Raw genomic sequence first — 288358 nt, 5'->3', positions numbered from 1 at the left:
ACAATGTGTCTCGAGAATTATATCACGATATGAATACAAAACTGAAATACACTTTGAGTCGTCCAAAAATATGCGATATTTTATATATAATTTCTGCTTATTTAATAGATATGTATATGTACGCGCGCGCGCGTGCGTGCGTCAAGTATAGAGTGCTGTAAATTTTCTAAGATATATAAAGCTTTTTTTCTAACAAAACATGCATGTGTTTATTTTTCAACTTGTATTATGTTTAATCTTACTCGCTCATCGTACAATTCTTTTTCTTTCGAAGGAGGACGGAGGATCCAAACTCCCATCTGCCATCTCCGATTGTGAGACAGTCCCACTTTACGCAATTTACGTTTTTCAGTGCATCTATGCTGTCGCTACATGTGATTATATGTATGCAACATGGTAATAACAAAGTATATAATTGTTTTTTCAAGATGACGAAAAAAAATTCCATCTTTTAAGGCACACCAGGTTAAAATTCAGTCGATTTAAAGATTTTTCTGTAGAATAATAGCCACTGATTTAGAGGCTAAGATTGAATTTAAACAATTATGTGATACATTGGAAGGTATTGCCAAGGCACATGAAGTAAAAAAGAAAGAACAAATTTTGCAAACGTTCATCGACCTGATATTGCAATATAAGAGGCATCGATGTATCGCGATAAGATACAGGTTGCTCCGTCGTTTCGTCATGATCGTACCAAAACGTTTGTCGATCTGCAAGAATTCGCCGTCACCTCATAGAAGTTTAGCCGGACAACTTCGACTTATGACATTTTTTTTACGAATCGATTGTTAGTCGTTTGTTATTGATTGTTAGACTAATTAAAACATTTGTTAGTTAATAGTTAGAGAATTGTCAACTTCAACGAGATTTAGCACAAAAAGCGCAGCTTCAACTGTACGTATTACTGAAACTCTAATATTATACAAATTTAATGATTCATTATGAATTGGTATACTATTTTTTTTTCTAATGAAACGGGTGCTTATTTATATCGCCGCAAACGCAAGAAGAGAAGCCATAAGATGTCAAAGCGCTTAACCGAAACAGAACATCAAGAACCTTTTCATAGAGCGAGAAGCGGTAGCTGTCGAGCTGCATCAACTATGACCGGATCTTCCGAAGATGGCAATTCAGGCCAACACGCTGATTATGATACAGAAGTAAGTAGTTTCATTTTCAAGTTACAAATTTGATTTTGGACGTTTCAGAACTTTTATAATCCAATAACAGAAAGAGATAGTAGCAATAACTTGAAAAATATGTGTAACGCTGATTGACTATCGTGTTGTGAGGGCGTAATTTTCTTAACGTTGCCGCGCTATGAAAGGTTTAATTTACCGCATGATTTAATTTATCCGTATGATATTGCAGATCGAGGACTGCGAAAGTAAGAAATGTTTGTAAGAATTTACATTTGTAATTTATAGGACGTAAACGTAGAAGAGGATACAAAGAGTAGTTCTGATTACATGGGTGAAACGAGTGACGAACACAGTGGGCGGTGGTAGCCAATTTGGAGCCAGTATGAAACCAGGCGATAATCTTGATATAGATAGCACATTAAAACGGATTCTAGAGCAGGATTATGACTTAATAAGTAATAAAAATAAGGTAAGCTAGTAATTAATTTTTGAGTTAATATATATTACAGATATAAGCTATAAAGCATTGGTGCCAGGTACATTTTTCAACAACTAAGAACTATTCCTGCTGTTTGCATTTTATTTAATTTTCATATTTAAATTAAAATTATACAAAGGATTGTGATTTATGTTAAAAACTAATCTTTCCCTGAAAACAAATGTCATGCAAATATATCACTGATATTTATTTCAGCTTGTACTTCCGGCGCAACCTACTGTGATAAATATTCTAGAATCCTTGGTACAGCATTTCACTACAACGCAGTTTACAAATATCCCAGAGAAACCTTAACGGAATAAAGTAAATAATGCGATAGAGAAAACAGTAAACGAAGTAAATATATGCAGAGAAGTCGCGGACGGCTTGCGTATATATTTCGATTTCGCATATTACCTCATCTCCTGTTATACAGGTAAGAAAAAGAGCAATATTTACATCAACTGTCAAAACAAGAAGCTATTGTTTTGTTTCAGGTATTTAATAAATATAGTGGAAATAATGGAATTACCAAACGATGATATGGGCAACAGTAGCGAAAACAAAAACGATTGTGATGCAAGGGAAGCTGTCCGTAGGCAATTTTACAAAAACCGCATAAGTATAGATAATGTTAAGTTAGAAACTGATGACAGTACACCTCAAGGAGAAAGACGCAAACAATTATTGGAACATCAGAAGAAGTATATGTATAACAGATCACATAAAGAAATATTTTACTGTTAAATGTACCTTATAAAGAAACTATAATAGATATATGCAATGTAGAAATCCATACAAAAGAATTAATAACTTGCGATGAGATATATACAATATTAAATAATTATTCTGTATACTGTTTAAAAAAGAATCATTAATAAGTTTTAATAAAAAATGTTACTTAACGAGGATATTAAAAACATTTCATAATAATAAGATGAAGATCAATGATATTAATTTAATTTTTGTTTTCTTAGCCATTGAAGTCAAACGTTCAAATTTGTGCTTTTAACCGTCATTGCTGTAAATTACTTTATACATGTCGCAACAACTATATTTAATTTTCCATTTGGCTTCTTCCACCATCATATTTTTATGTCATTTTAAATTTCCTTTTTATCCTTTTTTTTATTCTATTATTTTACACAAATATAATATGCTATTTTATGACTCTTACAGACATAGGGATGAAACAATTAATGCTGCACGTGGTATAGTGAAAGAGTATTCTAGTACTTGGAATATTTGTACCCTCACCACTTGACGAAAAACCAGACGATTATATAAATTTTGAACATCACATGCAAAAAGTAAAGGCTAATTTTAATCAGGATACGACAAAGGACAACATTGTTACCGATTGTTCTGTAAGTTTCTATATAATTATATAATGAATATCAACTTTGTGTATGTGTCGGTTTTTCACTAAATATACTCTTTTCTAATTTTACAGATGGAAATAGAAGGTGCTGAAGGTGTAAATTAAAGACTCGTTTATTTTATATAATGACGTAGAATCCGTAGAATTGAAGTATATATATATTTTTTTTTTATATTGACGAAGATACAGTATAGTATATGTATGCATGTGTAAAGTAGTTTTTTTGCATAAATTAATATATATAAATATAAAATAGATCATCCTGTTTTTTTTATAATAATGACACGCAATGTAAATAGTCATTGCAACAATCATACTGTTACTGTATCTAAACCATGTGTTATTTATATCACAAGACATTAAAATAAGAAAAAATTTATATATCAATATGCACTGTATGAAATATATCAAGAGCCTTGTCACTGAACAATATATTATTCATAATTTCTATGTTCATTACTTTCATCTAAAAATAAAAAGACATTACGGACTATACGAACGTGTTATCAACTTATAAGATTCTAAGACAATTTCAATATAAAATGAGAAAAAATAAGAATAATGTAAAAACTCACTCTATTCTCCGTTATTGTTATTCCAGATAGATTAATCCTATGCAGCGTACATAATCCTCCTAACTGCAAACCTCCTAGCATTAACATTTGCTTGTGCAAGACTTCATAAAACATTTCTATGTATTCATAATCAAGAGATATGTTAACTCTGTCATCTCGATCTTCGATAATGCTGCAAATTAATAAATAGCGGTATAAAATATGTGCTACAAACAATACTGGATGTTTTTGTATAATTCTAAACGTTAACATTCGTACGCTGATAATATCTTTCTCAGGTCTGGAGTGTGAAATTTAACTGTAATTGTATCTGTAACCGGTAATTCTGGCACTGTGTATTCCATTTGAATTTCACCAGAAAGTATCGGTTGATCCTCTTTGTCAGTTGCCATAATTATAATTGGAATCAGCCAGCTTAAGTCGTCCTCGTTAGCTGGTAGTGCAATTACCAAGCAATCAAACATACGACCAATGATAGTGTGCACTGCGTCCATACAGCTGCGAGTGCCACGACATAGCAAAAGGGGCAATCTTATGGAATTCTGTATATTTGATTCAGTCTGTGTTATCCTCCAGAATAATAATATCCCTTTTTAAATAGGTTTCTCGACATCCTTCTCACGACCTATAACGTCTTAGCTATATATAACTTCAATCTAAAATATATTTTAAGCAAACTTAAACTTTGTTGCATTTCTAATATACATGTTCGAATAAGATATTAAATGAAAGATCAAGAATTAAAATTATGTGTCGATTCTTTTACCGTGATTGCTGGATGATCTTCATTTGGTCTGGAGATATTACTTTCTCCATCTCAAATTCTATGTCTACTTCTCTCTGTGACTCAACTCTATTTGTATTCCCTATCCCTGCCTTTGTCCAAAATGCGAAGACTTCCCCCTACCCAGTCTAACTTTCAATAATCCTTGCTTATTTATTTTTGTGTACGTCGACTCATTACATCGCGACCAAACCGACTTCTATTTAACGCTATTATAAATCTTAAAATTGTTTCTACTTTTATCTCAGCGAGCATATTTAAATACATATTTATCGAATTAATAACACGTGCGGTTTTAAGAATGGAAAATAACAGCAATAAAAGAAGGAAACTAAGCGAAACAGTGACGTTGGTTCTCAAAGAGGAGCGCTTCGAAGTTCAGAAACAAAAACTGATGGACAAGAGTCTATATTTTGCTGCGCTCTGGTCCGCGGACTATCGAGAATACAACCAAACGGAACACACTATCAATTATGACATTTCCTCGATTTTGCTGCAGGTGAGAAGATTCTAATTCTTGGCTGTGTTCACAGAAAAAAAGTCACTCTTTGAGCGTACAAAACATTGTTTTTTTTTGTGTGTAACGAATTTATTATATCAAAATTCTTAATATAAAACGCAAGTTTTTAATAAACAAATGTATATTGAAATTGTATCGAGTTTTACCGGCATGAATAATCTTCATTGTGCAACCGAAATAGAGTCATAATAATTTTATAGGATTTCATCGATTGGATTCATCATTATAAAATATTTACATCAACGACGAGATCTGATGAAAAAGAGCTTCATCGTCTTTTGAATCTGTTGGATCTAAGCGTTCTGTTCGCAGCAGACAAATTAATAGAAGATGTAACTGACAGGATTGAGAGACACTTTATACCACCAAAATATGCAATTGACATGTGGATACTGACACAAGAATTAAATGTTAAAGTGCTACGAGATCTTTCATTGGCTGTTTGTTTAGATCGTTTCAGTGAACTGCCACTCGATTCAATTTATGACTTGTCGAGGGAGGATTTTCTAAAATTAATTGGAAACATTAATATAAGAGCTACAGAATCTTATTTGGTTGACATTACACGCGAGTGGAATAACCGTTATCATGTGACTATATTATATATTTAAAAATAACATTGAGAGTAATATATATTACTCTCCTATATTAAAAATAGACAGAACTACAAGCCTATATCTCCAATAAATTTCAAATTAAATGATTTTTTAACTCCAAGTATATATACATATATATATATATATATATGTATATACTTACATATCTATTTTTGTTTTCTTACCAATATTATATTCCATTATACATTAATACAATTCTACGAATAATAAGATCTCTTTTTTTTGCAGGATTTTACAGTATCTCTAGAAATCTTAAAGAATAAGGAAGAAAAAATTTTACAAAGTTTTATATCTTGTGAAAATGATAATGGTGAACGATATATTCATTACTAGGATGGTAATGATTTTTTTGAGCTAACTTCATTCGAATATCCTCCAGATATTATACCTGGTGGTTTTAGATCTATTGAAGGAATGCAGATCACAGCCAGAAGTATGCACAGTCTGTTTTTCTATTTTATCTTATATAAAATAATTTTGTCTTATTTACTTAATTATTATTTTGTGCGATTATTTTTTAAAGGATACGATTTATATCTTTGTGGCGGAAAACATCATATTAGAACTAGATTTATTCAAGACATTTTATTCGAAGTGTTTAACAAAAATGTTTGGCGTTATTCTTTGATATCTAAGAAATGGATTCTTGAGACAGTGTAAATATCCTAATTATTAGAAAAATAAGAATAAATAGATAAGTAATAATAAAATAAATAGAATGTTATATCTGTTACAATTGTTTACAAATATTTTAGTATGCCAGTTGAGAGAAGTGAGATGATTACTGTATTTTTGAAAGACAAATTGTATCTTGTGGGCGGTGTGGGACGGGATCGACAAGAACTGCGTACTATTGACATCTACGATATTTATACAGGTGATTTTAATTGTGCAGCTACCACAATGTGCACATTTTGTTAATATTATGTGCCAAATATATATTAAATGATTTATCTATATACGTACATAATTTAAGCAGAAATTAGTATATATTTTTCATAGAGATTATGTCATAGGATTTCTTTTCATTATTATCATTTATGAATTTAATGTTTATCATTAAAATTATCTTTTATTGATTAAAAACATTTTATTATATTAATTTTCGCTTTTGTATGTAAACAATGCATAGGTCTGTGGACATCATCAGGTACGGAGATACCTTGTACGTTTACCAGTGTTCCTGAACATTTTATTTTTAATGATAAATTAATTATACATGAGTATCAGCCTACTTACTATATCTATTTACCTGATATGGATGTATGGGAAACAAAATCTTTGCGTCTTTTCTCACCGGACATACCAATACTGACCCTTAAACATATGTCATGTTACATTGGTAAATATTATAATTTGTGCACTAGGTGGGTGTCAAAAAAACTTAAAGTTTACATTAATATATGTATTTCAGATTTTACTAGGCTACCTAAAATAGTTTTCAGAGCTATCACAGAGACATGCAACGTGAAAAATTGTAATAAGGATATAATAAACATAAATACTCTACTAAACTCTAACTCAGTTAAAAAGAAGAGCGAGATAGATATATACCATAATCCTCATGTACGTCAAATATTTTCGGAACATAACGATGGACATTTCTTCGTTTCAATTAAATTTTTTTACTTTTTTGACTTTGCTCGAGAATTTAAGTCTAATATAAAACTAGTATTATATTCAGATTTAGATCTCGTAGAACGCAACCAGACGTTGCACTTGCATAGTATTACTATTCCTAGGCAAGAAGTACCAAAGTTCCGTTCATTGTTCTTTGCCTCGGATAACTTATTAATTAGAAGATTTTTTAATCTACTTCATCCAGCTCACTTGCACACAACAAACTTGGATCATATTTGACTTATGTAATTAGATTAGAAATCCAAGAAATGTTCACATTAGTATATTTTACAGATATTGACCGAAATAAAATAGTTTTAAGAGCTACCACACACATTACACATTATGCAACGTAGAAGACTGTTTAATAAAGACCTTACCTATCTTAATAAATGTTACGTGTCAACAAAAAAATTTTTACTATTTATTGCATTAAATTCATATTTGTACTTGCATGCATAGCGAATATATATGTTAAATCATCTGTACTATTATTATGTACAAATACTAAGAAACCTAACTCAATCATTTTACATTTGCATAGTATTCTTATTCGACATTCAAGAAAATTCGTTCTTTGATCTTAACCAAGAACTCAGCCAGAAGATTTTTTAATCTACTTAATCCAGTTAACTTACACACAACAAACTTGGATCATATTTGATTTATGTAACTCATTGATTAAATATATTTAATGATTCGATCTATTTGTGAGAGAGAAAGAGGAAGAGAGAGATAAATCTAAAAGTCTAGAAAATTAGTAAAAGTAGCAGAAATTTTAGAGATATACACCATGCGACTCTCTGCGAGTCGTGATGGTGCCACTCCACTCCACAATATGCCTGCCTAAGCTCTTGTCTAATGAGATCGTCGATGAGAACATCGATCAGGGCAATGAATGTTATTGAATTTATTTATATACTTAAGGCGACGCGATCGAGCGCTTGCAAAAAAACACGGTTGATAAGTGGTGCCATTTTGGTAGGGGCCCACACGGCCACTTACAAAACATTGCAGAGAACGGACAGTATGTCTGCATATTTCGATAAGTATCATATTGACTTTATTTTGATTCACTGTGATATTCTATTGATTGTCATATTATTCGAAAATCACTACAAATACCAAGTGATATACTTAATAATTGTAATAGCTTTGCATCACTATATGCAAATGCTTTCTTTATATATGTAATTGTTATATAAGGCAAATTTTTTAATATCTACATTTTTTTCTTTTTTATTAAGGTAGTCCTTTCGTGAGAACAAGTATTAGATAGGTACCTAAATTTGATATATGTTAAATATACAGTAATAAGGGGCATGTGCACGAAAAATCAGGTGAGGTTAGCACAACTTTACAAGAAATAAGTCATTCTAAATGTGCGTTCGCGGAGCGTGCTATTGTCATTCTATCCTTGTTTACATCTAATGAACGAGAAAGATAGAATGATGCAAATCGCCACGGCCGAGGTTTTCAACGAATAATACATATACTTAGCGATTAGATGAATACATTATTAATGTCTTAAAATATTCCCTGAAGTTTTCGGATTTCGTACGTACCTTGAAAATAAGGGCTTAGCACAAGTTTTGCTCTGATATATAAGGTTAAATAAGTAGTGGATCCAATCGCATATTGCTTTACTCGTGGCTGCGTTCGGAAACGTCACCCGAGCGCACACGAGCACACTCCCCTCTCCTTCTATCTCAGCAAGTTAGAAGGAGAAGGGAGCACACCCGAGTGATGCTTGAGATGCTTCCGACGCAGCCCGTACTGTCATGCCTGACCTAACCTAAAACGAGTCCAACCGCACTACTATTGTGATATTTTTTTAATTAGTAAATAATTAAATACGATTAAATCGTGCGTGTAAAATCATGTTATATTATTATAATTATTGGGGTGTTGTGTAATGTTTGTCAATATGTTTGTTTTCAATTACCTCATGACGGACTGTTACTTGACTAGCTGTGTCGGCGAAAGGACCACCTTAAACCACAAAGCTTGAATCGAGCCTTTTAGGAAAGGCAGTGCTCTATGTACCGTGGCTTTCTCTTCGTTGCAATTGCACTTTTTATGAAAAGAAAATGTAAGGCCCTTAATTCAATCTCCAAAGACCAGGCTTTGTTTTGAAACTAATTTATCGTTATTACTTGAAAGTTTTTTTGCCTTCGCGATTTCCAGTGGAAGTCTTGGGATTAAGTTTATATTCTGGATATTTTGTTTCTAACACAATGAAATATTTTTCTACTAAAAAATTCTTTTATGTATGGTAAACGACTGCTTTAGCACTGAATTTATATATAGCATTCCGTGATTTTCATACTAAAGTTATACAATATTACATTAATATATCCTCAATGTTTATACTGATTATTCTAATTATCAAATATACAAAAGCATACTATATATTCCCTTTCTCATCGAGATACTCGATACAAGTGCAAACGCTAACTCGGGGACAAGTATGGCAAAAGTTAATAGAAATTACACTTGTAATCTACGTTAGTAAGATAGAACGGTGTAATAACTCGCAACAGGTTCATTTTTAATTATACGTTTTATTTTATCGTAAATTTTCTGACGGAAGCAGTCTTCAAACAAGTAAAACACGACATTAATATGGAATAGGAGGGCACATTGCGACAGTATCGCGTAAAAATACTTGCAAACTCGATCTAACGCCATCGAGGGATTCCTCCGACGAGATTTTTAGATGGTGATATTAAAAAGTATGTTCGGATGTTCGAGGATGCTGGCAGTCTCGCCGGAAAAATCACGTTCGCGGGCGTCGACACCCTACATGATATCCGTTTATCTCTTTCTCTTTTTTTTCTGATGCTACCGCGATGTGCCCATTAAATAGTTGCGTGTACTCGAGTGTATGCCGAGTCGTGTAATACAGCAAAGCTGAATATTTTAGCGTAGTAAGTTGCGCGTGCTATCCGTAATGCTTGTGTGCGGAGACGGCGAATTCTCGGATTCTCGTCGTGACAGCGAGTCGCGTCGCGACGATTCGCGCGGATCATGCGACATTATGACAAACACACAGGAAGAAAATACAGCGTTCCAGAATAATTTACATATACAGAATACGCGAGAGAGAAAGAGAGATTAATATTAGTCTTCCAGTTCTCTCTTCCTTTCTGTACAGGGACGTCATATACTCTAAAAAATATTCGCCGCGGCCGAGCTACTCCGGCTCGACTCTTCGCTCGCATCGCATGCATTCCGATTAATTTTCGCGAAAGCAGAAAGGCCAGAGTGTGGAAGACGCGGTAACGATCGCTCGGAGATCGTTACGGCGTCCACGAACAGAGCGCGTACGAGAGCGGGAAAGATACACTCTTCTTGGAGAACCTATTCTCAGACAAACAGATCCATTCATCGAGGTGTACGCGTACCCTTTAATATTCACGAAGTGATCCAGAAACGTATTCTCCGCGAAGAATGTATTAGAGATGTTCCGATTCGGTCGTCGGTCGCGATGATAATCGATGTGTAAGCGTGTAACCCGGTATCAAGATCGATTTCACAGCTCGCCGGGATTGACGACGTTGAGAGCGAACGCCGAGTTCGTTTCACCCTTCTGGCCGATCGCACGCGCTAAATATTGGCCGACGTCGCTGGCCGTGCACGTCTTGATGCCAAACTCGAAGGACGTGCTGCCGTCCGAGCTGAAGTGATATCTGCTGCTCGTCTCGGGGATCGCCTTGCCATCCTTCAACCAAGTAACTGAAAAAATTCGTGACATTATTAGCAACAGTTTGGCCGCTGCTTAACGAAGCGGTAAAAAGGAGCTAGAGAAATATTATTTACTTATTTAAATTACTTATATAAATTATAATAAGGACTATAATAAATTACATAATTAACTTACTATTACTTACTTAAACTGCTATTACTAAAATTACTTACCTTTCAAAGGCGCGGTATCAGTCTTGCACGTGAAAGTAACCGACTCGCCTTCACTCACTGTTGCAGACTGCGGGAATGTCGCGAACGCTGGGCTTTTCGGCTCTTCGTTTGGAGCTGGAAGAAATGTAGAAAGGATGAAAATAAAAATTCTATTGATCCTGGTGTCGAATTCTTCTACTCAACGATTTACAATTGTCGACAATTTTCTTACCGAGTACGCTTAACGTGCACGACGAGTAGCTCTCTCCTGCGTCGTTGAAAGCTTCGCACGTGTAAGTGCCGGAGTCCTCGGGGAATATCTCGGCGATGATTAGCTTGTGGATGTTAGCCTCGCTAGTGTATTGAAAGTCCTTGCTGGGTTTGATCTCCTTATTGTTGTGCAGCCACACCACGTCGAACTTCTTCGCGCCGATTATTCGGCAGCTGAGTGTCACAGCCTCGCCGTCTTTCACGTATCTGCTCGTTAGGTGGTCGACGATCTTCGGCGATTTGTCGTCGCTCTGTTTCTTTCTGGCAGCGTTCTCCACGGCTGAAAAGAGAAATCGGACTCAGCGATATGTCATATTTATCTTTTAATGAAATAAATAAGGTGATATAAAAAGGCAAAGCGTGAAAGATAAAGTAAAAGACAAAATTAAATGCTCGCTTAAAGCAGATTGAATTACATTAAACTGAATTAAAATTTTTTGAATTCAAAACGTTGATAAAATGCGGATGTTCTTACGTTTTACAGTCAGCTTGCAGGATGTCGTGTCACTGCCAATGCTGTTTGTCGCGAGACATGCATATTCGCCTTCGTCCTCGGGGAATACTTCGTTGATCGTGAGAGTGGCCACCCCGTTCTTATATTTGAGATCGACTATCTCCGACGAGCTCAACATCTACAAGAGAATTTTACCGTACACATAAGTAATTTCTAATATATATACGTTTTTCTCGTCGCACGCGATTTTAGCATTCTTAAGAACAACCATCTTTTTGTGTACTTTTAATTGGGTCGCACGATAATTTTATACATTCAATTTCAATTTAATTTATATTGGATTTTAATTTTAGCAAATGAGTTTCAAACATATGCGCCTACCTTGCCGTCTTTACTCCAAGTAATTTGCGGCACCGGATCGCCGTCGACTTTGGCCGTGAGTTCCAAATGTTCGCCGTCATTGATGGTGAGATTCTTCAATTTTTGAGTGAACTGTGGCGGTCTCATTGAATCGTCCGAGGGTTCTTCAATATATTCATGTTAAAATTAAATATTAAATACTGCATTAAAATCATTCAAAATACAGTATATTAAAATGATATGCTTACGAATGAGTTCTTTCGTGGTGCTCCTGGATCGAGATGGACTACCGGTGGTGTCGAGCTTTGAGCCGTATTTTTTTATGCTTCGTTTGTCAGACGAATCGATCTTGACACTGGAGGTGTCCTAAAAACATATCAAAAAATGTATCAGTAATACTGTTTCGTTTTTATTTAAATAATCTTATTTTGTTTTTAAAAAATATTACGAGAATATTCGTACTTGATATATATTTCTATGCTTTTATAAATTTAAATATTTAAATCACATTTATGTTAATGTTTTTCCTTATACACTGTGACGTTGCAGTTTCGCTGCATCGTGGCAGCGCCCCGCCGCCGTCACAAGGCGCGGGTTTCGCGCCCGAGGACGGTCCACAGAGTTGATGCGAGATCTCCAGGGGCATAATTAAGCGCGTTTGCATGTTCTGATCTCTTTGTTCCTTTTATTTTGTATAATACGTGGCGCCTCACCGAGACGAGACACGGATTTTCTCCGAGGGAATAGGAGGGACAAGCCGGGAGAATCGAACCGAGAGATCGATCGACGAAAGCGGACCGCGGCGAGGCTCGCGGGCCGACGAGCACAAGGAAGCGCAGGAGGACACGCGCGCGGCGCGTGACACAGCGGCGGGCGGACCCGTAGATGCAGGGCCCCGGCGCCGGGACAGAATGAGAATGAGTTTCACCTGCCCTCCTCTCTTGCAGACCGGACCCCGGGATGGATGGCCACCATTCCCGGACCGAGAGGGAAGAACACGAGGGAAATAGCGTGCCGTCCGCTGCCGGGAAGGATCCCGGGAAATCGCCGCGCGAGCGAGGGGCCCATTAAATGCCCCGCGGGAGTCGTGATTGACAGCCCTGCGCAAGGTTACGTCGCGAGCCTGCGAGCTCACCCCTAATTGGTCCGCGCAATAGCGTCGAGGGGCCGCGTATGCCCGGGATGAGGCACGCTATCGATTCCGCCATCGAGCGAATTTCGGCGAGCACTCCTGGATCGTCCTCAAAGGTAGACGCGTCGGAACCGATAAGTCGCGATATCTCCTGGTTCGGTTAACTTCCTGGCGGCTGTCTCTTGACCCTTGGGACAACGGCGAGGAACTCTCGAGAGGGAGCAGACGAGCGGTGAGGTTGCCTCGCATAATATTCCTTATGTAAAGCCACGACACCGCCCTCCGGGTCGCGCTCTCGCTCGGGAATAATTTCGGTAATTAGCGTTATTCGCCGACAAGGCGTTGATTTAGCGATCGACAGCGAAAGCGAGGGGCACCGGAATGGTCTCGTGGTCACGGGATTGCGACCGACAATTGCGAGCTCCTGGAGATCACGGTAGATGCGTCAATGACGGATTCCCACATCGCGAATTCGCCATTTCTCGCGACCTTCGTGTTCGCGATCGCTGGTTTCATTGTGCGTCGTAATTCGTACGGTCGGGACTTAGATTCCACACGCGATATTAAGTGCGTTAGAATATTACTCGTGTTCGGCTATTTCTTGCGTTAACATATTATTCGCGTTGGACTACTCGTTGCGTTAGGATATTAATTGCGTTAGAATGTTACTCGCGTTGACTTATTAGTCGAAGGTTACTCGCGTTGATTTATTATTTGCTCTCGAATGGTACTTGCGTTCCATTATTACCCGCGGTAACTCCGTATTTTTGCGTTCGTTATAGTATTCCGTGTTATGCCGAGTGCCTCGGCCCATCATTCTTCGCGTTAGAATATCGGCGATAGCGTGTTGCGTTCGGTCATAATTGCGTTGGGACGTTGCTTGCGCTACGATTAGTACTTTCGTTAGTTAATTTGGCGACAGAATCCCTGCGTGACTTTGGACGTCGCGTTCACGCGCTCCGAGCGCGATCATTTCGCGATCTTTCATGTTCGATCCTACTTCCTAGTTACTCTACTATTTCGCGTTTACTTCGATTATTTCGTATTCGGGCGTATCTTTTGCCCGATGTTCTATATTACGCGTAAGTTAAAATTTCTACCATTGTTCTCTTATGCGGTACCAGCGCATTCCGCGCGTTCACGGTACAATAACTTAATGTCTAATCTATTCCGTTCATTTCTGACGTCCGCGTTACCATTATTGTTTGTTTGATTCCTGACGCCCGCGTTATCATTTATTTGCTTGATTTCTATGGTTGAGTAATGGCACTGACTGTTTTACCTGAGAGTTATCTCGGAATAAACGTTGTTATTCATTTTTAAATATGTGAGAGTGTGATTTATATGCGTCACCCCGCCGAATCTTGCGCTGCCCTCCATCAACCCCGCCCATAACCGTTAGGTCAAGCTGGCCGATCTCTCGCACGCCGGATTCATTGCGTTTTGTGTTTCTTCGGGTTTTCGCGATCTTGGAGTACTTAGTGGACGCGAGTCTACGCGTCTGGCGCCCAACATTAAAATTTCGTGTCAAATTGCCGGACTGTAAGAACGGAAAGTTTTGGCGAATGAATTTCCTGATTTAGTGAGTGATTCGGTCTAACGGTTTTGCGACATTTTCTCTTTCTTTCGGGACGCGGTAGCATTCCGTCTATTTCTCGCAAAATGAAGATTTCGTGTTAAACTCGCGCATTGGTAAACTAATTGAGGCAATAGGAACTCGGGGGAGAGTTCAGATCGGAATTTCGTGTTTGCGTTGAAGGAATAAAAGCGTCGCGACAGCGAGTTGGCGGCTATTCATCGGTTTGCATTGCGCGTTACGTCCGAACGGTCAAAATGGATCAAACCGAGCTTAGCGACGAGTGGATTCTCCACGCAACGCGCGAACGGCGGATCGCCGAGTTGAGCCGACGCGAATTGCCTACCGACGGATCCGACCCCGAACTGGCACTCCGCTTGTTGCGCTTGCTGGCGGCCGAGCGTCGGGGCGGAGAATTCAGAGCGCCCGAATCGAACCAAATGGCGGACGCCGAACACCTCGATGTTCCGGCGGGGATCACCCGTCCGGATAGCCCATCCGCGGCGATGAGTGCGCGTTCGTACCTCGATCCCTCAAGCGTCGTCCGGGGTAGCGCGCATAGAGCCTCGCAGGATGCGGGCGGTAACTCCGCGACAACCGTTTATAATGTCATGCGGAAATGAAATTTAAAGTTTTCGGACGCTCGCGGAGAGGATGCCGAAACGTTTTTGTTGCGCATTGAGGAGGGCCGCGAATTGATTCCGGTCGCGGACGAAGACATTTTGCGGTGCCTTCCATTCTTTCTGTCGGGTATCGCGCTCCACTGGTTTCGCGGAAAAAGGGACCGCCTGACGACGTGGGACGCTTTAAAACGGCGTGGCGTTTCGGGGACCCGATTTCAGTTCGCTCTCCGCGACGAAATAATGCGGCGAACTCAAGGGGAGCAGGAGTCCGTGACCGACTACCTGACGTGCCTAAATACGCTTTTCGACCGGTTATCACCGCCGTGGCGCGAAGGAGAAAAGGTCGGTTACGCGCATCGGCACATGTTACCCCGATTACAGACGCTGATACCACGGGACGCGGTCGAGGATATGGACGCACTCGAACAAGGGCCGCGCGCGCAGAGGCCAGTTGCCGCGCCGCGCAAAACTATCGTGCTCCTTCCCCGCCAGAACAATCTTTATTCCCGGATTTAGCGTATCGAACGCCGAAGGGCGCTAACCGCCATGCGGGCGGAAAACATCACGACACCGTGGCTGCGCTCGGCGTGTCCACCGCGGGTTCGACCGGAACCGGGGCGGGCGCGAAGAAGGGGAAGACGGCGAAGGCCCGCGGGCCGAACGCGAAACACCCGACCGTGACAGCTACTCCCGCGACGGACAAGTCCGCCGACCCCCGACTACCGCGAGCCTGACGCGTACCTCGACGTGCTGGAACTGTGACCAAGCGGGGCACTTCGCGCGCGAATGTAAAGCCCCGCCGCGGAAACATTGCTACCGGTGCGGGAAGGCCGAGGTCACGGTTCGCACCTGTTCGACGTGTTCGGGAAACGAATAGAGGAGTCGCGAGAAAGGGGCAACCCGACTCCTACCCCCTCCACCCCAGCCGATTTGCCGATGGGGAATCGCGAACCGCGTATAGCGCGTTTAACGATAGGGGAGGCCCAGCCTCCCTAATGTTTCTCCGCGTACAGATCGCGGGGTACGAAATAGGCGCGTTAGTCGACTCCGGGTCCAGCCGTACGTTCGCGGGTCCGGAAGTGACGGCGTTAATTAAGCAACTCGGTTTTTCGTTCACATTGACCAGCGGAAAACGCGTGACGACCGCGACTAATCAAACCGTGAGAGTGAGGGGGGAGGTAAAGGTATCTTAGGAGTAGATTTTCTGAAAGCTTTCAGAATAAGTGTAAGTTTCGCGAGCGGTACGTGGAGTTTTGGAGAAGATCCCTCGCGACAGTATCCTTTCGAAAAGGGTCGTCAAGCTCTCTCGCGAGCGTTCGTGTGACCTTGTCGGAGAGTGAAAGCGTGAATCTCGAGCCAGGTCAATCGGGGGAGGGGGAGAGAACGCGAAAGCCAGAAGCGTCACCCCTCGTTTGTTGCGGGTTGAGCGAGCTAACGCCAGACTAAGAGAAACGTTTGCAAAAATTTTTGGAGTCAGAAATCACGGGTAATCCGGAAAAGCTCGGAGCCACGACGTTGACCGAACATCATATCGAGGTCGAAAACCACCCTCTATTAGACAACAATGTTACCCCGTCTCGCCAAAATTAAGGAGACCATTTACGAGAAAGTAGATCGTCTACTAAAAGCGCGATATCATTGAGCCGTCTCAAAGCGAGTGGTCAACGCCGATCGTAATGATTAAAAAGCCCACGGGACATATCGTTTCTGCTTAGACTTCCGGCTAGTGAATAACGGGATGGAAAGTAGACGGAGGATAAATTGTATTTTCGCCGAACTCACCCCGTTATAAACGAAACCATGGACAATTTAGATCAGTGGAAACTTGTCGTGCCAAGGGAGTCGCGCGAAGAAATTATTCGCGAAAATCACGATCCGCCTCAGGCAGGACACTTAGGTGTAGAGAAAACTTACCGCCGTGTCGCGACGAGGTATTATTGGCCGCGAATGTTTAAAGATATCGCCCGGTACGTACGCCGGTGCGATACGTGTCAGAAAACAAAGTGAAACAAGACGTTCCCGCGGGATTAATGGGTCAGCGAGTAATCGAGGCTCCGTGGACGGTAGTTGCCGCGGATATTATGGGGCCGCTCCCGCCCAGTAAATCGGGAACGCATACCTCCTCGTGATACAAGATCTGTTCACAAGTGGATTGAGTGTTGTCCGCTCCGTAAAGCTACCGGTAAGAAGATCCGCTGTGGCGAGAACGAACGCGGCCGTACAAGCCGTCCCGACTGCCGAAGAGGTTGGAGTCCAGACGAATCTCAAACGGCGAGCTCCGTCCTCCGGTTCGTCGGAAGGGGCCATCTCGGCCGGGGGCGACCTCGAGCCATCATTGGGGTTGCCGTCGGTCCCCCGAGGCCCATCGACCCCCGAGACCTCGTCGAAGGAAACGTCGACAACGAGAGCCGGTCCGCTGGAGAGGGAGGCCTGCTGGAATTGCGGCTCTCCCTCCCATTTTGCATACGAGTGCCCCTTACCAAGGAGAAAGGGTTTCTGCTTCCGGTGCGGTCGACCGGGCTACACAGTCCGCACCTGCCCGGAGTGCGGCGAGGCCTGGAGGAAGGAGGGCCCCTACAAGGAGGGCAGAGGCCACGACAAGGGTCAGGAGGCTCCGCGGAAGCGAGGACCACCACCCGGCACGCCCCTTACCAGCCCGACAAGGAGTCCATCGCGCGCGTAGAGTCGTCGCAAGGAAGCCCTTCCTTTGGGTACCCCCGCCACGTGTTCGGAGGGGGGAGCTATAAATTTTTTTGTTTGCCGACTATGAAGTGCGTGATAGCTTTTTTTGGGACTCTCCCCTCGGTCGTTTTTGAGATCTTGACAAAACCCCTTTCTTCTCCTTTCGTCGATTGCCGCGGAATGTTTTTTTTCCTCTCCTTTTTTTTCGTGCTAGCGCCCACCGAACGGCCGATCTCTCGCACGCCGGATTCATTGCGTTTTGTGTTTCTTCGGGTTTTCGCGATCTTGGAGTACTTAGTGGATGCGAGAGTACGCGTCTGGCGCCCAACATTAAAATTTCGTGTCGAATTGCCGGACTGTGCGAGGAATCGTCGGAGAGACCTACCACCCTTCTCTCCCTAACCCTTTTGATCCGTCGCGCGCTTCGGGCGTGAAAAAGACGTGACAACACATATACACACATGTATATATATATATCCTCTGATTTTATATAAAATTTATGTAGAATATTTATAAAAGAAGAAAAACGTGACACATTATATTTTCTTTAATATATAAGATTTGATTAATAATTATTTTATATCATTCTGCATACCTTATATGAAGAGGAAGTGGAATTGTGTTTGCCATTGTATGAAGAAGTGGAGCTTGATTGGCCTTGAGTGGTCGTGGAACTGTAGCCGCTGTATCCACTGGATTTGTGAATTGTCACGATCGGCGGTGGTGCCGGTTTCAGTGGCTGCTCGATGAACCTTCGATCTTAGAACAAAATCAATTGTTATGAGACAACGACACAATACGTTTGCATATATGTAATCTTGTCATAAAGTTCACGAGAGTTGCGTTTTATTACAAAACAAGCTATAAAAACATTAAAAAATAAATGGAAAAGCTAATCCAATATGAAGTGCGTATGCAGGATAAAAAGAACGACTATAGTTATGTGTGTAATAATCTAAAGAAATTGTTATTTTTGGAATAAATCTTGATAAATAGAAAATTTTACAGTTATTTCTATCTGAATAATATAAAAGGATTATGAAATATTTTGTATACAGCTAATATGATAGCTGGTTTTACATATTTATGAAAAGCATACTAATAGGAAAAGCTTGACGAACACAAAGACAAAATCTATTGTCTATTGTCTAATGCAACACTGCTTTTAATGACAGAGGAAGAGGATGGCAAACAGGGTACACTCTTAAACAGCTCTACCTCCGGAATGTAGGAGGTCGTGTACTAATTTTACTTGCTCCTCCGTTTCTCCAGTGCCTACAAACAAACACTCAATGAGGTCTGTTTCGTTAGCAAATTAAATGTAAATTATACAGATAATATCATCGCCCTTATCAAATAAATTGGAAAGTTCAGAAAACGCAAATGAATCTTAATTTAAATAAGATCTATTTTAAATACTCAAAATGAACTTTATAATTTATAAAATAGAATTACGTTTATTCTTAGTCAATTAAAAATTTGATCGCAACACAATAATCTCATTTTTTTAAGTAATTTATCTAAAAGTATCGATTCTATTTTTTTTGTTATAATTATTTTAAATTATTTGCGATAGTAGTGTATTTATTGTGTTCCGTGAAATAATCTTTCATCCTTCAATGTAATATCCTTTTTTACTCAATATTTAATAACTTATTCATCTCATACCTTCTACGATGACCACGCAACTAGTTTCATCCTTGCCGTGCTTGTTGGAAGCTACACAACGATATTTGCCGCTATCCTCCGGTTTGCAGTCAACGATCTCCATCGTGACGACGCCGTCGGCGTTGCTCATGGGATAATTATACTTGGACAATTCCTCTCTGTCCTTATACCATTTCACGGTGGGCGGTGGATTACCGCTCAGACAGCAGAGCAGCTTGCAAGTCTGTCTGATCTGGATGACACGTGGTCGTAGCAGGAAGGTGAAGCTCGGTGCCGACTCAATCGTCTCCAGCCACACGTTGTAACCAAGCGGTTCTCGTCTGCGTACAGGATGCAACTCGGGCCTATACTTCGGAATTTCTCTCGGCAGTGCTGAAAGAATGAAATGGAAGGATCATATACATAGGAATATTTATTTCTTAGATTTATAAAGCAGATAAGAAATGAAAATGTTGATCGATATTTAGCAATTACAGCTATCTAAAAGTATCTAAAGATGTTACAAATATTAAGCTACGTTAAAAATTATAATTTTCTCAGAGTAACGCTATGTAATCGCAAACGTGTATAAAATTCTAAAACGCTTACGTTGTACATTAAGGAAAACGACCTCCTCACGGTAGCCATAATGATTCTCCGCGCGTATAATATATTCTCCTCTGTCTTCCAACTTGACTCTGTTAATAATGAAGGTGTAATCGTCGCCGTGGTATCGCTTCATGAATTTGACGGATTGCCGTAGCTCCTGATTGTTATGCGACCAAGACAGGGTCGGTGCTGCAATCGCGATCACGCGACAAGTGAACTTCACGCTCTGTCCTTCGTAGGCGAACGCGCTCTGCGGCTTAATGACAAATCTGGGCGCTGCTTGTCGGCGATCTGCAAAAGTATAATTAATTTAAGCGTTGCACATTTTAGCGTAATTTTAATTATTTTCTGTATTCATCAAGTACTCATCTCAGGCATCTGGTATTAGTGTTATCAATATTTAGTTAAAACACACATACATATCTATTTCAAAGATGTTTAAAAATTAAACAATAATTAAAACTCCTTTGTTGTTTAAATGTGCTCAATTAAATAATATCTTTATCGTATTAGAATTGGCAATCTATTCGTAGGTATTTAAGTTCGAGATAGACGGTGCCTACTCTTCTCCCATAAAATTAATTATGTATTAATATTTTACTCACCGAAGCAAGAATCGTAAATCCTGTATTTCTCGATTAAAAGTTTCCTGAGCGACGAGTACTCGGCTAGGCGGCCGATGGGAAGAACATACTTGTCCCAATTCTCGTACTTGGCACGCAATCTGTCTCTGATGCTGAGGTAACGACTGTTGGCGATTGGATTGGTCCACTTGCTATGGTCACCGGTCAACCATGGATGAACGAGACACTCGTGCGCAGTCATGCGCTTCCTGTAAGGCAAGAACACCGCAATGTGAACGAAATAATAACAGGACAGCAGAGAGAAGAGAAGACAGATCTGCGAAGGAAACAGTAAAACGTACTCTTTGTTTTTGACGAGTAGTCGCCTGATAAAATCTTTGCCTTCCTCGGAAACATCGCGGAATGCCTCCTCGTCGAAGTCCCAGTCGCATGCCTTCACGTTTTTCAGGGTCTCGATGTCGTTATCACCGGCGAACGGCGAAAGGCCGCTCAATCTGCGCAAATGACGCATGCTATTCGATAGAATTCCTTTTTTTTTTTTAATGTTCTGTTTTTCACAAATACATGCAAATTATATATTTCATCATTGTAGTTATGCATTATTTGTTTTTGCAGTTATTGCATTTATATCACAACAATACCGAAATAAATCGAATATTTCTCAAGAAATGTGAAATATATAAACTCTAAATGTTTATACGCAAAATATTTAGAGTTTACTTCAAACAAACTTAGTTCATTATTTTTATAAATGGAAACAAGCAGGATTGATGATTCCTGCATTTTTTATAATATAGATATCTTTTTTTTTTTATTGAATATCCGGCCCTTACATAGTACAAACTATATAGCCATAGTATTAACATACAATCGTTTAAAATTTGTGTAGTTTAAAATTGAAATGTTGCGCAATTCAATTGTCTCCGAAATATTTAATTGCAACGCGATATTTTCAGAAAACAGTTTAATACGCTGCATTTGTTATAATTACGAAGTGGCAAAACATCTACTTACAGAACATAAGCCAGTACACCGCAGGCCCACATATCGGTATAAAAGCCTACCGGCTCGCGTTCGACAATCTCGGGGGCGGCAAACTCGGCGGTGCCTGTACTGATCTTCACTACTTCGTTCGGATCGAGTTTGGTAGCCAGACCGAAATCGATCAGTTTCACATTCGTACTGTTGCGAGTTTGGCACATGATGTTCTCAGGTTTGATGTCTGGAAATAATTGCAAATTACACGATTAAAATAATACGTTCAACTCTGTACTCGAGTTAGCTGCGCTCATAATACTTATACATAAACTTATACATAAACGGCATCCAAAATTAAAAATATAATTTAAGTATAAAAGTTGAAAGCGGGTATAAATCTAAAATAGATAAAACTTTTCGCAGCTGCAAATCTAAATTCACAACCAACAATCAGATTAACGGGGTTTTGTTTATTTAATATAATAATAATAAATTCTTAAATGCAAATTTTTGAAGAAGCATTTCAATTTTCGAAATTTTATAAGAACATCGCTTTGAAGAATATCTTGATAAATTGCGCTGTATTTTATTGGTATTGAACGATGATAAACTAATAGATAATTTATTTTTAACTAAGAATGTATTGTTAACTTTTTAAAAGAATCTTTTTTCAAATGTATAATAGGCTTAAATTTCTATAAATTTGATTAAAGTTTAGATTGACAAATAATTAAAATCTGTACTTCCATAATATGTGTCGCAAGAAAGTCGTTAAAATATGAGTCTTACCGAGGTGAATGATATTCTTCTCATGCATATGCTTGACACCCTCGCAGATCTGCCTCATGTAATTGATGACTTCCGCCTCGGACATGGTGTAACCCTCAGCCGTGATCCTCTCGAACAGTTCGCCGCCGGACAGGCTAACGAGACAAATGATCGAGATCAAGGATAACGCAAACCCGTCACAATCCGCCGTCGAATTTAACAACAAACGATTCTTCTGCCCAAAATGGATACTTACAACTCAAAGATCAGCACCATCTCGTCGTCGTCTTCAAAGGCGTCGTGCAGGTTGATCAGTTTGGGATGATGCAGGTGATTCATGATGTCGATCTCTTTCCTGATCAGCTCCTTCTCCATCACGTGCGACACCGGGATGAACTTGGCGGCGAAGATGTTACCGGTGGTCCTCTCGCGGCAGCGATGCACCACACCGAACGCGCCAGTGCCGATCTCCTCCAGGATGTCGTACTTGTCGTAAACCGACGTGTGCTTAATCTCGACCGGCTGCGGGACATACTTGCTGTACACGTCGAACACGAACTGGTCGTAGTCGCGCGGCTTCTCGTCCTCGCGGCCGCGTATCTTCTTGCCGCTTGCGTCCACCTCGTACTCCTTCTTCTTGAACTCGCGCTTGATCATGCCCTTCGTGGTGATCAGCGGCGTCACCTCGCTCGGATCGGAACGGCCGTAGATGTTCTCCGCGCACACCCGGAAGTCGTACTGCTGCCCAGGACTGAGACCGATCACCGCGAGCGTGCAGAAACGGGTGTTGCCGGCGCGGATCCAAGTGCTCATCGGGTGCTCGCGTTTCTCCACCACGTAGTTGGTGATGTTGCTGCCACCGTCCCAAACCGGCGGCTTCCAGCTGACGGCCAGCGAGTCGTGGCCGACGTTATCCACCTGCGGGAACCTGGGCGGGTCCGGGCGATCGCTGATCTGGATCTTGATGATGGCCGTGTCCTGGCCGAGATCGTTCTCCGCGGAGATGCGATACGGGCCGGAGTCCAGGCGGCTGCCGTCGCGTATCGTCAACACGGCGTGTCGCTCCTTCACCTCGACGGCGTAATGCCCGCCGGACTCGATCACCTCGCCCTCGCGCACCCACGTGATCTTCGGCTTCGGGTAGCCGGTGAACGGGATCTTGATGACGACGTTCACGCCCTTGTCGAAGAAGGCGGTGTCGCGGAAACGCGGCGGCACGTTCAGCTTCGGCGGTGTCTTGATGAAGAGCTCGCCCTTGGTGGATTTCACCCCGCATTTATTCGCCGCACGGCAGAAGTACTCGTCGGCGTCCTCGCCGAACACGTCGTGAATGATGAGATTGTGGGTGTCGCCCTCGGAGTAGATGTTGTAGCGACTACCGCTCACGATCTCGCGGGCGCCCTTGAACCACGTGATATGTGGCTTCGGCGTGCCGATGATCTTGCATTGGAAATGAGCGTTGTGATTTTGGACGCAATTCACCTGATCGAAAAAATGAGAAGGTAATTATTCTTGCATTCTTGCATTATTTATATATATATATATATATATATATATATATATATATATATATATATATAATAATCCTTGCCTAGCGGCTTTGGGTGGACTTTTATACATTGTTTTACATTTTTCTTTTTCACACATTTACATTGCATTATATTTTATTATTTGATTATTTGTTATACCTTATTTAAATATATAGACTTTTTAGATAAACAAATCTCAAAAAAGAAAGTTTGGCACTTAAAATATAAAACTAAAAGTCAAATAACAAACTAAATTCAAAATTCAGAATTTAAAAAATTAAACTTAAAAAAAATAAAACTTCAAATTCAAACTTTAAATAATCTTATTTTACATTAGATATATAATATTATATTATTCTTTAAATCTTTGCTATATCATATATGCATTATTTTAAATCTCAGTTATAATAATTACTTATAATCAAAGTAAAATTAAAGAAATACAAACCTTCTGGAGAGGTTGGATAATCTCCGGAGGTTTCGCCGCTTGTGGATCGACGATTTTCACGGAGGTCGAGGCCTTTGATTCAGGACTAAGTCCTGCGACGTTTTGAGCGAACACCCGGAACTCATATTGCCTTCCTTCGATCAAGTTGCTGATATTGATTTGCGTCGGCAGGCAGATGCTGACGTTCACGCGCTGCCATGCTTGACTGCCGACCTCTCTCTTATCGATCCAGTATCCCTGGATCTTAGCACCGCCATCCGTTTCCGGTTTCTCCCATGAGAGATTGACGAAGTCGCCACCCACCTCGATGACCTTGGGCGTACCAGGCGGTCCCGGTGGATCGAACGGCGCCTTGGCCTTGATCGGGTTGGTCCCCTCCAACGGCGGGCCCATACCGTTGTCGTTGGCTGCCATCACCCGGAAGAGGTATTCTTGACCCTCGGTGAGACCCTGCACGACGAAGGTGGTGTCTTTGCAGAAGGATGACACAATAATCCAGTGCGTGTGGCTGACGTCGCGACGCTCCACCACGTAGTGAGTGACCCGAAGACCGCCGTCGTACTTGGGCGGGTGCCAGGACAGGGTGCACGTGTGCTTGTCGATATCAGAAACGTCAAGCGGTCCGGTCGGCGGTCCAGGTAGTCCGGTGATGTACACGTTGAAGGATGCGCTGACGCTGCCGCTGTCGTTTGAAATAGATAGATCGTACGTGCCGGCATCATCCTTCTGGATATCCTTGATGAAGATAATGAGGTATTCGTCGAACACGGTGTATTTGATGTGCGTGGTCTCCACGATCTGGCGACCATCCTTCTTCAGAGTCACGTCCATCGGCTGATCGCCGCTGTAATAGATCTTGATCTTCGTGTTGTCGCCCTCCGGCAGATAGAGATCGCCCGGCATGCGCTCGATGCGCGGCGGCGTGCCGATCTTCAATCTGCACGTGGTCGCGGCGACACCGAGCGGATTCGAGATCTGACAGCTGTAGTCGCCGTCGTCCGCGTCCCACACCTCGGATATCACCAGCCTGTAGATGCCATTTATCGACTCGGCGCGGAAGCGACCGCCTAAGGTGATCTCGCGGCCGTTCTTCAGCCACCTGAACAAGTTAAAATTGTAATATCAGCTCAAAGTTAATAATATAATTAATATATTATTTATTGATAAAAATATAATATAATAGTCATTAAAAGATTTTTATTTTCTAATAAATACGATAGAACCGTAATAAAATAGTCTACAAAAGAAATAAATCTTAGCTAATCAATTTAATTGTTATGACACTCAGTCCTGATTTTATTTTTGGAATAAGTCTTATCTAATAATAAGTAATAAAATTAGCAAATACTAAATAAATGTTATTTCTGCTAACCTGGCGGTCGGCAACGGTTTACCCGTGGCCTCGCATTCGAGGACGAGGGTCTTGCCAAGCGGTATGATCTGACTGATAGGTAAGTTTCTGATGAACTCCGGTTTCTCGCCACCCTCGACCTCGCATATTTTCACCGGGGTGGTGCACGAGCTTGGCTCGGATCTGCCAGCGGCGTTCACCGCGAAGATCCTGAACTCATAGTCACCCCGCTCGATCAGGTGCATGACCGTGTACTCGGTATCGACGACATTGTACTCGTTGCACTTGGACCACATCGCGCTGCCCACCTCGCGCTTCTCGATCACGTAGCCAGTAATTCTACTACCGCCGTCGGACACGGGCGGCTCCCATCGCAGATCAACATAGTTTTTGCCGACCTTGGTGACCTGCGGCGTGCCAGGTGGCGACGGCACGTTGAACTTGCTCTTGAGTCTAAACGGCGCGGACGGCGGACTCGGCTTGCTGAAGCCGGCTGCGTTCTTCGCGCGGATCCTAAACTCGTACTCGTGGCCGCTCATCAGGCCATAACACACGTACGTAGTGTCTTTGAAAAGGTAGTCGTTTGCCACGCGCCATTGCACGTCCTCAGCTGGGTCGCGGAATTCGATCTTGTAGCCCTGTAATTAATATTTTATATTAATGTAGTGTAGATATATAGAAAACAAATACACTCTTAAATTCGTAGTGTCAAATTATACTCAATTTGAGTCATTTTTAACCATTCCTAAAGGTCGCAATTACCCCTCAATACGTCGTTAATTTAAATACAACAACGTTAATTTAACTAAAGTAATGGAATTAAAATACTGTTTTATATTAAAACAATAAATTTTGACACACACGGTTATATAAAAATAACAAAATGTAATTTAATTTAAGGTATTGGTTTAAATTTTGCGATCCTTTAATATTTACCAGTGTATAATATATTATTATATATTATTATTATATTAAGTATATATTATTATTTTTTTTATATTAAGATCGTCAAAACAATATCAACTTTGAAAGACCGTTTAAGATAAATTTCGAAGTTTAAAAAATTCATGTGATGTCAATTGACTATGTACAATACAAGTTCCATATGTTAATAATATTCATATCTTGTAGAAATGCATTTTCTTTTTTTACACACCTGGATACGAGAGCCACCATCGGACAATGGTCTCGTCCAGACTACCGTGGCGTTCGAGGTATCCCAGTCGATGACTCGTGGCTGTCCGGGCGGATCTGGTACCGTGAACGGGAATTTGGCTGTTATCGGCTCGTCAGCTTGTAGCGGGTCGGATATGCCGTATTGATTCTCCGCTCTCACGCGGAAGTTGTACGTGCGATTCGGCTCCAGACCGATCACATCGTAATGCGTGCTCCTCGCGAAGCTGCTGAGCTTCACCCAGTACTGAAGAAAAAGTGATGAAGATATAGACATCCATACGATGTTGCGTTTTATGTCGTAAGGAAGAAATAATATTATCTTTTTTATGATCATTATTTAGAATTTCTTAAGCTAAAAAAAAACTCACGCCAGCCGGATCCAGTTTCTCGACGATGTAATTCGTGATTGGCGAACCACCATCGTCGAAAGGCGGCTTCCACGTCAGCGTGCAGGTTTCCGGAGTGATATCGGAGATGTCCAGAGGCGCCAGAGGTGGCGACGGTTTGTCTAGAAAGAAAATAATCTTATAGTATAACCCGCAAGTAATCAAAGAATTTAGTTTAAAAAATTTGTCGATGCTACTATTTTACTACTTTTTAAAATATGATTGTCTGGAACTTAAATTCAAGGTGTAATCTAAAAAAAGATATTGCGGGTTAGAAATTAATACGTATTAATATAAAGAAATTTACCGACAACGAGGACCTTGCACGAAGCGGAGTCCGTGCCGACGGTGTTCGTCAGATATATCGTATACGTGCCGGTGTCCGATCTCTTTGCCTTCTTATTGATAAACTGTGAGGCCACATCGGTCGTCTCGAATTTGATTCTCTCTCCAGTGAGAACCTCCTCGCCGTTGATTGACCAATTCGGTCTTGGTTTAGGATTGGCCGTATACGGCACTGTGATAGTGAACGGTTCTCCGGCAATCACGGTCATATCGCGGATGCTGAGGTCACTTGTGATCTTCGGTGGGACTGTAACAAAACGATTGACATATTGAACTATATCCAAATCTCACCAACTTATGAAAAGTTACAATTAATGATAAAAAACTTGATTAAAGAAAAAAATCTAAAAATATTTTCTTTAAGTAAATTAACACATTTACAATCTGCTAGTTAATTAAAAATATTAAATTAAAAATTGTAATCTATACGTAATAATATTAAGCAGACTTTTGTAAATTAGTACTTTTAAACTCTATATAAACTTAATTTCATCGTTAATTAAAATTCTTTATGTACAATACAAATTTTTAATTATATAATAATTTTAGCATTTTTACTACACAAAATATAGTCTTTTTTTACTTGTAAAACAAAATACTTTTATGTAAGATATATTTACATGGTGCAGCGCTGGCACGAATAACATCGGAGTTGGAGCTCCATGGTCCACGACCGGCGGCATTTTCCGCAGCTACGCGGAACTCGTAATCATGATTTTCGATCAGTCCGGTAACCCTATGAGACCGACCGAAAGGAATTGTTAAAACATCCCGTTAAAACCAAAGACGTATGTAATAGTTTGAGAGCATGTAATAGTATAGCTAGACCGCTCACTTATAAGTGGTGTCGTGCACCAGAGACGGAGTGGCCTTGACCCATTTGTCTTCGTTCAGAAGACGTTTCTCAATGACGTATCCGAGGATCGGCGAGCCGCCGTCGTGACGAGGCTTGGTCCAGGTAATGGTAATGCTGTCCTCGGTTGTCTCCACACCGCGAGGTGTGCCGGGCGCGCCCGGCGGATCGAACGGATGTCGCGCCTTGATCGGATCGATCGTTGTCGCTGGATCCGACGTGCCGTACTGGTTCTCCGCCATTACCCGGAATTCGTAGACTTGACCGACCGTCAAATTCCTGACCCGCACAAACGGTGTCGTAACGTAGCTGCTTACCTGCAAAAAGTTTCTCTCTTTTTAGAATCTCTGATATTATTTTCAAATCAATTTCTATGCTAGTTTTTCAAATTAATCCTTTCTTTCGTTTTTTTTCCCATTAATTATGATCTCGATATAATATTTCTTACTTTGGACCACGTGGCGGCCTTCGGTTCCTTCTTCTCGATCACGTAGTTGGTGATATCAGCACCGCCGTTGTCCTTGGGTGGGTTCCAGAAGAGGGTGAGGGCGTCACCGCCAAATTCATCCGCGCGGAGGTTTTCGGGTGGGCTAGGACGATCGAGGACCTTGACATTAACGGTCGCCGTGTCAAAGCCGGAAGAGTTGCGCAGCTGGAGTCTGTACTGCCCTCCGTCCGAACGTTTCGCATTCTTCACTACCAGGCTGCAGCAAAAGATTAATCAGTAATACGTGTAATATTATTATGTACCATCATTAATCACCGCGACACAGTAATGAGAAATTTTAAATTTAGATATTTTATACAGTAAAAAATCTCTTCTCAACATAATTATGTAACATAATTATCAAATAGTCTCCATCAAAATATTTAAATTATATTTTCTAAATATAATAATAATTAGAGTCTAGTATTAAACTTAAAAAAATCAGTTTAATAGGTAAATTGATACAATCTGTATATCTGATTTTGATCCTTTTCTCAAAAGTTTATAATAATTCCAAAAGCACATACCTGGCGAAGTCATCGGCCAGCTGTTGATGCACACGTGAATCGGTTTCATCCTTAACGACGTCGTTGGCGAACCATGTGGCGGTTGGTTTGGGGAAGCCAATATAAGGCACGTGAATAGAGAAGTCCTCGCCGGCGCGAACGGTGATGTCGCGAACTCCACCGAGGTCCATGACTGGTTTGTTAGGTTGCTCCTCGATGACGATCGGATTGCTCGGTCGGCTTGGGTCGCTGCTGCCGACGTCGTTCACAGCAAACACCCTGAAGAGATACTCCTCACCCTCCTTCAACTTCGGCACAGTGTATACGTTGCTCGGTACAGGCGCGCCGTTTACGTCTGACCAGTCATCATCACCCTTGGCCTTCTTCTGGATGATGTATCCTCGAATCTTCGAGCCACCATCGCTTCGCGGTGGTCGCCAGCTCAGGGTCACCGAATCCTTGGTGATCCTGTCCGCCTTGGGCGGCTCGGGCGCGTCAGGACGCACTGCAATAATAACGGCAATATAATTAAATATTATAGAAGATTACATAATAATTAAAATTAATAATCATTTAATAATTATAAATAAAATTCAGAATTGAAACTAATATTCCAGATTGCAAAGAATTATTTGTTGTAATATAATAATATGATTAATTGAATAATACTTACGACGTTGATGTCCGGCTGTAATCGGTTCAGTGGGCTTGCTGGGTTTACCAGGTCCAGCCTCGTTGACAGCGATTACTCTAAACTCATATCGCGAACCTTCGTGAAGGTCCTGCACGGTGAACGTCGTGTTCGGCGTCGGGTAGTTGTTCACTTTCAGCCATTCGCCGCCACGCTCGCGTCTCTCCACGTAATAACCTGAAGAAGATAATGGAAATAGTGTGTAGTCATATGTAAAATATAAATTTCAACACAGTTTTTATTTAAAAAATAAAAAAATTAAAATATCCATTATATTTAAATATTTAATAATATTGAAAGTAATTTTTTAAATCATAGATTTAAAAAATTGATATAAAATACTTAATATAATATGATATAACATTAGATAATAAAACCTTAATCTTAATTTATATATAAGAGATAATAATTATAAAATAATTTATTGTAATAAGTTACCAGTGATAGGCTTTCCTCCGGTATTGATAGGCGGGTTCCATGCGAGACTGCAGCTATTCGGAGTGTAACCAAGGATCTCAGGCTGGCTTGGCGCATCCGGCGGATCATACGGACTCTTGGCGATCACGGGTTTACCTTCCAAAGGTTCTGATACACCGTACATGTTTTCGGCGCGGACCCTGAAGACATACTTCTTGCCCTCGGTCAAGCCCTTCGCCGTGAAGCTCGTCCTGGGAACGTATCCAGGCACTTGTCGCCAATTGTCAGAACCGTAATCCGAAATCTCGACAATGTAGTTCGTGATGTCGGATCCGCCGTTATCCGCCGGTGGATTCCAAGACAGGCCGACGGACTCCTGCGTCGTGCCGGTGTATTGCAGAGGGCCCTGAGGTGGTCCAGGCTTGTCCACGACTATCACTTCGATCTCGGCCGAATCCTTTCCATGCTCGTTCGACGCGGTCACGGTGTACATGCCGCCGTCATCTCGGACGGACTTCTCGATCAGTAGCTGCGTTCGATCGCTCTTGGTCTCAGTCTGAAGATATAATAAAAATGAGAAAATACACGCGCACAGTAACGAAAAAGAATAAAAATTGTGACAGACTAAAATATATATAAAGACTGAGATAAGAATTGAAAGAAATTCTACGAGAAAACAATATATAAAATTTATGCTCTATTAAACACAAAAAAATATAAATAATATTCTTTTAAAAGTGGAATAAAATTCTTATTAACAAATTCTTTACAACAATAATAATTATTATTATATAATACGTCCCATTTTATTGTATTGAAGTTAATATGTTAATTTTGTAACATCTATTTTTTGCTCGTTTATTAGCTTTAATCACATTACAGTATAATAAAAATTATTTAATAATTTAATTTAATCTGTAAATTCCAGTCTAATTAATTAACTTGATAGAAAACGCGTTATCTTTATCATTTTGATCTTTATTGCAATCTCAAAAACAAATATGAAGATAAACTTACAGATAGGCGAAGAGTTTCCATGAGTGACTTTCCATCCTTGGTCCATTCGATCTTCGGCGTGGGCGCACCGGACAACGGTATGTTGACGTTGATCGGTTCTCCAGCGCGGACCTTGATCTTGCGCCCGATCAGAGCGTCCAGATGAAGCTTCGGTTTCTCCTTCATGGGTTTAGCTGTGAATACGGACGAGGTCTCGCTCGGTTTTCCAGCGCCTGCGGCGTTTATGGCCGCCACGCGATATTCGTACTGATGACCCTCGGTCACATGGTCGTCGTAATACTCAGGATATCTGACCGGCTCCTTGTTTTGCTTTATCCAACGACCTGTAGCGCGATCGCGACGCTCCACGTCGTAACCGATGATCTTGGAACCGCCGTTGCTAATGGGCGGAGTCCATTTGATCTTGATGTGATCTTTGTCGGCGTCCACGCATTCCGGTTTGCCGGGTTGTCCAGGAACCACTGAGCAATTAATATCGAATATAATAATGCGTGAACAAAGAAAGAGAGCAATAAAAAAACATTTGGTCAAACATAAATTTCTCCGCGCGTGTTTATAAATTTATAATTTACAATTACATATATTCGAAATTTTATTATATCAATATATTAGTCTTTTAAATGGTAATTATATTAAAAAAGCTAGAAACAATAGGATAGATAAAGTTAATATTTTATTAATAATACTCACCGAATTGATTCTTGGCAACAACAGATCGATCAGTAGTCAATGGCTCGGAGCGACCCTGAAGATTTTCCGCGGACACACGGAATTCGTACGTGGTTCCCTCAAGCAACCTTGGCACAGTCGCATGATTAAACTTGGGATTAACGTGTGTAACAGCTGGTACCCAACCGCCACCATGCGTGAGATCGCGTTTTTCGATGACATATCCACTGTAAATAAAAAATTGCAAATAGTCGTGTCATTTTACTGCTTTCCTTGGGCCAGAAACTTTTAGATCTTACAACGTATAATTTTTAATACGACAAATCTGCTACATGAAATTAGAATTTAATAGTTATAATTCTAATAAGAGAAATCACAAAGAGAATTTATAAATTCAAGTAAAAATATATGGAAGATATACACAGCTAAAACTGGATTAAATAAAAATATATGTATCGCAAAAATTATTCGCGACGCGAAATTTATTTCATGGATGACGTTTTCCAAATATTAAAAATTTATTTACGTAAGTTCGCTGCCTCCGTTATCCTTGGGTGGCTTCCACGAGAGCGTGACGGACTGGCTGGTGATTTCCTCGTACTGTAAAGGACCTTCCGGCGGTCCGGGTTTATCTAGAACGGTCATTTGGAAGCTGCCTTCATCTATGCCGCTGCTGTTCTTCAGCAATAGATGGTACAATCCCGAATCGGATCTCTTAGCGTTGACGATGTGCACGATCGTGTGATAGCCGATCGATGTGATCGTCGTCCTGTCGTTGGAAGTCAATTCGTTGCTGCCTACACTCCATGTTGCCTCCGGCGTCGGTTCGCCGACGAAGTCGATATCCACGTGGAAGATAAGTCCAGCCTTGATACGAACGTCCTGCAAGGGCGTCTTGATCTTCGGGGCCACTAAAAAAGTTGAAGGAAGTTGAATGCAACGATGTTCAACGCAAATAAATATAGTGTTGCGTCCCTGAAGTTTTGCTAATTTATATCTTCCCGTATAAGATCAACTGGACCAGGAAAAATCAATAATCTTGGTCCCCTATACTTTCCCCTCTTCTCCTTTAAACGCGACAATATATAGAACAAAATATATTATAAGTTTTGAATATAAAAGATATATAAAGCTATATAAAATATTAATTAATAACATCTTATTATAATTTTTAATCAAATCGTCGCTTTTTAAACTAATACTATGGAAATTCACAACTTACGGTAACGAGGTTTGGCAGTGACGAGATCGCTGGGTTCCGACGGTTCGGATTGACCGGCGGCGTTGACAGCGATCACACGGAATTCGTATTCTTGACCTTCTGTCAGGTCCGGAACGGTCGTGCTGTTCTGACCAGCCGGCACGTGCACAGCATTCACCCAGTATGGGCTGCCTTTCTCCTTCTTCTGAACGATATAGCCGGTGATCGGTGATCCACCATCGTTCTTCGGTGCTGGCCATTGCAGATCCACGTGGTCCTTGTCCCAATCCGTGATCTGCGGCTTGCCAGGCGCGTCCGGTTCATCTGAAAATCGCAGACGTATTTATTAACAGTAATATCATTGTTTCTTTTTTATCAAATATATCTTCAGTTTTAGGGTTTTACAATGTGCACGAATTTTAAAACTTTTAAATGTCATTTTTATTTAGATTTAAAGTATCTTTTTTTATCAAGTCACTCACCAAACTCGTTCTTCGCGATGATGCTCCTCGTAGTCTCGAGCGGATCGGACTCTCCGATGTTGTTGACAGCCTTGACGCGGAATAGATATTCCTTGCGATGAATCAGACGGCTGACCTCATGGCTCAACACCATGCTCATGCCGGCGTCGGACCAAGTTCCACGGGACATGTCCATCTTCTCGATGACGTAGTGCAGAATGGGGCTGCCGCCATCGTCGAGAGGATGCCCCCAGGTCAAGTGGCAACCCTCTTTGGTGACATTGCTGACGTCCAAAGGCTTCTCCGGCGGTGCCGGTCTATCCAGGACAGTGACTCTCGCGCTGGCGCTGGAAATTTAACGTCATCGTTTGTTTAACTAATAATCATCAAGAATATAATAAAATTACACTGATAACTTGCAAAAGTTATATTTATTTATTTAAGAATTTCCTTAATTTTCAATATTAAAATCTTATTATTCATTTAAATCATCTTCGTTTATTATTATTATTCTAAATCATTAAAAGTAAGTTTCAGATGTAACAAGATGTTATTTGATGTAAATTGATTTACTCAAGATTTCTATGCTATCCGAATTAAATATGTCGTTAAAGAATAAATATCGAAACTACTTTCTACATAATTATAATTATTTGATTTGTCACGTACCTAAAGTTACCGTGCTCGTTCTCCAAAGTCAGAGTGTAACGTCCAGTATCACCACGGACAGAGAATGGAATCTCGAAGGAAGTTTCAGTGTTGGTGGTGAACATCTCGTGTCGAGCATCGGCCACAATCTGGACGCCATCGCGAGTCCACGTTGCCTTCGGTTTAGGTGACGCCACAATGGGAATATTGTAGCTGATTTTCTGACCGGCGCGAACCACCAAGTCGTTCAGCAAGTGCGTGTCGAACGAAGGAGCAACTGCAATTAATAAGACGAAATCATAAGTGGAATATCGATAACGGAGGAAAAACATCAGTTGTCTTAAAAAGCAAATTACCAAAAAATTCTTACTTCTTAAGATAAAGACTTTCATGCAAAAAATATATATCCACATACGTGAAAGAATGCTATGTGTATTTTATAAAAATACATTTTTGTAACAAAACTTCTCCTAAAATAATTTAATTATTTCGTGCTGTTAATTTTGACAAAGGTTTGAACTTACTGAAACGAGGTTTGGCAACGACCGGCGCGGACGCGTCGGACGGATCGCCAGGTCCGCCCTTATTGACGGCGATGACTCTGAACTCGTATTCCTGACCCTCGGTCAGATCGGGTACTCTGGCGCTGGTCTTGTTCCCGGGCACCTCGGCGGCCTTCTCCCATTGTCCAAAACGAGGTCGTTTCTCGATGATGTAACCGGTTATGGGCGATCCACCGTCCTTCTTGGGCGGTGCCCATTCGAGATCCACGTGATCCTTGTCCCAGTCGGTGGCGACCGGCGCGCCAGGCTTGTCCGGCTTGGCGAACGGATCCTTCGCGGTGATGGTGTCCATTCCCGTCAGCGGCTGGGACTCGCCCTGCTTATTGACCGCTCGCACGCGGAACTGATAGTCATGTCCCTCGATCAGGTGACCCACCTGCGCCGAGGTAGTGTTAGCCTCGGCCACGGGCACCCAACGCATATTCTCCGTGTCCATTTTCTCAACCTGGTAGTATTGAATCTCGGAACCGCCGTCGTCCTTGGGTGGCCGCCACTTCAGAGCGCAACCGTTTTTAGTGACGTTATCGATCTTCAATGGACCCTCCGGCGGCGCAGGTACGTCCAGCACGTTCACTGTCAACGTGGCGGAGTCCTTGCCGTTCACGTTCTTGGCCACGAGCGTGTAGACGCCAGAATCGGAACGTTTCGCCTCCATCACGCGCACCTTGGTATTGTAATCTTCGTTGATGATCTTGATGCGATCGCTTGCCATCACTACGGTGTCCTTGAGCGACCACTCTTTGCTTGGTGGCGGCTCGCCGGTCACCGGCACGTCGAAGTCGAAGAAACCGCCGGCGCGCACCTTCACATCCAGCATGTACTTTCTGTCGATCTTCGGTGGGACTGAACACAAAATATAGAACGTAATTAATTATACGTTACTAAGTAAATGCAAGATCTATTAAACAGAAATATTCTTAATAAATTTCTTAAGCTTCTGAGTTATAAAAAATTATGAAATAATTCAATTTTCTTAAATATACCCTAAATTTAATAAATTCTTCGCGAATACTTACGGTTTTTGGGTCGCGCCAAGTGGGACTTGGACGCCTCCGACGCTTCGCCGGGACCAGCCTTGTTAACAGCCCTCACGCGGAACTCATATGGAGTTCCCTCGACCAGGTCGTTGACTCTGCCGCGGTTCGTATCGCCATCGACTTCCGCACACTTCTCCCAGGTCGGACTGTACTTATCGCGTTTCTCTATGATGTAACCGGTAATTGGTGATCCACCGTCTTCCTCAGGACGTTTCCATTGAAGTTCGACGAAGTCCCTGTCATAATCGACCACCTCGGGCGTACCTGGTTTTCCTGGTTCATCTACAAAATATAAAATAATGTAAGAAACATGAAAATTGGCATTTTTTGAAAATTTTATAATATAATTTTAGAATATAATAAATCACAAGTGATTATGATAATTATATTGGAAATATGACGTTCAAATCTTTACTTAAAGATATGTTAAATTATTACTTTATTAAAAATGCTTGTCTTACCGAAGGGATTTTTCGCCTCGATGCTCTGCATGGCGGTGAGCGGCTCGGACTTGCCCTGCTTGTTGACCGCCCTCACCCTGAACTTGTACTTGTGCCCTGGCGTCAGGCCCTCCACCTGTAGACTCGTTTCCGGTCCGTCAGTCTCCCCGGCTGGTACCCAACGGCCCGTGGCCTCGTCCATCTTCTCTACGACGTATTTATCAACCGGCTGCCCACCGTCGTCCTCGGGCGGCTTCCACGTGAGCTTGCAACCTTCGGCGTGCACGTCGGTCGCGCGGAGCGGACCTTGGGGCGGGCTCGGCTTGTCCAGCACGGTCACCTTGACGACCGCCTCATCTCGGCCATTAATATTCTCAGCAATGACGGTGTACTTGCCGGATTCCGAGCGCGTAGCCATCCGCACGTTTAGACTGGTGTTGTAGTCCACGTGCTTGACCTTGACGCGATCACTCGGCCGGACTTCCTTACCGTTCAGCATCCATTTAGTGGTCGGCGGCGGCTCGCCCGTTACCTTGCAGTCAAAGTTGAAGTTCTGACCGGCCTTGATCTTCACCTCGATCAGATTGGTGCGATCGATCCTGGGCGCTAGATTGCGCGGTTTGGCGATGATGGTCGGCGTGGCGTTCGACGGTTCACCAGGGCCAGCCTTGTTCACCGCACGCACACGGAACTCGTACGGCTGGCCTTCAATAAGATCCGGCACTGTGGCGGATGTGTCGTCCGCCGGCACCTCCAGAGCCTTCTCCCATTCGCCGTACTTGTCTTTCTTCTCGATTACGTAACCGGTGATCGGTGAACCACCGTCATTCTCCGGCGGGGTCCATTTCAGGTCGACGTGGTCTTTGTCCCAATCGGTGGCTCGGAGATCACCCGGTTTGCCTGGTTCGTCTACAAATAGACACGAAAATAGATTTGATGTTAATTCTCTCAAATTAAAAATAATATAACGTCTATCTTTAAATTATATTTTATTTATACTTGTGGCGATTTTGTATAATTTTAATTTATGTTTGATTAACGTACCGAATGGATTCTTGGCTACTATTGTTTGCTCCGCTTCCAAGGGCTTCGATTCGCCTTCGGCATTGACCGCGGCCACGCGGAAGAGGTATTCCTTGCCAGGTGTCAGGCCTATCACCTCGAGAGCTACAAATAATTCATTCGACATATTAAATAAATACTATAAAGCAAATTGTGTATTTTAAGATCGAATATACAGCAGGAAATTAATGGGGAACAAAAATTAAGACGTTTCATAAAATACAAAAAATTATAAAAGCTATTACGTATATCATTTAAATGAAGGATTTAATGACGCTGTTGTCTTAGTTTGATTTTTTATTCTACTAATCAATTTCAAATCTACTTACTTGGTTCGGTGGACCGTCCGCAAGGCACCCAGCACCCGGTCTCCGGATCCATCTTGTCCACTTGGTAGTACTCGATGGGCGTGCCGCCGTCGTCCTTAGGTCTCTTCCACTTCAACTTGCATCCTTCTTTGTGCACATCCGACACCTGAAGCGGTCCTTCGGGCGGCGTCGGCTTATCCGTCACCGTCACCTGCACCGTCACTGAGTCCTTGCCCGACGAATTGCTAGCCGTGACAGTGTAATCACCACTGTCGTCCCGCGACACTGGACGTATGCTGAACTTGGTATTATAGTCGGTGTTGTCGATCTGCACCTTACGATCGGAATGAAGCGGTATCGCGCCGTAACGCCACTCGATGTGCGGCGGCGGCTCGCCGATCACGTTGGCGTCGAACTTCAGCATCGAGCCAGCGGACAGGGTAACGTCCCTCAGATTGCGCCTATCGATCTTCGGGGCCACTGCGAATGATTGGGATGATTAGATGCCAATAATAGATTTAGATATAAGCATGCGATTCATTGAGATTATTTTTGGTACGTGCGTACGTTTTGTGGCAACGATACAAGGATTATTGTCCTGTTATAGATCGATCGTTTGCGTAATTAAGATCTTAGATGGAAATATCAATTATTAAGATATTACAGTACTTATTATCATTCTTACTCGATATAAAAATTATCAAAAAAGAATTTACAGTCAAATATAAATTATTATGACAAGAAGAAGATATAATTTTTTCAATCAAGCTATAATTTAAATAAAGATGATACTGTCATATATTTAAAAAATATTGCTAATGTACACACATTTAATTAATTTCTATAATCTTTTTAAATCTTCCAAAAAGGATATATTATTTCAATATTAAAGTCTAACAATGAATCAGAAAAATTGAAATGTGACAAATACTTACAGAAACGCGGCTTAGCGGTGAACGTCTTGCTAGCTTCGCCGGGCTCCGACTGGCCAGCCTTGTTTACGGCGATCACGCGGAATTGATAATCGTTGCCTTCTATTAGACCGTGAACCAGAGCTTTGGTGGTCGGTGTCTGGGTTTCCAAAGCTTTCTCCCACATAGTGCTGTACTTGTCTTTCTTCTCGATGATGTAACCTGTGATAGGCGATCCACCGTCGCTAACAGGTTCCTTCCAGGCGAGTTCAACCTGATTGGCCGTCCAATCGACCGGCTCTGGTGCTCCAGGCGCAGTTGGCACAGCTACAAAAATTTATTAATGTAATAAAATTGGCAATTAAAATTATTTTAAAGAAATAGGAAGCGAAACTGTGAAAAATACTGTCTTTATATATAATAAAAATGTTACAAAAAGTAGAAGCAAGGATTAAAAGCATGAAAGATACAACGAAATAATTAATTTTAAACTAATAATTGTTATGAATTAATAAATATATCATCACATATTTCTGTGACGATATATAAAAAAGTTAATAATCCAAACTTGTTAATTCTACATAGAAGATGTTATTGATAGGCATTAAATATTACTTTTGGAGGATTGTAAAAAATATTCCACTCACTGAACGGATCTTTGGCTACGATGGAACTGAAGGTCTCCAATGGTTCAGACTCTCCTTCCTTGTTGAGTGCCTTGACTCGGAACTTGTACTCGTGTCCAGGTGTAAGCCCTTCGACCTTCATCTCTGGTCCAGTAGTTTTACCGACCGGTAGCCAGACACCGGTTTCCGGATCGAATTTCTCCACGAGGTAACCCTCGATCGGTTCTCCACCGTCGTCCTTGGGTTTCTTCCATTTGAGCGTGCATCCTTCTTTGTGCACGTCGGATACCTCCAATGGTCCTTCCGGCTTGCCAGGCTTGGCTGATAAACAAACGGGTTTTAATTCGTTATACGTTCAAAATATTACGTTTATAAACGAAAAATTAATTTTTATTACAAATTATTATATATTAAATACTTCCATATCAAATATTTAATATTTGGGAAAGAAAAAGAAAACAGATTGATTTGCTTATTATAAACAGACTAATAATTGTAGAATTATTTTCTTTAATTGTATGTGTAACATATAAATTGTGTAGAAAACTTGTAAAATATTAATTTATAAAAATTACTCACAGACAACGGTGACTTCGACTTCGGCGGTGTCGGATCCGTGCTGATTGACAGCTGTAATCTTATAAGTGCCGCTGTCCTTGCGTTCGGGCTTGTCGTTGAAGAATTTGCTGTTATAAGGCACATTCTGTATTCTGCGATGCGTAGTCTGCTGGATGCTCTTGTTGTTGATCACCCACGTAACGTCTGGCGGTGGCTCGCCGATAATCTTGACGTCGAAGTGGAACGCTTCGTTTTCGCGTACAGTTATATCACGCAGGTTTCGTCTGTCGATCTTCGGCGGGACTGGACAATCAAAAGAGATAATTATAATAAATAAATCTCCTCATATCCTCATATCTATTAGCATTTTCTAAAACAATTTTTATCTCCTAAAAATTTTTACATTAAGAAATCTTTTCAAATCTGACTCGAGATTCCTTGCATTAACAGAAAGTACTTTAAAAGTACTTTACAAAATATTTAGCGGTAGAGATGAAAGATTAAATTCAGATATCTTTATAAGTGAAGAACTCACGTCGTCGACTCTTGGCGGTAATCGGTTTGCTGGCGTCGGACGGTTCACCGGGACCAGCGGCATTAATAGCCTTGACCCTGAATTCGTATTCGACACCCTCGTCGAGATTGTCGACGCGACCCTTGCAATCCGGCCCAGTCTCGCACGCCTTGATCCACTTGGGCGCGCCCTTTTCCCGCTTCTCGATCACGTACCCGGTGATTGGAGATCCGCCGTCCTTTAACGGCGGGGTCCATCGCAGGTCCACGTGATCCTTGTCCCAGTCAGTCGCCTCCGGACGTCCTGGTGCCCCAGGTTCATCTATGATACATTTAAAATACTGATATCACTTATCTGAACTGAGAAACACAAATAAGACGTTTCGAGGATCAATTTAGCAGGTAATAATAATCAATAATTGTAAAAATCTAATTAAAAAGTTTTTTAATTGTCTTGCACACCTTTAAAGAATGGAGCTGGAACAATAGAATTAATGATTAGACGTGCAGAATTTTCATATAAAAGTTAAAGAACCTTGAAAGTCAAATAAAAGAATAAATTTAATAGATATTATCAAGAAACGCTGAAGAGAAACTAGAGACTAATTTCTTACCGAATGGATTCTTGGCGACGATTCCGTATTCGGTCTCCAACGGTTCGGATTCGCCTTCCGCGTTTACAGCTGCAACCCGGAACTTATATTCCTGTCCGGGCACCAGATTCTCCACCGCCATCGTAGGTTCCTTGGTGCGTGCGACCGGTATCCATCTGCCAGTCTCCGTGTCCATTTTCTCGACCACGTAGTGGTCCAAAGGCGCACCACCGTCGTCCGCGGGCGGATTCCACTTGAGAGTACAGCCCTCCTTGTGCACGTCGGAAACTTTGAGCGGTCCTTCGGGCTTGCTAGGCTTGTCCAGCACCAGAATTTCGATGGACGCCTCATCTTTACCGGAGCTGTTCTCCGCTTTCAGAGTCAGCGTGCCGCAATGCGCCCTGGTCGCCGATGAGACCATGAGCTTGGTCTTGTAATCCTCCGTCTCGATGGTCAGGACATTGCCGGATTCCTGCTTGGCCTTGTTCAGGAACCAGGTTTTGCTTGGCGGCGGTTCACCCGTGACTTTGACGTCCAACCGAATGACATTGCCGGCCTTAATCGTGATATCCTTCAGGTTCGTGCGATCGATCTTGGGCGCGGCATAACGATCCTTGGCAGTCAAGGTGTCGCTGGGCTCGCTGGGCTTGCTCTGGCCACCCTTGTTCACGGCCTTAACCCGGAATTGATATTTCTGACCCTCCACAAGATCTGGCACTTTGGCTTCAGTTTTGTTGCCTGGAACTTCCGCGGCTTTCTGCCACTTGCCGTACTGGTCCTTCTTCTCGATAATATATTTCTCGATAGGAGCACCGCCGTCTTTCTTCGGGGCTTTCCATTTCAGGTCCACGTGGTTCTTCGACCAGTCCTTCAACTCGGGTTTACTGGGCGCATCGGGTTCAGCTATAATTAGAAATAAATGTTTTAGAAAATGTATTATTATAGATAATAATAAAAATTAAAAATTTACTAAAATGTGTTTGGCAATATGATAATATAATGCGTAATATAATTATTTTGTTAAATATTATATAATATAATTAAAGTTATAAAACAATTATAAAAAATAATATTTAAGGTAATAAAATTTACTTATAACACATAGAAAAGACTTATTAATATAAATAGCAACACAAAAATTTAAGTTTTTTAAAAATCCACAAATTTTTTAATATAACGGAAAAAATAAGAAAAAATAAACTTTTACAGTTAATATATTATCATAAGAGTTGCAAGTGAATTAGATCTTCAAAATATATTTGTAATTAATGTTTTAAAGTTACTAATAATATAATTTTAAAAAACTCAAAAAATTAATTGAAAGAAATAATAAAGATAAATGAGATATTTACAATAAGGATTTTTGGCGGTCGTCGGTATGGCCGTTTCCAGAGGCTCAGATTCGCCCTCAGAGTTGACAGCTTTGACACGGAATTGATAATCTTTGCCCTCGTTCAAACCGGACACGTCTGCCTCCGGAGTCTTGCTGGTACCGCATGGCACCCAACGTCCAGTGTCCACATCCATCCTTTCAATGACGTAATGATCAACCGGTTCACCACCGTCGTCGTCGGGTTTGTCCCATTTCAGCTTGCAACCCTCGGCCATCACATCGGACACTTCGAGCGGTCCTTTCGGTTTGCTAGGCTTGCTTAGAACCTGATGGACATCAAAATGATAATAATACGATAATAAACGATCAATTATATTTAGTAAGGAGTGCTCTAACAAATGATTTTATATTCTTAACGGAATTTATATAATTAATTTGGAAAGTGATTGTACGAACCTGAAGCTCGACGTCAACCTGATCGGTGCCGCTGTCATTCTTGGCGATGACAGTGTAAGTGCCAGTGTCCGAGCGCTGAAGCTTATTGAGGATGAACATAGTATGATAATCCTCGTTCTCAATTTTGAGTCGGTCCATGCTCTTCAGCACCGTGTCTTTGAGTTTCCATGTAACGATTGGTGGTGGTTCACCCTTGATGTCGGCCTCGAGTCGCAGCATCTGGCCAATTCGCATGACTTTCTTCTGAAGATTCTTGCGATCGATATGCGGTGCCACTGTGAACAACAGGATTAATTAGATATAAATTACTATACTGAATAAACAGGTTTGTCTAAGTGTAATAAGGTTGTTAATTATATGACACTTACAGAATCGAGGCTTGGCGATGACGCTCTTGGAGGTATCGCTGGGCTCGCCAGGTCCGGCCCTATTGACTGCTACTATTCTGAACTCGTACTCATGACCCTCCTGAATACCGTCGGTTACTTTAGCGGCCGTTCGTTCTCCCGGAACCTTAGCAACGTCCACCCACTGTCTACCTTCTTTGTCTCGCATTTGCACGATGTATTTCTCGATCGGCGCACCGCCGTCGTCCTTAGGCGGAGTCCATTCGAGATCGACGAAGTCCTTGTCCCAGTTCTTGAGCTCTGGTCGACCAGGCTTGCCCGGTTCGTCTAGAATCGAGAAAGTGACTCGTAATATATGCGACGGATAAACATATGTAATATATAATTTCAAAATTAAATCCATTTTCAGTTTCTCCGAATTTCGGAATGCGTACCGAATGGATTCTTGGCTATGATAGACTTGTCCGCTTCCAAATCGTCGGACTCTCCTTCCCTGTTGACGGCTTTCACGCGGAATTTGTATGGCTTGCCCTCCTGCAATCCGGTGATGGTCGCTTCGGGTTCGGTACTACGACCGCAGGGTACCCATTGCCCTGTAAGAGGATCCAGCTTCTCGATCTCGTAGTATTCGACCGGTGTACCACCGTCGTCTTCGGGTTTGTCCCATTTGAGTTTGCAACCATGTTTGTTAACATCGCTCACTTCCAAGGGACCCTAAGTTGCAAAGAAGATTTTTAATCCTGTTGTCGGATTTTCAAGACTTATAAACCAGATAAATATAATTAAATAATTACAATAATCAATAACTAAATAAATAAATTATTTAATAAATTATTTAATTATTAATATTTAAATAATCGTTAATTATTATTTTAAACACTTCTCATTTCATTTAATAAAGATTTGATTGAATTAATTCAACTTTTGTTGAATAAAGTGATAATGTAAAATATGTGTATACGTAATTTATAGACATACGAAAGATATAAAATGTTAAATTACCTTTGGTTTGCTCGGCTTGCCAAGAACGGTGATTTCTACTTCGGCAGTATCCTCACCAACTTCGTTCTTCGCCGTGATCACGTATTTGCCGGTGTGCGCGCGTTTAGTTTTTAGAATAAAGAATTTTGTGTTGTAATCAACATTGTCGATTCGTATTGTGTCGTCCGATACGAGTTCTTTGTCTTTGAAGGTCCAAGTGACTTTCGGTGGCGGTTCGCCAATTATGTTTACATCCAGGGTTACGGTGAGGCCTACTTTTACCGTCATGGGTTGCAGATTTGTGCGATCGATGTATGGTTTCACTGTGAAATAAAAATTAAGAAATCAACTATCGATTACTGCCTTCTTCATACAAATAAATACAAGATTTTAAGAAGAAAATTAAATTTAAATAAATTTAAATAAATAGAATTAACAAATCATAATAAATAGAAATGAAATAAATTAAATAAATCCTAATAAATATAGAATTTCATATTAAATATTATTTATACGATAATTTCTTCTATAACAAAATATATTTTTGTATTTTCACTCTTTCCTGATAAACCTGTAATTTATCAAAATTAAAACAAAGCGACACTCACGCCAACGAGCTTTAGCGGTGTGCGGGTTGGTGGCCTCGCTAGGTTCACCAGGGCCAGCTTTATTGATGGCGCGTACTCTAAACTGATACTGATTGCCCTCTTCTAAACGTGGAACTGTGCCAGTACACACGGGCCCTTGCACTTCAGCAGCCTTGACGAAATTAGTACCGAACTTATCCTTCATCTCGATGATATATCCGGTAATTGGTGCACCGCCGTCCCTTATCGGTGGCTCCCATTTGAGTTTTACCATGTTCTCCGACCAATCGACGATCTCTGGGAGGCCAGGCGCCGCTGGAGCATCTAAAACATTTCAAAAAGTACCCCATAATCCTTCCTATTCTTTTTTAATTACAAAAATTTTTTAAATTACAAAAATTATAAAATAAACGATATAACTAAATAAGTAGATTTTTTCATCGTCATCTTTGTTTGATATTTTTTTATCATAATATAATAGATTTTAATAAAATTTTGTATCTACTACTAAAGAGAAAGTCTAACATATTATCTATAATTACTAAAATAATGTATACATATCTACAATAAATTCAATTATAAAAGATAGTATCATATCCTCAATTACAAATTTTTTTTATTAAGAAAGTAAGAAAGATATTTATTGCCCTTACAGTATACCTAAAATTACTCAATTTAAAATAGAATTACGTGTCAAAATAAAATGTATATGCGCAAACAATGTAATCAAAATACTATACCGTATGGATTCTTCGCTACGATGGCAACATCAGTTTGCAGGGGTTCTGATTCCCCCTCCTCGTTCACAGCCTTCACACGGAATTCGTACTTATGGCCGGGCTCCAAACCGGTAACCGCGTGCTCAGTTTTGTCAGGGTCCACGATACCGGCTGGTACCCAACGACCCGTCGTCACGTCCATCTTTTCAACTATGTAACTGGACAGAGGTAGTCCACCATCGTCCTTCGGTTTGCTCCACTTCAATTTGCAGCCCTCCTTGTGCACGTCGGACACTTCCAGCGGTCCCTCCGGCTTTCCAGGCTTGTCTACAAAATTATACAAAATTTTACAGCATAAATATATATTCTAGAATGTGTTTCTGAGTTAGTTAATATAACTAATGTAATTTATATCACTTTCAATATTTATTATTTGACTTAAAAAAATAAGAAAAAACCTTACTTATATTATGCATTTTTTATTTTAACATTAAATTAAGTATATTTTGTATAAAGCACGGAGAATTCTTTTTAGGCACTTAAGTTAACTTAAATTAAGTCAGAAAGGAGATACGGATACAAAATATATTCAAGTTTATTTACCAAGAATATTAATCTCCACATCAGCCTCATCCTGTCCGGAGTCGTTTACAGCCTTAATGGTATATCTGCCAGTTAACTTCCGACTGGTGTTTGTTAACTGAATCTTAGTAAGGTAGTCTTCGTTATCGATCTTAACATTGGCTCCAGTTTGGAGCGGCGCACCGGCGAAACTCCACGTAACTGTTGGAGGAGGTTCACCTTCGACATCAACTTCTAACTTCACCAACTGACCTGCCCTTACTTTAATGGTTTGCAACTTGTCACGGTTGATGTGCGGTTTCACTATAAGAAAATATTTATACAATATTACCTTAAATTATTTTGTAACAATTATTAAAAATGCTAAATATTTATTCACATTTCTCATTTTCCATAAAATACGATAAATTAAATTTTGACGTTAAAGAGAGATTTTAATTTAAATCATTTTCAATAGAAATTAAAAATAAAATTTATTTTAAATTTTATTTTTAATTTATTTTTAATTATGAACAAATATAACTCATCTTGAGTATTATGTTACAAAAAGTGTGTTTGAAATATCTGATAATTACAGAGTAGACAATATATTAAATTACAATTTATAATTAAATAATTTTATATTAAAATTAATAACGTAGAATTTATTTTAAATTATTTTTAAATAATTTTAATTTTATTTTAAATCATTTTTAATAGAAATTAAAAATAAATTAAATTAAAAATTAAAATTAAATTAAATTAAATTAAAATTAAATTAAAAATTAAATTTTATTTTTAATTTCTATTAAAAATAATTTAAATTATTTTTAATAGAAATTAAAAATAATTTAAAATAAATTATACGTTATTAATTTTAATATAAAATTATTTAATTATAAATTGTAATTTAATATATTGTCTACTCTGTAATTATCAGATATTTCAAACACACTTTTTGTAACATAATATTCAAGATGAGTTATATTTGTTCATAATTAGTTGATCAAATTGAGATACTCACGGAATCTTGCTTTTGCAACGTGCGGCTTGGTCGGATCGCTGGGCTCCGATGGTCCAGCCTTGTTAACAGCACGAACACGGAACTGATAAGTGGAACCCTTCTTCAACCCGGTAACACGACCTTTCGGTTGTGGCGAATCAGTGACTAGAGCTTCTTCCCACTGTGAAGAAGGTTTTTCCTTCTTTTCAATGATATAACCGGTGATCGGCGCACCGCCCATGTCTTTGGGAGGTTCCCACTTGAGATCGACACGATCGACATCCCAATCCTCAAGTTCCGGTGTTCCAGGCTTGCTTGTGACGTCTGTAAAAAAAAACATATTTGATTTAATTTTTAGTAATGTAAAATATTTATTAATATTACAGAATCTTAATTGAGCTATGAAGATGATATAATAAATTATTTATTTTGTGAAAATAACATTTTAATTATACTTTTTCATCGAGCTACGAATTCTTTAACAAAATCTTCTTAAAAATATATATATGTATACATATATATAAAATTTATTTTATCTTCTGTTTACTTATTGTTTTATATTGTCTTATAATATCAAGTTTTACTTTTTCAGGTAATTAATTTTATTAAAACATTTTTTATCTATTTAACATTACTATTTAACTTACCGTAAGGATTCTTCGCGAGTGTGGAGCCGTCTGATACGAGCGGCTCCGATTCTCCTTCCTCATTTAGAGCCTTTACTCTAAACTCGTATTCGTGTCCTTCTTGAAGACCCTTTATGTCCATCTCGGTGTCCGCGGTACGACCGACCGGTATCCATCTGCCTGTCGATTTATCCAGTTTCTCCACTTGGTATCCTGTGATCGGCTTGCCACCATCGTCTTCCGGTTTGCCCCATTTGAGCTTGCAGCCGTTCTTCGTGACATCCGCCACTTTGAGCGGTCCCTTTGGTTTCCCGGGAGCCGCTACACATAAGAAATAATCGTGCAATAATTTAAAATAGAAAGAGGAAAGAATTTCATAATTTTATAGTTTATTCTGCTAGTTAAAGAAAATGTCGAATATCTGCCACTCACATAATATCGTCACTTCGACTTCCGCCTCATCCTCGCCATGAGGATTGACAGCCTTTATCTTCCAGACGCCAGTGTTCTTGCGCAGACTGTCAGTGATGGTGAGCTTCGTGTTGTAGTCAATGTTGACAATCTCGATATTCTCGCCGGATTTTACTTCGCTACCGGCGTGATACCATGTAATCTCCGGTGGTGGTTCACCGCGCACATCCACGTCGTACTTGATGGTTTTGCCGGCTCGCACAACGATCGGTTTCAAGTTTGTTCTGTCAATTCTCGGCTTCACTGAAAGCGAAAGAAATTATATGATAGCAGATAGACTACTATTTTTACGTAAAAATAAAGATAAGTTTCAAAATGTTTCTTTATAATATATTTTCAAATTAATTATTATTAAGAGCAATTATTAATTATTATTAATCTGTACAACTTATATTCTATACAATATTAATTCTATACAATTTTAAAGATTACAATTTTAAAGATTAAATAATGAATCTATAAAAATTAGTATAAAAAATATGTTATATTATTACATAATAATTAATTATTAATTGTGAAATTATATATATATTTGACGGAAACTCACGAGCTTTGTGCTTGCAGATCTGCATCTTCGACGCGTCTGACGGAGGCGAAGGTCCAGCTTTGTTAACGGCGATGACTCGGAACTGGTACTCGCCCCTTTCTTTCAGATCGGGTACTTTGCCCTCAAGTTGATTTCCAGGGACTTCAATAGCCTTTTCCCAATCGGGCTTGAACCGATCCTTTTTCTCGATAATATATTTTTCGATCGGCGCTCCACCATCGAAATCTGGCGCAGTCCATTTCAAGCTTACGGATTCGTTGTCGTAATCAGTGATTTCGGGCGTTCCAGGCTTTAAAGGTTCGTCTAAAAGACAGAGAAATTATTCATTTTATGTTTAAATCCACATCTATACTTTATATTTAGCACTATAATATTATGATTGTCTGCTTTGAGATTTAAAATCTAGATTAAAGTAAATTTAACACTATAATATTAAAAATAAATGGTTTTGTCAAGCACATTGCAATTTCTTTATATTTAATATTTTCTATTTTAACAATTAAACTTTAAATTAAGAGGCAATTGCACAAAAATTAAAACCTATTGGTTTGATATCTTAATTAAGAAAAATTTACTACATATCAATCAAGGAAAATAAATAATTTAAACACATATTTATTAAATTATTCCGATAAATACTAGATATATTATTTAATGAGGAAAATATATTAATATACCATATGGATTCTTGGCAACAACGCCGCGTTCGCTCTCCAGAGGCTCTGAATCACCCTCGTCATTAACAGCTGTCACGCGGAATTTGTATTCACTTCCAGGATTCAAGCCAGTGACTTCAAATTCCGTGTTCGGTGAGTTTCCAGGCACTTTACCGACTCTGACCCATTTACCAGTCTTCGTGTCCATCTTCTCAATTTCGTACTCTTTGATCGGTACACCACCATCATCATCCGGCTTCTCCCATTTCACCTTGGCCGAGGTATTGGTGACGTCACTGACTACCAAAGGACCTTTAGGAGCGTCCGGTTTTCCTGCGAGAAGAAATTTTGCTATGTAGATTCTTTTCTATTAAAGCCTCTTTTCTACTTAAAAATCAGTTTATGCAACTGATATAAAAATAAGATATTAAATAAAATATTAAATTAATCGGCGAGTTATTAAATTATTATTCTTATACAGGTCGAAAAAAAATAAACTTTGAAAATTTAGACTCACCGAGCACGGTGAATTCGACGGTCTCTTCGTCTTTGCCGTTAGCGTTTTCAGCAATCAGCGTGTACTTTCCGGTATCCTTGCGCATCGCATTCACGATCGTGAAGTCCGTGTGATACTCAACGTTATCGATCTTGATGCGCTCGGTGGTGGTCAATGGAATGTTATCCCTCCAGATCCATTTGGTTTCCGGCGGAGGTTCACCAGATACATCCACAGACCATTTGTGGGTGCGACCAGCTTTGATGATGACTGATTTGAAATTGGTTCGGTCGATTCTCGGTCTCACTGAAAATTTTCCCAATTTTAAGAAATTGTTATCCATAAATCTCTTATAAACATATTATATATAATTATAAATCTACAATAAATGTTATAAATATCAAATTAAATCAGTAATTTAATTTAAAAAATATAAAATACTTTTATATGCGTCGTATTTTAATTTTTTGAAGTAAATCTACAGCAAATTTGACAATTCGTGATATCATGTTTGTAATAATGGCAAGTTTGTAATAATTTTTATAAGTAATAATATTGTGAAAAATTTTTTTTTATAATTATAAAACTCGATTTTACGTGACTGAACCATGAAGACTTTAACTTACGGTTTTTGTGCTTGCAGAGATGGTTGTCTGTGGGATCGCTGGGCTCGCCAGGACCGGCCTTATTGTGAGCGCGAACGCGAAATTGGTACACCATCTTCTCCTTCAGGCCTTCAACTTTAGCCTCGGGTGTCGAATCGGTGGTCTTCATTACCTCGACCCAGTCGACGGCGAATTTGTCCTTAATCTCGACAGTGTAGTGAGTAATCGGTCTACCACCGTCGCTCTGCGGTTTCTCCCATTTCAAAGACACACTGACGTTGTCATAGTCAAAGATTTGCGGCTTGCCAGGCTTACCAGGCTCATCTGCCGAAAATATTACATGAAATTTACTCAAAAATACGTTACTTCATTAACAATATCTCATTAAATTAAGGATATTTAGTTGTTCAAGTTTATTATTAATTTCTCTTTACAAAATAATTTTATTCATCATCTATTTCTATCCAGAAACAGTATTAAAATCATTAGAAATGTTAGATATACTCTTACCGTAAGGATTCTTCGCGAGGATGGCTTCCTCGACCTCCAACGGCTCAGACTCGCCCTCCTTATTAACTGCCTTGACACGGAACTTATATTTCTTCTTGGGTGTTAAACCAGGGAACGTGAAAGTCCTCTCTTTGGGACTAGTTTCTCCGGCTGGAATCCATCGTCCAGTATCCAGATCCATCTTTTCCAATACGTAGCCTGTGATATCGGTACCGCCGTTATCTTCCGGCGTGTCCCATTTAACTTTAACGTGATCGGAGCGGACTTCCTCCACTTTCAGAGGTCCCACCGGAATCGACGGCTTGTCTATAAAAAGATAATGAGTTTACACGATGCAACACAAATTTCGATTAATGCTCTGCAATTAAAAAATCAAATTATGATAAAATAAATATTTCTTCGCAAATAAATTTAAATTAATTGCTTCAACTTCAAATATCGAATTTCCTTTAATTAACAAAAATACTTAATCTCGCAAATTAAACATTTGTTAAGATATATATATATATATATATATATATGTTGTTTATTGTAAATTTTTACGTAAGATTTAATAATTTTAATGTTAAAATTTATTTTAATTTCAAGAAAAATGTTTAATTCGAAAAAGTTTTGCGAGATATTAATAAGATATGATCGATGAGCTCACCAAGAACGACGACGTCGGCGGCGCTCTCGCAAGTACCGGAACTGTTCGTCAACACTAATTTATATTTTCCGGAATCCGGTCTGGCGGTCTTCCTGACCGTCAACACGGTATTTCTCTCGTATTTGTCGATCGTGATTCTCTCGGCCGCGTCCTGAATTACCTCCTTTTGGCCCAGGAACCAATGCACCTCCGGTTCTGGCTCGCCGGCGTACTTGATGTCGTACTTGATGACTTGGCCCTTCTTGACGACCAGATTCGTGAGACCGTCACCGACGATGTACGGCTTAACGAATCGGCACTTGGCGATAATCGGCTTAGTGGCGTCAGACGGCTCGCCAGGACCTGCCTTGTTCACCGCTCGTATCCTGAACTCGTACTGCGTGCCTTCCTTGAGACCGTCGATGGTCGCCTGAGTCACATCGCCCTCGATCTCCTTGCCCGTCGCCCATTCCTTGCCGAACTTCTCCTTGTATTCGATTACATAGCCGGTGATCGGTGCACCGCCGTCGTTCTCGGGTTTCGTCCATGTCAGATCGGCATGATCCTTGTCCCAATCAGTTACGTCGACGTTCGTGGGTTTACCTGGTTCGTCTGAAAAACGCAAGAATATCTTCGTTTGTCTCTTTCACTCTATTTTTTACTGGCATATTTACAAATCACGAAATCAACACTAGAAATAGTGAAATTTAACATTTAACTCGCATCTGAATCATCTTGTTAATATGTATGTTTAAGAAAAGATAAGGATTTTATCGTGGAAGATAATATTAATTTCAATAAATTTTAATAAGTTTAATTAATTCGATAAAATTTACCCCATGGATCCTTGGCCAAAACGGGCTTGCCAAACATTGCCGGCTCGCTGGAGCCGAGTTTATTCACGGCTCGTATGCGGAACTTATACTCCTTTTTCGCAACTAGATCTTCGACCTTGTAGACGCATTTCTCGCCCGACATGACTTCACCGACACTGTCCCATTGGGCCTTTAAGCTAAGATCGAGGCGCTCGATGACGTACTTCGTGATAGGTGAGCCGCCGTCATCCTTCGATGGCTTGAAGGACACGACGCAAGAATTCTGGAATATCTCGTTGACATCGACATCGTACGGTGCAGATGGGACATCTAAAAAGAATAATTTATAGATAAGAAGAAATAAGATGTAAGATTTGATGAGAAGCCAGTTTTACAAAAATACAAACCTTGCATGACGATATTGACATCCTTCACTTCCTCGCCCTGATTATTACCGATCTTGATCTGGTAGATACCAGACGACTCGCGCTGGGGTTTCTTGATCTTATACGTGACTTTATCCTCGCCAACGATGATCTCGACCTCCTTGAGAGGTAGCGGTTTGCCGTCCTTCATCAGCTTCGCTTCTACTTGACTCTGCTTGGTGCCATCGACTGTGGAGATCGCAAACATAAGTTTTCCAATTCAACATTTTTGCATCATAGCTATTAAATTTTATTACATCGTGTGTAAGATATGAGTTGTTACCTTTGAAAGGCACAACAAAGACCAGCGGCGCGCTGCAGGGTCCCTCGACCTTGTCGGGGAAGTCGACGATGGGTTTGCTCTCGCCCTTCTTTACGGTGAGCTTGCAGCTACTCGTCAGCTGACCGCTCTCACACATGATCTCGCCATCGTCCGTCATTTCCAACTTGTTGAACACCAATTGGTGCTTACCGCCGCCCAGATTCTTAATCTCCACTCTCTCATTGGGCTCGATCTTCTCGCCGTTGAAGTAGAATACAGCCGGCGCGGTCTGATCCTGAAGCTCGACATCCAGCACCAGCTTCTCTCTCTCCACCGCGACGGTATCCTTCAGCTTCTTGTTGAAGCGATTGGCATCTATAATTTATAAGAAAATACAATCATGTGCGATCTTTTTCTTAAGAGTAATCGAAGAAAAAACTGTTATACTTACACTGTATCACGATTTCAGCTTCGGTCTTATCCGCGTTGCTCACGCAAGAATAGAGCCCGGCGTCGGTGACTTTACAGTCTTTAATGGTGAGTTTTCGTTTTCTGCCTTCTTCCTTAATTTGCACCCTAGCGCAGAAATCATTTATAATAAAATGTTCTTAAAATTAAAAAAAACTAACGTAAAAAATTAATTATTTATTTAATTTAAAGAATAATTATGTCTACTAAAATGTACCTCTTGTCAGACGTGATTGCTTGGTCACCTTTGAACCATTGAACTTCACCCGCGGCATCATCCAATTCGCAAACTAAAGTCAAGGTTTCCTTTTCTACCAACTGCTGATGTTTCAGCACTTTGACGAACTTGTAAGGGTATTCTAAAAAGAAACATCATTAAGTTTTGTAAAAATTTCAAATTTTAGACAAGTATTATGAAGAATCGCAATTAAATTGAATTGTTGCGATTTATAAAAATAATGCCCACCAACTATAGTGAGGATAGTGTCTGTCTTGTCCGTCTGCTTGCTTATCTTGCAAGTATATTCGCCACTGTCTTCTAAAGTTGCGCTCCTGATCGCCAGCCGACACACGCCGGACATGTCTTTAGAAATACTGTACTGGTCTCCGTCCTAGAGAACAACGATGAGATTTCTTTAATATTTGAAACGTTCTGAATATTGACCGAATATCCATTCAAATATCTATCCAAATATTTATATTTATCAAAATATTTATCCAAATTTTCGCCGTAATAAATTACCTCGAGTTTCGTTTTGCCTTTGTACCAAGAAACTTGCGCCATATTAGAGCTGACTGTACATTCCATATAAGCCTCGTGCTTCGTAAAACCGCTGGTCTTCTTCGATAACGGCTTCAGGAAGGTATACGTTGGATCGGGCTCTGAAAGTTAAGAAATTTCAAAATGTAAATTTTATTTGATACAAAAATTTGATTCTCAGAAAGAAGATTTATCGAAAATATGTTACCATCGACATTCAGGAAAGCTGTGCTGGATACGCCGGAAATTTCGATCGTATACTTTCCAGTGTCTTCGACTTTGGGTCCAGTGATGATGAGTTGATAACAGTCTTCCTCGTTTTTGAATTTGTATTTCGCCGATGGGAATAATTCCTGCATAAAAAGCAAATAATTTAACGTCAATTGCTTCGATCTTTAACTCTGTCTTTCTGATTGTAAAATAAGTTATAAAGAATGTGTTATTAAAAAGTTTTAATTAGTTCGCAAAAATATAAATATATAATTAAGTAGCGATTATTATCTGAAAGGACACTTACGTCTTTTCGGAAGAACCATTTCGGCTTGGCGTTCGGTTTCGAAAAGTTCGCTTCGAAGACGACCTTCTTGTCTTTGCCTTCCTTGGCGTACTGGTCCACCAGTGGCTTCAGGAAACTTTCTTGTTTCTGCGAAAGAGAGATCGCCGATCAACCGTGAATCATATTCGGAGATTCGACTGAGAAATCCAACAGTAGTATTGTTCAACATCGACAGCGATCGCTTTGCCAGGCTATAAAAGGTAGTAAAGGAAAAATCGGCGGAAAAAACTCGAAAAAATGACGTCGCTGCCTCTCCGTACGAACAGAGGAACGGAGGGCGAGGACGACGAAAAAAAGAAACGAAGATGAAGTCTCTAGAAGAAATTCTAAAAAAAAGAGATTCTAGAGAACAAAAAAAAATTTGCAAAAGGTTTAGTCGATCGTTCGTCGACGGAGCTGGACAAGCTTGTTTTCAAGCCTGTGACTCGTCATGCTTATTACTGTTAAAATCTGGTGTTAAACGGGTTTGAGGAAAAGAAGAGTATGTGGGCTTCCTCGGAAAAAAAATAAAAAAAGTATTCGCCATTGCTCGAGCAAAATGCGCGAGAAGATAGTTGCTGGAGAAGGCATTGCTTATGAATAATACATTCAAGAGCTGACACCGATGAGAAAAGATATTATTTGATGTCAGGGAATCCAACTGTGAGAGTATTTGGTCTGGCGTTTTAATCGACTTAATTCTAATTAAATGAATATTTAATAAACCCAAAATATGAAAATAAGTTTGTTGTATAAATAATATTTAATATTTTTGCAAATTACAACAAATATATTAAAATATATTGTACTTAACGTTCCAGCTTATTAACTTATTTTAATTGTTTTGAGCAAAATCCAAGAAATATTTTAATAAAATATTAAATATATTAAACTTGTAATTTTATTTATTAAATATTAAATTAAAAAGAGAGAAAGTAATTCTTTTTTCTAATTGTATAAGTTAGCATTTCTTTTATGAATAAAACTTGTCACAGATTAGAATCCCTGCGCGCAAATTTTAAAATTAAATAGAATATTCTCTCTCGGAAAATATAAGAGAAGAATTAGAGAAAGTGAAGTTATAGATCGAGCCAGAAGATGCAACAGAAGCTACGTAACTTTGATCTTAAATAATTAAATAAAATAGAATTCATTAATCGAAGGCGAAAGAAACAGCTGTAGAATTTTCGGGGCTAGACAATTAATTCTGAGAAAGAGCGAGTTCCCGAGCGAAGAGAAAGAAGATAGATAGATCATCGAGTTTTCGGAGAGACTGTCGAGGCAACAGCGATAGGCACACAGACAGTCAATATCACGTGAAATTATTGATAGGGAGTTCGATTCACGTGAGAATCGTTCCAACCTCCGTCTTGGTGAAGTGATGCAGGATTGGCCAGTCGGGTATTAATTCGGCCAGAGACGGCCTACGCGATCCACTATTCTAGAAACAAGAAAAGGCAGATCCGCGATCACAGCATCTTCTCGGAACACGTCATGTCGATCTTGCTCGCTGATCGCTTTCAGCGGAGAGAGCTACGATGAGCTTTTAATTCCGAATTTACTTGTCATTGCTAGCCCTATGTTTGATCTCATAAGTTTCGTTATTTCAGATTTTTCTTAATAATCATCGCTACTCGTCATTATGAGTTATGCATGATTAATTGTGATTACAATCTTTAAGAAATTATAATAATTATTAAGTTATGTTAAGCTGTTACAAAATACTGTAAAAAGTGCTACGTTAAATATTACTAAATATAATTTATAATTAATATCACAAATATTAAATTATTCGAATATCGCGAATATTATTATTTTTAGTAAATGTCTGCTACATTTTTACTGACACAGTTGTACTGCTTTTTAGATAAGTGAGTCACATAACTCAACAGAGCGAAGTGCGAAAATAAGGAAATGTTATTTAAATTATTCGTATAATTTGTTTAAATAATGAGACCTGTCCATTCGACTAATGATCTACAATTCTACATTGTTATATGTGTTTAGTTCGAAAACATTCATGAAAGCGTGTGCATGCGTGATGATAAGCATGTGTGACAGTAAAATTCATATTTAATCAAGCCAAGCGCGAAAAGCATGGATGATTCAGTTTGTTAATTTTTATTTAATCTGCGTAAGAGTATATATAAATAATATCAACCAATTTATATTCGCGCCTCTATTTCATAGTTTTCCAAATTTTTTTAGAGATTATTTAGAAAAGCGCAGGCCAAAGGGATCTCTTAATCGTAAATAATCGCAAGAATTTTAAACTAATCTTCGCAAAAATTACGAATTTTAATATAATTTTATTTCATATTTTCCAAAATTTGATCGGAACAGATGTAAATATAAAATTCTTGCGAATAACTGACTGGCTTTCGATTTATTTCGGTTTACATCCTCAGTCGGATTGATGTAACACCTGCCGCAATAAAACAAAGAGATCAATCACAGTTACTTTTACAACGCCTACATCGCGCAGAGCCGATCTCTTTGTTGTGTTACAACAACACAATTTCTACGTCTCATCTCGCTCAAAGGGTCAAGTTTAGAAAATCCAAAGAACACGTGTGGGTATTCTGGCAAATTATATAAATGACGAAATATCGAAACGTAAAAAGTCGCATTTTCCCTAGTTCGTACAACTTTTTACAATTGGACAATTTTTTTTTAATGCAATGTCAAAATAATCACGCGCTGTGATATCCAAGTTTAATTAACCAGAATACCGCGCAGGAAGTGAAAGCCTTGCGGGGCGGTTCTGCTATCTGTTTCGTGGCTTTTTGGAATCTAATGCATAAGGGTGCCATTGCTTTAAGACTTTTTTTTCGCGAACCTTCTCCTTGGCGTGCGCCGCTAGTTTTGGCCAGTCGACGATTAGCTCCTGCAAACTTGGCCTGCGCTGAATGTCGAAGATGTCCTGCATGCCCAGCACACACACATCATGGTTAATGCCACTCTTATACAATTAGCCAAAATACCGATCAAAGAACTCTGATTTAAAGAAATATTTAAAGAAATATTATAAGAGAAAAATGCATTATTTTATATGTATTTTGTATTTAATTGTTGAATGTCTTTTATTTAGAGCTATAAAATTGATTATATCAGAGTCCTTTTCCTATGATACTTCTACACGTTTAGAGATAATGCTTTCCTCCTAATGTGAAGAGTGTCACATGCAACAATGCCAATTTTCGTCACACGTTTTATCGACACTTTACATTCTTTCTTCTATCAGCAACTTTCAGGCTTTTCAGTCACGTTAATTATCGTGCTTGCTTGTTAATAGAGAAATGTGTGATAAATGTGAAAATATACAACTAGCCCTCAATGTAATAAAATAATTTCCATACATTTTATAAAGAAGCACAAATATTAATCTTGAGTTCTTTATCAGTTCTCAGCACCAAAGTGAGATGTGCCAATCTAGAGTTTGATTAATAACTCAAAGAGGCAAAGAGGGGTAGATGTAATTCGAAGTGCAGCATTAACTCTAAACCATACATAAAAGTGCATATGTTAAAAATGAGAAGAGAAAGTTACGTCGCTCGCGCGACAAAGTGGAGGCAAAGGAGGAAGTAGAGAACTTGTATGGCGTGGTCAAAATTTAGATAATGCCGAGAGTAGAGTTTCAAGTGTTTTGATAACATCTAATTATCGTTGTAAAATTATTCATTTTCGTTATATTTTCATTACTACTTTAATCTGTTAATATTTAAAGAAATAAAGGCTAACAGTAGATTCTCTAACTCTGTCTTGTCAATGTTTTAAACGTAATGTTTCGTAATCGTCATGCTGTCATAACATTGCTGGGGTTTATTATGTGTGATCGCTCGTGAAAAAAGACCTTGAGCCAGCTCCAGTTAGTTTCACCCTTCCTGACGAGGGAAATTCGAAAGATCTCCACACCCGATGCCAAGATGACTATTTCCTCGCCGTCTTGGAACCAACTCGACACTTGCAGTTCGCTTCGTAGCGACTAGGAGACAGAGGTAGACAAAGAAAAGAAGAAGAGAGAGAGAGAGACAGAGAGAAAGGAACAGGCAGAAAATGCTTTCTGAGATCTTGAAAATGTGCCATCTTCAAAAATTATATCTCTATTAAGTTGCCGTTAACTATGCTAAATGAAAAGAATTGTTTGATGTATTTATTCAATTAATTATCTATCTAGAATATGTTCTGTAATGTTAATTTAAAAAAGAAATGAAGAAAGTCTGTTACTTCTCCTTTTATTTTCCTTATTTTCTTTCTAATTAAATTAAGTATCTTAGTGATACTTAATTGTCAAATGGAAATAAAAAGGAAAAGAGACTTTCGAATTAAAACGTGAATTTATAGAGTAGACTGAGTAGAGAGTCCAACAGGCGGTGTTAGATTTATGTTGAATATCTAACATCGATGTGTCACCTGTTTTCACATTCACGAAGACATCATCAGGCTGTTAATGACGTGCTGAAATCACATTCGCACACCACCGTTATGTGCATTATATTGATGGCGATTATAAAGGTGATGCGTAACCAACTTTGTTTGAAAGTATTATGCGAAATAATTTTGTTCGAATTAAACCTGTTTCAAAGTTGAAGATATCGACATACGTTGAATGATACCTATACATATAAATTCTAGTTTAGCTCTACGTTGATTACAAATTTAACTTAATAATGTAATTTTTTCTGCACAGTTTACATTATTTGCGTTGTATGTGTATGTGTGTAGAAATGAGGACACGTACCTTTTCCACTTTCTTCAACGCCGGCATGGGCTTCTCGACTTCCTTCAAGTCTACCTTTTCTTGCTCGGCCTCTTCTCGCTTCCATTTCTGGTATTTCCTCTTTTTCAACATTGCGCGGAAGTCCATACCACTGGCGTCTGTCATAAATTCATTCCACAAATCAAAATTTCAAATAACAAAGCAAATTTTATGCCATTATTAATATTTCAAATACTAAAATATATTAAATATTAAATTAAATGGTGATATAGTGTCCAAATTTTTTAGATATAAGTAAATTGAATGGAAAATTCGGGGTTTTGCACGATTAACTCGACTCACCCGAAATATAGAGCTGCATCTCGGCGGAATCCTCGCCATGGATGTTGCTCACGACGATCTTGTAAGTGCCCTCGTCGTTGGGCTTCGTCTTCCTCATGCAGAGGGTGATCGTGTTGGTCTCCGAGTCCGTGAGGAACTTGAAGCGGCCACCCTCGATGATCTCGGTGATGCCCTTGTAGAATTTGAAGGTTGGCGCGGGCGTGCCCTCCACCGCGACGGTGAGATACGCCGTCGAGTCTGCGAAAAAAAACCAATAGAATCAACATTCTTATGATAATAGTATAATATAAAAAACATTTTTACAATGTAAAACATTATTATTATTGCTGCAATTATGTCGATTTTGGGGAAATTATTTCCTAAGGGCTAATAACCTTTTCTTATTAACCCTTAATTAAAAACAAAATGCATTACCTTCGACGGCGGAGTACGATTCCTCGACATCGACGATCTGGGGTGGTCCGCCTGGTCCAACATCTCGCAGAGGTGTGCTAGGTAAATTGATCCTATTCTCGAGGTCCGCCACGCTGGGTCTTCTGATGTCCGCTGTGCTCGGACGACGACGCTGCGCCATTCAAATGAGAACGTCAGCGAATTTACACGCGCATTGTCGTGTTTTACATAGACATTGAAAAGCTTTTAAATAAAGCGAGAAAATTTGAAGCACGGCGCGCGACGACTTCCGTCGATGCAAGATGAAATTTTGATTTTGTATCCACGGTACATCAAGGATCAAAGAAACGCAAATTACGATCTATTGTAGTTAATAAACGATACATACCTATAATAATATAACATAAAAGACGACAGTTAGATGAACATTTATGAGTAGTTGTTTTCTACAAGCGCTTCTTTTGATCGTAATTTCTATTTCGTGATAAAAGCTAATTTTATTATTTCTTAAATTATTCCCTTGCAAAAAAAAGTTATTAAAAAAGTAAAAAAAAAATGGAAGTCGTCGTTATCGCTTGAAAAATCTACAGCGCTCATGCGATTTCGCATATTTTTTAACATTTTAATTATTACTTACGTTTATTTACGTTTAATTATTGTGAGTTAATGTTATTTACAATTAAGTTATTTCACATTATTAATCAGCATTACGTTTCAATCGTTAGTTACTGTGTGTTAGTCACCAAATCGAGTGAGTTTTAATAGTATTAGTGACAGTGCTAAAAACTCGTCCATTTCTTAGAATACATTGATTAGCAAGATGGGATCGATAAGTATGGATAATTTCACATGATGACTTTCCGACATTCGTGGCAATTTCTCCAATCGCGTGTAGCCACTGCGCTTTCAAGGGTTTTTCTTACTCAATTCTGAGATTAGCGACTAATTGTAAGTATTAATCTCATATATCGCATTTATATTTTTTAAACAAATTATTTCAGAAATGTTAGACAATATCAATTTACTTGCCTTCCATTTCCGCACATTTCTTTTCGTTTACGTACAAAGAAAATATCTCAAATAATTAATGATAAATAATAATTTACTAAATGTGTAAGAATCCCTTGAGTACGCATAGTCGGACAAAGGAAATAGAAAGGGAACATATTAATCAGATGAATAAAAGGTTGAAGAAAGCAGGAAAGTATAATTTTAATATTTCTTCAAAATTTGTATGGTCATAATGGAAAATATAAATAGTACCAAAGTCGACTTATTATAGATATTTTTACATCATTCCTGCTTTCAACTTTAGAAACGAATGAGAAGTGCTCGTTCGATGGTGAAATTCGTATTCTTACGATGATGAGAATGTGATATTCGTGCGTCGATGCATATTCAGTGTGTGAAATCGTGGCAAAACGCATCTGCCACGATGGTGTGAATCGCAAAGTACGAAAGTGCGAGTCACGAGTTACGCGTGGAATGAGAATTTAAAGCCGTGTGACATAATAGTTAATTATTATTTGAAATCGTCGTCGGTCAAGAGACTTTCAGACGGGATTAAATTGCACAGAGAGGGATACCTTTGCAGAACAAAAGGAATGTACAAATTGAAATTTAAAAAATTACTTTTTTTTGTAATTATTAAAAAATTACAATATTAGAATTAATATTGCAACACTGCATCATATCACTAATTGTAAGTTATATTATTTTTCATATTTAATTGCTATTATCCTCGCTAGTGCAATCTAATTGTATTCTATTCATGATAATCTACGATAAGGCATCGTTAGCGATATTTCTTGGCCTGTGCTCGTAAGCCGTCGATGTTAGAAATACGAAAATACATTAAGAAAATTAACAGAAGATATTATACAGAAAGTTGGGAGAAGAGAGAAAGAGAAACATGGATTCGACATGATGTGTATGACATGAATGACTATTTTCACTGCTTTGGCGATGAAATGATTGCTTACTCCGTAAACCAAAATCTGATCCCCGTCAATTAAATTGCCGTTCGAATATTCGTCTAACGGGAAATTCAGTTATCAGGATTATTTACAAAGAGACACGTTACGATATCTACACGATGTGCACAAATACGATGTCAACATCTATAAATCAGAACGATAACATAATTGGAACAAACTTGGTCTTTCTTTTTAAAAGAGCGACACCGTATTCGTGACGATGAAAATGAGTATATTTCGATCGAATCTATTTGACACAAATAGTGTGAGCACGATGGATATTTACACCTATACATAAAATTCTACATAAATAAGTTATTTCACACATATATAAATATCTTTGACATATAAGAGCGAACTGCTCAGTCTCAAATCTATCGCAGCGATATGCAAAATTGTAGAAGAGAACCGGCACCTCCAATGTCGATCTATCAAACTGGCAAGCTGTTATACCGTTTGTAAAATACTTGCCACGTATACAATTGATAAATAATTTCGCGTAAATAATAAATTATTTTAACGACAAGAAACACATGATTATTTTATTAGATTAAAATTGAAGTTTTTAAAAATGACCTTACGCAAAATACCTTTTTAAACATTTTTATTTCACTCACTGGAGTATACCGTGAACTCTAAAATAAAGTTGCACTACTGCGACAAGTCTGATCTCGAGTCGTGCTGCAACTACTTAATTTTTAATGGTGGTAGATATCATGAATAATTTTTTCGTGATACACAAAACGAGACACAAGCGAAATAAATACATCAGCAAACTTTTTCCCGCGAATTATAACGAATTATTGGTTAAGTTAATTCCAATCTCTTTACCACCATTACAATTGCGTCTAAACTGCATCTATACAGCCGCATAAAATGTACAGGTGTATCCGCTCGAACTAATAAGCAGAATTTACGCAACGCGGCCGCAATGAGCTTCCTTCAGGCGTTACATACATTGAATCGATCCATACGTGTGTTTTTAATTCTTAATTACAAAGTTCGCACATAAATCAATGCAATGCCAAGGTAACACCGTCTGCAAACGCATTTCGCCGGCGTTGACCATCGCGAGAAAGTGCTCTTTGCAAAATATTTATAGAACATACAGGTTTAGAATAACATCCAAAAACTTTGTATACAATTAACTGGTTTGGCGATTTTTTTGTAACAAAATTGTAAAGAAATCGGCGGATCTTTGCGTCGTAAGAGAATTTTACTCTGATTTATTTTGACCGAACTTTTCCGTAAAAGCTTCGATGCAACTTTTTATTCAGAGTAGGTAATAGTCCCAAATATGTTTTTGCTAATAGATAAACAATTCTCTATATTAATTAACCGATTTTTGGAAGTTATTCACAAATATCCTGTATAAATAGTTTCCAAATTTTAAGCACGCAATAAACAAGAAAATAAACGTCGAGATAACGTATATGTAAACGTATATATAATACAAAATAATATAAAAATATACATATGCGTACACGCACAACAGAGATATTGTGCTAACCTCTTTTTGCAGCGCGCCTGGTCGGCCGGACTTAGTCTGTGTGTGGTGCGTGAAAAAATAAAAGATGAGATAGAGACAGAAAGGTAGAGACAGAGAAGAGAGGGGGGGGGGGGCAGAGAGAGATTAGAATTCTCGAATTCTGGGGTGGGTGGTCCACACGCAGTGGACTCATATCGGGGGAGTGTGCTCGATACAATGGGGGAAAAAGGGGGATATGATTCGTCTTTCGATGTGAGAGAAAAGAAAACTCAGATTATTGATCAGTAAATTGCTTGCCAATATGCTCTCACGAACATATAATATTAAGAGATATTAAACCGGTATTAAACCGCGGTGTGGTTGAGAAAATAGCGGCTAGCGTGTTTTACATTATAGCGGGCAGCAGCAGCAGCAGCAACCTCAAAAACCTCAGTTAAAAAACATGTCGCAGAATTATTCTTTTTATTATTATTAATATCATCATCGTCATGTCGTCATTATTATTATTATTAATATTATTATTGCCGTCCCGTGGTAACGCGTGGCGTTGCTTTTGCCTCTCTCACCGGGGGGGGGGGGGGGACTTTTCCTCGCCGAATTTTTACGTTTTTAGTCTTCGTTTTAGTTGCTGGGCTCTTATTATTTTTGTCTTTTCGTGGGCAACAAGGGGGGGGCAGCGAAATACGACGCTTAAAAATTATGAGCGTTTGGGGGAGAGGGGGCGCAGAAAAATACAAAAATTCAAAAAGGGATATGTATCCGTAGGACAGAGAGAGAGAGAGAAAAAAAAACAGAGCGATACATAATACGGAAGATTGCTGGTGTATGGTACTCTGAGCAGGTAAGCTTTGTGTTATAGCGAACACAAATCTCACCTTTGTGTCCACCAACACCTCACCGGGCCGTAACCTTCCCAACTGCAAAAATCACAGAGACGAACACATGAGGGGTCAAGTGACTGCTCGTCATCGTAAAGATAATTCCTCTTTCGTCGCTTTTGTTAACGCGGGATCTTTGTTAACGTCTCCCGACGTAGATTTACACAGAACAGACATCAAAATACCTCCTTTTCTTTTACGGAAACAGTTGGCAAAAAGCGATGATGCCGAAAATGATGGGAAACAAAAATGCTCCTGCGCGCTGGCTTCGCTGTTTCTGTTAAAAAGTCAAGAGGCGAGAACTGACTTTTCTTGCATCGGATTAGATTAAGGGCTGCTTTTATTATTCGCTCGGGGGGGGGGGGGAGAGGGCAAAGTCTCGGTAAATCTCCGAAGATATATGGAAGAGAATAAAAGTCGGGAGCTATGGAGGGACAAAGAGGAAGAATCGCGGTAGACGAACACAAACGGGGGCTGTTCGAGGCTCGCCTTACCGACGTTATTGCCGACGGCTTGTGCGTTTGCATTTCTGTGCGGTGCATTGCTGGACAGAACAGTGCGATTCGGCGGTGAACTTAATACGTCAGTGAGTTTAAGTGCAACCAGCTCGCGTGTGATCGCATGAAAGTAGACGGCTCTCTTGAAGAGCGAATCGCCGTTCGTAAGAATAATCTGAGAATTCGATTGTCCCGAGCCTGTCACGTCGAATTCTTCATTGCATTCATTTCGTTACAATTTTATACTATTTTATTGCGATTTTATATAATCGCTGTTTCGTAAATCAATTGGAACTTTCTAACTATCTCTCTAAATTTCTTGGAGTGGAAACTCGGCCGAAAGAGTGAGATTTCACTCTTTTTGGAATGAAATCTCACTCTTTCGGCCGAGTTTCCACTCCAAGAAATTTAGAGAGATTATTGATATTTTTTACAACGTGAAGGTTCGAAATAGTCGACTGGAGAAGCAAGGGCGTATCAGTGGCCAGTCACAAACGAGTCATCGCAACGTTATCTCAATGAAGTTATAATTACATCAATGTGTGTATTACTGTAGCATAAGCTCGATAATAAAAATTTATATAAAAATATAAAAGTCTGTAATGGCTTATATTATCTACACCCATAAAGCTTTTATCGACATATAATTGTTCGAAACTTTGTCACAAACTTTTGAAAGAGATTTTTTAGAACAATGTCCGATGTCGACTTAGCAAATTAGTTTGAATCCAACCAGACGTTTTCACTTTCGCGCGACAAAAACGCTCGAATTTGCCCGATCCCGCAAATCAATTTGCGAGACAATAATTCAATTTGATAACGATGCACATTGCACGTTGGCAGAAACGGGGAGGTAACAAGTGTTTCACGCGGACGATGAGACGACCGCTCGGTCGTCAGGCATGATTCACACGTCTTGTCGCGCTGCACGGGACATTTATTAGCGCCGATGCCTCTGTCTACGGCGGCGCAATGCTTGCCAAGAACACCCGGGTGATCTATCGGGTGAAGATGTAAGCCAGGGAAGACTCGAAACCTTGTATGCGAGTGATTAACTGACAACTCGGCGCGCACATTGCACGGACAGGCCCCGGCTTCCTCCGCTCCCCTCATCTCGCGTTATTAATTAATATTATTGTTGTTATTATTATTGTCATCAAGAGTGACAGAGATGCATAGACTCGGTTGCAACAGATCCGTGCCAAGATGCATTCGTTTTTTACTCGCAGATCTTCGATTATATCGAGAAACATCGAGAGAGACACATGCGAGAGTTTCGCTCCAATATCTTTTTATTTTAACAAATTGAAAGACAGGATTTTTCGACGTGTCTATTAAAAAGAATGTTAAAAAAAGAAAATAGGTTTTTTGAAAATAAAAAGATGCTGGAACTCTCCCACGTGAAGGTTTGCACGTCATCGTCGGGAATCTAACTGTTCGCTCCCGATAATGTAAAGTTTATTTATTTAATCGAGTATAGATCAAACCATTCTTTGTCATAAAGTGTGCGTGATTAGATTCAGGACGATACGTGTGGATTTCGTGCATCGTGTGCCATAAAGTACGACCACAGTGAGTAAATAGTAGTAACGAGCAGGCAAAATCGAGCAAAGAGAATCGTGAATGCAAGATTTTGCTATTAGCAATAAAATCGCATTAAGAAGGTTATAGAGAGAATGAAAAACGTTAAGAATTGCATGAAATTTGAAACACAAGCTCTTTTATAAATAACACTAGTTTTTTTGCAATATTACAATTTGCACCGCAGTAAAACCGCAATAATAAATTGAAATGTGTATTTATATCGAAATTTACTTAAATAGGACAAAAACTCAGCACAGAATAGACTTTTTTCATGTCTCAAATACGTTGGCTTCATGCTTTGTAAGAAATACACATAAAGAATTAGGCGATAAAACTTTTACTGCGACATAAAAGTGATATTAAAAATCTTGAGCTTGTTTGAGAACTCAAAGCAATCTGAGAGAATGATGGGTCAACGATACGGGCTAAGTATCACATTAATAAGAAAAACTTTATATTCATAATTATAATCGATATCAAGTAAACGTTTCGACTTCACTAACAAGTCTTTTTCAGTACTAAATTAAAGTTTGTTCTCAAAAACTAATTGATGAAAAAAATCTAAAAAAGTTCACACGCTGATGTTATTTATAAAGCCTTGTGTCCACGACGCTATAGCAATCGCTCCGAGATCTCGGACGGAGAAAGAATTTGACCAATCACATTTAAACAATTCGACCAATTGACCAATGCGATTGGTCAACTTTCCCCGTCCGAGATCTCGGAGCGATGTCTAGCATCATGGACACAGGGGGGTTTTTTCGAATTTCCCTCGGTTGAGGGAGATTAAGTTGTCTTCTAGTCAAAGGTAATTTGACACAAACAACTCTAAGCCCAATATATATAATTTCAATCAATCTCTTTTACCGTCGACCTCTTGCACTATGCAATTATTCTTTAAACTCTTAAACGGATTATTAATCCATTGTAACTTTAATCCTTCGACTTCCCATTAAAAATGGGCATTCCAACTCTTAAGCGAGGTATATGTGAGATGAAGGCCGGGCCGGAATCGAACCACGGACCTTTGAGTTACTAATCACTCGCGAAGCTAAAGAGCCACGCGTCATCCCCATCATGGACACAAGACTGAAAAGAGATTAGGTTTTAGGTTAAGTTTAGGTTTTAAATTTCACGCAGTTCTTAACATTTCTGATTCACTTGTTTCAGAGTGCAGACGGTGCAGACGCTTGATTCTCTTTACGCGATACTCCGGTGAGTGTGTACGAAAGAGAGAGAGAGAGAGTGTGTGAGAAAAGTAAGTAAGAATAAAAGTGCATTTGGTAGTCGAGTAAGGTTGCAGACGAGACATTCGCTTCCGCGCTTTCCTCAGCGATTTATCTCACCTTGCGCTCGTCCACCACCTCGCCGGGACGAAGCTTCCTATGCTCCTATGGACCAAATCTCTATTAACCACTACTGCGAGGTAAAGATGCTTGTATGCGCACGTGTGTGTATTGTGTGTTTGTGCGTGTGTACACAATGTACGATGCTGCAACATATGTCTACGTCGTATAACAGTAGTGCGCGATCGTTTCGATCGGCCGGCGTAACGTGTGCCCTATCGCCCTGTGTTGGACGTATCGAAACGCATTCCCCGCTATATCTTTATCTTGAAACCGAACCAAGTCTCGGGAAATTAACTAAAATTAATTAACGGCAAGTTGTGCGTCTGTTTAATTTTAGTAACTTTAATTAATGCATTTCCGCCTATTTTTACCGCCCCGAAAGCGTCTCCGGTAGTCATAAACAGTCGAGCTAAAAATATTTCTTAAGGCTGTAACGCTAATTATAATTCAGAAAGATTATTTTAAGGCGAAGTGTGAGATCTTATCTCTCGAATGTAATGGAGATATCTGATTGCACGTTTCACGGGGAACGCTTTCGATCGTCCTCGCTCTCGGCTGAGGTAATACCACACATAGTCGGCAATTATCCGTGCGTTTCTTCGACGATCTTCTCTTGGAGGAAGCGTCCGTTTATAGTTCTTCAGGGTCTTGCGTTCCGCGAGTCGATATGCACCGATCTTGGGACGTCCTCGATATTTACGCGTCGCAGGTTGCTCGCTTTTCCATTCTCTTTTTCTTTTTTTCGGCGGGGGGGGGGGGGGAGAAATGTCTTTGCTGACGACGGGAGATAACGGGACTCGACTTTTCCCGGGGGAACGGGGGGGGGGAGAGACGAGGGAGGGAAGGAGTATATGCTTCAGAAGCTGGTCAACTCTGGATCTTTCATTTGATGAATGGGGGGTTCTAAAACTCTAAATCTCACGCCTTGCTGACACTAAATGCGACGTGCGTCACTCGACGAGCTTATTCGTCGTCGGGGATTCACGGCGCGTATATCTATCACGAGTACGACCACTAAGACCATCACTGGACTTACACCATAAAACTCAAAAAAAAGCTACAAAAAGTCCTAGGGCCAACCAGCAGTAGCCAGTCATCTACCTACTTGTTCGTCGAGTGTCTTACGCGACTCGTTAATCATCTACCTAATGGGACTCGCACTTTGCACTCTGAAATATATTTGTAACATAACGTATTGCACAGAAAGCGGCTCACAATTTTATACGTTAAATTAATTTTTATAAAGTTGTTTATTAATTTAATAATATTGAAATAAATTGAAATATTTCAATTAATTTAATATCCATTTTATATTCATATACTTCTCCCTAAAAAAATATATTAAAAAATACATTAAAATAATCTTTATATTCAAGAGTGCAAAGTGTGCCATATCACCCTCTTTGCTTTATTGACATGCGGTAGAATAACCGGTAATTACAAATGAAATAATTCTCTTGCTAATGCAATTATAAAAGAAGACATCAGGCGACTCTTAATGAGACCTTAATATTGATTTGTGATTTAATATTCTACTAGAATAGATCGCGTCACAGTCATTTATTTCCGAACTTTGAAGCTAATTGGAACAATGTCTGGCGATTTGACAAGATTCTTCCAATAAATTAACAAGTTCAGTAATGATCCGTTTCTTTAGACATCGGATTTCTTCAAAGCAAGCAAACTGGGTGATCTCGCGAGCACGTAGGAATGCAACAATGTTTTAAGCTCGTTAAATTCTATTTGTGTAATAGCTAATTAGCTGATAATTAAATTAACTTTTGTTTTTAACTAATTTGTATTAGTGTCACTTGTCTTACAATTTAAAGTATGTAAATTAAAGATAAATTGAGTTTTCTTGAAAATTTAGTTGGCAATTTGAAGAAACTAAATCAGAATCTTTGAATATATCACTCTTTTGTATCTCTGTTGCATTCTTCAGCTCAGTCCCCTACAAGGTAGTCTATATACTTTCATGATCACACAGTACATTCCGTAACATACCTCGTCACTGATGAGCAAGCTGGGCCTACGACCCAATTCCTCGGGTGGTATGAGCGAGCCGCGTCGACTGCTGGCACCGCTTCCGGGTGCTAAGGAGCCCTTCCTGCTACCGATCGGTGTCACGTCCTTGATAACTTCGATCTTGGGTGCCTCGGGCGCTTTAATCTCCGGTAACTTCGGCTGCGACGATCGAAAATTGATCGATTAATAGCGCTTACTTCCTCCGAGATCAAGCCCGTTTAAAAGATTAAGCGAAAAGTTAAATCTCTTTTAAACTTTGATAGTTAATTTAGCATTTCTTCCGATCACATCAATTAACCGTAAATTAATCCTTTTCTCCTTGATTAACAGAAAAAAAATTAGCCCCGTTTCATCAACGTTTCATCAATAATGAATAATTTCTTAGGTAATTACACGGAGTCTCTTTTTCTTTACATAATTAATTGAAAAGGGGATGCTGATATATTATTCGATAAATATGAATTACGTTTCTTTAAGATTTAAATATTTGAATTAATAAAACTAGACAGAATCACAGTTAGTCGATCTTTTCGGCTTAATCCACAAATACACTTTAATGACTCCTTAATTAATAAGGAACCATTACTCGATGGCGATCTAAACGAGTTTCGCGATGAAATTACCGATATCGACGTATCGGGGATCGGGGGCGTTAACGCGGTGACTTAACACGATCGCGTACGTAGGGCGATTACGACTGACCCTGCGATTCGAACACGAGTTGCTATTGGGTCGGTCGTAATAAGGCCGAAAATAGCGATCAATGTTTTCCCCATCTCTCGTTCACGACGTCGACGACGACGACGACGGCGACGACGAGAAACCGATTTCAGGGGGATGATATACGAGCATTTATCCGCCAAAATAGTTGCAGGCGCGACGTCGCGCGTCGCACAGGAGGCATTCATCGCTTGCCAAGGCAAGATTGGAATCGACTGATTATTACCCCTTTTCGCTTTTCTCCCCCTGCCCCTATCCCTGTCCATTCGCAACGCGTTAATTGCGAATTATGTAGGTGGATATTTATGGCGCGGGGGCACTGCGTCTTCAAGGGGAACGGAAAATATGTGGTCGATTTTCGACGCTAAAATACTACGTCACGGTTCTGGAAAGAATCGTGCTGATTTCTAATACGAAAGATTATTATTAACCATACTTGTCACCGTATTAACTATATTGTTTATTTCGAAAATAGTTCAATTTTAAAATCAAATAATAATAAGCAATTAAAGAAATAATAAGGGCGTTCTCGGAGTACCACGAGTAATTCTAGATTTTGATTTAACAGAACATTAATTTAAGATATAATTATTATACTTAATGTTAAAAAATTGAAAGTAATAACAAAGCGTATACATAAATAAAATAATAATTAAATTTTCTGTATTATAGATATATGATACTATTTGAACCCTCGTTATTTGCATCTGGTGCTGGAATATCCTACATAAGTATTTTTAGACGTGCGATTCTTTGAAAGTTTCCCGTTCTTCCAAGCAAAATAAGCTACGTAGATTCGCACCTTGGCTATAATTAAACCGTTCGTAAATAGGGCGTAAAAATTAATTATCCTGAACCGCGTATCGCGAGGCTCGATCAAAACGTCCTCAAGCGACGCTTATGACGATTGCGAAATTCGCAGGATTCCTCGCGCGAGCGAGTTTGGCAATTTGGCAAAATAATATTTTAACTTCGTTATTAATAAACGACAATTGCTTACCTTAGAATCGACTTTCTGCACGGCGACATGAAAACAAAAAGAATATAATTAGTCGAAAACTTTATTAAGCATTTAATTTAACTTATTGTTAGACTTCTAATAGAAAATTTCTATCAATCTCTAAATTTTTTTATAAATAACTGATTATAAAAGATGTTTCAATGTGTAGCTTTGTTATTTCTTATATTATTATTTATGATGATTATGTAAAATCGTTCGTGTATACAGAGATCTTAACTGCCTCCTTACCTGGGTGACCGGTCTCTCGAGCTTCGTCTTGTCGCGAGGAACGAACTCGCCAAAATCGAATTCTCGAGGTTTCTCCAAGACAGCTCTTTCGTAATCCGGAATCTCCGGAAGTTCGTAACCCACTTCCTTCGCCCCCTTAGGTGCCTTCATCTTCTTCGCTTCGGCCTTCTCTAACTTCTCAGTTTTCTGCGTGACAAACGTTAAACGATATAGAATCGAAGAGATTCGCGAGGAAATAAGCACCGTTACGTGTCAGGCAGGGCATTGATGTGCCCTGTACAAGTCGCCGATAGCAAGGACAGATTTCAGTTATTCGAAAATATTGCGGATAACCTTGTAATTGAAAGTAGAGCGTGTAGAAAAAAGAATATGTGAAGACAGAGAAGATTAAATGCGAGAAAAGATACCGATCTCTTAAGAGAGATCTCGATGCGTCGCTTTAACGTCGTTATTAACATAAATAGATTAAGTGTGAATCACAGAAGAGTTAGGACACATTGGAGAAAGATGAGCGCAGCGTAGAGCTTGAAGATATATGCCGTAATATATACATATAGAATATATATATATACATAGAGAATATATATATAAATACAGAAAGAAGATAAGTTTACAGCGAGAACGTTTAATTAATTTCACTTGTATTAAGAACATGGAGTGAGATATATTTTTAAGTACATGTAGAAATAAGAATGCGTACAAATATAAATACAGAGAGAAGATAAGTTTACAGTGAGAACGTTTGATTAATTTAACTTGTATTAAGAACATGGTGTGAGAAATATTTTTAAGTACATATATAAAAATAGAAATGCGCACAAATATAAATACAGAGAGAAGATAAGTTTACCGTGAGAACGTTTGATTAATTTAACTTGTATTAAGAACATGGTGTGAGAAATATTTTTAAGTACATATATAAAAATAGAAATGCGCACAAATATAAATACAGAGAGAAGATAAGTTCACCCGTGAGAACGTTTGATTAATTTAATCTCTATTACGAACATAGAGTGAGAAGTATCTTGAAATACATATAGAAACAGGAATGCGCACAAATATATATGCTTCGGCGCTGTTGAACAGTGCGAAATTAGAAACTGCTGTAAATCGAAATTTAGAGAGGAAGTTTTAGAGACACAGAAGAGAGAGCGCGAAACATAGAGATTGCGCGGCAAGATTGCGTTAACCCCCTTCAACGGGGCTACCTTAAGTTCCACACCGCCATTTTCAGCCTGCTGAGGCTGTTTCGAACCCTTCGAAACCGGCTTAAGCTGAATCCCCTGAAATCTTTCGGTTTTTACTTCCTGTTTCGGTGGTATACGGAATTTCGGTTTGGTCTCGGCATCCTTTGGCTGTATTAATACATCGTTGTTAGGAGAACAGCTTCGTGAGGTATCGATATACATATTGGCTTCGCGGTACATTGAAAACAAATTTCAAGAAGCAAGAGAACGGACAAAACGCTTATCTAATATTATTAATTTAATAATACTAAATTAAGTCGCATAAAATTGTAAATAAAATATTAATAAATAAATCAAATCAAACATTTATCTAATACTAATTTCGTTATTGCTTCTATATCTACTAAGGATGGACGTATACTGGACGTTACTTTAAACGATTGTCGATAGATGTGATGAAAGAAATGAAATTACCTTAAGCTCGACTTTCTCTTGAGTTTTCTTCTCTTCCTCGAGTTGCTGAAACGAATTAAAGTTTAACATTACTAACATATATATCTTTTTTTCCCAAAATTTCATGAAATATTTTGAAAATAATCACAGAGGAGAGAATTAAAAATGTTTCTCTCTGAATATTAAATAATACTAATATTAAAAAATTCATGTTTATAACATGTTTATAATTATTAACAGACTTTACTTAATTTTTTAAAATTGTAATTACCTTAACGGACCTTAGGCTTTTCTTAGTGATCTCTTCTTCCTTCTGTAAATAAAAATATAAAAATTAAATAATTCTATTTCTTGGTAAAATTTATACCCTGTTTTAATTTATATAAATATAAATGTTAGATTATAATGTCTTTATATCATGTATGTGTGTTTTATCAAGTATACCTTGGGTTCTACTGGTTTAGGCGTAAGTTTCTTTGCCGATTCCTCTTTCTGCAAACAGCAAAGTTTGCTTTAATTCAATGCTCTGCGCATTTTTTTAAATTAATTTAAGTTATATTGAATTATATTAATTTTTGAATATTTAAATAAATTTATTATGTTAATTAATGTGTGTGAAGTGGCAAGCAATTTTTACAAGATTTTCTTTTAGAATTGTACGCGGAATGTTTTGCTTTTGTTAATACTTTTCGCATTTTATCGAAAGATCCAATGATAAGCTATTAGAATATTATTATGCAGTTTTGTTATATATATATATTAGAATATTATTATGTAATTTAAAAAGGTAGAAAATGCGATTTTCTTTCGATAGCGAAGAATGTAAAAATGTACGCGTATTTAATATAATGGTATTATATTTGTTATATTTTGTTTTTTAATGTTATATTTTGCATGTTTCTGTTAACTTGTTAACTGTACAAATGTTTTGTTTACCTTAATTTCCCCTGGTTTAGCCTTAGGCTTTTCTTCGACCTAAAAGCGTTTTTATAATTATATTTATGTAGGTATAAAATATTGATAATTTTCGACAGATTTATACTTTTTGAATTAGTCTTCGCAATATTTAGTGCTTAATGTTTTTTTTTTATGTATTCTAAAATTTCCAGTAAAAACTTTTAAACTTGATAAATATATAACAAGCGTTTGATATACCTTTAATTCGTCTGGTTTAGGTTTGGTCGTCGGTGTTTCCTAAAAATGTACGAGTATTTAATAGTGGTATTGTATTTGTTAAATTCTGATTTTTAATGTTATATTTTGTGTGTTTTTGTTAACTTGTTAACTGTACAAGTATTTCGTTTACCTTAGTTTCCCCTGGTTTAGCCTTAGGCTTTTCTTCGACCTAAAAGCGTTTTTACAATTATAATATTTATGTATAAATGTGTGTAAATGAAAAGTATAACCATAAGTGGAAAAAATAATTGTGAAAAAGTGTGTACCGTATTTTTGTAACCTTGCCTTGAAGCCTGACCTTATTTAAGTATCGAACCATTTCTACTTAATTTTAATCTTTATTTAAAATTATAATTGCAACAACGATACGTCCAAATAATACCTAAATTTTTCTTATTTTTTTATTTTTTGTTTGGTTATTCTTGTATACTCCTACTTGTACCAAAGTATGATGTGTATAGTGTTGCAAGATAGCACAAGTGTACCTTCAGTTCTTCCGTTTTAATTTTAGCTTTCGGTTTCTCCTAAAAGTGTATATATAAAATAGTAGTGTATATATAATATAAGTGTATATATAAGTGTATACATAAAATAAAATATTGTTTGTTTCTCATATCATCGCTACAGTGCAGAGTGATTGCATTTTAAAAATCTGACAACTGAGCCTAGATTTACTTCTAAACGGTACGACAAACATTTTATGTACCTTTATTTCGTCCGGTTTAGGCTTCACCTTTGGCGCTTCCTAAAAGTGTACGATTGGTGTTTAAAAAGTGTTTTCTATTTGCCACATTTATTTGCTACATTCTGTGCATTTTTTTCTTTTATCAACCGCGAGCTAGGCTTGTATAACTATGTATTGCTGCAAGATAATGCCGAATTTAAATGTTATACCTTCACTTCCTCTGCTTTAGGTTTGATTTTTGGTTCCTCCTAAAAGTGCAGGCGTAAATTTGAGTGTTAATATCTTACTTTTCATGCCAATAGACCGTGATATAATTGAACTGATTATTGAATTTAGTGTGTATATATATATGAAAAGTGTTTTGTGTACCTTCGGTTCGTCTGGTTTAGGCTTGGCTTCCTAAAAGTGTACGAGAGTTTAATAGTGTTCCCCATTTGCCATTTTTATTTTATTTTATTGTACTCTCTGTTACTTATGCAATGTACATTGTTGCAAGATGTATATATAGTATATGCGTGAATATACCTTTACTTCTTCTGCTTTAGGTTTGGCTTTCGGTTCCACCTAAAAATGTTCAAAATGTGTTGAATGTAAACGAAAATATCTTAAGTTACACATTTACGACACGTGGTTAATGTAGCTGGTGCTCATTTTTTAAATATGGCGTGGTATTAGAGAAGAGCATTATATTTTATGTATTATGCTTTAATTGTCGCTGTATATATTTCAGCTGTAAATGTCAGTGTTAATCACGAGCGAAGAATTTGTTACATATAAAAACAAGTGTAATTGTTTTATGTACCTTTGCCTCTCCCGGTTTAGGCTTAGCTTCCTCCTAAAATATAGTAATAGTGCTTTTAAAACTCGTGTTTTTAAAATATAAATTTTACATTTTATATTTTATCTTACGAAGGCTAAATGTAATTGTCAGAAAAATAAAATATTTAAATCATGTTGAAAATTTTGCATATGCGTAGATTTTATGCTTTTGTGTACCTTCGGTGTTTCCGGTTTTCCGAGAGTTTTCGGTTTTGTAGTCGGTTCCTCTTTCTAGAAAATATTTATTTATACATTGTAAGATTTATACGTTGTAAGAGTGTATTCCTGTTAAAAAATGTGTAAACCGTATAAAAGACATATAAATAGTAAAGATATATTTATAAATATATTATAATTAATAAATATATATAAATACTTTTGTCATTCTATTCTATTTTGCAACATAATATAGCATAAAAAATTTTGCATATTAATGTTAGTGACAATTTAAAGCGAATAGCAATGCGGTAATTAATAACAAATATCTATAATTAATATTCACATATATAAATGATTATATATCGTTTTATTCCCTATACAGAGATATGAAATTCATCTTTCATATCTTTATAATCGTGATATGTATTGTTAATATGTAATCGTATACCTTGTTAGATTCATCCGCGGATTTAGGTTTCTTCTTCTTTGGTTTCAATACTGGTTCTTGGTCCTAAACAATATTTATAATCAACCAAAATGTATACATTTTGAAGAAGAGTAAGAAGAAGAGAAGCAGCAAGAGAAGAAGAAATCGTGAAGAGATGACAGAAGAAAATGTGCCGTTGGCATGTCGAGTCAACCGTCACAATGGTTAACTCAACGAAGAATATCGCATTTGCGCGCATTACGCACATTTGCGAAGACGCATGATAGACAGCTTCGAAGATTATAGCGAAGAGAAAAGTGAAGAATCGTGTGCATCGAAGATTACATGTGCAAAGAGAATGAAGAGTTATCGAAGATTATGCGACCAGGCAAGTGAAAAGAGTCAGTGATTAGCATCAAAAGAAAATGAGGATCGGTGAGATATAATCTTTTATACCTCGGAATTTTCCACCGATTTCGTCGACGACCTACGTCTAGTGGACACCTTTTTCTACAATTGCAAAATGTAATAAAATAACGCCGTCAACATAAAGAGTGTGTTTTGTGTGTACATATTTTTGCCATTTTGTATTGTACCTTGGGCACTTCTTCCTTGTCAAGTGTAGAGTTAATATCTTTGCTCTAAAATAAAAAAATAAAGAAAATGATATTAATCTAAATTTATCGTGTATAGTGTGTATTTGAATGCGTGCAATTTTACGTGTGCGAATGTGTACCTTGGCCTCTTTGCGTTTGATCTCGCCTACTTCATGTTCAGGTATATCGCTTTCCTAAAAAGATTATAGGATAAAATCTATCCGAAAAGCTCATTTCATTTCTTCTCATCTCTTTCGCAAACGGATAAGAATGTAAATATAAATAAAGTAAAAACGTCTTATGTAATTTAAATATTAAGTGTTATAATATTAAGTGTATTAAATATTAAGATTATTGTGTGAATGTATGAATGTGAAAAACGTGTACCCTGGTCTCTTTGGGCTTGCTTACGCCATTCCTAGGCTTAGATGCAAGTTTAGGCGCGGGTGTGGACGTAGGTTCCTGTGAGATAAATTTAAAAAATCGTCGTGTACCGAACAGATGTATAATTTTCGGATAGTGCATGAATACTTGTAAATGTGTACCTCGACTTTGTCCCCGATTTTATACGGCGCAACTTTGGAAACTCGCGAGTCCTAAAATGTACCGATAAATTACCCGTGCTGTAAATAACGAAAGTAGAAATAACCGTAGTGTCAAAATTGCATGTACCTCTAACTTTCTGATAGGTTTAGGCGCGTCGTCCTCGTCGGTTCTCGAAGCCCAGATATCCTACGGTCGCGCATTATTTCATTACATTAATCACGACTAATGTATAATTTAAAAAATATACTGCACTTTATATATGTGTATCCTGTACCTCAATATCGTCGTCAGATTCGTGTATTTGCGGTTTAACGGTAGGTAATGAAACATCCTAAAAAATTAAAAAATAAATAATTGTGTCGATGCGTATTTTGAATTGATTAATATTTCTTTCTGATAAATCTATTTCACGTCATATACATGCGTATGTGTCGTGTATGTGTGCAATATGTGTGTACCTTATCGATTGTGACAGAATTTGGTTCGCGCACGATGGATTTCGGTGCCCATACGTCCTAAAATAATACATCAATCTTAAAATAAACAAAAATAATAAGTTTCACTGTCCACTATAAGATGATAAGTATTGTCTAACTAACGTAATTGTAGTGTGTGTAGTAAGTTTTGACATCTCGGTCGAGTGGAGGTTTGTGTGATGCGTCTGTAGCATCCTAAAATAACGGTGCACTTTACCAAAGCTGTGTCAGAGATGTGTGAGTGCGAAGTAGGAAAATGTGAATTGTGTAAAGTAGAGTGAAGTGAAGCAAAGTGTCATATGTATTTATATTTTCGTGTACCTCACGGTGTGGGACGTGTCTATCATCGTGTCCTTTCACTTTCGGTGCCAATTTGTCCTAAAATTTTAAGTATGTTTTAACGAATGTTTTAACGAATTCTATATTCTATATACAGATATTGTGTTTTTTAACCAAAAAAAATATAATTTTGTATTTATTTCGCGTGCATTATTTAACTTTAATAGATATAACTTTTCTAAAATAAAAATTCTGTCGATCCGCTACCGATCATTATTCTTTCATCATCAAATATCAAAGATAATGTAAATGGATAAAACTAATTATTTTTTAAATAACTGTGCGGATATTATCTGTCTCGTTGTCTATAATCTACCTCGTTACTTCGCGCGGGCTTGATATCACGCGCTTTTGTTTTGTCCAAAGATATTCTATCCGCTTCCGTTTGATCATCAGGTTTAGACACACGTCTCTTAGCCTTAATTACCGGTGTATCCTATAATAACGATTCTTTAAAGTTAGGCTCATTATTTTACAGATTTATTTAAGTATGCGAGATGTGTTACATGGTGTACCTCATCTGTTTTGTCTTTGTGTGCTCTGTTTTCACGTTCCCTCCGCTTGGACGAAATATCCTAAAAGTGTCAGCGTTAAAAAATATATAAAAGAATCTATACAATGTGATGTGCAATGTGTAACGTGTACCTCGATTTCTTCGTCGGATTGACGACGGAACGGTTTATCTTTTGCTTTGGGCAAATCCTAAAATAATACCGTATTTAGACTATTGTATTCTTTTAAAAACTAACAATTCAATTGTACAACAATAACTACTTTCTACGCGTAAAAATATCTAATGTATTTCGTCATTTTTGGATAATTTATTCTCACTCTCTCTCCGCTTATATCAAATATCCTAAATGTGTCAACTTTGTTAAAAAAAATAAGTAAAAAAATTATAGAGTGTAATATACTTGTAATGTTGTATATATGTAACGTGTACCTCGATTTTCTCGTCAGATTGACGACGGGATGATTTATCTTTAGATTTCGGTAAGTCCTAAAATAATATTATATTTAGAATATGATATACCCTCCCCCGTGTATAAATTTGCACTATTCGTGCTCAGTACGAATACATATAATGTAGAGGAAAGTCCCCTATTATGAGATAGGATCCTAATATGAGATGGCGGAGTTTTTTCATGGTGGGATCAACAGATGGGGCTTATATAGGGTCTTTTAGCTTAACATATCTCATATTAGGATCCTGTCTCATAAAAGGGACTTTCCTCTATTAATTTGCTTACTTTGTCACGTGTTTTAGAATCAGTGTCACGTTCTTTCGGCTTGGTCGGCGAAACGTCCTACAATATTAATATTTTAAAGATAAAATATATCTATCTAAAATATATATTTGTAATTACGATATATATGAAGGATACAGGGGAAAAACGAGACCAAAGTCCACTTTTTGTCAAATTACTTTGATTATTGCTATCTTGTGGCATTTTCAAAGAACTTTCAAAGAACTTTCATAATGCTTATCTGTTTTGATCAAGAACAGTTACAATTCATTGGAAATAAGGCCGAAAGATATATCGTGCTGGAAAAAAACGATCATAGTCCACGCCCTGGTAAGGAAGAACTATCAGAGTGCAACATGAACATTGATCATTTTTCCCCTGTACTCTTCATATGTGTGTATGTGTATGTATGTGTGATGTAAGTGTCATATACCTCGATTTTTTCGTCAGATTTGTGAGGATGTATTTTATGAGTAGGTGTGTCCTGTAGATGTGTTTTATCTTTTGACACTTCGTCAGGTTTTTGTATTTTAGCCGTAGGTATATCACGTGGAAGTGTCTTATCTTTCGGCACCTCATCAGATTTGTGTGGTTGTATTTTAGATGTGGGTGTATCATGTAAAAGTGTTCTATCTTTTGACACTTCGTCAGGTTTTTGTATTTTAGCCGTAGTTGCATCACGCGGAAGTGTCTTATCTTTCGGCACCTCATCAGATTTGTTTGGCTGTATTTTAGATTTGGGTGTATCATGTAAAAGTGTTTTATCTTTTAACACTTCGTCAGGTTTTTGTATTTTAACCATAGGTGTATCACGTGGAAGTGTTTTATCTTTCAGCATCTCATCAGGTTGTATTTTAGCCGTAGGTGTATCATATAAAAGTGTTTTATCTTTTGACACTTCGTTAGGTTTTTGTATTTTAGCCGTAGGTGTATCATATAAAAGTGTTTTATCTTTTGACACTTCGTTAGGTTTTTGTATTTTAGCCGTAGGTGTATCACGTGAAAGTGTCTTATCTTTTGGCATTTCGTCAGGTTTTTGTATTTTAGCCGTAGATGTATCACGTGGAAGTGTCTTATCTTTCGGCACCTCATCAGGTTTGTGTGGATGTATTTTGTGAGTCGGTGTGTCCTGTAGATGTGTTTTATCTTTCGACACTTCGTCAGGTTTTTGTATTTTAGCCGTGGGTATGTCACGTGGAAGTGTCTTATCTTTCGGCATCTCATCAGGTTTGTGTGGTTGTATTTTAGCCGTAGGTGTATCATGTAAAAGTGTTTTATCTTTTGACACTTCGTCAGGTTTTTGTATTTTAGCCGTAGGTGTATCACGTGGAAGTGTCTTATCTTTCGGCACCTCAACAGGTTTGTGTGGATGTATTTTGCGAGTAGGTGTGTCCTGTAGATGTGTTTTATCTTTCGACACTTCGTCAAGTTTTTGTATTTTAGCCGTGGGTATGTCACGTGGAAGTGTCTTATCTTTCGGCACCTCATCAGATTTGTGTGGTTGTATTTTAGCTGTGGGTGTATCATGTAAAAGTGGTTTATCTTTTGACACTTCGTCAGATTTTTGTATTTTAGCCGTAGCTGTATCACGTGGAAGTATCTTATCTTTCGGCACCTCATCAAGTTTGTGTGATTGTATTTTAGCTGTGGGTGTAAAAAGTGTCTTATCTTTTGACACATCGTCAGGTTTTTGTGTTTTAGCCGAAGATGTATCACGTGAAAGTGTCTTATCTTTTGGCATTTCGTCAGGTTTTTGTATTTTAGCCGTAGACGTATCACGTGGAAGTGTCTTATCTTTTGGCATTTCGTCAGGTTTTTGTATTTTAGCCGTAGGCGTATCACGTGGAAGTGTCTTATCTTTCGGCACCTCATCAGGTTTGTGTGATTGTATTTTAGCTGTGGGTGTAAAAAGTGTTTTATCTTTTGACACTTCGTCAGGTTTTTGTGTTTTAGCCGTAGATGTATCACGTGAAAGTGTCTTATCTTTTGGCATTTCGTCAGGTTTTTGTATTTTAGCCGTAGGTTTATCATGTGGAAGTGTCTCATCTTTCGGCACATCATCATGTTTGTGTGGTTGTATTTTGTGAGTAGGTGTGTCTTGTAGATTTGTTTTATCTTTTGACACTTCGTCAGGTTTTTGTATTTTAGTCGTGGGTGTATCACGTGGAAGTGTCTTATCTTTCGGTACCTCATCAGGTTTGTGTGGTTGTATTTTAGCTGCGGGTGTACCATGTGTAAATGTCTTATCTTTTGGCGCGTCCTAAAATATTATTTAAGATGTCATTATATATTGCTTTCTTTGTTCCTATTCAATTATATATACGCGTGATAATTAATTACTATATTTAATAATTATATACGCGTGATAATTAATAACTATATTTGCGTACTTTATCATATTTCTTAGAATCGACATCTTCCTTCGTCTTAGTCGACCGAATATCCTAGAAAAAATTATATTTCGAAAGTACGGAACATATGCTTCGCAAACTATGCAAAAATATGTATGTATCTCAAGGTTATGTACCTCAATTTTTTCCGGCGAATGTGTTTTATATGTAGGAGTGTCACGAGAAAATGTCTTATCTTTTGTAACATCATCGGATTTATGCGGAAGTATTTTACTCGCAGGTGTATCACGCAAACGAGTTTTCTCTTTCGGAGTATCCTAAAATAACATATTTCAAGTTTTATATTATCTCTTCTGAAAAGATTCTACTATTCGCGAATAAATTCCTAATTTAAATATGTATGCATACTTTTTCATGCTTTCTGGAATCGCTATCGTGTTCTTTACTCGCCCAAATATCCTAAAAATATTACGTATTAAAAATGTGTAACTCGCAAAAATGTGTCTCGCAATAGTATTATATATACCTCAATTTCTTCGTCAGATTCTTGCGGAGGTATTTTATATGTTGTCGTGTCACGAGAAAGTGTCTCAGTTTTTGAAATGTCGTCAGATTTACGCGATAGTGTTTTAGTAGTAAATGTATCACGTGGTTTTTTCTCTTTCGGAATATCCTAAAATAATATATTTTAAGTTTTACAATCTCTTTTTTAAAAAAATTTTATAAGTAATATTCATGATTTTAATTTATACGCATACTTTGTCACGCTTTTTGGAATCAATGTCGCGTTCTTTACTCGCCCAAATGTCCTAAAAATATTGACGTATTAAAAATATATAACTCGCAAAAATATGTGTCTCGCAATAATAATATTATATACCTCAATTTCTTCGTCAGATTCTTGCGGACGTATTTTATATGTTGTCGTGTCACGAGAAAGTGTCTCAGTTTTTGAAATGTCGTCAGATTTACGCGATAGTGTTTTAGTAGTAAATGTATCACGTGGTTTTTTCTCTTTCGGAATATCCTAAAATGACATATTTTAAATTTTACAGTCTCTTTTTTAAAAAAATTTGTAAATATTCATGATTTTAATTTATACGCATACTTTGTCACGTTTTTTGGAGTCAATATCGCGTTCTTTACTCGCCCAAATGTCCTAAAAACATTAACGTATTATAAAAATGTGTAACTCGTGCCTGACAATAATATTATATGTATACCTCAACTTCTTCGTCAGATTTTTGCGGACGTATTTTATATGTTGGCGTGTCACGAGAAAGTGTCTCAGTTTTTGAAATGTCGTCAGATTTACGCGATAGTGTTTTAGTAATAGATGTACCACGTGGTTCTTTCTCTTTCGGAATATCCTAAAATAACATATTTTAAGTTTTACAATCTCTTTTTAAAGAAATTTGTGAATAATATTCGTGATTTTAATTTATACGCATACTTTGTCACGTTTTTTGAAGTCAATATCGCGTTCTTTGCTCGTCTAAAAAAATTTATATATTAAAAATACGTAATTCACGCCTAGCCAACTTGTGCGACAATAAAGTACTCTATACCTCAATTCCTTCATCTGATTTCTGTGGATGTATTTTATATGTTGGTGTGTCACGAGAAAGTGTCTTATCTATTGATAGGTCATAAGATTTACGTGAAATTTTACTCGTAGAGGTGTCACGCAAATATGCTTCCTCTTTCGGAGCATCCTAAAATAATATATCCAAAATTTTATAATCTCTTCTAAAGAGATTCGAGCTATTCACGCATATCCGTAATTTAAATGTATTTGCATACTTTGTCACGTTTTTTGGAGTCACTATCGCGTCTTTTACTCGCCCAAATATCCTAAACAGATTGACAAGTTTAAAGATATGCTATTCGTGCCTAGCCAGCTACAATAAATATTCTATACCTCAATCTCCTCGTCGGATTTCTGCGGATGTGTCTTTTTTGCGGCTATGCCGTGTGGTAATATTTTATCTTTCGGTTTGTCTTCGTCTGATTTTTTACGTGGGTGTGTATCTGCGGGTGTGTAAGGTTTGTGTGTCTTATCTGATGATGTATCCTAAAATAAAAATAAAAAAAAATACGTTGAAAATGTTACGTTCTTGTAAATTAAAATGTGTGCTTTTACGTATAGCATATTCGCATACTCTGTAATATGGCGCAGATTCATTATCACGTTCTCCCAGATTGTGAATGCTCCAAGCGTCCTAAAATTAATAGCGTCGATCAAATACACGTGTATCGTTCGCAAAATGTTTAACTGTCATTGTATGTAACTGACATATATAATCATGTACAATATAATTTTCTGTATACCTCAAGTTCACCGTCCGAATCGCGCCCGCGTGGCTTAATCGCAGCTTGAGGTGTAATCTAGAAGGTTTTTATTTTTACGTAATTAACAAAAATTCCCTTTTCTTGCAAATATTATAGAAAAATTTGTTTCCACTTTGAAGGGAAACAATATTTTTCAAATATATTCAATATACCTATGACGCGAGATATGTACCTTCGGTTTACGGTCGGTTTCACGCACGGACGAAGTTACACTGGATTTCGTGGTTTCCTATAATGTTTCATGTATCTATATAGTGTGTCTTAAGACGCATAAATGTGCAACAATAAATGCGTCACGTACCTCGTAAGTTCTTACCGATATACTATCGCGCTTTGTCGGCTTAGGCCAAATGTCCTAGAATTAAGTGTAATGTGTACGCTAATGAACGATGTACGATTAAAAGTAACATTGTGTTGCTATGTACCTGAATCTCCTCATCGGATTTGTGTGTGTGTGGCTTGATCTTCGCTGTGAGTGTGTTCTAGAAAATATTCATTTCGTTACACAGTATAATTAAAAGAAAAATAATATAAAATAAAATAATTAGGACAATTAAAATGTATGAGTGTACCTCGTCTTCAATCGCTCGCGGAGTGGCTCTTAGCCTGGGTACGTCCTGCAATAACGCGAGATAAAATGTTCTCGAATGTTTTTTCTTGTACACAAAGTCTAACGACTGCAACACGAATCTCGAACCTCGATATTTATCGCGCAACATAAAAATGCCCTAATCTAATATCTATTCTTTTCGTTCCTCTAATATATGAATATATCCTTAAACTCTTATTAACCATAAAGTTTCGTAGATAGCATCAATTTTCTATTTTAAATTAAAATTGTGATTTCCTATTTGTTGTAAAATTATAATATTTGCACATTGAAAGCTTTAAAAATCAAACCTATAAAAAACTATTTTCAAAGACTACTTGGAAAAAAAATTATATAATTTGTATTAACACAAGTTTGGCAAACACTAAAATTACATCAAGCTATTAACACAAAATAATTTATTTCTAAAAAATATAAAAACCCCTTCTTACGTCGATTTCGAGAAGGTGACAATTCACTCACGTTATACTTACTTTTTTCTTCCAAAAATTAATTAATGTAACTACTAATCAATTAATCGACTACAGAATATATTGTTAGCACATGATATAATCGATTAGAAACAGCAATATATTCTTTCTTACCTTTTCGGTCGTTTTCTTCTTTTCTATGATAGAAGATCGTCTGCTTTCTACCGTGACCTCTTCTTCGGTCTATAATAGATAAAACATAATACATAAATTAAAATTCGATTGACATAAATTTTCTAATTTATAATAACTAATATTTCCTAACAAAATTTCTAGCTTAAGAGACAGAGTTAATTGAAGCAAACTTAAAATTAAAATAAAATTGAATTTTCTTATAAATAATTAATAATGAAATTTATGTTATTTATTCTAGTCAATGAGAAATATCTTTTTCAAAATATCAGTTTTGTGAAATTGTTTGTAATTGTTGGGAATGTTTCTTGGTAATGTCTGCGTGTGAAATGTACGTATGTATATATGTATGTGTACCTTCTGTATAGAAAGACGTCGTGGTGTCGCGGTGCCATCATCCATTATCTATACGATGATAGTAAAATAAATCAAAATAATTTGTATTTTACATAATATCTGTGGCACAGGATAAATTTTTCGGGACCATAACTCGAACGGAATTTAATGTTATATCGTTACATTTTTATATCTTACCTTTTCTTCAGTCGTGATAAGCGAGCTGCGACGGCTCTCTGTCCTAAGTTCTTCTACCTAAATATGAAAATTTATATATGAAATCTATTTTTCTAACTGCAGACTATTCAAAAAATAAAAAATATGATTAATAGTCACCCTGCTGACTGATTCCTTGCGACTCACGGTTTTCTCGGGTTTAGGCGTGGTTTCTCGAGATACCTATACACATTAATAAGTAATAACAATGTTAGATAATACGAACTATCAAATAAATTTATAATAAATAGAAATATATTATGTTAAATAAAGACATATAAAAAATAAAGTAGAAAAATAGAAAAGGTAATTATACACACCTCCTTAGATTCGGGCTCTTTCTTCTTCAGAATCTTTTTCTGTAAAAAGATAATTTAGATTCAAAGGTAAAAAAAGAGAAATAGATTTTTAATAAATAAATTAAGTTTATGAGAATAATTGCGCTTACCTTTGGTTCTTCTTTCTTATCTTCAACTTTTTCGGCGGCTTTCTTCTACAAATTTAAAAAAATATATAAAAAAACAATATTAAGATGTAAAATTAAGTATATAATCACTAAATGGATTGCTCGTTATATTATTTTAAGTACAATATTTAATAAGAACTACATCTTACATTCTTACCTTAATAGATTTCCTTTCTTCAACATTATTCACGATTTCTTCATCTTTCTACATACGTAAAAAAATTAAGTAATATTAGCAAAAATACTGTCATTTAATTTGGATTTACACAGTAATCAGAGATACAATTGCACGTACGAAATGTAATTTAAGATAATGTTCACATTTAATCAGGCATAAGTATCTCTGATGCTCGTTTTCTTCGCAAAATTTTTCATGCACAAACACATGCAATATAAAACACACAAAGTAAAAGCCTAGCGCATGCGAAATAAAGAATTAAACTTTGAAGCAGAGTTGGATAGATTTAAAGGAACCAGCTTCTAGGATTCGGAAAGAAATATGGCATCTGAAAAAGCTCTTGGAAAAACTTGCGTTTCTAGTAAAGGAAAATAAATATCAAGGCGGTTGCTTAAGCGTGCGCGTGAGATCGTTCGAAGAAACTTAGCGGATAAGCCGAGATTAAGTGGATGCTGCGAAAAGTAAAATAATATAAACAAATTTATATGGCGCAAAAGCGGCAAATATTAATCGCATAAAGACAATTTTGCGGTGGCAAGATAAGATTTTCTCATACTGAAAATAAAACTGAAAACAATTTTATACACTGTAAATCCAAGTGTATTATTTCAGCTCTTCTTGCACATTTCTTGCCGTTTTAAATCACATTATTTAACATGATTGAACGTATTAATTTTCAATTTAATACAATTAAACATGTTAAATGACATTATTTAACGGAAGTGACATGTAAAAAGAGCTTCAGTCAAATGTGTCATTTTTAGATACGTTTACGCGTGTAAAAATAATACACTTGGATTTGCAGTGTAAACATATGCTGTTTCGCAAATTGGCCAAAATATTTTGCTAAAGCCTCAAGCTTCAGAGCACAGTGGTATTTGTTCGAGCGGATAAAAGTGACTGTTCGAGCGCATTACATTACCGAAATCCGACTGTCTGATATCTTATGCTCACCTGTAAGATCTCCATTTTCTGAAACAGAATACATCAGGGCCTTTACTATCTTTCGCATATGATATATATTATTAACTTAGAATTATTTTCTTCACAAGCGTAATTAATGTCATTTATATGTATAATTTATCAATTATATCTACTATTATCTGCTGGAAATTTGCGTTTAATGTAATAAGCTTCTTCTATATATCGTGGATATGGAACACACAGTACACACATAAACTTCAAGGTAAAGGTATGACACAAATGATAAAAAAGATGCAAACAAGAATAACGGTGGGTACAACAATAAACAATAGGGCACAAATGACAAGTAATTATTCTCACGGTGTGATGTGTTCTGATCACAGTGTACTGTTTTCGGAAGAAATTGCATTTAATCCTCCTCTTAAAAAATTAAAAAGAAATAGATTGTATCTCGTACCTTCCCAACCCCTGGTTTGTCGATACCGTTCGGTTTCAAATCGGGCTTATCCTTGAAAATAACAAGAAAAAAAATGATTTATCCTACGAAGACATGATTTTCATAACTTATGAAAGAAGAGAAGAGAAGAAGTCGAATCAGGATTAAATAGTTACATGTAATAAATTATAAAAATTTTGTTTTATAAGTAATTGAAAAATAAGATCACTTATTTTATTAGAAAAAACAATATATTACATTAATACATTGTTGTTAAGTTATTATCAAATAAGTATAAAAATTTAAATTGACGAAAGATGAATCTATGTATTAGTGTTGATATATGTTTGTGTATGTGTGTGTACCTCGACGCGAGAAACAATTTCAGAGTCCGATTCCTCGAGAATGGCTTCCGTGCTGATAATGCTGGACTCAATTACACTCACCACTTCCTCCTCTTCCTCCACTTCCTCCTCATATTCTTCCGATCTCCCGCCATCATCGTCGCTCCACGTTGAACTTATTACCTTATATATCGAGATATAATTTTTCAACGGTATGCCAATTGTCGCGTCGAGGAATCGAAAGATCGATCGTTTTTTTGCGAATTATATAGTAGATGCTCTTAATGTGAATTATTCGATCATTTCGTATTAATTTACTTGTACATCGATAATCAATTGCATAATAAACAATTATCTAAAATTAAACTTTTTTTCTCTTTCTTCTAACAAATTGCTCTCTTTTTATATAAAAATCATTATTTTTAGATAATTACGAATATAAAGAAGCATACTGTAATAAATTCTGCAAAACGATTAATCTTTCTGTATCTGTATTAAGTTGTATGTGGCCAGTGTAAGAGTAATTTGTTAATCACAAGAGGTGTAACGGAAGGAATAGGGAAGCAACAGAAAACGATTGAAAATTAAATAAAATTTTGATTGATCCTCTCATCTCGGCGGCTACCTTCTTTTCCTCTTTCTTCTCCTCCTTCTTCTCTTCGGTCTTTTTCTCCACCTTCTTCTCTTCCTTCTTTTCCTCTTCTTTCTTCTCCTCTTTCTTCTCGACCTTCTTCTTCTTCTTCTCTTCCTCCTCCTCGTCCTTCTTCTTCTCCTCTTTCTTCTGCAATTTAATGGGGGGATTGCATGCAACATTGGGGAACATATTACATTTACGAATAATCTTCGAATTTATTAAGAAGACGATGATTTAATCACATTAGATATTCATACTTGAGCAACATGTTAATTTTTCAACGGGGTACTTGGATCAATTATATTGGAGATACAATACGTTTTAAATTCACGTGAAATTCACAAGAAAAGGGGAAACAATTACAATTTAAATTCAATATGTTAATTTTTCACTGAAGTGTGAATTCTTTTTGCAATATATTGGAATGTAAATTTAAACAAAGACAGAAAAAGTGACCAAGAAAAGAAACTTACATCCACGTATAGATCGTAATCCGTGATCATATTAAATAAAATTGCCTACCTTGACGACGAGACGAGCCGACGATTCGTCTAGACCGTATTCGTTGCTCACGACGACTTTATATGTTCCCGTAAATTCTGTCGATGCAGAGGTAATGGTCAATTTCATATCCAGACCGTTGAAGGAGATCATGATGTCCTTTGACGCTTTGACGACCGTTGAATCTCTGTAATCATATGGCAACTATTATTGAAACAATCTGTAGAACAATCTAAAAAAATTCTTGTAATATAAGAAAAGGCAAAAAATACGATTGCTAGCTGAGACAAATTGTTTTAGATAATATATTGATAATTTCCATTCTTATATTGTTATGGTATACAATTTCTAAGTTAAATAAAATATTATATTTCTGTATCAAGAAATTCGTAAATTATACTTAAAATGCAATTTTTATATTAAACACGTACCTAGTCCACGTGACAGTGACCTTTCGGTCTTGCGTTGCGAGAGTGGCGACGAGCTCGACCGTCTTGCCTTCCTCGACAGTCTGGAAATAAAAATCAGCACACGACAATGAATTAATGAAAGAAACTTTGTTTTAACGACATTATCTTTTTACCAAGATAAATGTAAAATCAAAAAGCGCTGCATTTTGAGTACCAATAAACATACTCACAATTGATTTGAGGCCGGTAACAATTTTTGGTTTTTCTCCTTGGTCTGGAATTTCCGTCACTTCCACTACTTGCGACGTGGCTTCGCCCTTTTCGTTGCGCGCCACCAATTTGTACGTACCCTTGTCTGTCACCGACATTTGTTCGATTTCGAGTTTCACGGCGAATTCACCCTATTCGAAGAAATTAGCTGATCAAAATTCATGTATATAATATTTTTTAAAATAATAATTACATCGTGTATACTGAATATTATTTAAACGCTACTTTTTAGTTGTACGCGATATATCGCAGTGACAATAAACGTAAAAGAAAATAATTCTGTTCTGGTTATTCTGTTAAATTTTGAATTCTAAATATACTTCTTTTTAATACTGATTTACTTTAATACAGAATAATGTTTTATTGTATGGAACTCACTTCTTTGACTTGCTCGACATGCAACTTGTGTCTATTATCCTCTTTAACAGCCTGAGTTTCCTTAAACCACGTACAGTCAGGTGCGAATTGAGAAAGAACGTGACATTCAATCACGACCGTCTTCTTCTTGACGATCTTTACTACCTTTGGCTTCTCTTTAATTACGGGTATAACTAAAATTGCAATCGGAAAATTGATTAATATTCTAATCTATCTTCAAATTTTTCTGTTACGATCTGTGCTTTACATATTTTTTAAAGAACTTATTGTTGAGAATGTAACATTTTCATTTATTATATTCTAATAAATATAACGGCAAATTTAGTATCAGTATAAGTATTTATTAATTAACTTATAATATCTTTCCAACATTTATGAACACATCCTCAGAAAAACTAAACATATTTGAAATGAAAGTTGAATAATTAAATCTAAATCAATTATTTTTAACTATAAAAAACTAATTGGATTATTATCGCTTTGAATAATGTTTAATATAAGAAATGTGAACTTACTTTCGACGTTTAACGTAAGATTGGCATTGAGTTCGCCAAGGTCGTTCTTAATGTTGCACTTGTAAAGGCCGGAATCGTCCGGTCCAGGATCGTTCAGAGACAATTTGATATAATAAACATCGTCCTTCTCTTCAACGATGCTGAGGGAAATCTTCGAGGACTCCTTCACCACTTGGCCCGCGCGGGTCCATACAATCTGCGGTTTCGGCTTCGCCTTCACCTTGCAGTCCATGACGACGAGCTTGCCCTTATTATGCGACCGTATCCGTGGCTTCTCCACAAACGTCGGCCCGTCTCCTTCCGGTTCCGGTTCCGCCTCGATATTCAAATTCAAATTGGCGTTGCTCTCGCCATGCTCGTTCTTCACGTGACATCTGTAAGTGCCGCCGTCCGGTCCCGATGGATCCTGTTGTCAGGAAAAAAAATAGAAAGATTTAATTAAAATTTGGAAATTAGTAAAATATAATCTACGGCACTGATAATCCGGGAGAAAAAAAATTTCAAGCCAAAAATCTGTATGAAAGGAAGTCAGAATTAAATGAGAACTTGAAGAGCAGAGATTTACTTTCATACTGTAATAATGAAATAAAATCAATTTAAATTATTTTCGCTTTTAACAAACTTTTTAGAGAATTACCTTTATCTCCATGATAAGTTCATATATGTCCTCCTCGACCGTCTTGGTCTTGATCGAGATCTTCGACGACTCCTTGACCACGCTGCTGCCGCGGAACCACGTGACCTCCGGCTTGGGATTCGCCTTGCACTTGCACTTCATGGTGATCAGCGTGCCGGTCTCATTCGGGAGGATGCGAGGTTTCTCGATGAAGGACGGAGCGCAACCCGCGCCCTCCTCTGCATCTTGGAAAGATCCACGGTTAGACATCGTCGGTGAAGGTACAGGCGCCGCTTCCGGGACACACCGGAAACGCGATCTTCGCCGCGGTCGCGGGTCATCGGTCGACCCGCGACCGCGACTCCCCGCTGACGTTAGTCGTGTTGTTGGCAGCTCAATGAGTTATGAAGCGAATTAAGATACAGAGACTTCACGATTGGTTAGCAATAGCGCGACTGTGCTTACCTGATGAACCGACCTATCGCCAATCATCGTAATCGAGAAAAATCGGCTCGTACACCTTTACCGCGCGTTCATAGAATGCATTATACGTACGACGGAAACATGGGGAAAGTCGAGGACTCGTCATGGACGAAGTCGACGAGAGGGATCTCATTGTCCGAGCAGTTTGCAGCTTTAAGATCAATTTTTGACAAAAAATAAAATTAATATTATATAAAATAAAAGAATATATTTAGCGTTGCTGCTTCTATATTTTTAAAACTTGTTGGATTGTAACTGATCGCGATTGAAGAACTGCTAATTCTTTTTGGAATAACTTTTCAAGTTTGGTAAATATCTCGGAGTGCCAATGAGAGCCCCCTCTCGTACGCTTCGAGGGGGACTTGCCTTGGAAATTGAGGGAGATGTTGGCGTTACTCTCGCCGAAGTTGTTAAAGGCGTTGCAACGGTAATTCCCACCGTCACCCTTGGTCGGATTCGTTATCTCGAGGGTCAGCAGATACGTGTCCTTGCCGGTGGCCTTGCGCGACATCTTCACGCGTTTACTGTCGGTAATCGTTTTCTGACCCTGGTACCACGTTATGTCCGGCACCGGATGTGCCTCCAGGATGCATTCCATGATGAGTAAGTCGCCCTCCTGGCGGATCGTCGGCTTCTTCGGGAAGCGCGGTGGCTTACCGTCCGGTATTCTGCGTAAATCGACACGTCAGACGAGAAATTCGTCGATTCGTTTTCTGATCGATCGAATCTAATGCCATCTCGCACGATGACGTTGTCTCTCATCTGCCGGCCACGCCACGCGATGTTCCCGAAAACGCGACGCGATAAAAGTCGCAGGCTCTCTTTCAGTCTCGAATTTCCAAATCAATTTGTCCAAATTTTTTAATCCCAAACGGTAGTTTACGTTTCTATTTCAAAGAGAACGTGCGACTTTTGTACATGCAGGCATTCGTAAATTAAATAAGGAACGTAAATTGTTGTAAAGATACTGCGAGCATTTCTGAGAAAGAAAGATTTTGGCTTGGATAATGATCTGAAAAAGATTGAAGAATTGGAAGAAGCGTGAACTGAATGTGCAAATACCTGCATTCATAATCTGCTCGACTAACTTTTAACTTCTCTTATTTTACAATACATTTGTCGTTATTTAGTTTATAATAGAGAAATAGAGCCTATATGTTTTACGATTTACGATATATGTAACGTGCGTAATTGACTGTAATAAATGTGAAGAATTCTAATTCGACCATTATTACAACTACTATTGCAATAATTATTTTTGCATTGCAAATCATTGAAAGCTACACTAAATTATCGCTGTACTTTCGCAGCGCGCCGCGTCGAGCCGAAGAAGAAAAAGTGTCGAATCGTGGCGCGGCAGAATATAACGCCGAGAACAGATCGTCTCTCGATGCCTACTTGAGCCTGTCGCCACCCTCGAAGTTCAAATTAATGGTCGCCACCCCCTGGCCGTGCTTGTTCTTCGCCACGGCCCTATACTCCCCCGCATCCCCCTTCGCCACGCTGTCGATCCTCAGCCTCGCGAGGTGGTACAGCTTCTGATCGAGTTCCAGTGATGTGTTGAACCGCCCGCCGTCTTTCACTTCCTCGGTACCGTGATACCTGCGATCGCCGTCAACGTGCCAAGTCGAAACAACCGCCGTATATTGATTTGCGTCGCGGGTCACGCGCTCGGAAGTGCACATCGTGTTTATAAACTTTGAACCATCGAATCGAGATACATCGAGATGCATTATCGAAATCGTACGTAAATTCGAAAATATCTGTCTCAAATATCGTTCTTTTTGTAATTACACCCTTAGTGGAAAAATGTCTCAGAATTTTTCATATTATGAGTCAGAATTTTTATAAAAAAAAATTTTCAGAATGCTTCTCAGAAGTTTTCAGATTTTTTAATTGGAATGCTTTTCAGTAAAACTCAGACAAAATAAGAATAAAATATTTCAGATTTTTTCTGCCAACATATCTTTGTAGAAATCTGAATAAATATGTAAAAATCTGTGCAATTTATCAGAAATTTTCATACATACGGATACTAAAATATTCTGAAAATCCTCATCCAATTATTTCTGAAAGTATCTGAGAAATTTTATATATTTTTCAGAATTTTTCATGAGTCTCAATTCTTACAAAATTTCTGAGAAAATATGAGAAATTTTTTACCAGGGACATCTAAAAATGTTAGAAGACAATGTTTTCAAGAAAAATTTAATTCGACGCGCTATTTCTTCTCTTAATTTTACTATTCAATCGATATTGAGCATCTTCGATCCGCGTTTCTTCCGATGATTCAACAACGGCACTTTCCAACGCTACTTCCTCACGCGCGTCGCGGACCTCAAGGCCTTACCACTTGACACTCGGTTTCGGATCGCCGACAAGTCGGCATTCGAAGGTGATGGTGTTACCGTCGTCGGATTGTCTAATCACCGGTCGTTCGGTGAAGGTAGGTTTAATACCGTCATCCGGTACGGGTGCCTCGTCGCCTACGTTCGACACAAACGATCGACATGTCGAGAATTATTCTTACACACGCTTGCTTGCCTACTCAATCCTTTCGCTGCAACGATTCGACTTCAGACACGCGTCATCGCCTCTAAATCAAAGTGCTAACCCACAAACAATTTTAATTCAATTGAATTTAATATATAAATATCTCAAAGTGTGGAAAAAAGTGTGAAAAATAAACTTTCTCTTTTCTAAACTACTGTTTTTTCTTCTAAACTTACCGTTTAAGTATTGCTTCCACTGAAGAGAAATAAAGAAGAAGGGAAATTATAATTTCAACTAAATTTTAGAGACGTAAAATATGATTTAGCAGCGAAAGGTTTAAATACGCGAAGCATTTTGCAGTTCGATGCGAGATCGGGAGTCACGTATCGATTTGGCTTGAATAGTCTTCAAGTTTCTAAACATACTATAAACATTTATCCTCTAAATAAGAGTGTCGCAGTTTAATCTACATTAATCCATTCGATATTCAATCTTTATCTCGTGATCGATTCAGTTATTCGAGCACTTCGTTTATTCGTACCGTCGCATATAACGAGTGTGCTGAAACCAACGCTCAGGAATACACGTTTCAAGGATTCACGATCCTTGCCGAGATCGACGTCTTGTGAATTAGGTTGCTCTCTCTACTCTCCTTCCGTCTACTCGCAATGTTTCGCTTGGTGGATCGTAAAATCTGTGCTCTCGAAATGTCACCTGCTCCATTTCTCTCGTACGTCGCGCGTCGTTTTGAGGACGGACGCGTGCGCGCGCGCGCGCGGTTAAGTGAAAATAGGAACACTGCACAATTATGCACAAGCATTTCGTCAAACGCTGTTTGCAAGTGAGTGAGTGGTGTGATATGTACCGTTTGACAACGACGTAACAATTCGATTGCATTAATGTTAATCGAGAAATTTCAACTTCATCATTCCATCTTCATTAATTACGATGAATATCGTTGAAATCGCGAATACCGCGAAGGAAGTAGTGTGTTTCCATGTTGTGTTCGATTAAAATACATGGTATTAATCAGTGACGTGATTATATATACAGTATGACAGAACAACACATAATTTCAAACATTTCTATTTTACTCAGAAAAAATCTCTACGAGCGAATTAGCCGATGAGAATGACTAGTGGAAGCATGTGACGAAGACGCATGTGAGTATGTACAATATTAGAATCGTCGTCGTTAACTATATACTTTACTGTCTTTCAAAAATATTTCCGTACTTCCCAGTTTAAATTCCATAAAAGCGTATGTATTTAACGAATTTTATTTATGTGTAAATAAAATTTTCACAAGAACATTATATTACATGAAATGCGATCGTGTGAAATGTACTCGCAACTAATAGAATTAATCCAACTTGATTCTATAAGTCATATAGGGTACTATGTACTATTTAAGCAGTAGTATGAAAATTTAATTTTGTGGGGCCAAAAGAACGTAATCTCCAGGAAATTGAAATTGCAAACTCAAAACCGAAAATGTGTGCAAGTAAAGAAATATATGTCGTTAGCAGATCTAACCACCACCTAAATTTCGTATAATTGCGTTTGCGTGTGTGTGCGAATGATACTTGAATGGTGCATCCGAAGGCCGCCGGTGCAAACGGAGGCTTCTCGCAGATGTTCACACACGGCAAACGTGATCGTATGAATAGAGAGAAAAGATGTCATCTAAGCAACCTAACGAAGCGTCAATAATGTTTAAAAGCTAATCTTGCGAATCGCATCTCGTGCATCTCGGTACAAATGGTAAAGCTCTCGTCTCGAGACGCAAGTGTATCCCCCAATCGGCGCGAGATGCGATTCGAATTAATACGTGATTGAAGCAGCAGTAACACGCGTTGTTACAAGTTGATTATTCTGGTCCGCTCTCTACGCAACTTAATTTTTACGGTGCAAAATTCGTGAGAGACAAACAACCAAGTGTGTGTTTTCTCTCGCAAAAGAAAAAGAAATGCCGTTTAGTCGATTAAGATCAAATCAACGGGCTGTATATCGTGGCTCGCGTCGAGCCGACATCGATACGTGCTCATCGCTCGACCGAGACAAACCATTAAAAAATAAAGGTTTTCCGCATTATTATGGCAATTTACAATGAAAGAGTAGAAAGAGACTGAAGAATGGAACTGCTGATGGAGAACGGAAAAAAATTAAATAATAAACTGCGGATATATACGTTTGGTGTAGAGTCAACATGGAGGATACAGATAAACAGGGCAGAAAATTGAGATGAAGTAGAGTGTCAGAAATGAAAGAGAATCATCGATATACATCCCGAGTGAGAATGTGAGAGAAGAGTTGAGGAACGGCGCCGATGATCCACTTTATTTTCCGCTTCAAGACAACGCGGAAGTGAATAGCGGGGAAAGTTAAATACAGTTTAATCAGATATTGTTAAATATTTCACTAAAAAATTATTTAAAAAATTCTAGGAAAATTTATACTAAAGAATGAAAAAAAAATTACAGCATTACTTTTCTTGTCAATACAAAAATTAAATATTTTTAAGTACCTGCTTGTTGATATAAAAAACAAATTAAAGTTAAGAATAACTTCTTTTTTAGTCTAAGGCGTAAGGAAACTTATTCTTAATAAAATATCGAGCGTATACTTGTGAAAAAATTAAGCAGGTGGATGTGTAAAGCGGATCATCGGTCGAAGTATACATGGGTTTGTGGTTATTTATCGCAAAATCGTTAGATACTTACTATCGAAATTCAGGGAAATCGTGGCGTTAGACTCGCCGAGCTCGTTCTTCGCCGTGACCTTATATTTGCCAGCATCCTCGACGGTCACATTTTTTATTTCCAGAGTGGCGAAATACGAGTGGCCATCTTTATCGACGGTCAGCTGGAAACAGTTCAACAATTGTTATTACGGAGCTCAAATTAATTATGTCGCGTACGCTCCTAACTCCCCCCCCCCTCCCTGAAAGAAGTTCTCAGAATATCTCGATAGTTTTAAGAATGTTTCATATTTCAAGTTTATGAAGATTTTTAAAAAATACTTTAAACTTCTTTAGATCTTATAAGTTTTTTTCGGAAATTACATAGTGAGAAATTTTTAAATATTTTAAAATTTATATGAAGAATTCTAGAAAAGACTTTCTCAGCATTTGTGAAAAATATTTCAATGTGAAAAATCTGAGAAATTTTCTAAAAAGTTATAGAATTTATATAAAATATTTAAGCAAAAGTTAGAACTAGAAGCTATTTGGGGAACTTAATATCATACCTACATATTATAGATAAAATCTCACTATGTGAAGAAATTAAACTATAATTTTACTATTCAACTTCTTTTGAGTTTCTTCTGTTTATAATTAGTCTTTTTGCTCGATTTCAAGCATCTCGTGACCTCTTTGCATATATATATGCGTCAGATATTTGGAAGAGCACAAAGTGACACAAACCTGCTCAATTTTCTTTATCAAGCAAAATCGGATAGGCCTCGTACTTCCCGACAAAAAAGATGTCCGGGTCAAGATGTCTAATGTTCTTGACTAAGATATATATCTAATATACAAATTAAATCGAGAACATTAGACAATTTAGCCGGGAACATCTTTTCTGTCGGAGTTGCCTCTTCCTTCCGGAAGGTGCCGATCGAATAAAATCCAATTGGATTTGAACCTCGTATCTTCAGTTCTTCGACTCATTAGAGCAACGCACATCTCTCTGCGCCACGATCGCCACAATCGTTTTTAAGTTGATATTATTCTAAAGCCTATATCATAACAATACAAAGGTACAGGCAATAGGAACAGGGAATAAGACAGGCGACAGAAATAACTACATTTCAACTTATAATAATCACTGTGATTCGTCAAGTACAGGCAATGGAAAATAGAAATCCAACGCGTCTCGGAAATTCTGTTTCTGTATTGCCTATTAAGGCCTATTTCATATTCCATTGCGTTGATATACAGTTTTTGGTAAGTTGAAATGTAGTTATTTCTATTGCCTGTCTTATTTCCTGTTCCTACAGCATATAACTTTATATCGTGTGATATATAGGCTTAAAACTATACGGGATAAATTATAATCAGAAACCTTATGCCTTGGCGAATCTTTGACCATGTTCCCGCTGTGAAACCATGTGATTTTCGGCGTGGGATCGGCCGTGATACGACACTCGAACAGCAGCCGTTTGCCATCGTCCTCCTGTCTAATCGCGGGCTTCTTCGCGAAAGTCGGCGCGATGCCGTCAATTTGTCTGCAAAGCGCAAAATAAACGTCGCACGAAGTCTGGAAATGTATTCGCGCCGAAATTTATCGCTCGCTAAAGCGTTGATCGTCGCGCCGATTGAATTAAATCACGGCGCGAAACGACGCGAAAATTTAGACACGTTGCGCCGCAAACGTATACCGTAACGTGTCGCGGATGATTTCAATCTCATTTCCGGTCGCGATCGCGATCAACGCGTTAGCGAATCGACAGACACAGGAATCACATCCGTCGTTAGCAAATCGCATGCTTCAAGTGCGCAAACGCACGCAATGTGGCTAAAAAGTTAGTACAAAGAATTAGTAACGTCTCCACTTCTAAAGTAATTAGGATTTCTTCCAGAGATTAAATGTGCAAAGATAAGGAAGGCGGTAATATTTGGAATGAGAGAAGAGCAGCTTATGCGGCAGCTGTGAAATTTCCCGGCTTTTCGCGGATTGCTGCCAGAAATAACTCTTGTTTTGATTAGTGGATGCTTCTTGACGAGAGGAGGCTCGTCCAACAGCTTATTCTGATGGCGATCCGACAGCTAACAACCACTTCAAAATCCGGTACATCGCCATTACAATTGATACTACTGTCTTTCTTGGCACCAATACTCTTTGTCGACGGTTAAATATTCGATTCAGAAAAATCTTTCTGAAAATCTAAAGCTTTAAACTAAATATAATTTCTTAAAGACAATTTCCTTTTGTAAAATTTTTACATTAACGTTTTGTATCGTTTTTTTAATTCTCTAAAAAAAAAATCAATCAAGTGATTATCATGCCTTATCGTCGGTTATTTAAACTCGCAGATTTTTAATCTGCAGTTTTTTTTATACATATATAGAATTCGTTGTAAATTAGAAACAAAATTACTACTCCTATACCACCGTCTCTCTTTTAAATAAATTACTCTTTGCAACGGAATCGCGCGATCCGAGTTACGATCGCGCCGATGTTTATTCTCGAAAATTGAGAGCTGGGACGAGAGGCACGTGCCTAACACTCGCATCCCAAATGGACCATAAGTGCATTAGCACGGCTGCGCCGTTGCGGCTAAGTTTAGCGAGGAGAAGTAGGCTGCAGCTGTTTTCTCTCGACTTTCACTCTCCGTCAATCGCAGGATCGATTCGATTTTCGCAGGCTGCGAACCTTCGTTCGCGATCGACGATTCGCCCTTTTGACGAATCAACTCGCTCGCCAAAACGCTAAAAATCTCGTCGTTCAAAATACGTGAATACGTTTTACGTTTTTTCGGGTCAATTATTTCTCGCGGCTGACCGAAATTTTGTTTTTTTTCGGTACGCGTCATGGAACGCGAACTGCGACACGTTTCGGGAGAAGCGTGGAAGCGGAAAGGCTCGCGTTACTTTTAGAAATTCACGGGAATCACGTCTGTCGATGCGATCCGAAAATACAGCCTCTCGTCGTGTCGTCGCCGCCGACTGCGTCTCGAGAGAGGCCGTCTCGAGAGAGCACTCCCGACCCAGTTTCGAATTATCTTCGAAAATCATTAAAGTCGCAACGAGATATGCGGGAATAACTGCAAGTGACGTGCGAGAAGAGATTTGAGAACTGATAAATGCTTTCCGCTCTCGTGCAGAGACCGCAGCGAAGATCTCCGCAGCGATTGATCTGATTTACGCAGCTGGGCCGCGACAGTGAATCGTTGTTATTATAATTAAACTGTTACAAAGATAAGAATAACTTCTCGTGAACCGCTTTATAATTATATGCAATTATTACAGAAACGTTTTTCTTTTTTCAAGGGGATACCAAGTGCTTGCAAAATAATACAAGAAATGCAGCTTAGTGTATAATTTTAAAAGTTTTAAACATACTGAGTCTATTTACTATACAAATTAAATATAAATAAACGTTTCTGTAATTATTACTTAACATTTTAAAAATTTTCATACGCAACTTGTTATTGTTTTTCTACTCTTCCACCCTCCTCTTGAATTTCGTCAAAGTTCAGTTATAGTTCAATCGTTTGTCTGTTTCTCTCTCTCGATCTGACCATTCATAATTATAATTATGAGATTTAATGGGATTTCTTTCTCACGAGAGACAACGTCCGAAATAATCCGGCCACTTTGTGGTCAGATTGCGCGTGCGAGACACGAGCGGTGTCCAAAACTAGAAGACCTTAATTCTATTTCCATCCGCAATTCGCGTTTGCCGTTCTGTCTGCGTGGGCGGATCGGTAAGAAGCGGCCGATCGTCCAGCTAACGCTCAGCGAGCCGTCATGATATCTGTCGGATTGCGCGGCGCGAACGCGCGACCGAAAATAGCGGACATACCGCGACGGTTATTCTCGGTCAGGCCGATTTTAACGTGCACTCGAACGTTATCGGCCGAGATAGCGCGGCAATAGTAAATAATGCACCGAAGAAATCTAAATTTTACACGTAACTTTCACATCGAGGCAAGAAACTTCCTATGAACTTCGTGTTGAACTTCCGTAATATTCTCAAGGAATTTGTAATCAATTTTTTTTTTAGAATTAGATCAGGATTGGAAATCAATGGAGAAATTATTTGATACTAAAATCTACAGGAAATTCTCTTCAAGTTTTCGATAAATTGAAGAACGGAAATACATATGTTATGATATTATTCATTTCCTTTGGTATTATCGTCATATCTGATATTTTTCTTGATTAAAAATTAAAATTGTGGGAGAAATGATGTGATACCAATTTGATTAATGTTAATAAATTAATTATCAAGTTGGCAATTACTACAGTTGCAAAACACAGCGTAAGTAATGCTCTCACCCTCTCCCAACGGATTGATCGGCAGCTAAAATCATAAATGAAAAACGAAAGACAACGAAATAAGCGAGAAAGGCAGAAATAAATCGGAAAAACATTCGATAGCGAAATAATAAATAGAAACGCATTAGTGCATAAGCGCGAAGCGCAAAACAAGTTAATTAAACAGAGCCTGGAGAAGCGACAAATCGAGTCTTCCTCTCGGTTCACAAACTTCACCGACTTACTTCTCTCTAGGCTCATCCATTGCTAGAAAAATATAACGGCAAAATGTTACTCAAGAAACAATCTACTTTAAAGAAATTTCAAATAAAGAAAATTGTATGCAAATTTATATCAATTGGCAATCGATATTTAAATCCGCCGATACTTTTTAGCTTACAAATTAAAAACAAAATTAATTTTTATATAAAAAATAGGCGCTTATACTTTTAATAATACAGTTAACTCATTTCATGAATGTTTATTAATTATAATCATGATTTAATCAATCGTTTTACTATTTTTTAGAATTTGAAGTAGATAAAGACGAATCAGTAAGACCGGCTATAAACGAAATATCTCGCGTGCAGGCTAGCCTAAATAATTCCGTAATACGTGTAACTTTATCTCTACAATAATATCGCTATTATTTCAAAAAATATAACTAGGAAATGGAAAAAGAGAAATGTAAGATATGAATACTTACGACTAAAGTTGAGGTTGATGGAGGCAGCGACCTCGCCCATCTTGTTCTTCGCCTTGACCTTATAGAGGCCCGCGTCGGTCTCGATGACGTCGTCGAGCTCGAGCACCACCAGGAACTTGTTGGTCCCGACGCTCTGCATCTTGAAATTTGTTCTGTCATCCTCGCTGAGCTCGGTCTCGCCGCGGAACCAGGCGATGTCGGGTTTAGGCGAGCTCACTAGCTGACACTCGAATATCAGCCGATTGCCGTCGTCCTCCTGCCGCAGTTGCGGCTTCTGCGTAAAGCTGGGCGCGAAGTCGTCGGCGACCCCCATCGTGGAGGCACGCCTTCGCACCTGTCCCTACGAGACCCGGGAAAATCCGGTCCCGTTTGCGTGTCGTTCACACCCGCGACCCAAGGAAGGAAACGGTTTCCTTCGCCCAGCTCGTCGGTTCAAATGGCGCCGGCCTGCGGCACCATCCAACCTGTTTCTGTCGCGGATTTCTTCTGAGCTCGACGTCCACCTTTACTCGCTTCCCACAAACTTCTGAGAATACTAGAAGCAAAAGGATACAATGTTAGTATGGAAATTAATGTAAAAGTGTCCCAAGTTTTAAGGCCAACTAAATTTCACACCATTGTATTTTCAAATTTTTTTGTTGTAAGTTTTTAATCAAATTTCTGTAAACCTGTATTTATATAACATGTTTTTCTTATTTTTATTCAGAACTGACACAGTTTGGCTGTTAAAACCTGGGACATTCTATATAAAAAGTAAAGCTAATTTTTTCATAAAACTCGGATATAAAAAATACACGGAGAAAATTTTATATTAAATTTTACTATGCTGCCGCACCAACTGCGGACCATCAAGACGCACAAGTTTAAATGCTATAGTCTTATAGTAAAATTACTATGTCCATAGCATTTAATGCTACGATCATGGCATTTAATGCTACGATCATGGCATTTAATGTTAAATTTTATTATTTTTAAATTACTTTAGAATGTATATTAATATCTTTACTGCCACCATTATGCCTTTTCAGATACTAGAAAAATACAGAATAATAATAAGAGCATATGGCACAAATGAAAACTTAATTATCACCGGTGATACACGTGGCAGCAAAGATATTAATATGAGAAATTTAAAAATCTATATTAAGAGAAAATTAATTATAAATAAAATAGCTTATTTAGAATTTAGTTTTCAGAATAGATTATTAAAAGAAGAAATGATATAGTCATCTGTTTCGATAAATTTATATTTCTTTTCTAGATAAAATTGGATATAATTTCCTTTTAAAATTTCTTAATTTTCAATAATTAGTAATTAACTTTACAGTATTAAAATTTTCATCAAGGAATACGATCTAATTATCTATAATATCTTTATCTCGGAGGATTTATTTCTTTGAAGGCTTTTAATTTATCGAACAATGACTATACACGCTCGATATCAAGATTAGTGTTACTCTGCTTTGCTCGATATCAAACATTTGCAGTTTAAAGTTCGCTGTGACGGCATAGATTATACTTCGAGTCTAGTCACCATGGTTCAGTAAACCTTGGCAGTCTGAGTCGCTGTCATCTGTAGTTGCCTCAACCGCGGCTATTTTTATACGGATATCTATACTTAGCCTTCTTTAGCGTTACCTTACGACCGTAGTACCGCGTGATGAGGTTCCTACGTTGCGTCGGTATTCATTCGAGATGAATGAAGCACGTAATAACGACGAAGGGACTTGGAGCAAAAACAATTTTTGACCCTCAGTCATTACGTAACGGAAAGAATCAGTTACACGACAAAATTGTGAAAACATTGGAAGAAATATTATCTGTTAAATAAAGTTTCCGCCTTTGAAATTAAACGGTTTTATCGCTGTGATTAATCTCCGAAGAGAGAAGATCGCCAAGAAGACGCGAAATGAAGCGACTCTTCGGTCACGACCACTGAAAAAACGTCCAGGTATGATTTATCGTATGACAAATTCAAAATAGACGTTTACATAATTTAAGGAAGTACAGAACGATCATCGTGCGTCGCGTAATCTCGCGTTAAAGCGAGCGGAGCCCGAAATTGCTCCTCGTCTCTTGGCCGTGGATCGCGATTTTGCGCTTACGATTTTCAGACGCTGAAAACGCGAGTCCTTCCAAAATACGACGATAAATAATGCGCGTGAGTGCTAAATGTTTCAGTATGGTTTATCGCAGTGCTCCCTGTGATATATTTTGCCGAGCGTCCGTATTTTCAAGTCATTCTGAAAGATGGGGAAGCTGAAGTTTTCCAAAAAATTACGTCATTCATTCAGAGCAATAATATCCCTTCATATATTACAATAATGCCTCGAAATGTACATATAAAATCGATAAAATAATTAGAAATATTTTGAACTCTTTCTCTCTTCTTCTCCACTGATAGTAATGATTAATTCGCTCGATACAAATCTTCTCTTCAGGACAGTAAGCACTATTACGCGCTACGAGGAAAGTATAAGAACCGTATATGCCGATTCTCTTTTACCGAGACGCAGAATCCGAAATATGAATTGCGAATTATTTTTGCGCCGGTCTAATAATAATTTCGCGCGCGAAATACTGCAACACCGGGAATGAGCGACGCCTGCTTTTCCTCAACCGCCGCGTCGAAAGGACCTCATAATTTACGAGTGTCGGGGAGCCTATTTTCGGCAGGTAACCAACGCGGTGGCGGCGACGGCTGCGACGAATGGACCTGCACCCCGAACCACGTCGTCGCCGCCGCCGCCGATGTGCAGGACCATTAGCGCAGGCCGCGTTTAACTGCAAATTGAGCGAGGCGAGCGACGAATTTTCGCGGAATCCGCGCGACTCTCGCTCGCGCGACCGAGAAGAGCCCGAGGAGAGCGAGTATTTTCCCGCGAGGCGCCCAAGGCCGAGGGAGCCGTGCACGGGGTGACGTAAGGCCACTATTATTAATGCGGCTCTTGGCTCGAAAATAGGTTGGGCCAGTTATCTTGGTAATCGGTTATTATGTTTGGCATCTAAACCCGCGTGGAAGTCGCATACATTTGGGTCGCGATACAACCCCGTCGGATGTAATATGTTCGCGGCGTTCGCGCGCAAAGTTCGGACAATCGTTCCTTTGAGACCCGTGGCACCGCGCGACGCCTCCAAGTGCCAGAAGTGTCGATTCAGCCTCAGGCGATCTCGCCAGCTACGTGGCCGGATCACTTTCGCGTGACGTATCGCGTGACGTGACTTAACGCACGATGACACCGGTCCCCTGCACCTGTCTTTCTCGCGCAAACTCCGTGATATATCTCCTAACAACCGATAAACATTCTATATCATTTCAATTAATCAGTGAGAAAAATCTCATTGTCAGAAATCGTTTGGAAGTCTGTTGAACTAAAATACGCTTGTGATTAACTGCGAAGTAATTAAGCTAGTTATTTCGAACTGCTTGTAGCTACAAAATAATTGGAGCAACTGCGTGGACAGTCAACATTCTATTTAGTTTGTACTTCGGTGTCTATAGATAAAAAAATAATTTCTGGGATTCCGAATTTTCACTAATATGACAGAAACTGCAAGCTTGAGTGGGCTCAACTATCTGTATAGTTTTTCTATTATAAATATAACATGAGATAATACATTTGTTTTAAACGTGATTAAGGCTGCGTTTCGATATTCACTGCCAGTACTGAAAATCTGCGGCAGCGAATATCGAAACGCAGCCTAAGAAGCCTTGCGAACACTGACGATGGATGACAATCGTTTCGGAAAGTATGAATTAGTTTCGCGTGACGTGTGCCGGGAGAAGACTGCCAAGTGCAAGGGTAGGCGTTGGGTACACGAGACGATATCCTTCCGGTAACGTGAGATTCGCGTAATTGGTCGCTTGCCACCGTCCGAGCTGCAAAATTGTGAAACAAATTATCCTATTATGTCAGCTCCAGCCAGGCGATGGAAATATGATACGCCTGGCTTTTCTCTTCGCTCGCGCTGTCCCAAGAAGTGCCAGATAAATAAGTCATAATACAAATAAGAAGATAAAGGAATCACCGATTCGACGTTAAACGTGTCAAATTAGTGAAAATTCAACGTTTTGAGGTCTCCTTTATTTTTCTTTCTTTTTCTTTTAAAGCTTTCACAGAAAAAAAAACTCCAAAGACGCGCTTGTTCTTAATTGACGAAAACGGGTAAAAAAATTGATGATTAATTGCAAATGTACGTCTTTTAACGGATTTTTCACAGCTGCATTATTCCAGGAGAGACGGTATAATATCGACACAGATTCTACGACCAGTGGTTGATCTTTTTTGACGAGACTGAACAGATGCGAGGGAGAGCTTAAGGAGACCGACGAAACGGCATACAAAACGGACGACGCGAGTATTACAACGTCACAAGTAAAGACTTGGCAAGTGGCCTCCACATACATTCCTGAGATTACTGCACTTCGTAACAGCCCGTTCGCATTCCGCCTCTTTCGCCCGTTGTCTGATTTTCGCGCCGCGTTTGTCACCCGACGATACATCTTTCAGAAACGAAAAGGAAATGGATGGAAAAGCGTTGCCGAATACGAGACAACACCTTGGAGTATTCGTTTAGCAAATATTGATAAAAACGCGTTAGGTTTGTTTAAAGAAATTTTGTCGTATTAATCTCTGTTTACCGATTTCAGAGTGGAATGAGTGCGGGAAAGATTTTCTTAACCAAAAAGAATATATTTGTATCGACAAAGATTTTCTTATTAAAATTCTCATATTACAAAAAGTATTTATTTCTCTGAGTCCATAATATGTTTCCGTTTTTTTTCAAAAATTAAGTTAGCTTGTCGTTGAATGCTTAAATAATGTAAGTAGTTTAGCAATGTATTTTAAGCAATGTGTACAGCTTGTTATTTACTATATTAAAAATAAAACAGAAATGATCTTGGGACGTTCGTGTCTTTTGATAATAAGAAAATCGTTTATGCAAAAGAAGAAACGATCAAAAACCAAAACAAATCTTTGATTGTTATGCTATTGTCTTGTATAACATATCACTAATTTTTAAGTAAAGCGAAACGACAAACAATTTTCAGAATTACAATTTAAGCATGTATCCATCGAGAAATATGCTATTTAAATCCTCGAATATGTCGGTACATTATACGTGAGAGAATGCCGGCATCCAACTGACCTAATATTTTTGCTGGCTATATAGAAAGCGTTGCTTCACTTTGGCATAATTCTGCCGGCTATTTGTGATACAATACATATTTGTTGACACTCTGACCCAATAAAAATGTAGCACATTGCCGTTAAGCGTATAACAAATGCGCTAACTAAATCTGTAGAAAAACAGAAACGATATTTCGGATGTATATTATAATTAATAAATGGAAGGACATAAAAGATAAAGTGAGAGAACGGAAGAACAAGAATTTATAAAAATGGGACACAGCAATACAGTATAAGCTGTTGGAATCTCGCAATGGGAATAAACGTTCAATGAGCGTTTGACATTGAACCAGGCTCGTTAAAAAGGCACAATTATTTTTGGCAGGGTTCTAAGCTACGCGTGTGCATTGTGCGAAACAATCTCCTTTCTTCGCCGTCGTGAATTTACGAGACAGTATATTCATGTGACTCTGACATGTAACGCGCGAAACAATTGTTAAGATCCGTACGGTAAAACGGTATTTGATATAATGTTAAAATTTTTATACTTTTGTCAAAATATACGTTTATGACTAAACGTTACTACGCCCAATAACTCTCGTTATACCGCATCTATTTTAATCGAATTAACTAGTCATTTAATCTGGTGACTAATAAGCCTGTTGTTATGTGCCCACTCAGTCTTAGGAATGTGAAATGAGTAACCTGAAAATATTTAACAATCTATATAATCTATCGCGTCGTAATAGAATGATTCACGTCTTGAATAACATGCTTCCTCCCAGAAAAAAGAATACAATTCTAATCTAACTAAAAAAAGGATTGTATTTAAAAATACAGTAATAATAGTAATTATTTAAAACATACAGTAATAATAGTAATTATAATAAAGTTTGGATTAAAACATCAAAGAAAAACATTAAATATCATTGTCGTTATTGAATCATTACTTTGTACCGTAAATGTAATTCTTAAATAAATAGAAAATGGATTATAATATTTCTCGGATTATATTTTTGGAGATACCTAATCAAGAATTTAAATTTCAGAATTGGTTTCTGATATTTTTTAACGTTATTTAAAGGAACTTTTGTCGCATGACGATGATTCATTTCTCAATAGTATTCCACGCTCAAGGTGAAGTCACATCCGGAACTAAATTCTACTCGCGAGGGGTTATAATTATTAGTACGATGCATTTTCGCGGGCGCACTCTACCATATGCTTATACTACTGACCGCGTTACTTGCGACGCACCGCGCATCTATTTTCGCCGACTGACTCAAACGAGTCGGCAGCGGCACTAAAATCGCCGATCGACATCCCGATCTATCCGCGATAAAACGCGGAGAGATCCTGTAAACAAGCGTTTTGCACTCGACTTTTTGGCAGAACGCGGCAAAACGTCCGGCCGCAAAATCAGGAATTATGTTTAATAACGGTCGCGGGTGATGAAAAGATCGCTTGGCGCGTTTAATATCAACGTTGCTAGATTATTTGCGCGATACCGCACAATAAAATAAGAACGTCACCTGTGTATATAATTTATACAATTTATATAAAACAATTTTGACGTGATAAAACATAAAACATTGAAATAAAGCGTGTTGGTTTAGAGCGACAATTTAAATCATAATATAAATCATAATATAAAAACACTGCAACTTCTGTCAACCGTATTAAAATGTAACTCTTTATTATTAGAATGCACGACGTAATAAAATATGTTAAATAACGGAGAAGTTATTAAAGTTTACTAAACGATTGTTTAGCCATTTAACATATCTTACGATATTGAAATGAGCGAGGGTCAAAAATACGAATCGCTTTCTAGGTCAACTTTCTGTTATAAGTTAATCAGATTAGCCTTAAATGACTAGACAAGTAAACAAAATGGGTTGTTGATAAAAAGAATCAATACCGATCAAATAATTGCAACTTTACTACGACGTTCATTATTAAATGATTTAATAAATAACAATTGTGGTATTAAAAATGCATATTTTTAGGTTGTTTTTTTAGCGCTGCTATTTATTATTTTATTAAAATTTAAAAGTATATATAATATTATTGTATGTGACTCTGTTTTCCTCTTTCTCTCTCTCTCTCTCTCTCTCTCTCTCTCTCTCTCTCTCTCTCTCTCTCTCTCTCTCTCTCTCTCTCTCTCTCTCTCTCTTTCATTATAAATTACATTGAAACAATTAAGGAGAGCGAATTTACGAGACTGACTGTTTACGAGACTGAGATAATTATTTCTCTCCACGTAAGGGGAGAAACAAATTTATCGATTGAAATCATTAGACAATGGCAAACATCGCCAAGAATAATATTAGTCCTTTCACGCTAAGACCGACTCTGATGATCAACAGGTGAAACGAGCCGTTTGGCTGACAATGCTACAATGTCGACAATGCATCCAAAAATACGATCGATATACATAACACATCGAATGATTAATCAATTAAAATATCGTATATCAATTAAGTTTAATTATAAACAATGTACTTAAACATGTTTGCACCTAATAAACTATTCGAGTAATTTATGAGCCATTTACAAGGAAAGATATTTAAGAGATTTTTTAGGATTTAAATATAATCACAAATTGATACTTAAATCTACCTAAAAAAAAGAATTTGACTAAAAATCTGTATCAAATCTTCGTGGAGTTATATTTATTTTTCCTAGTATGGCTTTTGAATGTTTTATATCGAAAGCATTGAAAATTAATAAATATTGCATGTTTAAAGCGAAACTCTTTAAATGTTTAACATAAATTAATGACATCGATCCTACATTTAATATCAAATTTCGTGGATCTCGCAAAAGAAATTTATTTGTTCCAATATCTTTAACATTAGAACAACTACCAAGGGGGTCAAAATAACCCGTTTGACATTTTTTAATAATTTATTATTCATTTTTAAAACATGCTAATTTCTGAAATTTTCCCTGACTTTTAGTGAAATTACATAGATAATTAATTTTATTAATTTGCTTTCTCTTTTTTTCATTTCTTTTCTAAGATTTGTTAATAATGCATTTAATGTCGATCGGATGTAATTGTATTTTTTAGGTTCCTTTGCAATGCACACATGTACGATTTATTTTTTCTTCGCGTTCTCAACTGCCCAGCTTCTCCGGATTCAACGAGTCTCGCGGAACTCGCGGTATGCAAAGTATTTTTAAATCAGTCAAACATTCCAGGGTTCTCATCGATCGCTATAAGTCGAAAGAAAAAATTATAGCATCGGCGATGACTACACGATGATTACAACAGCGAGAAAAGCTTTTGCAAAATAAATATGTTCAAAAATTCTGTATAATAGACAGAGTATCTTGACAGAATTCTTTCTCAGAATAGGTTTTCTGGCACATCTAATGCAAACATATTATATCATTATGTGTTATTATTCTATTTAATTTGTGTTTCTTTTTTACTAAATAAGTACTAAGAAAGTTTCATTATTAACAAACATGGAAAAAGCAATAAGAGAAAGACAACTAACTGATAACGATAAATCTGAAATCCTATATAAATCTGAATTCCTACAAATCGTATGATTAGAATTACAGTTGGAATAAGATGGTACAAGAAGAAGCGGGCAAATGAAATGAATGCCTCCTATTAATGCCTCCCAAAATTAACGCACAAATACGAGCCGTGACAGATCGAGGAGAGGAAGTCGGCGAGAAGACGAGGCGGCAAATGATGCGTTAGACAATGTGTCGGACGGCACGGTGACGTGAAGATGGACGAAACGACATATGGAACAACGACACGGGCGAAAAGATGGTTGTAGGAACGACGAACCGCTCCTCACATTACGCCCTCCTAAAAATAAGTGGACTCCGAGCCTAGATACCTAGATAGTAGTCTACGAATAGTCGCCGCCGCCGTTGCCGCGACGGAACTCGTAGCGATTAGTCATGTAAAGTAGAGGATCGTCGAGAAACGCGTCTGCACCGCGAGCTTATTGGAAACTCGGGCTCGGATTTTTTACAATCCCGAACCAGATTTCTTTTAATAATCAAATAATTAGACAAAGTGAAGAAGCAGCGACGAAGTAATCAAGGACGCAATAAGGGAATTATTAAGGCACTGTAAAAGATTCGAAATTAACGCGCTGTTTATCACGCGAACGAGTGAAGATTAGAATCACTGTTTACTCCAAAATGAGGCCAAACATGCCACCGTGATGAACGTGAATATCTTGTTTTCGTGTCTAAGAAATCCGTAATTAAAGTAGAAGTCAAAAGCAAGGTGAAGTTTTTCTAAAATATGCAAAACTTAAGCGAGAATGAAAGCTAGAAAATGTCACAATGTTCTTGATTGTTATCACTTGCTTTCTGTCGCCCTTTATCATTTCTTGATCACCTAGTTTCTAACATTTATTCGTCTCTCGACACATCTGTTTTCCCGGCTGTGATGTATCTGATTATATAATAAAAAAAAACTTCCATCGAATAGTTTTAAACATGTCAAAATATTATAAAACATTTTTTTAATACAACATATTAAAAGAAATATGTGAATATAGGTGACACGTGTAATTTTTACGATTCTCCAAGTTTAAAATAATTGAATATACTCAACTGAACTTCTCAACGAACATTGGCGTATACTAAATTAATAATATTCAATCTTTGAAACAAAGGCAAAAAAAGCAATCCTACATCTATAAATTTCTACTTATAAATTTCAGTCTAAATCAAAATAGAATAGTCAAATTGTAGAGGCAATAAGTTTCTTTTTAGGGGGATCTATACGGTCTGAACGACTGATCTAGAGAGATTACTGGACTCAACTTGTCGTGAGAGCGTGACATACCTCCTCAATCCACTTGTCCCCTCACCTACCCCCGGCGAATCACTCGCGTGAGTGTGCGCGAAACCGAGTCCGTCACTTGTTGCTCACACTTCGACACTGATCCACACGCGGCCCTCGATGCGACGTTAACAACATTAACAGGCGGTCGGGACGAAAGGGGGAAAGATGGGATGAATTCGAGGGGAGAGCTCGGTCACTCGGGCAATGGTGTGAAGAGAAGTCGCACTGACGCGCGTGAATCCGGCGCAATCGTCACGCACGCTCCCTCGCAGCCACACACAATCCGCACATCCGCATCATCCAACGCACATCATCGAGAGAGACTTACTTGAAGCGTCTCCGGGTGTGGATGAGCGCTTTTCCCTTCCGAAGGTGCGAGCCCCGGCACCCGGCCGAGCGTTCTTCCTCGGAACACCCGCGACGACGGCGAGAGCGGTCGCTTTATTCCTGGATCACTCCCAACCCCCCCGAGGCAGACAACGAGACGCACACACTCGGTTCGGGAGAGACTCGGCTCGAGAATTCTGCGAGCTCGCGCGAGAAACAAAACGGGGGGAAAAAATTAAGAGAGAGACTCCCTCCACCCTTGTCTTCAGATTTGATCGTCTTCGTCTTCGTCTTGGGTCGTCGTCGTCGTCGTCACTCGTCGTGCGGTCGAGTCGCTCGTCGCTGTCTCGCTTCTTGTGTCTCTCGTATACCCTACTCTCTTTTTTTACTTGCACGAAGTGTCTCTATCGGCCGTCCCAATCGTTGGGGCCCCGCGCGCCAACTGAACGCGCGAGGTATCGCAAAGCTACCTCGGGGGCTTGGAGTTTCGCCCACCACGACCACGACCACCACTACCGTCGCCACTACCACGTCTTACTCCGAGTCCTCTGTCTTACATCCCCGTCGAGCCGTACGCACGCCCACGGTCTCGCGGGCGCCGCGATGCTATGTGCAATACGCCGAGGTACACGAAGTCGCGTCCGATAAGTGATCAGGTCGATAAGCGAACGACGCAATCAGGTCAGACACGCGTTATCCGCGCGGCGCTACTGACAAATAGCTGCTACCTCAAAATCTTGCCCTAACAATATTGCGACGTCTGTTTCATTTTTTAATCATGATTTCGAGAGATAATGATACTTAAACACCAGTTAAATGTTACCTTTTAAAACTCTTTTGCCTTTGTACACAGATATGTTGATTTCATGCTGAAGTTGATGCATCCTAAATACGTCCATATGTTAATTATAATTTCGTAAATAATAAATTCCTACAAACTAATAACCAACGTTTTAAATATTTTATTACAATCGTGAGCGTTTAACAACAAGAAGTACTTAATAATGTTATTAAGACATCTTAATAAGAAATATGAATATGGACAATATTTTTTGTATCACTTAAATTACCTAACATTTATTTTTCAGCACGCAGGATCTTTATGCAATTCACCGCAACAATATTATGCAGCAAAAAGTACCATTGGCGAATTATCCAAGGTCGCGGTATCGCGATTCCCAAGTAAGTGCCGACAGACATATGCGCTCAGTGCAGAGGACGTGAAAAAGCATTTATTATACGCTATACTTCTTTCGTAATCTCGACGCGCACGTGCCCACGTCGAGATTCATCTTAGTTCTTATATCTAGCGCATCACTGTTACACAATGTTTGCTTTTATACGATGAGATCAGAAAATTAACGGACAATGATTGTAGAGAATTCGAAAATTCGAATTACACGAATTCGCAAGAATGAAATGTTCTACAGCGTATGAAACGTATGCTTATATTGCATATGATGTAATTAAAATTAATTTAATAATTTATCAAACACTGCTATAGTTATAATAAAGAACTTAGATACCTAACAAATTAAGATTTTTATTATCCTACTGTCTTGTGTCCATTTTTACCAAATTAGATTAATTTTAATCTCGGTTTACTTACTTTTTATCTTTTTCTAACTCTTGAACTAAAAAAAGATGGAAAGTAAGTTAAACCAATTAAGATTACAATTAACCTGCATTGATAGAAATGGACATTATCCACGTTAAAATTCTCTGTAATAATTTTGTGGTCAAGAATGATAACAGACACTATACTCATAAAGACGCGAAGTTACTCATATCCTCTTTTTACTCGAATCTTTTTTTAACATTTGTATTTATATATGGCCGAATATACGCGGCGTTACGCTCAGCGCATTGACGCGACTTCGTCATTTGCGCGTTCTATTTCTTGTCACTGACGAGTTTGTCATATGGACGCGGCCGTCGGCAACGAATCTAAAAATGAACCCCGCGCTATCGACAGTGGAACTAAATGACCGGCGAAAAGTCACCGGAATGGAATCCCTCACGTTGGCGTCCCCGTGATGAAATTAGATAGCACCGCGGCACTCGCGTGCGTAATTCGCAAGGTACGTTCTTTTCTCTCATCTCTGGAGAGGAAGGCAGAAAAAGAATGAAAAATAAGTCGCACGTATCGATTGACTTATGTGTTTTCGAGCTTGTCTCGGGAGAGACATGTGAAATCGATGACGAGAAATAAACGACGAAACCTCGAGTCCACAATGTTGCGAAACCGAGATTTCGAGTGCTTTTAGCCTGTCAATGTTGTCACGTTTAAGTCGCGCAAATCATACATCATAAGTATATAATGAGTATTTTACGTAATTTTAATGACAGACTCGTTGAGCCTGGAGTAAATTTTTCGCCGGGAAAATTTTTGAAAAGAAATATCTTTAATCAAATTTATTATTAAAATTGTGAGGTTCCTTGTACAAATGATCATTATACGATCAATGTTATGTAACTATGTATAATTAATATGAGTTTTTTGGATTACAGTTAAAGATCAATTTCATCCAAGCAAATAGAAGCTTCTCGTTGCGATTGAATAAGAAATCGCTAGTTTACTTTGGACGTCTAACTATGTAATCGTCACTCAACGCACAATGAACAGAAATAACAACAGAACCAAGCAGTATACACAGAAGTATTCGAAATTAGTAGAAGTAGCAAATACTGCAGGCAGGGCGATTTAAAGGCAATAGCATACCCAAACAGTTGCGTGTATTTAATTACAGTTTAAATTATGGAGCGTCGATTAATTACAATCAAGATTTGCAAAAATCGACGAAGAGATACACGTCATTTACTCTTTCATCCTCGCGAGACGATCCTTTCGTAGAAGAGACGTTTAATTGCAGTAATAATTTTAGAAATCTCTTCTTCCTGGATACATGTAAGCGGACGTTATAGCTATAACTCAACGTTGAGTGGCCGTGCGAGATGACTCTGTACATCCTGACAAACATATTTCCTCAAGCCATCCGTGAAACGTTACAACGAGGGTCTTGAGCAACGACGTAATTACAAGTTTACTTATCTTTTTCTCCCACAGTCTACGATCGGCCTATCGTAGACTGAAAAACACAGCCATGCGTCACACCGCCCCGCCTTCGTTAAGTCTGATTTATCGGTGTCTCGAAAAAAGCGACGAGAAATCGCGAGAAGAGCAACGATGATCATTCAACTACTGTCAAAACATGTCGCTAAGGTACGTACAAATTGGATTCCAATGAAAATAACTGAAACTTTTCTAAACTGTATAAAACATTTAAGAAGGAATTTTAATTTTTAAACAGAAAGTCTATAGATAAAAATCAAAATTCTCTGATATCAGGTATCACGTTGCAGAAATCACTCAACACAAAAATATTCACATCTATATTAAATAATTATTTATATATTATTTATGTATTTTTTACCTTCTTACAATTAAATAAAATTTTATTTTTAACTTTACATTTTATTATATATTTATATGTGTTGCTCGTGATAATTTTTTAACAAGTTTAAAATGTGTATAATTACTGTTGTCATATTTTCATTTTGGCGTTAAGCACAGTGCGGACTTTCGTTCTCAACTGTCTGAATTAATCTGCTAAAGAGAATCACGCGGTTATACGTTATAACACAACACAATGTATGCGCTTTGCGCTCATCCGGAAAATCTTACAACGACGTTCTTGTTAAGTTCGCTGGAGATGAGTAGGAGCATCGAAGAAGATGAAATGAAGGAGAGGAAGAATAAGAAGAGAAAAATCACCAAAGGAGAAATCTCACGCGAAGCGTCGAGACGCAAGCCTCTCTCAGTTCTGGCAAACCGGGCACTTTTCTAAATATACACGATCGCCCCTCACCGGCGAATCTATCTTTACGTATTAGAATCTATACCTAACGATTCCGAGCATCTTTTCTATAGTCAAGTTACCGCATAACTTTATCTAAAAATTAAACAAATACTTCCTCAATAAGATATAAGGAGAAAAGATTTTTAAACATCTCAAAAAATCTAATTTATCTTGAAACAATAAACGACGAGAATATCGTATAAAATCAACTAACTTACTGCAACTTCTGTTGCGTTAAATTTGTTAAAATATACGAGAATGACGTTACGCGCATCAAAGAAAGAAACTCAAATTAGCGAACAAATTGTTTAGATGGCGAAATTAATTTACAAAAGACATATCCACCATCCAACGCAATGTGGATATGTCGAATTTATTGCATTTTTTTTTTCTATCAAATCGACAATTTGTTTGAAAATGTCAAGAAGAGAATATCCTTCTTGAATATTATTTCGTCTGATAGAACGGCGAAGTATTAATACCATTTCCGATGCTACCTTGAACTGATATACGATCGAAAATACAGAGCTCGCTAAAGAGAAATAAGCAAATCGCGAGACCCGACGTAAATCACACTTTCACAGAAGCGAGATAAAGGCACCTGTATTTATACTCGTTTCTTCAATTTATATTTTAGAAACGCATCAGATGTTTAGAATAAAATATCCTGCATATTATACATAAAAATTATTGGAATTACAAATTCTACTTAAAAAAACTAGAAAATTCAAAACGCAATATAAAATATTTTTGAAATAAAAATATCAATATAAAATTAACAATTACATTTAAATACTGCAATAATAAGAAACGATAATTTTTAATGCCCATCTATTATCGTTTCAATTCCTGCTTAATAAAAAAAAATCAATTTAAAAATTATCTGATAAAAAACCAATTAGCTAAATAGGTATTATCTTAATACGCATACAAGTAGTTAATTAATTAATTATGTGAATTTACTTTATTGCTTACTGAAGAAATGACTGTGAAAATGACCACCACTGAAAATGACTGTGCTTCTTGAGTAATAACGTGAACTGACAATGAGTTCCACAGTTAAGTCGCGATTACAAATGTGACATCACAGACATCAAACTGATTATTAAGGTCTATTTACTAAACTGTATTATACGTCTCACAAATCAGTTTCGGTTGAGTTCTTCGGCAGAATCGCGTCTATAATTATATTCTCCGAGAGTCAAGGCAGAAAAATGTCAAAGGGGACCTTGGCAATTAGCATACGCGTAAATAGCGTCGTTTATTCCACTGTGGGTGCATCCTAAATGCGAGCAACGACGGGAAATAGATCAAACAAAACTTACATCAGAACCAAAGCGGCGCTCGGCATCGAAAATATTTTTCACGCCTCACCACGTACGCAACGTTGATGCAACGTGAAATCTCGCATGAACTAAATAACATGGACGTGACGAATACAAGCAACGTGTGATCTCATTTTCACTCTTATTTACGTTTGCCTCGTTTAACGTCTCGAAAAACGTGCTATTAACATCTTAAGATAATTGTTTATTGAGAAAAACTACAGTTATTTTAACTTCGAGAAATTCTTTACAATAAATTCTTCGACTATTTTTATTTAAATATCAGATATTTAAATTGCTGCGAGAACTTTGATAGATTTCAATTACATTAGCCCCAAAAACTACTAGACTAATTAGAAATTTTAATAATTAAAAACCTACGGTTTTGTGTTTATAAATACTTCATTAGTTTGAATCAATTTATAATTAATTTTCCACATAAAAATTCTTCGCAATAAAATTTCGATGCAAAAAGACATCTACCATAAAAACTTTCGCATTTTCTCAAAATGTCATGTAATATATACAATCAAAATAAATATATGTATATAATTAATTACAATAAACTAAACGACGACGTCCAGAGCAAAGACTAATTAAATGTTACATTAAATTTCCATTCTATTATTTGATTATCAAAGACCGCTCGCTCTACCGATTTCGTCTTTACGCAGCCGACGACGGCGCATTTGTTTGTTCCTTTATCACATTTTTTTCCCCGAGAGCGAGAGCGCGAGAGTTCGAGAGTGGGCGAACGGCCCGAGTATATGGAACAGCCGTTCTAAACTTAGTCGCCGGTCCGCTCTGGAAATAGATGTTATGAGTGCGAGGACAGGACAAGACACTGGCCTATTATATTTGCCTCGGTGTCTCACCCGCACTATTTGAAAGAAACACAACATGGATATTAATTTTTGCCGATTTTTGCGGACGTTACCGACCAGTCGATCGAATATCGCAAAATGCATCATCCACATATGCGATATCGCGACTTATACGATATCGAGGCCAAGAACTCTTTTACCGATATAGAGGACAGGACTTAAAGTAGTTAGTAGAGAGGTCGCATAAATTGTTATAATAATCACAGTAAATTTATACTAGTATTGAATTATAACACTTGTGATTAATTTACGAGTCGACAAATTGATCGAGTGTTGCAAGATTTATTTGACGTAAAGCAACGCAAAACTTTCTTCGTAAAGATTTTTAAATATTTATCGCTAAAGTATAGAGTTCTAACTAGTTTCTAAAACAGATCCGGCCATAGTTTTCACAGAAGTAAGTATCAAAATAATGTCAGAATAATGTCGAACGCTCGTTCCCGCGAGATAAATAGTCAACGAAACGTTCGGCGGATCGCAGAATTGTCTCGAGAACTCAGATGATTCTAGAAATGCGAAAATTTCTCTGCGTTCCGCGAAATAAATGTGTGTAACTAGCAACGAGATACGACGTGTTCTTTTTCCAGAAGTCTAAGTTTATGCGGAGATGCATGAAGGTTTCGAAACTCTTCGAGCACGGAAACACGGGCCGGCGCTCGGGACGTCCGACTATAAAACGCTTTTACTACTTACGAGAGCGCGTAATGGTCCGAGGGACATAAAAATCTCATCAGTGAATACGTCGCCGGTGTCGACGAATCGATCTGTCCGGTTGCTGCCAAATTTAAGAAGATGTACTGAAAGATTATATGCTGTATGGAATTACGCTTACAGAAATTAATAACAAGAATTGTATAAACATCCTTTAGATAATTGTTGCGGATATAATCGAACGCTTGGTAATTCCTTTGATTATTAAATAATTCGCAATATAAAGTTTCAATTATCACCTTTATCAAATCACATTCATATCTAAAAAAAAAATTAACGAATAAAAAGGATATAGAAATATTTTCGCTTTTCTATGGAGAGAAGACAAATTGTCTCTTTCAGTTTCTTTCTTTTTCTTCTATTTATAAATTCATTAAACTTAAACATTAAGGGGGCTTTCTACTTCTATTGCACATATTTTCAAGAATTTTTTTTTATAGTGAAATGTATTGAAATATCTCGAAACTTTTATATATTTTCTCACATATATTGAAGTACATAAAAAAATTTTTTTTTTGTTTTTCTTATTTATGGCGACAAAATGGCAACTGTAAGGGTACCCCATAGAAATCTGGTTGACATGATATCTCGAGTTAGAAACGTCTGAAACAAAAAATTCAAACGGGATATTAAAATATAAGTAAGTGGCTATAGCCGGTACTAGAATTAAACATTTTGGGTAAAAAGAAACAAAATGGCGGACTTTTGAATATCTCGACCCTTTTTTTGCAACTAAAATTGTTTAAAAAAAGGGTTAAAAATAATTAAAAATTTATGATTCTAGTACGGGCTGAAACTACATATGTGCTGAACAATCCCTGTAAATTTCAGCCCAATCGGTTAAATAGTTTCTCCAAAATCGTGTCAACCAGATCGAAAAACGAAAAGTGTTTGTACACTAATTCTACATATATATAGTACACGAAAATGGTGTTTTTAGAAAATCGAATTTTTCACCAAAATAGAAGTAGAAAGCCCCCTTAAATGAAATATTCACGCCAGCAAATCTTATTTATCAGGATACAATCTCTTTTTTGCTTCCTCATAGAGGAAGCTTCGTTTTCGTAAATTTCGTATATGAAATAGGGGTAGAAGAAACCAAAGAAAAGATTGTTTTTTGAGTTTTTGATGCTAATATGTTCAGAGTGTTCTAAAACGTCGAAATATTGCACTAAAAAAAAATGCCCGTATGTATGTGTGTATGTGCGGATTTGATGTCCGTGGTTGCTCTAACTTCAGCAAATATTGAGATATCGGGCTGTTTTTTTTTTAATCGACAGAGTATCATTTAAGGAAGGTTGGTATTGAATTTAGCGATAATCGGTAAAGAGCTTCTTTCTTTATAAAATTTTGAATTTTTTTAGAAATGCCCGTGGTTGCTCTAACTTTTGCAAATTTTGAAATATTGGGATATTTCTAATTTTATTATATTCTTTAGTCTTTTCTACCTCTATTTCATATATAATTCTTTAAAAACAAAACCAGAGAACTTGAGTCGCCAGTGAATAATTAAGAATTAATAGGCCAACTGGCCAAATTTTATTGCTCAAAACAACGCTATTATACGTTTCGACCGTAGATTCCGGTCTTTTTCAAGCGTGTGTACTCACAAATATTGATTGGTCAGACATAATGTCCAAACTATGTCGAATCTAAAAAATATTTGTGCGTTGAAATTAAAACGATAGAAAACTTATTAAACGGCATAATTCGTTGTGTCAGAGCCGTGCGGTGGTAAAATCCAAACACCTGGACCGCTTGTAATTAAGCAATAAAACGCTCTCTAAATGTCACCGTCGTCCGAGTTTGCGTTTGAGCTCCCGGTATATATCCCTTTATTTTACGCACGAGAGGTTTTCCCTTGTAGAAGGTGGTAAAAGACCGCACCTAATCCTATATTAATGACTTGTCTGCAATTTATTTCTGGCTATAAAAAACGAGGATAAGTTGCGCGAAACATTTTCTTCAGATATAAAAGTTTGAGAGAAGTCATTATGAGGAGAGTTCGAAATAAAATACGCGAACGAATATCTGGCGCACAATCCTGCAATTTTAATAACATGTTTATATATTAAAAGTTTTAAAGTATATATTTGAAACTCCGAAAGAACGAAAAAGGTGGTGAAGAACTGCCACGAAATATCTGTGAAAATGCATATATCCTTCAAGAGAAGAATACTAAAATATAAAATTAACAAGTAGAAACTTGCACATTGCTTCCTCATAGTTTTTAAGTGTGCAAGTAGAAACCTGCACATTACTTCCTCTATGAGGAAGCCTATTTTTTTAAGTAGATATTTATTAATTTGGCTTCCTCATAAAGAAAGCAATGTGCAGGTTTCTACTTGCACGCTTAAAAACTATGAGGAAGCAATGTGCAAGTTTCTACTTGCACACTTCTTTTTATGCTTAGTTAAAATTTATATTTAAGGAGAAGTATTTTAATGAAAAATGTAAATTAGAAAAAGTATAAATAATAATTGAAATAATTTTAAGTTTACTTTCCTTGAAAAATGTGCTTTCTTTAATTTCCATAATTTCTTAGTAATAAGACCGAGAAGAGTAAATAATGTCGCGTTGACTTCTACAATCCATGTATTGGCTTCTAATCTCACGAGCCAAATCCGACAGATCCGCGAGCGGTAAAATTTTGAATTCGCAAAAACCGTGACGGTAGCTCGAGTGAAATTTAAAGAACACGCTCGATATTGGGAATGGAGACGATCGGCACGATTCCAGAAAGCTGGCAATCCCCGATAATCTCGAAATAACGCTTCTCTCCTGTTCTTCTCCCTTGGTTCTCCTCCTCGTCTCTCTCACCCACGGAACAACCGTCGGTATTTTTGGTGCCCGGCACACGAAGGAGACGAGCGCGCGAGGCGCGCAAGAAGGACGGCGTCGAAGAGGCTACGAGGAGAGAGAAAAGGTGGAACTCCCAGATAGAGAGAGGAGAGAGAGAGAGAGAGAGAGAGAGAGAGAGAGAGAGAGAGAGAGAGAGAGAGAGAGAGAGAGAGAGAGAGAGAGAGAGAGAGAGAGAGAGAGAGAGAGAGAGAGAGAGAGAGAGAGAGAGAGAGACGCGCCGAACATCATCGTGAAAACGACTAGCGCCGTCGCTAGCAGGCGTAACTTGAGAGCCTCGCGGACCCCGCGACCATATATGTCCGCCTGTCGTTCTCTCTTTCTCGCTCGCACCGCTCGTCACGGCGGTCGCGGTATCTCTCTCGTGCAGCATCCACCCGCTCGCTGGACCACGACGCGATGGCCCGCGCCTCGCCCGATATCGACGCGTATACGTCAATATCGCAGTGTCGCGACACATTGCCCCAAATATCATATATAAATTTCATAGCTATCAAATGTTTCGCTAACGAAACATCTGTTCGCTTTATGACAAACATCAAACGTTTGTTATGTTTTATTTGTAACATTTCGATTTCGCGAAAATCGATACCGAATATTTTCGACGCGGAGGTGTCGTTCTCGATACCTTTGTTAATTATTGGCAGCTAAGATTTTTCTCTATTAGCGCTAGACATCTATGAAATCGTTTTTAAGAAAAAGTGTACGTTTTAGAAATTTTTATATCTTATTCCCTTATTATTTATTTGCATTGTTTCTCCTTGATCGGCGTAATAAACATTTAATTTAATTAACAATATTGATTATTGAGCGCGTGAATATCTAGACTTAAATATTAGAAAAATGAGCATATATCCTAATTTTGCGCTGTGTAATATTCTTGCTCTTTGTTTTTCAATTACGTAACGACAGGTTCTGGTTCCAGACTATTGATATTTTTTATAGTTTGCACACACGCACACAGTCGCGTAAACATGACTCTAAATCTTTTATGTTATCGTCGTAGAACGAAGTACAAATTGCGAATATCTAATTTTAGATACCTAACCATAATTTTCATTCCAGCAATTAACAATTGATATTTTGTATTGATAAGAGTTTTTGATCTTTTTACATGCAATTTTTAAATTACAATCTAATTAAAAAAAAATACAGATTGAATATTCCAAAATTAGATATTTGTAGTCTGTGCACTTCCATTGACAAAATAAATATATATATAGAACCATGTGCGTGTTATGCAAGTGTGCGTACAAAAAACTGATCGCAAAAAGTTATGTTTTACTCAATGTTTATTTTCAATAAAAATAAAATACATTTTTTCATGAAAATATACTTGCTTTATTTTTAATACTTTTTCTGCTGAAAACCCGAATATATTCCATAGGAACAAGTAACATGAAAATTTTGAACAAAATTCTACATTTATTTACTAATGTTTGTGATCGATAGAGCATGCAGTGTGATAAACGTGGATCTTTCGCTATGATCTGATCAATGCACTCGATCGACAAAACAGTGAGAAAGATCTAAATCGTGGCGCCACTTGCCTATGGTTTGCATCGTCCGTGCTCTGCTGACAAGGAAACATCCTACCATTTAAAAGTATCTTGAAAATAAATATATTAAAAAGGAAATTAAAATGCTAATTAAAAATATCGCGAAAATTCCATCAAACATTTATCCAACATTAAAACGTACAAAAATAACTGCAAAAACTAACTATAAAAACTAATTCTAAAGTATTCATGCACAAAATAACTAGAAATTTTAGAAAAGTTCATTGAGAGATGAAAATCAAGTTCTTGTAAATTACTGTGGAAGTATCAAGAAATTAAGGATAAGTGGAACATATGTTTACGAGGAGGACAATAACTTGCACACAGAGACATTCAGAATACCCTTTCTTACACATGTACGTAAATACATGTAATTTTGTAACATATAACTAAGTCTTATTGTCAAACATAATGCTTACAGTTAACGCTTACACAATAACGTTGGACATATAATGTGCGAAGATCGTAACATGTGTACTTGGTTCTTATTTAACATGTGCGTATGTATACGTGCGCGTGGTTATATACATTCCAGGTTTCGGTGCAACAATCACACGCCGACAAAATCTATCAAGAGTCTATCAAATCCGCTTGAAAAAAAAATCACGTTAAATGACTCCTATTTCCGTCGAGCGTCCGATAAAAATGATATCATTTATGCGTTGGATGACCGATACGGATAAGATAAGATACCAATTCATAACGATACGAAATCAACAACAACACGAATACATATTTTATACATATTTTGAAGGGTTTAACAGCCCGTATTTATTATATAACGAACTCGTTAATCGTCGAGCCTTTATCCATAATTATTTACTAATGAATAATTTACTTTCGAAGATCGCACCACTATCAAGAAGCAACGTGCTTTTCGCCACGGAAAGAGCGCGTACGTTTCGTGCCGATAATTATAGCGAGGGAATCTCATTGCACGGGAGATTTATTTATTCGTGCAAGGTAATTATCATTAGCCATTCTCCCTGCGTCTGATCGTTGCGCCCAACCTGATGCACGATAGTCTAGTATTTACAGAAGCCGGTATAATGATTAGATTCTTCAAGATCCTACGAAACAAGAAGAGATCCTAAAAAACACGTCAAAGGAAAACGATCCGCACATTTCGCGCGAAGAACATCACAATGTTATTCGAAATTCTGGCTTCTAAATGCCGCATTAGCGGCCGTTCGTTTTCCTGTTGGTTTGAATCGCGATAATCATGAATCGTTCATTTTGCGAGCGGCATAATTAACAGAAATTCGAGTCGTAACTCGTCTGAAATAATTTCCTAAACGGTTTTTAGGCTGGCTCTTCTTCCCAAATTTTGTTTCCCTCAATGCTGGATCTACGCCGCTCGCAAAATAAGTGTAACGCACGTTATCGGTGCTCCAGATTATCAAAATGAGTTACTACACGACGCCTAAGACTTTTAAGTACACGTGGAAGCCTTGCGAAACACCGTTAGACTAAAACGACGATTTCCTTTGGGATGTAAATTCTTTTTTCTGTCGCATTTTTCTTTCTCGTCCCAAAGCGCATTCGCAAAACGACGTCGCTGAGACATTAAGCTGCTTTTCCTTACGCCTACACGGAGAGAATTTTTTGTTATATTTTACCCTTAAATTCACTACAACCTTGGGACAACTTGGCAACCAAGGAATTTTTGAAATATACAAAAGACATTTTACAAACAACGTGATAAAAATTACCAAGCAGATTGGTAAATTTTGAAAAATTATTGAAATTTTCTAGATATATTTTAGTAAAATTAATCAAACATATTTTTTATTTTAATTCAATAGATATTAATACTTTTTATTATTAATCAGAATAGCTCGCATAAAATTCTTGGTGGATACATGTTGTCCCACAACTACCATGATTTCAGGGTAAACTCTAAGAGAAAATTCTCTCCGTGTACTAACGCAAAATCAAGAGACACGGTAGTGTCTCGCGCCAAGTACACGCGAAGCGAAACCGCACCGTGACTCTTTTACGCGAACGCACGAGTTAGAAATCACGTGGCGAGATTTCGATGCACACTTCGTGTGCGCGACGCTTTTTTTAATGCAGGAATATATTACGATATATCCGTACAAATGCAGTATTTTCGTTCATCAAACTCTACGTTATACGCGCGATCGGGTGCCTCATTATTATACTTTCACTCGGATAAGCCGCTGAATGACATAACGGTCTCTACGCGCACCAGATTTAATTAGCACACAGGATAACAGGTACGTGCGTATGCATACACGTGATTTTAACGTTAACAGCCGCTTTTGCTATTTCCGTAACAAATTACGAGCGAGACCTGTCGGACAACTGCGTTCTCCAGCCGAATCGTTCGCACGAAGTTTTATGGCGGCTATTGGCGAGAGCGAATTGTCGTTAACATCAGGAAACATTCAACCATGCGCAACATTCACGACGTCATAAACTTACAAGGAAACATTGTTAAACAATTTAAATTTCAAATGCATCGATTAACACTCTCGAAACAAACGGTAACAAATTGAGGACGATTAATATATTTTGATGTAATAAACATTTCTAAAAATTTTAAGATGTTATGTTCAAAATTGTGGGTCCTTATTTGCAACGGGAAGATTTAGTTCGTAATATTCTATCGTTGTAACCATCTGGCTTCTAATAGTTTTAGATATAACGATCTTTGTGCATTTCAATGAAATTAAAAGACCCGGATATATTGTTAGAATTTTCCCGATAGACTAACGAGGCTTCGTTCACTCCATTGTATCCGTATTTATGCAAAAAAAAGGCACGATCTATTCTTGTTATATCTCGGGAACGCCGAACGCCTGCGCGCTCTCAACAGGTGAATGCATAACGACGACGACGACAACGATGGCGATAATTGAAGGTTGCGCAACGTGTCGTCGTAATATTTAGCAACGAGAGTTTCGAGTTATGTACTCAACTTTTCCGCGAGCCTCGCCGCGAGAAGCGCCGAAGGTGGAATCCCGAAAGGCAGCTTCTCTCTTTTTCTCTCTCTCTCTCTCTCTCTCGCTCTCGCTCTCTCGCTGCCATTGTAACGCGACATTCTTGCTCCGCCGATTACGCAACGTCTCCGCATTCGACGAGTCGGTTTATCGAACGCGCGTCACGAAAGCAGTTATAAATTTCCGAACGCCCGCGCGTACCTGTTTGCCGTGCCGCTGTTATCGTCACTCCCTGATAATATTCCGCCCCGAGAATGCCGCACGTGCTTAATTAATTTCGTTTCGTTCGAAATGGACGTTTTATGCGTATATATGCATCGAGCGAAGGAATATCTCGAGGTACGGGTTTATTCGTAAATATGTTTCCGTTATGGACGCAGTGTACTTTTCGAAGGTTCGTTTTACATTAAGTTTTGTGGGCGCTCAGTACTGCGTGAAGAGGAATGGAGATTACAATCGAGTCGCTGTTTCCATTCCCTTAAATTAGCTACCTTCGAGTTTCTCCGGGTTTTTGTTGCATCTTTAATACCGCGATTTCTTCTTATATCACGCGTAACGTACGTAAGAAATGCATTTAATTGACTGTTAGCACGGGGTTCTCCCATGAGACACGTGACAATAAACGACCGTGGCAATCGTTAGCCGGAAGCTATAATTGAAAAAAAGAAATGCGGAAACAAGAAACAATACGAATTGCGAAACGAGCCGTTTATCTTCTTCAAAAATTCAACTTTTATATTGCACTTGAAACTTTGAATTTTTGCCGAAATTCTAGAGATAGAATTGTAAAAATGTTGAAAAATACTTGTTCTGGCGATTATTAAATGCATTGATGAGACATGCAACATCATTGTACTAATCACGAGGCAATATTCATATCCTATCACCTGAGATAACTAGATCATTAAGCAATTAAATCATAACTACAGCAGAGTCGGGCTGGTTCGATTAGTCACTAACACTATACGTTTTATCGGGTGTGATACCGTTTCTTATCGAAATATACGCAATTGGAGATTGAACTAATCTCTCATTATCCCCTTTGAGAATAAAATCACGTCGCAAATAGAACGGTTCGATATTATCTCATTGGAGCGCTAAAAATAATCGAGTGTGAGAAATGTGCTTTAGAGAAATAAGAACGAATTTAGGAACTTTTTCAGTTGACTTGTCTCATAAACTTGGCTATGTGCCATACGTCGAATTATCAATATTATTTAGATAACAACTATATCATATTGAATTATTTAACCAGCGCAATTATTTATCGCGATGAAAGATTTAATTACAAAATACAAGCGTTATTACGTCCACATTAATCTTAGTGCTTCAATTAACTACGTTAAATGTCGGGCGTGAGCGAAACGCGAGATATGACGTATCACGATTTATAAAATTCACGGATGTTCGATTCCTGAGTCGATCCGCCTGGATGCTGCAACGCGCAACGTAAAAAAAAGCGGCTCGCGTCCTGAATCCGATAACGGAGATTAAACCGAGAGACTCGTCCGACGTCTGGCTTGGTACTTTCTCCCAGATCGCTCGTCCTTGGACCGTACGACGGGGCGACTCACGCGACTGACTGACTTCGTAGACCCGTTGCAACGCGCGCACGCGAGGAACGTCCGTCCTTGCGAGTCCTTTACAGCCGCGCCGCGACTGCGAACCAAAACTACGAATGCAACGTCGAAATGGACGGTCTACGGCGTTTTGCAACTCACGCGGACATTATCTACGCTTCGCGCGCGATTATCGAGAGACTCCGCGCGCGTCGAATTCTCCGCGTGTCGACATCACGACCTGTCGTCCTGGCAACCGTGTTAATCCCCATTACACAGCCTTAACCGAGAGCGGCTGCGATAAATCGAACGGTAAGTCGAACTGATTAGCGTTCGCGAAAAAATGCAAGAAAAATGTTAAGGATGGAATTCTTTTTAATTGGATGTTTGTTATAACTTTAGTTTACGAACGCCAAGTCGACTCCCTATGATTTATTCAACGTGCTCCGTGATTTATTAAACGTTCGGTCTGTTGGTCAATAAATCGTCGAGACCCCGGGGTAAATTTTCAATTTGTCAATATACATCGCGGGGATATTTATCAGAAGTTACTTCTCATTTACGCGCGCGATTAGAAACCGTCTTCAGCCGCGGCGAAGAATTCACGTGATCGACGTAACGTTCGAGACGATTACTACATCGAGGAGACGGCGATCAATTCTCGCCGGAGAAAGTCGTGGGAAGAGACGGCGAGCGGATCTCCCGAATTTAACGGACGAGACGGTGCTTAGAAATTAACGTGACGACACCGTGGATAATTCAAGTCGAAAGAGTGAGGTTCTAATTATTCACTAATCGAGAAGCGTTGTAATTAATTACAACAGGAACATCTTCGAGACTAAATTGTTATTCCGGGGAAAAAAAAAAACGATATTCTCGGGCTACCATATGTAACTATAAGTTGCGAGAAAAAAAAAACTAATGACCTGCAATAAAAAGTGGGAAACGCGCAACTTCCGTTAAAAACAATTCTCTTCGTATTTCATAGCTCTATGTTAAATGTTGATAGACCGGTGACTCGAAATCTGTCGTAACTTCCGACGCGGAAGCGTGACAAAGATTGCACATGTAAGTTCGCAAACTTCGTGTAAACTAAAAATTAACAATGTACTTATACAAACGGCGTTATCTCCCTTTTCGTTATCCTATAATACTCTCCGCGGCGTCCTTGGTGCGCCGCGGATAAATGTATGTATGTTACGATATCTCGATGTCAATGTCCACGATAGTCTAAACAATCGTGTATTTATTACAACAATTTGATCGGTTACAACAAAATGCGTTACATCGTAGGAAGGGAACCGTCGTCGACGTCGCCGAGCGCTCGACGGGCGTTAACGAACGGAAAAGGAAGGAATAAAGGAATGAAGGATCACCGACGAGTTTCACAGGAGAGGCACGAGGGGACGACGCACGCGTCTACAGTTTCTGCACGATGTCGAATTTGTCCTTGAAGCCGATCGACTCCTTCTTCGGGTCGTATTTTTTGCGCTGCGCCAGCATCTCCCTGAGCTCCTTCGCGCTCATCGTCAGGTTCAGGCCCTGGGATCGGGACTCGCTGTTATTCGTACCGTCCCCGACCCCCAGGCTGCCGTTACCCGTGCCGTGCACGTGGTTCACGCCGCCGTTGCCGTTTTCCCGCATGTCGGACTCCTTGCCGCCGCCGGTCGTCGTCTGCGCGACGGTGGTGCTGTCGCTGTGCGCCGTGTCGTTCGAGTCGATAGACTTCTGCGTGTTCTGCAACAAAAATAAAAGAAGAATATTATTATTAAGAAAAGTAGAATTCTAATGGAAGCAAAAGATAATGTATACACTGAAAAAAAATATATTATCAAGAAAATAGATTTCTTTGTGAATTTAGTTTCCTTATTGAGTTTTTCTGGGAATTTAAAATATTTTCTCAAATCTATCTAATATTTCTTTGAATTAAGGAAACTAATAATTTAAAGAAATCTATTTTCTTGATTTTAATAAACTTCTTTTCAGTGCAGGAAAAATCGATCGAGCATTAAATAATAATGAGCGACAGGTGGAACGTTTTACATATATAATATATAAAATATAAAAGAGCAACACATAAAATATCAGTCTAAGGTAGTATTTAATTGCCCTAACAAGTGTAAGTAGATACGGAAGTTATCTGCAGTCAAGATAGATTGGATTTCATTACGCGCGTATGTATGTAATTCATATAATTTTATTATTAACAGAACTTTCCTAATGGCTTCGCGGTTGCAACTTTACTGGAATAGTGTCCAGATAAAGATCGCTCGCTCCACGTCCGCGATTACGGAGGCAGAAACGGAACGAGACGGGATATATTTTCTTTTAAAGCCGAATGACACTGCGGCTTTTTTGACACGTTTCGTCCGTGTTGGTGCGCAACCTTCTGCGGCAGCGCGCGGGACAAAAAACTGCACGCCGCGTAATACGGTCGGATTCACAAACGCCTAGCGTACAGATTTAACGAGACACGGAGTTTCCGCTCGAGTATCTCGCGATTGTATCGCGTCGCTCGCTCCTCTCTGCCGCAGCTGTATATCACTATATCGCAAACCCGGGCGAAACTTACGCGAGTATTTCGGATAAAGATCGCTGCCCGCGAAGAGATACTTATAATGACCTTGGATCCTGATGCAACTCTGAACGGTACTTAAAGGAATTCCATTACTCGGCGTCACGCACGACGACGGAGAGAGAGAGAAAGAGAGAGAGAGAGAGAGAGAGAGAGAGAGAGAGATAACCGGTTTTCCCCGTGCCGCGCGCGCGGACCGTTTAAATCCCTTCGAAATAATGTTAGTCGGCTATCGCTACAGCCGGCCGCGCTACAGTCCTACATACTGAATTTCACGTACGACTGGCTCTCCGAATTATCGCGTATAGTCATTGTGATCATTTATTTTCGCCGCGATACAGAGTTACGCGTATCCCCTTTTGCTTTCCCCGGCCGGTAACTGTGTCCCGATAATCGAGCGTAATTAAAGTAATCCAACGTAACAACTAGACGCGGAATGAGGTGCATAACGGTACGTAGATAGCGAAATTTCGTTATACAGAACGCTAATGAAAGAGCTGTCACAAATCTCCCTCTATCATGCTATAATCTAATAATTAATCTTAATAATTCATAAAAAATCTTAATAAATCAAGAACATAGTAAGATACTGAAACACCGCAGGTATTAAATATTTTTAGAGTCAACTTAACGAAAATTAATCGCAGAAATGTTCCAAGGTTCTCTTTTATCCGACATAAAAATGACGTCGTTAGGTATTATCGAGGTCTAACGCGCGATTTTGCTCGACTACATTTGAAAAATCGAGAATAAGGAAGAACAAGGCCGAGTCGCAGTTGGTTGTTTTTTGTCACGTTTCTGCATAGAGACTGACTTTATGTGACATTATCGCAATATCTTCGATATCTTTGCCTCGCGGAGACTTTCGCGCATATTGCACACGACGTTTTTATTCCGCCGTTGTTGACGCAACGACCCTATAAAACTGCAGGAATCCGTGCCACGAGACAGCGACGACCATGGAACGCTTCGCGCGAACGAGATTTTTTTTTCCTCTGTAAACTCGATCGGAATACGTATCCGTAATTCTGTCGCAATTCAAATTTTAAATCCGCAAAATCGGAGCTTTAAAGTCTTCAAAATAAACTCTCAATTGCGCAAATTAAAACATTCGTGGTCTTATCTCTATCAAAGTATAAATTTCTTTTCTAAGATTGTCAGGAAATGTGAAATAACTCACGTTTTGCATCAGCTGTAAATTCACCTGTGCTCTTTAGGGCAAAGCAACGTGTAATTTCTCGCACGCGTACGCTGACGCAACAACGAAATCGTTAAGCGAGGTGGGAGACATATTCTGAAACTTAGCGCAGCAGCGCGCATATCGCGCTTCACAAACACGCGTTTATCCTCCGGGTTACGTACACAAGTATTTAATTATAATTATACGCAGGGTGCAATGCTGGTTTCTAGAGTCCCTCTATAAATAAGAGTCGCGACACCAGAGCTGCAACTTTTGAGCTGCAACGGTTCGCATTTCGGCAAAAGCACGAGAAACAGAAAGAAAAAGAGATATAAGAGAGAAAGAGAAAGCGATATGAATGTATATCGCTTGTTCTCTTTCTCTCTTATTTTGCCGAAATTCAACGTGTCGCGACTCTTATTAGAGGGACTCTACTGGTTTCCTTCTCCTGGAAGGGGAATCCCCGTTATCTGCATACGCGGTATTCAGACGAGAGACGTGCACGGGTTTTTGGCACGCTTTCTTCTAAAATCGTTCTAGAACGAGACGCGGAAATGGAATAAGATCGAATAACGGAATTCGAGATGTCACCCTCGTTGTTGCCGTCGCGTTGCATTAAATTTCGCCGATTTAATAAGCGAGCTTATTAACAGCTTAAAAGAATATAATTTTCTCTTTTGGAAAAAGCTGCACTGAGAAAAAAATTTTCTGCATTTTAGTAAATATTAGTTTGCATACAACTGTGACTCCATTTACTAAAATGAAGAAAATTTTCCTTTTTATTGGTATATTTTTATCTCAGTAAATACACATATACTAATAAAAAGGAAAATTTATTTTACTGTAGTAAATGGAGTCACAGTTGTATGCAAATATTTACTAAAATGCAGAAAAATTTTTTCTCAATGTAGTTGATGAAGAACTAAATGTCGCATACACGTCAAATGCTCGTCAAGATTAAGTTAACGAATAGCTTATACATGTATGTTACACTGAAAAAAAGCGGCGGATTCACATTGGAGTATGACACATTTTGCATTTGTGTTGGTCGCGTTACGCAAAACAGGCAGGAAACGTCCTATTTCGGTATGGGAAACAGGCAGGACGGCTATTAATTGTATCGGAAGTACAATATCGCAATTCGCAATTGTGCACAGACTTCCTCGAATCCCCTATTACGCAATCGATCTGCGCGTCACTTGCAAAAATTTTCTTAACAAGATGACACACAAAAAAACATGTGACAAACAAAACATTTAGAGAGGAATGATACGAATAAAATATTAAAATATTAAAATTTTTAATAATTATACAAGTTTTTTATTTGATAATGTATAATTTTTTAATTAGGTTAATCGCCTCTATAAATTAACGTATTTCTGAAAGAATTTCGGTCGCATACATTATTACAACTGCCCACGATAAGGAAGAATCTCTCGATTGTCTGCCTCCCACGCAATTCCATTATCATAACCAGTACGTTAACTTCATGGAAAAAAATGAAGTTCCGTCGCCCGTCCCGTTGTTTACATATTCATATCTTTACCTAGATACAGAGTAATTACCTTGCAACAGCGTCTTTATCGCAATAAATTACTTGAAAATTCATTTCTTGTTTGACTGTAAAATCAATCTATTCAATCTCTACACGGAGAGAATTTTCTCTTGAAATTTACCCTGAAATCATGGTAGTTGTGGGACAACATGTACCACCAAGAATTTTATGCGAGCTATTCTGATTAATATCCACCATAATAAAAAATATTAATATCTATTACATTAAAATATAAAATATGTTTGATTAATTTTATTAAAATATATCTAGGAAATTTCAGTAATTTTTCAAAATTTACCAATCTGCTTGGTAATTTTTATCACGTTGTTTGTAAAATGTCTTTTGTATATTTTAAAAATTTCTTGGTTGCCAAGTTGTCCCAAATTTGTAGTGAATTTAAGGGTAAAATATAACAAAAAATTCTCTCCGTGTATAACAAAATTAAAATTACATTTCATTAAAATATAAAAATTTTTCTCATTAAAATAGTTGCACATTTTGCGAACTCTTTCATATTATAAATTAAGCTACGTTTTTTTTTTAATTATTGATACCTATAATTATAATTAAATCGTTATATTAAAAGCGATATTCTCTCTACTATTAAGAAGCATATTTTTCAAGTATGTAAATCAAATCACTACACGTAATATGACCGTGAAGCGGACAATCACGTCCCAACGGGTGGACATGAACGCGGAATTTACGTAACATCGTGAAAATCGCCGGAAGTGAAAACTCGTCGGCGAGAGGAACGGCGATCTTTCTGATCGGAGGAAAGTGTGCGCGCATTTTACTCGATCGCCCGTCGATAGAAGATAGGTATTCGGATCGCGAGTCTCGCGGAAATTGATTCGACTCCGTAAAACGCATCGGCGCGTCCTCCAAAAACTTCCTGCGATTAATGGCGTAATGGCTCGCATCCGAGAGCCGCTTGTATTGTTGCTGGCGCAGATGCACTCGCACCCGATAACAACCTAAGCAAACAACGGACAGATGTTGCCGAGCGCGTATAACACTTATTCTAGAACGCCAGATAGTGTTGGGACTTTTCGAGAGTTTGTTGTTGAACATCCGCGCGAACGTTGCGAGAAAAACACCGGACAAAATTGAAAAAATTGGTTAAAAAAAATTCACAAAACCTGAAATTTTTTACCTGGAATTATCATGCTTGATCAACACTGTAATCATCATCTTGGAAATATTGTCTTCAAACTGTAAATAACTTTTAAATCGCATTTCTGATATAGTATTCTGCGTAAGAATACGGGAAAGATGTTGGCCATTCGCGCCGCAAGATGTTGTAATTTATTCTGCAAAAAAGAGCCATCATGACTTTTCGTATATGCGAGAGCTCTCCGCGGCAGGTAGAATGACTCATTCCCCACCGCGTGGCACGATAAGACACGCATAACTACCATGAATTCGTTCCATTCGAGCGATCCTTTTCCTCCTTGAACGCAGCTCCGCTGCTATTATTGTATTGTGTATCAAGACGGGGATTTTCGCATGAAACCGAGAGTTATTCAAATTATATCCGCAATCCGTATCTCGAAAAAAATTAATGAAAAATTATTTGTGGGGGTATCACCTGACTAAAATGTACTCCCAATTAAACACTTGGCTAAATACACGGAAAAAATTTGCTACCGTAGCAAATCTAGTCGTAAAATATGGTAAACTAACATTTTTTTTACTGCAAGAGCTATATTTTTAGCAATAGTAGCAAAAGGTTTTGCAAAAATTGCTAAAAATATAGCTCTCGCAGTACAAAAATGTTAGTTGTCCCATATTTTACAACTCCTTTTTTTCCGTGCTAAATAAGTATGAATAAAAGCACTAAAAGCCATTGACTAAATACTGTATAACAATGCTTTTAGTACTTTCCAACTAATAAGTATAGAAAATTAAGCGTGACCTTACACCTTATCGTCGCGACCCTGGAACACTCGTGATCGACACGCAAGAATTATAAAACGATATGTCAGATTTATGGCGGCGCCGGATAAGATTAAGCACGGCTCGATCGTCAAACGGGACGAGTTTTCGCATTCAAATCGCCGAGATTTTCACGCGCGGCTGGCCGGGGCGGAATCGAGTGGGATACGTTACGAGGGATACGAGAGAAAGCATCGTATAAGCAGTGTCGGGACGAGATTGCAACAATCGTGGAGGCTACGATAACGATATCAACGAGAACGAAGAGATAGGGGAGATTAACGGGAGAGACGGTGTCTCCAAGCGAGAGAAAGAGTGGAAGCCTATACGAAACGAACCTCGCCAGTTTCTTCGCGTCTTCTCATGTTCTCACGTAAACACAGGGGGATCGTTACAAAGTTGTTTCGTAATTATGTCGCTTAATTAGAGAAAGGTATTTCATATAAATAATCTATTTTGCACTCGCATCATTTAGAACGCGATGTCATCCTGGATTATAATGCTATTTTATACGTTACTTCAAGTGTTAAAACAATTTAGACTTTATAATACATGAATGTTCCGCATTAAATAAATATTAATTAGTCAGTATTGTGCAAGCTTTTCTACAATGTCTCTTGTAACGTATAACTTATTCCGGCTCCTAATTTCATTTTTATCAAACATTTCCGGAATATTTTTCCGCAATGCTTATTTATTTACAATTTAACTCGCAGAAAAAAATAGTAGCTTAAATATTTCATCGACAATATTTTTACGAATGACTGATTATTCTTTGTATGATTCGAGATGGATATAAATACCTTTAAATCAAAGCCATTAAACTCTGATGTTTTTCAAATATAGATTAGAAAAGGCTATAAGGGTCACACGCGGATCAAGGTGCGTTTAAATATTATAGTGATTTATTAATCAAATTCCAACAATCCAAACGTTTCGGCTCCTGTCCGAGCCATCCTCAGTGGTATAATGTTAACAATAATAATATGTTCTCCTTCAACATGGTGAGATTACTGTTTCAAGTTCTGATGTTTTTATTTAAAAATTAACGCTATAATCCCTTTTCTATTATCCTTTGTGCATCCTCTTTGCACTGTAATCTTGCAAATTCCCAACAAGACTTAATTTCCGAGCGATGTTCAAGGGTTAAATGAAGTGGATAAACTGCGGCTCACGAGACGTCCGCCCGCCTCTATATAAATGAATTATTGTGCGGACAGCGTATATAAACGGGATATTAATAATGCACACGTGTCGTCATTTTCATCTTCATCTGCAGGCCAAATCGTCGAGTCGCGAATTAAAAATAACGATTAACCAAATGCTGACTCCAGCCTTTTTAAAAATTCTGAGGTCAAGTATGACGATGATCGCATCCTGTCTGCAATGCAGTCTTGGGATGCATTAAACCCACAAACATGGAAAATGTTTGTGTCGAAATATTTATCTCTCGTCGACAATATGATGTATATTAATTTTCATATTTTTCACGCGACGATAGAAACTTTATGAGAATAAACATTTATTTCTTACTAAATTTTATGACTTCTTAGAATATTCAAAGATATAAACTTCTTCAAAAAAATAATTACCACGATACATACTTTGAGAACTCTTTTCTTATGATAAAGTAATTTCCTTCGTTAATTTTCTTCAAAAAAATAAAAAAATATTTTAATAAAACTTTATTTCGACTATTCGAATATTCTTTAATAGTAATTGAAGCGCATTTATCCAAGAACAGTGAAAAATAGCGCTTTTAGCTGGTCAGTCATTACACGCGATCGGAAGCAGGAAATATCAAACGGCAATTTTTATTGTCGTGCACATAGGTCGAGAATCCGTCCGTTGGCACGTGCAAATCAGCAACGCTTCCGCTTATTCAGCATGATTCAATCACATTTCATTCATCCCCAGAGTAGTACGATTACATTCGTGAATACTCTTGTGACTTCGAGAAGCGGCATGATGCCGATTCGTTTTAAACACGTGCCGAGGTGATATAATCGCATATTATTTCAAGACACAAAACGATAACACAAAGACTGTTACACAATGACATATAATCACCATTAGGTAATAATGTTTTAGAATCATTAGTAAATACACACAGAGGACGAAATCTTTTTGATTATATAAAATTAGAGATAAAGAAACGAAAATTAAAAATTCTTTAGCAAGATCAAGAGATAATAGTATATTATTTCCATTTTAATATTAATATAACTAATATTAATAATTATAACGTTATATTACAATTATACTTACGTACAATTACACATACAATTATACGTTTGTATATATGATAATTATAACAATTATAACTGTTAATTAGTATTAATAAAAAAATGTGCCAAAAAGGCATTTCTCGATGGCGTTGGAATGACGGGCGGCGTTTTATCATCCGTACGTTCCATCAATTGAACCCGTCTCGTATTTCAGAGAACGCGATAGGGGTTATTCACATTCCTCTCGCGTAATGAACACGCGCTTGCGACACGCGAGAACGCATACGTACACGACACATTACCTGCTAATTAAAACCAATGCGGCGAGTCGCGGACGCGTCGAAACTACCAGCTTCGATGCGACTTTCGATCGCGAAATACACATCGTATTTCGTAATCTATTACGGTGTAATGTATAATCTACATTCTACATACTTGAAATTTGCTTCGTTAATATGGTTATTATTAATTGCCACTTGAAAGTTCAAACGTTGATAATTCACTCACGCAACTTGTAACGTATAACGCGAACCGCCGGCTAATGTTACTGGCAACAACTTGTAACAACGAATGTAATTCAGTGGCCTAGAAATAAAAGAAAGGGTATGTGCACGAATACAGGCACGTTCGTCCTTCGGCGACTCGTCCTTCTACCTCCAAGTCATAATACAATCAATTGTCCTCATTCCAAGATGTATATCGAGTGCTTTATGGGCAATTTTATTATCTATGAAATGAGGGAAAATGATCGACCGAGGGAAATCTAGGAGGAAAATACGGACGTTGCTTTTACGTATTTTGCGCATCTCATACGCGACGAGCGAGTCTTCTTCACATTTCTGTCTTATTCATTCGCAATCCGAACAAATACAGATGTTACCAACGATGCGGTGGCATCATCATATGTTTAGTTTAGGTATTAGGTAGCGTTTACTCGAGTAAGTACTCACGTAAGTGCGACGAATGTGTTGTATTAACGCACAATTTTCGTAGCTGATAACAACATGGAAAGACAGCGATGATAACTCGACGTAAGTACCGGCGAATATTATTTACCGAGCGGCAATTTATGCCAATTAACCCTTTTGTCCCCAATTATATTACCTTTAGCGGAATTAATAGGAGTCACGAGACGGAATATTATGAATAACGTATTTTGATTTCGATAATGTCATAAATTCTCATTAAAAATAAATAGAGCCTTTTAAATTCTCTAATAGGGATTTAACAGAGAAATGTCGGACGATGCGCAAGATCGAGAAAGATTGTGCAAGCGATTGTGGCATAAGAGGGGGGGGGGGGAGAGCATAGCGTTAAAAATGATTATTTTTACAGAAACAGGATGAAAATATAGCTTCTAAATGATGATTTATGAGAAATAGCGACATAACGACGTCTTGCAATCTGTCCATATTAAAATTTTTATCTTGCGTTTAGCCTTGATTTGAGATGCGCAACACTTTTAATATAAATAACTATAATAAATGAAAAAACTTCAATAAATTCAGCTGCATATATGCAAATTAAAAAATTAACGTCAATTTTTATTTTAATACATATCTATAGATACGTAAACATACATACCTATTTATAATTGATAGATACTAAATTACGCTCAATAATTATGTCTAATCTGATTATTGTAATAATTAGTATTTGTCATAATTATTATTATAATAATCAGCTTGGTAATAATTATTGACCGTAATTTAGTATCGATTATAAATAGGTATATGTTTACCTGTAGGGTTACATATCTATAGATGTATTAAAATAATATTTTGGAGAAATACATTAGAATCACATTACAAAAATTTTCAATAATGCCTATAACTTTTGCGAAGTGCGACTGTGACTCACTTGAATTACCATAAGTCCTTTATCTTCCGATCGAGGCCGCATCTTTCCGTGTAACTGATAATAATGAAAAAAGACGTGACGCGCCGTGCGCGGTGAGAAATCACGATAATCGCACGGCACGATTGAGAGGGAAAAAAAATCGTGGATTTCTCTGTTTTATTAGTCAGCTGACGGCGATGGTACGGGCAAAGAGACGCGTCATCGCCGAGAGAGGATACTACATTCGATGGGAATATGAGGCAGACGTCGCGTCATTACGACGCTTGCGTAACCGTTTCCCTGAAGAAAGATTTTTGACGATCCGACCTTAAATCACTTCCTGCCTCGCGTCATTAACTTTACTCGATAATCTAAGTACGTAAAAGCGCGACCGCCGGGTACACGCGTTTCTTATCGTCGTAACGTCGTGATTATCGCGGTGCAAATCGCGGCAGAACCGAATGCGATCATAAAAATATTTACGAACCCGATCTCCGCGCGTAAAATCGCGTAAATATCAAACGAGTATCGTACGCTCATGTAAATTAAGCTCGCGTGAAATAAATATAATATTTATTATTGTAAAGTTCGTCGTATAAATGCGAATTAAACCAGATAATATCGTACGAAATAAAATATCAATTTTATAAGACAATACCGTTCGCACGTGCCGAATTTAATGAGACAATTTTAGAAAAAAATAATCCAACTAGAAAATAAGTAAAAAACAACAATAAATTTCATGTTATAATATAAGTTAATATTATACAATTGATTTTCATATCGCGAGCTTGTCAAGGAGGGAAAGCAAGAGCAAATCTCTTTTGTATACCTTTCTACACGTCGAAATTTCTACTCCGGCTACTTTTACTGTAACACATCGATCATCGAAATGGCTAAAAGAACAGAGCGACAGCAAGACCGTTCCGCGGAGAGAAATAACTAATTACGACGCGATGACGTGTGTGCATTCAATAGCGCGCACCTGCTTGCATTTTATAAAAAGCAAGCTACAAAACCTGCTACAAAACCTGAACGCTACGACGTAAAAAATAACACGGTGTTTAACGAACAACCATCAGTTCGATATACATTTCCGACAAAAACGTCCAAAATAAATATACAATAATACATTAGGTAAATACACAAATAAATCTATAATAAATTTTCCGACATCAGCAGAAAGTAATTTGTGCCTCGAAATTTTGCTCAAGTACAACATGTCTCGTTTTCATATTCGTTCAACCTAATTGTAATATGTATACTTTGTACCGTTATACAGCTGCTAATTGTAAGATTATCGTCGATATTCGTCGAAATTCATCGATAAAGCGATGTATCGGCGCTGCTGCACGCGTCGCATGCGTGGCCAGACACTTTCTAGCGTAAACACCGAGAGCAGCGGGGCAGCAACGGGGGGGCGACGACGAATTCAACAGGTGGACCCGTGTCGGATAAATTCCACGCGAGTGCCACTGAGTGCCACGGATTCCTTCGGTACGGGCGCGTCGTGTCTCCCGGGACTTTCGCGGCCGAAGAAAACGCCGATTAACCGATGCGTTCGCCTTAACACGCGCTAACCACTTTTCTCCTCTCTCTTTCTCTTTCTCCCTCTTTCTCTCTCCGATTTACCTGGAAATATTTCACACATTTTCACCAGAGAGCAAAGCGAGAATGTACATTATAAGCGACAATAAGTTACCGTCTCCAGATTTTTATTTTATTTCTGTTTGTTTTTACATCGGAGATAAAAAAAAGCACGCTCGTTTTTTCATAGTTTCTCTTGTTGTAAATCTTTCGATTTGTAAAAATGAGAATGAGGTGTTACTTACGCGACTTCCTCGTCCGCGATGCAAGTCAGAACCACTTCCGCGCGCGTCCGTACTTATTTCACATGCGCGCGAATTTGGATGCACGCGCTAATTTGCATTTATTCAAAGGAATCGTCCGCGATTTGCAAACGAGCGCCGCTCAATGCCAACAGTTGTTTTTACAGATTTGAATTTTGCCGTAACTAACACACTGCACCGCACGTTTATTCCGGTTATTAATAATAATTACTAGGTAGTATAAGTAATAATAGTTAGAAAGAACCTTGAATTATAATTCCAAGAGAGTACTCTTCATCTATCTTCATCTCTATTATTATTATACACGCATCATTGAAGAAAAAACAACTTACTCAACATTGTGCATATACAGTGTATCTCGCGACAATGGATTCATTAGCTGAGTAAAAATAAATCCTGCGACAAAACTAAAATGCACGTCAAGTGATTTACCACTTAAATTGACAAATACTTGAAACAGACGCGTTTGCAGACGCGTTTCCTTGTACTTTGCGCTATGTTTTTCTTCAATTAAGCCGCGTTCCCAGAACCCGACTGTAATTTTCCGTTCGGAAGGAAATTATGCAACGGAAACGAACAGGAAAAAATGCCGAATGTCGGAGAGGCGACGAATTACATTTGTTTATTTCTCGACTCGCGGCGAGTCTCGATTAAACAAACAGCAATCTATCCGGACACATTGTCGGTTTAATTGTAGCCGTGCGCATCCAGGTTTGATAGAGGATCAGCTTATCTCTGAAACGCTCCGCTGCCGCCTTGGGATAACTACACACGTTTAAAAAAAAAAGAACCTGTGATAAACCGCTGGTGCGCTCACAATTAGAATCAACGATTACGAGACGACCGGGAAAACAGACAGAGGAAGAAGCCAAGAAGCCCACCACTTACCTCGTCGACGGAGCAGTTGCTGCCGTCGGAGCGGTCCTCCACGCTGTTGGGATTCCTCTCCGGCGTCTTGATCACCTTGACGTTGGGCATGGCGCCCTTGATGACGATATTGTTCTCCCTGAAGTAATCGTCCGCCTCCTGGTCGACCACCAGCAGCTTGGTCTCGTTGGCGAACGCCTTGATGCGCTCGACCACCTGGTTGTGGGTCTCGTTCGCGATGTCGATCTCGTTGACCTCGATTATCCGGTCGCCCTGGCGCAGACCGGCCGCCTGGCTCGGCGAGCCGTCGTCCACCTTGCCGATAAATTGACCGTTCTTGCCCTTCTGCGCGTGCAGGTTGAAGCCGTAGCCGTTGAAGTCGTCCCACTTGACGATGTGGCAGAGCCGGGCGCACGGCTTATCGTCCTTGAAGGAGGACATCGCGTCACGACGCCGTCGGTCGGTCGGTCTCACTCTCGACGGAGCGAGGAGAGGGGCGGCGAGGGAAGGGATTAACGAACGTGGAATCTGCGCGCCGGATCGCCACCGCCGGGCAACACCACCGCACTGCACACCGAGGAACGCGCGAGAGACGCGGAGAGTCACGCGCGAATTTCGAGAGACGGGCAGACGGGCGCCGCGCGAGGTAGCACTGGTAGCAGCAGCGGACAGACGGATAGACGGACAGATAGAATAGACGGGCGCGCGCACACGCTCACGCGACGGCCAAAGTACGTTTGCGATGGTTGATGGTTCGCGACGTTCGCGTTTGCGACGATCGGCGGTCGGCTCGGCAGCGGCGGCGCGAACGCGAGCAGTGCCGAGTAACGCCGAAATGTCGCGAGCGCGGGCGAGCGAGCCGAGCGAGCCGCTCGGCCTCGGGCCTCCGATGACTGCCGACGAGAGCCGAAGCGACCCGATCGCGCGAGCGCGCGGCCGAGGGAATTATATCGATGATTTTCGATGAATCTTCATCATTCTCCCTTCTTTTTTCTCCTCCACTTTGTCGTTATTGTATCCTTTGATAAACCGAGTAGTTTATCAAATATTTAGAATTCTTTTGACGCTTTATTCTTAGCGTAAAGTTTGAAATGCGGTGCCGTATCTCGCGAAAGATTTACCACTTAAATTGACAAATACTTGAAACAGACGCGTTTGCAGACGCGTTTCCTTGTACTTTGCGCTATGTTTTTCTTCAATTAAGCCGCGTTCCCAGAACCCGACTGTAATTTTCCGTTCGGAAGGAAATTATGCAACGGAAACGAACAGGAAAAAATGCCGAATGTCGGAGAGGCGACGAATTACATTTGTTTATTTCTCGACTCGCGGCGAGTCTCGATTAAACAAACAGCAATCTATCCGGACACATTGTCGGTTTAATTGTAGCCGTGCGCATCCAGGTTTGATAGAGGATCAGCTTATCTCTGAAACGCTCCGCTGCCGCCTTGGGATAACTACACACGTTTAAAAAAAAAAGAACCTGTGATAAACCGCTGGTGCGCTCACAATTAGAATCAACGATTACGAGACGACCGGGAAAACAGACAGAGGAAGAAGCCAAGAAGCCCACCACTTACCTCGTCGACGGAGCAGTTGCTGCCGTCGGAGCGGTCCTCCACGCTGTTGGGATTCCTCTCCGGCGTCTTGATCACCTTGACGTTGGGCATGGCGCCCTTGATGACGATATTGTTCTCCCTGAAGTAATCGTCCGCCTCCTGGTCGACCACCAGCAGCTTGGTCTCGTTGGCGAACGCCTTGATGCGCTCGACCACCTGGTTGTGGGTCTCGTTCGCGATGTCGATCTCGTTGACCTCGATTATCCGGTCGCCCTGGCGCAGACCGGCCGCCTGGCTCGGCGAGCCGTCGTCCACCTTGCCGATAAATTGACCGTTCTTGCCCTTCTGCGCGTGCAGGTTGAAGCCGTAGCCGTTGAAGTCGTCCCACTTGACGATGTGGCAGAGCCGGGCGCACGGCTTATCGTCCTTGAAGGAGGACATCGCGTCACGACGCCGTCGGTCGGTCGGTCTCACTCTCGACGGAGCGAGGAGAGGGGCGGCGAGGGAAGGGATTAACGAACGTGGAATCTGCGCGCCGGATCGCCACCGCCGGGCAACACCACCGCACTGCACACCGAGGAACGCGCGAGAGACGCGGAGAGTCACGCGCGAATTTCGAGAGACGGGCAGACGGGCGCCGCGCGAGGTAGCACTGGTAGCAGCAGCGGACAGACGGATAGACGGACAGATAGAATAGACGGGCGCGCGCACACGCTCACGCGACGGCCAAAGTACGTTTGCGATGGTTGATGGTTCGCGACGTTCGCGTTTGCGACGATCGGCGGTCGGCTCGGCAGCGGCGGCGCGAACGCGAGCAGTGCCGAGTAACGCCGAAATGTCGCGAGCGCGGGCGAGCGAGCCGAGCGAGCCGCTCGGCCTCGGGCCTCCGATGACTGCCGACGAGAGCCGAAGCGACCCGATCGCGCGAGCGCGCGGCCGAGGGAATTATATCGATGATTTTCGATGAATCTTCATCATTCTCCCTTCTTTTTTCTCCTCCACTTTGTCGTTATTGTATCCTTTGATAAACCGAGTAGTTTATCAAATATTTAGAATTCTTTTGACGCTTTATTCTTAGCGTAAAGTTTGAAATGCGAGGAGTGCTCCGTTCGATCGCGCCTCTCTCGATTCGCATCTCGCCACGTAACGTAAAGTTTATTTAATACAGACGCACGCGCGATTTACGCATGTCAATTGGAGATTAAACCTGTGGCGTGTTTCTTGAGCACGATAGAGAAGGAATTCAAGATGCGCCGACGCGTGAAACGAATTACCGAAGCGGGAAGCGCGAGACGGATACAACAACGAAGGTGAACGTCGGTTGCAGACTGTCGCGCACTCGTACAGGACGTACAGTAGGGTTTCGATTTGAATCGATACTTCGAAATATCGATACATCCGCCATTTGATATTCGATATTTTGAATTTCAATATCTTTATAATTAGTATATATTAGCGGTTGAAAACCTAGATATGTCAATTGATTCGATACGAACCAGTTCGTATCGAATTAGATGCGAGTGAATTTTAGTCATCACTGTCATCAGACTATTTTATTTATTGAAATTTTGTTTATTTGAATGAAATTGTATTCTTGAAAGACATACTAAAATTAATGTTTTATATAATGTGTATTACAGTAATTTTATGTCCAATACAATTTTATACTCTCTCGTATTTATTTCTAATTTTTTTAATGTAAAATTACTCTTCGAGAACTGACAGACGTACTTACTGATTTACTAATACAAAATTTTAATACTGCTTTATACAATGATATAATTGAAAACGAAAATAAAAAATTATTACCTAAGCATGTTGTTTCCTTCCAATTTGAATGGCTCGTCACTTTGCCCCGGATAGTAATACGCACTGTCAGAATTGTATCTTATTTTGTAATATATTATCATGGACAAATAATACAACATATTGTATTTTAGTTTTATATTTATTATAAAAATTTATTATAAAAATTTATTATAATAATATAACATCTAAAATGTATATAATATTTATAAATATATAAATATAAATATTTATTTATTTATAACTATATAAATAATATATATTTATAAATATATAAATATAAATATTTATATATTTATAACTATATATTCATAAATATGTAAAATATTACATTTTTTTTACAAGTTATCACAATTTAAAAATTTTCGCTGTTTTATAAACTATTACAGTGTAATCATAAGCAGTCTTATTGCAGTCTTATCAAGTTGAAAATTAACTTGTATTAGTCTAGTTGTACTGGAACTCCAATAGAATGAGTCGTGATTTTCCACTTAAGCACACTCTTAGCAGTCGTCATCAGTTGAATTATAAAAATTTCATTGAGCTTCCAGCATGTGGAGTTTATGTTCACACGGCCACGAACTTTGACTAAAAATATCACGTAGTCGCCTTCTCGTGGATCTATTTGCAAAATGTAATACACTTTAGTATTTCAATACAAGCTTTATTACTCCATAGTATTTCATACCACGTCAGAGACGGGAAGATTTATTTAGCAAACTTTTAGTATCGTGTATTATTGTGAGACAGCGAAGTAAAAATACGGATATCGTTTTGATACGCAAGTATTGAAATAAGAGAATTTATTTAGGCGTTACAAAAAATTCAGGAAATCTCAGGAATTCAGATATTTAATCGATATCTAAGTCACAAAAATTGAGAATGAAATGTAATGGATTTAATATTTTCAAATATTTTTGCTTGTCTGATATTTTTATAGTCAAGAATGCAAGAGTATACTGCGAATATTAGCATTTACTTGTATTAATTGGGTCAATCTCCATCATCAAATCATCTTTATCATCTTTATCTTTACCAATAGGATGGTATGTAGTTGGATCATTTAGCCAGAAATTTTGTATATTTGTATTGCCGACTATGGATTCTTCGTTCGCAATGTGCAGCATAGCGTTGGCCAGGTACATACATCCGACTCGCTGAAATTACACACATATCAATTAATATATATAATCGAGGGAAAGAGGGAATATATTTGGCAGTATTATTGTTACTTACAGTTCTAGCGGCCCGAAACTTGTAATAGGTTTTTATGAATTCCTTCACATCAAGAGTCAGTTTGGTCAGATCATAATTTTTTATAATTGAGGTCTAGAAAAGTGAACGTAGATGTAAGGATCATGGTGTAATCAAATATATAGTATAATCAAACATTTGAAAATGTGTATAAAAATATGAAATACAGTCGAACCTCGCTAACTCGAATCCCAAGGGAACAGAAAATAATTCGAGTTACCGAGTATTCCGTGTTATCAAGAATTCGAGTTATAGAGGTGTGAAAAAAAATTCGATTTTATAGAGGTTTTGAAATTATACATAAATAACTCAGTTATCGTAAAAAAACAACAGAGTAACAAAAAAGTTTTAATAACTTTAATAACTTTTAATAACTTTAATAACTTTAACTAAGAAGTAAATTTATATTTATTTATAGAGATGATGCATACCATATGTGGACTTTTAACAGCCGTATCAATTACTTTAACTTTAGCAGTTAACGTTTTTAATTTTCTGCCTGAACTCATTTCCGAGCTTGTATGAATCTAAAATAACAATAAATATAAAAGAATAAAATAATAAGTTATAAAGTGATAAAATATAGTCAAGTAAAATTCTTACGTGTTAAGAAGTACGTCTGAATATCTCGATGAGTAACAGTTGAATAGATTAAATAAGTCAGCAACGACAGCAACAGTGAAAAGTCATTAGAAAAGTCATACTAAATAAACAATGTCAAAACAAATTGTTTGTCGCGATCAGGTCGCACGGTGTAAACTCTAGGCCAATAACATCAAGGACTATGTACTCCTTATTATTTTGTCATATATCGCGTTTAAAATTTTGTTAGTTGTTTTAGGGAATGGACAAAGAGAGAAGAAAAAATACAAATAAATTGATGCAAAATCTTTTTACTTTGACTTATAGAGGTTTTATTGATCGGAATTCGAGATGTAAAGGTCAATTTATAATATTAATCTCTATATCTTGAAACAAAATTCGAGTTATAAAGGTATAAAAGTAAGGTAATTGGTACGCTGGAAAAATACTTCGAGTTAATCTCCTCTTTTTCTTCGACTTACAGAGATTTTCTTCGAGTTACAGAGGTTTTTCTCGACTTACAGAGAGTTTTTCAAGGGAATGAAAAAAATTCGAATTATAAAGGTTTTCGAGTTAACAAGGTCCGAGTTGCCGATGAGGTTTGAATTGTATAATATATTAATGATATACGATGCCGCGTCCGCGGGTCCGAGTCCAATAATAGATATATCTATTATTTGACTCGAACGCGGCTATCTTCAGGTAGGAAGGCATTTATGACACTGTGATACGTGCCTTCTCTTTGAGTGCGTACAGGTAGAACAGCAAGTCACAATAAAGTCAAAATGACGGGAAAATGACGATTTTTAAGTCATTTTGCAATCATTTTGACGTCATTTTAACTTCATTATAACTTTCCGTTTCACCTGAGTATCTCCACCACCCGATTTTCGAATAAACCGCGTTCTCATTTTGATATATATCACTGCTGTCGTGACAGCTACTCCTCGCGGCAGGTGCACAAAGCTCTGCGCACTACGCCGCGAACGTACGCGTCGGTCAACAAAAAGCAAATGAAAATTTATGAAAACAAGGCTCGATTCTACGCGATACAATTCCGAGAAATAAATAATTGAGGCTATAATTCCTGGAATTTATGGCTTCCTATACTATTTATTATTTTGACGCATTCTCTCATTTCGAATATCTCTCATACTTTTATTCATGCAATATTATATATGTACGCCTCCATTATATACTACAATTTACATTATACCACAGAATTTGCACTTTCTTTATAAAACAAAGGCAGAATAATTGGTTTCGAGTTTGTACTTTTGTAGTCGTCTTGTAAAATCGCGTTCGACGAATATCTCGAAGCTATAGCGTCAGTTACGCGGAAACTAGCTTCGCGTTGATTTTTGTCGGTCGCCTACCCGGACGATTTTGCTCGTACGAAACCCTGATCTCAGAAAAAAATCTATTTACGATAACTTATCGGCAATAAACGGATTGCGTAGATTTGCGAGAAGTTTGCGAGAGAAACATTTTGGCGCGTCAAAAATCGTCCGCGTCCGCGTCAAAAATCGAACGTGACGACGTGACGATAAATCAACCGTTACATTATTTCTATAGCTCCCGAAATCAAACACATATACGTGAGAGTGTTGCACTGAAACGCGACGTTTCTAATGTACATGCATCAGTCACGTTTCCCTAACGTGGCTGTTGCGATTAATTACCGACGCGCGTTCGACGAGTATTGGCAAGATTTGACGTTTTTTCCGCGAAACGCGGACGATTGAGTCGCGTGATGATCGTAATGCGGTTGATCGTGATGCAATAGCGTCGGCGTAATACTGTCGATTTAAGCGGACATGATTGCGTCACGATAAAAGAGTTGTAAAACTCGCATATCCGCGATAAAATAAAGTGACAATAAAAGGTGGGCGCGCCATCGCGAAGAAGATTCTTTCGAGGCGCGTTTAAACGTCAAAGAGTTAATATATATTATTAATATTACACGACCACACGTGTTTTTTTTTTTTCCGAACATCGTCGAATCCAGTTAACCAAATTTGTCAAAGACAGATTTTGCAAAGTATAATATCCATTACAAGTTTGTCAGTAGGATGTCAGTAGAAGTATAACAGAATCTGGTAGTAGAATATGAGAATAGCAAAATAATTGCAGAAACCTAACAGGATCTGCCGTTTCGTAATCAGTTTAATAATATATTCCATTTAGAGTGTTACTAAATGACAGATTTCGCTCAATTTTTGCTGGCAATCAGATTATGTCGACAAGTTCTGCAAATGGAATACGAACTCAATGCAGTTGATGCCAATCTGCAAGCAATATTCTATTCGAATTTGCTTTCTTATGACCCTCGTTCACCTAGCTACCTTAGGAATGTATACCGTTAACCCTCCGTCTGTATACGTTTTTTTTTTGCACCCTCGAAGTGTATACGTGGGTCTGTCATGTTCGACACTATTTTTCCCTACCTTAAATTTAAAAAAATTAATTTAATTTTTAAAAATTTGAAAAATTCAAATATCTGTCTACATTGGGTCTGTTTTCTATTGCACTAGTTCAGCAATGGAAAACAGACCCATTGTAATTGACGATTTTATAGTCACTTTGTTAAACATCGTTTATTTAATATTTTCTGGCAGGCTTGCAAGGTTTACAGTTATGAGCAGATATCATTTTGGTTCGAACGCCGTAGATCCACGTATATATACAGACGGAGAATTACAATAACTCTAGAAAAATACCTAAGATAAATATCTATAGACTAGGGGAGACCGGGGCTAGACCGCTAACGGGGTAAATCCGCCAAATCAAATATCTCGGAACCTGTATATTGTGCGAACTCGCTATTAACATTGTAAACGCTGCTTATGGTACCCATGTGACCAACGGAGTTTCGGCAGGTTACCTGCCGTGTTATGATTTTTACGGAGGCAAACGTGTTTTCGTGGTGAAAAGTGAAATTTTCTGCGCGTGGAAATTTTGTAATATCTGCAATAATATTTGCTCTCCAAATCTCGAGGTACGTGATTATAAATGCATGCTGATTATAAAGAGTAATGCATGCTGAACACGAATCCAGTGTAGATATCTAATATTTCATGGGCGATCAAACCTGAAACTGATTTATCCCGGGGGGGGGTGGCGGTTCAACCCCGGCATTTTTGAGATTTCAATTTTTGCACCGTTGTCGTTTTTGCTCTATACTGGTTAAACAAAGCAACGTAGATAAAAATTTCCTGTATAAATTGTGTAGCTAAAGGTTCACTCTTTACAGTGGTATACCACATTTAACTACAATTATTTATTTTGTTGTTAAAAATCGGCACCGAAAAAAAACTAACGGTCTAGCCCCGGTCTCCCCTACTTAAATAGACATTTTCCCGGAAAAGCGATAGACCCTTGTGATTATCGTTCGCGTATCTACAGAATGCATTCCTTTACGATAATTCGTTAGAAACAAAAATCTTTGGAATGAGTCACCTAGACCAACAAAAACTGTCCGGAAAAGCGATAAATCCTTTTTGGGCTCTATAAAAGGAGGAACTGCAACGACAGTTCCCAGCAGTTCGTCGACAGTTCCTGAAGGTTTCAATACGCTATATACTTACGACTTACGACACAGTTACTACTGCACAGTTGCGTAAATTTAAGGATTATTGTAAGTGCACACAGAGAAAAATAATCATTCTACAGCCAAGAAAAGGCTGTTCAAATATCTTGACACAAGTCAAGAATATTGTTTTGAGTAAATGTAATTCTTACAATGACTTTATGGTAGATTTGCGGATATATAAGCATACCAAATACTTAATCCGCAAATCTACCATAAAGTCATTATAAGCATTATTACATTTACTTAAAACAATATTCTGGTTTTCAACGACTTGTGTCAAGATATTTGAAAACTATTAGCAAGAAAATATTCTTTGTTGTAAGAAAACTTACTTAAAAGAAGTAAAATAAAATAAGAAAGTGCTTTTCTTGGCTGTAGAATGATTATTTTTCTGTGTGTGAAGTAGTAAAATAAATTCTTCTTTTTTTTAATAAGAATTGTCACAAATCTTACAATTGATAGCAGAGGATCAATGCAAAAGACAGTGAAGTCCCAAGCACTTTTACGCTATACTGGTCGGGCTAATTATTTTCAAGAAAGATTATCTTGTCTTACCGGATCCAACCGAATCATATGAACAAGTTACAGAGGGGAAAAATCATTACCTCCGACACCTCAACGGAATCAAATACGGACACCAATATATTAAAATCAAAAATGTTTGTAACCGCTCCAATGCCGCATGCACAAAGCCCTTCTCACGAACAAGCAATCACTTTGAGTTTATTACTGGACAAAATGACCCGAATGACAGACGCGATACAAGATTTAAAGAATCAAATAGAAGAGCTACAACTGGACAGACACAAAGATCAATTGCCATCCCGAAATCTCTCTGAATTGGAAGTTCAGAGAGACACTTGCATCCAGCGACATAATGAGACAGTCGACGACTTCATAAATCGTTTCTTTCAAATTAGACACGTATACGCATAATTTCCGGGAGACACGTTAATTACACGAAAATTTATTACACACACACGTACACGTACATACAAAATGTGCCCGGTCGATTTATTGTCACTTAGATCATCCGAAGATTGCAAAAATTGTTAGAAGTCTTTCAGTTGTCACCTAAAGTAGCTCTGACGCTCATTCTCGAGCAAAACGACTCGAGCGGAGAAAGAACGACTGAAGAGATATATTCGCGTGTGAAACATCCCCGACCAAATCTCTTCTACTTTCTTTCTACCTTTCTTTTTACGTAGATATCGATTGGCATCGGGAAAAATTGTCAAAATGCGTAAGAAACAAGGATTTATTGCTAAAAACGTATACTAAAATTTAATATGCAATTGCAACAGTAATGCAACTGAAGAAATTTACGTTTTTCTAAAAGTCGTGTTTGACGTAATTGTCGGAAACTCGTCATTTACTTGTCAAAATTTGGAAAAGCGCAATAGAATTTGATTTATTTCGATGCGAACTTTTATGCAATTTTTGAATCGCATTATAATATCGCGTTAATCATGTGAATAATAAAAAAAATGCATCACATTTAATTATGCGAATCTCTCAAAAACTATCTTAACGATATCGTCAACGATCAACGTTTTTCGGCCGTGCGCATTGTCCATCGTAGCAATACAACTTCCTCGTTAATTGCGGATTATTTATTTAGTGCACGCAAACACGTACACACATCTTTCGACATGTAGCGGAGGGAAGGAAGTACAAAATTTACACATAGCGGACGCACGAAGTGACTTGTAATATTCCTTCGACAAATGTATCTCGTGAAACGTTCCAGATGCCTCACCTTGTACACGAAGTAATCAATATAAAAAAAAAATGCAGAACTTTAATAGTTACACTATTCCATCCCCTTTTATTACTCACGTTGCCAAAAGAAGCTCCGTGCAAATTGACATCGTAAATTAAAAAGAGACAAAAGGACAATCGCGTCGAGACAAGACATTCTACGTCGTACTCTTCTTTCGTTTTCCTTTCGAGAGATCTCGCCAGTTTATAATTTTTCAGTCGATCGGACGCGAGCCGAGATAACGTCCTTCGGCTCGCGTCTTAATTTCGCTCTATGCGCGTTTGATCAGCTGATGTCTTTCATCACTTTGCACGCATTTCGTTTTTCTTTTCGCTTCTTTCGCGAAACGCGCATTTCCTCGACGAATCGGTGCAGCTTTTGATTCTTACACCATACGCAAAAGAGAGGAAGACAAAATAATGATGAAAACGTATCACGTGAGACAACGGCGACAGGGGAGATAAAACGTGGGAAGAGAAAGACCCGTGACAATATATACATATACATATATATATCTGAAATGACGTATTAACCGTTTAGTCAATTCTCATCCAATACTAGCCTTCTCCTCTCACTTTAACCCTTTGGACCAACGGCTTAACGTCTCTTTCCGAAAGACGGAGCCCAGTTTGCTCCGCACAAGGGCCTTATCTTGCACGGAGGGGCGCAGCTTTCGGAAAAACATTCCAGGTTCTAGTGGACTCGAACCTGGTTCCTCAGATTACGAGTCTGGCGCTCTACCACTAGACCACACTGCCGCCCGTTTACGTATGTGAATGTTACCCGTAAAGTATTCTGGCAATTTAAAAAAAATTTGCTTACTTTTAGTAAATATATTTACTAAAATTAGATTTACTTAATTTAAATAAATAATGTTAAAATGTAAAACTTATTAATTTGACTATAGTAAACTAAAGCATTAAAATCAGAAAATGTTTTCTTCTTGAAACGTTTACTTGAATCAAATTCAGGTTTACTATATTACAGTGTAATAGTTATTGAAATATAGTAAATGAATTTTTAAAATACTAAATCCGAATCTTTTAATTTTAGAAATGGCACTTTAATAAATATTTACTTAATTTCACGTTTCCAAAGTTATAAAAATAATAAATGGAGTACTTATAAGAAATAAATATTTTCTTTAGTGCAATTTATTACATTTAAGGAAACGCATACTGAAATAAAGTTAATATATTCGACAAAAAAAGGAAAAGAATATTTTATTTGTAAGCATTTTTAACTCGACGGAATCCTATAAGTTCGCAACGACGCGCGACGCTGCTAGGTGGCGTATGATGGGAAACGTTTCTCAAATTTAAAATATATCCAACCATAATATATAAGCAGACTCCCTGCGAGGCGAAAACCACAGAGTCCACTGTCGTAAGACTCGTATATATATAAGTGGAAGAATCCCTTCTCTCTCTCTCTACAAGGATATCTCTTGGCGCTTGGTACGCCAATTTATATATGTTTTAGAAAAAATTTTTAAAGTTTTTACTTATAGGTAAAAATAATTTATAGAAAAATTATTTTTTTAAATTAAATAAATATTATTAGAAAATTGTTAACTTATAAAACATAAGATTCATATCTCTATAAATATTGACTATATTGTATACAAAATACTTCTTAAAGTTTATGAATTCTTTATTTAATGAAAAAATGCATTTTGTTGAAAGTAATAAATATAATTAGAAAATTACTAATTAGTAAAAAATAAAAATTATATTTCAATAATTATTAACTGCATTGTAGTAAATACTTGTTATAATTAATTAATTATTTCCTTTATAAAAGAATTATGTTGTTCAAATAAATACATACAGTTTCTTATTTAAAAAAAACGCGTTCACAGTTGCATGCAAACACGCGATTTACTAAAATTAAGCTAAATTTTTTTTATTTTAGTAAATTTTTTTCTCAGTGTGGCAATTTAAAATGGATAAGTATGTAGTTTTTTTTTTCTAAATTAGACGTATGTTAACCGCGGATTATATGTCAGCTAATTGATAATGCTATCCCATTGTAGGTTTCAAGTAAAAAATTACATCTCTTGCTCGGAAGGCTGTCAAGCTATCGTCGACACGGGCGCTTCTATGATAGGTGGATCACCGCAGACTATCGCAGCTCTTAAGAGAGAGATCGGTGTTGTTGATCGGGTAATTGATTATCCCTTTCTGCAATGGTAGCTTTCAACTACCTTAAATGAATTATTGAAATAAATTAATAAATGTTTGATAAGATACTGATTATTAATATGGATTACTAACATTGACCTTCGTTTAAAGGTGGACTGCAACGAGATTTCTAATTTGCCCGATATCAATTTCGTCATAGGTGGTAAGACGTTTCGACTCACTGGTCAAGATTATATCTTGAAGGTAAAGAATATTATTATATAAAGGTTTAAATTGTTTTTAGAATAGAAATATCATATTATGCCATATTCAATGTCTCATAGATCACAGAAGGCGTTTGCATTTTCACCTTCCAAAATATTGATCCGTTTAATGGTATAGAATGGATTTTGGGCGATGTATTTATTCGTCGCTACTACACCGTGTTCGACATGGGGAACGCCGAACGACCGAGTGGGATTCGCCCTTGCAAGACATTAAATCTTGATTGCCTTCTCATAAAGTTATTATTAAATCGTGTAGATTTAATTCCGGGGAGGGAAGGGTATTAATTTTCCAACGATAGCTGTGTTTCAAGTCCGACAAATAATCGGCGCGCAGTTTATTAAGTTGGAATATATGTATATATATATATATATATATATATATATATATATATACATTGTAATTCGTTACTTCTGTAACTATTAATTTCTTTACTTGCGCACCTCGTACCGCGCCTGACTCGTATCGCCGTCTATCAATTTGTTATCATTAAATATTAGGAAATCTAAATGACATTACTAAACAAATAAGTCATAGTTTTTTTAGAATATCGACCGACATATGGTCTGTAATTTTATTTGGCCTATTTATGGTATATTTTTAAATTAATACGTATGTGAGAATTAGAAGAAAGATATGCGATATTTATTCTACCAACGATTTGGTACATCTTGTTCTTTCGGCAACTATCGAATTGTTAGATATTGTGTGAATACAACTTGTATATAAGTCTATTAAAATGAAGTATGTATTTTTTACACTGAATATTGATTTCATATATCGCCCTTTCAATCTCATCTTAATGACTACATTAATATACTAATCCCGAAAAATATTATCTCGTTTAATCTTATAAATTTTCTGCTTACATACGAGTACAATTAAGATATCATATAGCATTCTGCTTATATGTATAAGAGTATGACATACCGCATTTGTAAACAAAATATATATAACTTTTTACATTTCTTATGCTTACTCAAACGTATATACGCATAAATCTTTTGCTTATTAATAACAATTATCTAAAATTTTCGACACATAGATACCAAATTGTCGATACGAAAATTATCATGTCGTATGTATTCTAATTAATAAATTGTTATAATATTGCAAAACTGGTTTAGGTATCTCACTATCGTTAATATTATAAACTTATATTTTAAAATTGTTATTTTTAAAAACTTGCATATTGTATTAACTATTGCTAGTGTTAAATAAAATATGATACACAAAGAGAGATTATCGAGTAATTTTGGTACATGATGTGTAACAACGATAACATTTTCTTGCAATACACGTTTGAAAAAACTTTATATAATTACAAGCCAATGTCTCCGCAATATTAGGAGAAAATATCAGACTATATAAATAATAGTAGCTAAACATCTTGCGTTATGCAATTTATGCAACAATTTATTATACTTTTCAAGAGATCTGTAAAAGAAAGGCTTCAAGTTCTACGTAAAATTGATTTCTTAATTCCGAGCTAACATTTTCGAAATTTTATCCTTTATTTCCGCTTTTTGTTTTTTATAATCTTTTTGATTATTCTAAAATCTGACGAGATCGACTAACTATTTCCAATATGAAGATTATAGTGGCGCAAGTGTATCCAGATTAAATTAGTGAAAAGAGCTATTGGGCTATTAGAGGCGTTAGAATTTTTAAAACTCTTTGTTCGCTTTACCGCCCTCCTCCTCTTTGTTATAATATTAGACACAAAGGACGTACACGCACAGTTATTGATATACGCAACGATGAAAACGCTAAGTTTAATTTCAATTTTTGTCTGTAGCGGTTGTGGACTGATTCGAAGTTATAATACTCCTAAAACATTTTTTACTTTTGTAGCTTTATTCGCAGAGACATTCAGGAAACATGTATCGACTCTGTGTGGCAATTGCGGTAATCAGCTTCGCGTTAATCAACGCGGAGTTGCATAGGTGAGTACATACGCTCCACATTTATATCGACACGATAAATTCCATATATATAGAGATCGCGCTTCTTGAAATCACAGCAGAATTCGCAATAAATACTTTAATAAATATAATAATTGTACTAAATCTGTGAGAAAAACGCATTTTGAAAGTCGGAATGAAGTGAGCAGACTAATTAAGAGATGCTTTGAGGATTCTTTCGAAGATCTTAAATGAGATTAGCGTCATAAAAAGAGGAATTTGCTATTAAAATACTTAAACTGCATTCTAACGCGTAAATTCATAAACGCAGGTAGCACTTATTTCTTAATACCAAAATGTTGGGGCTTTAATAGTTTTCAAATAAAAAGTGCTTCAAAATGACCAGTTAAAATATCCGAAACTCATATTTATTTTAAATGATATTTGTACACTTGCGTTTACATGCGTATAACTTATAAACTATCTTTATTGCTTATCCCCGCAGGGTTTGCAAGGCGTTTTTGTAAGGAACGTTACCCAAACCTTCACACTACTACCCTTTCTCCTCTCACTTTAACCCTTTGGACCAACGGCTTAACGTCTCTTTCCGAAAGACGGAGCCCAGTTTGCCCCGCACAAGAGACCTATCTTGCACGGAGGGCGCAGCTTTCGGAAAAACTTTCCATGGCTCTAGTGGACTCGAACCTGGTTCCTCAGATTACGAGTCTGGCGCTCTACCACTAGACCACACTGCCGCCCTTACATGCGTATAATATAATAGGCTTTTTTTATGTTGCTTCAATAATTCTGTTATACAGAACATACTTTGTTAGACAACCTTCGACGGACAATAATATGACACAGCTCCGTTTGTTTACTGTACCCTTAATTAATTTTTACAATATGCATTATTATGGTCAAATCGAAATTGGAACTCCACCGCAGAAGTTTAAAGTACTTTTCGACACTGGTTCCTCAGGACTCTGGGTACCATCCAAAAACTGCAACGTCAGCCAACCTGCTTGCTGTAAGTATATCACAACATCGCTACTTCCCCGATATTCTATTATTCCTATATGTACATTTGTATTAAAAAAATTAATGTTTCATGTATTAAAATAATCTTAATTATTTTTTTCTCATTTAATGATTGATATCAAGTAAAAATATAAGATAACAATAATGCTGTAGAATTGTATCTGATCCATTTACATTTTAAGTAAAGTTATAAAATCTTGAAAGCAACAGTTTCAAAGATTCGAATCAGTGGTAAGGTAAATATTATGTAGCTAAGTTCCATACTTACATTATTTATCACACTTACTTTAAAGATACAAATAAGCTTCTTATACAAAACAGCTCACATGTTAAAGCAAAAAATAGAAACATAAATATATTTAATGATTTAACTACTGTTAGTTATATATTTAGATTAATATAGAGAAATTTATATTTCTAGATTCTTCAATATTAACTGATTTAATTTTATTTACTACTTTTTGCAGTGAAACATAATAAATATGATAATACAAAGTCCACCACATACGTGCCAGAAGGAGTTACGTTTAATGTTTCTTACCACGATGCAAAGTGGCAAGATGTCAAATTGTACGGGAACTTATCTAATGATAACGTAATCGTAAGGCATCGTCAAGTAAATGATATATTTAATTCTAATCACAGTCATAATCTATGAAAATTTTGTAAAAAGCACATGTTGCTATTATTACATCACAGAAATTCGGAGAAGTGTTCAATTTCTCGGAAGGTTTTTTGCCCTGGACACAATGCGACGGCATTCTGGGGATGGGTTATCCCGCCTTATCTGCCTTTAAACAACCTTCTGTCTTCCAAAACATAATTGATCGAGAGATGGTGTCCCAACCAATTTTCAGCTTCCATCTAAATCGGTATGTAACTTTCCGTATGCCTCACGTGTGTTTAAAACTATTTTTTTAATTACATACTTTGTCTTTCCATGCAATGTAAAATACAAATGTATAAAAAATGTAAAAAATATACAACCTATATAGAAATCTCTCGGACGTGATCGGCGGTGAACTGATATTGGGTGGTTCCGATCCCGCTCATTACAACGGCGACTTTACGTATGTTAATGTTACCCGCAGAGTATACTGGCAATTTACTATGGATAAGTACGTAGTTTTTTCTAAATTACATGTACGTCCACGGTTCATATGCCAGCTAATTAGTAATGCTATCGCACTGTAGGGTTCAAATAAGAGATAACATCTTATACACGAACGGCTGTGAAACTGTCGTCGACACGGGCGCCTCCTTGATATTTGGATCACTATCGGATATCGCAGTTATTAAGAGAGAGATCGGTGTTATTAATAATACGGTATAAGTAACAGATTATTTCTTTCTGCAATGGCAGCTTTCGACTACCTTAAATGAATTATTGAACTAAATTAATAAATGTTTGATATATTACGGATTACTAACATAGATTACTAACATTAATCTTTGTTTAAAGGTGAACTGTGACGAGATTTCTAATTTGCCCGATATCAATTTCGTCATGGGTGGTAAGACGTTCAGACTCACCGGTGAAGATTACGTTTTGAAGGTAAAGAATATATTGTTATATAAAAGTTTAAATTGTTTTAGAATAGAAATATCATGCTATATTTAATGTTTCATAGCTTACAGAAGACGATACGTTAAAGTGCATTATCGGCTTCCGTGATCGATATTGTGGTGTGGGCGATGTATTTATTGGTCGGTACTATACCGAGTTTGACATGGGGAAAGACCGAGTAGGATTCGCCTCTGCAAAATAAATGTTGAGTGACTTCTTTAATAAAGTTATCATTAAATATTAGAAAATCTAAATGACATTACTCAACAAATGAGTCAAAGTTTTTTAGAATATCGATTCCCATGTACTTACTGCTCTGTAATTTTTATTTGTGATTATTTATGTGATATGTTGTTAAATGAATACGTACAATGTGACAATTAGAACAAAGATATGTGATATTATTTTTACCAACGATTTGGTATATATTGTTCTTTCAGCATTTATCGAATTGCTATAAGATATTGTGAATATAATTAAGTCTATTAAAATAAAGTATATATTTTCTACATTGTATATTAATTTCATATATTCGCTCTTCAATTTTATTTTAATGTAGTATCCCAAAAAATATTATTTCGTATATTATAAATTTTCTGCTTACATACAAGTACAAGATATCGTATAACATTCTGCCTGTATAAATGACCGCATTTCTAATTAATATACAATTTTCTATATTTTTTATGCTCACACAAATGTATACACATAAATCTTTTGTTCATTAATAATAATTATATAAAATTGTGGACTCAGTGATACCAATCTGTCGATACTAACATTATTATGTCATATGTATTATAATTAATTGTTGTAATATCGAAAAAACTGGTTAAGGTATCTCACTATCATTAATATTATAAATTAACTTTTTGAAAATGTTACTTTTAAAAACTTGCGCACTGTACTAATTATCGAGATAATTATCGAGTGATTTTGAAACATGTGTAACAACGATAATATTTTCTGGCAATACACGTTTGCAAAAATTTGATATGATTACAAGCCAAGGTCTCCACTCTAATATCAGGAGAAAATATCATACTATACAGTGCTTAATACTAAAATGCAATTGATACAGTCTGCCACGATTTAGCATATTAGCATTCAAGCTAAATCTGGAATGAATGTACCATTGCTTATACATATAAGTCTGTTATACCGACGCAAACAATACATACTTTCAAAGATCAATTTCACCTCATTAATCATTAAACTTTTTAAATACATTGAGTTGCGCTAAATAAAATATTTACGTATAAAACGCAATTTTTAGAGTCAATTAGATTAATGAAAAGAGCTCTTAGGCTCTCAGAGAATTTGCATAAACTTTAAAGTCTTTAAGCCTTGTCTCCACGATGCTAGTAATCGCTCCGAAAATTAACCAATTGTCGAATTGCTTAAATATGATTGGTCAATTCTTTTTCTCCATCCGAGATCTCGAAACGATTTCTAATATCGTTCGAACACAAAGCTTTGGAACGCTTCGTTTGTTTTTCTGCCCTCCTGCTCACCTTCTTATAAGCACAAGGCCATGTACGCACATTTGTATATAAGGGAACGCTTAGGAATTTGACTGCCTGTTCTTTGTCTGTACGTACCGGTTGTGGATTGACTCGCAGTTATAACGGTCCTAAAACAATTTTGACTTTTGTAGCTTCAGTCGTCGAGAAATTCAGGAAAATGTATCGGCTCTTTGTGACGGTAATCACGGTAATCAACTTCGCGTCAATCAACGCGGAGTTGCATAGGTAAGTACATGTTATATACAAACGATCCACATTTATATTATATCGACACGATGAATTATAATACCGTAACAGAGATCGCGCTTCCAACTACTTGGAATCGCCGCAGAGAATTCGCGATAAATAATTATATTATCAAATCAATTTCAAATACCATATTTGTATCAAATCTGTAAGAAAAACGCATTTCGAAAGTCGGAATAAAGTGAGCAAACTAATTACAAGAGATGCTTTGAGGATTTCTTCGAAAATCTTATTTTAAATGAGATTAGCGTCGTGTGAGAGAGAGAGAGATATCCTCTTTTCATGATGACACCAATCTCACTTAAAATACTTAACTACATTCTAATGCGTAAATATATGCAGGTAGTATTTATTTCTAATTGTATCAAATCTGTAAGAAAAACGCATTTCGAAAGTCGGAATAAAGTGAGCAAACTAATTACAAGAGATGCTTTGAGGATTTCTTCGAAAATCTTATTTTAAATGAGATTAGCATCAAGAAAAGAGAAATTCGCATTTAAAATACCTAACTACATTCTAATGCGTAAATATATGCAGGTAGCATTTATTTCTTAATGTCAACATGTTGAAACTTTAATAGTTTTTAAATAAGAAGTGCTCGAAAATAATCAAATAAATTATTTGAAATTCGTATTTATGTTGTACGATATATGTACATACATTCGCGTTTATATGATACGCATATAATATAACAAAATTTTTTTTATGTTGCTTCAAGAATTCCGTTATACAAGACATCCTCCGACAAAAAATTGTTTACGGAAACTATGGCACGACTCCGTTCGGGTACGGCAAACGTATCTCTGATTAATTTCCTAAATATTCAATACTACTGTCCTATCGAAATTGGAACTCCACCGCAGACATTTAAAATACTTTTCGACACCGGTTCCTCAGATCTCTGGGTACCATCCAAAAACTGCGATGTTAGCCAATCTGCTTGCTGTGAGTATATCATAACATCGCTACCTCCACGATATTCTATTATTTTTATATGTACATTTGTATTAAAAAAATTAATGTTTCAAGTATTAAAATAATTTTAATTATTTTTTTCTCGTTTAATGATTGATATCAAGTAAAAATATAAGATAAGAATAATGCTGTAGAATTGTATCTGTTCCATTTACATTTCAAATAAAGTTATAAAATCTTTAAAGCACCACAGTTTCAAAGATTCGAATCAGTGGTAAGGTAAATATTATGTAGCTAAGTTCCATACTTCCATACTCTCTTATTTACATTATTTAGCACACTTACATTAAAGATACAAATAATTTTTTATACAAAACAGCTCACATGTTAAAGCAAAAAATAGAAACATAAATATATTTGATGATTTAACTACTGTTAGTTAGATATTTCGATTAATATAGAGAAATTTATATTTCTAGATTCTTCAATATTAACTGATTTAATTTTATTTAATTTTATTTTATTTACTACTTTTTGCAGTAAACCATAATAAATATGATAATACAAAGTCCACCACATATATATCACAGAATGAGTCATTTGCTATTGATTACGTTGATAATGGCAGTGTGTCTGGGTTCTTATCTACTGATGACGTAATCGTAAGTCATTGTCAAGTAAATGATATATTTAATTCTAATCACAGTCAAAATCTATGAAAATTTTTTAAAAAGCACATGTTGCTATCATTCTCCGAAAAAAAATGCACGCAATTATACTTTATTAATAATATCAACGTTTCGCAGATTGCTGGCCTTAAGGTTTCATTCCAGACATTCGGAGAAGCGCTCGATTTCTCGACAAGTTTTTGGGAATATGCAGACGGCATTCTGGGGATGGGTTATCCAGCCTTATCTTACTTTAAAAAGCCTACTGTCTTCCAAAACATGATTGATAAACACCTAGTGTCCCGACCAATTTTTAGCTTCTATCTAAATCGGTATGTATCTTTCCGTATGCCTCACGTGTGTTTCACTATTTTTTTAATTGCATACTTTGACTTTCCATGCAATGTAAAACGCAAATGTATAAACAATGTAAAAAATATACAACCTATACAGAAATGTCACAGACGTGATCGGCGGTGAACTGATATTGGGTGGCACCGATTCTTCCCATTACGAGGGCGAGTTTACGTATGTTAATGTTACTAAAAAAAAATACTGGCAAATTACCATGGATAAGTATGTAGTTTTTTTTCTAAATTATACGTATGTCAACCACGGATTATATGTCAGCTAATTGGTAATGCTATCCCACTGTAGGTTTCAAATAAAAAATTACACCTCTTGCTCGGAAGGCTGTCAAGCTATCGTCCACACGGGCAATTCTGTAATATGTGGACCACCGCAGACTATCGCAGCTCTTGACAGAGAGATCGGTGTTAATGATACTGATGGATTAGTAAATAATAGATCCTTTTCGTTAATGGCAGCTTTCACAATTATCTTAAATAAATTATTGAAATAAATTAATAAATGTTTGATAAGTTACGGATTATTAATATGGATTACTAACATTGACTTTCGTTTAAAGGTGGACTGCAACGAGATTTCTAATTTGCCCGATATCAATTTCGTCATAGGTGGTAAGACGTTTCGACTCACTGGTCAAGATTATATCTTGAAGGTAAAGAATATTATTATATAAAGGTTTAAATTGTTTTTAGAATAGAAATATCATGCCATATTTAATTTCTTATAGATCACAGTAAACGAAATAGATGTTTGCATTACCGCCTACCAAGTTAATCCGTTTAATGGTGTAGAGTGGATTTTGGGCGATGTATTTATTGGTCGGTACTACACCGTATTTGACATGGAGAACGACCGAGTGGGATTCGCCACTGCAGTAAATTCATATAAATCTTTATTGCCTTCTCATGAAGTTATCATTAAATATTAGGAAATATCTAAATAACATTACTAAACAAATAAGTCATAGTTTTTGTAGAATATCGACTGACATATGGTCTGTAATTTTATTTGGACTATTTATATGGCATATTTTTAAATTAATACGTATGTGAGAATTAGAAGAAAGATATGCGATATTTATTCTACCAACGATTTGGTACATCTTGTTCTTTCGGCAACTATCCAATTGTTAGATATTGTGAATACAACTTGTATATAAGTCTATTAAAATGAAGTATATATTTTTTACACTGAATATTGATTTTATATATCGCCCTTTCAATCTCATCTTAATGTAGTATCCCGAAAAATATTATCTTGTTTAATCTTATAAATTTTCTGCTTACATACGAGTACAAGATATCATATAACATTCTGCTTATATGTATAAGAGTATGACATACCGCATTTGTGATCAATATATAACTTTTTACATTTCTTATGCTTACACAAACGTATATACGCATAAATCTTTTGCTTATTAATAAAAATTATCCAAAATTTTCGACACATAGATACCAAATTGTCGACACAAAAATTATCATGTCGTATGTATTCTAATTAATAAATTGTTATAATATTGCAAAACTGGTTTAAGTATCTCACTATCGTTAATATTATAAACTTATATTTTAAAATTGTTATTTTTAGAAACTTACATATTGTATTAACTACTACTAGTGTTAAATAAAATATGATACACAAAGAGAGATTATCGAGTAATTTTGATACATGATGTGTAACAACGATAAAATTTTCTTGCAAAAATTTTATATAATTACAAGCCAATGTCTCCACAATATTAGGAGAAAATATCAGACTATCTAAATAATAGTAGCTAAACATCTTGCATTATGCAATTTATGCAACAATTTATTATACTTTTCAAGAGATCTGTAAAAGAAAGGCTTCAAGTCCTACGTAAAATTGATTTCGTAATTCCAAGCTAACATTTTCGAAATTTTATAGTTTATTCCAGCTTTTTGTTTTTTATACTCTTTTTGATCATTCTAAAATCTGACGAGATCGACTAACTACTATTTGCAATATGAAGACTATAGTGACGCAAGTGTATCCAGATTAAATTAATGAAAAGAGCTATTGGGCTATTAGAGGCGTTAGAACTTTTAAAACTCTTTGTTCGCTTTATCGCCCTTCTTCTCACCTTCTTATAATAAACACAAGACGTACACGCGCCGTTATTGATATACGCAACGACGGGAACGCTAAGTTTGACTACATTCTTTGTCCGTTGTGCGTACCAATTGTGGACTGATTCTAAGTTATAACACCTCTAAAACATTTTTTACTTTTGTAGCTTTATTCGCCGAAATATTCAGGAAACATGTATCGACTCTGTGTAGCAATTGCGGTAATAAACTTCGCGTTAATCAACGCGGAGTTGCTTAGGTGAGTACATACGCTCCACATTTATATTCGACACGATAAATTCCGTATAGAGATCGCGCCTCTTGGAATCACAGCAGAATTCGCAATAAATACTTTAATAAATACGATAATTGTACTAAATCTGTGAGAAAAACGCATTTTGAAAGTCGGAATAAAGTGAGCAAACTAATTATAAGAGATGCTTTGAGGATCCTTTCGAAGAGCTTAAATGGGATTAGCGTCATAAAAAGAGGAATTTGCTTTTAAAATACTTTAAAATACTTTTAAACTACATTCTAATGCGTAAATTCATAAATGCAGGTAGCACTTATTTCTTAATACGAAAATGTTGTGGCTTTAATAGTTTTCAAATAAAAAGTGCTTGAAAATGGTCAATTAAATTATCCGAAATTTATATTTATTTTGAAAGATATTTTTTAAATGACATTCGCGTTTATATACGTATAATATAATGGACTCTTTTTATATGTTTCTTCAAGAATTCCGTTATACAAAACATACTCCGTTGAAAAATCTTCGACGGACATTAATATGATACAGCTTTGTTTGGCTACTGTACCTCTGATTAATTATGACAATATACAATATTATGGTAATATCGAAATTGGAACTCCACCGCAGAGGTTTAAAGTACTTTTCAACACTGGTTCCTCAGATCTCTGGGTACCATCCAAAAACTGCAACGTCAGCCAACCTGCTTGCTGTAAGTATATCATAACATCGTTACCTCCCCGATATTCTATTATTTTTATATGTACATTTGTATTTAAAAAATTAATGTTTCAAATATTAAAATAATCTTAATTATTTTTTTCTCGTTTAATGATTGATGTCAAGTAAAAATATAAGATAAGAATAATGCTATAGAATTGTATCTGTTCCATTTACATTTCAAGTAAAGTTATAAAATCTTTAAAGCAACCGTTTCAAAGATTCGAATCAGTGGTAAGGTAAATATTATGTAGCTAAGTTCCATACTTACATTACTTATCACACTTACTTTAAAGATACAAATAAGCTTCTTATACAAAACAGCTCACATGTTAAAGCAAAAAATAGAAACATAAATATATTTGATGATTTAACTGAATATATTTGATGATTTAACTACTGTTAGTTATATATTTAGATTAATATAGAGAAATTTATATTTCTAGATTCTTCAATATTAACTGATTTAATTTTATTTACTACTTTTTGCAGTGAAACATAATAAATATGATAATACAAAGTCCACCACATATATATCACAGAATGAGTCATTTGTTATTGATTACGACGATGGCGGTGTAACTGGGTTTTTATCTACTGATGACGTAATCGTAAGTCATTGTCAAGTAAATGATATATTTAATTCTATATAATCACAGTCATAATCTATGAAAATTTTCTAAAAAGCACATGTTGCTATTATTCTCTGAAAAAAAAACGCGCGCAATTATACTTTATTAATAATATCAACGTTTCGTAGGTTGGTGGCCTTAAGGTTACACGCCAGATTGTTGGAGAAGCGTTCAGTTTTACGTCAAGTTTTTGGGACAATGCACCATGCGACGGTGTTCTGGGGATGGGTTATCCCGACTTATCTGCCTTTGACTACCCTTCCGTCTTCCAAAACATGATTGATCAACACGTGGTGTCCCAACCAATTTTTAGCTTCTATCTAAATCGGTATGTATCTTTCCGTATGCCTCACGTGTGTTTAATACTATTTTTTTTTATTACATACTTTGCCTTTCCATGCAATGTAAAATGCAAATGTAAAAAATATATAACCTATACAGAAATGTCACGGACGTGATCGGCGGTGAACTGATATTGGGTGGCACCGATTCTTCCCATTACGAGGGCGAGTTTACGTATGTGGATGTTACCCGCAAAGAATACTGGCAATTTAAAATGGATAAGTATGTAGTTTTTTTTCTAAATTATACGTATGTCAACCACTGATTATATGTCAGCTAATTGGTAATGCTATCCCACTGTAGGATTCAAATAAATAATTACACCTCTTGCTCGAAAGGCTGTCAAGCTATCGTCGACACGGGCGCTTCTATGATAGGTGGACTACCGCGGGCTATCGCAGCTCTTGACAGAGAGATCGGTGTTAATGATAATGGAACAGTAAATAATAGATCCTTTTCGTTAATGGCAGCTTTCACAATTATCTTAAATAAATTAATAAATGTTTGATAAGTTACGGATTATTAATATGTATTATTAACATTGACCTTCGTTTAAAGGTGGACTGCAACGAGATTTCTAATTTGCCCGATATCAATTTCGTCATAGGTGGTAAGACGTTTCGACTCACTGGTCAAGATTATATCTTGAAGGTAAAGAATATTATTATATAAAGGTTTAAATTGTTTTTAGAATAGAAATATCATGCCATATTTAATGTCTTATAGATCACTGAAGACGAAAAAGATGTTTGCATTCCCGCCTTCCGAGAGGTTATTCCGTATAATGGTATAGAGTGGATTTTGGGCGATGTATTTATTGGTCGGTACTACACCGTATTTGACATGGAGAACGACCGAGTGGGATTCGCCACTGCAGTAAATTCATATAAATCTTTATTGCCTTCTCATGAAGTTATCATTAAATATTAGAAAATCTAAATGACATTACTAAACAAATAAGTCATAGTTTTTTTAGAATATCGACTGACATATGGTCTGTAATTTTATTTGGACTATTTATATGGTATATTTTTAAATTAATACGTATGTGAGAATTAGAAGAAAGATATGCGATATTTATTCTGCCAACGATTTGGTACATTCTGTTCTTTCGGCAACTATCGAATTGTTAGATATTGTGAATACAACTTGTATATAAGTCTATTGAAATAAAGTATATATTTTTTACACTGAATATTGATTTCATATATCGCCCTTTCAATCTCATCTTAATGACTATACATTAATATAATAATCTCGAAAAATATTATCTCGTTTAACCTTATAAATTTTCTGCTTACATACGAGTACAAGATATCATATAACATTCTGCTTATATGTATAAGAGTATGACATACCGCATTTGTAATCAATATATAACTTTTTACTTTTCTTATGCTTACACAAACGTATATACGCATAAATCTTTTGCTTATTAATAAAAATTGTCTAAAATTTTCGCCACATAGATACAAAATTGTCGATACGAAAATTATCATGTCGTATGTATTCTAATTAATAAATTGTTATAATATTGCAAAACTGGTTTAGGTATCTCACTATCGTTAATATTATAAACTTATATTTTGAAATTGTTATTTTTAGAAACTTGCATATTGTATTAACTACTGCTAGTGTTAAATAAAATATGATACACAAAGAGAGATTATCGAGTAATTTTGATACATGATGTGTAACAACGATAATATTTTCTGGCAATACACGTTTACAAAAATTTTATATAATTACAAGCCAATGTCTCCACAATATTAGGAGAAAATATCAGACTATATAAATAATAGTAGCTAAACATCTTGCGTTATGCAATTTATGCAACAATTTATTATACTTTTCAAGAGATCTGTAAAAGAAAGGCTTCAAGTCCTACGTAAAATTGATTTCGTAATTCCAAGCTAACATTTTCAAAATTTTATCGTTTATTCCAGCTTTTTGTTTTTTATACTCCTTTTGATCATTCTAAAATCTGACGAGATCGACCAACTACTATTTGCAATATGAAGACTATAGTGGCGCAAGTGTATCCAGATTAAATTAATGAAAAGAGCTATTGGGCTATTAGAGGCGTTAGAATTTTTAAAACTCTTTGTTCGCTTTACCGCCCTCCTCCTCTTTGTTATTACATTAGACACAAAGGACGAACACGCGCATCTGTATATGAGCAGCGACGGGAACGCTAAGTTTGACTACATTCTTTGTCCGTTGTGCATACCAATTGTAGACTGATTTGAAGTTATAACACTCCTAAAACATTTTTGACTTTTGTAGATTTATACGTCGGGACATTCAGAAAACATCGACTCTGTATGGCAATTGCGGTAATCAACTTCGCGTTAGTCAACGCGGAGTTGCATAGGTGAGTACATACGCTCCACATATATATCGACACGATAAATTCCGTACAGAGATCGCGCTTCTTGGAATCACAGCAGAATTCACAATAAATACTTTAATAAATACGATAATTGTACTAAATCTGTGAGAAAAAAGCATTTTGAAAGTTGGAATAAAGTGAGCAGACTAATTAAGAGATGCTTTTAGGATTCCTTCGAAGATCTTAAATGAGATTAGCGTCATAAAAAGAGGAATTTGCTTTTAAAATACCTAAACTACATTCTAATGCGTAAAATCATAAATGCAGGTAGCACTTATTTCTTAATACCAAAATGTTGTGGGTTTAATAGTTTTCAAATAAAAAGCGCTTTAAAATGACCAATTAAAATATCCGAAACTCATATTTATTTTAAATGATATTTGTACATTCGCGTTTTTACATGCGTATAATATAATGGGCTTTTTTTATGTTGCTTCAAGAATTCCGTTATACAGGACATACTCCGTTAGAAAACCTTCGATGGACAATAATATGATACAGCTCCGTTTGGCTACTGTGCCTCTGATTAATTGTGACAATATACAATATTATGGTAATATCGAAATTGGAACTCCACCGCAGAATTTTACAGTACTTTTTGACACTGGTTCCTCAGATCTTTGGGTACCATCTAAAAACTGCAACGTTAGCCAACCTAATTGCTGTAAGTGTGTATCATCGCTACCTCTCCGATATTCTATTATTTCCATATGTACATTTGTTTAAAAAAAATATTATTGTTTTAAGTGTTAAAATAATCTTAATTATTCCTTTCTCTTTTGATATCAATTAAAAATATAAGATAAGAATAATACTGTAGAATTGTGTCTCTTTTATTTACATTTTAAGTTAAGTTATAAAATCTTTAAAGCAACAGAAAATAATAAAGAGAAATTGATATTTTTATTATAGACTCTTCATTATTAACCGATTTAATTTTATTTACTACTTTTTGCAGTGGACATAATAAATATGATAGTACAAGATCCAGCGCACGTATTTGCCAGGAAATGATATATTTAATATTTCTTACGCCAGTGTCAATGTGTCTGGGTACTTATGTAATGATAACGTAATCGTAAGTCATCGTCAAGTAAATGATATTTAATACTAATCACAGTTATGACCTACGAAAATTTTCTAAAAAGCACATGTTGCTATTATTCTCCGGAAAAAAAACGCACGCGGTTATACTTTATTAATAATATCACCGTTTCGTAGGTTGCTGGCCTTAAGATTGTATCCCAAACATTCGGAGTAGCTGTAAACTATTCGAGAAAAACGTCCTTCGTTAATGAATTCGATGGCGTCCTGGGGATGGGTTACCCCTCGTTATCCAGGATTGGGACTCCTGTCTTCAAAAACATGATTGATCAAGGCGTGGTGTCCCGACCCGTTTTTAGTTTCTATCGAAATCGGTATGTATCTTTCTGGATGGCCCACGTGTATCTGAAACTATTTTCTTAATTACATACGTTGTCTTTCCATGCAATGTAATATGCAAATGTACAATGTGAAAAATATACGACCTATACAGAGATCTCTCAGTTGCGATGGGTAGTGAACTAATAAGTACCATGGATAGTGACCATGGATAAGTACGTAGTTTTTTCTAAATTATATGTATATCAACCACGGATCATACGCCAGCTAATTGACAATGCTATTGCACTGTAGGGTTCAAATAAGAGATAACATCTTATGCGCGAACGGTTGTCGAACCTTCGTCGACACGGGCGCCTCACTGATATATGGACCACCATTGGATATCGCAGTTATTTGGAGAGAGATCGGTGTTATTAATAAATTGGTAATAGATAAATAAGTAATAGATTATCCCTTTCTGCAATGACCGTTATCAACCACCTTAAATAAATTATTGAAATAAATTAATAAATGTTTTATATATTACGGATCATTGATATGGATACTAACATTAATCTTCTTTTAAAGGTGAACTGCGACGAGATTTCTAATTTGCCCGATATCAATTTCGTCCTAGGCGGTAAGACGTTCAGACTCACTAGTGAAGATTACATTTTGAAGGTAAAGAATATTGTTACATAAAGGTTTTAATTGCTGTAGAATAGAAATATCATGCCATTTTTAATATTTCATAGTACACCGTAGACGATACGATAACGGGCTTTGATCATATTCAGACTGACGATGTGAGCTGTGAGTGGATTTTGGGCGCTGTATTTATTGGCCGATACTATACAGAGTTTGACATGGGGAACAACCGAGTGGGATTCGCCACTGCAAAATAAATCTTGATTGCCTTCTCATGAAGTTATCATTAAGTATCAGAAAATCTAAATGACATTAATCAACAAATAAGTCAAAGTTTTTTAGAATATCGACTCGCATGTCCTTATTGGCCTGTAATTCTTATTTGTTATTATTTATGTGTTATGTTGTTAAATGAATACGTATGTGAAAATTGGAACAAAGATATGCGATATTATTTCTACCAACGATTTGGTACATCTTGTTCTTTCAGCAATTATCGAATTGCTATAAGATATTGTGAATATAATTAAGTCTATTAAAATAAAGTATATATTTTCTACATTGTATATTGATTTCATATATTCGCTCTTCAATTTTATTTTAATGTAGTATCCCAAAAAATATTATTTCGTATAATATAAATTTTCTGCTTACATACAAGTACAAGATATCGTATAACATTCTGCCTTTATAAGTGACCGCATTTATAATTAATATGCAATTTTCTATATTCCTTATGCTCACACAAATGTATACACATAAATCTCTTCATTAATAATAATACATTATTATGTATCACCATACGTATTGTAATTATTTGTTATAATATCGAGAAAACTGGTTTAAATATTTTACTGTCATTAATATTATAAATTTCGATTTTGAATACGTTATTTTTAAAAACCTGCGTAGTGTACTAAGTAAGTACTGCTCGTGTTAAATAAAATACGATACACAAAAAGAGATGATAATCGACTGTTTGATACTGAATTTTGATACACGTATAACAATGATAAGATTTTCTGGCAATAAACGTTTGCAAAAATTTTATATGATTACAAATCAATATCTCTACAATTTTAGAAGAAAGTATCACACTATATAAATAATAATAGCTAAATATCTTATGTGTTATGAAATTTTACGCTGCATTTGATTATATTTTTGCAAGAGTTAATCTGTAAAAGATAGGCTTTATGTTAATAAAATTCTTAATTTGACAAATTCTTTATGTTGATAAATTCCTAAATTTGACAAAATTCTTTGTGTTGATAAAATTCTTGAAAATTGGCAAAATTCTTAAAAGTTGAAAAAAATTTTAGAAGTTAATCAAATTCTTTATGTTGATAAAATTATCAAAAATTGAAAAATTTTTAGAAGTTGGAAAAATTTTTTATGTTGATAAAATTCTTGGAAGTTGACAAAGTTCTTTGTAGCTGACAAAGTTCTGGGTTAGAATTTTCGTTGGTTCAATGTAAGGATATGTATGAATAAGCGGAAGTAGGAAGGGGTATGCTTAATTATAAGACAAGTGTTTTTTTTTTTATAATTAATACATGTTTTTATTATATTTTTAAAAGTTACAAAATTTCATAAGTTGTAAACGCATATATACATATACACATATACAGATCTGTTGCTTATTAACATCAGGTATATAGCAACAGATTCAGCAATAAAGTTTCGACTTAGGTGCTAAAGGTATCATGGTTCCCGATAGTTCTGGTTAATTATTTAACCTGTAGAGGACGGGAAGCCTATTTTTAGGCTCCACGGAAATCGCTTATTTTCCGTAGTATAACACTTTAACACATATATTGAAGTTATAAATAAAATTCATAAAAAGTTATGAAAAAACTTGCCCGTCCTCTAAAGGTTAATAATAGGAAATATAAAAAGATAACATATCATTAAATTATAAAGTCATTATGTTGCAAAAGGATAAAGGAAGCCTGTAAATGAAGAAGAAAATACCTTGTTCTGCAATTTTCTGCATATTTTTTTTCCTTGCTAAAATTCAAATGCACACGCTTGATAAGCAAACACCAATTTTGCCTTGTTGACAAGCCGTAAATAATGTCCATATAATATTAACTTGAATTTTTCTGCAATTTTGCAACATCCTGACTCCGAACGACATTCGAGCATTTTGTTACGATACAGTACCTAATACTAAAATGCAATTGATACAGTCTACCACGATTTAGCATATTAGCATTCAAGCTAAATGTACCATTGCTTATACATATAAGTATGTTATACCGACGCAAACAATACATACTTTCAAAGATCAATTTCACCTCATTAATCATTAAACTTTTTTAAATACATTGAGTTGCGCTAAATAAAATATTTACGTATATGCAAAACGCAATTTTTAGAGTCGATTAGATTAATGAAAAGAACTCTTAGGCTCTCAGAGAATTTGCATAAACTTTAAAGCTTTTAAGCCTTGTCTCCACGATGCTAGAAATCGCTCCGAAAATTAACCAATCGCATTGGCCAATTGCCGAATTGCTTAAATATGACTGGTCAATTTTTTTTCTCCGTCCGAGATCTCGAAGCGATTTCTAATATCGTTCGAACACAAAGCTTTGGAACGCTTCGTTTGTTTTTCTGCCCTCCTGCTCACCTTCTTATAAGCACAAGGCCATGTACGCACATTTGTATATAAGGGAACGCTTAGCAATTTGACTGCCTGTTCTTTGTCTGTACGTACCGGTTGTGGATTGATTCGCAGTTATAACGGTCCTATAACAATTTTGACTTTTGTAGCTTCAGTCGTCGAGAAATTCAGGAAAATGTATCGGCTCTTTGTGACGATGACGGTAATCACGGTAATCAACTTTGCGTCAATCAACGCGGAGTTGCATAGGTGAGTACATGTTATATACAAACGATCCACATTTATATCGACACGATGAATTATACTACCATACAGAGATCGCGCTTCCAACTACTTGGAGTCGCCGCAGAGAATTCGCGATAAATAATTATCAAATCAATTTCAAATACCATAATTGTATCAAATCTGTAAGAAAAACGCATTTTGAAAGTCGGAATAAAGTGAGCAAACTAATTACAAGAGATGCTTTGAGGATTCCTTCGAAAATCTTATTTTAAATAAGATTAGCATCATGAAAAGAGGAATTCGCATTTAAAATACCTAACTACATTCTAATGCGTAAATATATGTAGGTAGCATTTATTTCTCAATGCCAAAATGTTGAGGCTTTAATAGTTTTTAAATAAGAGTTGCTTGAAAATGATCAAATAAATTGTTTGAAATTCGTATTTATGTTGTACGATATATGTACATATATTCGCGTTTATACGATACGCATATAATATAACGGAATTTTTTTTATGTTTCTTCAAGAATTCCGTTACACAAGACATCCTCTAAAAAATTTTCGACGGAAGCTATGATACGACTCCGTTCGGGTACGGCAAACGTATCTTTGATTAATTACAAAAATCTTGAATACTACGGTACTATCGAAATTGGAACTCCACCGCAGACATTTAAAGTACTTTTCGACACTGGTGCCTCAGATCTCTGGATACCATCCAAAGACTGCAACGTTAGCGAACCTGCTTGCTGTAAGTATATCATAACATCGCTATCTCCCCGACATTCTATTATGCCTATATGTACATTTGTATTATAAAAATTAATATTTCAAGCATTAAAATAATCTTAATAATTTTTTTCTCGTTTAATGATTGATATCAAGTAAAAATATAAGATAAGAATAATGCTGTAGAATTGTATCCATTCCATTTACATTTCAAGTAAAGTTATAAAATCTTTAAAGCAACAGTTTCAAAGATTCGAATCAGTGGTAAGGTAAATATTATGTAGCTAAGTTTCATACTTACATACTCTCTTATTTACATTATTTATCACACTTACTTTAAAGATACAAATAAATTTTTATACAAAACAGCTCGCATGTTGAAGCAAAAAATATAAACATAAATATATTTGATGATTTAACTAAATATATTTGACGATTTAACTACTGTTAGTTATATATTTAGATTAATATAGAGAAAATATTTCTAGATTTTTTAATATTAACTGATTTAATTTTATTTACTTCTTTTTGCAGGGAAACATAATAAATATGATAATACACAGTCCACTACATACGTGTCAGAAGGAGTTATATTTGATGTTTCTTACCCCGATGGCAGAGTGTATGGGAACTTATCTAATGATGACGTAATTGTAAGTCATCGTCAAGTAAATAATATATATTTAATTCTAATCACAGTCATAATCTATGAAAATTTTCTAAAAAGCACATGTTGCTATTATTCTTCGAAAAAAAAAAACGCGCGCAATTATACTTTATTAATAATATCAACGTTTCGTAGGTTGCTGGCCTTAAGGTTACACGCCAGAGTTTTGGAGAAGTTTTCGGTTTCACGACAAGTTTTTGGGACGATGCACAATGCGACGGCGTTCTGGGGATGAGTTATCCCGACTCATCTGTCTTTTACTTACCCGTCTTCCAAAACATGATTGATCAACACGTGGTGTCCCAACCAATTTTTAGTTTTTATTTAAATCGGTATGTATCTTTCCGTATGCCTCACGCGTGTTTAATTATACTATTTTTTTAATTACATACTTTGCTTTCCATGCAATGTAAAATGCAAATGTAAAAAATATACAATCTATACAGAAATCCGACGGACGTGATCGGCGGTGAACTGATATTGGGTGGCACCGATTCTTCCCATTACGAGGGCGAGTTTACGTATGTTAATGTTACCCGCAAGGAACACTGGCAATTTAAAATGGATAAGTATGTAGTATTTTTTCTAAATTATACGTATGTCAACCACTGATTATATGTCAGCTAATTGGTAATGCTATCCCACTGTAGGATTCAAATAAAAAATTACACCACTTGCTCGGAAGGCTGTCAAGCTATCGTCGACACGGGCACTTCTATGATAGTTGGACTACCGCGGGCTATGGCATATATTCAGAGAGAGATCGGTGTTAATAATGATGGAACAGTAAATATTAGATCCTTTTCGTCAATGGCAGCTTTCAACTACCTTAAATGATTTATTGAAATAAATTAATTAATGTTTGATAAGTTACGGATTATTAATATGGATTACTAACATTGACCTTTGTTTAAAGGTGGACTGCAACGAGATTTCTAATTTGCCCGATATCAATTTCGTCATAGGTGGTAAGACGTTTCCACTTACTGGTCAAGATTATGTCTTGAAGGTAAAGAATATTATTATATATAGGTTTAAATTGTTTTTAGAATAAAAATATTATGCCATATTTAATGTCTCATAGTTCACAGAAGGCGAGAGAGATATTTGCGTGCCCGCCTTGATAGATATTGATGAACTTGATGGTATAGAATGGATTTTGGGCGATGTATTTATTGGTCGGTACTACACCGTATTTGACATGGGGAACGACCGAGTGGGATTCGCCACTGCAGTAAATTCACATAAATCTTTATTGCCTTCTCATGAAGTTATCATTAAATATTAGGAAATCTAAATGACATTACTAAACAAATAAGTCATAGTTTTTTTAGAATATCGACTGACATATGTAGTCTGTAATTTTATTTGGACTATTTATATGGTATATTTTTAAATTAATACGTATGTGAGAATTAGAAGAAAGATATGCGATACTTATTCTACCAACGATTTGGTACATTTTGTTCTTTCGGCAACTATCGAATTGTTAGATATTGTGAATACAACTTGTATATAAGTCTATTAAAATAAAGTATATATTTTTTACACTGAATAATGATTTCATATATCGCCCTTTCAATCTCATCTTAATGTAGTATCCCGAAAAATATTATCTCGTTTAATCTTATAAATTTTCTGCTTACATACGAGTACAAGATATCATATAACATTCTGCTTATATGTATAAGAGTATGACATACCGCATTTGTAATCAATATATAACTTTTTACCTTTCTTATGTTTACACAAATTATATACGCATAAATCTTTTGCTTATTAATAAAAATTGTCTAAAATTTTCGACACATAGATACCAAATTGTCGATACGAAAATTATCATGTCGTATGTATTCTAATTAATAAATTGTTATAATATTGCAAAACTGGTTTAGGTATCTCACTAACGTTAATATTATAAACTTATATATTGAAATTATTATTTTTAGAAACTTGCATATTGTATTAACTACTGCTAGTGTTAAATAAAATATGATACACAAAGAGAGATTATCGAGTAATTTTGATACATGATGTGTAACAACGATAATATTTTCTGCAATGGCAATACACGTTTGCAAAAATTTGATATGATTACAAGCCAATGTCTCTGCTCTAATATCAGGAGAAAATATCATACTATACAGTGCTTAATACTAAAATGCAATTGATACAGTCTGCCACGATTTAGCATATTAGCATTCAAGCTAAATTTGGAATGAATGTACCATTGCTTATACATATAAGTCTGTTATACCGACGCAAATAATACATACTTTCAAAGATCAATTTCACCTTATTAATCATTAAACTTTTTTAAATACATTGAGTTGCGCTAGTGAAATATTTACGTATATGCAAAGCGCAATTTTTAGAGTCGATTGGATTAATGAAAAGAGCTCTTAGGCTCTCAGAGAATTTGTATAAACTTTAAAGCTTTTAATCCTTGTGTCCACGATGCTAGAAATCGCTCCGAAAATTAACCAATCGCATTGGCCAATTGCCGAATTGCTTAAATATGATTGGTCAATTTTTTTTCTCCGTCCGAGATCTCGAAGCGATTTCTAATATCGTTCGAACACAAAGCTTTGGAACGCTTCGTTTGTTTTTCTGCCCTCCTGCTCACCTTCTTATAAGCACAAGGCCATGTACGCACATTTGTATATAAGGGAACGCTTAGCAATTTGACTGCCTGTTCTTTGTCTGTACGTACCGGTTGTGGATTGACTCGCAGTTATAACGGTCCTAAAACAATTTTGACTTTTGTAGCTTCAGTCGTCGAGAAATTCAGGAAAATGTATCGGCTCTTTGTGACGGTAATCACGGTAATCAACTTCGCGTCAATCAACGCGGAGTTGCATAGGTAAGTACATGTTATATACAAACGATCCACATTTATATTATATCGACACGATGAATTATAATACCGTACAGAGATCGCGCTTCCAACTACTCGGAATCGCCGCAGAATTCGCGATAAATAATTATCAAATCAATTTCAAATACCATATTTGTATCAAATCTGTAAGAAAAACGCATTTTGAAAGTCGGAATAAAGTGAGCAAACTAATTACAAGAGATGCTTTGAGGATTCTTTCGAAAATCTTATTTTAAATGAGATTAGCATCATGAAAAGAGGAATTCGCATTTAAAATACCTAACTACATTCTAATGCGTAAATATATGCATTTATTTCTCAATGTCAAAATGTTGAGGCTTTAATAGTTTTTAAATAAGAATTGCTTGAAAATAATCAAATAAATTGTTTGAAATTCGTATTTATGTTGTACGATTTATGTACATACATTCGCGTTTATACGATACGCATATAATATAACGGAATTTTTTTTATGTTGCTTCAAGAATTCCGTTATACAAGACATCCTCCGATGAAAAATTTTTGACGGAAACTATGGCACGACTCCGTTCGGGTACAGCAAACGTATCTCTGATTAATTATGACAATTTACAATATTATGGTAATATCGAAATTGGAACTCCACCGCAGACATTTAAAATACTTTTCGACACTGGTTTCTCAGATCTCTGGGTACCATCCAAAAACTGCGACGTTAGCCAACCTGCTTGCTGTAAGTATATCATAACATCGCTATCTCCCCGACATTCTATTATTCTTATATGTACATTTGTATTAAAAAAATTAATGTTTCAAGCATTAAAATAATCTTAATAATTTTTTTCTCGTTTAATGATTGAGTAAAATATATGTAAAATATCAAGTAAAAATATAAAATAAGAATAATGCTGTAGAATTGTATCTATTCCATTTACATTTCAAGTAAAGTTATAAAATCTTTAAAGCAACAGTTTCAAAGATTCGAATCAGTGGTATGGTAAATATTATGTAGCTAAGTTCCATACTTACATATACTCTCTTATTTACATTATTTATCACACTTACTTTAAAGATACAAATCATTTTTTATACAAAACAGCTCGCATGTTGAAGCAAAAAATATAAACATAAATATATTTGATGATTTAACTACTGTTAGTTATATATTTAGATTAATATAGAGAAATTTATATTTCTAGATTTTTCAATATTAACTGATTTAATTTTACTTACTTCTTTTTGCAGGGGAACATAATAAATATGATAATACACAGTCCACCACATACGTGCCAGAAGGAGTTACGTTTAATGTTTCTTACTACGATGCAAAGTGGGAAGATGTCAAATTGTACGGGAACTTATCTAATGATAACGTAATCGTAAGTCATCGTCAAGTAAATGATATATTTAATTCTAATCACAGTCATAATCTATGAAAATTTTGTAAAAAGCACATGTTGCTATTATTCTCCGAAAAAAAAAACGCGCGCAATTATATTTTATTAATAATATCAACGTTTCGTAGATTGGTGGCCTTGGGGTTACATCACAGAAATTCGGAGAAGTGTTCAATTTCTCGAAAGGTTTTTTGCCCTGGGCACAATGCGACGGCGTTCTGGGGATGGGTTTTCCCGCCTTATCTGCCTTTAAACAACCTTCTGTCTTCCAAAACATGATTGATCGAGAGATGGTGTCCCAACCAATTTTTAGCTTCTATCTAAATCGGTATGTATCTTTCCGTATGCCTCACGTGTGTTTAATACTATTTTTTTTATTACATACTTTGTCTTTCCATGCAATGTAAAATGCAAATGTATAAACATAAACAATGTAAAAAATATACAACCTATACAGAAATCTCACGGACGTGTTCGGCGGTGAACTGATATTGGGTGGCACCGATTCTTCCCATTACAAGGGCGAGTTTACGTATGTTAATGTTACTCAAAAAAAATACTGGCAAATTACCATGGATAAGTATGTAGTTTTTTTTTCTAAATTATACGTATGTCAACCACGGATTATATGTCAGCTAATTGGTAATGCTATCCCACTGTAGGTTTCAAATAAAAAATTACACCTCTTGCTCGGAAAGCTGTCAAGCTATCGTCGACACGGGCTACACTAGGATAGCTGGACCACAGCTGACTATCGAAGTTATTTACAAAGAAATCGGTGTTGTTAATGATACGGTAATTTATTATCCCCTTCTGCAATGGCAGCTTTCACAATTATCTTAAATAAATTATTGAAATAAATTAATCAATGTTTGATAATTTACGGATTATTAATATGGATTACTAACATTGACCTTCGTTTAAAGGTGAACTGCGATAAGATTTCTCAATTTCCCGATATCAATTTCGTCATAGGTGGTAAGACGTTTCCACTCACTGGTCAAGATTATATCTTGAAGGTAAGGAATATTATTATATAAAGGTTTAAATTGTTTTTAGAATAGAAATATCATGCCATATTTAATGTCTCATAGCTCGGCGCTGAATTTGGAGGTAAATGCATTCCCGGTTTTCAATATGTTACTCCGTTTGATGGTATAGAATGGATTTTGGGCGATGTATTTATTGGTCGGTACTACACCGTATTTGACATGGGGAACGACCGAGTGGGATTCGCATTGCAAAATAAACCTTGGTTGCCTTCGTATGAAGTTATCATTAAATATTAGGAAATCTAAATGACATTAATAAACAAATAAGTCATAGTTTTTTTAGAATATCGACTGACATATGGTCTGTAATTTTATTTGGACTATTTATATGGTATATATTTAAATTAATACGTATGTGAGAATTAGAAGAAAGATATGCGATATTTATTCTGCCAACGATTTGGTACATCTTGTTCTTTCGGCAACTATCGAATTGTTAGATATTGTGAATACAACTTGTATATAAGTCTATTAAAATGAAGTATATATTTTTTACACTGAATATTGATTTCATATATCGCCCTTTGAATTTCATCTTAATGTAGTATCCCGAAAAATATTATCTCGTTTATTCTTATAAATTTTCTGTTTACGTACAAGTACAAGATATCGTATAACATTTTGCCTGTATAAGAGACCGCATTTATAATTAACATACAGTTTTCTATATTTCTTATGCTCACACAAATGTATACACATAAATCTCTTGTTCATTAATAATAATTATATAAAATTGTGGACTCAGTGATACCAAATTGTCGAGACCAACATTATTACGTCATATGTATTATAATTAGTTGTTGTAATATCGAGAAAACTGGTTTAGGTATCTCACTATCGTTAATATTATAAATTAACTTTTTGAAAATGTTACTATTAAAAACTTGCGTACTGTACTAATTATCAAGATAATTATCGAGTGATTTTGAAACATGTATAACAACGATAATATTTTCTGGCAATATACGTTTGCAAAAATTTTATATGATTACAAGCCAATGTCTCTACTCCAATATTAAAAGAAAATATCACACTATATAAATAATGGTAGCTAAACATCTTGTGTTATACAATTTACGTTGCATTTTATTATATTTTTGCAAGAGTTAATCTGTAAAAGAAAGGCTTCGAGTAAATCCTATTTAAAATTAATTTCTTAATTCCAAGCTAACATTTTCGGGATTTTACCGCTTATTTCCAGCTATCTGTTTTTTTAAATACTTTTTTTGATCATCTTATTCGTAGATCTGGGATTAGATTGACCAACTATTAATTCCAATATGAAGGATATAGTGACGCAAGTGTATCCAGATTAAATTAGTGAAAAAGAGATATTGGGCTGTTAGAAGCTTAATGTTTATAGAACTTTTAAACCTTTTTATCCGCTTTACCGTCCTCCTTTTCACCTTCTTATAAAGACAAGAACGTAAACACGTACTTGTATATAAGCAGCGTTCAGAACGATAGTGATCGACTACACTCTCTCTATTGCGCGTATCGGTTGTGGGGTCAATCGATAGGAAATGACAATAAAATCTTCTTAACTTTTGTAACTTTTATCGCCAAGAAATTCAAGAAATATGTATCGACTCTTCGTGGCCATCGTGGTACTCAACTTCGTATTAATCAATGCAAAGTTACATAGGTGAGAACATATTATGTACAAACCTTGCACATTTATATCGACGTCCGCGTGATAAACCTCTGACTAATTATAAGAATGTTCAATACTATGATATTATCGAAATTGGAACTCCACCGCAGATGTTTAGAATACTTTTCGACACTGGTTCCTCAGATCTCTGGGTGCCATCCAAAGACTACATCCTGCTTAGCCAACCTGCTTGCTGTAAGTATATTATAACATCGCTATCTCTTCGATATTCTATTATTTATACATGTACATTTGTATTAAAAAATATTATTGTTTCAAGTATTAAAATAATCTTAATTATTTTTTTCTCGTTTAATGATTGATATCAAGTAAAAATATAAGAATAATGCTGTAGATTTGTATCTTTTCCATTTACATTTTAAGTAAAGTTATAAAATCTTTAATGCAACTGTTTCAAAAGTGAAACGTGGTAAAGTAAATATTGTGTAGCTAAAGTCCACAATTATATACTCTCTTACTTATATTATTATTTATCATTTACTTTAAAAATACAAATAATTTTTCATACAAAACAGCTCACGTGTTAAACCAAAAGATATAAACATAAATATATTTGATGATTTAAACTACTGTTAGTTATATATTTAGATTAATAAGGGGAAATTTTTATATTTCTAGACTTTTCAATATTAACTGATTTAATTATATTTATTACTTTTTGCAGTGAAACATAATAAGTATGATCATACAAAGTCCACCACATATATATCACAGAATGATTCATTTGTTCTTAATTACGAAGATATGGCTGTGTGTTTGGGTCCTTGTCTACTGATGTAGTAATCGTAAGTCATCGTCAAGTAAATGGTCCGACTTAATTCTAATTATAGTCATAATCTATGAAAGTTTTCTAAGGAACACATGTTGCTATTATTCTCCGAAAAAAACATACGCGATTATATTTTATTAATATCAACATTTCGTAGGTTGCTGGCCTTAAGGTTGTATTCCAATGATTCGGAGAAGCTGTAAACTATTGGGGAAACGTCTCCACCGTTAAAGAATTCGACGGCATCCTGGGGATGGGTTACTCCTCGTTATCCAATACTGGGACTTCTGTCTTCCAAAACATGATTTATCAACGCGTGGTGTCCCGCCCCGTTTTTAGTTTCTATCTAAATCGGTATGTATCTTTCTGGATGCCCCACGTGTATTTGAAACTATTTTTTAAATTACATACCTTGTCTTTCCACGCAATGTAATATGTGTAATATGTACAATGTGAAAAATATGATATCGCAATTACTTGGAGAGAGATCGGTGTTAAAATAATTAAAAATGTTGGAACAGTAAATAATAGATTATGTTTTTCTGCAATGGCAGTTATCAACTACCTTAAATAAATTATTGAAATAAATTAATAAATGTTTGATATATTACGGATTATTAATATGGATTACTAACATTAATCTTCGTTTAAAGGTGAACTGCGACGAGATTTCTAATTTGCCCGATATCAATTTCGTCATGGGTGATAAGACGTTCAGACTCGCTGGTAAAGATTACATTTTGAAGGTAAAGAATATTGTTACATAAAGGTTTAAATTGTTTTAGAATAGAAATATCATGCTATATTTAATGTTTCATAGCTTACAGAAAACGATACGTCAAAGTGCATTATCGGCTTCCGTGATCGATATGATGGTGTGGAGTGGGTTTTGGGCGATGTATTTATTGGTCGGTACTATACCGAGTTTTACATGGGGAAAGACCGAGTAGGATTCGCCTCTGCAAAATAAATCTTGATTGCCTTCTTTAATAAAGTTATCATTAAGTATTAGAAAATCTAAATGACATTACTCAAATGAATCAACAAATGAGTCAAAGTTTTTTAGAATATCGATTCCCATGTACTTACTGCTCTGTAATTTTTATTTGTGATTATTTATGTAATATGTTGTTAAATGAATACGTACAATGTGACAATTAGAACAAAGATATGTGATATTATTTTTACCGACGATTTGGTATATATTGTTCTTTCAGCATTTATCGAATTGCTATAAGATATTGTGAATATAATTAAGTCTATTAAAATAAAGTGTATATTTTCTACATTGTATATTGATTTCATATATTTGCTCTTCAATTTTATTTTAATGTAGTATCCCAAAAAATATTATTTCGTATATTATAAATTTTCTGCTTACATACAAGTACAAAATATCGTATAACATTCTTCCTGTATAAGTGACCGCATTTCTAATTAATATACAATTTTCTATATTTTTTATGCTCACACAAATGTATACACATAAATCTCTTGTTCATTAATAATAATTATATAAAATTGTGGACTCATTGTCAGTGATACCAATCTGTCGATACCAACATTATTATGTCATATGTATTATAATTAATTGTTGTAATATCGAGAAAACTGGTTAAGGTATCTCACTATCATTAATATTATAAATTAACTTTTTGAAAATGTTACTTTTAAAAACTTGCGTACTGTACTAATTATCGAGATAATTATCGAGTGATTTTGAAACATGTGTAACAACGATAATATTTTCTGGCAATACACGTTTGCAAAAATTTGATATGATTACAAGCCAATGTCTCTGCTCTAATATCAGGAGAAAATATCATACTATACAGTGCTTAATACTAAAATGCAATTGATACAGTCTGCCACGATTTAGCATATTCAAGCTAAATCTGGAATGAATGTACCATTGCTTATACATATAAGTCTGTTATACCGACGCAAACAATACATACTTTCAAAGATCAATTTTACCTCATTAATTATTAAACTTTTTAAATACATTGAGTTGCGCTAAATAAAATATTTACTTATATGCAAAACGCAATTTTTAGAGTCGATTAGATTAATGAAAAGAGCTCTTAGGCTCTCAGAGAATTTGCATAAACTTTAAAGCGTTTAATCCTTGTGTCCACGATGCTAGAAATCGCTCCGAAAATTAACCAATCGCATTGGACAATTGCCGAATTGCTTAAATATGATTGGTCAATTTTTTTTCTCCGTCCGAGATCTCGAAGCGATTTCTAATATCGTTCGAACACAAAGCTTTGGCACGCTTCGTTTGTTTTTCTGCCCTCCTGCTCACCTTCTTATAAGCACAAGGCCATGTACGCACATTTGTATATAAGGGACCGCTTAGGAATTTGACTGCCTGTTCTTTGTCTGTACGTACCGGTTGTGGATTGACTCGCAGTTATAACGGTCCTAAAACAATTTTGACTTTTGTAGCTTCAGTCGTCGAGAAATTCAGGAAAATGTATCGGCTCTTTGTGACGATGACGGTAATCACGGTAATCAACTTCGCGTCAATCAACGCGGAGTTGCATAGGTGAGTACATGTTATATACAAACGATCCACATTTATATCGACACGATGAATTATACTACCGTACAGAGATCGCGCTTCCAACTACTTGGAGTCGCCGCAGAGAATTCGCGATAAATAATTATCAAATCAATTTCAAATACCATAATTGTATCAAATCTGTAAGAAAAACGCATTTTGAAAGTCGGAATAAAGTGAGCAAACTAATTACAAGAGATGCTTTGAGGATTTCTTCGAAAATCTTATTTTAAATGAGATTAGCATCAAGAAAAGAGGAATTCGCATTTAAAATACCTAACTACATTCTAATGCGTAAATATATGCAGGTAGTATTTATTTCTAATTGTATCAAATCTGTAAGAAAAACGCATTTCGAAAGTCGGAATAAAGTGAGCAAACTAATTACAAGAGATGCTTTGAGGATTTCTTCGAAAATCTTATTTTAAATGAGATTAGCATCAAGAAAAGAGGAATTCGCATTTAAAATACCTAACTACATTCTAATGCGTAAATATATGCAGGTAGCATTTATTTCTTAATGTCAACATGTTGAAACTTTAATAGTTTTTAAATAAGAAGTGCTCGGAAATGATCAAATAAATTATTTGAAATTCGTATTTATGTTGTACGATATATGTACATATATTTGCGTTTATACGGTACATATACGCATATAATATAGAAAAATTTTTTTATGTTGCTTCAAGAATTCCGTTACACAAGACATCCTCTGTTGACAAATTTTCGACAGAAACTATGATACGACTCCGTTCGGGTACGGCAAACGTATCTCTGATTAATTACCTAAATCTGCAATACTACGGTACTATCGAAATTGGAACTCCACCGCAGACATTTAAAATACTTTTCGACACTGGTTCCTCAGATCTCTGGATACCATCCAAAAACTGCAACGTCAGCCAACCTGCTTGCTGTAAGTATATCATAACATCGCTACCTCTCCGATATTTTATTATTTTTATATGTACATTTGCATTACAAAAATTAATGTTTCAAGTATTAAAATAATCTTAATTATTTTTTTCTCGTTTAATGATTGATATCAAGTAAAAATATAAGATAAGAATAATGCTGTAGAAAATTGTATCTATTCCATTTACATTTCAAGTAAAGTTATAAAATCTTTAAAGCAACAGTTTCAAAGATTCGAATCAGTGGTAAGGTAAATATTATGTAGCTAAGTTCCATACTTACATACTCTCTTATTTACATTATTTATCACACTTACTTTAAAGATACAAATAATTTTTTATACAAAACAGCTCACATGCTAAAGCAAAAAATATAAACATAAATATATTTGATGATTTAACTACTGTTAATTAGATATTTAGATTAATATAGAGAAATTTATATTTCTAGATTCTTTAATATTAACTGATTTAATTTTATTTACTACTTTTTGCAGTGGAACATAATAAATATGATAATACAAAATCCACCACATATATATCACAGAATGAGTCATTTGCTATTGATTACGTCGATGGCAGTGTGTCTGGGTTCTTATCTACTGATGACGTAATCGTAAGTCATTGTCAAGTAAATGATATATTTAATTCTAATCACAGTCATAATCTATGAAAATTTTGTAAAAAGCACATGTTGCTATCATTCTCCGAAAAAAAATGCACGCAATTATACTTTATTAATAATATCAACGTTTCGCAGATTGCTGGCCTTAAGGTTTCATTCCAGACATTCGGAGAAGCGCTCGATTTCTCGACAAGTTTTTGGGACTATGCAGAATGCGACGGCATTCTGGGGATGGGTTATCCAGCCTTATCTGACTTTAAAAAGCCTACTGTCTTCCAAAACATGATTGATAAACACCTGGTGTCCCAACCAATTTTTAGCTTCTATCTAAATCGGCATGTATCTTTCCGTATGCCTCACGTGTGTTTAATACTATTTTTTAAATTACATACTTTGCCTTTCCTTGCAATGTAAAATGCAAATGTAAAAAATATACAACCTATACAGAAATCAGACGGACGTGTTCGGCGGTGAACTGATATTGGGTGGCACCGATTCTTCCCATTACGAAGGCGAGTTTACGTATGTGGATGTTACATGGAAAAAATACTGGCAAATTAAAATGGATAGGTATGTAGTTTTTTTTTCTAAATTATACGTATGTCAACTACGGATTATATGTCAGCTAATTGATAATGCTATCCCACTGCAGGATTCAAATAAAAAATTACACCTCTTGCTCGGAAGGCTGTCAAGCTGTCGTCGACACGGGCGATTCTTTGATAGGTGGACCATCGCAAACTATCGCAGCTCTTAACAGAGAGATCGGTGTTAATGATAATGGAATAGTAAATAATAGATCCTTTTCGTTAATGGCAGCTTTGACAATTATCTTAAATAAATTATTGAAATAAATTAATAAATGTTTGATAAGTTACGGATTATTAATATGGATTACTAACATTGACCTTCGTTTAAAGGTGGACTGCAACAAGATTTCTAATTTGCCCGATATCAATTTCGTCATAGGTGGTAAGACGTTTCGACTCACTGGTCAAGATTATATCTTGAAGGTAAAGAAAATTATTATTATAAAGGTTGAAATTGTTTTTTAGAATAGAAATATCATGCCATATTTAATGTCTTATAGATCACAGAAGACGAAATAGATTTTTGCATTACCGCCTTTCGAGATGTTATTCCGTTTGGTGATGTAGAGTGGATTTTGGGCGATGTATTTGTTGGTCGGTACTACACCGTATTTGACATGGAGAACAACCGAGTGGGATTCGCCACTGCAGTAAATTCATATAAATCTTTATTGCCTTCTCATGAAGCTATCATTAAATATTAGGAAATCTAAATGACATTACTAAACAAATAAGTTATAGTTTTTTTAGAATATCGACTGACATATGGTCTGTAATTTTATTTGGACTATTTATATGGTATATTTTTAAATTAATACGTATGTGAGAATTAGAAGAAAGATATGCGATATTTATTCTACCAACGATTTGGTACATCTTGTTCTTTCGGCAACTATCCAATTGTTAGATATTGTGAAAACAACTTGTATATAAGTCTATTAAAATGAAGTATATAATTTTTACACTGAATATTGATTTCATACATCGCCCTTTTATTCTCATCTTAATGTAGTATCCCGAAAAATACTATCTCGTTTAATTTTATAAATTTTCTGCTTACATACGAGTACAAGATATCATATAACATTCTGCTTATATGTATAAGAGTATAACATACCGCATTTGTGATCAATATATAACTTTTTACCTTTCTTATGCTTACACAAACGTATATACGCATAAATCTTTTGCTTATTAATAAAAATTGTCTAAAATTTTCGACACATAGATACCAAATTGTCGATACGAAAATTATCATGTCGTATGTATTCTAATTAATAAATTGTTATAATATTGCAAAACTGGTTTAGGTATCTCACTATCGTTAATATTATAAACTTATATTTTGAAATTGTTATTTTTAGAAACTTGCATATTGTGTTGACTACTGCTAGTGTTAAATAAAACATGATACACAAAGAAAGATTATCCGAGTAACTTTGATACATGATGTGTAACAACGATAAAATTTGCTTGCAATACACGTTTGCAAAAATTTTATATAATTACAAGCCGACGTCTCTACAATATTAAGAGAAAATATAATATATAAATAATAGTAGCTAAACATCTTGTGTTATGCAATGTATGCAACATTGTATTATATTTTTGCAAGAGATCTGTAAAAGAAAGGCTTCACGTAAATCCTACGTAAAATTGATTTCTTAATTCCAAGCTAACATTTTCGAAATTTTATCGTTTAGTCCAGCTTTTTGTTTTTTATACTCCTTTTGATCATCCCAAAATCTGACGAGATCGACCAACTACTATTTGCAATATGAAGACTATAGTGGCGCAAGTGTATCCAGATTAAATTAGTGAAAAGAGCTATTGGGTTATTAGAGGCGTTAGAATTTTTAAAACTCTTTGTTCGCTTTACCGCCCTCCTCCTCTCTTTGTTATAATATTAGACACAAAGGACGTACACGCGCATCTGTATATGAGCAGCGACGGAAACGCTAAGTTTGACTACAATCTTTGTCTGTTGTGCATACCAATTGTCGACTGATTCGAAGTTATAACGCCCTTAAAACCTTCTTGATTTTTGTAGCTTTAGTCCCCGAGAAATTCAAGAAACATGTATCAGCGGTTTGTGGCAATCGTAGTAATCGCTACGCGTTAGTCAACGCGGAGTTGCATAGGTGAGTACATACGCTCCACATTTATATCGACACGATAAATTCTGTATAGAGATTGCGCTTCTTGGAATCACAGCAGAATTCGCAATAAATACTTTAATAAATACGATAATTGTACTAAATCTGTGAGAAAAACGCATTTTGAAAGTCGGAATAAAGTGAGCAAACTAATTATAAGAGATGCTTTGAGGATCCTTTCGAAGAGCTTAAATGAGATTAGCGTCATAAAAAGAGGAATTTGCTTTTAAAATACTTAAACTACATTCTAATGCGTAAATTCATAAATGCAGGTAGCACTTATTTCTTAATACGAAAATGTTGTGGCTTTAATAGTTTTCAAATAAAAAGTGCTTGACAATGGTCAATTAAATTATCCAAAATTTATATTTATTTTGAAAGATATTTTAAATGACATTCGCGTTTATATACGTATAATATAATGGACTTTTTTTTATATGTTTCTTCAAGAATTCCGTTATACAAAACATACTCCGTTGAAAAATCTTCGACGGACATTAATATGATACAGCTTTGTTTGGCTACTGTACCTCTGATTAATTATGACAATATACAATATTATGGTAATATCGAAATTGGAACTCCACCGCAGAGGTTTAAAGTACTTTTCAACACTGGTTCCTCAGAACTCTGGGTACCATCCAAAAACTGCAACGTTAGCCAACCTGCTTGCTGTAAGTATATCATAACATCGCTACCTTCCCGACATTCTATTATTTCTATATATACATTTGTATTAAAAAAAATTATTGTTTTAAATATTAAAATAATCTTAATTATTTTTTTCTAATTTAATTCGATTGATATCAAGTAAAAGTATAAGATAAGAATAATGGTGTAAAATTGTGTTTTTTCTATTTACATTTTAAGTAAAGTCATAAGAACTTTAAAGCAACAGTTTCAAAGGTTAAAGTCAGTGGGAAGTTAAATATTATATAGCTAAGTTCCAAATTATAAACTCTCTTATTTATATGATTTATCACATTTACTTTAAAGATACAAATAATTTTCGACACAAATCAGCTCACGTCTTAAAGCAACAAATATAAACATGAATACATTTGATGATTTAGGGCTGTTCTGGATAGTTTGTCAGAATGCTACAAAGTTGGTGAAAATTTAATATCATATTCTGTATTCTCTTTCAAAGTTCGGAGCCAAATTTCAAATCGATTCAGAATTCGGATAAAAAGTTATCAATTTTCGAATATCCGTTTTACAAATATTTTACAGAGATAAGTGTGAACATTAAAAAATGCTACCAATATAATGATATTTTACACATAAGTAGATTATCAACAATATGGCAACAAAATTTAAAACGATTTACAAAAATTTGTTTTGAGAATTTTTTTTAAAAGAAAATAATAGTAACATTTATTTGCAGTCACTAAATCTACGTCTTTTACATTCTGTTAGATTTGCCGTAACTATTTATATACATTTTTTTGTCTTTGGACCTTCCTGGAGAATTAATATATCGGTGTTTTTAATATTTCTTGCATACTTTCAGTTAAGACGGTGCCTCCAGAACATTCTTAAACTACTTCATTCTCCGAAGAAAAACACACGCGATAATATTTTATTAATAATATCAACGTTTCATAGGTTGCTGGTCTTAAGGTTGTATTCCAATCATTCGGAGAAGCTGTAAACTATTGGGGAAAAGTCTCCACCGTTAAAGAATTCGGCGGCATTTTGGGGATGGGTTACTCCTCGTTATCCAATACTGGAACTTCTGTCTTCCAAAACATGATTTATTAACGCGTGGTGTCCCGCGCGCGCGCGCGACCCGTTTTAGTTTCTACTTAAATCGGTATGTATCTTTCTGGATGCCCCACGTGTATTTGAAACTATTTTTTAAATTACATACCTTGTCTTTCCACGCAATGTAATATGTGTAATATGTACAATGTGAAAAATATGATATCGCAATTATTTGGAGAGAGATCGGTGTTAAAATAGTTAAAAATGTTGGAACAGTAAATAATAGATAATAATAGATTTTTCTGCAATGGCAGTTATCAACTACCTTAAATAAATTATTGAAATAAATTAATAAATGTTTGATATATTACGGATTATTAATATGGATTACTAACATTAATCTTCGGTGAACTGCGATGAGATTTCTAAATTGCCCGATATCAATTTCGTCCTAGGCGGTAAAATGTTCAGACTCGTTGGTAAAGATTACATTTTGAAGGTAAAGAATATTGTTACATAAAGGTTTAAATTGTTTTAGAATAGAAATATCATGCCATTTTTAATCTTTCATAGTTCACAACAGACGGTACGTCAACATGCTTTAGCGGCTTTAAACGTATTCAACCTAACAATATAACGGAGTGGGTTTTGGGCAATGTATTTATTGGTCGGTACTATACCGAGTTTGACATGGGAAAGGATCGAGTGGGATTTGCCTCTGCAAAATAAATGTTGATTGCTTTCTCACGAAGTTATCATTAAATATTAGGAAATCTAAATGACATTAATAAACAAATAAGTCACAGCTTTTTAGAATATTGACTTCTATGTGCTTATTGGTTTGTAATTTTTATTTGTGATTATTTATGTTATGTTGTTAAATGAATACGTATGTGAAAATTGAAACAAAGATATGAGATATTATTTCTACTAATGATTTGGTACATCTTGTTTTTTTAGCAATTATAGAATTGTTGTAAGATATTGTGAATGCAACTAAGTCTATTAAAAAAAGTATAAATTTTTTACACTGTATATATTGATTTCATATATCGCCCTTTTAATCTCATCTTATGCCCGATTTCACCAACGTCATGGACAATCGCGCGGAATATCGTAATAAAGTATAATAAAATCACTTAGCGCAGCTTTGTAACCGTAATCATCTTCCCTGATCTCTCTGCAAACATGACGGACATGCCTAGCTTTGCATTGTAAAGTTTTTTATTAATCTAACGACATTGTCATACGCGAAATAGTTCGCAAGAATAACCGATCTTATGGAAGATTTCAATATTTTCTGTTCAAACTTCGGCGTGTCTGCTGCAACTAATGATACAATCAACATTGATTAACAGTGATTGCGATCATTTCCTGCGCTAATCACGATCGCTGCTTGTACCAGTACCGTCAATTAGAGCATATGTAAGCAATGTAAGCATATATAAGATCTGTGTTCTTTATAGTTGATTTTTTTACATATTTTATTTAATGCAGAAAATACAACGTAGGGCAGCAAAAACTATTATTAATAATTTCATAAAGGGGCTAGCGAACAAAGCTCGTTCTTAGTGCTTATAATTATATATTACAAGCGACGAATATACATATATATTCCAATTTAAAACTGCGAGCCGATAAATGTCGGACTAAAAAAAACACAGCTATCGTTGGAACATTAAAAACTATTATGTCATTGTAACGCGATCGCTGCACGATTATAAGAATCCGCTTGTCTCAGCGCATTACAAATTTAGGTTAGTGACGATACGTATTGCATAAAAATAAATATGTAATGTCGAATATGCTGAAAGAGGTATCGAGTAACCTTTTATGTCACTTTATGTATGGATACAGAATTTCACGTCCGTAATGCGACAGTTCCGTCAAGTGTACTCCGTGCGAACGTACGATCAATTATTTGGAAAAAATTATTTTTATTCGAGATACTTTTATTAGTCTAGACTAGCAACTGTTGAATACGAATTCAAAATGTTCCTGGGAAAAAAAAATCGTTATTTAGGTTATAAATATTAAGACAGAATTTCAACTAGGAAGTTAATTATTATTGCATTCATATATTTGTGTTAATATTATTGTTCTTGTCATTTCGTGTCGCTTTCGGACAAAAGTCATGTGCTGATTACTATACCATGGTTATATCTGTACTACACACGAGAAGCGTTTCTCATGATTGTGGCAACGTAATTCTTATCGATGTGACGATCGCAGGCCACGAATGGGTTAATTAACGCTTCGTTCAGGATATGGTTAATCAGACGTATGAGAGATGAATGGGAAATCTGGCACGAAGGCCAAAGCTACGCAATTAAACCTAATATGCGTATATATACTTTAACGTTAGATTTATCATCTCTATACATTTTTCATTGAGTACTCGGAAATAAATCCGGTAAACTAATTTGTAAGTAAACTACCCAGGGAGAACTTTATTATGTAGTTTAACGCTTTTTCTCATCTTTTTCTCTTCAATATCTCATTGTACATTCGTCTGCATTTTAAGTGCAGAAAATATAGCGTTAGGCCTTATACGCACAATAGAGAGCACAAATTAGGAATAAGAATAAATATTAAATATTAGGAATCGGAATTAGAAATACATTTCTAATTCCGATTTCTTAGCTACGAATGAATAGAAACACTAAAATGAAAAAGGTCAACAAACGAGCAATGATACTTAGTTGTAAATAAATTAAATGTATCAAATTAATATATACATTTAATTATTTAACAACTATCATTGCTCGTTTATTGGCCTTTTACATTTTAGTATTTGATACACACGAGCGTGATAATTCATTTATTTACGAATAGAAAGTTTTTTACGCGCGGCCGGCAGTGCGCCGTGAAGGTAGCCGCGCAAATGGGTCCCGTTCGGTCCGCACCTGGCGCGTCGATCGCGCGTAGCGGTTGTTCAAAGGCGCGGCAGCGCGCCGCGTACAGTCGTCGTCGTCGTCGCGGAGCGAGGCGCGCGGTGAATGTTCGGCCGTCGACGTGACTGGACGTGACTGTCGGTTCTCCGGAGTGGAGTGCGGAGACTGCGGAGAGTCGAGCGAGCGTGGCGGTTGGCCAGTGCGCGAGCCACGACCGCGTGATGCGAACGTTTCCTCGCAGCGCGCCGCGCGGTCGTCAGAGCGTCGTCGTCGTAGTCATCGTCGCGTAAGGATATCGACGAGTGCAACGGCGAGCGGCAGCAGGAAGCCCCGAGGAATCTCACAATGTGGAGCCCGACGCACGTTCAGGTGACAGGTAAGCGAGCGGCGATATCGCGGCGACGCGACGGAACGTCGTAACGATGTCTCCCCCCCCCCTTCTCTCTCGTTCCCTCTTCTCTCCTCTCCTCTCCGTATAAATGCTTTTCGACAGGTGGTCGGCGGACGCTCGGACGCCGCGCGGTGGAATGCGTGCCGTAATTCCGATTGTTACCTACGCGAGGACGTATGGATGCGCGTATATACGAGGATTACGAGGTTACGTGTCTCTCGCGTTCGCGGAAAACTAGGCGAGCGAAACCCCGCAGCCTCGTCTGCCTCGTCGTCGCCGCCGCTGCCGCTCAGGAACGTATCCGAGGCCGTCCGGGCCCGGGGCATCGCGTCGTTGAGACGTAGAAACTGCGTTTCGCCGAACGTTACCACGTATTCGTCACCCGGCGGGATATCTGGACACTTTCCAAGACGTTCCGAGACGTTAAGAAGGGAATTCTCGAGAGGGACCGCGAGATAAGAATAGGATGTACTTACGAGAGTTCGGTGAATTTTTGAGGAGACACTACGCTACTTTACTCTCTTTTGTGCGAAAGAGATCAAGTAGATCCCTCGTTTAAATAAATCACTTCTTATCCCTCGTGAAGCTCTAATCTTATCGGTAACGTAAACGTAAACGATATACCGCGGTTTATAGCAGTCGGGGGATTCGTCATGGGAATGATCTGCTTCATATCTCTCGTTATCTTGAATCGAAGAAGACGTAAGGCGCGAGAGATATGCCGTTTCGCTGCTATGCGATGTGTCATCGCGTCATCGTTGCACCGTGGTGCACGCGAAAAGCCTCCTTGTCCACGATACTAGAAATCGCTCTGAGATCTCGGACAGAGAAAAAATTGACCAATCACATTTAAACAATTCGGCAATTGACCAATGCGATTGGTTAATTCTTTTTTCGTACAAGATCTCGGAGCGATTTCTAGCATCGTGGACACAAGGCTTTAGATCTCTCGCGTTTAAGAGTTGACCCTCTATAAGTCTATAATTTGGCCAGTTGGCTTTGTTTTGCTCGTATGAAAAAAAGAATTACACAATCGCATCGCGGAATCTCACTTTGTATTCGTCACGCGTCGGATATCTGGACACTTTCCAAGGATATAATTACATCGACTTTAAAAAGGAAATCCTAGAAAGAGACTTAGTATAAGAAGATACTATGTATAAGAATGTATAAGAACTCATGAAGATTTTTTTTTTAGTGAATTTTTCAGCAAACGTCCCGCATGCTTTTCCTTTTGGAATAAATCAAATAGTACACGGAGAGAATTTTCTCTTAGAATTTACCCTGAAATCATGCTAGTTGTGGGACAACATGTATCCACCAAGAATTTTATGCGAGCTATTCTGATTAATATCTACCATAATAAAAAGTATTAATATCTATTGCATTAAAATAAAAAATATGTTTGATTAATTTTACTAAAATATATCTAGAAAATTTCAATAATTTTTCAAAATTTACCAATCTGCTTGGTAATTTTTATCACGTTGTTTGTAAAATGTCTTTTGTATATTTCAAAAATTTCTTGGTTGCCAAGCTCTCCGTGTAGTAAATAGAAAACATTAATTAAGTCATTAGACTTAAAAAATATAGATATGCGCTTTAGATATACACGAATATAGATACATGTCGCTCATTTGCTTCAATAATGACATAACTCAAAATTTGCTTATTTTGAGTAATTGGTACAGAAAGAACAGTTATAATAAATTAAAATTTTTAAACTTATTTTCTGGAAAATTATTATTTTTGAGTTATGTCGTTGTTGAAGCAAATGAGTGATATACACTTCCAAGTCACATAACGTTTTATATAGAGTTAATGATGAAGAACAATATTCTCTAAAGTCCACTTTAGGTGATTCATGTCAGAAGTCAAATTGCTATTCTATATTTATGTTCTTATGTGCCATATAATACGAAAAACAATTGAGGAGAAAACAATTTAGAATATACACATATATAAAATATATATTATTAAATATATACGACATACATTAAAATATGTGATATAAAGAAATAATAAGCATAGATGTCTCAGATTTCAGGATAGAAATTATGGAATAAAATTATCTAAAATGGGCTTTAAAACTTAAATCGCATGACAAAAAGAGCGTCTTATAAAAAGCATACACGCGGTATAATGTTTCCACCGTTGATAATTCGCGAAACGATGTTATCTCTGATGATTAATTGAAGAACTATATTTATCTCTCTTGTTTTTATCTTTCCCTCTCTTTCTATCATTTCCTTAACTTCTTAAGATTATCGTAAGAGGATCATAATTTTTTTGTTTGTAACGACTTCTAGTAATAATTTCAATTAACTCCGACAGCAATTAAATGCAATTATGCGGACGCATCGCTGTGCTAAACGTTAACTCGCGGAAATACGCTGATTCTACTTGCCTAGTAGAATATTCTATTTCCTTGCGAGAAAGAGTTTATCGTGTGCTGAAATCTACATATTGAAAATTTCGAATGGCGAGCTCTCGTGCGATATTCCTCGGCCATATATCCAATGACGCATCCTGTGTACTGCTATTCAAAACAGTTATGTTACTTATCGGTTGTATCTAATGTCGATTTTTAAACACACGCATATCGCCTCCGATATGCGTGCCATACGATAATCTAAATTTTTTTCAAAATAATTCCTCTCTAATTCCCCGAAGGAATTTTTTCTTTCTTTGCTTGTTATCTTTTCTCTCGTTATCTTTTCTTTCTTTCACGACAGTTTAATCATCGATAATTCATTGCGGTCTTCCAACTTTCGGTGCGCAGTTTGCGGAGTGTTTAATTAGGATACACCGTTCACCGCGAATCGATCATAAGATAAAAAGCCTTGTTACTGCGGTTTAGCTCGCGAAAGCGTGCTCGCGCGTTAGCGTACTTGTCCTCTTAATTAGCACGCGCGAAACTTTTACCTTCGGGCGTTAGCGGGTGTCAAATCGAGAGTATCGCGGCCGAGACTCGCCGTTACAACGTACATATGCATAGGGGGAAGAAAAACCAGACATCTGTCTTCGAAACGGTCAACGACACCAGGTGCGAATTCAGAAAGTTTCCCCACGGTGATTCAGAGAGAATATTTCTCCGCGGAAGAGACTAAAATAGATTTTTCAAAATACCTAGGTTTTTCAAAACCTTGCGTGAAGGCGTGTGCAATTGTAGATACGTTCTCATTTATCGTTTTATAATAACAGAGACACGACATGTGCTAAAATCATAGCAGAGTAAAAATAATATGATTCTCGTGCCACTATCGTATGCGTATAATTACAAATCCGTCTTGCGATTTCCACGAGTGACAAGTTTTTAGCTCCTTCGTATATCTCGCTGCAAAATAGACGACGCGTGAAAGCATGTTTAGCGGCTATTCGGTGCTCCCCTTTCCTCTGCTTTTGCATAAAGTATTTCACCGATCGGACCGGATATGCCTTTCAAAATCGTGCAGACACGTTCAAACACTAAAAACCTTGGAATCTTATGTCCTTAATTTTATTTTTGTCTGTTCGAAATATTCTTACAGAATTTACAGAATTAACAAATACGAAATAGTCTTATAAAAACTAACGCGGTTACTCGAAAGAAATTCACGATGAACCCGAGAGAAGGTGCATCCTAGAAAATCCTTTGGATAGGCTTAACCCGAGAACGGGCGCCTTATTTTTTTTTTTTTTTTTTTTTTGCATAAACAGTCACCTGGGGCTACTTTTACACCCCAATTAAAAGTCATTATTAATTACATATTGCATATTTTGGATTGTTCTGTAATTTATCAATATTTGAGGACAATATGTATATAGATTTACTCAACATTTTCAGAAAAAGGAGAAACCAAAAAAATATTTAAAAAACGAAGGAAGCACATTAAAATTACTGTGCCTTTTTTCGACACTGGGGTGTTTAAGTAGCCCCAGCGCTCGTTCTCGGATTAAGAAAAGGATCGGTCGAGAGCCGCGTATCGTCGGATCATCGCGATCACGGCCACGTTGCTGAGACGCACGAAGCATTGAAAAATGCTTCCATCTATCAGACTAAACGGTATTTGACTGCGGCTTCATCGCGACGGGGACTTCGAGTCCGTCTCAGCTCTAACTCGACCGTGAAGGAGGATGCGACGAGAAATTATCTCTCTTTCGGCTCTTCCCTTCTTTCGGTGTACGAGAAATCGGGGAATACGTTGGCCTCCTCCTCGTACCTCGCACATCCATTATGGTTCATCGCCGTTGCGCGTGTGAGAACGAGGAAGTGCCTCCGACAGTTATTCGGTAACGCTCCGTGTTACGAACTAACGGATTACGGATGGAGGAGACAGACCACGGGTTCTTTCTTTTCTTTTTTTTTATCGCAGACGTTTATTCCGCGACCATTTTACGAGATCTTGCGGATTATGTAAATTCGGGTTTCAAGTTTCACAAAGATGCACCTGTAAAGGCCAATGTCACGATACAGTAACTCGGAGCATATTACTGAAATTATTGAAGTTCAATATTGAGAAGATAAACAAGCAAAATGTTTTTTCGGCTTTCTACTTCAATTCATCTTTTAATCTTTCTCACACATAAATATAATATATATTAATATAATTTTCTTTTTTTATATATATCTCGATTGAAGATGCGCGATGAGAAAAAGTCTTTTACAAGAAGGAGCGACCTTCGTTTGTAGCGCGATGAAATTGCCGGAAAATGTCTGGGAATGTGCTGTAAGCGTGTGATTTCATTGTTTAAATTCCGTATTTCGGTCAAGGTTTCGCAGAAATTGCTTCACAGCCACGATGCACCATTTGCATATATTTGACGTGCATAGTTAAATCACCAATTTCAAAATTTAATCAAGTTCGATCGCTTATTATAAGGTTCTTAATTCGCATGCACATTTCTCATTTTATCTTCAATGTCACATCTAGTTGATATGTCAAACAAGATCTAAAATGCAAACTAAATATAAATTATTTTATTACATACATATATTACGAATTAGTGAGCTACTTTAAAATATCGTTCGTACAGATATTAAAATGTTGCTAGTTGTTGTATTTAAATTGATACTCTCTCTCCTTATATTTAAATACCATTGTGGCTAATATTGAAGGCATAAACGACGATAAAAAACGGATAACAACACGATGATTTCTCGAAATTGCGAAATCAATGGGGCGGTAACTGATATATACATGCAGCTTTTACTCTGATATAAGCGAGAGCGATTACGCGCGAAAGCCATAACGTGAGATTTTCTCGTGGGCACGGGTGGAAAGTCGATTGAAGAAAAAAAAGTAGATGTACACGAGAGCTGTTAAAGAAATCTCTATTTTCACGATGACTGACCGCTACGTTTTATATTTAATTGCATTAATATTTAAATGCAAATTTAAATTATTGAACATATAGCGTTTTTTGCACTTATATGTACATCTACTTATTTATTTACGAGCACACTGTTAAAGGTTAGAGGATGAAATTTAAACCAATACCATGAGTTAGATTTATTTTGTTATTTTTAACTACCATGTGCGTCAAAATTTATTAGTTTGAAACAAAATAGGATTATTTTAACTTCATTGGTTTAGTCAAATTAACATTGTTTTAGTTAAATTAACTAAAATATATTGAGTAGGAGCAGTGGCGACCTATGGAATAGTTAAACATTACTCAAAATTGAGTTTAATTTAACCCTATGAATTTAACAGTGCATATTGTTATTATTGTTAATATTATTGTAATAATACGAAGCAGCTTAGAAGCAGAAGATTAATTCCAATCAAATTCAATCTATCTAGTTGGCGATTTACTTTGTACTTTAGTACGTGAACGTATTAGATAAAAGCAACATAAATTGTAGTACGACAATGTCGTTTAAAATAACTCGACACTTATTCTGCATTTTTTATTACTGACATCTCGTTTTCATTGTTTACAGTTCAGAGAGCCAAGGACTTGCTGACTAAAGGAAAACACAGTGAGTACGATATTTCTATCTCGATTGCACTTGCAAATTTTTCTTCGTCAACGCTTCTTTTATTCAAAAGAATTTATTAAATATACATGTATGTAACAAGATACACACTAAATGCAGTATGTGCAACATTTAAAGTATGTGAAATTAATTAAATTATAAAAAGCCTTCAATCTCCTAATGCCCGAAGCATCCTGAACGACCTGAACACGATAACATCTTGAGATCTCAATAATCCAGCTGTCATCCAGCCTTGTTTTCTCCCATTTGCCAACACGTGCATCATCATGTTTCTTACCTCTCTGCACGTTATTCGCGTGTTCGCGCCGATACCGAGTGACCTCGTATTTCGCGGCTATTTTAGGTCATGAATCATCCGGTGGTTTTCGCTAGCAAAGCAATCTGAGTTTGCAAAACAATACGCACAAATTTTCGTACGTTGTCGTCATATCAACTGAAACTCGAATTTCCAAAGCGAAAATATATAATTCCGTTGCCTCTCAGCAGAATTTCCGTCGCAAAATTTTATGTCATTTTACTCATTAGGAAATCAATGGCCTACTAAAATTAAGTAACGAAAGTATATCAAGATTTCTGAGAAGAATATTCAAAATAAAATGAAAATTTATTACACACATTTTAGTGAAAACTCAAAAGATAGAAAAAAATAAAAAGTTTATAGCATGAGATAAATGCAAATTATAAAGTTTATCATCAAATTTTGTCGATTTGAAGGAAATAATTGATGTAGAAATTTTATGTCATTTTACTCATTAGGAAATCAATGGCCTACTAAAATCAAGTAACGAAAGTATATCAAAATTTCTGAGAAGAATATTCAAAATAAAATAAAGCTGTATTACATACATTTTAGTAAACTCAAAAGATAGGAAAGTAAAAATAAAAAGTTTATAGCATGAGATAAATGCAAATTTATATAGTTTGTCGTTAAATTTTGTCAATTTGAAGGAAATAATTGACATAGAAATTTTACAACGTGTATTTTAAAATGCTTGGTCGAATTAACTTTTACAAGTTGATGTTCCAACTGCAACCAATACGACGTGAGGCCGTGAGCGCGTACGCTATCTTCTCGACCTAATAATCAATGTAATTGCGCGACGAGTTAATGACTTCCCGATGCGCGTCCGCGATACACGCGTTGTGACATTACTATATTTATTTAGCTGCAATTGTAAAATGAGCAAACGCAGTACTGCTAACGAGAGAACCATATATTATGGTTAATGGTAGGTTTCCATCTGCGGAAAGGATATTTAGAAGCGCGTCGATAGCGCGTCATATGTTGTCGGATTAAATTACTTTCCATTACCTGCATGTAAAAAGAGAATTGCATTACCCCAATTCTATCAATTTCTACCTATATATTATTTTCTTTTATTAATATAAATGCAAAACTGATAAATATGCACAAACCAGTCGGGGCAATGCTTTCCAATTAAGACCAAAATCGAGATCGAGAATTTTCTCTTTTTACCGCGAATACGTAAGTAATAAACTCTTACGACGTTTCTACGACGATTGAGAGCAGACGTATTCTCTTACCGGGTGAGATCTTTAATTCCCGTTACACACATCTCATTAATCTCCCGACCTCGCTCCCGGTCGACACCGATCCTCCTCGCCCACACGTCGTAGAAACAACAACACGTCGAATTGTGAATGTATGCAGAAACCAACGATTGCTTCGTGACAATCGCACTCGGCAAGGAAAAGTACCAGACATCGGTGAAGCAGAAGGCTACCAAGGACGTGGAATGGCACGAGGAATGCGAGCTGCTGATCCCGGAACAGGGGAACACCGCGGAAATCGTCCTCACCGCCCTGCACCGCAACTTCGTGGGGGTCGACGAGTTCCTCGGCACCGTCAGCATACCGCTCTCCAGCTTCGACGTGTACGAGAGGCCCAAGAACAGATGGTGCGTTTGCGATAGCGTTAATTGCACAAATTGCGGCGTCTCATGCAAATCTCTCCCACACTTCCCGCCCATGGGAAAATTGCTCTCGGGAAAGAGAAACCGTCGCGTTTATGGCGTATCGCCTACCTCATTAATTACTCGTATTCCTTTTTGCATTCTTGTAGCGTGATGCTATAATCGACCGTTCACCTTGTGTGGCAATTTGATATGGTCAAATGTGATTTTTTCTTCTTGTAGTATGTAGTATAGCAGAGTTTACACTTTATAACTCATCCTTATGCTATTTGTTGTTAGTGTTTATTTTTTTGAATTCACATTTTTACCTTAAACATATTTGTGACGTTTTGTAATTTTTATGTGACATATATTTTTAACAGATGAAAAAATTTCCATTATTGGAGTTAAGAAAATGTAAAATTTGCTTTATTAAAATATAATAGATATACATTTGTTGTCAATAAATTTATGAGGGAATAAATACGTTTGTAGGTACGCTCTTAACAGCAAACCAGGCAAAGAGAACACGAAAGAGAGAGGCGAGCTCGAGGTGAAGATCGGCTTTATCGTAAAGGCTGGAAGTCTGACCGACCTAAGTAAGAAGGAGCGTCACAAAAGCTCCTTGGGACAACTGTCCACAGCCGCGCAGTCGATCGGCGGCAGTTTGCTTAGCATCGGCAGCCTTGAGAAGCGCAAAGGCCTGAAAAAATTAGCCAAGTCAATTGGGAACAAAGTTAAAGGCAAGAGCAAGAACCGGGTCGATGGAAGTAATCTGGACGAGAGGGAGGAGCGCGAATTCAAAATTACACGACAGGAACCAGGTGAAGCTGATCCCGGAGTTATCAGCGAAGATGAAGATGAATTCACGGTAAGTGGAAACAAGCCTAATCTTAGCTATCCTAACGATATCGTCAATATTCGTATTTAATATTTGTAATAACGTTTTATTAAAATCGTTATATTAATTCCGAGTTAAGGATGAGTGAAGATTTGATTAATTTTATTATTTCTTGTTCGATAAGTATGTATATATTACAGACGGATAAAAACAATGGATTGGACAAATAGTTAAAATAAGTTTGTCTATTGGACATAGTTTTAATTACTTTAATCTGTTATAGTTTGACGATTTATCTCACAAAAGCTCGGCCTCGTCGCTGAACGCACCCGTGCCCCCTGGTGTTAACAGCGGCAATGCCAACGGTATCTCGAGTGGCTCGCAGAGCAATGTCTTCAGAGAGGTGCACACGCCACCGGCACCAATTAACGCCGCACCGAGCAAACCGCCGCGATTTGCCATGAGCGCGTCCGCTACGAATCTGTCGAAGGTCGACAATCTGACGAAGGACGACGAGTGGGGCTTGAAGCTCTACGGCAAGCAAGCGAGCAGCGTGCCTAAAAGGTAGTGTTTGAAGACGTTTTGAAGATATTTATCTTCAAAAGAAATAGGAGAAAAATAGAAGAAATAAAAAAAGAACGCATAATCCGGTAAATGCTTAGCAGTAACTGAGAATTATTACGTCAATAATAAAAATATAGTGAATAGATTTATTAAGTAAAACGTGTGGAGCATAATAAAGCAATGTTGCATGTGTTATGCTTGTCAGATGGGAAAGCAAGCCTAAGATCGTGGTGGATGAGCCGCAGGATAACAAACGCGACGTATCGCCTATTCGTTCATCATCACCAGTCACATCGAGATTGAAAGATCTTCCGGAACCGCCCAGTCCGGCGCCGAGAGAAATTCTTCATCCGAGGAATAAGGATGAGAAACTCGCTGCGAGCAGGGAGAAGCTCGCCGCAAGCAAGGAGAAGCTCGCCGCGAGCAAGGAGAAACTCGCCGCGAGCAAGGAGAAACTTGTGAAGGAAGATAAGTCGAAGGATAAGAAGGACGAGAAATGCGACCCACGAAGTCCCAAGGAGGAAAAGCACGCGAAGAAGGACAAGAAAAAGGACAAGGAGAGCAAATTCAAAGATGCCAACGACGAGAATCACCTGTCTTCCGAAAGGATCATCATCGGCGGCGAGGATGCCGTTAAGAATGTTGCGAATTCTAAGAGTCGCTTGCCGCACGAGGTCCTTAACCAGTTCGAGGGCAAATCGAGAGAAGTAAATATCGAGGCATAATATCATTTTTTTTTTAAGTCTAATTAATTTGAGCTCTTATTATTTGAGAGGAGCATGTAGTCGTCACTTTCTTTTCATGAGACAAGTTTTCCATTGCGAGACAATTATAGTTTTATTCTAAACAAAGCATTTCACTTACAGGATCTAATAGAACTGGCGTTGCACCTACAGGCGCAAGTCACGGAGAAGAACAAGAGACTCAGCGATCTGGAGGATTATATCGATGCACTGCTCTTACGTGTGATCGAATGTTCTCCACGATTACTTCAGAATCCGTATCAGAGGCGATTGTCATCCCCCGGAAACCAATAGATCGATAATTGGCGATGAAGCTTTCCTATCTCCACTTGGGGATCATTCCCTTTTTAATGCCTTAGTGATACTTTTATTCTAGACATGACTGACGAGTCGCAAGTGGCTATTTTTGTTATTAACATTGCTCTATAAATCTAATTTATTTTCTTTTATGCATTATAACTTGAAGGAAAAGATATATAACGTTCTCGTAGCGGCGTTGCGAAATCCATTTCCCCATATTTATTTATAAATCCCGCGAGAATGATCGTTGGACAATCGAGTGATAAGTAAATAGTAATTCGCTTATTATCGGAAGCCAGTTTATTACCGATATGAACAAAGAATGGGGATACGGCTGCCAGTTGAAAATGATTTGCATTTCACGTAATCCCCCGTCTTCCCAGTAAATAAAACCGTCGAAGTTTGAAAAGAAAAAAGTTTGTGTTTGTTCGCGATCGAGATTTCCGTCCAATCGAGCTTGCAAGGAAACGTAGCGAACACGATTGTATCTCGTTTTATTATTATCTATAAGTTATCTAAGAACATTTTTATATGTAAAAGTTCTGACGGGGCAAAAAGCTTCGCGAGATAAACACGTGCCTTCCGTCTTGTATATGTACGCACTCGGATTAAATCGAAACCATATGCGTTGTTAATTAAAGCACTGTTTAATTACGAGCATTATTGAATAAAAATAATATACAAATAATACAAAAAACGATATTAAAAGCTCTCCGAATATTTCCGTCTCGAAATCGCCCTCCTGAGAACAAAAATTAGGTCCATCGCGCATGCGCGTATTGCTTGCACTTTTTGCACTTGGGACATTTTTGCTTTCTCTTTCCAACGCCCAATGTATATATTTATCTCGTTTTAAGTGCAGGAATTTTCGGGAATTTCAAGCAACACGAACAATGTATTTTCACCAATACGGATTGACTTTAATCTCAGTTTGACTTACTTTTTTATCTTTTCTAATTCTTTAAACTAGAAAAGGATAAAAAGTAAATTAAATCGAAAGTTAATCCGCATTGATGAACACAAATCTTGTATCGCCGATATTGGGTGTAACGTGAACAGGAGATTGTTAAAGTTGAAAAGTTCCCACGCTTTCCACCCGTTCGAAGGTCGAGTTAGGTTTAGCGGCGGATTCCGGAGTTCCGGCCGGAGCTGGCGGCGCTGGCGCTCGCGGTATTCATGCTCGTGAGTTCGAGGGATACGTAGCGCGATCGACGAGCCGTTATCGCGTGTCCTGTGTGCGATTTCAGGACCAGCTCGTCGCGAAGATCACACGCAACGATGACGGACGGCAGCGGGAACGAGGATTCCGCGGCGTTCAATTCCATATCCGGTGAGCCATATCTCTCTATTGCGCGACACCGGCCTTTAGAGGTTAGGATTGGTTAGATGCGTCAGGAAGCAGCGGGTTTTTCGGATGAGCTCGCGCGTTTCACAAAACTTTAGCTCGATGGGTGTCGATCAATTAGCTCAGCTCGTTTCTCATCGCGGGGAGGAAATTTCTGGTTCGCGTCGCGTTCGCGTAATTCCAGGAAGACGATCGTCCATGAGAGATACTTATTCGATTTTTACGCGTGCACCTGACTTCGCGTCCGATAGTCCATCTGCGATCTCGATCGGCGCATAATTATCTCATCGCGTCGCGTGACGAAGGATCCTTCGCGATCCTTTTTCTACGAGACAAATTTTAAGACCGACATGTTACAGATGCGGGCAAGGCCAACGCCGGCACAGCGGGTGCAGTAGTTTTATATTCGACCGCACAGGCATGGCGAGCCCAGTTCCACCGCAGCCTCACGCGGTCCAGCGTCTCGGAGTCGTCGGACGAGGAGGAGGATCTGTCCCAGTATCAGTTCGAGGACGATCTCGAGTACCTCAGGTCGTTGGACCCGCGAGACTGGAAGGATCAGGACCATTACGCCGTTCTAGGCTTGAAAGATCGCAGGCATCGAGCGACCGAGGATCTTATCAAGAGAGCTTGTACGTAAAGTATGCCCGGTAAAGGAAATTATAGATGTAAACGTTGATTCGGGGTTGACAACAACTTGGATATGTCTAATATGTGGGTTGCAGACAAGTTGAAGATATTGAAACACCATCCCGATAAGCGCAAGGCGATGGGTGAAGAAATCCGACCGGACGACGACTACTTCACGTGTATAACGCGCGCCTGGGAAACCCTCGGGAGTCAAGCGAAGAGGCGTAGCTACGACAGTGTGGATCCTTACTTCAACGACAGTCTGCCGGACGAGAAGGACTGTCGGAACAATTTTTACGAGGTACTGGGTAGAGCTTTCAAAGATAACTCACGCTGGTCTGTGAAGAAGCCTGTGCCGCGATTGGGCGGGCCATTCACGCCGCGAGAGAAGGTAGAACAGTTCTACTCGTTTTGGTACGACTTCGATTCCTGGCGCGAGTACTCGTACCTCGACGAGGAAGACAAGGAGAGTGGCCAAGAGTAAGTACGACGAATCACAAGGTTTTCTTCGAGGAAAATTGCAGCATAGTGTTTTTACGACGAAATTAATTGCAGCCGGGACATGCGCAAATGGATCGAGAAGAAGAACAAAGCCACGAGAGCGAAGCGGAAAAAAGAGGAGATGGCGCGAATACGCACTTTAGTGGACATGGCGTACAATGTAGATCCTAGGATAAAGAAATTCCAGCAAGAGGACAGAGATAAGAAGAACGCGGTGAAAAGGGCGAAGCAGGAGGCAGCAAAGGCCAGGCAACTGGAAGAAGAGAGAATAGCACGGGACGCGGCGGAGAAGGAGAGATTAGAGAGGGAGAAGAGAGAATCTGAGGAAAGGGCGAAGCAAGATGCGTTGAAGCAAGAGCGAGAAGTACAAAAGAAGGCGTTGCGCAAAGAAAGAAAGGCGTTCAGGGACTTTTGCAAGGCAAACAATTACTTTGCTGAAAGCTCGGAAGAGAGTCTCCGACACATGGAGAGCGTAGAGAAGATATGTGAACTGTTCAAGCTCATCCAGCTGGAAAAGGCGATGAAGAATCTTCAGGCCAATGGCAGAACCGCGTTTTTGAGCGTCGTCGAAGAAGCTGAGAGAAGAATCGAGGAAGAACGCCGCGTAAATGTGATCAGTAACGATGCGAGAAACACGTCTGATAAGCAGACCAAGACCTACACTGCACCCTGGAGCGAGAACGACTTGCAACTCTTGATTAAAGCGGTTAATCTGTTCCCTGCCGGTACCAATCAACGTTGGGAGGTAGTGGCGAATTTCATTAATCAACATAGCGGCTCCACCAGCGGAGTCAACCGCGACGCCAAGGAAGTTCTGGCAAAGGCCAAGAGTCTACAGTCGACCGACTTTAGCAAATCGAGCTTAAAGGAACAAGCGAATAAGAAAGCCTTCGACAACTTCATCGCTGAGAAAAAAAGCAAGGAAGCTATCGAAGAAAGAATGCCAGCCGTTACAGAGCGTCTAGATCATCCAATCGCGAACGGCGTAGCTGCTGAACCTAAAGAGATTAAAAAAGAAGCGGCCCCATGGACACCGGGTGAACAAAAACTCTTGGAGCAAGCACTGAAAACTTATCCTACGACAGTCCCGGACAGATGGGATCAGATCGCGGCGTGTATACCTACTAGAACGAAAAAGGAATGCATGAAGAGATACAAGGTAAGCATTAAAAAAAGAACGTTACTTTATATCATTATATTGAAATGTTAGGCTCGTTTACGCAAATCAATATGAGGGAATAATGGGACAACAATACGAACTAAATTCAAGAGATTATATTAAAAATAAATTATATACTCATAAATAAAATAAATACGGTAAACGTATTCAACTTCATTTGTTAGTCTTCTTCAGTACTCATTCCCTCATATTATATAATCATTATAATTGCACAATGCAAGTATACAATCTCAAAATTTCATGTAATATTAAATTAAACATCGTTATATGAATGCTCAACTATAAAGTTCCTTTTTTAGAACGAAAGGAAAAAAGATAAAAGACGACATTTGAAATAATTACATCAAGCATTACATTAGCTTAACGGACAATAAACCGAGCTACAATTCTACACTTGTTTCTCTTTGTTGCAGGAACTGGTCGAGCTAGTGAAAGCGAAGAAGGCGGCGCAGATGACAAAATAATATTAACTGCACGCTAAGCTCGAAATTTCCTTCTTTAACTTATTGAACTCTAGTTCAATTTCGTGATTTCGATAGTGACGGTTATTTCGTTCCTCGAAATGAATTACTTCCTTAGAAAATTATAAACAAAATTTAAGACTGGAGGACAAGAACCTTACCTTAAATATTTGATGCAAGGTCTGGCCATACTTGTGCCTTTCTACAGCCGATACGCATGCAGAAGAAATTCGACGTGTTTTGTTCAGTCGATTCCGCGATAGTTTTATTTCGACGCGCTGTAACAACTCTGAAGGTACCTTTGAAGCCGTGCTGCTACCCGATCATTATTTCCATGAAGATAACTCAGGAGAATCCTCTGTGTGTAGTTTTTTTCTTTTTTTTTGGCAACATAAATCTTCGCGACCGACCTATACTTCATATTGTAAGTACTGTAAAATAAAGAGGAGCTGCTGCTGCTGCTGCCCGCCAGAAAGAAGCAACGGCCAGAGGAGAGCGACGGACTTTATAAATAAACAACAATGTTTTGAAAAGCGTCCGTTGGATAAAAATGCCCGTCGATGATCCGTAATCCCGTTCCGTGAGTACTTATCCTTTATTTATCCTGATTATATGAATCCTTCATTTGCCATAATTATATAAACGTTTTAAATGACTGAAAGTATCATTTAATCTCTTTAAAAAAAAGAATTTGGCAATAATGTTCCTTAAAAAAAAAGAAACATTATTGTCAAATTTGTGCAAACATTTTTCGTGCGATTTGTCTTGATTTATGAAAATAATGTTATTTCTCTGATATATTTGTGAATATTTTATAAATTTTATGGCTATTCTCTCTATCGCTAAAAAAAGAAAACTATTCTTCGAGGACGATATGATAGGATTTCGTGAAGAAATCTCATTTCAGTCACCGTTCAATTTTATTTCCTATTTTTCTCACCCCATATTTCAACGTTCCAAGTTCAGAATATTCCATATTGAAACACACGGCATTACGCACTGTTATAAATTTACGCGAACGGCAAAATATAATTAAGATGCGTCCTTCGACGAGTCTCCAGTATCTGTATGCTACTAAAATCTAACAGGGTAGATGAATATAATTATCGTGCACTTTGTTCCATTATCATGCACGCTAAACACCGTCTCTTGTATCGGAAAGTTTCGCGCCCTTTGTTCACACTACCCGACGTTACTATTATTATTAATTATTACAATTAATATTAATTCCCGGCTGTTATAAATTTTATTTCAAACGAATCGAGCACTGTCCGTAACAAATAGATTGAAAAACAATCTTAATACAGTAAAAATACACGATTGGTCCTGCTAAATCGCATATCTTCCGCTCTCCGCGCGTTTTATGAAAACATACATTTATACAGAATACTCTAAGGGCCACTATTTCCAACGTCTGTTAACTTCTAATTGACCGTTAACTTATCAGAATAGCCAATAGGAGTTGGCTATTTCGATAATTAATGGTCGGTTAGAAGTTAACAGACGTCGAAAATAGTGGCCCTAAATCGAGTCCTAAGTCGGCTTCCTTTTTAAATTTCTCTCAGCTGATTGGAATTAGATTTCTTCCATGCAGTCGCAGGTTCGTCATTTTTCTCTTAATTTTAACTATGCTATATTCTCGACCTCCCTGATCTTTTTTTCAGTCTCACTAAATGGAAAATGTTGGTCTTTCTATATGCGATTTACGATAAACTTCGTAATAATATACGACGTGCATGTTTCGCATTATCAGTTTATTACTGTTTATCGTAATAAACAGAACGGTGACGCGTTTCTTTGTAAATTTCGTCCTATTGTAAAACGGTATAAAAAGACAGCCGTTAACGAAGAAAGCATTGCTAGAACGTTGAAAAATTAACTACTCTATAATTGCGCACAAACGAAGCCGCGTCCCATCTCGCAACTAAAGTGTTTTTTTTTTTCAATTTTGAATCGCAAATAATCTATCCATCTTTTATCTCATTTAGTTTCACCATTTACTCGCCAGATGATTATCTTGGAGAATCCAACGCCGATATCTTTCCTTTTCCTGAAAACTTTATTCCTTTTGAAAAAAAAGATAAAGGGGAAAAATAAATTTAATCATTTACAACAAAAGTCACGGAAAATTTCAAAAAATGCACCGTTATAAATTTGAGATTAAAAATTACAAACTAGTCATTTTTTTAAGGAAAAAAAAGAATTTTATTGTGGTTAAATAAATGTTTTAGCACACTTATATATATATTTACTGAAAAATTCTGCATTTTTCAGTACATTAAACAATGCAGAATTTTTCTGTAAATAAGTGTGAAAAATTCTGCACAGAATTTTTCATTAGAACCACCAAGGTCCGTGGTTCGAATCCGACCCGGCCTTCGTCCCATATATGCTTCGTTAAGAAGTTTTTCCCGATTAAGATCCTTATGGATTAATGGTCTGCACGATTGGGAATCGGAAAGGGTTCACAATCTGCAAGGCTTAAGATTCGTAAAGGATCAAGACCCTAGCGGTCCAATGGTTGACGGCACGTTAAATATTTCAAAGAAAAAAAAAGAATTTCATTGTGGTTAAATAAATGTTTTAGCACACTTATTTACTGAAAAATTCTGCATTGGACTGCATGGACTGAATCCAATGGATTGAATAATGCAGAATTTTTCAGTAAATATATAAGTGTGCTAAAACATTTATTTAACCACAATGAAATTCTTTTTTTTTCTTTGAAATATTTAACGTGCCGTCAACCATTGGACCGCTAGAGGGTCTTGATCCTTTACGAATCTTAAGCCTTGCAGATTGTGAACCCTTTCCGATTCCCAATCGTGCAGACCATTAATCCATAAGGATCTTAATCGGGAAAAACTTCTTAACGAAGCATATATGGGATGAAGGCCGGGTCGGATTCGAACCACGGACCTTGGTGTTTCTAATCATTCGCGTAGGCACTGAGCCACGCGTTATCCCACAAACTAGTCATCTTGACTGCTTTGGTTAGTTCTAGTGTTAAATTCTAACGAAATACGCACGTTATACGTATATGTGCAGCATAAATTATGAGCGAGAAAGATCGATTGCACGGGGGTTTTAATTGCTATGACAATTTTTATTCAGACATCATAAGATATAAACAGACTTCGGATTTTTAAACATTAGTGGTTCTGGACCGTGTAGCGCTCCATTTACTTTTTTTTATATTCTTTTTGTGTTTCTTTTGTATCTCTTCCGTCCGCGAGAGACGAGAGGAACAGACGGCGATCTATATTATACCTTACAGAGCGTAAAAAATTCTGCCGCTACTTGTGGTCGTGTTTACGGACCCGTAGTTTTTGTAATTTACACTTGCTGCTTCAGCATCGTCCAACTCTTCTCTAAAAATTTGGCATATGTACGTGCGTGTATATATATTTATATATACACTATATGTTTCATAATAACGGTTTCGCGTTATCACTTACTTAAAATGAAGAAACTAAATGGAAGAAGAGAAATGAAAGAAATCTTCGATCATTCGTACATCGTGCGATCTACGAATCGATCGTCGATGCAAGCAGGGGCTCTTTGGCTTACAACGTTATAGGATAAAGCAAAGCGATATATGAAAGAAATGTAAAGTGGGGAAATAGATCGGCGAGTTATACGTAAGAAAAATTCGCGAAGAGAAGATGCGTGAGAGAGTGGAGTTCGCATTGGTCGTAGACAAGCCCAGAAGGCTGCCGAGGGACGTGATTCTGAAAGTATTCCAAACTAGTAAGTCCGTAGTTAACAATAAACCGATTTGTCAATCGCTCGGCGCTCGCCCGAAATTCGGCGAAACTCTGAGTTCTGAGGTCTCTTCCATCAAGCATTAGACTCTAATTGGTTCTACTCCACATTACATTCTTTTTTTTTTCTTTTTTACGGTGCGACATAGTATACAAACGGGAAAAAAATCGAAGCATATTACGCGACAAATCTCCAGAACCACGCCGATTGACGAGATACTTATAAAATTTACGAGAGCTTAAAAATTTGTCAACGTCTATAAGTTAACATTTACGTAGTTAGTTTCAGTGTCTACGCACCCCCTCCGGTTTCCAATCTCACGTTTCTGCGTAAAAGCCCAAAGTCACACTCGAATGACACACACATCGATAACGCGATTTTCTACATACTGTGATCGGATTTTAAAAAGTCTGACAAAATTACTGCGGCTGCTGCGGTTTCTTTTTTTTTTACGAGTGAACTCTTTGTGCGTGAAAGGGGACCCGCGCTATTTCCAAACGATTTACTCCAAAAAAGATTTCGCACGAAGGCATCTTCAATTATCTCTCGAGCAACTTTTCGCTCACATCCTCTTCCACATTTCACACGATTATTCCATACAATTATTGTAACATTACAGTCAATGTGCATCTAATTATTATACATTGTGTATAAAAGTTGATTAATTTCGAATCACTTTACGATTTTTTATTTCGATTGACCGTCTTTAACTGGACACTTTCGCACAACGTTATAAATTTTCTTGCAAAATTAGCAAACTTCGAGGACTGCTATTAATCTCTCACAGCACAATAGAATATTTTCGAGGCCAAACGCGTTAGCCGATTGAAGCGAAACTTTTCGCTTGACTCGTCGTTAATTAAAAATCGCCGGTAAATCTCTCGTAAGCGGCGCGCGTCCCCCAGAGATGAGACTGTCGGGAATATCTATGAAGTGGCTCTTTATAAAGCTCTCCGTATCGTTGAGCATACACTTGAGTGGGTGTAATCGTGGATTAAGATAAAGAGAGAAAGAGAGAGAGAGAGAGAAAGAGATTCGTGATTCAGATCTTTGCATATCCGATCGTCTTCACGTTCGAGTTTACACTTTACGTAATAAAAACCATATATCGCGTGACCGCGTTTCTCCGAGAGGGGAAAAGTTCCGCGTCCTACACCCCATCAAAACTTATCCCCGTCTCCGTTACGCCCCGCTCCGCCCCCCTTTACTCTCGTTTGTATAGAGATTGCCATCTAGAGATATAATATATATTTATATATATATATATTTATATTAATATACTAATCTCGAATCTCTCGCAGCGCTAGTTTTATCGGCCATTCATCCTCACGCATCTCAGCGGAAATATACGCGCGCATACGGTGTTATGTACACAATTACAAATACGAATAATAATATCTATATATATATCGTCACAACATTTCATCAGTAGTGTACAACACACTCGCAGCTCTCTCTCCTCGCGCAATAATAATTCGCAATAATAGTCGTTTTACTTTGTCTAAGTTGATAAAAGTCTTTCTCTGGTCCGAAAGAAGTTATAGATACTTAGGCACTTGTTATCTTGTCTAGAATTTATATACGTATGAATCATGAGTCGTAATTATCGTGCTAGTAACCGGTAATCATCGGAACAAGGACAACGAGAGTAATCAATTGTGAGAACAGTAAGAACGATCATCCGCCGACGTGTTTTTTTTTCTTTCATTCTCCTTTAACCCTTTACGACCCGAATTTTTTATTTTAGCATTTTTTTTATCTAACTTTTTCGCTTGTCTGTCTAGAAGAGAGATTTTTACTGTCCAATGGGAAATTATGGTGAGTTGATAAAAAGTTATTACGTCAGAATACTCTTACGAGATAATAGAGATTCTATAAAGCGTCGTAAAGAGTTAAAATAGGCGATGAGTTTTGTAAAAGAAAATATCATGTCGCTAAAAAATAGACGCAAAAATAGACGAATTAAGATAATTGAGAGACATCCATTTTTGCAAGATTCGACTTAATCTTTGACATGAAAAGTTTTAAAAATTCACAATTTTATAAATTTCTCGATTTTTGTGTCTTTTAACACCGATACTGTACGGAATTTACTTTAATATATATCTTAAAATCCTGAGGGAAGAATTTACTTTCTGAATGTCTAATTAATTGCTCCCAATTATGCGCTTTTTATACAGATCAAATTAAATACTATTTCAAAGCCAATCGCTAAAATTGATAATGAGAAGCTTACAGTTTTATGGAATTTCCTATTTCTTTCATTTTAATTCGTCTATTTTCTACACGTGGCGTTCGCCCTTGATCGGGACGAATCGAACAGAAAACGGAGATCAACGTTAAATGGGAACAATGGCGAATCTCTAGAAGAGTTTTCTAGAGAAGTAAAACTCAATTCCGTCGGGAGCCCCCGCAGGTCCCGGGATGCTCCGTCGATTTTAATCTCGCGGTCGTTCGACGCGTTCAAAAAAATGAAGCTCCGCGCCGCGACGACTCTCGATCGTCCTGATCCTCCGTCGCGGGAAAATACATCTTAAAAGTCTATATATTCTTGTGCCTAAACGAACAGCAGCTTGCTCCGCGCGATCGTCTAACTTGCACGCATCTCGCTCAAGGATATCCGTGCCAAGTTAGGAATCGCGAGCGACTCGCGTGACTCAAAAAGTGCCGGATGAACACCCGCGTTCGGTTAGAAAATATTCGCTCGAACGAAAAAAACGCGTTCATTGGTGTCCATTAACGGGATGGACCATCTCGACGTCGAGCCGGTCCGCCCTTCGTCGCGACTTTCGCCCCGTTTCTCCCTCCCCTAGACTAAATTGTAAGTCAGCGTTTTGTCTCTCGAGTGGCGTCTCTCGATCCGTACCTAACTACAGCTATACATATTCAGAACAGTTTTTATAAAGCGTCCTTATGCTCTTCGAGCAACAACAACAACGGCAATCGAGTCCCGCGCGGTCTGAATCCATCCGAACTCGCGCGATCGATTCAGATCCCGTCGGAGGTCGGCGATTCGATTCCTCTCGCAGTTACTTCATGTTAACTGACGATCTCGGTCCTTCGGCGACTACTCCCGACGAGGGGGAGTAGGAGTTTTCGGGTTACGTGGACGATGTTCGCGTCGCGGCGAGCTTCTCGTCCTGCTAGGACGGCGGTTGTCGCTGTTGTTGCTGCTGTTGTTGTTGCTGCTGCTCCTGCTGCTGCTGCTGCTGCTGCTGCTGCTGCCGATTACTGCCGCGGTGACGGTAGCTGGAAGAAGAATGCAGCTGGCGATAGGCTGGCTGACTCGGTGGCTGCTCCTGCAACGGCTGGTAACCGATGCCGGTCGTGGTCGGTTGCTGGCCGCCGCTCCACGGTTGCAGGTGCTGCTGCGGCTGCTGCTCCTCCGCGCCCTGCTGTAGCTGGTAGGTCAACGGCTGGCCGCGCCGCTCCTGCTGGAGCAGTTGGTGAGCGGCCTGGTCCATCTCCTCGCGCGTCATGTCCAGCGCCTCCTGCATCTCGCGCGACGTGTACCGCACGAAATCCGGATCACAGAATTTGCCCAGACCTTGCTCCACCAGGACCTGAAAAGTCCGATACGTGGCGCGGATGTTATTGGAAAGTTGAAAAAAGAAACGATTTATTATTTTTAAACGTTTTAAATTATTCCTTTCTAACAATAAGTTATACTGCTGTTTATTCTGAAACTCACCCGACCGACGAGGCTCTCCGCGCTCCCAATGACCTCGAAGTTCGGCTTCCGGTCCGCGGGACTGCCGGGCATACTGTGGGACAGGCGCTCTGCGCCGACGCTTCCGTTACTCTCAGTGGCCCAGGAAACTGACGAACGAGGAGAGGCGTCAGAGTGTTAGCTCGAATCAGTCACGCCCTGCCTCCTTTATCGCTTTCGATTTTGCTTTTTGCCGAAAGGCCTTTTTTTTGCGTTAGCGAGCATAGCGTATACACAAACTGATTTAGTGACATACGAGTGCTTCTCTCAAGCATCACGAGATTACTGGTGTTAGGTGTACAGGTCGAATTGCAGTTAAGAATAAAGCGTAAAGATAACAAGACTTGTTAGTTCGAAAGCTGACAGAGCGCGTGCTTCGAGCAGCGGTTGACCACCTTGAGCAACACTTTGCTTCATATCCACGTCTCTCTTCGTATTGTTCTTTGTGCCGATCCCTTTCGGGAGATTTTGTCGTGCAGGGGTTGTTTGAATGAAAAATGATTGTATCTTATGCATCGAACTACCTCATTGTAAATATGCTGCAAATCTAAGTGTATTATTTTAGCTAAAAGCTCTTCTTACACATTTCTTGTTTTAAATCACGTCATTTGACACGATTGAACGTATTAACTTTTAATTTAATACGATTAAACATGTTAAATGACGTAGTATAACACGCAAGAAACATGTAAAAAGAGCTTCAGGCAAATGTGTCATTTTTAGACGTTTATGCGTGTGAAAATAACACACTTGGATTTGCAGTGTAGATTTTACATGTCAGGTTTATTTGATTTCCATTTGATGAAATTATTTCAACTGCTTCAATTATCTTACATCAAAGCAAATTTTGATTATTAAACTTATTCTTCGATTAGAAATAAAATAATAATTATGTGCCTTAATAAAAACTAAAGAAATTTTTAAAAAATTATCAAGAAGAATTGCCAAGAAAATTGAAGCATGAATATATAATGCAAGAAACTGAATTTAATGAAATCCTAAACATAACGAAATAAGAGAATTGTTGATCGTATTTGAGGGTGCATCGGTGTATTTCATTGATATCAATCCTTTGCGATCGATAGTTTGAATATTAATTCAATTTTATTCTCTTTGCCAAAATATTATCTGACGTGATAAATTCCGCGCATAATTACTGCATTATTTTACAAAAGTTAGAAACAAATAGAATTTATAAATCATAACAGCGTTTATGTATATTACAATTATAATTTTCCTGTTTATCTCGAGTGATAAATCTCGAGCGATAAAACAATTATTATTACATAATCACAATATTATCACTAATATTAGTTTTGGATCGAATATCGGATAATTTATGATAAAATATAATTTGTAAGTCATTTCGATCGTTTGGAAAAATAATGTGTCGCGATCGCAAAGGATTCACTCGCGTGCCTTAGTCACCTCTGCCGTGGTAGGACGACGCTCGGTGCGACAAGCAGGAGGCGCAGACGCGCCATTGTCGCGAGTCGACGTCGGCGAGGAAGCCGGCCACGGCGATCGCCTGGTTCTGTGCCATTTTAAGGCCATTGGCAACGGTGCGCGTGCCGGTGGGGCCAGACGACGTAGCGGCCGCACCACCGGTCGCGGATCCCGCCGCCGTCGTGGCGGCTGCGGCGGCCGCGTCCCGCGACCGGAAGCTCGCCGGTGCCGATTTGCCACCGGCGGTCGCGGCGTCGCGACGGGCCTTGGCCCGGCGCTTCGACGACCGGCCGCCCAGCACGGTGACATGGGGTTTCCCTGTCGTGCCCCGCGCCACGCCGCCCTCCGAGTGCGGGTTCCACCTGCCGGAATCGCTCGATCCGCTTCCGGTTGACGTGTCCTCATCGTTGCAGTCGTCTAGGGCTGCGTGCGAGGACACGGGGACGTTTTATCAATGGGGCGTAAGCCTAGTCGCGCCTAAGTTTTCGCAAGTCAGTCTTACTGTGCTGGCAAACGCGACGAAATTTTGTTGAATGAAATTTTTAAAAAACAAGAAGCTAAAATTTTAACTTGTATAATTTTACAATAATTTGATTATTTTTGTGTAACGTCAATCACTATTTTTAATAGTAATTTTCAATTTTTTACCATTCATTTTATTTATGAATGGTTAATACCCAAGAGAATTTGGTTATATTAGATAAGTGAAATGAATTCTAAGTAAATTAATTAATTGGAGAGTGAGACTCCTCAACGCCAGCACAGCGACAGGGCAGTCTTAGCGACCGACTGAACCGGCGTTTTCCCGTACCGTGATTGCTCCAAACTGCGCAATCGACACAGCAGCCCCGCGACGCGTAGGTATAATAACAGTTCGTCCCGTTTGACGAGGAAGCGGGGCTTGAGCTCGTCGCGGTGGTCGAGGTGTTCGCGCTCGCAGTGCACGACGCGGTGATCGTCGTCGTCGCGACGCTCGACCCGCTCGTCGTGCCGGCCGCCGCGGATGCTGCTGCGGTGGCTGCGGTGGCTGCCGTTGCTGCCGTTGCTGCCGCTGCAGCGACGGGGGTGTGCACGGCGGTGCCGGTGCTCGGGGTGCCGGTGGACGAGGACGGTGGGTTCCGTCGCGGCGGAGGCGTGGGTGGCGTCAACTGCCGCTCGATTCCGTCCTGAAGACTGCACGAGCGTGCATCACACGCACACACGCGGGGTAGGACGGCAGGAGGGAAGAAAAGAAAAGCGTAACGGCCGTTCTTTAGTACGTTAAATGCGTGGCAGATAAACGCACCCCCGAAAGCCTCGAGACATTTTACTTGAAATAAGATCCTCTAAATGAGAGTCTGAAATGGAGTAGGAAAATGCTCTGCCGTCTGGGAGAACACAAAACATTAGATTTCATAACAAATTTGTTAATTTGAGATGATAAATAACGGTTGTCTCTCTAATGTGGAAAAAATTTTCCCCTTTCTCTAATGAATTTAATTGTTCAAGATTTTTTAAGAAGAAACATACACGGAGAGAATTTTATATTAAATTTTACTATGCTGCCGCACCAACTGCGGAGCATTGAATGCTATAATTATAGCATTGAATGCTATGTTCATAGCATTTAAACTTGTGGCGTCTTGATGGTCCGCAGTTGGTGCGGCAGCATAGTAAAATTTAATATAAAATTCTCTCCGTGTACTGTAATATGTCGTTTAATAAAAAATGATTGAGGACAATTTAAAAGATAATATTTTGAAGAAAATTAATATTGTTTGTGAGTCGGTCAGGTTTTTTATCGAGGCATTTGGAGGCGCTCAACAAGCATTATCATCAAAGTATAGCGATAATCTCTACAATTAATAGTAGTAGTAGTAGTAGTACAAACAACATGCGATCAGCCGGACATAAATTACCGCGCGCGGGACCCAAATGCATTCTCCTTGCATTTCGAAATACATGTGTGACCCGCCAGCGCGTCTGATTATTCTCGCAGCTTTGCAAATCGATTCCCGTTTAACCGGTGTTTCTTACGTCAGTCATTATTTCTCGTGAAATAGTTGAACGGGATTCTCGTGGCATAATTAGTGAAAGACGCATGCAGCCGCGCAGAGCAAGCAATGCGAATCAAACAGAAAAAAAAATGATGGAAAGCCAGCTACTGATCGCCCCCTAACTTGTCTTACCATATTCGCTATTGGGATGGAGATAGTTACCGCTACCCGATCCACTGAAACGGTACGATAGTAAACAGAAAAGCGAAAGGGATAATGAGAGATGATACGAATCGACCCGCTCTAAGAGGCGAAACAAATAACTTGTTGCAAGTGTGGGAAAATTTAGCTAAAAGTCGCATAAACATTTTTTTATTGTTCTATACGTTATCGCGCGCGCTTAACAAAAGAAAGTAATTAAATAAAAGGTGACGCAACCGCGTTTTTCCTCGATTATATGAATATTTAGGAAGATTATTTCGCGTGATATAATGAGCCAATTAAAAAATCAAACCGATGAGCGTCCTGCATGCACTGTGACGTGATATACCGAGAGACAGAGAGAAGATAAATCGTCGTGGGAAATAATAACTGTCGATTACACACGGACGAGACGTGATGGTCTAAACAGAAACAGGACACTCGCCGCAATTTATCTCTCGCTCGCTCGCTCTGTACGCGTTCTGTACTTACTCGACCACTTTGTAAGACGTCTGTTGCGCCGGATTGCCGAAGGCAGCGAGCGGTCTCAGAGGGATATTCTCTTCGACGCCCGTCAGTCGCAGATCGGTCCCCATCTGGTTCATCGCGCCGTCACTTAGACCACTGTACGATTATTTTTCACGCGTCAATATACAAGCAATTGATTAATCAACTATACAACTAATTAATCAATATAGTTGAGTTAGCACAATTTTAATGTCTTTTAACAAAAGCATTCGAAAGAAATATAAGCCACGCTCTAGATGCCACTTGTGAGATATTTTGGGAAAACTTTTAAGATAAATGTTTCTTTTTACGCATTTTATTAAAGTATAACCAGAGTATTTTGGGTCAGTTTAATTGCTTCTTGTTGTTCTAACACTTTGATATCACAAAATTAAATTTTAATGTTTATGATCGAGTAGACATAAAGTTTTAAAGATATACAGCGTTCATTTTGAACATTTAAGAAATTTTGCAAATGGCAAAAGAACTCAATAACGGATAAAAACATTCGGAAATATAAAGAGAAATTATCGAAAAGATTAATTTTCATTTTTTAATCGAAATACGTGAAATAATTACCTCGCTACATTTGGCACAAGTTGGTGAGCGATTTGTTTGGTGACATCCGCGACCACGGTCCTTCGCAACGAGGCATACGGTAGAAAATCTATGGAATTGGTCGGGGAAGCCTGCGAGCAAGTTTTTAATTAGTACGCAATCGACAGGGGAGAATTCTACGTTAAAACATCACGTGCCTTCGCAGCGGCGGAGTTGACCTTTAGCGATTTCGCCCTGTGGAAGCTGTGATGTCCTTTTCGCATGCTGGACCACACGCTGCCAAAGAGCGAGTGGTTTCTCTGAAAATATTAACAATCGCGTAACGTGCTATTGTAGAAATTATTATTATTAATAATTTAACCATTTGACTGTGTTCAACTCCGACAATTGTAGCTCCGATGTAATCTGAACTACAATTTTTTTATATTATGCATTGAGGATGACCCAAAGAAAGGGTTGAAACTTACGCTAATCCTATGTAACTAGACTATATTATAATAAATTATATACGCGCATACTAATTGCAGCATCTGGCTTTTATTGCCAAATTCGTTAACGTTATTTAATTTTAATAATTATTATTTATTGAGCTTTTCGGGATATAAGATACGACGATCGTTGATCTTACCCTGTGCATAGGTTCCGGATTGTCGTCGAGGAGTTCTTCCAAATTGCCGGAAATCGCGCGTTTTAATTCGGGGCCAGCTTCGTGTAACGTTCTCAATCCGGCCTTTTAAATTGAAATTGCAAGTATTATTATATATGAAATAATATCCAAATATGATCCTAACTAACTAAGTTCTAAACACATTTTCTCCTAAACTAAAAAAAACTTACTTGAAGGGTCACAGTATTGTGACAATCTCTGTCGCCGTCCTTCATTTCCTGTTCCTTGCGCTTCTTGAATCGACGGAAATAGTCCTGGATGAGGAAGGTCGCGTAAAACTTGCCGACCGTCACCTCGTCGTCCACTGGAAGGATCGATTCGAAGTGTAAATTTAATTCCGCGAATAAAAACAAATTTCACGATGGAAGGAAAACGCTCACCTCCGGGCGGTGGTACGACTTGATCGAGAAGCTTTGGACTGGTCCTCTTCCAGATCTTCTTGATCACCGCCCTGAGTTCGGCGTTCGCGTCGTCAATGTTGCCCTCCGTCTTGATTTTCAGCGACGTCCTTACGACGGCGAACAAGGTCGCGTTGAACAATACGGTGCCGTCGCTGTTCAGCGGCATGTTCATCGAGACGAGTCTCTGAATTTTTTAATATCGATATTAGGGACAATTCCGTTAATTTATTAACACTAGGACTACCGGAGGTTAATCTATATTTATTTCTACCAAAGAAATCTTAGAAAAGAAAAGAGAAAAAGAGAAAACAAATTAATAAAATTAATCATCTATATAATTTCAGAAATTAAGGTGTTTTAAAAATAAGTAATAAATTATTTAAAAAATGTCAAATGGGTCATTTCAACTCCCTTGGTAGTTCTAGTGTTAAATTCTACCTTAGGCAACAATTCTCTTTGTTTGTTCGTTAAATACAAATGATAAAAGTTTTTCTATTAGAATCTGACACATAGCAAAAGTCATAATCTATCGAATACAATGCGGACAAAATAAAATAATTAATATAGAATAAATCATGCAGCTATTTGTAGAAAATAATATTTTCTTGTATCAATACAAGGCAGATAGGCTATCGTAGATAAATCTACAGATCTATAATTATGTAATTATGTCATTAGAGTCATTTACTAACCTTACAAGCTACTCTATGGGGGCACAGCTTTCCGAAACCCAAGGGCGGCGATATTTTCCTTAGTAGCGTTACCACATCCAGATGTTTGATGCGCCCCTTGGCATCGGGATCGTACTCGGACCACAGGCGAATAAACTCGTCCAAGTGGTGCGGCCCGAGAATCGACCAATCTCTCGTCAAGTAGTCGAAGTTGTCCATGATAACGGCGACGAAGAGGTTGATAATCTGTTTTCCGCGAGATACGCACGATTAAATTTAGGAGGATCTAAATAATAAAATAAAAATAATGCGAGACGGAGATAATTGGAACGAGATGCACTTACAAGAAACGAACAGAGCACGTAGAAAGATATGAAGTAAGGAAATGCCATGACCGACCCGCAACTATTCTTGTCGCTTTCGTCGCTGTTGGAGTCGCATTTAACGCTATCTTGTGACGAACAAGCCATCATTATTTCTTGCCACGCCTCGCCTACGGTCGCAAACATTCGATCATGATTTTTTTTAATAGTACTACGCTTACCTTTAATGGCTAATTGTACAATACTTTACGATTGCATATTTTAATTGTCAAAAATTTTATTGAGGAAATTGCACATCGATTTCTGCTAAGCGAAAACTAATACGAAATTTCGAGCAGAATCGTAACATTTTCATCTTTCAATATCAAATATTTCACGCCAAATAAAATTGTATATACCTGTTGCCGATCTAAACAGAACCAACACGGCTTGTGGAAAGGACTGGAAATTGTTATTACGATTTATCGACGTAGAATCGTCTATCGCGATCTTTCCAAACACCTGAAAAGAAGCGCTCATTTGAAATTACCGTCGTTTATGTGCTTCAAACACGCAGTGTTTTTTTTTTTTTCATCGATCGGCGTTGCTTACCTGCATGCCTATCACAGCGTAAATGAAAAAGAGCATTATAATGAGAAGGGCGACATAGGGCAGAGCTTGAAAGGACTTGATAAACGTCCATAAAAGTGTTCGGATGCCTTCCCCTCTGCTCAGCAGTTTAACCAATCTCATCACACGAAACAGTCTGAAGAAATTGATGGAAATGACAGTGGATCCAGGCTGCAACGATGACAAAATGGTTTAGCGCGGCAGTTTTATACTTCCGCCTCTCAAATATGATCAGGAATATTGCCCCGGGTGCTCGATCAAAGTCGAGCGCAACGGATACTCACGTTAACTTCCGAATAAACGATATCGATGAAACTTCCGAGCACGATAATAAAGTCGAATACGTTCCACGCATCGCCGAAGTAATTCTGCAAATTAATAACGAGCTCGTTTATAAGCATAATTAACGCTGGCGTATAAAGTGAAACTTAAAAACGAAACATTTTGAACAAAATGCGAAATGTAAAATTACGCATAGATGCGAGCCCGCACCTTAAATCGAAACGCAGCCAACTTAAACACGAACTCGAGGGCAAACACGGCGGTGAAGATCATGTTGAGAACGTCCAGGACATTCGTGTAGATATCCGGCTGGCGATAAAATTTCATTGCGAGCGTCACGGTGTTGATCATAATTAGCGTGAATATCGTGTATTCGAACGGTTGGGAGGTGACGAACCACCAGACTTTGTACTGTATTCGATGCTTCGGTATGTATCGGCGCACTGGCTTAGCTTTCAGCGCGAACTCGATGCAATTTCTCTACAGAAAGAAGCGACTATTAATCCTCCATGATGATCACAATTAATGCTGTTTACTCTTCGACAGCTTCGAAAAATATATATTTGCGATATAATTGCAACATTAGAAATTTTATTCGGATTTTGTCGTATAATTTTATAAATGTGTGCCTGTTAGGTACTATTATATTCAATTAATAATTGTATAATTTTGATTGTTCGAAACTTCGAAACTTCGATCTTCAAAGATTGTAATGTCGAAGCTTCGAAGTTTGAATATCGAAGCCTTCGAAGCAAAACACCAGCCCTAGTCACAATGGGATCTTCGTATGACTTAGTTCTATAATCTTAGTTCTAAGCATTTTATTGCCGAAGAAAATTGTATAACGAAATTATAAATAGTGATACTCTATTCCCATTCTTTTAAAGTTTATTATTTTTGATTAATTTTGAAACAAAGATTGTATCACATTTTATTTTCACAAATATTACAATTTAATGTAATGTTTAATACAATGCATATTTCGAAGCGTTTGCTTTAGAGTTTATTGAAATTGGGAATGTTCTTAGGGTCATGCATGATCTCGTCGTGGTATTAGTGCTAATTATAATTTGAACACAATTAACCCATTAATTTAATATACTCGTGTGATTCACCTGATTTTTATCGAGCTCGCAGTTTTTGTACTCTTGCTCGCCCTCGTTCTGGAAGGTGACAATAACGAAACCGACGAAGATGTTCACCATGAAGAACGCAATGATGATGATATAGATGATGTAGTAGGCGGCCACTATCGGCCGAAAATTATGAATTGGTCCATGATCTTCTTTGTTCGAATCGATCGACCACTCTAACAGTCTGTTAGCAGACATGAGAGACGACGTTAGCTATCTGACATCTCGCGTTTAGAACTGCAGTACCTACTTATCCATTTTCTGAGTATTGTTAACAAAATTACGCATTTATCGAAATAATATATGAAAAAAATAAGATACTTGTCTGAAAGATCTGAGAAAATAGCAAGAAAGAGAAAGTAGCAAGAAAATAAGAAACGAATTCGTAATGGAAACTTTGTTGTATCGACATTGAGATTGCTGTAAAAGCAAAGTTTGCATAAGTAGCCTTTCGTACCGTATTTAATGTATTTAACGTATCTCGATAGAGATACGTAAATCTTGAAACAATGTTCGTTGCGAACGCAATGCAAGATATACTTACGATGGCCAACCTTCGAAAGTCGATACCGTAAAAAGGGTCAACATCGCCTTCGCAACGTTATCGAAATGAAAACTCTGCCGATCCCAGTGTCTGAGTTTCATGACCGGCCTGTTAATATTACCGTCTTCGAATTCCAAATAAGTACCCCTGGAAAGGAGAGTTTCTTGCACCGTATTCTGAATGTGTGGCCTATCGAAATCTTTCAATTGTCCGTGAATTAATGAGAAAGCTCATTACAGAGAAAAATTTTCTTTTCATTACGTGTAATATATTTTCAAATTGGAGATATGCTCTCTTATCAGTACGTTATTGTTATATGCACAAGATTACTGACGATTTTTAAAGATATTTGTGGTTTTTTGATCGCAATTCTTGGACTTTACATTAACCATTACGGGAAATTGAGCTATTTTATTAATTTATAACGTAATCAGAACTTACTGGCACTGGTCCTTCGTCATTTTCGATGGATCGGAACAATAGAAAAACTTGCCCTACACAATACAAGAAGTTCGTCAATTTCAATCGCCGTTAATACCGTTAACGTGTCCGTTAATACGGGACTAGAATTTACGCAACATGTTAAAGCTGCGAACGACACGCTAGCGTTCTTGAAATTCAACTTGATGCCATTCACCAGGCTAAACAAATTACTTTTCGCGCAAATAGGTTCGCGTACATATGAGTAATTATCTGTTATTTGTAATCCGTCAAATATGAAATATAATTAAAAACGCATTGTACATATAATCATCATATGCTTCAATGTTTAATTGCTGTTATGTAATAAATAAAATCGCTACAAGAGAGCCTCGATATCTCTCTGGCCTCGTTGCAATTGAATCCTTCGTGTAGAATAAAAAATCTCAAAGATCGCCAGCATGACGGGTTACACATCAGCTGTGAATCGGCCATTCACTTGCGGTAGCATTGTCAGCGGCAGCAACAACGAGACGTGATCGAGCAAAGTATAAGAGGGTGTTAACGTGAGAGGCAAAAACGTGGTATATGGAAAAAAAAGGACACATTCCACGTCGGCACGTGCATACATATGTACAACAAGGTACGGAGGCGATGCGTGGGGTTTCCTCGCGATGATTTCCGCGATCACGTCCATGTTATAAATAAGCGTTTCGTCGCGCTTGGTGGTGAACACGGACATTGAGTGCATAAGCACGCTGAGGGAGAGGTGTCGGTGAATGGGTCCTTCGCCCCCCTCGCCTTGAAACCCGCGTCGCGACCATGTGGACGGAGCGAGGACGGTGCAATAATCGCGGGGAACACCCTCTCCAGTCATCCGAACTTCCACGTTCGCGCAAATTGATTCATCTCCGTCCTTGTCGCTTGTGCGTTTCATGTATCGATATCAAAATTCCGCATAAAAAGAACAAAGTCTCACGTGGTTTTGAGCTGATGGTGTCACGAAAAGATTTTAATGCTAGAGAGATCAATAAGTTTAATTTTTATATCTCGTTTAACAACATAAACATTAAACATCAGCCATAAATAACAATATTAATTCTAAATAACTTTGTCGTCAAATCTCGGACGAATTTGCGTAACAATCCAACAATTATTCATTCGAGGAAATAATGTGTCATTTTCCGAAAGAGATGTTTGGAAACGTGGCGGAGGTGTATTCTCATCAGCGGGCGCGCCATTATTGCACCCCGACGGTTTAAAGAGCTGATGGCAATCTATAGACGCGCGCGCGTGTAAAATGCTCTCGATGAAATCTGTGATCGCTCTATTATCCGTCGACATGGCGCGCGCTCGCGTGGGCTCGGACACGACATGGGAAAAAAAGCACGAACAATGGGCCACCGTGACGCGCCAAATTGTACTATAATTGCCACCTACGTAACACGAGCTGGTGCGGGCCAAAATAACGAAACAGATTGAAACAACAACGCAGAGCCCACCTCCCATTCCCGCGCTGACAACAGCGTGATAGCTGACGATTTTGCGATCGCCCTCCCTCCCACCCCCCTCGCCCTTCTTCCCCCTCCTGGCCTCCATCCTTCTTTTTGTAATCCATAATTGCTTGCAAGTAAAAAAGCACAGGCGTCGTACGTGTCCCGCGGCTCGTGCAGAAGCAGCACTATCGTCGTAATCGCGACATATATATCTTCCCTGTTCTCCTATCTCGTTATTTTAACGTTAATTTCTCTTCTTCTCCTGTCACGTCATGTCTCCTGACTCAGATATCGTGCTTTTCACGTATCTCTCTTTTTGCATACGTTGATAAAAAGCGATGTTTGTATTTATATTAAAAAAAAAAAAAAAACGTTCCTGCGGCTTATAGAATGAACGATCACTATGAGCGACATTAAAATATTCATCGTCGAGCGACGTTTATGTTGCCTGAGAAAACGCCGAGAAAGGACCCCGCACTAATCATGTAGGAAGTGGGATCGCGGTAAAATCGTCTAAATTTTTAATATGTTGTAGCTTATGACCTATAGGTTGGCCTTGAGCTCATTACATTTTATGTTCAGGAGATCATAAGCTACAACACATTAAAAATTTAGACGATTTTACCGAGATCCTATTTCCTATATGATTAGTGCGGGGTCCTTGAATTCATTTCCGATAATAATTACCCTCTCTCTCTTTAATAATTACTAGAGAACACCCTAGTATAGGCCGTTAATTTTATACAATTATCCGCTACGACATTATCTTGTTATTAGAAAATATATTATTTCGCAACCTCATTTTTGAAAATTTTTCCACGCTTCGATAACTTATTAATTCTCTTGATGGTTTTCACCTTCGCGGCAAGAACGTTTCGATACATATGCATCATTTTAACGGAGAGACGATAAAATTTGAAATAGCAGATTCGTGAAATATTGGCGAATAATTATTACGAATGTATGCTAATTAATATCAACATGTGACGCGTTAGATGTTTCATCCAACATCAACGACCCAGTGCTCCATTTCGTACAAAATTCATCACCTTCCTAAGAAATATTTAACTAACTGTTCCATCTGACTGCAAAAATATCTTATTTCTGTCATATACTTTTCGCTATATATTATTTTGTCAAATAGCTTCGCCAGATGAAGCATCCTGAATGAACTTCTCTCCTAAATACAGTTTCAATATCTGACCATAGAATATAACTCGTATTTTGGCAAGGTAATATCCTCGTGGAATCATCCACGAGAACCTCACAAGAGGCATATCACAATTATCCAAAACAGATTTGATTTTCTTTAAAAAATATACTATTAAACAAAAATCTCTAAGAGGTACATAGTTTTTTTATACATGCTCATTTTGAGGCTTAATAGGTGAAACAATACGGACACGTATAAAAGGAAACTTGTCCCTTAGATTTTTATAATTATCAAAATATTGCAAAGAGAATGAAATCGATTCCGAACAGCTGTGATACGTCCCTTGTCGGATTGAGTATAGCTATACGCACACAGGTACTCGCGATCAAGATAGACAGGAATGTGAAAATTCCGCGACTTGTAAATCCGATTATCAGCGCAATCACCTTCCTCGCCTCGTGTCAAAAATGACCGCTCGCGCACTTTGGCGTCTCCGAAAGGAAAAAAAAAACATTGTCCGAAGTCCCATGCAACACGTTTGTGACCAGGGCGAACCGTAACCACGAGCGTAATCTGACTTTAAGTCCCTGCTTGAATATCCTGTTGGCGATTACATCGTCGTGATGCAAGCAGACTTGTTTGCCACATTAATAAGCGTTACTCAGCGGAAGCGGAATGAGAGTATTTCGTTTGCCCGCGCGTCCGCGTTCAATCAAAACTCGGAATTTCAATAGAGCCTGCAATTTCGCGAAGGCAGAGTAAATATCGATTTTAAAACAACGCTCACACGGGGAATCGTATGGCCGGCTCGTCTACACTTGCCGTCTCATTCCGCTTCCGCTGCGTGAATATATGAACGTATATGTAGCAAAGTCGACAGAGAGTCTCGCGCAAAACACGCGGAAGTACGTCGGAAACTTTCTGTGCGTAACATCTAAGGGGAGCTACCCGCTAATGCGCCTCGAGTCCCGATCGGGGCCGCATGTGGAGTAACTTCAGTGCTATTTCAATACTTTGCGACTGTGAGACACAACGCTGTCTTGCGAATAACATCTGTGTGATATCTCTCTACGGCTGCTCGAACAATCTATCTTTCATCTAAGCCCTAAGTTCAGTCTCTATTCTTCCTCGTGGAATCGTGTGAGTCGTGGAGAAAACTGGTGTCTAGTCGTGGCAAAACGAGACGAACGATTAATTATTCACTTTCGTCGTGGCGTAAAAAGAGTCATCATTTAAATCATTTAAATCTTTCAAAAGATTGAAAAAGATTGAAATTGCTATAAAACTGTAGAGTTATTTTCGACCATTTTTGCGAAGATATGTCATAAATATTAACAAAGCATTAATAAACGCGAGATAAATCGGTATTCGAGATAATTTGTTGATAACAACGAAGAGTCTTCATTAATGATAAGTCCATTTGCATTTATTAATTATGTAATATTTGTCATAATTTAATTGACCCTGTTTTATCGTGTATCAGGTGCCGCTACACCGAAGTTCGCCTCGTTCTGTCACGTCATCACGTGTAACTCGTGGTTTCGGTGCACGTGGACGGCCAGCATGCACTACGACTAAAGCTTCATTCTCACATATAGCGAAACTGACATGCCTGGTTAAGGGGGAGGGGGGTCTATCTTTAAACGGGAGGAAAGGGAAGTACGATATATGATATGCGTATCGTTGGTGTGTGACGAATAAATAAATATATATATATATATATTTAAAAAAATATATAGATATATATATTATATATATATAGTTTGCACGTCGACGTATAATTACACGACAATCTCGCCTGGTTTTTCTCGGTTAAAAGCGTTATATTGTTAATAACAGCGTTACCGTGCTCGAGGATGTAAAAGGGGAGATGTACAGAGAGAGAGAGAAAGAAAGAGAGAGAGAGAGAGAGAGAGAGAGAGAGAGAGAGAGAGAGAGAGAGAGAGAGAGAGAGAGAGAGAGAGAGAGAGAGAAATATCGGCAGCAATGAGATGCACACGTGCATATATCCGAAAGGGTAATCCGTCATCGTTTCCGTGTCCTTCCGGCCGTCAGGATCGCGCGCGATACCGCGATAATTAATGATCGACAGCACGATGATCGATACGCCGCGCGGATAATCAGATAATGCGCCTCGTATCGGGCAGAGATAATTCCGCGGCAAAAGGAACCCCTTTCGGGAAGGAAGTTTCCCTTCGGAACGTGTCTGTGTAATATCATTCGCTACGTTATTGCGTTAGAAGCTTCGCAACGTGTTCGAAGTCGCTTCGATACTGTAAAATGTGCCTCGCTGCTGATACGTTCCCTCGTACGGTTTAGGACGTTAAAAGTAAAGTGGGAAAGAACGACTCTTGGAACAGACCTAGGCAAACTTTACGAGTGTTTTTAATTTTTTCTAAATTTCAAGAAAAATGTAAAAAAAGTCAATGTTATAAAATAGCTTTTATTGCTTAAGTCTGATTCAAAGAAAAATTTAGGAAGATGCTGGGAATTATAATATTGCAAAATACAGAGTAGACAGATAGGACAAACTTTCTATGATTATTTTCGGTTGTATTATTATTATTTAACGCTTTGTTCTTATTTTCTTTCGAATAATAATCTCTGATTTTAAGTTGATGTAATTTACAGTTAACATTCCGGATAAAAATTATCTAAAAAAAAAAACGATCAAGCGTGTAATCCGATATTGCCATAAAAATTTCATTTGGGAAAAAAGAATATTTAACATCTCGCATAATTAATTAACGTTTTGCGATTCCGCGTGACGACCATTACACCCTATCTCCCATCGCTCTCCGTATTTCGCTTGGGAAAATTCGGTCGCCGAAGGTGCTCGGCCGGAAATTTACCACCGTCGCCGTGGGCGACGGAAGTGAACGTAAGTGCGACGGGCGGCGGCGGGAGGATAGAAAGAAAATAGGGGAGGGTACGGGAAGGCGGAGAGAAAGATATAGAGACAGAGAGAGAAACAGAGAGAGAGAGAAAGAGTGAGAGAGATAGAAAGTGGTAACGCAATCTCGTTCGCTTAGTAAGCTTTCTAAGTGGATGGCTGGATGTCTCTTTACCTTAAACAGCTGTACCCCGATAACAGCGAACATGAACTGTAGGAGATAGGTGACCAACATAATGTTGCCGATCGTTTTAATGGCGACAATCACACACTTCACTACGTACTTTTTCACGTAGCGTTTTTCGGTTGCGGAGACGAGCAGGGCGAGCGAGCACAGCGGGGAACACGTGGGGTGGTGAGAGAGTGAGAGAGAAACAAAAAAAATAGAGTAGCATTAATTTAGGGTGGCCTGGGTAATCATCACTCCAAGGGGCTGAGGGGCGGGGGCGGGGGCAGGGGCGGGGATCTGTGGGGCCGTTCGGATAGTGGAAGTTCTCGCCACGATTTTTGAATTTTTTTTTTCCTTTATATCGTACTCGCTTAATATCGTCTCGTTCGCGTTCTCAGTCGCTCGTAGCATTTTATATAGCCCTCGCTAGCTCGATTTATCCTCTCTTCCTGTATGTGGTATATATATACATATATATCTGTTTTTATTCTACGAATTTCTTACGCGCGGCGATTTCTTACACGACTTGATCGATCCCTTTGAAAGTTGCGCAGCTTCTCCTCTGATTTCCTCTCGATTCCTCGGAGCTCTCTTTCCTCTCAGAGATCTCCGGTTTCTCTCTCTTTTATCTTTTATTCTTTTTTTTTGTTATAGTTTTATCCCTTTTGCTCTCATCGCGTGAACTAAGCCCTCGCCATCCATCCATCAGTGCTCGATGTTTTTTCTCGGCAATGCACCTATGGGACTTTTGGGCGGGGAAAAACCTCGGCGTTTTCCTCGAAAGTTGATTTTACACGTGTGATCACGAGCGTGCTCGGTTACATTCGTGGATCCCCCGTGTGGGATAACGCTCGTTTCTCGATGAAATTCGCATTTGCCGCTAGTAAAACGTTATCACTTCGAATATATATCGCAGATCTCGAAGATTGAAAGTTAAAATTGAAAAACGAAATTTTACAAAGAAGTAAATCCAATAACTCGGATGTCATGTAGTCATGTTATTATTTATGTTTTACTGATTAATAACGCTATATATATAAATATCTATATCTAAATTTTTTTCGTCCGTCATAAAAGTATATCCCGCAATACGAAAAAAAATCTCGTCTTGCCGCGTAAACACAATTTTCGGGAATGAGATCATCCGAAATCCGGTTTCTCGAAGATCGCGAAATTGGCCGAAAAAGCTCCGCGACTCTCTGCGAGAAGCTCTATCATAAAAATTTCACCTCAGACTCCGGCCGGCGCGTCGCGCCGGGCATCAAGTGCCGCAACATTTATTGCCTTTTCTCACGCCTGCACAACTGCTACAAGCTACGTTGTGTGCAGCAGTCCGCCTTTGAGGTGTATTTTCACCCCGTCTCGCACCCCGTCGAACGAGAACCAGGCATTTGCGAATTAACTCGCGGGGCTAGCTTACGCTTAGCTACTTCTGTGACACCCAATACTGCGTCGCATACTTCTAATATGTACGTGTGTGTGTGCGTGTGAAGGAGCATGTGATGGTAGGGCGATCGATACACATGAAACTACGAGCGATATATATATGTATAGAGAGAGAGAGAGAGAGTGAGAGAGAGAGAGAGAGAAATATATATATGTATATAGAGATATAGATAGACAGATAGAGAGATAGATATGGTATATATATGTATATATAGATAGGTAAGTAGATAGATAGATATAATGTCGGGCTGAACGACTTGTCTCCGCTTAAGATTAATAATCAGAACAAGCTAATATATAAAGATGGCCTAGAATGTCAACTAATCTACCTTCTACGTTACTCTATATCTTCCTTTATCGTGTCTAATAAGCGCCGAATTCCACATTCCGACAGCCTCGATCAGCTTCGCGGAACATTATCTTTCTGCATATTACCCTGTTCGATCGCGTTTAACGGCGAATGATCGTATCCTTTATCGAGCGGAGAACCTTAATATCTCTTACGAAGTATTTATATTCTCTTGTTCGCGAGTGTTTAAGCTCCGCAGAGACTTTGGCGTTGGAAAATTAATGGTACTTGTAGAACTTCGCAAGAAGAAGCGCGCGAGCAAGTTCGATAAAGGATCAAGCGCGCGATTGCAGAAACGATGGTCGTATAGGAGTTCCGCGGTATATAAAATTAAATGCAATTAAATTCGATTTGCAACGCCTGATTTAGCCTGACCGATATTGATTCGCCTAGCCGCTTCCATCGAGCTCGCCTAATAAGCAAGGTTATCCGATTTTATCCGAACGGGATTTTATCCCATTTATATAATCGATCTCGATTGCCCCGTCAATCACGACAATCAAACGTTCCATTTAATATCAATTCTAGAAATTTGAACTTCGCTTTTAATTTCTAAAAATTTAATTTCAGCAATCATCCCGAATTTGAAAATGTTCATAGTCATACAATAGTCGATTGCCTGTGTCACATCATTCCGTATTTCTCTGTTTTTTTTTTTTTTATTTATCGTTCTAATAGTGAAATATTTTACGACAACACTCGTAGCATTTTATGGTTCGGTCGGAAAACGAAACTAAAGTCACGAGATAAAATCGGACAATCGGGATCGACGATCTCCAAAGCCTAACTGAAAACGGACGGAGAAGGAAATTGCCGTGGTGCTTCCTTTTGCAGCAATTATGGGTCTGTGCGCGCGTGTATAGGGACCGCTTTTTCGTGATCTTTTCCCCTTTCGATTTGTCCGACGGCGAAGTCCCGCGGCGAGTGGAGCTTATGGAGAAATACAATGCCCTTTTTCCTCTTCTCCTCCACCTTTCTCTCTCGTGTTAATATAGCGGCACACCACTGCAATGCTTAGCCGGCACAAGCATGCAATTCTCAAAAACATCCTCTACTACCAGTCTTAAAATCACGAAGCCTGCATGAGTCTTTTTTTTATATTTCTTTTTTGATGGGTGGGTAGGTGTGTGCGTGTAAAAATATGAAAATTAAAGGAATTTTAGTATACTCTTGGATTGGCCTGCTTGTATCTCGCGCAGATGTGTGTATGTGTGTGTTTATTCCTGGGAGTTATATGTATATGTGTATTTGGGAAGGTCGGCACAACGTTGAAGGATTGCCTTGGATAATCATAAAAGTAGCTATATATTTTTATAGACAGATTTCCTTCGTTTACGTTATATAGTAATACGTTATATGAAGATTTTAATAATTTATATTGTTCTATATATACGAAGCATACGTTTCAGAGAAAAATAAAAATATTTGAGATATATTAAGATGACATATTTAAACTTTTTCGTTTTTATTTACTTAATTTGGTAATTTTAGCGCAATTTTCCGAGTGCCGGTCTGCCTCTCAATGCATAAAAAATATTCGCGTTCTCAATATATCACAAGCAATTAAATTAACACATTATCTCTTATTTATATAAGATCAATAATTTCTTAAAGTAAATCTAGCGAGATACGGATCAAGAAATTTCCGAGCTGGCGCTGTAAATAATTATATTCCAGCGTCGTTCTCATTTCTTAAAGAACTGCAAGTTTTTTTTTGTAGAATGTTATTTAAGACATTCGCCACTTCGGTTTTGAATTCGTCTCATCCGCGTCGTCGAATCGACATCTTTGATGACTTTCTTCAGCTTTCGGAAGAAAAAAAACTGCACGAAGCGTGATCACCGGAGCGTGCCATTTTGTTCTTCTTCAAAGTTGAAGAGGGTGATAAATTAAGCCGAAACGAGGAATGTCTCAGCAACTTCACAAAAGAATTTCCAGAAGAAAAGTTCGAATATTTTTTATTCACTATAGATATTCGCGTCTGATATGAGAGAATGCGTGTGAATCTGTGTGTGTATGTGTGTGTTGCGTGGCTGTTTCGTGTCGTCTGACAGCGATGTAGTCTATCAAGTCTCGAGCAGCAAAAAGTCTCGTGATGGCAAAAAGAAGAAAGAGAGAGAAAGAGAAAGAGAGATATATATATAATATATAAAACGGGTATATATCGTAGGTATGTCCAGTTGAGGGGGGTAAAAAAACGAAGAAACGAAAACCAATGCCGAAAGAGCAAAGGCATGTTAGGTCTTGCGTAAAGCCGCTTTTCCTTTCTCATTTCTTTTTTATTTACACTCGACTATCATCCCCGATCTGTTTTTGAGCCACCGTCTCATCTCCCCCCGGTCACTCGTCCACTATATATATGCATATATTAAATTACATCGGCGTGGCACGATTTACTATAATAAGAGGGCAAATAAAGTAATTGAAATCAATGGAATAACACTGCGATCTTTCAGTGATAACATAATCATTGCAAAACCGTCAAAATATATGTAACTAATCAGTTGATAGTTATTGGAAAAATATTAATATATATATATTTGATAATTATTGGGTATTTATAGTTATTGGAAAAATATTACAGCTACCAACTTTTCTATTTAAAAAAATCATTATCAATTTTATTCAGGAATTTTAATTTACTTGACCTAGTATCTTCATACATACTAGGTTTTTTCTCTTTTCTCAATTACACACTATATGAACTATTTATTGTTGCTACAATTATTTTTACTACGCATGTAACTGACTTTTTAAAACGTGCGATAATTTTTGATGATCAAAATACTTCAAACGAGGTACATGCCTAGATTGAACGTTATTCGGTTCTGAAAGCAGTGGAAATCGAATAATATATCGAATCAAATGTATCGATGTCGAAGCGACAAAGAAACGTATGAAAGAAAATTTTGTGTTGAAAAATCGTATCGTGTATCAGTATTATCGGTAACAAAATTACTATCTCTCTTTTATGGCTCTAAATAAAATCGTGTACATTCACGTATGTTTAAAAAATCGCTGCGAAGTGCAATATTTCTCGAATTGCTTTCATTTTTGTGGACAACAGTTTGACGAAAACGTTATTTGTTTTTCTTTCCCCTTTTTATTTTTCATGAAATAACAGCGGTTTTTCCTCGCTAAAGCTATCGACAAATACTATTAATGATTCAATTTTAATCTACTGCAGTCTCTGAAAATATTGTTCAATGTTTAAAACAACATGCACATACGATATAATTTTATCGCGATTTAAGATTGTCATCATGAAGAGAAAACCATGCTATATAGTGAAGGAAACGATGGATGATATTTCACATAGTTAAACATCGGTACGTGGAAAATGCCACTGAGAGAACTGTTTTCACACCAAACCCGAGAGAAAGAAAGCGAGGAGTGAGAGAGATGCGTTATTTCTATTATTTAAACGTAAACTCGGCATTAGAATGTAAATAATCTGGTTGACTCGATGGATAGCCTGTCGGATAAATTCTAACAATAAATAAAATTCACTCGCGCGCTTTTCTAAAGCGTACTTAACCCGGTCTCGAGCTACGTATACTTAACAAAATATAGCAAAATAAAATTAAATGAAACTGATTATTCAAAATTATGATAATCTACGAAGAGAAATTTCATTGCACGCGCGATATACACTTTCCATCAATAAAAATTGATTTTCTCTCTCCTACGTCACACACTTAAAACATTTTCCAAGGCAGTTTCAAATGGACGTCGATTTGAATCTTTATAAATATACAATTTATATCTAAAGAAGTAACATAATATAATGGTAAAATGAAGAATCCAAGTTCGGCGTAAGCTACGTCGATGTAAAATCGATTTGTTATCGGATAATAAAGGCAAACGGTCAAGCTGGCCTTCGGCAGATGGGGCGCTTTGACATAAAAGATCTTATATACAGTGGGAACAAAGAACACAAACGTGGTCCCAGTGAGAGGTTTCGGGGAGAGAGTGTCGAGACAAGAAACCCAATTATGAGTATAAGTTATAGACGCAAAAGACAGCTTGTTTCACAGGGAAGAAGGGTACCCAGAGGTGCATCTGTCAGAAAAAACAACATTCGCCTCGTGCTCGCGCCCCTCGACGATTATTTTCCACGTGCCGCGCGCATCGACGCCGTTTGTCGATGTCGGAGATTCAGACATAGACGTTTCACCTAATTGGACGATGCGCTCGTTAATTCCGCAACATCACTTCTTCTTCATTCACGCGAACCAGCGATCCATATCGATAACGAAGTAGATTTTCTACGAAAAAGCTCTCTGCGCGCGCGACGGTTATTGATAAAACTTACTCAAAGTATATGTATTCACACGTGTGTATCGAGTGCGCAAAAAACGGTGATAAAAGTCTCGCACGTGCGTGTGTTTAAAAATCTGTGAGAAAAATCGGCAAAAATCCAAGGAGAGCGGTGCAGGGACTTGACATGGAAAACACATAATTATCGATGATGAAAAGATTTGATCTAATTACAAAGCAAAAGCTGGAGTACGTATATCGTCAGTCTTGATTGACGATATATTTTCTCGAAAAAAAAAAACAGGAAATCTCCTTTCTAGTCGCGTTTCTCCATCGGATTTAATCACTTCTAAATCAATCGCGATCTTTAGATTCGACTGCGTGCTTTTTTGCAACAATTAGGCGGAAGAAATAATCGTCGAAGAAGCTGCCGAGATGTCGGGCAAAGGCGTACTAAAGTAGTCGTAACAGTAGTAATGAATTTGGTGATGGTGAATTAAATTTCTGGCATATTAAGAAATGTGTGGATAAACGAATGAACAAATGCTGAAAACGGATCTTGAAAAAGAGAGAGAGAGTGAGAAAGAAAGAGAGAGAGAGAGAGAGAGAGAAAGAGAGAGAAAAAGAGAGGGGTGGATTTGAGGCTGAGATTTTAAGAGGGTTTTTTTTTCTTAAGGTGTTGTCGTGGGGGTATCGACTGGTAATATATTATATGCCACTCTAGTGTATATTATAAGAGGTTCGGAGGATAGATTTTCTCGGAGCCGTGTCGGTATCGGGGCCCGATAATCCTACCTTATAGAGCTGTACGCCAATGACGGCGAACACGAACTGCAGGAGGCTGGTGACGAGGACTATGTTTCCGATAGTCTTTACCGCTACGATGACGCACTGTACTACGTGCTGGGTTCACAATATTAATCACAATATATATTCGCCCTTCGTGATAGTGAGATGGAAATTGTGCGCGCCGCGCCGAAATAAAAGTTATAACGCTCGTTTCGTTTCGTAACGATATCTTTAACACGCATTCTGGTCGCATTCCGTCAAATTCGTGTAGCTTTCTTCTCGTGGAGAGCCAGCAGAGAATCTGGACTTCATTAAAATTCTAAACAAAGATACTCGAGACGAATTTCTCAATTCAAACTAGAAGTACGTCTTTCAATATCTCTTCGCAATATATGGAGAAAATCTATGGAGGTGTCGTTGCATTAATTTCGTATTGACGATAAATAATATTTTGTCGATCTCGGTAAATAAATTTTCGCGTAGTGACGATATTTGCGCGTAAGAAAAATTCTCGATATGTATACAGGGAAGAAATGTAATTTCTCATTTCGCCGTTAACGTGACTTTTCCGAAGTTACCTCGGCGCTCTTCCACCATTTGTACACGAGTAATTGCAATTTCGCGCACGCTTGGCGATCAACGTCGGACTAACGAGAGCGACTCTGTAATCTAGCTGGCTGTGTGTACATATTATACGGTCTGGCGTTATTATTACGTACTACGGCGGGGCGTATGCTGTGAATTGGGCCGGTTTTAGCGGACTTAGAAAAACAGGTGAGACAAATGAAAGAGATACCTTTAATCCCTTGGCGCGATTGATGGCACGCAGCGGTCTCAGTACACGGAGCACTCGGAGCACTTTGATGAAAGAGAATGCGCCAGTGCTGCAAGTATACAATAATTAACGGCATCAGTACAAAGCACGACAGATACAACGAGAAAAAAATGCCTCTAAAACAATCTTTCGGGCAATCGAACTTTTTTAAAAATAAAACTCCGCCTCAGAATTGAATTGCCCTATTTGCGTTCTTTTTGTACAACGAAAAATTGCACGATTACAATTGTAATTGATTTTTTATTAATGTAAACAATAATAATATAAAGAACAAGATTATACTTCATGGGTGTCATGGAAATGAGAGAGGCGCAAACGACGAGAAGATCGAGCAGATTGAAAGCCGATCGGCAGAACGCGCCCTCGTGGATGATGAAGCCGTACGAGACCATTTTGAGGCAGATTTCGATCGTGAAAACGGTAGTGAAAAAGTAGTCAAAGTAGTTCAGTATCTGCAACAAAGCGTAACCAACCAGTTATTTCGTTAGTGTGTCCATTTCTACCAAATTAGATTAATTTTAATCTCGGTTTAACTTACTTTTTATCTTTTTCTAACTCTTGAACTAAAAAAAGATGGAAAGTAAGTTAAATCGAGATTTACACTTAACCTGACATCGATAGAAATAGACATTAAACGGATCTCTCGATAGTTTCGTTAAAATTCCGATGAAACGGATATTTTAACGGCATTTTGGCATGAAAAATCGATTCGTCTTTCGGCGCGATACCTACGTCATTTCTGTCCGACTTCTGTCTCAGTGGGTCTTCGGCGGCCAACATGGCGGAGGAAATCATAATGCACAGTAGTATTATATTGCTGAAGTAACTGTGATTGCAGAACCAATGGCAGAACACGCGAAACCTGCGGAAACACGATCGAAAAGGAATATGATTTAAAGCGGCCTCTGCTAAAGAGATGTCCGAGAAATGAAAAGATCGGGGGAAAGTTTTGTCGAACTATTTTATATCTTTTATCTCGGCGAAGCTGAAATAAAGTTTTTCTGTACCTATTAGTGCTCGAAAAAATAAAGAATGCCGAACCGGCTGGGATCGGTTCCTTTTTAGTGGCCATGTTGTACTCGGACATTCTTCGCGGTCTAGCCGACACTTCCTGTCCGTCATCTGCAAGAGAAATTAGTCTCTCTTTTCTTGTTTTTATTCTACCGAATGTTATTTTGGCTCGCCTCACAACTCTTGCAATGGGATATTGGGATCTCGAAACAAGTGGAATGAATCAGGAACGAATTTTCTTTCAGTTATTAATTCCTGAAAGTCAGATTAACTAACGTACCTTGCATTTCTGGCTCACCTTCTTCCTCCTCTTCTTCCTCCATTTCCTCGTCGGACTCGACGTTAAGTCGCACCTTATGTGTATTCATATCTTCGCTTTTTTCCGACCTGCATAATTAGCGATAATTACTCGATATAGATTACGTTCTGAATTTGCTTTTTTAAAATAGACATCTTTTTGCGGACTCGGCTCGCCGGCATAAATTTTTTATAAATCTATAGAACGTAGACAAGAGTATTCGTTTAAATAAAAGCCAATACATTTTTCTCAATATATGTCGCAGGAGGAAGAAGATAAAGTTCAATTATCTTTAAGAGAATTTAGTACTTGATAAAGATTTGACGTTAAGTAACAATTGAAGACGCTAAGCTTTCTAATGATATCGGTCTGAGGATAAAAAATAAAATTAATAGAAGTGCACATTGTGCAAAAGTGTATCACGAGTGCCCTTAGCTCCGCTGCGTGTCCTTATAATTCTTGAGCCATGATTATCGATTCTCGCGAATCCCCTCGAGCTTTACAAGCTCATAATAACGCTGCATAAGGGGAGGAGTACATAACAATGCTCTCTCTAATCTCATTAATGTAGTAACGCACATCGTTATATTACAAATTCCAACCGCGCTATGAGAGAGGGCTTACGTTTCGGTATCGAGTGCGGCTTCGTAGTCCTCCATTGTCTCGTTAGGATCGTGTTCGAGATCTGTACCGGCGGCCTCGTCCTCTCCCCCATCGCCACCGTCATCGCCAGCTTCGCCGCTGACTTCGTCCCTTGCCAGTGAGCCGCTGCGAGATTTATTTTTCTCCGCCTGTGGAGGAGGGTAGTTATCTGCCAAGTGATTCGGTCAAAAACAACAGTCGGTTGCGTAATCAGTAGCAACGGGAAATGCTCTCGTATACACAAAAAATACCTCAATGAAATGCAACGGGAAATGCCAAGAAGAAAGTCTCTGGGGATAGAATAATATTTATATTCATTCGTATTCAATAATATTTATTGAAACAGAATGAATACGGCATTACTTGAAAGTAAAAGTAGTTTGATTTAACCAATAAAATTTAATTATGATTTCAATGGTCTCCGCATTCCAAACACAGTATAGAATTTATTACAATTACCAAAAAAATAATCTGCGGAATTAATTAAAGGATCTATCGAAGAATCATGTCGAAATGCGTTCATGTTAAATAATGTGAAGTAATAGGATATTTGTTTTTCAAACTAATTAAATTTCTATAGCCAATATACACATATGTTTCCCCGACGATTAATATTATTATACTGTGCAAAGCTCGTCCTATGAGTCGATAATGCACGCGTTCGCAAATATTAACATAAAGTACATCAGTACATATACAAATATTTGATTTGCTGTTATTGTAGCGCCAAATTCCCCCGAGTCAATTATATCTCGTTAATGTTCCTGTCCTAATAGGCAAAACTTGGCCATTGTTTACGAGGACACGCGGATTCGTCAGTGTCACTTTCTACGCGTTGTAAAGTCGAAAGACAAACGCGATATGAATATTGGCAGTAAAAAGTTTGATGCGAGAGAGAGAGAGAGAGAGAGAGAGAGAGAGAGAGAGAGAGAGAGAGCAATAAACCCTTTTTTTATTACCACGATCTGATTGTGTGACTCAAAAGTGCAGCTTGCGCAGCAACGAAGCTATAAACTTCTTTTACTACTTATAAAAGCGCCGTTGGCATAAACAATAATACAATACTTGATTTAAACATCAATTCCATACGTCTCGTTCCATTTTTATTATTAAAAAGAGAACGAGACGTTAAGTAGAATTACATATTTCCCTCTGAGTGACAATTACAACAGAATACTTGACACGTAAGAATTAGAAAACTACTAAATTCATATGAAATTGCGTATTAGATAACGCATTGTGAATTTACGAATGCAACGAGATGTGCATCATACGTTAAGGAACGCATGCCTGAAAGAAAGTTCACGCGATCATATTTTCGCCGCGCAATCAACAGTTTTTCCCCAATGTTGTTTGGTCGTTATCCACAAGCGTGATTAATCAACTTTCGAACTTCGCCGATGCGGTTTTAAACTACCTTACGAGGTAAAATTGCGTTGCTCGCGTCGCGTAACTTGGTGAATTGCAACGGCTGCACATTCGACGAAGAAAGTCCGACGTTACACACACAGGCAATTCTCCGGGTCTCCGTATAACGTCCGTATTAATTTGACTGAGTCCCGCGTCAATTTAGATCAATTTCAGCTTGGGACAAAATTAGAGCTTGACGTTGACGAAGTTATTTATCGTTAAAAATAAATAGATTCCAGAATACTGTGTTTGACTTTAAAGGATACTGCGTTTGACATTATTAAGCGTCTCTTATTATAAAATGATTACATATCTCTTAGTCGAATTAATATTATTGAGATTAATTTCGCGTGATAAAATTTTGACCGGACCAAGAAAGAGAATTACAATACAATAGCCATTTTTATCGCTCTTTACACGCACGGGCGTTAAACGCGACGTTAATTTACTCGGAATAGGCGACGTCTTGTCGTCGTCGGCCTTCAGATCCGTTCGAGCGCGCTCGCATTGTCCGTAATGCGCATCGTGATATCCACCTCTCGCAAATGCTACGCGACGTAAAGATAAAGTCTATAAAGACGCGCTTCTCTCGAGAGACCGCTCGGCCGAATTAGCCTGATCGTTTATGAAAATCCGAAAGAAACGGCTCGTTCAAGAGTTACGTGATTCTACGGTTCTCGCGGAAAGGCGATGACGTGTACTCACAATTTATTGCTTCCACGTTCTTTCGTGTCAAGGTCTTTCTTATATCGAGAGACAGCATATAATTATGTTTCTTCATTAATTTAATGGAAGGATCGAAAAGTGTGTCATTCAATAGAAAAACTAAGGTGCTGTATAAAGATCATTCTATATGTTGTGTACATTATTGTACAAGCAATAGCAAGAATTATTATAATGTAGGTCTTTAAAAAATACGGTTTTTATTAATGAGAAATGGTTTAATTAATAAAATAGAGAGAAAGTAGTTTTTCTTAATACAGTATTTCAGCGCGAATAAAGTGAATTTAACGAAACATTGCGTATATATTAAATTCACGTTATATCTGACGCTCAAAGTCATCGGCAATCTAGTATGATACATTATGTATCCATGTTCATTATCGTATGTACAATCAAACTCACCTCCTCCTCGGCCTCCTTTTCGATGGCAGTCAGGGACTCGGCATCGGCGAGATTGTCGACGGCGATAGCCAAGAACACGTTCAAGAGAATATCTGCGTTGCTATCTTCGTCAAGGATCGATTAAAATTTATTAAATCAGACCGAATCGATATTAACACCGCGCGCGAGAACGGAAAGAGACAATTGTTTTTATCGCCGAGACGTCGTCTTTTTCGCTAAAGGATACAGTTACCGCATATGAAGAGGATAATGAAATAAATACAGGCGAGCATGCCAAAACTGCTGACGCCGCCGTAAGCTTGAATCCCGACGTACATCACAGCGTTCCAGTCCTCGCCGGTTAATATCTGGAGATGCAAGAAGCCCCGAGCGAATCGCATATTATTTTTAGAACGGAGAAGACAAAATAGAGAACGCGAAAAGTAAGAATACAAATCAATCTCGAAGTCAAAACTTCGTAATAAACCAGCAATGCAATTTTACAGAATTGCGTTTCGAGTTTTCTCCTTCGTGGAGTGATCAGATACCTGAAATACGGTGAGCAGGCTCTGCCAAAAGCTGTCAAAATTTTGACGCTTCTTTTCCTCGTCGTGACTGAAATTGAACTTTCCACCGAAGACCTATTTAAAAGAGAAATTTCGAAAAATAAAGAATAAATTAAATTCGCTACATTCGTTATATTGTTTATACGAATACTTTACGCTGAGTAATCTACCTGCATGCCCAGAAGCGCGAAGATCACGATGAAGAGGAAAAGCAGAAGCAACAGCGAGGCGATCGATTGTATCGAGTTTAGTAAAGAGGCCACTAAATTCGACAGTGATCTCCAATATCTGCAAAGAGAAGGATAACTCACATCTCTTATCGCGCACGTCACGTTTATCTCGCGCGTAAAAATTCATCTTCTTTAAAGGTACTGACGTATCGTATTATACGATAAATATCGATGGCACAGTTCTTGCAGAAATTGAACCTAAATTGCGACTATAAAGAGATCTGGCTGATCGGTACTCACTTCGTTACTTTGAATACCCTGAGCAACCGGACGCAACGAAGTACGGAAACGCCAAGAGGCGGCATTACACGTGTATTCGTAAGTATCATTTCGGTGATCGAGCCGATTACGACGAAGCAATCGAAACGATTGAACAACGAGACGAAATAACCCTGCGGAATAAATTACAATACCTGAGAGTTAATAGGCGCCTTATCTACGTGTTTTAAGAAAATACTACGTGTCTTTTTGTCGCATCTTATTAACCCCTTGACTGCCGATGACGTGCCGCGAGAATGCATTTTCTCGTCATGAAATATTTTGTTATATTAGAGTCGCTAGTGATTATCACTGAAGCAAGGTGTGACTAGCGGTTTTTGAGTGTACTGAACACAATTTTTGATCCAATTTGCAAAATGTTGCTTCAGAAAAAAGATATGGTTATTAGAAAAATGAACATTTTTGAGATATTTTGTTATATTAAATTTTACAATGAATTAATGACTGAAATAAGATACATTTAGAAGTTTTTGGGCGTGCCAAACGTGATTTTAAAGTCATATTTGAAAAAATATGTTTAAACAGTTTTATATGACAACATTTTGTTGAATTTGACTCTAAATTCATCAGCACCATCAAAACCCCTCTACATAAACTTCCATGAATTTTCGAGAATTTTTTGTTTTTGGCATTTTAGGACCACGCGAGGAAAATGGTGTGGCACTCAAGGAGTTCAAATAAGGATGCATCCAACAATTATAAGTAATAAACGCTAATTAAATGATGTAATATCAATGTTCATTAAATTCACGTAATTTCGAGAAGAATCGGGAAATGCTGCGGCAGAGTCACTCACCTGAAAACCTAAACTGTACATTTTTAACATCATCTCCATGGAGAACAGCACGATGAAAAACATGTTCGTGATTTCTGATGGCAAAAAAGAAAGGAAACTCGCGTTACGAAACGTATTACTGAAGGCGCCGTGGTCGGTTTATAATTAAAGCAAACAACAAGTCGACATTATTTCCGCGGTAGTGGCCGGTATTTACCTTGAAAGTGCTCCATCCAGTCCGGCTGACCGTAGTGCTCCGTGGCGAGAACACCGGTGTTCAAGAAGACCAGAACTATGATGAGCCAATAGAAGACCTGGGACTTCACAGCCTTCCTACAGGCTCTTCGCATCCGCCTGTTCACTCTGCGGAATATTCGCATTACAATGCGCCGTGTATAGAGTTTAAGCTTCACGCTCGTTCATGTACACAAACGCTTAGGGGATCTTTGAGCTCGTCAGATAAATGACGCTTTGATCTCTACTGACGTTTCCTCAATACGTTTCCTCGATAAAAGCGCGTATTTCGGGGAAAGAACTTTCTGAGGTCTATCATTGAGATCGATCGAATTATCTGCGTCGATGATCATCGCGAGAAATGGTTTATTTATTAAAATGGACATTAAATGACTTTAATGATCGAAGATTTTGACAGGCAATTTTCAATGTCGCGAATTACCTTTCTAAATCCCGTTTCTTCTTCTTCCAAACGGACTCTTGCTGGATCCCTTCCTCGTCACCCTCCAATTGGTCCGTGCTCTCTATTTCGTTCTGCTGCTTGGCTATGTAATATTAAACGTTCAAATTCAGTTCAATTAATTAGCAGCTTTCAACTAGGGAGGGAAAAGTTGTTTTCATCACGTGAAATTGGATTTGGTGTGAGTAACTTCTCGAATTTAATTTACGCACTACGCATATTTGCATAAATGTATCATGTACAAAACATGTTGCAATTAGATAAAATTCTCCTGTTTATTCAAAATTATTATGTATATATAATTAATTTTATTCTATTTTCTTCTCTTCCTTGTAATAGTAGAACGTCACATAAAATTGTTCCAAATTATTTTTAATGAATACGCTTATTTTATTTTGGAAAATTTCCTCTCTCTTGGTCGCATACGTACTTTTTCCATCTTGCTTCGGCTCGTCGGTCTCCGGCTCGATGTCCTCGGCCTGCGTTATCCAGTCGAGGTAACCCCTGAGATCGTCCTCGATCTGCTGCTTCTCCCTGAGCTTGTGAAAGTCGCCACGCGCCTTCGCCTTCTCTCTCTCCTTGGAAAATTCACTGCACGAAAGCGGGACAAGCGCATGTACGTACGGTCGTCGTGTCGCATTGTGATTAGAGGTACCGGCGCGCGCGAGACGCGTAATTGGAACATTCAAAGGCAATGAAACGGAAATCGAGACGCGCGTGAAAAGGGAGTCTTTATTTGCCCGCGCTCTTCTTCGATCTCGCTCGAATGGGGACGGTGTAAATACGTCTATTCCGTGTCGGGAATAAGCATCCAGCGAAACGCGCCTCCTTCGACATTCATAGTCTCTCTCTTCTTTTATGCGGCAAGTAGAACGGAATCGATCCGTGACACTAAGGATCTAATTATCCTAGGAATAACGCTTCTTGATAAAAGATGTATTTCGATCAAAGGTTCGATATCGTTCCGACATGAATTTTAATATATAAAATTTCGTATTCTGTTAAGCTGAATTTTAATTGCGTGATTAATCAGCGCTGTTTTTATCTGATTTTTTTTTTTAAACTAAAACATCTACTTCTCTAACGTTTTGTCACGGCATTTTGATTTCGAGCAGTCTTCGAAATGTATTTCAAACGTGCATTTTGCGATGCTCGCCGATAATAAGAGTGTTTGCGCGCGTGGCGTTAAGGAGCGGATAAAACGTAAAAAGGGAAGGAAGTTAAATCGCGCTTGTCATCGATACCGTTTTCACGCCTCGATTAGCCGCGCATCCTTTACCGATACGCAATGGAGTGTGTGCGTGTATATATGTAGGTATCAACCTAAGAAAGAGATATTTTTATCTCGTTTCCCTTGCCTTTTCTTCCCCCCCCCCCTTCATCAAGGATTGCAAGATTAAAGCGTTCTTTAAACAATCGCTCGGAGATCACGGAAATTCGAAAGCTTATTATCCCGTTGTATCGGTAAATGTCGTATCTAAACGTCTACGTATCTTTATCTATATAAAGTACACGATATTCAATCTATTATTCTCGATATTTCGTGAGATTTAATTAATCAAGTAAGAACTGTGCAATCCTCGGATTTCCAGATTTATTTTTGTTTATTTTTTTCCGTGACAATGGCTGTCTGTGGAACAAAATTTTTCTCTACACTTACCCGGACAACACACCGAGAATTAGATTCATCACGAAGAAAGCCCCAAGGATGACCATCGAAATGAAGTATATCCACTGCCACGAACTTCCCATCGCATCCTCGATCTAGACAAAACACGTAGATTTTAGCTTGTCGAAGGATTATGCTTGTTCTCTTTTTTATTATTTATAAAATTGGCAGTATATATATCTGAAGGGCCGAAACGTTTGTTTATTTGTATTGTTTATAATATAATAATTTTAGCACAAAGACCTTGCTTGTTCGCCAGCCCTCTTATTTAATTTGTTTTATATAAAGCAGACATTATTAACTAATTATTTATATCTGAAGGTTTTGCAAAAGATGTATGGATAAAGTCGCTATTTAATGCATATGAAAAAAAGTATGGCGCTACAGCTTAATTTTGAGCTTGGGTCCTCTAAATTAGAATCCAAGAATTTTAGATTTCTTAACAATTATCTAATCGCCAATGCATATAATGCGAATTAATACAGAATGCTATAGGAAAGCGTAATCTGCATCTGCATTTTTCTTCACTTAATACTTGATTAGAGAAGATTATCATATGAAAGATTACTCGTGCAGCGACTTTACATTATAAAGCACTTCCGTCCAGCCCTCGAGGGTGATGCATTGAAAGACCGTGAGCATGGCCAGTCCGAAGTTGTCGAAATTCGTGATGCCGTTGTTGGGGCCCTCCCAGTACCGCTTGCTGCATTCGTAGTCGGGCCCGACCCGGGAGCACTGGTAGCCTCCGGGGCCGCATGGTACCGGACCGTCCATTAACTCGCCTGCGATATAAAGGGGAATCGAATTTTTAATTCTCGACAGCGATAACGGCGCGGTCGCGGGGCGATAATAAGGTCGGCACTCTGCGCTGAAACTTCTAATTGGCTCGATTCGTCGAGCAAATGAGTTTAACGTATCATGATAACACTTAAAAATGTATGCACATTTTTCTACGTACACTTTATGCAAAGCGGCTTGAGACTAGCGCCTTTCTCCACTAGCACTAAAGGCGATTTATCGGCCTTTCTCGCGCTTCTCGCGATGTGTACATAGGTCGATTAAAGGAGCTCTGTTAAACTCTCATTGCTTTGTTAAACTTTAAATTATGCCGAGCTGACACCGTCAGCCCTGCAAATCGTATCTGTATCTCCTATCAAATTAAAATAATAGACATAATTGCTAGCTAATTGGTTTCCCTATTAATAACACATAAATAAGACAGAGAAATATCCAAAGCGCGGATAAAGTACCGATTAATTAATATAAATTAATTTTAATAAGTTAAAGTAATTATTCTAATTGATTGTTAAAATTAACGTTCGCTTCTCTGCGATATATCTTGTGTGTCTACATAAAAATGTCTACATAAAAATGATTAAACACAACGTACACAAATAACTAAACTATTAACTAATTAATACAAGTGAATTCTGTATAGGTAGAATAATTTTTTTAGTTTAATTAAAATTAAACTTGGAAGGTTTTCGTGTATAGACATAGAAATTAGAAACTAAAGAATTCCAAGTTTGTAAGAAAGAAGTTTGGCGGGGGCATTGCAAATTCTTCTCTTTCTCCTTCAGAGTTTTCGTATCGCCCGGGCTCGCCAGCATCCATACGCTATTTTACACATTCCTGTGAATCAGCTGTTCGTCGCGCGCGCGCGCCTCTCGCGCTAATAATAATTAGACGTTAGTTTCGCGTCTGTGTCTCACAGTTGAATCATATCTAAAATAACTGTCCCGACGGAAAGTGTGTTTCGAGGCTAAGCCGGGAGTTCCCCCCGGGTTCCTCGCCAAATTCCCCTCCTCTCCAGTTCCAATCGTATCCGGTTTTTTTTTCGTTCTAATCACCACGAGATAATCTCTCGGGAATGCCTACGGCAATAATTCAGTGGGTCCCGCGACATTTCGAGCTAATCAAGGGCAAATGCAGATAAATTTTTCTTGTATATTAAGGCCAGCATCAAAAAGTCTCGATGTAATTGGGTGTCGTGATTACTTAAGAATTTGTTGTAGCTTTTTAAATACGCATTCTATTTTTCTTCTGTATACGAGAAAAGGGAACCGTAGTTTTTCTTAGAAAAGTTACATGAACTGACTGTACATATAAAGATATACACAATATATCTTTTTCCACACAATCATTGTATACATATAAAATCTTTCGAAGATAAACATTTATTTCAGAAGATAATTTTAGCTTGAATTTTATGAAGATTATGGAGATTTAACGCAGAATCATGTTGAATGTAATGCATAGTTAATTTTTAATGATACGTCAAATAAATTAGTTGCAAAATAACGTTAGAAAGACAGAAAAATTGTGTTCCTCTGAAGAGCTCAGCTTCCCAGAAGGATTCGGGATATAATAGAAATTTAAGAGCATCGATCCGGGACTGTCGCCACAAGAACGTTGCATCGTCCATTAAATGTTTATCGGAGAAATCCTGAAACACGCACTTACCGGTTATTTTATGGCGGCACGTCTTGTGCATCTTCCCGGAGAACAGCTCGAGGCCGATGATGGCGTAAATGATGATGACGAAGAGAACTAATAAAGCAATGTGCAAAAGCGGTACCATCGCCCTCAAAATGGAGTTTAGGACCACTTGAAGACCTATGCAAATGAATTTATTTTTATCAATTCTGTGTCGTTTTCATTAATCCTTTAAATAACTAAAACATAATTACAAACTAATAATTAGCTAATATGTAAAGAGGCTCACAAAAAATCAAACTCAAAAAGTATAAACTTGTTGAATGAGTCATGAAGTCTAATATATATTAATCAACGCATGTAGGTCTTAACTTGACATGGTTAAACGCAATATAATATATCTGAATACATAAAAATCTTTAATATTATATAAAGTAAACATAGTCGAAAATTAAAATAAAGCGTATCTTAGTCAATAATATACATAAAAACCAGACGTTTCGATCTTCGTTGAGATCATCTTCAGCGATACGTTATGCATAGTCAAAACGTTAAATTGCAGACTTGTTCACGCTTGAGCCATGCTTATATAAAATATATTTTATTTGTGCGAAAGAATTACGATTTATACGATTTTACTAACATCTCATTCGTAAATTGCGTCCAAATTTTGTTAATTTTTAATACAATCTCTCTCTGTTTATTTCACACGAATGAAATCATTCAATCACGTGTATTGTATTAATGTTTTGATGGGAGATCTTACTTGGAACGCCGGAAACCAGCCTGAGAGGACGCAGAACACGAAACGCCCTTAAGGCCTTGACGTCGAAACCCTCCTTCATAAGTATCGTCAACACCGTGCTTATCATTCTGCAAGAAAAAAACGCAAGAAAAAATGTTTCTATGCAACAGACGGAGATTAATGACTTGACGATAAAATGGAGACTTAAGATAATGAAGGCTGCGCGCGCGAAAGTCATTTTCCCGGAACGTAATTTGTCCCTGAAGAAAAGAGCTTTATGTGCCAAGGCTAATAGCACTATAAACACCGTGTGGCAGCATTTACGAGAACATTTACGAGGTATAAAAAGCGGGAGAAGGGGGAGAGGGGCAAAGAAAAAATTTTCCCAACAAACAAGACTCGCTGAAAAAGGGAAAAAAGCTTTCTAATATTCCCTCCCCCCCCCCCCCCCAGTACGCGCAATCTTTCGTGCCTTTAAATTACGCGACGTTCGCGCGAACGTTTGACGAGCGTGACGTTATCGCAAACGAGCCGAGATGAAGAGTGAACCCGTCAACCGGAAGGAAACGATCGAATCGGATGAGACAATTTCAAATGTTGCACCGGCGGCTGCATTTTCCTCGTGCATTAGGTTCCATGTCATTTGAATAATGGCCCCCGGCGTAATGGTCGCTTCACGAGCGGGAGGGACTAGATGTGCCGGATGCTCTCTCCCGCGGGACATTAAGATGGATCGATTCGCCGTGTCGTTAACCGAAATTGATAAAGTTATCGGATGGCAAGTCGGATATAATATACGCGATACGGCTCCCTTCCGAAACAGGTACCTAGTTACGCCTGTCGATCCGAGTCCGCCGTTAATCTGAGATAGATTTCGCGAACAATCCGCGCGCGCGCGCTCTCTCGCTGCGAAAATAAAATTCACATCGCTCTCTCTCTCTCGGATCATTAACCGGGAAAACAACGGGGGAGAAGGGGGGTGGCCCGACATGCTCTGTTTGTCAAACTCCTCGGCGTTTTACGCGACGCTCGCATGTACATACGTGCGTGCGTCCGTGCGGGGTTCTCTCTCGTCTCTTTATCCTGTAAAAATCGATGTTCGCGCGTAAATAGGGTACCATTATTTACGTCACTATATATAGTTCGCCATACGGTATCGTGGTAGGAATAATTGCGTAAGGACGTATCGAGACCCCGCGTCGATAACTCAGAAGGCTTATATGGTACCGTTTTATTTGTGTGACAAGGGATGTCGCAATCGCATTTAATGATTTTTGATGCCTTTCATCCGCGAAGCCGCCTTAACCCTTTGCGCTCAGCGTCCCACTTTTTTCCTCAGTTTTTAATTATTTTAACGAATTTTTTATCATGTTAAATGCCGATTTTCTTGTTTTTGTAGAGTCCCTAGTACATAAACAAGTAAAAAAAGTAGGCAATTGTAAATTTTTATTTGCATAATTACTAAATAGTCAAATAAACAAATAGTCAAAATTTATGCTTTTTATGACAAAAATTGATTTTCTACTAAACTATTATCAATATCGAAACGAATTTAAGCACATATTTAGAACACTCTAAAGTATTTTTCAGAATTTTGTCAGGTTTTTTCACTACGTTGTTTTATTATAAATTAAATAGTCTTTGAAAAATATAGAAAAATCAACATTTTCTACTGTAAATCCAAATAAATAGTTTAAATATCTCTTATAATGGTGTCCTTCAGATTCAATGACCTAAAAAAACTCCGTGATTACTGATTTTTATGAAAATTAAAAAATTTGTGGAATATTGGATCGGCCACTTAGAATTTTAAAATTCTGACTTCTGATTCGTATAATCAGCGACTCAAAAAATCCCCGAGTACAAAGTTTCAAAAAAATCGGTCAGGTATAAAGATTCATGACACAAAGGGTTAAGCGAGTCCGTAAATTTTTGAACGTTGACGGAACATGATATTATTATTTTCAAGGAAACAAAAGGCGCGTTTCGTAAAATTCCGCATAAATATGCGATAAATATCATATGCGATGTAGCAATCGCGAATGTAAAATCCCACTTGTAGAACCGATCCGCGAAATACTAATTGGGGTGGTGGAGTTATCAGCGCTCGGCCATGTGAAAAGGGGCAGGCCCTATTAGGGTATTATCAACTTAAGCGGCACTCGTAAAATTTCAATCCCCGATATCCGGGGCTGGATTTAATTTACACGCATGAGCCGCGACATTATGTCGACCGATCGGCCGGCGGACACGCGTGGAATTATTTCGCTGATTTCCCCACCTATGGCTTCGCGGTAATTCGGTCGGCAGTTCAGTCATTTCGTCGCAACGACCAACGACGCGGGGGGAACGGATTTTCGGTGTAATATTTCCTTCCTTCCGGCGCCGCCGCCGTCTTCGCTCTCTCGTTCGGATCGGCGCGCCGTCAATTTCACTTTATTTATGCTCGGCGAAATACATGGCCGAACCGACTCGCTCGTTGAAGCTCGGCGTTTTAAATCAATTTTATTTCCGCAGCTTCAGACGCTCACTCGCGTTTTTATGAAATAAATACGACACGCAGCTTCCGTGTTTGTTCGCAGCGCGAGTTTCACAATTTTCAGAATTCGCCTTTTTAAATATATGTGTATACGAAAAAAAAAACACGAAAATACAATAACTCCGCGAAGAATAACCTCGTTTAGATGCTTTCAGCTAGTATAATCGATATATAAAGAGCGAACGCGAAATTACTTATTATTTATGAGCCTCGCTTTTAACGCCTATAAATATTAAAGCTCTACTGATAAAGGTACTTGTTTTTTAGGCTGCCAAAAAACAAATACTGTCGAATATTTTTCGCCACGTTTTGTAAAGCGAAATTATTTTGTGTCAAATTATAATATTTATAATTATAATAGTAATTTATAATTATATTATTTATATAATATATATTATATATTAATTTGTTATATATTAATATTCCACACAGAATAATTAAAATATCGGCAGTACTTGTTTTTTATTACATATTTAATTTAATATATAATATATATCAGATTTCACGGAAGTAGCTTGCTCGTCGTTTTGCTCGATGTTATATCCGCGATAAGCGAGCATCAAACTCAAGCTGTACTACTTGTCGGTGCGCCTTAGCGTTCGTCGAACGTCATCGGCTGTGTGTGCACTGGGAAGGCATCATCAGGTGTAAACTATCCGCCGTCAAAGTGTATATGATCGCTACGCATTATCGATTACGCCGGCATTGATCCAATTAACTTGCACTCGATATAGGTTGTCAGGTACTATCTTCGTCGGCCCTCGCCCACCGTTGGGTCGAATTTGGGGAAAAGTGAGTTTATTATAAAACGACGTCGGGGATATTATTATGATGCCACAAGGCCGTGCATTTTTAAGCAATTTCTCCCCTCATTATAAAATTCAGATGGGAAGACAGATGAATCTGGAGAGAAATGACCGGCTAATATCTCTTTCCAGAAATGTGGCAGCGAATCAAAATTTGAGAAAAATTAAGGCCCTCGCACAATGAAAAATATAAGGAACAAGGAACAGATATTAGCGATTAGAAATAAGAAATCAGGAATAAAGTGGTGTAGCATTGATGCACGGCTTTTGACAGATTAAAAATCTATTGCCTGTGTTATTCCCTGTTTCTGTTTTTCATTGTACATCCAGCTTTATTACCGATTCTTTAGTCCTAATCGCTAATATCTGTTCCTTGTTCCTTATAATTTTGATTGTGCGGGAGCCTTTATATTCGCATATTTAATATATTTAGTTCTAATAGATTCAATTAATATATTTTAAAATCCATCCAAAGAAGAACTAGATCTATTTATGGAGAGAAAGGGGAAAAAACGTGGAGTTCCAAGGTTAACATACTCACCCAATCACGACTATCGTGAAATCCAGCAAGTTCCAGCCGTTGCGGAGGTAAGCTCCTGGATGCGCGACGAAGCCGTAAGCTATGATCTTCATCACGCACTCCACCGTAAAAATCACAAGAAAAACGTACTCTATCTTCTCCTGCAACACCAGAGGAAAAATCGCCGTGAAAAATATGATGGGAGATGCGCCGGTGTAGATCGATCGCCTCTAAAAGAGCCTTTGAGGAAAAGTTACAAATAGAAAGACCTCCCCTGTGTGCATGTGTGTGTGTGCGTGCTGCTGTCTTAGTGCCGGAAAGAGGCCACTTTGATTGATAAGCGTCGAGCGATAAGACACTTTCGCAATTTTGACCCTACGACACGTCGTCGGCGCGGCGTCAACCGGAGGTGGCAATTAAAAGCAAGCGGCGGAGACAAATGGCGGCGGGGGCTGCAATTAAAAACGCACGAGACCGCGGAGACAATGTTTCACCCGCACGTAAACAGGACGTCTTCGTTAAACATTTAAAGCACGAACAGCGCGTTGCGGTTGCAGTTGGATTACCGGCGAGTTACGACAAGAACGTGATCGCTGTTAGCCGCACCGGGAGAAAAGGAGTGTCGACATTCGATACTTTTTTCAGAGACTCGAACGCGGTATATTTTTTTTTATATTTACAAACGCGAACGTTGCGTAACCTGTTGCTCTCTCTTTCTCTCTCTCTCTCTCTCTCTCTCTCTCTCTCTCTCTCTCTCTCTCTCTCTCTCTCTCTCTCTCTCTCTCTCTCTCTCTCTCTCTCTCTCTCTCTCTCTCTCTCTCTCCTTTCTTCGAAAATCTCTTACCTCGCGCTAACGCGATTAGGCGCTGAATAGACCGGCAAGAACTTGAGCAAAACCCAAATTTTGAAACTTTGACCAACTCATTATATGGAGCACCGGAATTCATTAATTATGATGTCAGCTATACAAAACTGTACAACACTCTGGAACTTGTCCTTATGTATCTTTTTTTTAATGACAGATGATTGATTATGCAGGATTGATAAAATTGATAATACACATCTGACTTTGAGATAGTTGCACGGAAAAAAAAATTAGCTAGTATAGCAAATATGGGATAATTAATACTTTTTGCAGGGAGAGCTATATAATTTTGCAATAACAGAAAAACCTTTTGTTAAAAAGTTAGGCTGAACCTTTTGCTATTTAATAATAATTGCAAAAAGATTTTGCTATCTATTGCTAAATTATAACTCTCGCTGCAAAAAATGTTACTTACCCCATATTTTTATACGAATAGATTTGCTATAGTAGCTAATTTTTTTTCCGTGTGGTATTGCGTGCAAAATACGACATTTAAATTCTTAATAGGTAACTAAATAGCAAATTTTTTTCTTAGAAATTCTTTTGTAGTCAACTATTTACCGCGACGGACGCAAACATAAGATTTATTATAATTTCACTGAATATATGGGATTTATAAAGTAGAGGATGATATATAACAAAAAAAAATATCCTTTCTAAAAAAAGGCATGTTAAGTCGATACTCGCATATCTCGAAGTTTATTGTTGCCGCTTTCCGCGATGCCAATTGGTTCTCTCGCTGCGCTTACTTCATTTGCAGCTGTCATCGTATATTTTGACAGTTGTGTGTATCAAGAAGTTAATAGTGTAATAGTAATAGCATAATGTTAAAGCTAAATAGCGCGCGCGAAGCGCGCGTCTGTGGTGTCTAGTATATATATAAAGAATACATTTTAATCGGAAACAAAAGAAAGCAGACGTGCATTTTATAAAACGCACTGACGAGTACTGTAGAATTCATTTTTCGATCTCGACCGTTCCTCAGCGTGACTCATCGACAGTAGTATCAGTAGCATCGTTGGCCGTCGCGCAAAAGGGTTAATCGACGCATGGCGTTATGGTCGCGGCGGGCAGGGATATAAGAACGGCACAGGCCTTGGCGAGAAAAACAGGCGAAACAAAAGGAAGAAGCGGCGGGTTAAAAATAAGGCTGAAGAACGCTCTCGCTTGTACACATCGGAGGTAGGGGAAAAAAAGAGCCGCTGCGCGGAGAAGGCGCACAGAGGTGGTGGATGGTTAAAAGGGAAGTTGAAAGGCGCGAACACGGCCACAGAGAGGACACGAACCCTCTATCTTTCTTTCTCTCTCTCTCTCTCTCTTTCCCTTTCTCTCCTTTTCCTGCGCAGCATCCATTACGTTTAATTTCCGAAATCGATCGATTATTGGCCCGCTGAAATAGGCTCGAGCGCGCATTATATCGCCAGCCGCCCGTGTTGCTCGCCCATGCGTGACACGTGGGCGCCGTTAGCCGTTACATCACTTTGAAGACGCGAAGTAGAATATAAAGTAGAATATGAGGAGCCCTTCTTCCCGAGAAAGTTTTGATGGCGGTGTCGCGTTGTCTTCTCGTATGCTTTATTACTTGCTCCACTTGCGAATTTATTATCCTTTTGGGAGCATAAATATTATCTAGCACTGTCATTTGGACGAACTCGAAAGACCTTTGCCTTTGTGCCCGAATTTCAAGCGTTTACTGCGTAACGTTTTTTCACTGGAAAGTACACGCCATTCGCTATTTTATTGAACTCTAAACTTAATGAATGTAAAAAAAAACTCATCGCAATTATATGATTAAATAACTTTATTTGAAAAAGAAATGAAAGAAAACAGAATTAATGCGGCTATATTTTTCATCTGTCATTCATCAGCTTTATTCTCTAAAGTCCGTTTCCATAAACATAAATTAAACCCCTTTAATTAATTATCTATCTCTTCTTCAAATCATGCTTCCGTATACATTCCATTATTACGACAGTATTTTTCATTAGAAAATGCGTTATAGTATATCTGCACCGCGTGCAATTTTCTACCTGGTCACACAAGGGTTAATACACATGCCCGTCATATAAGCGAAATATGAGAAGAGCAGGTGGCAAGGCCAGGAAGGTTATAAATATTACGCAAGTGTACCTTGCCGAATAATAAATCCGTCGCTGCTGATGTTATATGCCAGATCGCGTTCAACTAACGAATATTTTATTGCCTGTAAGAGATTAAACTGTTCGATTTGCCCCGTATCATTTCGCTACTCTACATACAGTTAATATTTTCGGAGAAAGAGAGAGAGAGAGAGAGAGAAACAGAGAAACTTTCGACACCCTATAGGCTCTTAATTGTAACTATTTTATAATCAAATGTTACAATCGATCGAAATTGCTTGTTTTATAAAAATTATTATAATTAAAAAGTAATATTTCCAAGAAATGCTGAATGCTATTTTGCATTTTTAAGCTCAGCACGTGAATTAACGCGGACCAAATTACAAAGTTAGATTTTTCTCTATTATACTTAAAAAAATAATAGATATTCATGAAAATGTTCACACGCTCGGGAGCTACACATATTGCGAATTTCTAATATAGTTTCATAATCTTGCGGCGATAAAAGATATCGAACTCCGATGCCGGAGTTTTACCTCGATTGAGTCGGGCGGACAATGAAAAAGTTTTGAAAGAAGTCGAGATTGATCTCAAGATTTGCGACTTTTTGGAGTTTGTGACTGTGGAGTTGCGAATTCGAATCTTCTCCCGGGCGTTGTTCGTCGTCCCCCCATTTCTCCGGGGACGCTAAGAAAGTGACATCGTATAGAAAATGCATGCAATGTAAAAAAAATAGATTAATAGAACACAATTCTACACGATTTCAATACGGTAAATAGTTGATTACAAAAAAATTCCTAAGAAAGAAATTTGCTATTTAATTATTAAGAATTTGAACGTCATATCTTGCACGCAATATGCCAACTGATGTATCAAAGTCAGATGTATATATGTCGCAGGGCTTTCGTGTAATTCGTTTTTTTTGGGGGGGGGGGGGCAAAATCCCTAGAGAATCTAAAAAACCGTGTTTTTGTAGAATAAATAAAAATTATTACTATAACTATATATAATTTACAAATATAAATATTATATATTTATATTTATATTTATAAACATAATTTATATAACATATTTATAAATATAAATTAATAAAAATTTCAACTGAGAATTTCACTGACAGAACTTAAAGTTTTGCAAAATTACTAGTAAGATTGTGTAATTTTCATTAATTCCACAACATCCCGATTTTGTTGTGGATTCTCTCTAACTTCGAAACAGTTTTTTATGTCTTTCACTTGGCTATTTTGAAAGTATATTCATTCTCAATCTCGCTCGAAGCTTTTTTTTAAATTAAATTAACGAACTTGTACAAATCGATATTTTTCCGTTCGATAATTATAATTAACGAACGTCAAGCTGTGACAGTTGACTTGGCAGCTTACACAAGCAGTTTACACAGGCTTTCCGCGAATTTCCCATTGGCCTAATCTCTGCAAAGTTTCCTCCCGGTACTAATTAGCGCAAGGGGATGCCCTTTGAGTGACGCAAAACGAAGTCACACCCTTTGGCAAGGCACGACAACGGCGCGGCGCGATTCCACTTTAGCACGCGCATAATATGACGCAAAACTGAATTTCGAGTTGTTATCGAGCAGCCTCTCTGTGCACATGTATAAAGTTTCTGTCGCAAACCGCGAATCTCCACGAGTCTTATTAGCGGACGAGCTCCGAACAGTTCCCGAATATCGGTAATTAGAAATGTCGAGCTTTTGTGGTGCCCGAGGGGAGTAATCTCAATTAATTCTCGCGCTAAAGCGGCCTACATGTGAATTGTGTTTTCCGATTATGGCGCGCCGCGCCGGGGCAGCATACACGCTGATGTTGAGCAAGATTGAACAATTATTGAACTTTCAGCTCGAATAAGTTTCATGCCAGCAACCCTGCATGCCGTCTCGGAATCGATAACTCGATAGAGGTTCGTGTGGTTCGTTGAACGGAACCGCCACTCTTATTGTTGCAAGAGGCACCCTTCGATTTAGACACATATATATACGCGCGCGCGTATATATACATATACGTACATATTATACAATCAGTAAAATTGCTTTATTTCACATTCGGCCAAGTCGCACAAAGGAATTCCCGGCGGCGCCATTTATAACGAGATGATTGCTATTCGCTCGCGATTATTTTTAGTCCTTTTCAAGATTTCTATTTTTGCGCGTATAGACGCACGTTAAAACGATACACAATACATGGACATTATCGAATTTGTTTTCATTAAGGAAGGGAACTTTTTTTGTTATTTTTGCTGGAAAAAAATGATATAATTTTATTTAGGCATTTAAACACCCGAGATATTAAGCATTCTTAACCCTCTGACTGTATACGTGGGTCTATATGGCGTCCGAGCCAAAGTAATATCTGCTCGTAAAACTTGCAAGCCTGCCAAAAAATATTAAGTAAATAATGTTTATCAAAATGACTATAAAAACGTCAACTACAAGACAGATGTTTTGCGAATTTTTTCAGATTTTTTTAAATACTTTAAAGTAGGGAATAATAGCATTAAACGTGACAGACGTATACACTCCGAGGGTGCAAAAAAAAGACGTGGAGGGTTAAAAGCGAGAGTGATAATTATGCACAAGTGCTAAATATACTCGTGTTAAATACTCACCAAGTATTGGTTGGTCAGATTGGAATCGCCAAAAGGATACGGCGTGTAAACGGCCAGAGCGACGCAGTTCGCAAATATCGTCATAAGGATGAGCCATTCGAAGGGTCTGCGGGATGACGTTGATAAAATCGAGCCGATTAAGGAAAATACATAGAGCGATCATTCGCGCGCGTTAACCCTTTTGTCACAGATTATCGCCAATATTGACCCTAATATCAACATCGCGCCCGAACATGGAATTAGGGTCAATCTGGAGAGGAGGCGGTTTAATGTCAAACGCGTTATTAATGTCAGCAGTGTTCGCAAATATCGCTGATATCGGACGCGATCTCTGAACTTTGATATTTAATTCTCCTGCCGCGCGGCGCCGCGCCGCGCCGCACCGGCATCAAGAGGCCGGCAATTATCGCGCTAATTACGAAAGAAGCGTGCGAGAGAGCAATAGTAAAAGGATACTTCCACTCGACGACGCTGATGCACATCTTCCTAAGAGGGTTCGTGAGGGCCAGGCAGAAGAGCGCCCGTACCGGTCTGTCGGGGGGCGGCTTACCCCCCCGTCTGACGGGCCTCTTCTGTTGGGCCGACTTGGAGGCGGCGCCGCCGGCGGCCCCGGGGCCCGTCTGCGACGGCGGCGGCTGCTGCATGTTCGCCAGCTGCGTCGCGTCCATCGCACCACCGACGTCAAGCTGCTGGCCGGCGTTGGGGGGGATCGCGATGTAGGGGGTCGCGGCAATCGGCTGGGCCCCTGGCAGCTGATCAGGCGGGCCCAACGCCGAGCCCCCATCCCCCCCCGCGCTCATCGGTCGCTGGTGTCGAGCTCCGTGCTTCCTGTGCTACGACGACAATCACACGTTGTTGCTCTTCTTCTTCTCCGGCGACGACGCTCCAGGGATCGTTGGTGCCTAGCCACGCAGATGGCGGCGATCGACGCCGATCGACGCGGTGTCTCAGAGGCGCACCACCACGCGCTGCTGCAGCTCGCCGGCATGCTACGGCACTGGGCTGTTACGAAGCTCCCTCCGTGACCTGCGACGAAAGGTCGGGGTTCATGAAAAGGGACGATAAAGAGGAAGAGGGAAAGAGAAAAAGAGAAAGAGAGAGAGAGAGAGAGACCGTAACGGTCGACCGCGAGTGCATCGCGAGTATCCTATAAATTGTAATTATTCATGAGCTAACACCGCGGTGCATTCACAAGCACCATGTGCACTCTCATGAAAGCATTCCCGAAACGCACGCGTAAATATCAATACTTCCGAAGATATAACATTTAGTTTTGCGTTCGCGTTGCAATAATTTTAGCATTTGAGTGTAAGTGGAGGAGGACGAGTTTCGCGAGCCACTTTATTATTTTGTGTTATTTTAAATCGGCTGATAATTATCATTATATGATTTTTATATAATAATTTATATTATATTATATTATATAATAAATCATATAATAAATCATATAATAAATCATATAATATCATATAATTTATGTGATATATGAATTTTACATGATATAATTTATATGATAATTATAATTATCACGGTTTTAATATGTTACAATAAGGTAAAGATTAGGATTCTAGACGTAATGCGTGGGAAGAACAAAATAGATTAGATATTATATGGAAAAAAAGAGAAAAAAAACAGGAAACCCAGCAGACACGCAAAGTTGGCAGTCCCACGCATTCTCTATCGGAAAAAAGCGAAACATCCCAAGTAATTCGAGAATCTGCTACTCTCAAACGACGCAATTATACCTTTGACGGTACAAATCCGCCAGCGGTAACGACGCGTACAATGCGTCGGGGGTCGTGCAGTTCTCGCCCCCGATCCGAGAAGGGTAGATGCATAGCGGGCGGCGCGCGCGGGCTTTCGATTGCGCCGTGGGTGCAATAAAAAGATAACCGGGTTGCCGAATGAAAAGAACTCGATTATTTCGGGCGCAGCCTTCCTAACCGATCCCGGGGCCACTACCTATCAGCCGCGGGCATTCTCCGCAGAAAATCTGGTCATTTATTTCTCTCGATTGCGAGAAACGTTGGGAGCGGCCGAAAATTTGTTAGCGCCCTTAATGGAACAATAAGATTAATTCGCCTGCGAGAGAGATTCGCGCGGTTATATATATACCTTCGGTTTTCATATTTTCAAACAATAGAAAGATTATTTCATTCCGCTCTCTCGTTCTTTACGTCGGAGATATTTCGTGCCTCTCGGCGACAATTGATTATTTCCATTCTTTGGATCACGATTAAATCGTAAATTCTCCTTAACTCTCTCGCGGTATGCCTATTACTGATTATACGACGCGACGCGTGCGGGAAATAAGACAGTCGCATTAGGCAAACATGATTGCGGTAAAAAATTGGACACATTATCTAAAGGCACATTTATTCCATCCCTTTTCAAGTTTTCGCGCCGGAAACGATAAATCCCCACGTAAATTGGACGTAGATCGCGCGCGGTAACACGACAATTACTCGCGATAGAAATCAATAGATTACTATTGTAACGTTCGTGCGACGATACGAACGGTCGACGCTTTCGCCGACCCCCGTAATCCCGCTATCGCGCACAATAAATCGCTCGTGGAGAGGACCGCCGCCGTTGCCGCGGACAATTCTTCGCGATTTAACGAGCGCGCGTTCGGCTTTTCGAGCAATTTTCTTGCCGCGGAAAGCTCGCAAAACCCGCGTGTTTAAGAGTCGACATGATTGATTCGGCCGACCCGTCCCGTAAATCCGCGACTCTCTACCGACCGCACCGCTAATCCAAAAGCACGATGGTCCTTTGAAGCCGAGCCTCGACTGATAGGATAATTCTGGAATAGACGGGCCATCTCTCTTTCGGGATGAACGTGGCCACGTGAAAATGTTTGTCTAAAGTCCCTGTAAACGACAAATTTGCAAAGCAGCGTTTTGCTGGATAAACGTTAGCGCAAGAGTCAAAAATAACAACGTATATTTAATTGGAAGAAATTTACACAAATTTATACAATTAAAAATATGTAAATATAATAAATACATTTTATTTACGTGTATAAAAATATGGGTATATTTATTTTAATTTTCTCTATTAAAATATTTTATTAATGTAGTATATACAATTGTTTATTATTTTAAAATTTTGATGCACTCTTTATCGTTTGACAATGAGTCACACGCATTACAGCTAGACTCTTATTTATTTTATCAACGTTTATTTTATTAAAACAATATTTTGTTATATTGATACATACACTTCCGCTCAAAAGTATTTGCCACTTGCAGAAAAAATAGAAAAAAAATTCTGATTGTACGCAGTAAACTTAATTTAAAGTGGAGATTATTGTTACATGTACTCATTGTTACCTTATCTTATACAAAACTAATGTTATGTTGGTATCCCTTACATCCTAATTTCATGTAATTATTTTGCGTACGGAAAATCTCAAATAATAAATGCATTTTCCGAGATCGTCACGTTGATGTATTTAGAAGCCAAAAATCAATTACAAAATTAATCAACAGGATGTCAAAACTGTGTAAAGCCGTAATTAAAAAAAACGTGACGGCAATTGATGAGGCGAAAATTGAAAACAATGTTATTTTCTTGTCAAATCATCTAACATTGTTTAAATAACATGTAAACTACCTACGCAATAAAGACATGTAGCAAATTATTGGCCTTTTCATTAAAATTTCATTAATAAACTCATCTCTGATCAAATTTCTTTAAGGTGGCAAATATTTTTGAGCAGTGTATATATTTTTTAATAAAAATTCATACAGTGTTTTAGATTTTAAGGCAGTTTCAATTTTTCAAAAAATGTCTGTGGAAGTTCTAACTTTCGAAAATTTTGAGATATCGGGCTAAATTTTTTTTTAATGAACAGAGTATCATTGAAGAATGATTGGTTTTGATTTTAATGAAAATTGATGAAAGGGTTCATTTTTTATTCAATTTTGAATTAAAATTTTTTTTAAATGTAAATTTCCAAATTTTTATAAATATTTTTTTATATCCTAAGTGGAGTTTTCCAACTAATAAACTAATCTCAATATATTAAACAATGATATGTTGAGAAAATGTCAAATTTTCGTTCAAATTAAGTTTCTTTATTTATTGTTTATTTTCTGTGAAAGTTATATAAAAATAAAAAAAATTGGCTTCCTCGTAGAGGAAAGCTATTATTATATGCTAATAATTTTGCTAATTCCTTATAGAGGAAGCTTTATGAGCGAAAAAAATGAGGTAGCAATGTGCAGCTTCTAATTTGTACACTTTTTTTTATTATTAGTATCATTAAACTCTGACTTCTTGTTTTGCGTTTGCCACCTCGGAAAAATCATTGAAAGTGTCGCGAAGAAATTCAACGCTTCACGTCTTCAAGCACATCCGTCGCCGCAGCAGATGCCCAAAACAACCTTCGTCGCCGAGCAACACGTTCATCCCGAAAGAAACGTCGCAACGGCCGCGAGAGAGAGACCGGGGGCCTGGGGATTTATAGCCGAGTCCGTGCTATATTTAGGGTGCCTAAATACTAGAAAGCTCTACCTACGGGCGAGTTTCTCGCCTCGTCCCTGCCTCCCGTGTCGCGACACATCGTGAACTTGTCTTGTGATCTAATCGCCTCCACCGTTTCTCTCTCTCTCTCTCTCTCTCTCTCTCTCTCTCTCTCTCTCTCTCTCTCTCTCTCTCTCTCTCTCTCTCTCTCTCTCTCTCTCTCTCTCTCTCTCTCTCTCTCTCTCTCTCTCTCTCTCTCTCTCTCTCTCTCTCTCTCTCTCTCTCTCTCTCTCTCTCTCTCTCTCTCTCTCTCTCTCTCTCTCTCTCTCTCTCTCTCTCTCTCTCTCTCTCTCTCTTCTTTTGAGCCGCACAATACGATGCCGCTGTGAGAATGCCGCGGGATGCTTCGGTAACGAATTGTATCACCTCGAAATATTCCGCGGCGTATCTCGTTACGTTGCGTTTTGTTCCAGTCACTTTGTCCTCTCGAGGCCATTGTTCTTGGGAGCAAACGGCGCATCTCGCAGCATAATTCTCCTCCAACTTCGTGAAAGGGAAAGGGAACGCGCGTATATAAGTATCATTGTACGAATTATTTAAACCGGTATGAGATGGAGGATTTCGTTCTATTCGTTATTCGCGACATGCAATGATTCGTAAAATTCGCGCGATGCGCGCCGAGGGGGGCCCCTGTGATTCAGAATGACGAAATAGCGTGCAATAGGCGTGCCTTCGCGTAGATTTATAGATAGCAATGAGGCACGTAACTAGAGATGAGTCATACAGTTTCTAGTATTTGGCGTAATTCTGCTAAGTGTCCGCGAGACGACGTGTGCGCCGTTGATTTCTTGGACTGCAAGTCGTAATATCCATGCGGGAGAGAAAGAGAAAGAAATTCCATTTTTTTTGTTATTAATTCATCCAGCTTCAATTCAATAACATCATATTTAATATTTTATTCAATATAAAGTGGGACAGATAAACCCAATCGTATAAATATGTAAATTAAGCGCGTGAAAGCGCATAATTAAATCACTGTCAAATTAATCCGGCGGTCAATTTAAGCGTGATGTATTTAAAATATAAAGTATACTTTGTGTCATAACGAATCGCGAAGCTTATACGCTTCCTTTTTGTCCGTTTTGACGCACAATTACTTACGTGTTGAAAATTATTTATAGATGTACACATATATTATATATAAATTATAGAAAGATGAAAACAAGTTTCGCAATAATTTAATGCGTCAAAGTAATCCGGGATTAATATGTCCTACATATTCCATGTACCATTAAACATTAATAACAGATCCTTTATACACATGCAATCAAAGCTAATGCGTAATCCGCATCCAAAGTGCATGGGGCAAATCTTCAAAGCGTTATTATCCGACCCTTCCAACTCGACGTTCGTAGCATTTAACTAAGATTGATCCCGAGATCTCGCGTTATTCCCTTGATACTGGCTTCGTTTATCCGCAGATCCGCATTGTCCGTTAATCCTATCGTCCGCATCTTCCGTACGCGACACATGCATATATGTGTGTATGTGTATGTGTGTGTACGTGCGTGCTGTATATACATATCTGATACTTGTACATCTTCTTTCGAGAGTCGCTTCTACGAACTTCGACATTTCCTGAATTATGCAGCGAGAATCTTTGGCCGTGCGATCGAATAAATGATTCGCCAAAAATTCGCGAACACAGTTTCGGAGTCACCGAATACTGTCGCAGCTGTCGAGGCGCGTAAATTCCCGCGGGCGCATCCCGTGCGTCGTGATACAACGCGCGCGCGACTCGATTTGCATGTCTCACGCGACACGACGATCGAGAGTCAAAATCTATGATCGGATTTAGGCGCAGCTGCGCCGACAGCTTCGGTTGGCTCTAATTTCGAGATTACCTGCTAATTTAAGCAGCTATTGTTTCAGAGAAATTGTAATATACACTTGTAATGGAAACAGGGAAACGAGTATTTTTGTAATTTACGTACGCGATTGTTGTAGCAGATTGCAGCTATTGCTAAATGATAATGACTCATGGATAGGCTTTCAGGGATGTTTAAATATCTGGATCGCAATCAGGGCGAGAGGACTTTAGATATTCGAGCACATTTTTATTGCAATTTTAATTTAATTTAATCTATTTAATATTTCGTTGTTGTTATTACTTTAATATCATTTTATTTACTGTTAAAGGATGAAATTTAAATAAATATCTATAGAGTTAAATAACATTTTGTCATTTTTAACTGTCATGTGTGTCGAAATTCATTATTTTAACTCCACTGGTTTAGTTAAATTAACGATATATTGAACAGGAGTAATAACGACCTGTAAAAATGACTCAAATTGAGTATAATTTGACACTATGAATTTAACAGTATATATCATAAAAATACTGGTACTTTACACATTTATTTACTTCACAAATGCCTTGAATCTGATTGTCATAATGATTATCGTAATGTTTCGTGCAGAGCAATGATAAATCGCTGACTAGAGCTGTCTATCAAGAAACAAATACAGTTTCCGTGACGCGCAGCTTTCGTCCGGCGGCGAAAAAATTCCACGGACACTGTCGCCCGAAGCGGCCGCGGCTGCGGCGATCGATCGATCGTCTTTGCGTCTCCACGAATAATACGCTCCGGATGAAATCACTTTAACGAGACGCTGTCAATCGCGGTCAAGTGCCGCTCAATATAGTATATATAACCGCGTATCTCCCTCCTGTCGCCGTATGTCTATCCTCCTATCGATGCATCGCGTTTAGAAGTTCTCTCTCGATGCGGCACTCCCGCGGATATTTTTACCCCTAGACCTCGTGTCCCCTCCGAGCGATTCGTCAAGATCGTCGAACTGCTCTTTTATCTGTCACTCGTAGTACGATTTATAATTCACTTTCTCTATCTCTCTCTCTCTCTCTTTCTCCTCCCCCTTTTCTCTCTTGATTACGTATAACAATCTCCTCGCCGCTTTGACGCAATCGCAATCAACGGCGCGGCGGTCGGAATAAATGCGCGTGCGATGATCTAGTAACTCGATTTACGTTTAATCCCGGGCAGTTTTGTGTATTTTGAACCGGAGACGATTTTAATCAACGTCGATAGCTTTATATTTTACTTGCAACAGAATGTATAAATTAGTTACGTGAAAAGAATATAAAAATTGTTCTTTCCATTTCTCAGGGAATTATACACGCTTTCAGAATACGAAAATGACTTTACGGATATTACGCGTATAAAATTCCATTCTTGAATTTCAAATAATAAATACGTTAATAATAAACATAAATCGTGGAAAACTTTGTGGCAATAGTGATGGCGCTGCGCGGAGAAGTGTACAGCGACGAGCTCTGGTAAAAAAGTCGCCGCTAATTTTCCGACAATTTTATCTTTCCGTCAACCGGAGCGCGACGTTACGGCACCGTGACATTTGCATATTTTATTTAGACAAACAAAGTAAAAGGTGTGCAGTAATGATATATTATAAATAAACCACACGGTGTGTTCCTTCGCAGCCGCAAAGAGAGAGATCGCGCAGTTATGTATTATTCGCATTATGGCATTACATATCGTATAGGTGCGTTACATATCCTCCCCCGCCCCCCGTCGCTTTATCGGAAAACTCATTCGAGGATCTCCGTTTGTCGATGACGTTTATCCGAGGCGATAATATGTCACGTTGATACCTTGCACCACGTATACATAAATAGCTAAACACTTAACGACGCCGCGCCTCATCTTTGCAACGCGAGAAATTTATTTCGTTCGATTGATGGATCACCGGATTATCTTCTTAAATCTTCAGCTGCAGCGATCTGCTCGAGGTGCTATGTTTATTCTTTATTTACAAACATACTTATATAGTTTTAGAGACATTTGACGTTATTCAGAAATAATGTTAGCAGTATTACGGTTCAAATCATTTGCAGCAGCTGTTTTTAAGTGGGATAAATAAGGAAACAAGTTATATTTTTGTATAATATTATTAGTAATATAAAAATATGAAGATTCGATTTTCTCGAATCATTTTATTTATAACTCGCAATCCAAATCTCGCAAATGAATTGTCCAGACATTTAAAAAGGCTTTCTAATAAACGGTAAAACGTGACCGGTCTTAATAAACAAGCGGAGCCGTGGATCTGAAATAATGATTAAAAAAGATCTAACGCTGCTTCTAAGAAAAATATCTATAAAAAGCGACAGTGTTTGTCGTGAACGGGTGAAATAACAGGATGCCGATGGCAAAAGGGGGGAATCGCCTATGTGCACGTACAAGACCGAGTGGGAGGCGTCTAAAAATAGCTCGAACTCTGGGTCACGAAGCCGAGATCATTTGGGACGATCTCAGCCTGCGATACTCCGAGAAAACGGGCGTTTCACCTTCCTAAGGGAGACGACACGTGACGATACGTAAGGTGTGAGTGATTGAGCCTGCGAGGGAAAACGATAATAATGACGAAACCCCAGAAAACTATGGATGACGTCGAATAAATCACAGGGCGGCGATAAGATTGTTAATTTACGTGGTTCAGGTAGGGCTCGATATTCCTGGCAAACAAGTAAATTATATGCATTAACCCTTTCAAACGCGGTGATTTTAATTTTCCCGCGATCATCCTTCTTCCTCGAGGTTGCGAAAGATTGATTTGACGTTGACTTTAACGTTCTAAATGAATTTTCCTATGTTAATTATTATTTATTTTATTTTTATACGTGCACATACTTTTTCAATTGTTGTTTTAATTGATTTACGTTATTTTTTTATTTGCTTAATTTGACTGATTTTGACATTACTTTGACTGCATCATAAAAGTATAATAAAAGCGTAGGAGAGATCGATATGCTTTGCTTTCTCGCGGTCTTTCCTTGAAAGTGGTAGTTTTAACCATTTTAACCTGAAAAAAAAAGAAAACAAAATAGATCCCGTCGAGTTCGCCCAGTGAACGAGCAATCGATTATCCCACTAAGCTCGAGAAAATCTCTGTCACGTGCGACGATTGGAGCGCGATTTGGCGTAGCTGTAGCAGCGCATTTGGGCGCAAATAATTCGCGTTTGCTCAGACGCTCGACGACCGATCCCGGGGATTTCGGCTTCCGGCGTAGCGAGCGAAAGCTCGCGCTCGTTCAGTCGAGCGGAAGACACGGATTTACTTTAGTCGCGCGGTTGAAGGAACCGCGCGGCAGCGGAATTGCAGATTCGGGGCCACAGTTTGTTTCGGCCGGTTGCCGATACTTAAGTGCATTCCGCGCGCCAGTATTCATCCGCCACGAATCGACGGAGGCCGGCGTAATAGGGCCAGCGCACGAACATTGCCGTAGCGTCTTACGCCTTACGTGAGAATCTTGCGCGCGACACGCAAGCCAATCTTACGGCAACGCACGAAGAAAAGCGTAATGTAACGTACGTAACATAATGGCTCGTCTACAATAGCCGCAACAGTATGCAGTAAGATGTAAGCAGTAAGCTGTTGACTAATGGGATTTTTACAATTCAAGAATAATCGACTGTGGTTGGTCAATAGCTTACTGCTCACGTCTTATTGCATACTTTTACGGCTATTGTAGACGAGCCGTAAGACTAATTACGTTACGTTCTTCTTTGTGCGATGCCGTAAGATTGGCTTGCGTGTCGCGTAACGCAATAGTCGCAATATTCTCACGTTAAGGCCAGTTTACACACGCAATGATTAGTGGCGCCAACTGACTGGCATTCATTGGCGCCAGAAACCGACTAGCAAACTCACAAGTATTTACACAGTGATTGGCGTATAATATGGAAAATATTTAACATTTATTAAACACACAGTAAATGACAGCATATAACCTCAAATTTCGAGGTTATATGCTTTGGCCAATAACCGCCAGTAAACGCCACATTATGGCCGGTCTACAATGGGTGTCGTAAGTCGTAAATCGTAAGACTTGACCAATGACAGTCTATTATTCTTCTTGCGGTTGAAGAATAATGAACTGTGATTGGCCAATTCTTACGATTTACGACTTACGACACCTATTGTAGACCGGCCCTTTTACTAGCGCCAGTTTGTATCAAGTGTTTACACTTGCATTTTTACTGGCGTTAGTCGATTGGCGCCACTAATCATTGCGTGTGTAAACTAGCCTTAAGGCTTAAGACGCTATGGCAATGTTCGTGCGCTGGCCCTTATAGGTATTTGCCGTCACACTCTGTAGCGAACGTTACTGCAAACTGCATTTTGGCAACCGACGTTTGCATAATGTTATCGCCTTCGCACAAATGTACTCCCCGTTTTTTTGGAGTAATATTGCCTAATTCGTTGAAGAAAAATCCATTTATCAACCTATATTTGTACCGATTTTTATCAAAATGGAATTAATACATTTTTCAATATAACAGGAACTTAAATGTATAATGGTAAAGCGTCTTATGTCTATTATTACTAGTTCCTAAGATACAATGTTTAGAAAAAGTCATATTGAAAATGTTTGTAGTGACTAATTTTTTAACCAGGTACAGCGTGTTATTGGCAGTTGTACTATTAAACCTGTCAGTTATAAATTACTTTATTAAAGATTTAATAAATCAAGTTACTACTTTTATTTTATCTAAAAAAAATATATTATTTCCCTATTTAAAACTTTAAACCTTGTTTTCTCTAAAGGAATATACGATCCTTTACCTCTAAGGTATATGTGTACACTGTTAAATATTAAAGGATGAAATTTAAACCAATACCTGGAGTTAAATAACATTTTATTATTTTTGACTATCATGTGTGTCAAAATTTATTATTTTAACAGTATTATTTTAATTCCATTTAATTAAATTAATGACACATTGATTAGGAACAGTGGCGACTTATAGAATGGTTAATAATTACTCAAATTGAGTATAATTTGCGCGCGCGCTTGCACACACATATACACGTCTGTATATTAATGCCTCTTCTGCTTTATTTTTCTTACGTTTGTGCAAAAGTGAATCTGTAGCGCGAGTTTTCCAACTTGTTGAAAAGATAAAGAAGCTTGGGTTAACTTTGCGCAGACCACTCTGTGTATTTTCGATGCGCAGTAAGTTTTTTTAAAATATTTTAATTAAGATCACATGTCAGCCGGCACAATAATTTATTATACTTTTCAATTTGTGAATTTTGCTGAAACATTTGTTGACGATTAAGGATGCGCCACTTCGACTATGACTTCAATTTTTTTTCCGAGAGCACGGCTTCATCGCTTTTTGCCGTTAAAAAAATTCCATCATTTTGCCGTTGTCGTTTTTTCGTCGGAACGATCGGGTGTCAAAGTACTATGCACAATGTTCCTTTTTTTCTCCCTCTAGAAGATAATCGATCCTTCTTGCCACCTCCCGGATGGGACTCCCGAAAGTTCATAGACGACGTGCATTATCGGAATAGCTCGACCTTGTTTCAAGAGCCTCCTTCTCCTTCTCCCATCGCCGATCTGAATGTCTCTCATTTTCCCATTATTCGCACATTCTCATTTATCTATCGTGCCAACCGAGCTATAAAAACTTTAAGCCTAGCTTTGCCTCACCCCAAATTTTCCTACGACACAGAATTACTCTTTCAGATTACACTCCGGGCGTCAACTTACGTGAAAATACGATGCAACGAGAGACGAAATTAAACGTAGAGAGTAAGAGTTAGATTTAGGAGAAGCGAAGGACATGGCTTTGCGTTTTAGCAGTCGCGGCCCTGACAGCGGTTGTCAACCCTCCCGAAGCTTCGACCTACTTTCGCGCGTGTGGGTCCTCCCGTGTCAAGAAACCGAGTTTCGTCATTCTCGAAGCGAGAATGGGTGGCTTCCGTATTCAAAGTGATTTGTAAGATAACTCACAAATTGCGTAGCGAAGGAAAGGTCATTATGTGTGTGTGTGTGTGGGAGAAAAGGTCAGAAGAAACCTCACTGATTGCGCAAGAAACCCCATGTATCAATCTCTCTTTTTTTTAGAAAGCACAAGCTTCTGTTTCTTTTATCGCCAGAGAAAATAATCGTTCCTCTCATAATTGGCACCCGGCAACCCTCGTGCATTTTGTGCTGTAAAGCTTCTCTCCGGTTTTTTTTTTACGTGGTCTTATAAATTGAATCAACAATTCAACGACATTTCCATGTCCAATTTCCACGTTCAGTTTGCTGTCTTTAATCGCGATAGATTACAATACAATTGCATTGTATTGACACTATGTGTACCGCGTAACTGCGTACGGAAATATCGATTTGTAGTTTAGCTAAATTTAATTTCCTGCAGGGTTTAAAATCAATTTTCAAACAATCTACCTATGCTATCCTGCATCATCTTCTAGCGTTTCATGTTGAACGATTTTGTTAACCCTTTGTAACTCCTGGTAACAATACTGTTACAAACCGGCAAAGTGTCCATCAAAATTCTAAATCATGAATTTATCAGTTGTAAATCAATTTAAAATAGTTGTCATATTTTTTATTTTTGATAACATGAGTTACAAAGGGTTAACAACGTGAAACATTTTTGTAATAAAAGATTCAAATTGCCTGAGGATAAAAATTATGCAGCGCAATTTGAAAGTGTAGTTTAACAATTTAAACTCTACCAGAATTTTTTTCCATCTCGAATTGCCATCTGCTTCTGGCTTTCCGCAAAATTGGTCACTACTTATATAGTCTTCTTTCGAATACCATCGTCGCCCAGCGGCGATTCTCCGGAATAGAGCCGCTTCTTCAATGGCACGAGAACTTCCTTCCGCCGAAAGTCGATCGATATCGCCGAGGTGGAATGTCGGCGGACTCGAGGTAGCAGATCGCGCTGACAGAATGGGAAATACTATTTCCTATTCGATTAGCTCGTCGCGGCGCGGCGGCGCGGCGCGACGACAGCGGCGGCGGCCGCAGGTGAAAGACAAGCAACGTCTGTAATCGAAACTTCGATTTTGTCCGTATCGAAATTTGGCTGGCATTGAACTCGCTTCACAACGGAGAGTGGCAGTAAAAATAACGGGAAATACGCAAGCGTGTCTCGAATAATTTTGTATAAATTCTCTATGCATATAACGGCAATATTTTTATTGTAACTTTTTATTGCAAAATCAGATACTCTTAGATTCTAAGTTCTTTGATTGCAATAACTGATGCTCTTTTGAAGAATTTCGAGTATTATTTTTATACATTTAGCGTCCAAAATTTGGATAACTACATCGAAAGTCTGAAAGTAAAGAAAATATAAAAGAGGATAGAAACAAAATGAACTTTTACTAAAATTAAGTATTAAAATCGATGTTTGTAAACCAGAAAACCTTTCAACGTTGTATCAGACAGTAGATTCTGCGCAACAAATACATCAGCTTTGTTTCTCAGTTTGAAACACAATGATAATCCAAAGATAAATGGCTTGGCAAGAGGCATCAAGAAGGACGGAAATTTATAATCTCCGTAGTATGAATTTAATTGCCGAGCTGAAATTTCCTCGGTCGCTTGTCGTACCGTAACATTTAAAAGAGTCCCGTAATTCCATCCGCGTACAATATCACGGATCAGCCTTGCGCGAACGGCGGATTATGTTAAATGTCGCATCCTCTCCTCCTAGACATCATATTTTTTTCTCCCCGAGACTTTACTTATCCCGAGTTAGGATACACCGATGGGACACTTAATCGCGCAGTTAACCGAGCTATTATAAAAATCCACCCCATTAACTTTACCTTTCTTAAATCACGTTGAAACTGAGCTTGAAGCGCGCGCGGTATCGGTTACCACCGTGATAAAGGAAGGTTCTTCCGATACGGTCTTCGCGCAAATCGCCAGTAAGTCTCGGTCATCAATCTCGCGCGCCATTTTCTTAGTCTAATCTAATTCAATTAAAGTCACTCTCTAATGATGATTCCCAATGTAGACTTAGCAAAAAGCGGAACGAGAGCAAGATAAATGTCTTCAAACGTCGCTGAAATAAAAAATACTGAACAACTGCTTTATGAATTTTAATAGCAGTTCACGAACTATTAATCGAAGTTAAATTCATAAATTCTTATTTAGAATGAACAGTTTTCGTATCATCTAGCTTATCTTTTAAATACACGATTCAATATCTAATATATTCATCAGACGGAGACTTTTTTATGGCTTCGCGTCACCGCGCCGCCGCGCCGGCACGTTGGCAATTAATTTGTCAAGAAACAGAAACGGGTGGGTCGTGAAAATTCTATCGTCGCGTGTCCGACTTGCGTATGAAAATATCGCGCCTTTTTACCGCACCGTACTACGCGAATGCTTTTTTTTTTAGCGATTCCTGTTGTCAGCCGCTACGATAAATTCCCATTATTCTCGAAAAAGCTCCTCCCAACTCGGCCACCCGCCACACTTGCACAACGAATTTTCGCGCAAATCCATATTTTTTGCGCAGCAAGGAACCTCTCACGCTCTTTCGCGTAAAAAAAAAACGAAATTTTTACGCATCTTTAAATAAACCCAAAAACTGGTATTTCTTTATTTCATTAATTTTAACCGCAAAGTTTCTTCAGCGAAATTTTGAAAGCTTCGGAGTTTCTCTATCCGCTCGTCGCGAATTTACTCGCGCGGCTCGTGATCCCATTTCACATGGAAGAGCGCCGTCAGACACCGAGGGGGAGACAGAGAAAGAGAAAGAGACATAAAAATCGCGGAAATGATTTTGCCTCTGTAACAATATTATGCATGCGAGAACGTATTCACGATTGTGATCTACATGCATAACACGTGCACCCCGCTGGCGCCGTATGCGGCTCGCGATTCCCGAGGTCAACAGAATTCGCCTTCGCGAACGCGATACCGAGGACGTTGCCTGGCGTAAAATGACGTTAACAATTTACTTACTTAATTAAACGGCCGAAATGACGAAGCTTACGCCATGCGTAACCACGTTCGCAAACAAGCGCGACATCATTAGCTACAAAAAAATTAATTGTTAATACAAGCTTACGGCAAATACGTTTTTCCAATTCACCCACTCTCTAAATTTCTCAGAGTAAAATCTAACTCCAAACGAGTGATCACTAGTGAAAATACCGCCACTAATTAGTAAAAATTCACTTTTCACAAAAGTGAACTATTTAACTCTGAACGTAAGGTGAACGTGCTATTCTAGAAACACAATCTAACCTAAGCACCATTCTTTATATAACAATTAAATCGGTGAATGAACTACATAAATTGTTATAAGCACTTACCTCTATATATCAATATATCAAGAAATGTCAATGTTTCCATCCAGAGGTAAGTGCTTATAACAATTTATGTAGGTTCATTTACCGATTTAACGTTTAAGGATATAAAGTATCCCTTGATTACAATCTTTATATCTTTATATCCCTCAAGGGATACGGATATGTCTCGTACCAATAAGTACGAGAACTTATCGTACCGTCACTACTGCGAGGCTAGAAAAGTACACGCGCAACGGAAAATAATAACGTTGAGAAACAACGAGACGACAGTTTTTCTTTTGCTAATGGCGGACTCATGCATGCTTCACTCACTGTGTGTGTTCACAAATAAAAATATTCACTCCACATTACATAGAGTGAAAATATTCGCTTTACAAAGTAGAGTACATATATTTACTCCATTTTGTAGAGTACATTTTTCACTCTACAGCAAAAAGTGAGAGAATTCACTCCTATGAGTGAAAAGTCATTCTAATTCGAGTGATTCGACCAGTCACTCAATTTTCTCGAGTGTATCATTACTCTAAGAAATTTAGAGAGCACAATTTACCAATGCAGCATGCATCGTTTTTCTTCGTTGCGAATATTTTTTATATTTTTATATTTTTCCATCAAAATATAAGCATTTGTGAGACGGGCAAAATTCGGGCGACCGTGATTCTCGATTAAATTGACGGAACGATGCGGTTGACATCGGCGCTCCAGTCCCGATCGCCCGAAACGGCTCAGTTGATTGACCTCGAAGCTAAATTTGCCTAGCGATTCGCAACTAAACAGGCGCGTACCTAGTCACTAGACTATCGACGTATTTTGGCTCGCTGTTATTAGATAAATCTAAATGTGTATACACAGCGCGCGAGCAGCCTGCTGAAATGTGCATCAAATAGCTAGACGAAAACGTTAATGGCCACTTTAGCTTACCCGGAAGCGTGCCCCGCTCTTTAAATAATCCCTTATTCGCTCTCTCGTTAATTCCGAAGCATTTTTCTACAAGCCGCCACTAAATAAAATGTACATCCCTAGTTTGCATAGAATAATTTACATAGAATAAGTTCTTGAATTCTTAAAATTCACTCGGAATACGTTACGCCGCATTTTAACTATATGGAAAGTCGATTAAACTGCGCGAAGTCTACGTGTGCCAAGAAATTCGCAGCTAACAGTCGCCACTGTTTTTACAATGTGCGGCGATTATGCGAGCTGATTTTCACGAGTCGAGTGAGAGAACTGAGGGAGAGAAGCCGACCGAGTTTTCTCGGTCCTTTGTGTCCCGTTTCGCAGCATCGCTAAACGGATGCGGCTATACACTGACGGAGCGGTGAGTTTAACCGATGAATCAAAACGTAGTTTGCGTTCTGTGTGACGGCGGCCGGGTAATGTATCGCCGAGTATGTAAAGAAGCTCTGCTGACATCGCACGTAGTAGTAGTTCGAACAAACTGCATATTGATAGCGCGCATACCTCTCTCTCTCTCTCTCTCTCTCTCTCTCTCTCTCTCTCTCTATCCCGGCGACACGTGTCGGCGGTGCATAGCGAGCCGAGTAAATGCATCTGTCATTAGAGCGCAAAATAAACGCTACCGTCATCGGCCAGCTCGTCAGGAATTGGCTGGCCGAGGAGACGCGACTCGCTTCAACCCCCGGATTGACGCAAGGCGACCGTGAGAGAGAGGCAGAGCGTTGCAAATTAATTCTGTGATTTCCCGCCGATAGGTAAACGACGACAGAATAATCTTTTAATCTTTTGTACATACAATCGAAAATGGATGAATACATCCGTTACATCATAAATACATTTGCGTTTATTTAATACGTTGGTCGCCAGTGTTTTAAATGAAAAATCCACCCTTTGTACTAATAAGGAATATTTTTAATCATTGGTTTTTAAATGACATTTATTACTTTATCGTTATTTAAAAAATCGTTGAAATATTACATGTGCGTGTCTTATGGAAGGAGTGATAAAAATTCAATTTTGTCGGGCATTGATTCACACATTGATTCAATATGCAGCCAATGTGCCATCGTTATGACTCAGACAACGGCATCATGTCCGAAATCGGGATACAAGATATCTTTAGGACATCTTTAAGACGTCTTCAAGACGTCTTATGTCCCGATTTTGGACATGATGCTGTCTGAGGAATCCTTTGAGGCACTCTTACAAATGTCTTCATGACATAACGAGCGCAAAATACAGTTCGAGGATCCCGGGCGCGTGTTTTATAAAACACATCTGTCCACTGCCGTCCGTCACTACTGCGAGGCTAGAAAAACACGGGATTCTGTCAGACCCTGTTTGTGTATCCAAATTATCGCGGTTGGGGGACAGCATAATGAAATTCGCCAATTTGTTTCGTGCCCGTACCCTCGTTAAGACACCTCGCGCCCGGCCCGGCCGCCGACTTAATGAAATTCATTAATCCAGCCGGCACATTCCACGGGGAGACTCTCGCGGGCGCAAGGTCACTCGGCGATTTGCACTCGCGAGCGTCCATCTCGGATGACAGAAGACTCCTTATCCCCTTTTAATAGTCCTTTTAATCGGCAGTGCCATTCACTCCCTTTGAAACTGTCGCGACGTGGACAGCTTTATCATACCTGATCTTTCTTCATTATACAGTCTTCGCGCGCTGGACTATAATACGTTATACGGATGGCATTTTGCTTAAAGTTCGCCAATGCGAAACGTTTAAAGTTGAATACAATTTTAGGAACTTATTGCGTTTAAACGTTTAAAGCAGTTCGAAAGCTTTGCACTTGAGAAGTATTTGGACGCCCCAAAAAGTTTGTGTCAAGTAATTAAGTACTATTTCTTATTAACAATTATCTTCATAAATTTTATATTATGTAATATGTTTATGTGTTACAACACGCATTTATTGTACTTTTAAATTTATTTATTAATTAAGAATTATCGCGTCATGAATTATTCTTATCACTTGAAATGTTATATCATATCCTTTCTTAACATGAATCTTGGAATCCGTTTCTCAAGAGCTTGGTTGCTTAGCTTCTTTGATCTTTTATCAGCTGTATAATCTAATATGACACGATCTCGTGATTCTTCTTTCAAACATGCTTCTTTAATTTTCACGAGACTTGTTCTACGCGAGAAATCGGAAACTCGTAATAAAGCGTCACGGCGTCGGAAGAAAATAACGATATCGACATTGTGTATTTCGTGGAATGTCTGTTTGTTTTATGATAGATTGGAGTTTTTGTTCGAATTAATCAAACGCGCGACGAAAAGCGATTGTCTCGCCGGCGTTAGCAAGAGCGACGTTCAACAGAATCTAGTTTAAAAAACGGATCTTGATGTAAATTTTGCGGTATGGTCGAACGTAAACGTTTACCGTAAAACCGGCGCGGCGCGCGAAACTTCGGAACGGGGCCAACGCGCCGTTCTTCTCGGAGCTGCAACTTTCAGGGCACTTTTTCGCCGCGCTGTTTATGAAACGAGTGTATTGGCTGAAACATCTGCCACCGCCACCGGAGCGATTCAAGTATTGAATGTGCACAAATCTGTCTATGCACACGCCATTCGACTGCTTCGCTAATAATCTGTTGGTCAGTGATCACGTGACATATATATATCAGAAAAACAAGTTCCCTATAATTTAAATTTTTATACAGCATTTCCAATTTATCTATAATTATCTATGAAAATTGATAGATATTGAGTATTCAAGAGTTAAAACGTTAATTTTAACTTTAGCAATATTATTTTTAATTTAATAACGTTAATTTTTATTTTAATAATATTAATTTGAGAAAAAATTAATTTTAATCGTCTTTTAACGAACTTGAAGATGATTTTAATGATGAGCTATTATTTTAGGATGCCGGTTTTGATTAATTGTTTTATTATCGTATTTAATGTGTGTTTAAAAAAAAATATTATCACTATTATTCTCTTTTTATAAACGGTTTTATCTTCTTGACATGTTGTGTTCAAATTTGTTTTTTATATTGCTATTTATCACTCGAAAAATATTTAATATGAAACGAAAATAAAAATCAGAAATTGAAACGTCGATATTGAAATTCGAGAATAACCGGCTTATTTTATGTAAAGTCCCGCCAAGTTAAACGACCTCGCAAAATGTTATACGCGAGGACGAGATATAGTCGTCTTATATAATCTCACCAATTTCCTCCGAACGGTGCAATAATCGAACGAATGTGACCGATGAAGCGGGATTCTTATCGACCTTTGAAAATCACCAAAAGACATAACGCCGTATTTCTCACGCTCCAACAAAAACGAATCATCCCGATGACGTGACACTGATTTTACAAATCAATCTCAAATTTCTTTTGAAATTTGTCAACACCTTTACTATTCTAAAAAAAAAAGACCGATCTTCCTCCAATTACACATCAGGTGTATTCGTCAACGAGTTTCAGCAACAACTCAGATAGCACGCGTGTCCAAAATCGGGACATAAGACGTCTTATGTCCCGATTTTGGACATGATGCTGTCTAAGGAGCTCCGTCTAGATCACGATCTTCGCGGATTTCGCGATTGATCGATCACGACGTTCGTTTTTCCGATCTTCGCGCGTCTCCTCAAAGCGATTCAAACGCACAACGTGACGTCCGACATGCGGAGCAGCATTAAAACGACATCACGAAGAATCTCATCGACGATCCCACGAAGATCATTTCCGTCAATTTCTAGCACCACTTCCGTCGATCCTCGACACCGAGAAAACGACTGCTGATCCCACCGTCGATCACTCTCTCGAGAAAGCGGAAGGTAGGAGGTGGGGGGGGGGAAGGCAGGATCGCACTTACCACATATCTTCCTCGGCGGCGGAGCACGATGATTGCGTTGCGTATCACGTGAGCCGCCGGGCGTATCCGCTCGTCATATCCGCGCGTTCACTCGCACTCGTATTCACGCGCGGCCCCGCAAGATCGCTGCTCGGCAAGACCTGCTGCCGCGCGGCTCACTGGCTCACTGCCTCACTCTATACCCGTGCGAGAGACGAGAGATTCGCCCTTTCCCTCCGTCTCCGTTTCCGGTCCCTGCTGTCTGCTCCGATCCTCTCCGGTCCTCTCGATCGTGCCGGCCTCTCGGTCGACCCGGCACCGCTTCCGCGAGGTTTACGCAGGGCGCAACGCACCCTCTTCGCCCGAGAAGCCTCTCGCTCCCTCCCTTCCCGCGGCCCTCCGCACGCGCGCGACGCGCGTGTGTATCTTCGCCCAACAACACCTCCCTCGTGGCGCTACGTCGCGACCGCTCGCTACCTCCTGGACACAGCGCGAGAGCACCCACTGTACTACAAGACCAATACCACCAGCACCACCACCACCACCAGCAATCGCGACCACCACCACCACCACCACCAGCACCGCCACCAGGAACGACGACCGGTAGACTACTACGATGGAAGACGTGGGGAAAACCGAGCGCGGGCGCACCACCGTCACACGTTCCGCCACCACTCCTTTTCGCTTCTTCCTATTCAGCTCGCTCTCTCCTTCTGCTTGTCCCTCTCTCTTTCCCTCTTTCTCTTTATTCTTCTCCTTTCCTCTTTACAAGTTTCTCTTTCCGTTCCTCTTCTCGCAATGTTCCATCTCCATCCCGCCGCCTCCTTCTGCTATCTCGGTCCCTCAGTTCTCTCGCGGCCTCTCCTGCTTCGTATAAACTTATAAATAGATATCTAGGTGCGTTCGTTCTATTATATTTATATATACGCGGTTCTCTTTCTCGCGCCGACGAGAGGGAGAGAAAAGAGAGAGAAAGAGAAAGAGAGAAAGAGAGAGAGAGCGCAGAGGTAAAGACCGATACCGCGTGCGTGCGTGCGCGCGCGTTACGCGCTTCCTCTACATATACGGCATCCCCGAGAGGAGCGGCACGCACCCTCGATGTGGTACCGGAGTCTCGGGGAGCGCGAATGGGGGATTCCCGGCAACGAAATTCCCGCCCGGCGCGCTTGACCACTTCCGGCCGCAAAGAGATAGGTACCGGAGAGAAAGAAGAAGAGGTGCTCGACGACGACGATGTCTCGACGACGGCGTCGAAGAGACGTCTACGATTGGATTCGATCCCCGGATTTCCTGCCTTTTTGCTTTAGTGCCCCCTCGCGCTCTTTTCGCTCTCGTGACAACAACGAGAGGACGACGACGACGACGGGGGGAAAATATCTCTTCTTCGCCCTTTCCCGCGAGTCTTCCTTCCCTTCGCGATTCCCGAGCTCTCTTCGCCCTTCTGTCCTCTCTCGCGCTACTGCCTCCCCCTCGGCCTCGCCTCCCTTCGCGGCTCACGGCGAGCAACCCCGATGTCACTGCACCGCTCTCTGTCTCGCTCGAGCACCCGTACGGCCAGTGCTCCCTTCTCCTATATATACGCGCATTCCACCGCGTTGGGGTCTCGCCCCGCGTACACGTTTCCCCTCGGTGGCGCGCGCGCCAGGGTAGTCCCGAAATTCCGGTCGGCGAACGTCGACTTCCGTCCGGCGTATCCGGGGGTCGACGACGACGACGTCGTCCGATCCGGAGCGCGCGAGCCGAAGAGCGGAGAGCCCTGTTTTTTTCCGCGGGCGCGACGCACAGGCTGTGGACGGCGACAACGGGCACACGACGGCACTCCACGCTCTCCGCACTCGGACGATATGCCGCCGGCACGACGCCAGCGACGCCTGGCGTCGCGACGCCCACCCCCGCTCCCGTCCGGTCCGGTGCGAGACGCCGCGCCGCGAGGCGACGCGAGCGCGTGCGAGCGCTATAGCCGACCACGGCGAGGCGAGGGTGGCGGTGGTGAATGTGTTGCCAGTCGCCGTGCCGGAAACAGTGGCGGATTTTACGCGGGGATACTTGGAGAAAATTGAGAACCCCACCGTTCTCATTTGCATCTTTTTAATTGTCAAATTTATATTTCTGTTCAAGTTGTCCTCAATGATAATTTACAATCCGACATAAAGCCTTTCCTTCTTCGTTATATTCACGTTTTGATACTTTTCTCCGTGTCGCCAGTATATCAGTAGTTATTGCTAGTAGAAATCAGACAAGTGGTAAGGACCATATAGGGAGTAGCCAGTAGCACGTGACACTCGTAGTCAGACACGGCGCAGTAGTAAAACATATATTGTTTCGCACAAACTAGATTCGAAATTTTTTTTCTCTCGCTATCGATTTAACAGACAATTTACTTGTTTAATTTATGTGTGAAATTAATTATTAGTCTGTATAAATATCAAGATCGGTAGAAAAAACATTTACAACAAAATTTATTCTAATTGATATGTATATATACTAATGCGGTCCCCGCGGTCGGCAAAACTGATTACAAAACTTAATGCAATTTACATAATTAATGCAAATTTTTCCATGAATCAGTTGTTATTATTATCAGTACCATGTTGTTAACAAAGTTACCGCACTGTAATTTCTTTTATGATAATTTGATATTTTTGGTAACAAGAATATGAGCTTTTTTTTACATTGTGTTTCTCCCTCGTGAGATTTTCGTCAATTAGGGTGCGCGAGATTGGCGCTGGGACAAGAAGAACGAGACGGAAGGAAAATCGGGATACGCGTAAGTCGACGGACCACGCGCGTAAGGAAAACACTTCCTCGGTGGAACGACGACGACGGTCGGCGGAAAAATTTATTTTCGACCCATTTCAGTCGACCCACTTTCGCGATCGCACACGCCACGTGAAGGGGCACCGCCGAGTTTACTCTCAGAGACTCGCACAGAGGCGGATGATTTAGCAAAGAACGCCCCGGCTCTTTGTCGCGCACCGTCCTTCGAAAGCCTCTCGCCCTTCGCAACGAAACGCGATTATTGTTGCTCCCCCGTAGGAGGAGACAGAGAAAAAGAGAGGACGCCAGGACTAAAATTAATACAATTAGATACATATGTCGGCGGCAGTACGGAAATTAATTAGAGTAGAATTCTTGTTGATATAAATTTTCGCACGTGATTATTTCCATCTTTTTTTTTTTTTTTTTTTTTTTGCGTTGGAGGTGAAAAATGCCTGACGCATACCCTGGAGCCGGCCTCCAGGGTTATGCCGGGCTTGCACCGGCTAAAAAACACCCCCGTGCAACCACCCCAGATCTATAAAAAATAAAGATACTAAGCCTCAAAGTTTCAAAAAAAAAATTTAATTATAATTTTTTTTTTAGTTTAGGCATCTTTTCCTTATAGAACTCGAGAGGAGCAACTTTGGTCCTCTTGGCCAACCTCGTATCTCTTACCGTTTGGCCTGGAAAACCTTTTCATTAGTAAAAGTTGAAACTTTGAGGCTCAGTATCTTTATTTTTTATACCGGAAGAGGTACTGAAATTTATACCACGCATAAAGCACACCTAAATTAACGTATATTCACAGTTTCAAGAAAATCCTAAGAAAATCGATTTTCTCTAGTATAAGGACCGGAGAACGTCCTTAAGGGGGGAACCTGGTTTAGAAGGCCGAAAGATGCATGACTTTTAGAAATTTTTTTCTCAGCTAGAATAAAACCAATTACTTCCAAATTTTAAGGACGTTTTTATTACTTATTTCAACTGAATAAAATAATTTTTTTATTGAAAAATATTGACATCTTTGTTTTAAAAATGGAGTCATGTTGGTATATAGTGCCAAGCCGTGCAGTTGTTCCACTGTGTACACTCTAGCGATTGTAATTTTTGTCTGAAACCAAAAAACCAATTTTTTTCTTTAACTTTATGTAATTACCTTCTAGTTAAACCAAAAAAATTAAAAGAAAAGCGAAAATTGAAAAATTTATACGACTGAAAAAAAAGTTACGATTTTCACGAAAAAATTTCGACGTTTCCTTGCAATATAAAATTAGTCTAATTTAACTTTTTTCAAAAACATTTTGGTTTAACTAGAAGATAATTACATGAAGTTAAAGAAAAAAATTGGTTTTTTGGTTTCAGACAAAAATTACAATCGCTAGAGTGTACACAGTGGAACAACTGCACGGCTTGGCACTACCAACATGACTCCATTTTTAAAACAAAGATGTCAATATTTTTCAATAAAAGAATTATTTTATTCAGTTGAAATAAGTAATAAAAACGTCCTTAAAATTTGGAAGTGATTGGTTTTATTCTAGCTGAGAAAAAAATTTCTAAAAGTCATGCATTTTTCGGCCTCCTAAACCAGGTTTCCCCCCTTAAGCCGCGGGGTCTGGGAGTCGTAATTATTTCGATCTAACGTAAGATATACAGGGTGTATCATAAGTCGCGTCCCATCTCTGAGAGAATAAATTAACAAAATCGAAATAAGTCGAAAATAAGAGAAGACGAAATTACGTTCGAGCCTTATTTAAAAAATTACAATCAAATAACTTCTAAAGTATACATGTTATCATTGAGACAGAAAAAAGCATAAATCGCAATTTTGTCCAATTTCTGTACTTGATATTGTT

At 38.0% G+C, this 288358-nt stretch overlaps 14 protein-coding genes, 4 long non-coding RNA genes and 1 pseudogene across 66 annotated transcripts in view; 12 read left to right on the top strand and 7 right to left on the bottom strand.

The window, feature by feature from the left end:
* Window positions 1-198, top strand: part of LOC139776483 (general transcription factor 3C polypeptide 3-like) — a 3778-nt gene extending 3580 nt beyond the window's left edge. For all 4 annotated transcript variants that reach the window (XM_071713165.1, XM_071713163.1, XM_071713164.1 and 1 more), the window contains one exon: window positions 1-198. This exon is cut by the window's left edge and continues 248 nt beyond it. In XM_071713165.1, the coding sequence (XP_071569266.1) occupies window positions 1-33 (33 nt within the window). In that variant the 3' untranslated portion in view covers window positions 34-198.
* Window positions 199-3271: 3073 nt separating this feature from the next.
* LOC139776474 (uncharacterized) lies at window positions 3272-4540 on the bottom strand (annotated as a pseudogene).
* Window positions 4541-4549: 9 nt separating this feature from the next.
* LOC139776473 (uncharacterized) lies at window positions 4550-7360 on the top strand. The gene is made up of 7 exons (XM_071713120.1): window positions 4550-4862; window positions 5084-5486; window positions 5880-5933; window positions 6024-6156; window positions 6256-6377; window positions 6633-6842; window positions 6915-7360. Exons 1-7 carry the CDS (start codon window positions 4665-4667, stop codon window positions 7358-7360), a joined length of 1566 nt encoding a protein of 521 aa, XP_071569221.1. The 5' UTR covers window positions 4550-4664.
* A 2304-nt stretch (window positions 7361-9664) lies between these two features.
* Bent (projectin protein bent) lies at window positions 9665-114141 on the bottom strand. Of its 33 annotated transcripts, XM_071713127.1 has the most exons (151): window positions 113719-114140; window positions 103428-103962; window positions 102967-102988; window positions 99804-99966; window positions 98460-98601; window positions 95595-95730; window positions 94643-94846; window positions 93611-93912; window positions 92783-93000; window positions 92146-92551; window positions 91631-91803; window positions 91213-91383; window positions 91004-91083; window positions 90594-90759; window positions 90063-90218; window positions 89459-89620; window positions 89115-89165; window positions 88688-88705; window positions 87713-87760; window positions 87538-87582; window positions 87410-87448; window positions 87210-87272; window positions 87072-87128; window positions 86895-86942; window positions 86520-86588; window positions 85898-85942; window positions 85751-85807; window positions 85627-85680; window positions 85498-85554; window positions 85305-85361; window positions 85136-85195; window positions 84895-85047; window positions 84777-84827; window positions 84542-84688; window positions 84427-84468; window positions 84197-84343; window positions 84082-84132; window positions 83854-84000; window positions 83732-83782; window positions 83500-83646; window positions 83382-83432; window positions 83150-83290; window positions 83013-83066; window positions 81056-82882; window positions 80626-80682; window positions 80319-80375; window positions 80021-80077; window positions 79891-79950; window positions 79692-79811; window positions 79358-79414; window positions 79160-79231; window positions 79019-79075; window positions 78835-78891; window positions 78687-78746; window positions 78560-78610; window positions 78402-78476; window positions 78155-78208; window positions 78015-78059; window positions 77875-77928; window positions 77440-77502; window positions 77010-77063; window positions 76816-76848; window positions 76539-76577; window positions 76383-76412; window positions 76223-76261; window positions 76035-76073; window positions 75814-75852; window positions 75459-75497; window positions 75308-75346; window positions 75089-75127; window positions 74597-74644; window positions 74424-74465; window positions 74174-74218; window positions 73721-73867; window positions 72513-72698; window positions 72264-72278; window positions 70523-70702; window positions 68516-68560; window positions 65086-65127; window positions 60767-60917; window positions 60353-60589; window positions 60032-60168; window positions 56654-56731; window positions 55273-55398; window positions 54964-55108; window positions 54738-54877; window positions 54462-54606; window positions 54213-54354; window positions 53979-54103; window positions 53549-53902; window positions 53248-53454; window positions 52862-53170; window positions 52047-52637; window positions 51398-51703; window positions 50909-51211; window positions 50304-50588; window positions 49808-50119; window positions 49131-49433; window positions 48545-48826; window positions 48134-48433; window positions 47508-47810; window positions 46526-46807; window positions 45944-46249; window positions 45225-45527; window positions 44638-44939; window positions 44070-44349; window positions 43657-43962; window positions 43289-43563; window positions 42852-43158; window positions 41521-42402; window positions 40929-41228; window positions 40415-40696; window positions 39857-40156; window positions 39234-39536; window positions 38320-38778; window positions 37973-38095; window positions 36950-37837; window positions 36468-36770; window positions 35413-36294; window positions 34910-35165; window positions 34262-34587; window positions 33801-34103; window positions 33105-33489; window positions 32600-32805; window positions 31910-32370; window positions 30914-31448; window positions 30458-30652; window positions 29806-30289; window positions 29240-29495; window positions 28774-29108; window positions 28559-28674; window positions 27901-28185; window positions 27576-27715; window positions 27188-27451; window positions 26053-26669; window positions 24681-25779; window positions 22960-24185; window positions 22725-22858; window positions 21972-22179; window positions 21299-21451; window positions 20979-21205; window positions 20374-20664; window positions 19786-20157; window positions 19336-19392; window positions 18713-18876; window positions 12353-12470; window positions 12126-12268; window positions 11766-11922; window positions 11253-11570; window positions 11042-11155; window positions 9665-10858 (listed from the first exon to the last, which is right to left on the bottom strand). In XM_071713127.1, exons 2-151 carry the CDS (start codon window positions 103738-103740, stop codon window positions 10656-10658), a joined length of 31239 nt encoding a protein of 10412 aa, XP_071569228.1. In that variant the 5' UTR covers window positions 103741-103962; window positions 113719-114140; the 3' UTR covers window positions 9665-10655. The 33 variants fall into 33 exon arrangements, with proteins under 33 accessions (XP_071569228.1, XP_071569238.1, XP_071569230.1 ...); XM_071713137.1 differs by lacking the exon at window positions 56654-56731; XM_071713129.1 differs by lacking the exon at window positions 65086-65127.
* Window positions 114142-114193: 52 nt separating this feature from the next.
* On the top strand, window positions 114194-115251 carry LOC139776485 (uncharacterized). Its single transcript, XR_011719087.1, has 2 exons — window positions 114194-114342; window positions 114806-115251. It is a non-coding gene; the product is annotated as an uncharacterized lncRNA (long non-coding RNA).
* On the bottom strand, window positions 114391-117527 carry LOC139776484 (uncharacterized). The gene is made up of 3 exons (XR_011719086.1): window positions 117493-117527; window positions 114541-114602; window positions 114391-114459 (listed from the first exon to the last, which is right to left on the bottom strand). It is a non-coding gene; the product is annotated as an uncharacterized lncRNA (long non-coding RNA).
* A 7720-nt stretch (window positions 117528-125247) lies between these two features.
* Window positions 125248-144229, bottom strand: LOC139776480 (uncharacterized). Its single transcript, XM_071713126.1, has 2 exons — window positions 143494-144229; window positions 125248-131177 (listed from the first exon to the last, which is right to left on the bottom strand). Exons 1-2 carry the CDS (start codon window positions 143911-143913, stop codon window positions 130860-130862), a joined length of 738 nt encoding a protein of 245 aa, XP_071569227.1. The 5' UTR covers window positions 143914-144229; the 3' UTR covers window positions 125248-130859.
* Window positions 144230-144760: 531 nt separating this feature from the next.
* Window positions 144761-145797, bottom strand: LOC139776427 (Na(+)/H(+) exchange regulatory cofactor NHE-RF2-like). The gene is made up of 2 exons (XM_071713057.1): window positions 145050-145797; window positions 144761-144926 (listed from the first exon to the last, which is right to left on the bottom strand). Exons 1-2 carry the CDS (start codon window positions 145467-145469, stop codon window positions 144891-144893), a joined length of 456 nt encoding a protein of 151 aa, XP_071569158.1. The 5' UTR covers window positions 145470-145797; the 3' UTR covers window positions 144761-144890.
* A 2292-nt stretch (window positions 145798-148089) lies between these two features.
* LOC139776456 (uncharacterized) lies at window positions 148090-148876 on the bottom strand. Its single transcript, XR_011719081.1, has 3 exons — window positions 148692-148876; window positions 148520-148615; window positions 148090-148163 (listed from the first exon to the last, which is right to left on the bottom strand). It is a non-coding gene; the product is annotated as an uncharacterized lncRNA (long non-coding RNA).
* A 6834-nt stretch (window positions 148877-155710) lies between these two features.
* On the top strand, window positions 155711-156603 carry LOC139776454 (uncharacterized). The gene is made up of 3 exons (XR_011719080.1): window positions 155711-156189; window positions 156319-156411; window positions 156492-156603. It is a non-coding gene; the product is annotated as an uncharacterized lncRNA (long non-coding RNA).
* Window positions 156604-158095: 1492 nt separating this feature from the next.
* LOC139776450 (lysosomal aspartic protease-like) lies at window positions 158096-178910 on the top strand. Of its 6 annotated transcripts, none has more exons than XM_071713094.1 (9): window positions 158096-158378; window positions 162599-162692; window positions 163432-163658; window positions 164169-164290; window positions 164435-164628; window positions 164750-164872; window positions 164954-165092; window positions 165225-165317; window positions 165393-165860. In XM_071713094.1, the coding sequence occupies exons 2-9, from the start codon at window positions 162625-162627 to the stop codon at window positions 165591-165593; spliced, it is 1167 nt and encodes a 388-aa protein (XP_071569195.1). In that variant the 5' UTR covers window positions 158096-158378; window positions 162599-162624; the 3' UTR covers window positions 165594-165860. The 6 variants fall into 6 exon arrangements, with proteins under 6 accessions (XP_071569195.1, XP_071569194.1, XP_071569196.1 ...); XM_071713093.1 differs by lacking the exon at window positions 158096-158378 and adding an exon at window positions 162426-162534; XM_071713090.1 differs by lacking the exons at window positions 158096-158378; window positions 162599-162692; window positions 163432-163658; ... (4 more) ...; window positions 165225-165317; window positions 165393-165860 and adding exons at window positions 171016-171073; window positions 175880-175979; window positions 176484-176707; ... (4 more) ...; window positions 178269-178361; window positions 178437-178910.
* LOC139776472 (lysosomal aspartic protease-like) lies at window positions 158314-161143 on the top strand. Its single transcript, XM_071713118.1, has 8 exons — window positions 158314-158378; window positions 159155-159363; window positions 159842-159990; window positions 160074-160246; window positions 160370-160492; window positions 160569-160701; window positions 160837-160929; window positions 161006-161143. Exons 1-8 carry the CDS (start codon window positions 158314-158316, stop codon window positions 161141-161143), a joined length of 1083 nt encoding a protein of 360 aa, XP_071569219.1.
* LOC139776453 (lysosomal aspartic protease-like) lies at window positions 167511-169894 on the top strand. The gene is made up of 7 exons (XM_071713097.1): window positions 167511-167717; window positions 168218-168336; window positions 168486-168685; window positions 168799-168921; window positions 169003-169138; window positions 169258-169350; window positions 169426-169894. Exons 1-7 carry the CDS (start codon window positions 167546-167548, stop codon window positions 169627-169629), a joined length of 1047 nt encoding a protein of 348 aa, XP_071569198.1. The 5' UTR covers window positions 167511-167545; the 3' UTR covers window positions 169630-169894.
* On the top strand, window positions 171510-173653 carry LOC139776466 (lysosomal aspartic protease-like). Its single transcript, XM_071713112.1, has 6 exons — window positions 171510-171755; window positions 172050-172087; window positions 172313-172509; window positions 172769-172901; window positions 173045-173137; window positions 173212-173653. Exons 1-6 carry the CDS (start codon window positions 171572-171574, stop codon window positions 173359-173361), a joined length of 795 nt encoding a protein of 264 aa, XP_071569213.1. The 5' UTR covers window positions 171510-171571; the 3' UTR covers window positions 173362-173653.
* A 1050-nt stretch (window positions 178911-179960) lies between the features above and the next one.
* On the top strand, window positions 179961-190759 carry LOC139776455 (lysosomal aspartic protease-like). Of its 3 annotated transcripts, none has more exons than XM_071713099.1 (9): window positions 179961-180057; window positions 180122-180215; window positions 180716-180942; window positions 181455-181588; window positions 181735-181934; window positions 182064-182186; window positions 182269-182401; window positions 182533-182625; window positions 182701-183153. In XM_071713099.1, exons 2-9 carry the CDS (start codon window positions 180148-180150, stop codon window positions 182893-182895), a joined length of 1173 nt encoding a protein of 390 aa, XP_071569200.1. In that variant the 5' UTR covers window positions 179961-180057; window positions 180122-180147; the 3' UTR covers window positions 182896-183153. The 3 variants fall into 3 exon arrangements, with proteins under 3 accessions (XP_071569200.1, XP_071569199.1, XP_071569201.1); XM_071713100.1 differs by lacking the exons at window positions 179961-180057; window positions 180716-180942; window positions 181455-181588; ... (3 more) ...; window positions 182533-182625; window positions 182701-183153 and adding exons at window positions 187554-187653; window positions 188358-188584; window positions 189080-189198; ... (3 more) ...; window positions 190128-190220; window positions 190298-190759 and having other exon boundaries at window positions 180193-180215; XM_071713098.1 differs by lacking the exon at window positions 179961-180057 and having other exon boundaries at window positions 180064-180215.
* On the top strand, window positions 184288-186251 carry LOC139776465 (lysosomal aspartic protease-like). The gene is made up of 5 exons (XM_071713110.1): window positions 184288-184507; window positions 184734-184742; window positions 185297-185460; window positions 185756-185848; window positions 185923-186251. The coding sequence occupies exons 1-5, from the start codon at window positions 184288-184290 to the stop codon at window positions 186070-186072; spliced, it is 636 nt and encodes a 211-aa protein (XP_071569211.1). The 3' UTR covers window positions 186073-186251.
* A 5859-nt stretch (window positions 190760-196618) lies between the features above and the next one.
* Rip11 (Rab11 interacting protein) lies at window positions 196619-207989 on the top strand. The gene is made up of 7 exons (XM_071713086.1): window positions 196619-196930; window positions 202872-202910; window positions 204601-204847; window positions 205337-205712; window positions 205966-206246; window positions 206452-206953; window positions 207113-207989. Exons 1-7 carry the CDS (start codon window positions 196900-196902, stop codon window positions 207281-207283), a joined length of 1647 nt encoding a protein of 548 aa, XP_071569187.1. The 5' UTR covers window positions 196619-196899; the 3' UTR covers window positions 207284-207989.
* Window positions 207990-208418: 429 nt separating this feature from the next.
* On the top strand, window positions 208419-211939 carry LOC139776445 (dnaJ homolog subfamily C member 2). Its single transcript, XM_071713085.1, has 5 exons — window positions 208419-208619; window positions 208994-209266; window positions 209360-209744; window positions 209820-210924; window positions 211359-211939. The coding sequence occupies exons 1-5, from the start codon at window positions 208568-208570 to the stop codon at window positions 211407-211409; spliced, it is 1866 nt and encodes a 621-aa protein (XP_071569186.1). The 5' UTR covers window positions 208419-208567; the 3' UTR covers window positions 211410-211939.
* A 2552-nt stretch (window positions 211940-214491) lies between these two features.
* Ca-alpha1d (Ca[2+]-channel protein alpha[[1]] subunit D) lies at window positions 214492-285578 on the bottom strand. Of its 7 annotated transcripts, none has more exons than XM_071713078.1 (44): window positions 284941-285578; window positions 283764-284609; window positions 263772-264341; window positions 263316-263421; window positions 257754-257893; window positions 253889-253995; window positions 253150-253302; window positions 251272-251468; window positions 250678-250781; window positions 249448-249608; window positions 249000-249102; window positions 248541-248686; window positions 248345-248418; window positions 247510-247661; window positions 247210-247327; window positions 247022-247114; window positions 246721-246841; window positions 246495-246586; window positions 243942-244108; window positions 243300-243406; window positions 243016-243130; window positions 242741-242870; window positions 242291-242460; window positions 241970-242057; window positions 241180-241287; window positions 228640-228692; window positions 228199-228345; window positions 227637-227838; window positions 226732-227001; window positions 226524-226607; window positions 226222-226410; window positions 226029-226131; window positions 225652-225800; window positions 225329-225553; window positions 224616-224820; window positions 224406-224539; window positions 224197-224298; window positions 223766-223867; window positions 223590-223699; window positions 222996-223127; window positions 221138-221499; window positions 220309-220749; window positions 218863-218990; window positions 214492-218734 (listed from the first exon to the last, which is right to left on the bottom strand). In XM_071713078.1, exons 3-44 carry the CDS (start codon window positions 264113-264115, stop codon window positions 218315-218317), a joined length of 6654 nt encoding a protein of 2217 aa, XP_071569179.1. In that variant the 5' UTR covers window positions 264116-264341; window positions 283764-284609; window positions 284941-285578; the 3' UTR covers window positions 214492-218314. The 7 variants fall into 7 exon arrangements, with proteins under 7 accessions (XP_071569179.1, XP_071569178.1, XP_071569182.1 ...); XM_071713077.1 differs by having other exon boundaries at window positions 283764-284606; XM_071713081.1 differs by having other exon boundaries at window positions 218863-218951; window positions 283764-285578.
* Between the last annotated feature and the right edge of the window lie 2780 nt (window positions 285579-288358).

This window comes from Temnothorax nylanderi, unplaced genomic scaffold, assembly GCF_030848795.1.
Source record: "Temnothorax nylanderi isolate EJ_2023f unplaced genomic scaffold, tnyl_v1.0 TNYL_tig0120_pilon, whole genome shotgun sequence".
NCBI lineage: Eukaryota > Metazoa > Arthropoda > Insecta > Hymenoptera > Formicidae > Temnothorax > Temnothorax nylanderi.
Note: the sequence above shows the minus strand (reverse complement) of the source record. Positions and strands in the feature narration are given on the sequence as shown.

Bases quoted from the DNA above. Each gene is read 5' to 3' on its own strand.
- Ca-alpha1d (XM_071713079.1), bottom strand. From the start codon at position 264,115: ATGAGCGCGGGGGGGGATGGGGGCTCGGCGTTGGGCCCGCCTGATCAG. The intron at 226,132-226,221 runs GTAAGCAACGCC...GCTTCTTTTCAG, and splicing joins ACGCTGTGATAGGCATGCAG to GTGTTTGGAAAGATCGCGAT. The intron at 221,500-222,995 runs GTAAGTACAGAA...ACGCTCGTGCAG, and splicing joins ACGTCTTACAAAGTGGTCGA to TCTTCAGGACGGAATCGAGC.
- Bent (XM_071713127.1), bottom strand. From the start codon at position 103,740: ATGGGGGTCGCCGACGACTTCGCGCCCAGCTTTACGCAGAAGCCGCAA. The intron at 86,943-87,071 runs GTAAGATATAAA...ATCATCGTATAG, and splicing joins TTATCACGACTGAAGAAAAG to ATAATGGATGATGGCACCGC. The intron at 11,571-11,765 runs GTAAGAACATCC...TTCTCTTTTCAG, and splicing joins CTGCAAGCTGACTGTAAAAC to CCGTGGAGAACGCTGCCAGA.
- Rip11 (XM_071713086.1), top strand. From the start codon at position 196,900: ATGTGGAGCCCGACGCACGTTCAGGTGACAG. The intron at 204,848-205,336 runs GTGCGTTTGCGA...ATACGTTTGTAG, and splicing joins GAGAGGCCCAAGAACAGATG to GTACGCTCTTAACAGCAAAC. The intron at 206,954-207,112 runs GTAAATATCGAG...TTTCACTTACAG, and splicing joins TCGAGGGCAAATCGAGAGAA to GATCTAATAGAACTGGCGTT.
- LOC139776473 (XM_071713120.1), top strand. From the start codon at position 4,665: ATGGAAAATAACAGCAATAAAAGAAGGAAACTAAGCGAAACAGTGACG. The intron at 5,934-6,023 runs GTATGCACAGTC...TATTTTTTAAAG, and splicing joins AATGCAGATCACAGCCAGAA to GATACGATTTATATCTTTGT. The intron at 6,378-6,632 runs GTGATTTTAATT...AACAATGCATAG, and splicing joins CATCTACGATATTTATACAG to GTCTGTGGACATCATCAGGT.
- LOC139776472 (XM_071713118.1), top strand. From the start codon at position 158,314: ATGTATCGACTCTGTGTGGCAATTGCGGTAATCAGCTTCGCGTTAATC. The intron at 160,247-160,369 runs GTATGTAACTTT...CAACCTATATAG, and splicing joins TTCAGCTTCCATCTAAATCG to AAATCTCTCGGACGTGATCG. The intron at 160,930-161,005 runs GTAAAGAATATA...AATGTTTCATAG, and splicing joins GTGAAGATTACGTTTTGAAG to CTTACAGAAGACGATACGTT.
- LOC139776453 (XM_071713097.1), top strand. From the start codon at position 167,546: ATGATACAGCTTTGTTTGGCTACTGTACCTCTGATTAATTATGACAAT. The intron at 167,718-168,217 runs GTAAGTATATCA...TACTTTTTGCAG, and splicing joins CGTCAGCCAACCTGCTTGCT to TGAAACATAATAAATATGAT. The intron at 169,139-169,257 runs GTAAATAATAGA...CTTCGTTTAAAG, and splicing joins GTGTTAATGATAATGGAACA to GTGGACTGCAACGAGATTTC.
- LOC139776455 (XM_071713100.1), top strand. From the start codon at position 187,580: ATGTATCGGCTCTTTGTGACGATGACGGTAATCACGGTAATCAACTTC. The intron at 187,654-188,357 runs GTGAGTACATGT...TGTTGCTTCAAG, and splicing joins ATCAACGCGGAGTTGCATAG to AATTCCGTTACACAAGACAT. The intron at 189,199-189,342 runs GTAAGTCATTGT...AACGTTTCGCAG, and splicing joins TATCTACTGATGACGTAATC to ATTGCTGGCCTTAAGGTTTC.
- LOC139776450 (XM_071713090.1), top strand. From the start codon at position 175,906: ATGTATCGGCTCTTTGTGACGATGACGGTAATCACGGTAATCAACTTT. The intron at 175,980-176,483 runs GTGAGTACATGT...TGTTTCTTCAAG, and splicing joins ATCAACGCGGAGTTGCATAG to AATTCCGTTACACAAGACAT. The intron at 178,362-178,436 runs GTAAAGAATATT...AATGTCTCATAG, and splicing joins GTCAAGATTATGTCTTGAAG to TTCACAGAAGGCGAGAGAGA.
- LOC139776445 (XM_071713085.1), top strand. From the start codon at position 208,568: ATGACGGACGGCAGCGGGAACGAGGATTCCGCGGCGTTCAATTCCATA. The intron at 208,620-208,993 runs GTGAGCCATATC...GACATGTTACAG, and splicing joins GGCGTTCAATTCCATATCCG to ATGCGGGCAAGGCCAACGCC. The intron at 210,925-211,358 runs GTAAGCATTAAA...TCTTTGTTGCAG, and splicing joins AATGCATGAAGAGATACAAG to GAACTGGTCGAGCTAGTGAA.
- LOC139776465 (XM_071713110.1), top strand. From the start codon at position 184,288: ATGCAAAGTTACATAGGTGAGAACATATTATGTACAAACCTTGCACAT. The intron at 185,461-185,755 runs GTATCTTTCTGG...CTTCGTTTAAAG, and splicing joins GTTTCTATCTAAATCGGTAT to GTGAACTGCGACGAGATTTC. The intron at 185,849-185,922 runs GTAAAGAATATT...AATGTTTCATAG, and splicing joins GTAAAGATTACATTTTGAAG to CTTACAGAAAACGATACGTC.
- LOC139776480 (XM_071713126.1), bottom strand. From the start codon at position 143,913: ATGTCCTCCTTCAAGGACGATAAGCCGTGCGCCCGGCTCTGCCACATC. The intron at 131,178-143,493 runs GTAAGTGGTGGG...TTTTTGTTGCAG, and splicing joins GCAACTGCTCCGTCGACGAG to AACACGCAGAAGTCTATCGA.
- LOC139776427 (XM_071713057.1), bottom strand. From the start codon at position 145,469: ATGTCCTCCTTCAAGGACGATAAGCCGTGCGCCCGGCTCTGCCACATC. The intron at 144,927-145,049 runs GTAAGTGGTGGG...AAACGTGTGTAG, and splicing joins GCAACTGCTCCGTCGACGAG to TTATCCCAAGGCGGCAGCGG.
- LOC139776466 (XM_071713112.1), top strand. From the start codon at position 171,572: ATGGACAATAATATGATACAGCTCCGTTTGGCTACTGTGCCTCTGATT. The intron at 171,756-172,049 runs GTAAGTGTGTAT...TACTTTTTGCAG, and splicing joins CGTTAGCCAACCTAATTGCT to TGGACATAATAAATATGATA. The intron at 173,138-173,211 runs GTAAAGAATATT...AATATTTCATAG, and splicing joins GTGAAGATTACATTTTGAAG to TACACCGTAGACGATACGAT.